Source organism: Panthera onca, chromosome E3 (assembly GCF_046562875.1).
Source record: "Panthera onca isolate mPanOnc1 chromosome E3, mPanOnc1 haplotype 2, whole genome shotgun sequence".
Lineage (NCBI taxonomy): Eukaryota > Metazoa > Chordata > Mammalia > Carnivora > Felidae > Panthera > Panthera onca.
In genome coordinates this window covers 38,586,157-38,874,514 of record NC_138354.1, presented here as the reverse complement: position 1 = coordinate 38,874,514, position 288,358 = coordinate 38,586,157, and the positions used below count along the sequence as shown (strand labels likewise).

General features: G+C 48.3%; 3 protein-coding genes, 1 long non-coding RNA gene and 1 pseudogene across 7 annotated transcripts; 3 read left to right on the top strand and 2 right to left on the bottom strand.

Moving 5' to 3' along the window:
• Window positions 1-30,721: 30,721 nt before the first annotated feature.
• Window positions 30,722-42,847, top strand: DNASE1 (deoxyribonuclease 1). Of its 3 annotated transcripts, XM_078440156.2 has the most exons (11): window positions 30,722-30,871; window positions 33,182-33,320; window positions 40,031-40,109; window positions 40,536-40,683; window positions 40,992-41,080; window positions 41,222-41,305; window positions 41,503-41,618; window positions 41,739-41,851; window positions 41,926-42,080; window positions 42,329-42,425; window positions 42,537-42,847. In XM_078440156.2, the coding sequence occupies exons 3-11, from the start codon at window positions 40,096-40,098 to the stop codon at window positions 42,588-42,590; spliced, it is 870 nt and encodes a 289-aa protein (XP_078296282.1). In that variant the 5' UTR covers window positions 30,722-30,871; window positions 33,182-33,320; window positions 40,031-40,095; the 3' UTR covers window positions 42,591-42,847. The 3 variants fall into 3 exon arrangements, with proteins under 3 accessions (XP_078296282.1, XP_078296281.1, XP_060504287.1); XM_078440155.2 differs by lacking the exon at window positions 33,182-33,320; XM_060648304.3 differs by lacking the exon at window positions 33,182-33,320 and having other exon boundaries at window positions 40,028-40,109.
• On the bottom strand, window positions 42,796-88,125 carry TRAP1 (TNF receptor associated protein 1). Its single transcript, XM_078440153.1, has 18 exons — window positions 87,991-88,125; window positions 68,282-68,446; window positions 67,352-67,434; window positions 66,233-66,373; window positions 63,313-63,384; window positions 61,485-61,645; window positions 60,123-60,232; window positions 59,503-59,576; window positions 58,601-58,756; window positions 57,262-57,382; window positions 55,585-55,654; window positions 53,010-53,157; window positions 49,475-49,660; window positions 48,966-49,104; window positions 48,002-48,087; window positions 45,934-46,079; window positions 43,188-43,260; window positions 42,796-43,054 (listed from the first exon to the last, which is right to left on the bottom strand). The coding sequence occupies exons 1-18, from the start codon at window positions 88,064-88,066 to the stop codon at window positions 42,953-42,955; spliced, it is 2,109 nt and encodes a 702-aa protein (XP_078296279.1). The 5' UTR covers window positions 88,067-88,125; the 3' UTR covers window positions 42,796-42,952.
• A 116-nt stretch (window positions 88,126-88,241) lies between these two features.
• On the top strand, window positions 88,242-92,008 carry LOC132674207 (uncharacterized). Its single transcript, XR_009608452.3, has 2 exons — window positions 88,242-88,937; window positions 89,202-92,008. It is a non-coding gene; the product is annotated as an uncharacterized LOC132674207 (long non-coding RNA).
• A 4,130-nt stretch (window positions 92,009-96,138) lies between these two features.
• Window positions 96,139-222,164, bottom strand: CREBBP (CREB binding lysine acetyltransferase). 2 transcript variants are annotated; one of them, XM_078440146.2, is made up of 31 exons: window positions 221,666-222,164; window positions 198,217-198,929; window positions 165,007-165,183; window positions 149,178-149,418; window positions 147,740-147,853; window positions 139,920-140,162; window positions 138,527-138,629; window positions 138,172-138,318; window positions 137,418-137,535; window positions 136,560-136,731; window positions 136,186-136,230; window positions 133,943-134,067; window positions 133,198-133,386; window positions 131,185-131,601; window positions 129,412-129,591; window positions 128,252-128,441; window positions 124,419-124,537; window positions 123,094-123,333; window positions 122,550-122,638; window positions 117,002-117,082; window positions 115,438-115,494; window positions 112,410-112,487; window positions 112,093-112,160; window positions 108,181-108,331; window positions 107,559-107,705; window positions 106,708-106,821; window positions 105,539-105,704; window positions 104,857-105,024; window positions 101,633-101,794; window positions 101,117-101,398; window positions 96,139-99,397 (listed from the first exon to the last, which is right to left on the bottom strand). In XM_078440146.2, the coding sequence occupies exons 1-31, from the start codon at window positions 221,748-221,750 to the stop codon at window positions 97,235-97,237; spliced, it is 7,344 nt and encodes a 2,447-aa protein (XP_078296272.2). In that variant the 5' UTR covers window positions 221,751-222,164; the 3' UTR covers window positions 96,139-97,234. The 2 variants fall into 2 exon arrangements, with proteins under 2 accessions (XP_078296272.2, XP_078296274.2); XM_078440148.2 differs by lacking the exon at window positions 165,007-165,183.
• Window positions 222,165-269,416: 47,252 nt separating this feature from the next.
• LOC132675892 (small nuclear ribonucleoprotein G pseudogene) lies at window positions 269,417-270,791 on the top strand (annotated as a pseudogene).
• Window positions 270,792-288,358: the final 17,567 nt, after the last annotated feature.

The following is a 288,358-nucleotide window of genomic DNA, read 5'->3' as shown; positions in this document are numbered from 1 at the left end:
TCTTAATCTACATGTTTCCCCTCTCAGTGCCTTTATTTTCCTTATAATATATTTGCTGAAGGACATCAGCAGGTTGATTTGTAGAGTTTTCCAGTTTTGATTGTGCTTATTTTTATATATATATTCGCAATGCAGTTCAACATGTTTCTCTGTCCTTTATACTTCCTGTAAACGTATAGCTGGATCCAGAGGCTTTTTTTTAAAGCCATTTAAAAAAATGTTTTTAATGCTTATTTATTTGTTTTGAGAGGGAGAGAGAATCCCAAGCAGGCTCCATGTTCTGTACAGAACCCAGTTCAGGGCTCCATCTCACAAACTGTGAGATCATAACCTTACCTGAAGTCAAGAGTCGGATGCTTAACCAAATGAGCCATCCAGGCACCCCTCGTTTTTGGCCTTTTTATTTTTTTATTTCTATTTATTGATTTTTTTTTAATGTTTATTTTTGAGAGAGAGACAGAGAGCGAGCAGGAGAGGAGCAGAAAGAGAGGGAGACATAGAATCCAAAGCAGGCTTCAGGCTCTGAGCTGTCAGCACAGAGCGTGATACGGGTCTCAGACTCATGAACTGTCATATCATGACCTCAGCCGAAGTCAGACACTTAATCAACTGAGCCACCTAGGCACCCCTGGCCTTTTTATTTTTTATTTTTATTTATTTTTATTTGTATTAAAAAAATTTTTTTTGACCTTTATTTACTTTTTTGAGAACAAGAGAGACAGAGCATGAACGGGGGGGGGGGGTCAGAGAGAAAGAGGGAGACACAGAATCCAAAACGGGCTCCAGGCTCTGAGCTGTCGGCACAGAGGCCGACGCGGGGCTCAAACTCACAGACTGTGAGATCACGACCTGAGCCGAAGTCCGACGCTCAACCGACTGAACCACCCAGGTGCCCCACCCCTGGGCTTTTTAAAAAGAACAGCCATCGGTGCTCAGTGGCTACATCTATCACTTCATTGGAGATTGCATGCTTAGTGATATTCTAATTACAATTTTGTTTTCATGTATTAGTTGGAATAATTTTATAAGGACAGACTTCCCCTTACCTACTGGTTGTTTTTTCCGAGGTGGAGTTCATATAGGAAGGGCTGAATAAACATTTGATTCCTTGCTTTATCTAGTTTTCAAAGTAATGAATTGGCTCTCTTTCACCATCAGAGGATGGCCATTTAGTTTTCTTCTAAAACATTATCGACTCCTGGATTTATGTTATTTGATTGTCTTCAATTCATTGAAATGACTGTTCTTTTTTTATGTATAAAAAACATTTACGTATAAATGTTCATTTTTGAGAGAGAGAGAGAGAGAGAGAGCGCGCATAGCGGAGGAGGGACAGTAGTTGGGGGGAGGACAGAAGATCCCAGGCAGGCTCTGTGCTGACAACAACAAGCCTGATGCAGGGCTCAGACTCACCGTGAGATCCTGACCTTAGCTGAAGTCTGATACTCAACCAACTGAGCCACCCAGGCGCCCCTGAAATTACTCTTCTAAATGAAGTGCAATTTATCGTATCTTTGGCCAGTGAGAGCCTCTAACTTAGCTCCTGAGCTCTTTGACACAATCCTGGTGGTCACTGAGAGCTTCCTTGATATCTGGTGTGGGAGAAGCAAAATTTTACCTCTACCCTGGGCTGGAGAACTAAATTAATGTAAGATCAGCAGGAGAAAATCGTACATGTTTTTATAAGTGTTACATGACACGAGAGCCTTCATCAGAAATGAAGACCTAAATAAATGATGAAACTTAACTTGCTTTTCTGTTAGGTTGAACAAAGAGGCTGTTATGAAAAAGTGACTGTGTGGTGAGGCTAAAGGGGGATGAGAATTGCTTTTAACAAAGGTCTGTTTATAGAATGCTTGATGATAAGAATGTTACTCTCCTGGTAATGGGAGGACATCTCTCATATGGGAATTTCATCTGCTTTTAAGAAAAGGAAGGTTGGAGTGTTTTTCTGTATTTGCCGTTTTCAGGTGACTTTAACTGAAAATAGTATGCCGAAGTGGCTTATTTTGGGGTGGCACGTTCTGAACTCCTCCACTGGTATGTCAAGATGTCTTGGGCTCATCTTCTACATTTCCTGCATCCGGACTTGGAATCAGCAATTTCTCCAGGAAACCTTAGTTTATTTTAGTGGAAAATGCTATTTCAGGATCACAATCTTGGTACTAAGGAATGCTTTTGGTACCAGGGTGGCCATTTTTTCTAGGCCTTTTCAGTGATCAGAGCTAGGAAGTATTTATGTTTCAGATAAAATATTGTGAGTTCATACTATTTCTATTTAAGTTCAGAACTGTGGGGTTTTTACTTAACAACTTCTATGTGGCATAGGCATCTCCTTTCTTCCATATTAAGATTCCTTTCTTCCCTATTAAGAATCGACTTCGAAGGATTTTTCCAGAATTACTTTTCTAGAAGTACTAATTTGTTTTATCCCATATTACACATACAGCAGTCACATATATATACATATATATGTGTATATGCATGTGTATATGTAAGTATGCTGCCACACCTGGTTATGATTATTGAAAACATTAAAATCTTTTGCACAAGCCATCTCCAGTCTCCTCTCACTTTTTTTTTTTTTTTTACAATGTACTATATCTACATCGTCAGATCATGCATGTAGCCATTTCATACTATCGTCTCTTCCTTTTAGTCTTCATTTAATCTTCTATGAGGAACTACATTTAATTACAGATTCCTTAGGTCGCTGTCTTCTAGTTCCTCTAGCTCATTCTTTTTTTTTTTTTATTCATTCTTTTTTTGCAAAAAGCTTTTTTTTTTTTTTTTTTTTTAGTTTATTTGTGGGGGAGAGGTGCAAAGAGGGAGAGAGAGAGATGTGGGGCTTGATCTCACGATCTATGAGATCATGACCTGAGCTGAAATCTGGGAAGCTAACTGACTAAGCCACTCAGGCACCCCACGAAAAGCTGTTTTTATTAAAGCACGGGGATGGGGCAGGGCCTGTGGGTGGAAACACCTACCCCTAGTACATCCTTTATTTAGGACTCCTGAGAACAGTATTCCCTGAGTTCTTGCATGTGAACAGCACTGTCAGACACTATGTATTTGAAGGTCAGATTAGCTGGGCAGGAAATCTTGAATCACTTTTTTCCCCCTGCAGTGCTTAGTGCCTCTGTTTTCTTCTGGCACAAAGTGTTGCTGTCAAAAAGTCTGATGAGGGGTGCCTGGGTGGCTCAGTCAGTTGAGCGTCCGACTTCAGCTCAAGTCATGATCTCACGATTGACGAGTTCGAGCCCTGCGTCTGGCTCTGTGCTGACAGCTCAGAGCCTGGAGTTTGCTTCGGTTTCTGTGTTTCCCTCTCTCTCTGCTCCTCCCCTGCTCATGCTCTGCTTCTCTCTGTCTCAAAAATAAATATTTCAAAAAATATTTTTAGAAATCTGATGAAAATTATTTAAAAAATACATGTATAGGTAATTTTGCTGTTAAATCACATGCTCAGTTTTAGTGTTTATTATTTATTCTAGTTTTAGCTTTGTTTTTCGTGTCCAGAAACAGTTACTGGTATGCTGTGTCTTCGCCTGTCTTCAACACCTGTCACTGTCTCTCCGATTGTTTTCCTCTTCCATTTTCCCTGTGTCAGTCTTGCTTTTTTTGCTTACTGTTCCTCTTAGAGTCGCTTTTATTGTGTTTACCCTTATATTCCTTCTACTTTAGTGTTTATTTCTGAAATGACTGCCTTTGATTTCTAATGCTTAAATTGTCTCCTCATTTCTGAATTTTTAAAGTTCTGAGTTGTGACGTCCTTTCATGTCTTGTATGATTTTAAACTTGTTTTGAAACAGTGCGTTACCACTTTGATCTGTTTTTTGAGCATTTCTTCCTGGAGGACTTTTATTATTTGTAGAGATATTTTCTTGTCTTCATTTTCTTTTTTCATATAGTAACATAGGGTATTTCACGTCGTGAGACTTGCTTATTTTTTGGTGAATTTCGTTTTCCTGAACTTGTAGAGGGAGGCTTGTTTCAGATTGCTCTTGCATCTTTTCGGAGCCCCTCTTCTGCTGTGTTTGTCCAGGTGTTAAATACAGTGACTTGCTTTCTGAGATTTCCTGGCTCTGTGTACTTGTCGCCTTTATCCTTCCCTTTCTTTTCTTCATTTTTGCAGTCTCTTTCCCGCACACGTTTACTCCCCCGTGAGCCGTCTCTTAGTGTGGGCCCTTCTTGGACAGAAGCCCTGGTCGGTCAGTTTTGAGGATTCAGAGGCTGGACCCCTTTAGGTCTTCCACTGGCCCCTTGCACTCCTTGTTATTGGAATAGGAAGAATCCTTCCCCCTTGTAGCACCATTCTCAAAAAATAGCTCACTGTGCTTTCAAATGGGTACCTGTTGTGTGGATTGTTCATTACTTCAGGTCTGTCTCCCCTGTTACTTCCCTCTACTTTCTCTCACGTAGGCACTATATACCTACCTGTACTGTACCTCCTGTGTTGTAGGTGTGCAAAATAAATTGCCTGCCTTTTAGGGCCTTGTGGATATTTTGTCACCTGGTTTTGCTGTAAATGTTATTTCAGGAGATGGGTCTTTGAGATCTGGTTGCTCTCTGTTACGTGGGGATTTGGGAAGATACAGAATTTATGCTGCCACCACCACGACAGCCATCTTCAGAGCACATGTATTGATCTTTTCATACATTCCTGGTTCAAGTTGCACATACAATTTTTGAAAGAATGTTTTGCGTCTGTGTTCACTTAGGTTGGCCTTTGGTTTTTATTTTGTGTTACCAGTAGTGTTTGTTTTGGGGTTATAATTACTTTGTAATGATTTGTATGGTTTTCTATTATTTCTACACTATGGGTCAGTTCATATAAAGTGAGAATAATCTGTTCCTTGGCACTTTGATAGAACTTTCTCATTAAAACCTTCTGTTTTAGGGTAGATCTTCAGTAACTTTTTTGCTTTTGCTATATAATAATTGTCTGATTAGCCTTTCTGAACCTCATTGAAACAACTAACATTCACCTCCACCAGCCAGTAATTGGATTTGCTGTCTACATTCAGATCCTCTAACACTGCTCCTTCATCCTCCAGAGTGAAATCTGATTCTCTTTACACAGTCTGCTCACAGGATTCTTGTAGAATTTTTTTTCAGTTTTTTATTTTTGAATGTTTACTTACTTTTGAGAGACACAGAGACAGAATGCGAGTGGGTTAGGGTCAGAGAGGGAGGGAGACACAGATCTGAATCAGGATCCAGGCTCTGAGCTGTCAGCACAGAGCCCGACGCGGGGCTTGAACTCACGAGCTGTGAGATCATGACCTGAGCTGAAGTCGGACGTTCAACTGACTGAGCCACCCAGGCGCCCCTAGAATTTTTTTTAATTTGGGTTTATTTATTTTGAGAGAGAGAGGGCAAGCAGTGGAGGGGCAGAGAGATTGAGAGAGAGAGAGAATCCCAACAAGGCTCTGTGCTGTCAGCACAGAGCCCTACGTGGTACGTGATCCCTTGAACCGTGGGTATCATGACCTGAGCCAAAATGAGTAGTCGGATGCTTAACCAACCAACTGAGCCACCCAGGCGCCCCTGCTCACAAGATTCTTATCGGTACTTGATGTTCACCTCTGTCAAACGCTGTTTTTGCCTTTTCCCCAAATACATTTAATTTTGATCTTACGTAACAGAAATGATTAATGGTTTTATTTTTCTAACTACATGTCTTAGGGGAGAGTAGAACTTTGTACAGAGCGTGGCATCTTCCACAGTTTATTGTTTCATAAATACTTGAGGTGGTGATATGAAGTGATGGGAGGGGGGGTGGCAGCAGGACAGGGAATTGGTTACCCAGTGACCTCCTGCTTGGCGGTCCTCAAGCGGAGCCTCCCGCTGCTGCCCCTTTGTGAGTGTGCTGAGTGGCTGTGTACCTGGGCTGGCTGGGAGCGGGCCCAAGGTAGTTCCAGGCCTAATTCTACCCTCAGTCTGTGTAGGTGGCTCTTAGGTGTGGGTGTGTTCCTTTTGTGCTGTTACAAATAACACTGCAGTGAACTTGGTCCTGTCTGCCTCCTTGTTCACATGGGCCAGTGGAATTGTCGCCTACTTGTGGTCTGTTGCCCACGTGCTCAGAGAGCAGAGCTGGAGGACCGGGAGGCTCTTCTGCTCCTAGCCTTGCTGCTTGAAAGGGACCTGGTGGGGAGTCATGATGGGGAGTGATGATACTCAAAAGTGGAAGGGTGTGAGCCTAGTCCTGCTGAGGATTTGGTATTTGTGACAAGCTTAACTCAACTAATTCAGGGCCTATTGATGCAGCTTGTTTGAATTTGGAGACACTTCAGTATTGTCAACTCCCCAGACGTTCTGATACCCAGAGGTAGAGATCAGGAATCTCCTCTGTAACTTCCCCACCCCAATACCCAGGGCAGTTGGACCCTCCTGAGAAGAAATGTCTCTGTATCCTGGTATCCTGAAGTACTGAAATGAATTTTCACCATTGATGTCTTTTGTAAGATTCTCCACTTGTGCCCCCTGAGATGCCTAGAACTGTGGTCAAAAACCAGTCATCTGCCATTGAGGAGTATGGCTAGGTGTCCCTTATAAGATTATACAGTAGGTGGTTGCAACTATTTTTGTGACACTTGTTGGCCTAAGCAAGGTCCCTATTCAGTGTAACATAGAGGGATGCCTGGGTTGCCCAGTCGGTTAGGCATCCGACTTCACCTCAGGTCATGATGTCATGGTTTGTGAGTTCATGCCCTGTATCAGGCTCTGCTGACAGCTCAGAGCCTGGAGCCTGTTTCGGATTCTGTGTCTCCCTCTCTTTCTCTTTGCCTCTCCCCTTCTCGTGCTTAGTCTCTCTCTGTCTCTCAAAAATAAACAAAAGTTAAAAAAAATTTTTTTAAGTGTAACAGAAAAGAAAAGGAAAGAATAGATGAGAAAGGAAACAAAGGAGCCCCCCAAAGAGGTGTGATTTGGGAGTAATCGAGTGCCATTGTCAGGGATGGCTTCGGCTGTTCCTCAGTGGTACCTGGGCCACAGGAAGCCATCCTGGATGTCGTACTCTTCACCTGAAAGTCCTGCTCTGAGCATTTGCTCCCTTAAATGACAACAAGGCTAAGCATGCCTGTTAATGGAATTTGCCAGGTGAGAAGTCATCAGGCTAATTACAGCGCCCTTTGATCAAAGAAGGCTCTTGTGCCAAAGCTGTTCCTTTGGTTTACCCACGTCTCCTGTTCGTGCTCAGAGAGTCTGTAGGTGTCCCTTAGGCACACAGAACAGGGTAGGGGGTAAATAGTCAAAATGCTTTCACTATTTGGATATTAAATTCTTGGATTGAGAATATTTTTGGCAACAAATGGTTTAAGGAAAGGAGTGTGTTTCTGTGTGTGTGTGTTCTGGCCAGCATGTATTCGTTGAACTCTTATATTTGTGAAAAGGTTGAGTGCTGTGGCTTATGGAACTAAAAACAAAGCAGGTTTTGTGTTGAATTTTTGCTGTTTTTACTTTATGATAAACTTGTGCAGAACTATTTAGCATAGAAATCAGCTGAAGGTCAGCTAGATCCAGGTCTTCCCCAGGCCAGCCATTTCCCACAGGTCCTAAGAAGGCTTTTAACTCGGTCTCCCAGTAAACGTGATCTTTAGTATCAGTACTACCATAGGCCTACTTACATGAGGTAGTTGAATATTCCCAGCACCACAAGTCTTACGCCATATTGTAGTGTGATCTTGGGTGCACTTCGGTTTCATTACAGAAAAAATCAGTACAAATTACAGAGGTGTTGGCTTTGTCGTCCCGACAGAATTGACCCTTGCCTGTATACCAGTTCGTGTTATGGGCAGGCCATTATAATTGACCCTGACTTGGTTATTTATTTATTTTTTTTTAACGTTTATTTCTGAGACAGAGAGAGACACAGCATGAACAGGGGAGGGGCAGAGAGAGAGGGAGACACAGAATCCGAAACAGGCTCCAGGCTCTGAGCTGTCAGCCCAGAGCCCGATGCGGGGCTCCAACTCACGGACCGTGAGATCATGACCTGAGCCGAAGTCGGACGCTCAACCGACCAAGCCACCCAGGCGCCCCGGTTATTCTCTCATCCAGGTTAATCGGGAACAAAACCAGCTACCCCATGTCAGCTGATAGGCTTGTAGTGAGACTGGTCGATACTGTGTGTTGTGTAACAGGGCTCACCTCCCTCTATAGGGAGCACACAAACGGTATGTACAATAGTTCTTGTACCTGCTAGCAGTGCTATGGGGTATGGCTTATTCTGACCCATTCTGGGATGAAGGTGGCACAGTGCGTTGATACAAATTACAGGTGCCCCTGGAGAACTTCCATGGGTTTGGAGGGTCACACAGTTCTCATAGGCGTGCCCCGGAGCCTCAGCAGCCAGGATGGAAAGCCATTGTTCTGTGGCCACTTAGCCTCCATCTGTATTAAGATAGTTGAGAGGCTCTGTTGGGTCAGAATGCCAGCCCTTTCCCAGTGCTGGTCCTTGCATTATTTTACATTATTTGCTGGGTTGGCCTGACCCATTTCAAATTTTTTTTTTTTTAACGTTTTTATTTTTTTTTATTTTTGAGACAGAGAGAGACAGAGCATGAACGGGGGAGGGGCAGAGAGAGAGGGAGACACAGAATCGGAAGCAGGCTCCAGGCTCTGAGCCATCAGCCCAGAGCCCGACGCGGGGCTCGAACTCACGGACCGCGAGATCGTGACCTGAGCTGAAGTCGGACGCTTAACCGACTGAGCCACCCAGGCGCCCCTGGCCTGACCCATTTCAATAAAACCTCCTCTTTCCAGGCTGACTCTCCTCCTTTACTTGCCTCCTGCAGAAAACTTTCTCTCATCTGCTTACTGTAGTTAATTGTTTTTCTCTCATTGCTGCTCCTCACTGAAAGTGAGTTCAGCTTGTCCCATGATGCCTGGATGGGCACCTATCTCCTGTCAGGCCCATTTCTGTCTTGTGGGCCATTGTTGTTTAGGTCACCAGGCATGTTGTTGCCACTGTGTACCAGTGACATGAACGCAGTTAGGATACATAAATTGTTCCATAAACTAATCCTATTAAATTCTGGCTCCATTGATGGGATAGTTTCTGAAGTCAGTGTTTCACATTTCTTCTGACCCCAGGACGGATCCTCCCCACTTGTGTTATTTCCTTGTTGTCTCTTATAAACTAGCTTGCCTGTGGTTTAGGCATTATCTTTTTTCTTTATATTTTTTTAAGTTTTATTTATTTTGAGTGTGTGTGAGAGAACACACGGGGGAAAGGCAGAGAGGGAGAGATGGAGAATCCCAAGCAGGCTCCACGCTGTCAGCACAGAGTCCAATGGGAGGCTCCATCTCACGAACCTCAAGATCACGACCTGAACTGAGATCAAGAGTCGGACGCTCAACTGACTGAGCCACCCAGGCGCCACCCCACCGGCTGCCTTTCATCACAACCTCCACTGTTCTTGAGAGCCCCTTTGGGCTTGAACTTCTTCACCCACTGATGCCGATGATGTCAATTCCTGAGAAGGAATTTAGGAGCTGATGCTTTTTGGCCTGTTTGTACCCTAGGTAAAAATCTCTAAGCCAGGACTGTGGAGCTGGGTAGGCCACTGGTAAGCTGTTCTTTAAGTGACATCCCCCATCTCAGTGTAGGGCAGTGGGGGCAGGGATGCAGCAGCCGGAGGTCCCATCAGGGTCTCGTGGCATGGATCTCCTATATCACAGGCCAAGATCAGGATGATCAGGGCCCCAGAACTCTTAAAACATCCTGCCCAAGATAGAGTCTCCCTTCCATGAGTTGGGGGCTTGGCAGAAGGGAGCCCCTCTCTTAACTGCATTCATCTGAGACTTAGCCTCAGGACCAGGCTGCTGGGGCCTGAATGAGAAACTCTGAGGTCTTGTTCTGGGGCAGAAAGCCCTCTGGCTTGGTGCTTGATGAGAGTGGTCTGGACAGGGAGCGAGGTCTCCACTTGCTGAGCTGGGTTGGGGGAGGAAGGGAGCAGTCTTGGTTCCAACACCACAAACTGGTGGTATTTGAAACAAATGGATGTTTCTTAGCTGCTGTTCGCCCTCAGGACCATTTCCAGACACCTTAGAGGGTTGCTTTTATGGTTTTCTTCAGTTTTACTGGGGAGCAGGTCAGCATAAGTCTTCATGTTGTCAGGCCAGAAGTCAATCTTGCCTACTTTTAGTTTTGAAAAATTAATAAGCTATATTTTTTAGAGCAGATTTAGGTTTATAGAGAAATTGACCTGAAAGAGTTTCCACATACCCGCTCATTCTCCCCTACCATGCTTTCCCCTAATTTTGACATCCCATGTTAGTGTCCTACTACTACGTTAGTTAGAGTGGATGAGCCGGTATTGGTGAATTGTTAATTAACTAAGTCCATGGTTTATGTTAGGGTTCACCCTGCTGTTACACATTCTCTGGGTTTTGACAAATATATAATGATAGGTGTCCATCATTACAGTATCCTCCAGAATACTTGACAATGCCCTAAAAAAACCCAGAGCCCTAAAAATCTCCTGTGCTCTACCTGTTCATCCTTCCCTCCTTCCTTGAGCCACTGGCAACCACCCATCTTTTTATTATTTCTGTAGAACCCAGATACATAGTTGGGATCGTGTAGTGTGTAGCCATTTCACATTATCTTCTTTCACTTCGTCATGCACGTTTAAGTTTCCTGAATTCATCTGTTTCTGTCTCCAACATTGCTGGCAGCACTTTGCCCTGTGTCCTCCCCTCTCTTAAGGTTCCAAAAAGAATTGATTTTAAGTCAGCTTTTTACTGCTTGGTGGGATGGGGTGGGAACTTCCAAGCTCCTTAAATGTGGAACTGGAAACCAGAGATCCCATTGCCTAGTATACATTGGATCCCTTTATCTGTGGGGGATACATTTCAAGACCCCCAGTGGGTGTCTGAAACCACACATAGTACCGAACCCCTACATATGCTATGTTTTTTCCTATAGAGACATACCTATGATAAAGTTTAATTTATAAATTAGACAAGTAAGAGAATAACAGCGACAATACAAGTATAATAGTATACTGTAATAAAAGTTACTTGAATGTGATCTCTCTCAAAATATCTTATTGTACTGTTACCCTTCCTGTGATAACGTGAGGTGATAAAATGCCTGTGAGGTGACATGAAGTGAGGTGAGTCACATAGGCAGTGTAGCGTAGTGTTAGACCTCTGACACATTGTCAGAAGGAAGATCGTCTACTTCCAGGTGACAAGTAACTGAAACCTCAGAAAACAAAACCATGCATAAGGGGACTCCCGTTATCAGAAAACAGTTGACATGTGTATAGTCACCTTGTATCCTCCAACCTTGCTATAGCCATTTGTTTATTCTAGGAGGGGTTTTTTGTTGTTGATTCTTTGGGAGTTTGTATATAGACAATTATGTAATATATATACAAAGACTGCTTTATTTCTTCCTTCTTAATCTGTATAACTTTTATCTCCTTTTTTTTTTTTTCCTTTTTTGGTCATGTTAGCTAGGACTTCAGTACATTGATGCATAGGAGTTGTGAGAGTAGACATCCTTGCCTTGTTCCTGATTTTAGTAGGAAAGCATCTAGTGTTGGTGTGCCTGGGTGGCTCAGTTGGTTGAACATTGGCTCTTGATTTCGGCTCAGGTCATGGTCTCACAGTTTGTGGGATCAAACCCCACTTCGGGCTCTTTGCTGGTGGCATGGAGCCTGCTTGGGATTCTCTCCCTGCCCCTCCCCTTCTCTTTCACGCATGCACATGCTCTTTCTCTTTCTCTCTCAGAGTGAATAAACATTAAAAGAAAAAGCATCCGGAGTCTTACCGTTAAGTATGCTGTTCACTGTATTTTTTATTGTGATAAAATATACATAATATAAAAATGACCATTGTAACCATTTTTAAGGTGTATAATTCAGTAGTATTAAATGCATTTATACTGTTGTGTAACCATCACCACTATCCACACACTGCCCGTCTCTAGAAGTTTTTCATCATTCGCAGCTGGAAAACCATACCCTTTAAACAAGAACTCCCCATTTTCCCCTCCCCAGTTCCTGGCAACCACCATTCTACTTGCCGTCTCTGAATTTGACTGTTCTAGGTACCCTCTATACGTAGAGTCATGCAAATAGTTGTCCTTTTGTGTCAGGTTTTTTCGCTTAGCATCATGTCTGCAAAGCTCATCCGTGTTGCAGTAGGTGTTAAAATTGCCTGCCCTTTTAAGGCAGAATAACACTCCGTTGTATGTATTTTGCGTACCCATGCGTCTGTCAGTGAAAGTTTGGGTTGCTTTCACATTTTGGCTCTTGGGAATAATGCTTCTGCGAACAGGGGTGTACAACCGTCTGAGTGCCTGCTTTCACTTCTTTTGAGTCCATACCTAGAAGTGCAGTGACTGGATCATATGCTAACTCTAGGTTTCATTTTGTGAGGAACCTCCATACTGTTTTCCACTTGTGGCTGCGCCATTTTGCATTCCTGTCAGCAGCGCACAGGGTTCCAGTTTCTCCACATACTCATAAACACTTACAGTTTTCTGGGTTTTTTTTTTAAATAATACTCAGATTCTAACAGGTGCATAGTGGTAGCTCATAGTTTCTTTTTCTTTTTTGATTATATTAGTATTTTATCGCCATTGTTCTCAGAGCACAGAACAGAATGGACAGCAAAGTGTAAGACCTGAAACAGGAGACCAGTCAGGAGCTGAACGTCATGTTCCCAAGTTTTGTGTGTTTGTTTTACATCCAAGTCAGTTAGCATATAGTGCAACAGTGATTTCAGATTCCTTAATGCCCTTTACCCATTTAGCCCATCCCCCCCTCACAACCCCTCCAGTAACCCTCTGTTCTCCATATTTAAGAGTCTCTTGTGTTTTGTCCCCGTCCCTGTTTTTATTTTATTTTTGCTTCCCTTCCCTTGTGTTCATCTGTTTTGTCTCTTAAAGTCCTCATAGGAGTGAAGTCATATGATATCTGTCTTTCTCTGACTAATTTCACTTAGCATAATACCCTCTAGTTCCATCCACGTCGTTGCAAATGGCAAGATTTCATTCTTTTAAAAAAAAATTTTTTTTACATTTATTCATTTTCGAAAGAGACAGAGCACAAGTGGGGGAGGGGCAGAGAGAGAGGGAGACAGAATCCGAGGCAGGCTCCAGGCTCTGAGCTGTCAGCACAGAGCCCGACACGGGGCCCGAATTCAAAAACTGCGAGATCATGACCTGAGCCAGAGTCGGACGTTTAACCGACTGAGCCATCCCGGCGCCCCGTGAGATTTCATTCTTTTGATTGCCGAGTAATGCTCCATTGTATATATATACCCCATCTTCTTTATCCATTCATCCATCGATGGACATTTGGGCTCTTTCCATAGTTTGGCTATTGTTGATAGTGCTGCTATAAATATTGGGGTGTATGTGCCCCTTCAAAACAGCACACCTGTATCCCTGAAGTGACTGTCATATAATGTCTTTTTTTTTTTTTAACGTTTACTTATTATTGAGAGACAGAGAGACACAGAGCATGAGCAGGGGAGAGGCCGAGAGATGGAGAGACACAGAATCTGAAGCAGGCTTCAGGCTCCGAGCTGTCAGCACAGAACCTGACGTGGGGCTCGAACTCACAAACTGCGAGATCATGACCTGAGCCAAAGTCGGATGCTTAACCCACTGAGCCACCCAGGCACCCCTTTGTTTCTTGTAATAGTTTTTTCTTGTAATAGTTTTTTTTTTTTTTTTTATGGAATTTATTGTCAAATTGGTTTCCATTAACACCCAGTGCTCATCCCAACAGGTGCCCTCCTCAGTGCCCATCACCCACTTTCCCCTCCCTCCCACCCCCCCCATCAGCCCTCAGTTTATTCTCAGTTTTTAAGAGTCTCTTATGATTTGGCTCCCTCCCTCTCTAACTTTTTTTTTTCCCCTTCCCCTCCCCCATGGTCTTCTGTTAAGTTTCTCAGGATCCACATAAGAGTGAAAACATATGGTATCTTTCTCTGTGTGACTTATTTCACTTAGCATAACACTCTCCAGTTCCATCCACATTGCTACAAAAGGCCATATTTCATTGTTTTTCATTACCAAGTAGTATTCCATTGTGTATATAAACCACAATTTCTTTATCCATTCATCACTTGATGGACATTTAGGCTCTTTCCATAATTTGGCTATTGTTGAAAGTGCTGCTATAAACACTGGGGTACAAGTGCCCCTATGCATCAGCACTCCTGTATCCCTTGGGTCAATTCCTAGCAGTGCTATCACTAGGTCATAGGGTAGATCTATTTTTAATTTTTTGAGGAACCTCCACCCTGTTTTCCAGAGCCGCTGCACCAGTTTGAATTCCCACCAACAGTGCAAGAGGGTTCCCGTTTCTCCACATCCTCTCCAGCATCTGTAGTCTCCCTGTTTGTTCCTTTTAGCCACTCTGACTGGTGTGAGGTGATATCTCAGTGTGGTTTTGATTTGTATTTCCCTGATGAGGAGTTACGTTGAGCATCTTTTCATGTGCCTGTTGGCCATCTGGATGTCTTCTTTAGGGAAGTAAGTGTCTATTCATATTTGCTGCCCGTTTCTTCACTGGATTATTTGTTTTTCGGGTGTGGAGTTTGGTGAGCTCTTTATAGATTTTGGATACTAGCCCTTTGTTTGATATGTCATTTGCAAATATCTTTTCCCATTCCGTCGGTTGCCTTTTAGTTTTGTTGATTGTTTCCTTTTGCAGTGCAGAAGCTTTTTATCTTGATGAGGTCCCAATAGTTCATTTTTGCTTTTAATTCCCTTGCCTTTGGAGATGTGTCAAGAAATTGCTGCGGCTGAGGTCAGAGAGGTTTTTTCCTGCTTTCTCCTCTAGGGTTTTGATAGTTTCCTGTCTCACATTCAGGTCCTTTATCCATTTTGAGTTTATTTTTGTGAGTGGTATAAGAAAGTGGTCTAGTTTCATCCTTCTGCATGTTGCTGTCCAGTTCTCCCAGCACCATTTGTTAAAGAGACTGTCTTTTTTCCATTGGATATTCTTTCCTGCTTTGTCAAAGATTAGTTGGCGATACTTTTGTGGGTCCAATTCTGGAGTCTCTATTCCATTGGTCTATGTGTCTGTTTTTGTGCCAATACCATGCTGTCTTGATGATTACAGCTTTGTAGTAGAGGCTAAAGTCTGGGATTGTGATGCCTCCTGCTTTGGTCTTCTTCAAAATTACTTTGGCTATTCAGGGTCTTTTGTGGTTCCATACAAATTTTAGGATTGCTTGTTCTAGCTTTGAGAAGAATGCTGGTGCAATTTTGATTGGGATTGCATTGAATGTGTAGATAGCTTTGGGTAGTATTGACATTTTAACAATATTTATTCTTCCAATCCATGAGCACAGAATGTTTTTCCATTTCTTTGTGTTCCTCAATTTCCTTCATAAGCTTTCTATAGTTTTCAGCATACAGATCTTTTGCATCTTTGGTTAGGTTTATTCCTAGGTATTTATTATTCTTGGTACAATTGTGAATGGGATCAGTTTCTTTATTTGTCTTTTGCTTCATTATTAGTGTATAAGAATGCAACTGATTACATTAATTTTGTATCCTGCGACTTTGCTGAATTCATGTGTCAGTTCTAGCAGACTTTTGGTGGAGTCTGTTGGGTTTTCCATGTATAATATCATGTCATCTGCAAGAAGTGAAAGCTTGACTTCATCTTTGCCAATTTTGATGCCTTTGATTTCCTTTTGTTGTCTGATTGCTGATGCTAGAACTTCCAACACTATGTTAAACAACAGCAGTGAGAGTGGGCATCCCTGTCGTGTTCCTGATCTCAGGGGGAAAGCTCTCAGTTTTTCCCCATTGAGGATGATATTAGCTGTGGGCTTTTCATAAATGGCTTTTATGAGTTTAAGTACGTTCCTTCTGTCCCGACTTTCTCGAGGGTTTTTATTAAGAAAGCGTGCTGGATTTTGTCAAAGGCCTTTTCTGCATCGATTGACAGGATCATATGGTTCTTCTCTTTTTTTTTTTTTGATTTTTTTTCTTTTCTTTTTTTTTTATTAATGTGATGTATCACGTTGATTGATTTGCGAATGTTGAACCAGCCCTGCATCCCAGGAATGAATCCCACTTGATCATGGTGAATAATTCTTTTTATATGTTGTTGAATTCGATTTGCTAGTATCTTATTGAGAATTTTTGCATCCATATTCATCAGGGATATTGGCCTGTAGTTCTCTTTTTTTACTGGGTCTCTGTCTGGTTTACGAATCAAAGTAATACTGGCTTCATAGAATGAGTCTGGAAGTTTTCCTTCCCTTTCTATTTCTTGGAATAGCTTGAGAAAGATAGGTATTATCCCTCCTTTAAACGTCTGGTAGAACTCCCCTGGGAAGCCATCTGGTCCTGGACTCTTATTTGTTGGGAGATTTTTGATAACCGATTCAATTTCTTCGCTGGTTATGGGTCTGTTCAAGCTTTCTCTTTTCTCCTGATTGAGTTTTGGAAGAGTGTGGGTGTTTAGGAATTTGTCCATTTCTTCCAGGTTGTCCAATTTGTTGGCATATAATTTTTCATAGTATTCCCTGATAATTGTTTGTATCTCTGAGGGATTGGTTGTAATAATTCCATTTTCATTCATGATTTTATCTATTTGGGTCATCTCCCTTTTCTTTTTGAGAAGCCTGGCTAGAGGTTTGTCAATTTTGTGTATTTTTTCAAAAAACCAACTCTTGGTTTCGTTGATCTGCTCTACCGTTTTTTTAGATTCTATATTGTTTATTTCTGCTCTGATCTTTACTATTTCTCTTCTTCTGCTGGGTTTAGGCTGCCTTTGCTGTTCTGCTTCTATTTCCTTTAGGTGTGCTGTTAGATTTTGTATTTGGGATTTTTCTTGTTTCTTGAGATAGGCCTGGATTGCGATGTATTTTCCTCTCAGGACTGCCTTCGCAGCATCCCAAAGCGTCTGCATTGTTGTATTTTCATTTTCGTTTGTTTCCATATATTTTTTAATTTCTTCTCTAATTGCCTGGTTGACCCACTCATTCTTTAGTAGGGTGTTCTTTAACCTCCATGCTTTTGGAGGTTTTCCAGACTTTTTCCTGTGGTTGATTTCAAGCTTCATAGCATTGTGGTCTGAAAGTATGCATGGTATCATTTCAATACTTGGATACTTACGAAGGGCTGTTTTGTGACGCAGTATATGATCTATCTTGGAGAATGTTCCATGTGCACTTGAGAAGAAGGTATATTCTGTTGCTTTGGGATGCAGAGTTCTAAATATATCTGTCAAGTCCATCTGATCCAGTGTATCATTCAGGGCCCTTGTTTCTTTATTGACCATGTGTCTAGATGATCTATCCATTTCTGTAAGTGGAGTTTTAAAGTCCCCTGCAATTACCACATTCTTATCAATAAGGTTGCTTATGTTTATGAGTAATTGTTTTATATATTTGGGGGCTCCGGTATTCGGCGCATAGACATTTATAATTGTTAGCTCTTCCTGATGTATAGACCCTGTAATTATATAATGCCCTTCTTCATCTCTTGTTACAGCCTTTAATTTAAAGTCTAGTTTGTCTGATATAAGTATGGCTACTCCGGCTTTCTTTTGACTTCCAGTAGCATGATAGATAGTTCTCCATCCCCTCACTTTCAATCTGAAGGTGTCCTCAGGTCTAAAATGAGTCCTTGTAGACAGCAAATAGATGGGTCTTGTTTTTTTATCCATTCTGATACCCTGCGTCTTTTGGTTGGAGCATTTAGTCCATTTACATTCGGTGTTATTGTGGAAAGATGTGGGTTTAGAGTCATTGTGGTGTCTGTAGGTTTCATGCTTGTAGTGATGTCTCTGGTACTTTGTGTTCCTTGAACATTTCACTCACAGAGTCGTCCCCCTTAGGATCTCTTGTAGGGCTGGTTTAGTGGTGATGAATTCCTTCAGTTTTTGTTTCTTTGGGAAAACCTTTATGTCTCCTTATATTTTGAATGACAGACTTGCTGGATAAAAGATTCTCGTCTTGTAATAGTTTTTTACTTGAAGTCTATCCTGTTTGGTGTTAGTATAGTCAACCCATCTCTTGTTCAGTTATTGCTTGTGGAAGATATCTTTTCCCATCATTTCATATTCAACCTGTTTGTGACTTTAGATCTCAAGTGCATTTCTTGTTGAAAGGATATACTTAGAACATTTTGTTTTGAAATCTTTATTTAGAGAGAGAGAGTGCAAATGAGGGAGGCCAGAGAAAGAAGGAGAGAAAGAATCCCAAGAAGGTTCCATGCTGCCAGCAAAGAGCCCGAACATGGGGCTCAATCTCCCAAACCGTGAGATCATGACCAGAGCCAGAATCAAGAGTCACAGGCTTAACCGACTGAGCCACCTACGTGCCCCTAGTTTTGTTTTTTTAAGCCATTCTGCCAATCTGTGCCTTGTGATTAGGGAGATTAATCTGTAATTGCTGATAAAGAAGGGCTTACTTTTTTTTTTTAATGTTTATTTTTGAGAGAGAGACAGAGCATGAGTGGGGGAGGGACAGAGAGAGAGGGAGACACAGAATCTGAGGCAGGCTCCAGGCTCTGAGCTGTCAGAACAGAGCCCGATGTGGGGCTTGAACTCACAAACGGTGAGATCATGACCTGAGCCCAAGTCAGATGCCTAACCAACTGAGCCAGTCAGGTGGGGCTTACTTACTGTATATCTTACAACTTTTTTGTCCCTTAATTCTCCTTATTCCTTAATTATGGCCTTCCTTTGTGTTGGGTTGATTTTTTTTGTGGTGACATGTTTTGATTCCTTTCTTACTTTCTTTTGTGTATAGTCTCTGTGTTTTCTTTGTAGTCACCATGGAGATTACAGGTAACATCCTAAAGTTTAATGATCTAATTGTATTGATATCAACTTCAATTGCATACAAAAATTGTACTTCTATATATCTGTCTCTCTCTTCATTTGTTACTGATGCCACAATTACACATGTACACACTAACACAGGTTTATAATTATTTTTATGTATGTCTTCTAAATCCTCTAGAATAGAAAAAGTGGGATTTTACAAACCAAACTTGGAATATTACTGATGTTTATATTTATGTATTTACCTTTACCTTCAGCTGTATCTTCATATAGCTGCAAGGTACTGTCTAGTGTACTTTGCTTTCAACTTGAAGGATTTCCTTTTGCATTTCTTTCAGGACAGATTTGGTGGTAACAGACTCCTTCAGCTTTTGTTTATTTGGGAATGTCTTAATTTCTCCCTTAGTTTTGAAGAACAATTTAGCCAGATATAGAATTCTTGGTTAATAGTTTTTTTTTTCTTTCAGCACTTTAAATATGTCATCACACTGCCTTCTGGCGCCAAGGTTTCTGTTGAGAAATTGACTGATAATCTTCTTGAGGATCTCTTGCACATGACAAGTCTCTTCTCTGTTATTGTTTCCAAGATTCTCTGTTTTTGTCTTTTGACAACTTATTTGATTATACTGTATCTTATTGTAGATCTCTTGAGTTTATCCCACTCTTAATTCATTGAACTTCTTGGATTTATTGAGTCATGCCTTTCTGCATATTTGGGAAGAGTTCAGCCATTATTTCTTTAATCTTTCTGTCCCTTTCTTTCTCTCTTCCTTTTTGGGACTTCTTTGGCTCTTTGAGCATGTTTAAGACAACTGTTTTAAAGTCTTTGTCTAGTAAGTCTTACATTTGTCAATCTTCCATAATGATTTTTGCCAATTTTATTTTTTAAAGTTTGAGAGAGATTGCTGGGGCGGGGAAGTGGTAGAGAAAGAGTGGGAGAGAATCCCAAGCAGGCTCCGTGCTGTCAACATGGAGCCCAGTGTGGCACTCTAACCCACCCACCATGAGATCATGATCCAAGCTGAAACCAAGAGTCAGATGCTTAACCGATGGAGCCACCCAGGTGCCCCTGTAATTGATTTTTTGAATAGACCATCTTCTCTTGTTTCTTTGTACACCTTTTGTTTTTGAAAATAAGGTATTTGAGACAACAGCCACCTTTCCCTGTCCTTGCAGACTGGCTCTGTGTCTGGGCAGTCCTTCACTGATTTTGGTGGACTTGATCTGAGCTTAGGGATCAGTCCAAGGTGAAAGTTTAAGGTCTTCTCTGAGGCTGGGTTTTGCCTGGGTCTCTGTGTGACTTTTTCAGTTTCTCCAGCTACACAGCTGTTTTTGAGTGTCTTATCTTCCTAAAGAGTCTTGTCTCCAGGTTCTCTTTTTGGCAGAGATTGTATATTACATGTCTCCACTTAGAAAAGTGAGTAATGTTGAAGAAGTTACTCACCGTTCCTAGTTTGCTGAGTATTTTTTAAATTGAGTGGGTGTTGAATTTTGTGAAATGCTTTCTTTTGCGCTATTAATATGATCAAATTTTTTCCTTGGGCCTGTTGATGTGATGATTTATCTTAATTGATTATGGAATGCTGAACAAGTCTTGTGATAACTGGAATAAATTCCACTGGGTCATGATGTATAATTCTTTTTAGACAGTGTTTGGATTTGAATTGTAGAGGATTTTTATATCTGTGGTTTTCCTTTCTTGTAAAGACTGTCTGGTTTTGGCATTAACGTAATACTGACCTCACAGAATTACTTAGGAAGTATTCCCTCTGCTCTTGTCGTCTGAAAGAGACTCTAGAGAACTGATATAATTTCTTCTTAAATGTCTGGTAGAATTCACCACTGACCCGAAATGGGCCTGATAACTTTGTTTTGGAAAGTTGTTGTTGATAGAATTTCTTTATTAGAGGCCTACTCAGGTTCTCTGTTTCTGCTTGTGTGTTTTAGCAGATTGTGCTTTCAAGAAATTGGTTAATTTCCTCTAAGTTACCAAATTTGTAGGCATAGAGTTATTTATAATATTTTTTATTATCTTTTTAAAATTTTTTTAATGTTTTTTTTTTTTTTTTTTTTTTTTTTTTTGAGAGAGAGAGAGCATGAGCAGGGGAGGGGCAGAGAGAGAGGGAGACAAAGAATCTGAAGCAGGCTCCAGGCTTTGAGCTGTCAGCACAGAGCCCGATGTGGGGCTTGAACTCACGAATGGTGAGATCATGACCTGAGCCAAAGTCGGATGCTTAGCTGACTGAGCCACCCAGGAGTCCCACTTTTTTTTATTATCTTTTTGATGTTCATGGTATCTGTAGCCATGTTTCCTCTTCCATTTTGCCTATTAGTAATATGCATCTTCTGGTTTCCTTACTTAGCCTGGCTTGAGGTTTATAATTCTTTTCATCTTTTCATAGAAGCAAGTTTTGGATTCTTGAATTTCTCTATTGATTTCTTATTTTCAGTTTCATTGATTTCTGCTCTAATTTTTATTATTTTTCTTCTGGATGCTTTGGAATTAATTTGCTCTTCTTTTCTTAAACTGGAAGCCTAGATTACTGATTGTAGACGTTTTTGAATACATGAAGTCGGTACAATAAGTTTCCCTCTAAGCACTGCTTTAACTGTATCTCACAAATTTTGATCAATTGTATTTTAATTTTCATTTAATTCAAAATATTTCTTTTTTTCCTTTTCCAAGGTATTTTATACTTACTGGCTTTCAAAATATTTCTTAATTTGTCTTGAAATTTCTTCTTTGTTCTATGTGTTATTTGGAAGTGTGTTGTTTAACATCCAAGTATTTGAGGATTTTCTAGCTATTTTTCTGTTACTGATTTCAAGTTGAACTCTCTTGTGAATTGAGAGCACACATTGCATGATTTTTATTCTTTTTTTCTTACACACACACACACACACATATATATATATTTTTTTTTTTTCAACGTTTTTTTTTTTTATTTATTTTTGGGACAGAGAGAGACAGAGCATGAACGGGGGAGGGGCAGAGAGAGGGAGACACAGAATCGGAAACAGGCTCCAGGCTCCGAGCCATCAGCCCAGAGCCCGACGCGGGGCTCGAACTCACGGACCGCGAGATCGTGACCTGGCCGAAGTCGGACGCTTAACCGACTGCGCCACCCAGGCGCCCCATATTTTTTTTTTTTTTTTTGAGAGAGAGAGAGAGAGAGAGAGAGAAAGGGAAGGGCAGAGAGAGAGGGAGAGAGAGGATCCCAAGTAGGGTCCAAACTGACCGCACAGAGCCCGACATGGGGCTTGAACTCATGAGCCGTGAGATCATGACCGGAGCCAAAAATCAAGAGTCAGACGCTTAACTGACTGAACCACCCAGGTGTGCCTTATCTGCCCCTCATTATTTTTATTCTTTTTTTTTTAATTTTATTTATTTGTTTATTTTGAGATAGAATGCAAGAGGGGCAGAGAGAGGGAGAGAGAGAGAATTCTAAGCAAGTGCCACACTCTTCGTGCAGAGCCTGATGCGGAGCTCGAACCCATGAACCATGAGATCATGACCTGACCTGAAATCAAGAATGGGGCTCTTTAACCTGCTGAGCCACCACGGCGCCCCCACGATTTTTATTCTTTTAAGTTTCTTAAGATGTGTTTTGTGGCCCAAATGTGGTCTGTGTTGGGGAATGTTCTGTGTAAGCTTGAGAAGAATGCACATTCATTTGTTTGATAAAGTAGTCTATACATGTCTGTTGTATCCGGTTGAGTGATGATGTTGTTGAGTTCAGCTTATGTTGTCACCGGTTTTCTGCCTGTTGGATCTATCCATTTCTGATAGGTGCTGAAGTCTGCTCTAGTGGATTCATCCGTTTCTTCTTGAAGTTCTGTCAGTTTTTCCCCTCATGTTTTGAAGCTCTGTTGTTAGATGCATACACATTAAGTATTATTATGTCTTCTTGAAGGATTGATCTCTTTATCATTATGTAATTCTCCTCTCTGTCTCTGATAATTTGTATTGCTCCGAAGTCTGTTCTGTCTGAAATTAATATAACTGCTCCAGCTTTATTTTGATTAGTGTTAACATGGTATGTATTTGTCATTTTACTTTTAGTCTACGTGTATCTCTATATTTAAAGTGGGTTTCTCGAAGACATCACATAGTTGGCTATTGTTTTTTGATTTGCTCTGACCCTTTTTGTCTTTTTTTTTTTAAAGTTATTTATTTATTTACTTATGTATGTATGTATGTACGTAAGTAAGTAAGTAATTTCTGCACCCAACGTGGGGTTCAAACTCATGACCCTGAGATGAAGAGGTACATGCTCTTCGAACTAAATCAGCCAGGTGCCCCTGACAATCTCTGCCTCTTAAGTACTAAGTTTAGACCGTTGACATTTAAAGTGATTATTGATACAGTTGGATTGGATTAATAACTGCTATAACTTTTATTGTTTTTTATTTGTGGCCTTTGGTTTCAGTTTTGTCTTCCACTCTTTTTCTGCTTTCTCTGGCTTTAATTGAACATCTTAAAGACTACATTTTCCCACTCTCTTAGCATATCATACTTAAAAAAAAACAAAAACAAAAACAGCCAAACCTCTTTTTAAGTGTTTGCCCTTGAATTCACAGTATGTATCTGCAGCCAGTCCAAGTTCACTTTCAAATCCACTTACAAATAGTGCTGTACCACTTTATGGGTAGTGCAGGTACCTTATAACAGAAGATTCCCAACTCCTTCCTCCTGCCCCCTATGACATTCTCATTCACTTGACTTGTGCAGAAGCTGAAATTACTGCATACATTGTTGATATTATTATTTTGAACAAACTGTTATGCATTAGGTCAGTTTAGAATAAGAAAAATAAAATATCTTACCACCATTTATTTCTTCTTTAACACTCTTCTTTGTGTAGATCTGTGTTTCTGACCTTTGTTTCCTTCTTTCTGAAGAATTTCTTTTAACATTTTTTGGTAGATATAAGTCTACCCTGTAACAAATACCCTTAATTTTTAAAAATTAAAAAAAAATTTTGTATATTCCCTTAATTTTTGTTTATCTGATAAAGTATTGAAGAATTTCTCTTTATATATATTTTTTTCTTTCAACACCGTAAGTATTTCCTCCATTCTTAAATGGTTTCTGATGAGAAAGGCCAATGTGCTTCTTATTCTTGCTTCTCTGTCAGTAAGGTTTCTCCACCACTGACTTCTTTTATGATTGTCTTTGATTTTCTGCAGTTTAAGTATGATATTCGTAGGTACAGGTTTTTTATATTTATAATTTTTAAATATATATTTGGTGTCGTAAAAACATTAAAAAAATTAAAAAAAATTTTTTTTAATGTTTTATTATTTATTTTTTGAGAGAGAGACTGAGCATGAGCAGGGGAGGGGCAGAGAGAGAGAGAGGGAGATACAGAATCCGAAGCAGGCTCCAGGCTCTGAGCTGTCAGCACAGAACCTGACACAGGGCTCAAATCCACAAACCACAAGATCATGACCTGGGCCGAAGTCGGACGCTTACCCGACTAAGCCACCCAGGTGCCCCTATATTTGATGTTCTGGGAGCTTCCTGGATCTACTATTAATTTTGGAAAAGTCTCAGTCATTGTTGGGTCACATATTTGTCTTGTGTCTTTCTCTCTTTCTTCTTTTTCCAATGCAGATAGATACACGTTCTGTAATTGTCCCATAGCTCTTAGGTTTTCTGTTCTGTCCTTTTCATTCTTTTTTTCTGTTGGCATTTCAGTCTTGAAAGTTGCACTGGCATTTCCTCAAGCTCATTGGTTCTTTTCTTGGCTGGGCCTAGTGTGTTGATGAGCCCATCAAAAGCGTTCTTTATGAAGATTTTTCTTGGTTGCTAGCGTTTCCTTTTGATTCTTCCTTAGAGTCTCTCTCGCTCTGCTTATTTTGCGTGGGGTCCACTTTCCCCATTAGAGCTCTAGCATCTTAATCAGAGTTGCTTTAAATTTCGTATCTGATAATTCCAACATTTCTGCCAGACCAGTCTGATTCTCTGCTTGCTCTGTCTCCTCAGAGTCTTGTGTTTTTTATGTTAATATGCTTTGGAATTTTTTGAAAGCCAGACATGCTGCATTGGGTAAAGGGACCGAGATGAGTATGCCTGAGTGTGAGTTTGTGTGTTTACCTGGCGGGGGGTTTGGTTGCGTTTACTGTTTGCTCCAGCACGTCAGAGCTAAAATTTCCTCTGATGTCCTTGGTTTTGTCCCCTCTGTTGTCTTTGAGTTTCCCTAGTGATTTCTGAAGTAAGGTCTGAGAAGTGCAGCTTTTCAGTTGTCTGCCCGTTACTGTATGCGAGCCCTGTGATGTTGGCAGAAGTGATCTCTAGTTCTGTGATTAGGTCTCAGTCTTTTCGTGAACCCGTGGCCTTCACAAGTGCTATCTGGTTTTGGGTTTTGCCCCCCTCTTAAGTGAAACAAGAAGGTGGCAGAGGTCTGGGGTTGGCCATCTTCCTTCCCCAAAGTCGGACAGGCTCTGGTGAAGTCTACGCTAGGCTCTGGTAAAACCATTTCCCTTGGGGACAGGCCTTGTTAAGAACAGGATGCTCTGGGCCTATCTCACAGTGGCTCCTTTACCCTCCCCGAGCATGAAGCCTGAGTTTTGTTCTCTGACCTTCATTGTGAGAACCTGGCAGGACTTCTGGAGGTAAAACTCACAGAAGTATGAGGGTCCCCCTAAGAATGGGCCCTTCCCTTCTTATTCTCAGTGCTTGGACAGTGTTGGATCCTGTGACTTCAGTTCTCTGATGGATCTAAAAAGAGTTATTTTTCAGTTTGTTTAGCTTTTTTCTTATCGTAGGGATGGTGGTGACAGCCCCCAAGCTCCTTACATGCCAGACTAGAAAGTGAAAGTTCCTTGCCTTCATTTTTAAAAGATATTTTTGATAAATAAAAAGAATTCCAGTTGACCTCTTTACCCCCTTTGAGTGTTTTAAAGATGTCATTCCATTATCCTCTGACTTACAGCAGAAGTTGCTTGTCATTCCTATCTTTATCTACACATAATGTGCTCTTTTTTTTTAATGTTTATGAGCAGTTTATTCAGTTCACTATAGCAGGCAAGTTCCCAGTAGAATGCACAGATACAAGCGAGGTGCCCTTGGGTTGATGCAGGAGCCAGGAGGTCACATGGGACTGGCTGGGCATCAGGCAAGGAGGGGGCACCAAGGTTTCAGAGTCAGACCCAGCCCTAGACCCTGAGCTGCAGGGTGGGCTAATGTCCTGAGGCTCACCTTGCTGCCTCACAGCCGCCCCGCCCCCCTTCCTTCTCACAGCGGGGTGCCATGCAGGGCGTGTCTTCAACACAATGTCGTTTCAGTGATGGCAGGGGAACAGATATTACAGAATATCTGGGTGGCTCAGTCAGTTGAGCATCCGACTCTTGAGCTCAGCTCAGGTCGTGATCTTGCATTTGGTGGGATTGAGCCCCACATCGGACTCCGTGCTGACAGTATGGAGCCTGCTTGGGATTCTCTGTCTCTCACCTGCTCACACACTTTCTCTCTCAAAATAAATAAATAAACATTTAAAAAATATATACAGCACAGGAATCAGTAGTACTTATAAATAGTAGAGAGTTCTCTTACTGGGAATCAGAAAAATAACAAAATAAGGCACAACCTATTATCGGTACAGATTTATGTAAGGCAGTAGTGTTCTTTCTGGAGGGCACAAATTGGAAATCTGATTACCTAGAGGTTTAAAAGGTGGTTCTGAAGATGTCATATGACAGGGAGAGAGCTAACTGGGAGCAGATTTCCTTAACTGGAATTAATGGCAGTTAATAGGACAACGTGATTTCTGGGTTATGACACTCCGGAACTTAAGAAGTCCCCTTCCTCAGCCACATGGCAGTCAGTGGAGGCGCGGGGCCGAGTGTGGGCCGGGTGACCGCACTTTAAGTTTGGAGTACTTATGACAACAAAGGCATGTTTCCTAGAAATGAAACTTTACAGTAACAAAATAATCACTTTAGATACAACAGTAAGTGCACTCGAGAGTGTAACAGGTTCTAAGACACTTTGAAAGGGTTCTGGAACAGCAGGCCGGAGTTTCACTGGTCCTTCTCAGGGAAACGTTCCACAAGACAATGGCGATGATGGTGGCGGCCACAAGGACGGTGTCTTTCGCCCGTGTCTTTTGATTCTTCCACCAATATTGTCTCTTCAGCTCGGCAGCATTTGTTTCAAATTGGGACGTTCCCGCCTGCAGTGCGTCTCCTCGATCCTCTGGTTCTGAGAGTTTCTGATCTCTTTCCAGCCCCTTATCCACATCGACTCTCATCTACCCGGCTGTGTGTCTGCCCAGGTCTCCGGTTACAGGTTACGGCTGGAGGCAGCAGTTGACCCTGCAACTGTAGACATTTGGTGGCGGCAGTGATGGTCTGCAACGCTGGCAGTGGGACCGAGGCCGGGTCCACACCTAATGTGCTTTTTTAAAAACCTGGCTTCTTTAAGCGTTTTTTTTTTTTTTCTTTAACACTGGTTTTCACCAGTTTGATTATGATGTCCCTTGGTGGTGGTCTCTTGAGATTTATTCCCCCGTGGGTTTTACCGAGCTTCTTGGATCTGTGAGTTTATAGTCTTGATCATATTTAGGAATTTTTGCTTTATCTCTTTAGCTATTGTTTCTCCTTTTGCTCTTTTTCTGAGTAGTGTCAGAGCTGCCCTTGGGCTGCAGTTAATTTAGCCCCCGTCAGGGGTGACACCCTTCGGAGGAGTCCCCCAGCACCCTGTGGATTAGGAGGCCTTTCTCCCATGGCTTGTGGAAACACCAAGTAGTCTCATCCCTGTGTGAGCCCTGGGGGTTGTTGCATCCACTCCTTTCCAGGGAGTCTTGCCGTGGCCTCTGGGCATAGTTTGTCTCCCACGGGTGCAGGTTTGTCCTCTGCCGAAGACTCAAGGGGACCCTCCTCATATCCTGGAGCACTGTCCTCCATGCAGCCTTCCTTCCCACCACTCGCCCCGCACAGTCTTGCTGCTTCCTTGACCTCTCAACTCTGTCTCTTCCACTGAGGGAGACGCCTGGCTGTGTCTCCGCTTCCCCTCCCTGCACCAGGGCCCGGAAACCACGATGGCTGTGGCTGGTGCGGTCGCAGGGCTCAGGCTGGTGGTTTCCCTTCTCGCTGGGATCACCGTTGTCTAGTGACTGGAAACCATCACATCGTCTCTTGTCCGGTTTTCCTGTTGTTCAAGGGTCCCTGTTACTCTGTGTTGAATGAGCTTATCACCAAACAAACGAAACAGCCTGTCAGGAGCTTTATGAGGTTCAGAACAGGTGGGGCTTTCCGGCTAAGCCGACTGTTGGTTAACACTCCCTTGTTTCCTCTGTTAACCAGCCACACTGCGAATGGGAACCGGGAAGATGGTGCAGATTGGAAGACAGCGAGGTGGCAGCCCGGGGTCGGCCCCACATCGAGCTCATGTTTACCGGCCTCTCTGCTTGTGTCCTTGCTGGGCTGACGCACCTGCGAGGATCAACGCCTCCTGACAGGAGCTTGAGCAAAGAAGGGAGCTGAACACCCGTGTACTCGCACCTGCAGGGTCCCCACCCTGCGTCTGTGGCCTACCATGACTCCAGCAGTGTGCGGGCGACGGGGAGCCGGACCGGACAGGCCACCTACCTCCGGGCACTCTCGCCTTGGCCTGGACTCCCCCCTGGTCTCTTGGGGCCACCTCTACTTCTGCCTGAGGTGCTGGCCACAGCTGCAGCTGGGTGGAGATGGCCGGCGGGGCTGTACTGCCCTGGTACACTTGCCCTGGGAGGCGGGGCACTGATCCTGACCACCAGCTGCGCTTCCTTGTGGGCAGCAAGAGGGGGAGTCTGGAAGGCCAGCCTTGCAAGGTGAGTGGACGTGTTTTCTGAACTGGTGTAGACGTGGGGTGAGAACCAGTGCTGCTCCCCAGAGCCTAGAGCCTGCACTTCCTGAGGAGGCAGAGGTCTCTGTTCTCCTCCTAGAGGCGCCTTCCTATTCCCACAGCCAGGACTCTCCTGGCCTCAGGCTCTGCTCTGGGGTGGTGCCGGGACCTCTGGGAAGAGTGGTGGCAGCACCCTGAGTCCTGTGGGGCCCCCACATTCGGGGTCCAGGACAGGCAGGTCCCCTGGGGAGCCCCATGCTCGTGGGGGTCTGGGGCGGGATGAGTGCATCATCCTTCACTCATGGCAGGTCTGAGGAGGCATCTGTCCTGGTGGCCAGTTAAGGGCGAGGGCTGAGGCGCTAAAGGGTGGGTGGTTTAATGGGAGCCTTTCTCACATGACTAAGCCCCATGGGCTCTCGCTGTATGCGTCCCTGCACCCAAGGGAAGGGTTCACATATGGGAACATTCCAGATCGAAGCTTCCTGGGGGATGGGAAACGCCAAGGGGAGCTCGGGGATGGTGGTCTCCTTCACACTGGCAGAGCCACATTGCCTGAATGTCCTACCGTCTAAGGTCCAGAGATGCTCAGAGAACGGAAGGTGGACAGAGGCTGGGGACTAGTGGGCACAGACAGAGGAAAGACATGGGGTCAGCCCTCTCAACTGGCCCATCCGGGAAGGATTGGGCAGAGTTAGAAAAGACACACTGTTACTTCGGACTCAGACCTGAGGGTCTGTGGTGAGCCCTGCGCCGTGTTGTGGGGCCCCCTGGTTCTTGTGAGGGTCCTGCTGGGCTCAGGCACGGGCAGCCCCCTCCTCTCCACGGAGACAGGCCCACACCAGCTACTCTCTGGTCTGCTGTCTGAGAGTCCTGAGCCTTTGCCTGGGGCTTCTGTGACAGGCTGGATTGGTTCTGGCCGTGCTTTACCCAAGTGTAATACTTGAGGTAATACTGATGGCTCCTGAGCCCACAGGAGCCTCTCTGCCCTCCCATTAGGAGCTGTAACTTTGGTGCCCCCTTAACGCCCATGATTTAATGTCTCCATCCCATAAGGGTTTGGGATGTGTAGGCCGAGGACCCCGGCCTAGTGGCAGAAGCCTGTCCCTTTACTCATGCGTCAGAGAGGACCAGGTCAGGCCCCTTTTGAGATGCTCACACTCGGCTGGGGACAGCCAGAGCAGCTGGAGAGGGTGGGAGCATCTAACACCATTGTTCTGTCACGCAGGCCCCTCTGACGTTCATCTTTTCATTTAGCAAGTAGTTGGTGAGAGAGAACCTGCCGCAGGTCAGGCCTTGTTTACCTGATGCTGCTACATAAGCCCCAGCTCTCGGGGGACCACATCTTGGGAGACGGACAGTACATTGGATGTGATGGGTGGTAAGACAAAAATAAGCAGCGTAGAGGGACAAAACATGTTGACTTAAATAGGGTACTAGGTAAGGTGATATCTGGGCAGAGGCTTGAATGAAGAGAGGGGTGAGCTCTTTGGCCATCTGGAGGCAGAATGCTCAGGTGGAGGAACTGTGCAAAGGCCCTGAGGCAGGAGCCCATTTGGGAAAGTTGAAACTGTCAACATGTGACAAACTATAATGTTAGTAGATAAGCCCCACGGCCAGCCCTAGGCAGGAGGCACAGCAGATAAGCTGTACGTCTTATCAGAAACCAGCACTGCCCATCCGGCCAAGAGGGCAGAGTCCCCAGGGAGGAGGCAGGCCTGGAGCTGGCAGTCGGCAGGCCTCATTGCTCCTTCTCTGAGTGAGGTGGTAGACCTTAGCTGAGGATACACACTCTTGTTCTCTGAGAAGCTACAGAATGAGCTTCTAGAATGTAGAATTGCCATGTCCTGCTGCCATCTTCATTGTAGGACTGGGCTGGTAAGGACAGATACCATAGGGTTCAGATAAGGATACAGAGGTTTCAGCCCCAGTGACTCTTGCTCGGGGAGAGGCGAATGGCCTGTGTTTGTCTCTCACTGGTTGGCATACCTCTGCACAGGGACACGTATGGCTCAGAGATGTCCATACTGCCTGTGCTGGCCAGACCAGCTTGCCTGGTTATCAACCCACATCCTGTCCTCACACTACTCTCCATTCCGATGACTCATTCTAGGTAGCGAAAATAGACTGCTTCTGGCCATCGAGTAGTTCACAGCTGACCAGTGCCTGCTAAGGACTCAGGAACCGGCTATAATTCTGAGAGGAGCTGCTTCAGGAGCTGAAGAGCTTCCTTGGCAGCCACGACTCAGAGGAGTTCGGGGAGGTGAGCCTACTTCTTGCACTGGACTTTCTCCTTGGGGCTGGGCAGGGGGAGCTGCTGGGAGAAGCCCCGAGAGCCCCGTATATTCTCATGTGGCTGGAGAGAGTGACCTGGGGCTCTGGGCCTGCTAAGGCAGCAGAGCCCCGAGAGGAAGGAGGCCAGAGACGCAAGGTTGATGCTCAGCAGTGGTTCCCTATTGAGGCATAACTCAAGCAAGGGAAGCAGAAAGTGGCTGGAAAGCAGAGCAGGATTCCTGGCAGTTTTGTAGTATTAGGGCAGAGTTCAGAGCCTCTCGAGGAGAAACGACATGAGAAACACCAGGCTCTTGGCTGGGACCCTTTTGGGGGGCACCCTGGGTGTGGGGAAATCCACAAGTCAGTGGGACTTTATAAGGACCGTGGATGAGCTAAGCCATCACTTGCTTGATTCCTTGACTGTCCTGGCTGACCCTCTTGTCGTTCTGTCATACACCGTGCCTGATGCCGAGGGAGTTTGAGTCTGGTTACCACGCACCAGAGTCTGTTACCAGGGAGTTCGAGTCTGGTTACCAGGACCAGTGGGCGGGGTGACAGACCCCCCAGAGATTAAGATACTGGAGTTATCAGACACAGACCTTAACTGATTAACATATTGAAGAAAATAGATAAGATGCAGAGTATCACAGAATGAGAATTCATAAAAAATTAAATAAAAAATCAAAAATGGGAAAGTATGATAATGAGAATTTAAAATTCAGTAAGCGGATTTAACGGCAGATTAGAGATGGCTGAAGAAACCAGCAGTGAGCTGGAAGATAGATCAGTAGAAAATACCCATGCAAACATCCCCGCGGCCAGCTCACATAGTCCGGTGAGCTGCTTTCCTGGTTCCTCAGCGCCCTGTTGGTCTCTTCTGTAGACCCCCAGCCTTGAGAGAGGTGTGGGGTCCTGCCGAAGAAGGTTCTTGGTGCTTGGAGAAATTGAGGGGTCTTTGGAATTTGGGGAACATACTTCCATGCAGCTGTGTTGGAAATACTGCTAGCATGTTGAGTCTAATCAGTAGAGCTGTGAGGCTAGTGAAATCTTTAGGGGCCTCAGATTCATCATCAAGAAGAGGAGCGTGTATTTATGGGCTTGGGCTAAAGGTATGCTAATGTCTCCGACATGCGCCTTAGAAACTGCCTTTTAGTCAAGTCATCTATTCGTTTGCTTCTCCTGAATGTGGCGTGCAGAAGATCATTGAGGACTGGGGGCACTGGGGAAACTGAGGCTTGTCTGATCTCCCAGCGGGGGCACGCGTACACTGTTAAGGCCTCACGTCATGGAACTTGGGTGCCGCCTGTTCTGGTCATGTGATGGGCATGTCGTGGGCACGGCCAGGGGTGAGGACGCAGGGACCGGGCCACAGCTGAGCGTAACTGATGCTGTTTTGAATTGTGGCAGTTTAGATGGATGTTGTTCTGAGTTTTCCACCCTGGGTTAATGGCTTCTTTGTAATGAACAGAAATAAATTCAGGAGGGATGGTGAGGTAAGACAGGATCATGGGCCAAGGCCAGTGTGCTGAGCTGAGACCTGCTGCTGACCTACACAGGTTGTTTGACATGGATTAAAGCAGTGTCATGGCAAAGACACCAGCCCTTTATCTGAAGGAAGGGGTGGAAGCCCCTTCTTTTTTTTTTTTTTTTTTTAAATTTTTTTTTTCAACGTTTTTTATTTATTTTTGGGACAGAGAGAGACAGAGCATGAACGGGGGAGGGGCAGAGAGAGAGGGAGACACAGAATCGGAAACAGGCTCCAGGCTCCGAGCCATCAGCCCAGAGCCTGACGCGGGGCTCGAACTCACAGACCGCGAGATCGTGACCTGGCTGAGGTCGGATGCTTAACCGACTGCGCCACCCAGGCGCCCCGGTGGAAGCCCCTTCTAAAACGCTCACTTTATGGGGCAGTGAGCAAGTGTTCCAAGGGGAGAAGAGTAGACGTTGAGTCTAGCTAAGGGGAGGTATGCCCTCATGCCCACGACAGCCATGGCCTCCAGAAGCTTCTGGTCAGCTCAGACCAAGTGCCCAGAGGCCACTTGGATGCCCCTCCATGTACCTTGTGCTTCAAGACAGGAGACCATGCTGGGTTCTTTGTGGAGGGTCCATGAGGGAGGGACATTGTCTTACTCAGCTGGGAGGGTGATGAGGGAGGTGGGGAGCTCCCAGCCCCACTGCGTGAAGCGTTTGTTAGTAGAGCCCCTTTTGTGTTCCAGGCGCTGGTTTAGGCACAGGGCAGATTGTGGGACGGGTTTGATGAGGCATCTACTCTCATTTGTGTCTGGGGTTTGTGTTCCAGACCAGAGGCTGGCCTTAAATGAGCATAAACAAGAGCAGACATGTTAGAAACAAAGAAAAAACAAGTGATAACAACAAGTCGTGAAAAACAGTCATGAAAAAGATGTCATGAAAGAGAAGATACTGGGACCGCATTGGTGGTAAGGATTTCTGGGGAGAGGATAGCCTCCCTCAAGAGGTGATGTTTGAGCTGAAGTCAGAACGACAAGGTGGCCCAGCTCTGCAGGCAGAGCAGAGGCCCTGGGCGAGAATCGTACGTCTTGGTAGGCATCAGGTTTCACCTTAAGGACAGTGAGAAACTGATGACAGATTTCAAGCGGAGGAATAACATGATCTGATTACACATTCACAAGATGTGCCGAGTGCTGTGCGGAGACGCGGGCACGGGGTGGATTTCGGGAATCAGGGATCCCACTGGCAGGCTTTGCACGTGCTCGGGGAGCCTGGAGTGGTGGCTGCAGAGCCAGAGGGGAGTGTGTCCTCCGACTGCTTTTGGGGAGGCTCTGAGGGAAAGCAGGGGCCCAGCATCTACATGGAGGCGCAGCCGGGGCTGGGGGGCATCCAGGGACACAGTCTGTGGTCTGCCTGTACCATAGCAAGTTTGCAGGGCCCACAGGGTGTCAGTGGACATGTCCCGGCCGCAGCCGGGATATGAGACAAAGCCCCATCTCAGAGGAGGGAGTCAGGCGTGTTTCTGAACAGGTGGAAAACCGCGTTCCTCTGAAGGCCTTGACAACTAACCATCGTCTGCCATCCCACGGTTTATGATAGTTTGAAATCCTTCTTCCTGGGGCACCTGGGTGGCTCGGTCGGTTAAGTGTCCACTCCTTGATTTCGGCTCAGGTCGTGGTCTCCTAGTTTGTGAGTTCAAGCCCCGTGTCGGGCTCTGTGCTGATGGTGTGGATCTGCTTGGGATTCTCTCTTTCTCTCTGCCCCTCCCCTACTTGCAATTTCTCTGTCTCTCTCTCAAAAATATTAAAAAAAAAATTATTGCTGGGGCACCTGGGTGGTTCAGTCAGCTAAGTGTTCTACTCATGATCTTGGCTCAGGTCTTGATCTCAGGGTTGTTGAGTTCAAGCCCGGTGTTGGGCTCCACACTGGGTGTGAAGCCTGCCTACCAAAATTATGTTACAGCTAAAAAATGGTAACTGTCACTGATCTCTCAGTCGGACATAATCTTTGTGTCGGTAGAGGGTCTTCCCTTGATGCTGGCAGCTGCTGACACATGAGGGTCTTGGCTGCCAAAGGGTGGGGTGACTGTGGCAATTCCTTAAAGTAAGAAAACAGTTGGGTTTGCTCCATTGATGGACTCTGCTTCATGAACGATTTCTCCGTAGTATGTGACGCTGTTTGATAGCATTGGTTCCATGGTAGAAATTCTTTCAAAATTGGGAGTCTCCTCAAACCCTGTTGTTCTGTCAGCTAAGTTTATGAAATACTCTTGTTGTCCTTCTGTCAGTCGTCAGATTTTCACCAGGAGTAGAGTTCCATCTCCATAAACCACGTTCTTTGCTCGTCATAAGAAGCAACTCCTTGGGGCGTCTGGTGGCTCAGTCAGTTACGTGTCCAAATTCGGCTCAGGCTATGATCTTACGGTTTGTGGGTTCAAGCCCCACATCAGGCTCTGTGCTGACAGCTCAGAGCCTGGAGTCTGCCTCGGATTCTGTGTCTCTGTCTCTCTCTGTTCCTCCCCTGCTTGCACTCTTTCTCTCAAAAATAAATAAACATTAAAAAAAAAAGCAACTCCTCATCTGTACAGTGGGTTTATCGGGACGTAACCCTTATTGTAAAGTGAGGAAGATCTGTACAGGTAAATCCGAAGACAAATATGTTTTCATTAAGTCACCGACATTTCTTATGAATGGAATGTGTGAGCCTGCTGGGTACTTTTTAAATTTTATTTATTTTTTTATTTATTTATTTTTTTTTTAATTTTTTTTTTTTTTTTTTTTTTTATTTTTGGGACAGAGAGAGACAGAGCATGAACGGGGGAGGGGCAGAGAGAGAGGGAGACACAGAATCGGAAACAGGCTCCAGGCTCCGAGCCATCAGCCCAGAGCCTGACGCGGGGCTCGAACCCACGGACCGCGAGATCGTGACCTGGCTGAAGTCGGACGCTTAACTGACTGCGCCACCCAGGCGCCCATATTTTTTTATTTTTTAATATGAAATTTATTGTCAAATTGGTCTCCATACAACACCCAGTGCTTATCCCAATAGGTGCCCTCCCCAACACCCATCACCACCCTCCCCTCCCTCCCACCCCCCATCTACCCTCAGTTTATTCTCAGTTTTTAAGAGTCCCTTATGCTTTGGCTCTCTCCCTCTCTAACCTCTGTTTTTTTTTCTTCCCCTCCCCCATGGACTTCTGTTAAGTTTCTCAGGATCCACATAAGAGTGAAAACATATGGTATCTGTCTTTCTCTGTATGACTTATTGCACTTAGCGTAACACTCTCCAGTTCCATCCACATTGTTACAAACGGCCAGATTTCATTCTTTCTCATTTTCACGTAGTACTCCATTGTGTATATAAACCACAATTTCTTTATCCATTCATCACTTGATGGACATTTAGGCTCTTTCCATAATTTGGCTATTGTTGAGAGTGCTGCTATAAACATGGGGTACAAGTGCCCCTATGCATCAGGGACTCCTGTATCCCTTGGGTAAATTCCTAACAGTGCTACTGCTGGGTCATAGGGTGGGTCTATTTTTAATTTTTTGAGGAACCTCCACCCTGTTTTCCAGAGGGGCTGCACCAGTTTGCATTCCCACCAACAGTGCAAGAGGGTTCCCGTTTCTCCACATCCTCTCCAGCATCTATAGTCTCCTGATTTGTTCATTTTGGCCACTCTGACTGGTGTGAGGTGGTATCTGAGTGTGGTTTTGATTGGTATTTCCCTGATGAGGAGTGACCTTGAGCATCTTCTCATGTGCCTGTTGGCCATCTTCTTTAGAGAAGTGTCTATTCATGTTTTCTGCCCATTTCTTCACTGGGTTATTTGTTTTTTGGGTGTGGAGTTTGGTGAGCTCGTTATAGATTTTGGATACTAGCCCTTTGTCCGATATGTCATTTGCAAAAGCTTTTCCCATTCTGTTGGTTGCCTTTTAGTTTTGGTGATTGTTTCCTTTGCTGTGCAGAAGCTTTTTATCTTGATGAGGTCCCAATAGTTCATTTTTGCTTTTAATTCCCTTGCCTTTGGGGATGTGTCAAGTAAGAAATTGCTGCGGCTGAGGTCAGAGAGGTTTTTTCCTGCTTTCTCCTCTAGGGTTTTGACGGTTTCCTGTCTCAAATTCAGGTCCTTTATCCATTTTGAGTTTGTTTTTGTGAATGGGGTAAGAAAGTGGTCTAGTTTCATCCTTCTGCACGTCGCTGTCCAGTTCTCCCAGCACCATTTGTTAAAGAGACTGCCTTTTTTCCATTGGATATTCTTTCCTGCTTTGTCAAAGACGAGTTACTTTTGTGGGTCTAGTTCCGGGGTTTCTTTTCAATTCCATTGGTCTCTGTGTCTGTTTTTGTCATGCTGGGCACTTTTTAAATCTTGGAATCAGATTGGATGCTGCCATCCTCAGTGCCTGTTCCACAGTGATTGTCACGCAGTAATTACATTTTCAGTAGCTGCCAGAAACCTAGCTTTGCAGATTCCTGAGGCCACAGAAAGGAACGTAGCAGGATAAAATGCCGAAACCATGAGCTACCTTAACCACTGTGTCTGACCATGTTGAGTATCACTGTTCAGAAGTTAAAAGTATCCTACGCTGCCCTGGAAGTTCACTGTGGGGCCGGAGGTACCTCACTGCACGGTTTGGGAACCGTCGCTGTGTGTCCTTTCCTCTTCCCTTTGGATCTGGGGACCTCCTCTTCCCCGGGCTACATGTTGGGGGCAGTCACCCCAGCCCCCACAGCTTGTAGGAATGGGTCACGGGGTCTTAGGGCATTTACCGTCACGTGAAGGCCACCAGCCTGCAGAGGTGTGTGTTCCCAGCCTTGTGTTTAGAGGCTTGGTGCTTTTTTCTTTATCCTTTGATTTCGCCCACAGCAGAGCTCAAGATCTGGCTTTGGTTTCAGTAAACCATTGTGATGTGCTATTTCCCCTTCTCGTATCTGGAGCAGTTTCATTTTAACCAAAGAGGGTAGTGTTTTTTCAGGGTTGATGGTGAGCAGCTGTCGGCACTCATTTCCCTGCTGACAAGACCAAAAAATGCCAGAATCACTGGGCCACCTGCCTTTCCCTGGCACCCGTTCTGTGTTTCCACTGTGGGCTGGCTGGGCATGGGAGGAGTGGACTCCCCACTATTAGTGTTGAGCTTGGCTATTGCTGAGGCCAAGAGGATACGGACAGAAGTGGCAACATGCAAATTCTGAACCTGGGCCTCTGGAGGCATTGTGTATTTGTTTGCTCCTCTGGAAGTTTCCACCTTCTCCCATGTTAGAAGGGCTTGCCTTGGGTAGCTGCGGGCCTATGAGCATGAGGGAAAAATGCTTACCTTGTACACTGAGTTTTGGGGTTGCTTGTTACACAACAAGAGCTGACTGATACAAACCGCAAAGTCCAGGAGTTAAAGGTGAAAAGAATGACAGCAGTAGAGCATTTGACAGGGTCACTGTTCTTCAGGAGAAGATGTATCTTTAAGGAGATGTGAATTTCTGTGGAATGTTATCCGTTGGTTCTTAAACCTAAGAGCAAGGCAGTGACAGTTTTATTCCTATTTTAGCGATGAAGACAGGCTCCAAATGGCTGCTGATGCAGTGGGAGAGCCTGGTGTGGGCCCCAGATGGCTGCCTCCTGGTCGCGGCTCCTACTCGGGCTGTGTTGCCTCTTCTGCAGGCCCAGCTCTGTGGGCGGCCGTGCACGCTGCTCTTTGTAGGAGCCACAGTCAGACTGGGGCGGGGGAGTGACCGCAGCTGGGAGCTCTGCGGGGCACAAGGGACAGCGTTTTCCCGGGAGGTAGGACAGGTGCCTGTGTCCCGCGTGCTGAGAGACGGAGAGAACAGGCTCCTGCAGTGTGAGCCACGCCTGTTGTGCCGCCTGTGGTCGGCGTCCCACGTTTGGGCAAAAGCGGGGCTGGTGGCCTCCCTCCGCCTTTGCTCCCAGGCTTCCCTCAAAAGGTCAGGCGGGGTGTGTCTAGGAAGGCTGAAGCGCATGGGCACAGGGGGCCGGCCACCTGCCCCGAATACACACGGTCTCCCCTGCTGCTTGCCGTCTGGATTTTGATGCTTAAAAACTCAGAGACTGAGAACAGAAGCAGCACTCAGACCTTTGCAAAGGCTGTGATGGGCCTCCTGGCCGCTTGAGGACCAGGCCACCTGATTTCCACCGCACGAGAGACGCACGGACTGACTGGCACGGTGCCGACAAGCACTGCCATCTGTCAGCATGTTTTCATTACTTCGGGCTCCTGGTCTTGTTGGTTTACCTTCTGACCGGTTTTTCGTCCCCTCTGAGACCTCCTGTTCTGTGACGAGCTGGTGCCGGATCTGCACTTCCCTGCCAGCTGCCCGGAGGCCGCCTCTGTTCCCTGCCCTCCAGCACCACCCCCCTCCCCCCCTCCGTCTTTACTGAGAGAACCTTCAGTCCCAGGAGGGGACCTGGCCCTCCCACTCCCAGGGCTGTCCTTGGAGACAACAGCCCACACCCCCCACAGTGGGTGGAGCCCCCGTAGATGGGGCAAACAATGGCTCTCAGAAGATCGCCATGTCCCAATCCCTGGGACCTGTGAATGTGAACTCCGGTGGCCAAAAATGACTCTGCAGCTGTGACCCAGTTAAGGCTGTTGAGATGGGGAGAAGATCCTGATTCCCCGGGAGGACCCTGAATTCCATCCCATCCTGAATGAGGGGCCGAGAAAATGGACTCAGGAGAGAGAACCGTGTGGGGCGGAGGCGGAGACTGGGTGATAAGGCCACACGGCCACCGGCCACCGGCCACCACCGCAGGCCTGGAGCCCTCAGGGCTGGGATGCAGGGGACTTTCCCCTCGCGTCCCCGGGGGAGCGCAGCCCCTGCCACATCTTGGGTTTCCATCTCTGGCCTCTACGACTATTAGAGAATAAACCTCTGTCAGTTTAAGCCACCAGCTTTTTGGTGACTTGTTTCAGGAGTCACAGAACATGAGTAAGTGGAGAGTTAAGGATTCCCAAAAAAGGACTGGAACGAGGCCTGGAGCCTCAGCTGCTTGACAGTGTCCTTGTCACCCAGGGTCACCTATCCCTGGAACACACACCTCTTCACCATAAGGGCCCTGTTGCCTTGCTGGCGACTGAGGTGGCCTTGTGTCATCACCCCTTCCTGGTGCCCATGGCCTTCTGGCCTCGCGTGCTCCTCGGAGAGCCCAACCTGTAGCCTGTCTGCCTGCAGCCGCGCCGCTGACCAATGAGGGGGCGGTGTTCGGGGTGCTGCGGGACTCGGGGCCACAGAGGGGATGGCTGGCTTTGACCTGTGGCTCCAAGGTCGTGTTCATGCTGGAACGCAGCTGGGCCGCCCTCCAGCGCACACCTGCTCCCTCCCCATACCTGGGAGAGCGGCATGTGTGAAGGACGAGGGCTCCTTTGGCCCTTTCATTAGACTTTTTAAGACCAAATGCAGATGTTATCAGGTGCTCCTGTTAGAGCAGCGAGAACCCGTGCCTGTTGAAGTAAACACATGGCAGCCATCCGTTACAGGCAGCACCATTGTTCTGTGTCCCCCAGGTGATGCCCTGGGAAAGGTCACGGCTGCCTAAACCTTTAAAACCCCCGGAGGGACACGTATTCCCTGTGTTGGGATTCAGAGCTACGACTCTGCATGGGCCTCTCAGCTGTTTTTGGATCCACTTCCCTTCGTAAATGATTTTTTTTTCCTAAAGCAGCAAAAGGACAAAGTTGATACTGACCAGAGGATCCCCGATTGTCAGGATTCCCATCGTCCTTATAGATGTTGACCTTCAGGTGAGTCCTGCCCCGAGGGCAGGGTGACTTGTGGCCCGTGGAAGGTGGGTGCCAGGCCCGGAGGTTGCCCTCAGGGTCCCTCTGGGTGACTGGCCAGTCCTGTCTAGGTGGGTGCCCTGAGCAGGGAGGGCAGTGAGCCAGCGTCCCACCAATAGAGGGCCAGGGGCCACCTCAGGCTGGCACCTCTTCTGACAAGACAGGCGCTTGTCTTCTGGCGGGTGGAGACCTCAGGCTCTGTCACTTAGGTGTCTTGCCTCTGGACACTGATGAGAAGGTTCTGAGACTCCTCCCAGCCTGCTCAGCACAGGCCACAAAGATGGGATTTACTCACCCTTGGGCCCCACGCAGCGAGATCCCGGGGGAGGACGGGCTACCGTCTGTCTCTGCTGTCCCCGGATTCTTGAGTAAACACGCGTCCTGCTCCAGGATGAGGGGTGCCAGGCTGATGGGGGCGCTGCTCGCCCTGGCTGGCCTACTGCATGTGGCCCTGTCCCTGAGAATAGCAGCCTTCAACATCCGCACTTTTGGGGAGACCAAGATGTCCAATGCCACTCTCTCCAACTACATTGTGAAGGTGGGTCCAGGCCGGCTTGTCTCTGAGGAGTCCTGGGGGTGGATGTGGGTTAACAGGCCCTGGGAACAGTGGGCCGGCAGGCAGTCTGGAGGGTGGCCACAGATGGGGAGTGTTGAGAGCCTCTGGTGACAGGAGGGCCCCCATCTGGCAGCAGAGTCACAGGCAAGAGTGTCAGACCAAACCATGCCACAAAAGTGCCCCAGGGAGTAGCGGCTGTGGCCCTACGGGGACCTGGAGGAAGCAGGGCCCAGCCACCCCCACATCTGCCCAGCCTGCCCTGCTGAGCACCATTGTGGTCCTGTCTGCAGATCCTGAGTCGCTACGATATTGCTGTCATCCAGGAGGTCAGAGACAGCCACCTGACAGCCGTGGGAAGGCTGCTGGACATACTCAATCAGTGGGTGATGGCGGTGGGGTCCTGGGGAGGCACAGGACGGTGACACCCCCCTCCAGGGCACGACACCGTTTCCCGTTGTGGACAGGAGCCCTGCTATGGGCGGCAGAAGGGCTCCCTGGGACATTTGTCTTCTCAATCCAGGGATGACCCAAACGCCTTCCATTACGTGGTCAGCGAGCCGCTGGGACGCAACAGCTACAAGGAACGCTACCTCTACGTGTTCAGGTAAAGCCCCGGTGCCGAGACGCGGGCCACCCCCAGAGGGTGCTAACGGAAGCCCGAGGGTGGTCTAGAGGTCCACGGGCCCCTCTGCTCCGGGCGTGGGCCGCACCCCTGGGGCTCCCCCAACGTGTGCAGAGGCAGGACGGTGCAGGCGTGTGGCGGCACCCCCGGTCTCGGGCTAATGCCCCGGCCTCCCCCAGACCCGACCAGGTGTCCGTGCTGGACAGCTACCAGTATGACGACGGCTGCGAGCCCTGCGGGAACGACACCTTCAGCCGCGAGCCCGCCATCGTCAGGTTCTTCTCCCCACTCACTGGTGCGTAGCTCTTCCCGGGGCCCCGGCAGGCTCGCATCACATGACCCCCCAGCACTTCGCTCTTAGTTACTTCCACCCCCTGGCGACGGCCCTGAGCTTAGCACCACGCCGTCTCCGCAGAGGTCAGAGAGTTTGCCATCGTTCCCCTGCACGCGGCCCCCCTGGACGCGGTGGCCGAGATGGACTCTCTCTACGACGTCTACCTGGACGTGCGGCGGAAGTGGGACCTGGAGGTGAGTCCGCAGCCCGGGCCCTGGAGGCACTGCTCGTGCACCCAGGTGTCTGACCAACCGGTGTCTCCATGTAGGACGTCATGCTCATGGGCGACTTCAACGCCGGCTGCAGCTACGTGGTCCCCTCCCAGTGGTCATCCATCCGCCTGCGCACGAGCCCTGCCTTCCAGTGGCTGATCCCGGACACCGCAGACACCACGGCCACCTCTACGCGCTGCGCTTATGACAGGTAGGCGAGGACGAGGCCGCCTTCGCCAGCCACCTGGACTGCTCGATCTAGGTTAGGCCCCGTCTGGGGCCCTAGTGCCAGGGGAGGTACTCCCGGTCCCTCGGCTCAGCTTGTGGAGCCAAGGCCGCCCGGGGGGCTGCCCGGCAGCACTGGGTCACGACCTTGACCAGACAGAGAGAGGCGCGAAGGGTGTGTGTGGGCAGCCAGCCTCGAGGCTGACGGGGAGCCTCTCGTGTGTGGTGCCGCAGGATCGTGGTGGCAGGCACCCTGCTCCAGCACGCCATCGTCCCGGACTCGGCCACCCCCTTTAACTTCCAAGCTGCATTTGGCCTGAGCAACCAGCTGGTACGTGTCTGCGGCTCTGATGGGGCTGGGACAGGGGTGTAGGTGACAGACACAGGGCAGGGGTCCGGTCAGGACGCAGCGTGCACAGAGTATGCCATTGTTTCCCCACAGGCCCAGGCCATCAGTGACCATTACCCAGTGGAGGTGACACTAAAGAGAGCCTGATGTGAGTGGGGCCCCAGCTTGTCTGTCGCTATGGTCAAGCGCTGGGCCTAAGGTTTCCCCTGAGCACCCTCTCCCCACGGCACCTGGAATCTGTGCAAGGACAGAAGTGGGCTTTTTGTCACTATTTCCAGTTCCACTGTGAGCAGGGGGTTGTGGAAACAGAGCCCCCTACCCACCTCCTCTGTCCGGACAAAAAACTTAATACTTAGATTAAGAAATACCTTTAATTTAAGTAAATAAAGCACAATCAAAGGGGATGTTCTCATTGGTGGCATCTAGTCCTTCGTCCCTGGCTGCTGCCTCCATCTGTCACCTCTGCTTGAGCCCTTTCACTGCAGGCAAGAGCGGGGCATCCCTGCCCCTCAGTGGCGTTCCAGGGCCTTGGCAAGTAAGTGGTTCAGGCGGCCCACCATGGATCGGGGGTCATCCACAAGGCCTGCAGCAATCATGGCGTTCTCGTAGATCTGAAAGGCAGGGGAACCGCATTAGTGAGATGGCAAGGCCCTGCAGACGAGGGAGGGAGAGCACTGTCGTCGTCCCGTCCCCCCCCCCCCCCCCCCCCCGGAGGCTCCAGAATTCTGGCTCCAGAAGACTCACCTGGTCAACCAGCAGCTGGGCCAGGTCAGGCTCACTCTCTCTCAGCTGACTCAGTTTCTTGATCAGTGTGTGTCTGCAGCACAGAAAACACCAGAAGTCAGGTCAGGGCTGGGTGCTGCACAACCAGCACAAGAGCCTCTATATTCTGAGGACTTTTCTGGGAGGTTGGGGTTACCGAAACAGTCAAAAAGACGCATGGTGGACGGTCCAGTCTAAGAAAAAAGGCACAAAATGACGGATTTCCGAGGACAGACACACTACCAACAGGAATTTAAAATATGAAAAAGATTTTATTAGTTTAGGTATGAAAGCAGTCTTAGAAGCTCATAAGCGTAGAAGAACAGCCAGGAGACATGGCCCAGATGTGAAAGCACATTGTAAGGCTCCAGGAACTGGACCACTGGCTCTAGAAAACGAAAGGGCAACCGTTCTACACAGCTTGATGCACACGTCGGGACGTGAGGGCAGCCAGTACTTGACAGAGACAGCGTTAAGAGGGCAATAGGTAGGGTCACTGGCCCGCCACCCGGAACACAACTGGATCTCTTACACCAATAAATACAAACACTGACAGGGAAAAGAGAAAGATTTCTGAAGCAAAATGTAAAACACACAAGTCAAAAAGAAAATGATCACTACAACTCCCTAGGAATTCTGTTGTTTTCTACATAGAAAAAAAATGCCATAAACTTACGCTATCTGATCTTTTTCCTAAGATACCGCCATCAAAATTGTAATTTTTCAAATGGCCAGAGTTGAGACCTTTGGTATGGGGCGCCTAAGCGACTGACTTCAACTCAGGTCATGATCTCACACAATGAGTTTGAGCTCTGTGTCAGGCTCTGTGTCTTGCCCTCTCAAATAAAACGTTCACATTTAAATTTTTTTTTTTTTTTACATTTTTTTATTTTTGAGAGACAGAGAAGTGGGGAGGGGCAGAGACAAAAGGAGACCGAATGCAAAGCAGGCTCCAGGCTCTGAGCTGTCGGCACAGAGCCTGATGCAGGGCTCGAACCCACAAACAGTGAGATCATGACCCGAGCCAAAGTTGACGTTTAACCGACTGAGCTCAAACTGAAGGCACTGGGGAAAGATGTGTAACTGCTACGGGGTACAGGGCAGTCACAATCTAAAATTCACCTGGACATCGCTCTGAGACTTAGCAATCCTTAGCAATCCCCCTGCTCACGGCACCGGGTACGGTAGGAAACCCTTGTAAGAAAGCCACCAGCCAATCTGCATGCACGACAGGTGCAGGCCAACTCTGGGAAAACACGACCTCAGGGGGGCCGTGCTGGGTACTAGGGAAATTTCACTATGGATTCCTTTGGTTCTTTAGAATTCTGAACCCGGTGCACAGATGAACAATTTTCAAAGCAACTAAAATTTAAAAATCGCCTGGCAATAAGAACGAGCCCTCCATACAGCTCTCCCACAGAACTACTTGTGTGCCAGCATTAGGTAGAGCCTGGGGTCAGCCTCTCCGCCAGGCGCCCACAGCTGAAGCCTTGTGTGCCCCCGGGACAGAGGCCACACGCACACACCGGTGCGGCTCCCGTTGCCGCCTGACCGGCCGCGAGCCGAGTCAGCGCGCTCACCCGATTCCAGGTGTAGTCACTTGGCTCAGAAAGTACAATAGGAACCTCTGCCCTCTCCCCAGCAGTCTAGACAAAACGTATGTTTATAAAACATACATACATACATATAAAACAAGCGTTAAAAAAGATACGATAAAGTGAGTCATAATGCAAAAAAGACAAAAGTACAAGGCCAGAGTCCAGAAGAAAATACGCCGAATGGGCTGTAGTAACTGTGGTTGGGGACAAGTCGAGGGATGCTTGCTTTTTGCTATTTTGTAACATATTTGGTAACCTGTTGATAGAATTTCATTTAAAAGTTATTACTGTAGGGGCGCCTGGGTGGCTCAGTTGAGCGTCCAACACTGGATTTTGGCTCAGGTCACCATCCCCAGGGTCATGGGATTGAGTCCTGCGTCGGGCTCCAGGGTCAGCACAGAGATGGTCTCTCTGCCCCTCTCCCCTGCTGACACTCTCTCAAGAGAAAACAAAAAAGGACAGTCTTAGAAGGCATGTCACGAGAAAGCCAAGCCAAAGGATGGTCAATGCAGGGCCCTGGGGGCTCCCGTGCTATGCAAGCAGCGCACACGTTCTCGTCCAGGTGAGGGTAGCCGGGCCGTGAGCCAGATGGGGACAAGGGGGACAAGAGTGTTCACAGCAACCTGTTGCCACCAGCCCCCGAACGGAAACTACCCCAAAACAGCCTAACGGTGCTAAGGCAGACTCCTATTTCTCAGCTACAAACGCAAACCCGAGCCACCCTCCACGCAGACTGTCTCGTGCCGAGTCGAGGAAGCACTTTAAAAACACACTCGAGGATTCCACACACGTCAAAGTTCCAAACTGACAACACAGAGCTTTTTCACGGATGCGTGAACAGACGGTAGAACCACGGCGAGGTGAGGAAATGACTACTCCTGCAGCGAGGGCTCTGGTGACCTCTGAGGACAGGGACAGACTCTAGTGGGAAACGGGGGCATCTGAATGAAGGCCAACAAGGTGGTTTTTTAGGACCTTGCGGGAGATAGTTTAATAGTCATCAAACCATGTAAGCCTTATGCCCTCCTGAGGTGCCGTAAACGAAGGCAGCACACAAACCCACTCACGCACACGGTGTGGCAGGTCGGAAACGCGTGCTCAGGGCCCGGGCCGGGAGCCAGCGGCCCTACCTGGGGTTGATCTCCAACGTGGGCTGCAGGACCTGAGCGCGCTCCTCCTGGGTCTTGGCCAGCTGCTGCATGCGCAGGAAGTGCCGGGCGGCCCCCATCTCCAGCACGGTGATCATGGCAGGGTGGGTGTCCAGTCGGAGAGTCACCTATGAGCCAGGCCAGGGACCAGAGGTGAGGGAGGAGCTGGAGGCGGGGGCCCCTGGGCTGCAGGGTCTGGGCCATTCATGAAGCTTCCCCGGGTGACACACACAATGCAGGTCTCCAGGGACACCCCTCCCTTGCAGTCACGAGAAGGGAGTCTGAGCTGCCACCACACGAAGTTCCTGGAACGCATCCCGATCGTGGGCTCCCTCCTCCTCTCTCCCCCACCCCCCAAAACTACTGGTCTCTAACGTGTCCATTGCTGTCCCAGGTCCATCTGGCCTGGGTTAACCAACCTCTGCTGCACGGGGGCCATGTCCGGGTCCCACAGCAGTCAAGGACCCCGCAACCCGGCTGCTCCCCTGCCCGAGGCCCCAGCCTCTCCCGTACGTCCTCCCTTAATCCTGCCCATCCTCCCTCTGTCCTGCCTGTCCCAACGGCCTGAGCCCCCTTCCCACGGCTCCCACGGGCCTGGATTTCATCCACTACACCTGCCACCGAACGTTCGAGATCCTGCTCCCTGTGGGCCTCTCCCTTGCCACCCAGAGGCTCTGGGCCTGCAGACTCAGGCCAGACTTCTGGGCCTGCTGGACCCATGGCACGGCAATGGAGAACCTGCGCCGGGATTCAAATCCAGCTCCCGGACTCCGAGCTGTGATGTGGGGAAGCGTTCCACCTCGTCTCCTTCGTGGGTCAAATGCACTCGTTCTACTTAGCTCGGAGGTCACCCTGTGACCTCGGAGGTCATGCTGTGCATGACACAGCACATGTCACAAAGAGAAATCCCGGCTGTGCGCCTTGGCTCTCAATGCCCACTGCCCGGAAGCCACACAGGTCCCCAGATGCCACCTCTTACGGAGGTGCCTCCTCTGCTCTTGGCTGTTCCCACCCTGCACACCTTTAGCGCCACGCCTGGAGGTGTCCCTGTGCCAGAGACTTCACGCTGAACACCTGTCCTCCGGCTACCATGGCCTTCTCTTGTAGGTCCGAGCGGGACTGCTCGGTTGCCAGCTGCTCTGGACAGAACTTATGTGACTTGTGCGTTTCTGCCCAGAGCGGCACATACACAGTCCCAGAGGCCTGAGTTGGCTTGTGCTCCGTATCTGGCCTCGGCATCAGAATTGGCCTTTCTGTTCCTGACGCCAAGAGGGACTAACTTGCCTCGCCCTCTCGAGCCAGACCAGGCTGGCCCCCTGGAATGGATCAGGCAGTGAAGAGAGATACGCAGATGCCGAGCTCCCAAGACCGTGAGACGGTAAGAGAAACAAAGACTACGCTTAGGTAGACTCCATGACGCACCGGGATCACACACGCGTAGGGCACACACCGCCTTGGCGGGAACAGCTGGAAGCCTCACCTGAGAAGGACGCTCGGCCCAGGACCCTCAGTCGGGACCCCGACCAGGCTGATCGCTGCGGGACTCCCCCAGCCACGAGGCTGGATGTCGTGAGCACCGATTTGACGTACGAACCCTTCTCTGTTCTTCTCTACACTCTCCCCCTCTTTATGTTACTCTAATGGTTTGATTCCGTATATTCCCTTTCCTTTATAATTAAAGCTCCTCCACGGAACGGAAGTACGGCTCCTGTGAATTACGATTCAGAACACCGGTTCGCTGAGACCCACCCAGACCCCTAAGAACCTGAGTTGGGTAGTCAGCTCCCCGTGTCCTCGGCCACCACAGCGCCTCGGGGACAGCCAGCTGGGGACCGACCCCCCCCCCCCCGGTTCTCTGCTTCCACCTGCTCTACAGAGTGGCACACATATGCCCCTGGGCACTGGCGCACGTGCACACACAGGCGTGGCAGCAACGCGCCGGTCTCCCCCTCAGATCACGGCCACGGGGAAGACACCCACAGGACCGGCAGCTGTGCGGTCCCGGAGGCCCATGGCGGCCAGGTGGCAGCCCGTCTCCGGAAGGCCTCACCTTCACATTGGTGACACGTGACCCCAGTGCATTTCTCATCCAGGCCATCAGGTCCTCCGTCTCCTTCTCGGACAGGCGGTCACTGGCTACAGGAGGGTAGATGGGAGCGGGCTCAGAGCCGCCCACCCCAGGGCATCCCAGGGGGCCTAAACTGCTGATGCTTCAATACCGGGTTTCAAGAAGGCTCCCTCCGCCCCTGTCGGCCACTGCCGCAGAGACAGAGGCTTCCCAAAAGGACCTTCATCTAAAAGTAAGCAGATTAAATTGGATCCCAAAAAGGACACTTTGGGGGCACCTGGCTGCCTGAGTCCGTGGAGCATTCAACTCTTAATCTCAGGATCATTCAACTCTTGATCTCAGGATCAGGAGTTCAAGCCCTATGCTGAGTGTGGAGCATAAATTAAATTAAATTAAATTAATTAAATTAATAAATAGACAGACATTTTTGGTTGCCTGAGGCCCATACAATTTTGTGAGAGTTTTAAAAAGAATCTCTAGGGGCGCCTGGGTGGCTCAGTCGGTTAAGGGTCTGGACTCTCAATTTTGGCTCAGATCATGATCCCGCAGTTTGTGGGATCAAGCCCCACATCGGGCTCTATGCTGACAGCACAGAGCCTGCTTGGGATTCTCTCTCTCTACCCCTCCCCTGCTCACTCTCTCAAAATAAATAAAATAAACATTAAAAAAAAAAAAAAAAAAAAAAAGACCACTTCTGATTCTGTCGGAAGCCAAGCTGGAGGGAGCACTCAGACCCCCAGGATCTAAACAGAAATGTTTCCCATTCATCATGAAGATGGTCCCCAACAGCTTCCTCTGTGCAGGCTGGGGACCCCAGATACACATGAGAAGAGAAAAAACTGCATATGAACCCAGCACTACAAGATGGAAGAGGCCGTCTTAGCCTCCTCTGCACCTCCAGGCCACCACCCACCCCTGGGCCCAGAGAGAAGGGGAGCGAGCCTACCCGGGGACCCGTCCTCCAACTTCTCCTCCTTATAGTGATCAACAACGATGTCCGTCTCCACAGAGATCAGCTTCTTCTTGTCAAACTCACGAAGGTGTAGCAAAGTTAGTTCATCGAACTGCTCGTAGCAGAAGAGAACCTGCGAGAGCCCAAGAGCATTGGCGTCGGGCCTGGAGAAGTCTGCCCGCAACAGGACAGAGCGGAGCGTGAGGCCAGGGCCGGGTCCTATGTGTGGAAAGGCCATACTGGGGTCCGGGGGCTTCCTCAGCCTCATGGATACAGTGGTTCACCAGATGGTCCCGAGGGGGCCCTAGCAGTAGGAGCAGTGACTACGGAGGAGCCCCGCGTCACCTCCCAGAGACACAGAGACTAACGGCAGCCTGGCTGGGCCTCAGGACCCCTGGACATCAGCTGCCTCATGCGGCTTGGCTCTCCCGAGCACGTTCGGCCACTGTCTGGGGCTCAGACCCTGTTTATCCCGTCTGGACCCCAAGCCGTGACCCACTCACCTCCATGTTTTTCTGCTTCATGGCCTCGTAGTAGGGCGAATGCTCGGCCAGGTGCCGGCTGGGGGCGCACAGGTAGTAGATGGTGCGGGTGCCAGCCCGCATGCGGCCGGCATAGTCCGGGAGACTGGTCAGCTGTCCAGCAGGCAGTGCCGAGGACTCGTACCGTAGCAGCTTTGCGATGTCCTCCTGCAGACAAAGGCCAGGTCACTCTCGTTCTAGGTCCTTGTTCTGAAAGCCTCCCAGCCGCCTTCCACAGGCTTTGGAAGCCTATGGCTACGGGGAGGAAGGGCTCTGGCCGGCCTCACCCCTGGCTGCCGGGCCCAAGGACGGCACTCGGCCCCTGGGGGGCTGAGGGGACTCCGATGGTATCCGTCGGGTCCCACATCAAATGTTCGGGGGACCCCGGAGAGAACCTTCACCCTAGCTGGTCCGGGGCCCCGTGGAGAAGGGCTTTCAGGTACACCTGACCTAGACCACTGGTATACTGCCACTGTCCGTGGCGGAGACCTTCCCAGACCCAGCATCCTCTGTCCATCCCCGCCTCCTGGGCACGTGGATGAGATGTGGAGGCTGCATTCCTAGCCTTCCTCACGGCAAGGACTAGCGCCGGCCCGTGGGGCACAAATGACAGTGAGCACGTATTTAAGGGGGAGCCAGTCCTCCTCCATCCGGGCAGCTGAAGGTCAGCGTGCCCGCTGGTGTCATATCCTTGATGTGGGAGCTGCCTGCCGATGGTGGAACAGCGGCCCCAAGCTGGGGCCTGGGTCCCCAATGCCACCAGCCAGCATGTGACTTGAGACCTCAACTCTGCCTCGTCTATACCAGTGACTTCTCCCTGATCATCCGGCACAGACACGTGGGGCGGGGGGCCGTGCAGAGGAACGCGGTGGAAGAGCAGACAGCCTGTGCCTAGAGCTGCTGGAGTCTGCCACCAGCAAGCCGAGAAGAGGCTGTGGCGGCCTCAGCACACCAGGGCCCTAGGTCCACCTCCCACGACCTGAAGAACCTCCTGGGGGACCCCAGATGCTCGGTCACCTCCTCCTTCCTCACTGCTAAAGATGAAATGTCGACCCTCGGAGTGACTGCTTAATGGGGCACACGTGTCTTTTTGGGGAGACGAGAATTTTCTGAAGCTAGATGGCTGTGGGTGCACAACTTGCGAATGTATGAAGGGCCACTGAATTGTTCACTTGGAAAGTGTGAATTTTACGGTATATGAATTATGTGGCAATTTAAAATTGGCCAAAAAATGTTTATGGAATGATTGTATTTTTTAGTATTTACTTATTTTTGGACGAAAGTCCCAAATGTAAGACAGTCAACCAACAAAATCCTAGAGGAGACAACAGGCAGCAACCTCTTTGCCCCCGGCCGCACCAAGTTCTTACTAGACCGGTCTCCGGAGGCAAGAGAAACAAAAGCAAAAATGAACTATTGGGACCTCATGAAGATAAAAATATTCCTAAAGCAAAAGAAACAATCAGCAAAACTAAAAGGCAACCTCCGTAACGGGAGAAGACATCTGCAAATGACATGCGGATAAAAAGCTATTATTCAAAATCTATAAAGAACTTACAAACTCAACCGCCCCAAAACAAATAATCCAGTGAAGAAATGGACAGAAGACATGAACAGTTTCTCCAAAGAAGACATCCGAGATGGCCACCCGACACATGAAAAAAATACTCAACGCCACCCATCATCAGGGAAATATGAATCAAAACCACAAGGAGATACCACCTCACACCTGTCAGAACGGCTAACATTAACAACTCAGGCAACAAAACATGTTGGCCAGGATGCGGAGAAAGAGGATCTCTTTTGCACTGCTGGTGGGAGTGCAAACTGGGGCAGCCACTCTGGAAAACAGTACGGAGTTCCTCAAAAACTTAACAACAGAACTACCCTATGACCCAGCAGTTGCACTACTAGGTATTTATCCAAAGGATATAAAAATGCCGGTTCAAAGGGGCACACGCACCCCAATGTTTGTAGCAGCACTATCAACAATAGCCCAAGTATGGAAAGAGCCCAGATGTCCATGGAATGGCAAATGGACATAGAAGATGTAGTATATATATATAATGGAATATCATTCAGCGATCAAAAAGAATGAAATATTTCCATTTGCAACAAACTGAATGGAACTAGAGAGTATTATGCTAAGTGAAATCAATCAGAGAAAGATAAAGATCATATGATTTCTCGGGGCGCCTGGATGGCTTGGTTGCTTGGGAGTCAGACTTTGGCTCAGGTCATGATCTCACGGTTCGTGGGTTCGAGCCCCACATCGGGCTCTGTGCTGACAGCTCAGAGCCTGGAGCCTGCTTTGGATTCTGTGTCTCCATCTCTCTCTGCCCCTCTCCCACTCATGCTCTGTCTCTGCCTCATAAAAAAAAAGATCATATGATTTCACTCATATGTGGAATTTAAGAAACAAAACAGATGAACATAGGAGAAAGCAAGGAAAAATAAGATAAAAACAGGGAGGCAAACCATAAAAGACTCTTATATACAGAAAACGAACTGGGGTTGCTGGAGGGAAGTGGGTGGGGGAGGGGCCAAATGGGTGATGGGCACTGAAGACGGCACTTGTTGGGATGGGCACTGGGTGTCGTTTGTAAGCGATGAATCAGTAAACTACTCCTGAACTCATTACTACACTATGTTAACAGACCTGGATTTAAATTTTAAAAATATGTATATTTACTCATTTCTGAGAGAAAAAGAGACCACACGTGCCTGCACGACCAGGGTGCAGTGCAGAGCCTAATGCAGGGCTCAAACTCACGAATGGTGAGATCATGACCTGAGCCGAAGTCGGACAGTTAACCAGTTGAGCCACCCAGGTGCCTGATGATCGTATCATTTTTAAGTATTTGAACTCTGGCCCCAGAGGCACCACATTGAAGGATTTCCGCCAGGGGCACATGGGTGGCTCAGTCTGTTAAGCGTCTAATCCTTGACTTCAGCTCGGGTCATGGTCTCAAAGTTCATGGGTGGGAGCCCCGGGTCGGGCTCTGCACTGACAGCAACAGCACGGAGCCTGCTTGGGATTCTGTCACACTCACTCACTCACACTCTCTCTCTCTCTCTCTGCCCCTCCCCTGCTTGCACATACACATGTGTGTGCTCTCTCTCAAAATAAACAAACATTAAAAAAAGAAAAGGATTTCCACTAGTCACCCAGAGAACATGCCTTTCCCACCCCAGGAACCGGGCACCTTGCCCCGTCCCCTGCCTTTAGTGATCTCCTGAGCACCCCGAATGCTGGTGGGAGGAGGCAGCGCACACCCACCTCCTTCCGGCATCAGGCGGGGAAGAGCTCGGTGACGTGGTAAGGAGGCTCCAGGATGTGGCGCCAGGCCTGCTGCGTCCAACAGAGGCCTGGAGGCCAAACGCTGCCTTTACTGACCCCCACAAAGCGCCCGGCTATGCCACGGTCACATCCCAGGAAGTTCGGATTTCTGGCCTCCACCAGATTCCTCCACAGCCCACGGCAGCCCAGAAAAAGGCCCAGAAACAAAGACCCTACCTTGACCTCTTGTTCAGCAGTGGTCACGATGCCCTCCCTCATGAATAAGCCATAATCTTCAAAAAACTTGGCATATTTTTCAGGGTCTTTTTTACTCTGGTCAACAAAGAATTTTATCAGCCTCTGCTGTAGAAGGTCCCGGAGTTTCCTACAGAACAGAAACGCGTCTACCATCAACAAACAACTTTCACGAAAGACGAAAGGCAGAAGCATATGAAAAACGTTCATCCCCACTAATGACCAAAGAAGCAGAAACAATACACTATTTTGGTGAAACTAAAAAATGTGAAGCAAAAAGAAAGGGGACCCCTGACAAAGCCCAGCTGGGGAGACACCCCTAGTAGCAGGAATGCGAACCGACCCCCCCCCCGCCCCCGCCACCCTTGTGGAGGACCACAGCCTGGGATCCAATCGCAGATTACACTTCAGGAAACCGGAGTCGGCAAGCTTTATGGACCAGGCATCACACCGTGGCGCACAGGACAGAAGGCAACTGTGAACAGCACCCGGGCTGAACGCTAAAGAACAGGCTGAACATAAAACGCAGGAGGGCCATTAAACGTCACCTCCTCTAATGGTCTGTCATGACACCAAAAAATGGTCCGCTGAAATGACGCTGAAATGGAAAGAAACACCAGAAAAATCCCAACGTGGATAAATCACAGCAAACAGTGTGTACGTGTGTGCAAAGACCTACCGTTAGCTTTCTGTGCACTGGAACTCTGCGCTTAGGAGCAACGCGGTATACACAGCACGTGCACTGCCAACGTGGGTTTATACAGACACGCTATGCGCACACGCACACACCAGTTTTATAAAACTTGGATTTCTTGGGGAACAGGGTGTTTACTGCGGCATTTCACAGTGGCGTGAAATTACGAGCAACTTCATGAGTGAAATTAAGGGTATTCTTATTTTTGGGCACCCAGGCTAAGTCATTAAGCATCTGGCTTCAGCTCAGGTCATGATCTCACGGGCTGTGAGGTGGGAGTCCCATATTGGGTGAGCCCGTACCCCCACTTAGGGTGAGTCCTGCTTCTCTCGCTCTCTGTCCCGCCTGGGACTGCGTCCTGTCCCAGCTTCTGTGGCTGCCCCAGCCCAGGTGCGGGTGCTGTCCCATCCTGCCCCGTGGTTGGAGGTCTGAGTTGTTCAGGATGGAGCAGAGAGGAAAGCTTAGATGAATAGGAAACTGTTGATCTCCCGCCCTGGATTATTACAGAAATACACCGTAATTTCGCTGGTTTTTAAAGAAAGGCAAAATAATGAAATAATTACGCTCTTCTGTTATTGAGTGAGAGCGCGTGCAAGTGAGCGAGGGACAGGACGCACCAACATGAGGGGGGGCAGTGGCCATGGCCGACCCGTTCTGTGGCGGGGTCGGGAGCAGACATGGGCAGGGACAAGACCAGGACGTCCCAGAGGTGCCAGGTGGTATTTGGGAGGCTCAGCAGACATACGAACACGTACTGATACAGAAGTACAGACGCCCATCAACACACGCAGACCTCACATGTTCCTCGGCTCTGACTGCTAAGAGGGCCTGGGAGGAGGGACACCCCAACAGCAGTGGCGTCCCCAGGGCCCAGACCCTGACTTCTCAGTACCATTCTCCGTTCACAGGAACCAGGGCTCCTCAAAGGAATAAGCAATTCCAGGGGGGTCGGGACAAGACGCAGGCAGAACACAAGGTGAGCCTGGACCATCCTGTGCCCAAAGCGAGGAGGCAGAAAGTAAGGTGGGGGCGGGTGACAGGCACAGGCGCGGGCTCCCTCCGCTGGCCCGACCCGGGACGGTCTTGGCATCAAGATCCATAATGAAAGTGACAGATCACAACCTGATGAGTAAAATGGGAAATCGGCTCCCGCACACGAACACACCCTACACTGAACACGCGGGCCGACGCCGCCCCCGCCAGTGACAAAGGGGGAAAGTGACTGCACACGGAGAGGCTGGCAGATGCCCCCTCAGCCGAGTGCTACGAGAACCTCGCCAGGAACGGACTAGTCACAAGTGAGGGCCCGCTTGCCAGGCTGCGGTCACTGCTCTTCCTGCACCCGATGCAGGTGTACCCGCTGGCCGGCATGACCTCTCTAACTCACGGTTTCTGCAACCGTGACCTGGGGCCCTAGTGGTGCCCCCGCAAAAGACTACACGGGCCACACAGGAAAGGCTCCGTACAGTCCCGGGGGAGAATCTGCTCTCGGGAACAGGAGCCGCTGCTACAATCGGGACGGGAGCAGAGAAACGGAGCCACCTCGGCGCAGAGGGATTCCACAGCGACCTCTCCACAAGAGGGTCACCTGCACACCAGCACGTCAGATCTCTCCTGGCTCTGGGGTTGTTCTCTGCCTCCTCTAGCTCAGATGCAGCGCGCTTGGGGTCTCCCCTGTCACGGCCACCAAGGGAGGGCACGTCTCCCCCCAACACATGGCCCCCCGGGCCCAGTCCCGCGGCAGGGCCGCTCTCTGCTCTCCGCCCCTTTGAAGTCGCCGGGGCCCCTCGGGGGTCAAGGTGAGCGCGCAGAGGGGGCTGCTCTCCCGCAGGCGCCCGCCCTGCCCCTTCCTCGGTGGCTTACCTGATGAGCGCGCTCTCTTGGAGGAGCTCCCGACTGAGGTTCAGGGGGACGTCCTCACTGTCCACCACGCCTGAGGGAGACACAGGCCCATCAGGACCGTCCCCAGGCCCGCGCTCCGCCCGGCCCTCACTGCACACTCCTCCGCCTCCCTGCCAGGCCTCCCCTTCCCCCTCCCAGCCTGACACCGAGTCCAACCAGGCTTGTGTGACAACGAACTGGCGAAGGACAGCGTGGGGAGACTCACTGGGGCACCAAATGCCGGCCCCTCCGAGTCCTGCTGATGCCCCAGAGCTCGTGCACACAGCGCAAGTCGTGGCAACGTGACCAGAAGAAAGCTGGTGAGGCCAGGGGGCCTCTGCTGGGGGAACAGTTGCTGAGATTTCAGGATCTGTTTGACACTCTAAAGACCACTTCTGGATTTTGTGTTCACAGCCCTAAGTATACTGTGGACATCCTGCACGTCGTGTGCTAAGGTGATACGAAGGTTTAGGTGCTGAATTCTTTTTAAAACTATAATCTCGCTCGGGGAGCCTGGGTGGCTCAGTGAGTTAAGCGTCTGACTTCAGCTCAGGTCTCGACCTCACAGTTCATGAGTTCGAGCCCCACATCGGGCTCTGTGCTGACAGCCCAGAGCCTGGAACCAGCTTCAGATTCTGTCTCCCTTTCTCTCTGCCCCTTGCCCATTCTCACTCCGTCTCTCTCTCTCTCTCTCTCTCTCTCAAAAATGAACATTAGGGGCGCCTGGGTGGCTCAGTCGGTTAAGCGTCCGACTTCAGCTCAGGTCATGATCTCGCGGTCCGTGAGTTCGAGCCCCACGTCGGGCTCTGGGCTGATGGCTCAGAGCCTGGAGCCTGCTTCCGATTCTGTGTCTCCCTCTCTCTCTGCCCCTCCCCTGTTCATGCTCTGTCTCTCTCTGTCTCAAAAATAAATAAACGTTAAAAAAAAAAAATTTAAAGAAAAAAACAAAAATGAACATTAAACCTGAAACTCATGGGGTGCCTGGATGGCTCAGTTAGTTAAGTGTTCGACTCGTTTTCAGCTCTAGTCATGATCTCAAAGTTGTGAGATCAAGCCTCACATCGGGGTACACTGGGCATGGAGCCTTCTCGGGATTCTCTTTCTCTCTGCCCCTCCCCTGCTCATGCTGTCTCTCAAAATAAACTTTAAAGAAAAAGGGGAGGGGGTGCCCGGGTGGCTCAGGTCACGATCTCACAGTCTGTGACTTTGAGCCCCAGATGACTCTGTGCTGACAGCTTGGAGCCTGGAGCCTGCTTTGGATTCTATGTCTGTCTCCCCCACCCCACCCCCCCCCACCCCCCCACCCCCCCGCACTCTCCAAAAACTAAACATTAAAAAACTAAACAAAGCACAATAAAAAACACCTGAAACAAGAATTCAAATTAAACGTGTTCTGTCACTCTGCCCCACCTCAACCACAACATGGTGGTTGCAGACGGGAAGAAGCTTCCTGGGTGGAGCTAAGCAGCTTCCCACGGCCGCCCTGGGTCTGCCCAGCTACCCCAGCCTGCCGTCGTGGCTGCCCCCCGCGACCCGGTGCTCAGGGCAGACGAGCGCTCTCTGCCGAGGTCGGCACCCCAGGCCACACGCGGGGAGCCGCTCGGTCCCGGGGCTGCGGGGCCTCGACTCACACGACGGACACGGGCATCAGCGCTGTACCTCGAACGAAGCGCAGCCACTTGGGCAGGATGTCGGTGGCCTTGGTCTGGATGAGGACCTTGCGGCTGTACAGCGCAATGCTGGAGCCCATCTCCCGGCTCACGTCAAACATGGATGGTTTCTGGGGACAAGGAAACAGCAGTGTTAGGGACCCACGAGGAGGCAGAACCTACGATGTCATGTGGGAGCACGAAGGACAACTCAGAGCCACCCCTTCTTAAGGAGGCCTGTGCCAGGAGCTGTGGCGGGACACGTGGTGACTCAGAGGAAGAGCCTAGGGAGGACCTCGACGGGCCCTCGGCAGGGGGAGCAGGGCACGGGACTTCCGTGGGCAGCCGCTGCCCCCCACCCGTTCCCCCTGAAGGACATAAAAAGCAACAACCAGCATGTCCCTGTGAACAGAGCCAACGTGCTAGGGGTCAGGGGCCAGCAAACAATAGCCACAGACCAAACCCAGCTCAACACCTGGTTTGTGCAGCCCCAGAGCAGCTTTTCCGTTTTTAAATGGTTGAGAATGAAAGCAGAACGAGACTATCTCATGATGTGTGAAAAATACACAAAATCCGAACTGTAGGGTCCTATCAAGTTTCCTGGAACACAGCCGGGCTCGCGAGCGGTTCCTGGGGGCAGCGCTCCAGGCCACGCGGGGCCTGTGAAGCCCAAACTAGTCACAACCATCTGCCGACCTCTGCTCTAAAGCAGCATTTTGGGACCTGCATCCCACACGCACACCATGCTGGGATCCTGCTAATATGGAGGCTCCATTCAGGAGGTGCTGGCGGGGCTGAGATCTACACTCCCCAAAACCCCAGGACATGCTGGGGCTGCTGGGGCTGCTGGTCTGCGGAACTCAGCACCGAGTCTCACAGTGCTTTCCCGAGTGGGTAGCCCTGGGACCTATGGGGGCTGCCATCAAAAACACCAGGAACTTCTTCCAACCCCCGAGCAGGTCTCCCTGTTTATAGGATTCATCAGAGCCTTCACCAGGCTACTGCGAGCCAGGGGGTTTAAGGGCCAAGCGCAAGCACAGAGTGCCCACCAAGTCATCAGAGCGCCATGGCGCCCCTGCCCTGCGGGCCTCCCCCGGGCCCCTCGCCCAACGGTTCTGTTCCACCAAGACAGCATGTGCAACACCCCTCTCCCGCGCTCATCCATCCGGAGGCGGGGGCTCTGCTTTTACTCTGATGCTGCCAAGTTAGTTTTTGTGATGCCTGTGATCTGTCCCCTTCAGGGAAAGTGCCAGCGCTGCTGAGAAATGCGGTCACCTTGGGCGGTGCCCCCCACCCCAGGGAGCAGCAGACAAGCACTCGCAGCGCTGCCCCGAACTCGCGGGCCTCACCATTTCCGGCACATAGAAGATGCTGCGGATGTTGAGAGGCGCGTCCGTCCTGTAGTGCAGGGTGTAGCGGGGCCTGTCGTGGGCCTGAGCGACATAGCGGTAGAACTCCTCGTGCTGCCACTCGCCCACGTCCTTGGGGTCCATCATCCAGACCGCCTGGAAGTGGACAGTCACAGGGATGCGGCGTCTAAGATACAGCCTCCCAACGACCACACAGAGCTGGGCCGCTGGAGCCTGTGGGCCCAGGACGAGCCAAGAACCAGCCCCGTGGGACAGACAGTGTGGGGAGGGGGGCTGTCCCACAAAGACACACAAAAGGTTCTAGAACGAGTGTCCCCTCCCCGCTACAGGGTGTCAGGAAGGGCCAGCCCGGAGGACGTGCACGGGCCTGCAGGACGTCACAAACAGATTGAGTAAATGGACAAAGAAATGTGGCCTGGTCGTGGAACCAGAACTTGGCCGTAAAAAGGAAGGGAGCACCAACACAGGCTCACACGGATGAACCTGGAACCATCGTGATGAGGAGCCAGACACATAAGGCCACAGTGTTTGATTCCACACTGACGTGAAGTTTCCAGAACAGGCACACGAGTGGTTGTTGGGGGCTATGGGAGGGGAGATAGGGAGTCACTGCTAATGCAGGCAGGCTCCTTTTTGGGGCGAGAATGTTCTAAAACGGGACTGCGGCGATGGTGAGCGCACCAAGGACCAATGAACTGCACAGTGTGAGCTATACCCAGGGCACGAGGACGGGGCACAGAAGGGTGGGGATCTCGCCTTCCGCAAGGGACCCCACTGCTGGGACAAGGCCACCCAGTCCCACCTCGGTCCCTCTGGACCTGAAATGTACCAACCTGTCCCCAGAGCCTCCCCTGAGCCCTTCATGCAGCCCAGGGTCTCACCTGCAAGGTATTAATGCGCCTGCCGTTCAGGTACAAGGGGAAGCTGACAAAGTTACTGTATTTTGTCACTACATCTGGAAGAGACAAACAGGTGAAACAACAATGAACATAGGGAGCTTCTGGACGCAAAAGCTGTGGAAGTGGATGCAGGGGTGACAGCACGCCGGAGGACTCAGTGTGGCCGTCTCACAGGTGGAAAGCCAGGTCACGGCAGGGACACTGTCCTGCCTGCGCAAAGTGAGCAGAACCGCAAGGAAGCAGATAGATGTCTTGAGGCCCAGGCCACTGTGAGACGCCCACACCTTCTTGGCGGCACGAACAGAGTTCACGGGAAGCGCTCGGCACCTCTGATGAGCTGTCGGTCACACACGACGACAAGACCACCGCACAGAAGCCCCCGCTCTGGGTTTCGGTGAGGGGTGAGGGACGCATCTTCCACACGGGCGGAGCACGACCACCGAGGGTGCAAGACGGAACAAAAGCTGACCGCGCCAGTGGGCCTGGCTTCTGGTCCCGCACGGAGCCACGGGGGCTCTGTCCCAGGCGGGCCCGGGCCGCCAATCCCGGAAGTGCCCTAAGCCCGCCGCGCACGCATCACGGTGGCCCAGACTCCCACTCACCTCGAACCCGGGCCTCGCTGGCGAACTCCGTGCTGTCTGACTTGAGGTGGATGATGATTTTGGTCCCAGTTCTCACTCCCGAGGCTTCAGCGATTTCAAACACCCCGGAGCTAAGACGTGGGAAAGGGAAAGCCAATCGCACAAAGCAAATTGTCCTCCACCTGGGACCGTCGTTGCCCAGAAAGACAAGCTTGGGTGCCACCGTTTCTGAGCCCATCGTGTCTCCTCCAGGGAGAGGGGCTGCCGGGGTGGGGTGTGGGATGTGGGGCTGGGGCGTGGGGCTCTCCCGATCACAGGCGCCCCCTCGTGGTGTTTAGGGTCACCCGAAGTGACCCCGCTGCTGCCATGCGACACTGGGTGGAAAGGGCGGATGCACGGAGACGCGTGTGAACTCCCGGTTTCTGAACCTCTGGCAGAGGCCAGGCGGAGAAACCGTTTTCCGAGTACAAAAGGAGGGGATGCGCCCCCAAAAGGTGCCCTGTCCCTATCCTGGCCCACTTCCTCTGAACATCGCCTTGGTGGGAGGCACACAGGAGCCTCAGCTGTGACTCAGGGGGATGGGCTGGGCTCCCATCGGGAGAGCAGGATCCGGAAACAAAGATCTGGGGCTACTGAAGTACACGTTTCCGGGGGCACCTGGGTGGCTCAGTCGGTTAAGCCTCCAACTCGGGCTCAGGTCACGATCTCACGGTTCGTGAGTTCGAGCCCCACGTCAGGCTCTGTGCTGACAGCTCAGAGCCTGAAGCCTGCTTCGGATTCTGTGTCTCCCTCTCTGCCCTTCCCTAGCTTGTATTCTCTCTCTGTGGCTCAAAAGTCAATAAACATTTAAAAAAAAAAATGAAGCACACGCTTCCGTTTGGCCAAGATGCCGTTCTCCTCCAACAGTCTCGAGGTTCTCCTGGACCACCTCCAGCTAACGGCCCCCGTGCGGGCCGGCGAACAAGCAAGCATCTAAGAGGCAGCTCCTGGGGCCTGAGCGGCACAGGAGGGGTGGGCAGGCCCGGGAGCCAAACCCGGGAGTCCGAGGTGAGAAGCACTCAGGAACGGGCTCCTGCAACGACCAAGTCCAGCAAGGCCGGCTGGTCCCGAGGCCAAGCTGGTGACAGGCCGCCCTCTGAAACCACACACCACAGGGGACACCCACATGCCACGGGCCATCTGCAAGGGAAGGAGGAACCAGCTCCCCAAAGCCTGAGGTTTGGGCTTCATAAAAAAGCCCACGAAGGCCCACTGGCATTTTGGTAAGAGACCCTAACTTCCCAAGTGAAGTGATAACACTTTAGCTGTGTGCCTAAGTGCACCTCAGTGCACGCGCCTGGGGCGGCCCCGTGTGTGACGTGAGGCCTGCTCTCCCTTACTCACCCATCTGAGAGCCACTGGTAACCAGGGCTGCCCGGGTCCGCGGAGCGGGAATACACCTCCACTCTGTCAGCCACCATGAAAGCCGAGTAGAAACCCACTCCAAACTGGCCGATGATCTTGCTGCTGGCCTCCGCCTGGTTCTGCAGCGCCTCCAGAAAGGCCTGTGGTGGCGAAGGCTGGTCAGAGGGAGGGTGCCCCCTCCCCAGAGAGAACAGACGTTTGCGACACCCTGTGTCCTTTCCGGACTGCAGGCAGAGGTCACACTTAATCCTCAACGCAATCACACCGAGTGGTTGTTCACCCCAGGTCACACACCGTGCGGGAGTGTGGGAAGTGACGGCTGAGGGACCCCAGATGGGCTGTGGGACGCTGAGTCCGTGTCTAACTCAGAACCACAGGCCTGCCTGTCGGCTGCGGGCCACACTCCTCGGGTGCAGGGGCGGCGGTGGTCTGAGCGAGTGGAGCACAGAGAGCAGTGGCCCCTGGAGTTCGGGACGTGGGGAGACGCCTAAACGCGCCTTCCGCGTGTCTCCCAGATTCTAAGCTTCACGCGGAAACAGTACACACCAAATACAGATTTTGATACAGTACCAGAAGGCACTAGATTTTTAGAGCTCATGTTATCACCGTTCCTAAGATTAAAAATAAAGTACAACCGGGGCGCCTAGGCGGCTCAGCCAGTTGAGCGTCTGCCTTCCACTTGGGTCATGATCTCACGGTCTGTGGGTTCGAGCCCCATGTCGGCCTCTGGGCTGACGGCTCAGAGCCTGGAGCCTGCTTCGGATTCTGTGTCTCCCTCTCTCTCTGCCCCGTCCCCGCTCACACTGTTTCTGTTTCTCTCTTTCAAAAATAAACACTGAAAGTAAAGTAAAACGCACACATTCATCACCAGAATCACGTCTGTGGAGGAAGTGTTCCACGATGGCTGCGGACCACATTTGGCTGTCGAACACTTGAAATGGAGCTACTGCACCCGAGGAGTGAAGTTTTACATCACGTTTAATTGAAATCCAAACAACCATGTGTAGCCAGTGGCTGCCGTATGTGAGGGCACAGACTTTCCTTGACAGGGACAGACGTAACCCAAGATGTAATGCGGACCGGGGCGGGGGGGGGGTGGTTGGCGAGTAACGGTTATGGTAACGTTTCTTAAAAGTAGAATTTCTGCAAATCACCTTGGACCAACAATTAAACTATTTCAAGCAGTTTCGTAAAGGACTATTTTAGGCACCACTTAGGCCCACAAGACACACAAAAAGCATTTAGTCGCCAAGGAGAAGTACACAGGCAGCTGACGGCCACCTCACCCTGGTCCCACGGGGCTGGCAGAGGCCCCGTGACCGCCCGCCCGCCTGTCCCCACAGAGGGGCCGTGAAGGGCCGCCTGCCCACAGACGGGACTACTGTGAACAGTGCTGACAGGCAGGAGAGGAAGGACGCCACCTCTGCCGGGCCTTCTGCCTCGAGCTGAGGGAGCTCAAGCAATCACTGAGCAAGAATTTGGAGAAAAGCAGGAGGCACAACGGTGCTTTCCAGACTCCGACAGACAGGCTTTGAGCCTGGGGTCAGCCGATTTCTAGCTACGGGCAAAGTACTTATTTTCCACCTCTTCATCTACAAAAAAGAGAAACCACCTCAAAGGTCCCCGTGATGGCAAGGAAATCACATCCTAGCGTTCCCACAGCGCCAGCACAGAGCTCACACCCGAGAACATTCCTGCTGAAGCTGGCGTCCTACCCTCTCTGGTCGGAGCTGCCTGGAGGAAAGACCCCGGAGCCCTGAGAGGGGCAGCGGCTGCAGCACCCAAGGATGGGGCCATGGGGGCTTACCTTTGACCCCGACCTGGCAATCGTTCCCAGGTTGGACACCAGCTCCTCCTGTGTCATCCCGATGCCAGTGTCCTGAGGAGAGAGGCACGCTAAGCTCCGGGCTACCAGCACGTGGGGAGCTGGGAAAGACACGGGCAGACAGCCCCAGGGGCAAGAAGCATCAATTATAGCTGCCAGTGAGGACCCAGAGAAGTCACACCCCACACGTCATCGGAGAGATTAAATCTAGTCACACGGGCCAGGCCACACTAGAACACTCCCCACTAGCAGACACACACAGACCAAAGAGACAGAGTCCAGAAACACAGCTGCACAGACTGTGGTACTTGATTTTTAACAAAGGTTCCAAGATAATTCGGTGGGGGAAAGGAAAGCAGACAGCGCTGAAACCAGGCAGCCACGTGCACTCGACCCTGGCCCTCCCCTTACACCACACCCCAAACAGACTGCAGACCCAGAGCAGGAGCGAAGACTGCAGAACTTCTAGAAAAAAACACAGGGGAAAATCTCTGACCGTGGAAGAGGCAGAGATTTCTGAGGTTACCGAAAGGACAAAACAGGGAACGAAAAGGTGATAAACTGGACTTCATTACAATTTGCTTTACAAAAGTCACCTGTAAGAAAACAAAAAGGCAAGCCACAGAATGGGAAAAGGGTGTCTGCAAAGCATGTATCTGATATGGAGCTTCTATCCAGAATATATGAAGAACTCTTACAACTCAACAGAAAAAAACAACTTGACTAAAATCGAACCAAAAATCTGGACACAGGAATATACAGAAATGGCAAAGAGACACGAGAAGATGCTCAGCATTAACCCTCAATCATCAGGGAAATGCAAATTAACCACAATGAGACTCACAGCTCATCCACTATGACGGCTAAAATTTAAAAGGCTGACAAGAGCAGGTGTCGGCAGGGATGTGTGGAAGCTAGACTTCCCCTGGACATACGCCCCTAATACAAATGCAAACCAGGAGACCACTTCGGGAAAGTCAAAGTTAAACACACACTCACCCAGCAGACCCACTCCGACACACTCACCCAAGAGACGTGAAAACATGTGTCCACAGCAGCTTTACCTCTAACACCCCCAAAATGGAAACGACCCAAGTGCCCATCGAGTGGTGAGGGGGGAATGAGCCGTGATACGGGCACGGAGCAGAATACTTCTCCGGGTAAAACCAAACAAGCTACTGCTACGTGCTGCACTATGGATGCGTCTCAAAGCATTACACTAAGTGAAAGAGGGGAGACTCAACCTCTGTTCATATGGAATTCTAGAAAACACAAAGCCACAGGGACAGAGAGCAGATCAGCGGTTGACAGGGACCACCGGGAAGGGAGAAGGAAATCTGGGGGGAGGAACTCATGATGGAACCGTGGTTCCATGAGTGTGTACACTTGAACCTGGTGAACTTTACCGTATGTGAGCCTTTCCTCGAGAAAGCTTCTTTAAACAACAGCAGCAAAGTAGGCGCACACACGTGGAACGGAGGCAGTGAGTGAGCAAGAAAGCCCAAGACGCGTGCTCCAGCACAGTCCTGAGCGGCCACACCAAGCTCACTGGGTGGAGGCAGGAAGTCCCCGTCGGACACGTCCGCTCGGACCCCACGGGAGCGCGTCCTTCGGCCTCGCAGACACACCTCCCGCACTTCCAGCCATCACCCCAGGACCCTGAAAGCAGCCGTCTCGGCAATATTACGTCCCTCACGCCCTCTGTCTGATAAGCCCCCCACTTTTGCTTTTCTTTCTGACCTGAACATATTCAAAAGGCCACAAGAACCAAAAGTATTACCTCATCTAAAGCAAGACTGTTAATCCAAATGGCAGGCTGCAATTAAAAATAGTACCACAGGGGGCGCCAGGGGGCTCACTCGGTTGGGCGTGGGGGCTTCTGATTTCAGCTCAGATCATGAGCTCAGGGTCGTCGTTGGGTTCTGAGCTGAGCATGGAGCCTGCCTGGGATTCTTTCTCTCCCTCTGCCCCTCTCTGTCTCACACACACGTTGTGTCTCTCTCTCTCTCTCTCTCTCTCTCAAAAGAAAAAATAGTACCACAGAATACATAACAACACAGGGGAACTTGCATTACAAGAGAAAAAGCACAGTTAAAAATGTAAAAAGTACACGGGGCGCCTGGGTGGCTCAGTCGGCTGAGTGGCCGACTTCGGCTCAGGTCATGATCTCGCGGTCCGGGAGTTCGAGCCCCGCGTCGGGCTCTGTGCTGACAGCTCAGAGCCTGGAGCCCGTTTCAGATTCTGTGTCTCCCTCTCTCTGACCCTCCCCCGTTCATGCTCTGTCTCTCTCTGTCTCAAAAATAAACGTTAAAAAAAAAAAAAAAAATTAAAAATGTAAAAAGTACATAGAAAATACATGTATGGTTTAAAAATGTTTTGGGGTGCCTGGGTGGCTTAGTCGGTTAAGTGGCTGACTTCAGCTCAGGTCATGATCTCGCGGTCCGTGAGTTCAAGCCCCGTGTCGGGCTCTGTGCTGACAGCTCAGAGCCTGGAGCCTGTTTCAGATTCTGTGTCTCCCTCTCTCTGACCCTCCCCCGTTCATGCTCTGTCTCTCTCTGTCTCAAAAATAAATAAACGTTAAAAAAAATTAAAAAAAAAAAAAATAATAAAAAAAAATAAAAATGTTTAGATATGTAAGTAAATGCAGACCCCAAAAACCTAAATTGATATACGCTAAAATGGTAACAGTGGTTAGCCTCGAATGATGGGGTGATTTGAAATTTGCTTCTGTTTGGCTTATCCGCGTCTCCCCCATTTTCTACACTGAATGAGCGTTATTTTTACACTACATGAAAATAAGAGTTAACGATGAAGACAGTCGGCGCATCACTTGGAGCCTAGGGGCGTGACAAAAAGGCAGGACCTGCGCGCACGACAAGCATCAGGACGCCTCGGAGGGTACCTGGATTGTGATGGTGCCTTTCTCAGCGTCCGTCTGTAAGTGAATCTCCATTTCTGGCAGCGTTTGGCCTTCAGACACCAGCTTGTGCCGCAGCTTTTCCAAGGCGTCACTCGCGTTGGAGATCAGCTCCCGTATAAACACCTGCGGACACGGAGGGACGATGCCAGCGCCGCAGAAGCGGTGCGGCGTGCGGACCCCCCAGTGTTCTCGGACACAACTCACTGTCCTCGGGGGCAGGTCACAAAATGATGTAAGGCCCTGACAGCCCTGAGGAGGAAACTCTGACCCTCAAAATCAAGCCCGAAGTCAAGCATCAATCTGTTTCGTCAGCTCAAATTTTAAGAGCCCCGGGTGAGCACTTCTTACTTGACTCCTGACCAGGGATGTCCAAATACCTATCCCCCACCCTGGGTTTCTTCTGACCCTTGAAGAAGGACCCATGGCTTTAAGGAGGGCCGAGCATGTGCGGGGAGGAAGGAGCCCCAGGGCCCAACCACCTGTGTCCAGAAAGCACCTTTACCTCAAACAGCACTTCCACCTACACAGACACACCTCTGGGTGCCACGGGGCTACCTGAATACGGTGCGTGACAGAACAAGGCTCGAAAGTATTCCCTAAAAAGTCCCTTTTAACTTTGGAGTATCGTGCTCAAAGTTCCCCTTTGCATTGCAGCAATAACGAGCCAGCAGTGGACCGTTTCTCCTCTCCCACACTGCCTGTCACCCCTCACTCCGCTTCATCTCCCTGCCCCCCTCGCCAAAGGGCTGGGGTCTCCCTCCCGCAGCCTCACGACACGACTCCACCACCGCAGAAACGAATCCCAGCAGGGCCCCCGTGCCAGTATCTGGAAGGGATTCTAAACTATCAGCAAGATTAATTAACCCCCAGAGTCAATCTAGCAGGAAGAATCATCTGGGCCTATCTGTCCGTGAAACCCGAACAGATTTTAGTTAAAATCCTCTTGCCGGTAGCTAAGATCCGGACCTGTCGAGATTTAATGTGTTCTCACAGCTAAGAGACTATCTAGCATTTCCCCAGAAGAGCACAAAAATCGTGTGTCCCCCCTACCCCCAAAAATAAAAACCCCGCTGTGCTGGCAGTGATTAGCAGGTGCCACACCTCTTTCTCGGAGTACAAGGAACGGGCGACAATGTCCAGAAGCTTCTTTGTCTCAGCCTGGAACTCATGTTTGGAAATGGAACCTAGTAATGAATCACAGAAACAACCAATAAAGTTTAATTTCTATTTTCGTGGAAGAATATGCTACATAACATCCAAACAACTGTTTCAGGTAATGAGCTTTAAACATTTTTCACAAGAGTAAACAAAAAGGGAGGAAACCAAGCCATCGGGGCTCTCAGGCAGGAGGCCTCAGCAAGGAACGAGCCAGTGGGTCCGCTCCGTCCACAGAAAGGGGCAAAGGGAGCCTCCCCCGCCTCCTGCCACTCACCTGTCGCGCGGGACGGCCACCTCAAGGGAACATCGAGGCCGGCACTTCCCGAGGTGCCTGGACGTGAGAATCGTACTGCCTCTAACAACCAGACCCCGCATTCTATTCTTCAGAACTGTGGCTTCCAAATTAATCATTCAGAAGACTAACAAAACCTCACTTCTTAACCCAAATATCACAGTCGGTGTTGTCATCTGAAAGCCAGAAATGGCCCCGCTCCACAGACTGCTCTCCTGGGCCCAGGAGCGGACAGGACGGCGTCGGAGGCTGTCCTGCGCCGGCAGGGCCAGTACCGAGTTTCCATCCCGCCTCCAAGATCGTGAGCAGACGTGCCCCAAATCCCCATCTGGGGAAGGACCCCACCGCGGACTCCCAGGCAACCACCCGAGGGGGGCAAGACGCCGGGACGGCGGTCAGGAGTCCCTGCGAAGACGGGAACAGACGATGCTTTGTTTTGGGGAACCCTCCCGCCCACGAAGACCTTCCATCCGAAGCAAGTGGGTGGCTTTACCAATCACTGCTTCTGCCTCAAAAACCTCCCCTCACAGGCCAGCCACGAGGCCACGGCTCCGCGGACCCCGGCCGGCTGAACACAGTACCCTGCACGGTCTCCGTGCTGCGGATGATGGAGTGCAGGGGCTCCTCCGTCCGGTCCTCAGCAGCCTGCGAGCTGAAGAGCCGTGCGGCGTGGAAGCTCGAAGCCAGGTTTCTCCCGGGGTTCCTGGACGGGGCTGGGGTCCGCCAAGGACACAGAGTGGCTTTTCCTGAAAAGACAAACACGCGGAAAGAACAAGCGTGAAAAAGACATCGGAAACACAACACCCTGACGTGTTTCCATCTGGCCGCTGCTGCAGGTGCCCACATGGAATTGTCCGAGGCAAGCCGCTGCCCAGAAGACCCAGTGGCACCAGGAGAAATCACTAGTGACTGAACGCTGAGCAGCGTGGGTGTTTCAGCGAAGTGTTGGGAACACAGCCTCACACATATCAAATACCAAGAAAGAGTCCCAACGCAGGGCAGAGGCGCGCGAGGCAGGCAGAGGCCTAACCAGGCACAAACCCACAGACTCAGACACGCCTCGCGCTCACGGCCCCTCTAGGAGCCCGAAGTAACACAGGCCAGCCTTCCTCACCCTGTGACACCCAGGAAAAGGGGGAGGAAAAAATATACACCTAAGAGGGATCCAAATTTTTACATTAATGGTCTGAAACAGTCTCACCATGTTCTAAAGACTACTTCTTGACTGCTTCCCTTCTTGTCCAAACTCTTTTAAAATTAGTACATTTGGGGGTGCCTAGGTGGTTCAGTTGGCTAAGCCTCCAACTTCAGCTCAGGTCATGATCTCATGGTTCCTGCGCTGGGCTCTGTGCTGACAGCTCAGAGCCTGGAGTTTGCTTCGGATTCTGTGTCTCCCTCTCTCTCTGCCCCTCCCCAGCTTGTGCTGTCTCTCTAAACGTAAATAATAAACACTAAAAAATATACATGTAAATAATTTTAAATTAGTACATTTAAAAACCGGAAACCAGCAGATGATCCCCCCCCCCCCCCACCTGGTAATCAGGAAGGGGACTCACACGGTCTCACATTAGTTTTCTGTAATTTCTCGCTCAGCATGGCCAACTGAGGGACCGCTGTGAGGAAAGAAGGCGACCCCCCTATCTGACACTGAGGTCTGCAGTCTGGCGTGGGCAGCGCCGTCTGCCCTTGGAGACCACAGAGACGCAGACACCTCCAGGCTCCTGGGCAGAAAACTCACCTTACTAGCAGCCCCTCAGGACAGCATCGCTCACCTGACTCCAGGCCACCAAGCCGGAGCCTGGGGTCAGTTAGGAGGTGCTTAATGCCCGATGCTTTCAAGGACACACGTCAGACAACGCAAGACACCCCGTGTCAAAGTCTAGACCTACATGAGATGCACCGGCCTGCTGGGTCCCACACACATCAGAAAGGAATGAATTCGAATGTCCACAAAGGACCTGGAGGGTTCGAAGCCCAACATATCAACATCCACGTTCCTACAAGGTATAAAAACTTGCCTTTTCTTTAAGTTTACTCCTAGATTTACAAATAACATGACCTTAGCCTTTATCTCTATGCAGAACACCTTAAAAACGCCTACTCTGATTCAGAAAATATTCAATATCCAAGAAGTCTGAATGTGTAATTCTCTGGAAAGAAAAGAAAGAACAGAAAGCTGGGGCACTCCTAGAATGAAATGCTACTCGGTTAGAGGGTTTGGTGAACAGTCTGCACCAAGCCAGGAGTGACAAAGCCCCCGTGACCCCAGGCGGCACCTCCCCACCCCATGACCCCAGTGAGTTGTCCTGCTGCCTCCTGCCAGGGACGGGTTCCCCACAAAAGCTGGGCCCCTGCTCCAAAGCAGGGCAGGACTTAGGGAGAAAATTGATGGGACTGGGATAAGGAGGAATGGGTGAGGGAGGAGACCCAGGGTCAGCCTCAGGAGGGGATGTGGGTTCAAGTTCCACAGGGGCCCTGCTGACTTATGAGCGTCTGGCCCCAAGGCGGGTCCCGCATCAGAGAGAGGAGCAGCCAGAGCCTCAGTGGAGCCAACAGCCCTTCAGAAGTCCTCCTCCCCTTCCTCCTCCTCCACCCTGGGCTGACTGGCACCCCATCCTACCGCCTAGCCACAGGAAGGGACAGAGGTGTGGTGTTCAGGAGTCTTCTGCCAGTGGGAAGGTGGGAGCGCAGCACTCATCAGGGCTCCCCCTCCCCCACCCCCCACCATCCCGCGAGGGCAACTCCCGCTCTCTCATCCAGCCCCTGGTGCCCGCATCTCGATGGGTTCAAAAGCCTTGGAGGGGGTCTCCCTGTCTGCAGTCCCATTTCTTCCAATCTGTCCCTTAAATTTCTATACGTTACTCTTCCAGCGACAATTCCAACGGTTATTTCCCCAATTCTGAAGACTCATTCCTGAACGCAACCCTGTCAACTCTAAATGCTTCCGGCTGGTATTCCCTGCCCTCCAGCAAGCAACATCCTCCGAATTTTCTGGAATCCTACCTCCTCCTGCCCCTCACACCCCCAACCTGCATGGTCACCAGCACTGGGGTACCTGTGCCCCTTTCCCCTACACCACCAAGCTCAGCACACAGAGATCATTTCCCACGTTCCAGTAGATGTACCCCTCAATCATCAGGTAACACAGACGGCCTCAAGAGAAGAAGCTGGTTTTCCACGGGTTAATTCTACTTGGAGTGAAGTACTCTTGACCAATGCATTTGCAAGAACCTACTGAACTGACCATTCACCCCCACTTTCTGTCCCACCTTGTTCTGCTAACAGAGCCTTCTTCCTGCCATCTGCCTTCTGGTCCTCTCAGAAAACAGATCGCATTCCCTCAATGTCTCCCCAAATAAAAGCCATCCTTACCCCAAAGGAAACCAGAAAGCCCATGAAATCAAAAAAACTCAGAGGCGATGGGCTGTCAGTATTTTGAGACTCCTACAGACGGCCTGTTCCAAACTCCAGAGGAGGGAGGGGAGGTGTCGGATGCTGGCAGGCCTTTCTACTTCCGGGTCATATTCTGTGTATTAAGTATTTTAATCTAGAACACCCCCCCCCCTGCCCTCAGGGCAGGGGGAAGGGTTGAACAGGTGATGAGCCCCGGGCAAAGTAGGAAGTGTTGAACCACTACATCAGAACGCCTGAAACTAATACAGCACCGTATTTTACGTTAACTGAAACTAAAACGAAAGCTGAACACATCTCACATACTCCATTTCGCCACCCAGAGCTCCTTATTCTTTTTAATGAACAAATAATACTCCACTGTAATGGGCAAGCAGTGCTCAGCCGATGGGTGTTTCAACTGTTCCTAGCCTCATGCTGTTAAAACCAATGCCCCGAAGTGCCACAGAACTGTGTGCTGTGTGTCACCTTTCACGGACGGAAGGAGAGGATACAGAAAGACTGAGCGTCTCCACTCCTCCGTGAGGAAGAAACACAGACAGGAGTAACCAGAAACTTGTGAGACTGTTTCACGGGGCTGCTGAACAGAGCACCACAGACAGAGCAGCTCAAACGACAGAAATCTCTCAGCTCACAGTTCAGGAGGCGCGAGGCCAAGAACAGAGCGCTGGCAGGGGTGGCTCCTTCTGAGGCTGCGCGAAGACTCTGTCCCAGGCCCCTCTCCTCGCTTCCGTAGCCTCAAGTGTCCCTTGGCTTGGACACCGTGTCTTCCCTCTCTGCACGTGTGACTCCATATGCAAATTCCACTGTTTATAAAGACACGGTCACAGTGGATGAGGGTCCACCCTAATGGCCTCATCTTAACTTGATCATCTGCGAGGACCCTGTTTCCAAAAAGGTCCCACTCATAGGTCACGGAGGTCAGGAATTCAGTATCTTTTAGGGAGGCAACAATTCAACCCATAATGGGCATGTGGGAACAAAACGGAAAGAGTGGAGGGCTGGGGACAGGGTAGCAGAGCTGAGGGGAATGTGACGTTTCTGAGCACACCCTTTCGTACCTGACTCTGAGAACCACAGGACCACAGAGTAAGTGAGAGCAACCCGGGCATGTGGGGAACATTCACCGAGAAAGAAACAGTAGCAAACGTGCGTAACTGTATCAGAAACAGCATAAGCATCCTAACCTAAGTCGCTTTGGAAAATGGTACTGGCACCGTCTCCTGAAGTCAGCCTCAAAAAGGCCTGCGTACAATCACCGTAGCAAACCACGAGCCATCCTCAAACTGCCGGATCTGCCAAGGGAGTCCCGGTGGACCTTGAGTTAGGAGCAAGGAGTTACCAACAGGGAAAGGGCCAGCCGCCGGCGCGGGTTGGCATCGGAGCAGAAGCATGACTGTCCCGCTATGGACAGACTGGGTGCAGAAACAAACACCGAGGTGCGTGTGGGGGTCCACGTACACATACTTCCTAGCCGTCGGCTGACAGGCCTGGAGGCGGGAGCTCCGGCAGCGACAGCGTCTGTCACCAGGTTGGGCGGCCGCCCCAGAACCGTTTCTCAGCCCACGCCTTGGTCAGGCCAGGGGTGGTGGCCGGCCGCCCTCCCCGGCACCAGACCTCGGTTCCCCAGGTCCCGCCAGGAAGGGATGAAGGGCTCACAAGGAGGGTGCTTCACAAGGGCACCGGCTCCACCTGGAAGGCACTCCCAGAGGCAAAGCCCGGGGCCATCTGAGCAACACAAGGAGGATGTAAGGCGACGAATAACAGAAACATCCACAAGTCCACAAATGACTTACAAATAAATGGGGGAGGAAACACCTCTTCCTCACAACTACAATTAATAAACGTGTAAGGAATGGTGGAAAGAGGCCACCTCCGTCGGGCAAGAGCGGCAGTCGACGCCGGTTACAGGGATAAACTGCTGTTTAAACGTCCTCAAGAAAGAGAACGTTTGCAAAATCTCCACGTGTCCACCACGAGACACCCACTGATTTCAAAGAAAAAGACCAGTGGTGGACCGTGAAGAAATGGCAGGTATCTCCAAATGAAGTCACCCGGCACGAGACGGGTCAACGCGTGCAGTGCCCAGGCCGGCGGGGTGAGAGGGCGTGGCCTCCCCTCCGGCGTGTTCCTACCAAACATGCATCTCAACCTAACCGTAAAATCATCAGACTAACCCACATCTAGGGACACCCTGCGAAGCCCCGGGCAGTACTCTTCCCAAGTGTCGCGATCCAGAAGGACAGACAGACTGGGATGCACTGAGGTGGCATGATGACCACGCGGCCCTGGACAGAAGAGGACATCAATGGTGAAACAGGATCAGCGCCAGCACGACTGGCACGCTACTCACTAGCACGGGGCACCGCGACTTTAGCGTTCAGTCACTGCCGCAGGCTACGGGAGGTGTTAACATTAGGGGAAACCAAGAGGAGGGGATCCCAGGTGGTATTTCCGTGAGAGCCCTGTAAAGCACAGAATATTCCGAAATATGAAACAACACCGTGAGGGACATCCTTGCACGTGTCACTTCATTTACAGCCCAGCCTGCATCTGGGCGCACATCTAGAAAGTCACCAGGTCCCAGGTTGGGTCCAGTTTAAACCGTGGTTGCTGCTGCCGGGTCACCCTCCAGAGACCATCGGTTCACACTCGGGCAGCACCACGGGAGTGTCACCTCACGTGGCTGCCAGGGTGGTGCTGGGAACGTTTGGATCTCTGCCCATCAGTCGGGTGAGACTTTTGCTGTAGCTGTCATTTTCATTCCCCTTACTAGGAGCGAGACAGACCTACCCTTATTTATAAATATTTACTTTTTGGGGGCGCCTGGGTGCCTCAGTCGGTTGAGCCTCTGACTTCGGCTCAGGTCATGATCTCACAGTCCGTGGGTTCGAGCCCCACGTCGGGCTCTGTGCTGACGGTTCGGAGCCTGGAGCCTGCTTTGGATTCTGAATCTCCCTTGCCTTCTGCCTCTCCCCCACTCACGCTCTCAAAAATAAAATACACATTAACATTTTTTCTTTTTTTAAAAATGTTTTAGGTGTATTTCAATTTTTTTTATTGAGAGAGAGAAAAGCCTAAGCAGGATCCTCACTGTCAGCACAGAGCCTGACTAGGGGCTTGAACTCTCGAACTGTGAGATCATGCCCTGAGCCAAAATCAAAAGTTGGATGCTTAACTGACTGAGCCACCCAGGTGCCCCTGTAAATATTTCCTATTTTCTTTTCTGATGACGGACTTTTGGTATCCTCTGACCATTCTTGCACTACAATCTTCTTCTTATTGACTTGTAAGAGCGCTTTATGTCTTAACGAAATTAGTCTTTCTTTCCCAGAACACTGTATCTAGTGTTCCAACAATCACGACCCCAGGGATCACAGACATCCCCTCCCCAACAGAGAAGCAGCTTGGCGGTGGGCTGGGCTGGCTGCCTCAGTCTCCCGGCCACGGGACCCCTCCCCCTCGTTGTCCTCCTTCCTGTTCTGGGACCTGGGCGCCACGCAGGTAAGGTCCGGGCTCCCTGTCGCCACATCCAGGAGCATCTGGTCCTTCTGGATGCCCTCCGTGAGCTCCCCCAGGGACGGCTCTCCGACCCCGTTGACCTCAATCTTGGAGAACACCCTATTGGTGACTCCACACTCACGGTCGAGTGGCCGCAGGGCTTAATGGCTCCGACGGCCTGGAGGACGCTGAGCAGCTCACTGCGCTAGATGCATCCAGTGGCACAGACGTCACGGAGCTCCAAGTACTGGCACACCCGCTGATCCACCTTCCTCCTGAGGCCCAGGCTGAGCGTAGCCACGGATCCCATGAGGTCGATGCAGCTGTCCTGGGCGACACACGGCAGCCTCCCCAAAACAGCCTCGTTTGGAAAGGCCTTCCTCACTAAGATTCATGCAATTTTCCCACGGCCTACTTTTCCTACTCCTGTTGGTTTTTTCTCCCACTTAATACAATATTTGTGAAATGATTTAATATGTTGTTCATGATGGAGTAACAGAAGTCCTCACTGTCAGGAAAAAGGAAGAAATAACCAATCCGTATTTCCAACCAGGACTTTAAAACTTTCCAGTATAATTCCGAGAGTACATCAATCAACAGCACTATTAAGAGCAAATCTGATTTGGGGTTAACTTTTCACAACGACTGTAAGAATAAACCAACAGAGCAGTAAATCTGCCCGAACCAGATACAGATATGTGACGTGCACATTGTCGGTCCTCACGCTTCCTCTATACCCTGAAGGAAAAACCACAAGCCTCAGGGCCAGGCTACAATGTCGGAGTATCCGGCTGTTTGGTGGTTTGGGGGCACACAAAATGGCAACGACAGTTTGAGTCTGACACCCCCCCCACACGGGCCAGTGCTCATGCTGTTTCCTCTGCCAGCGACCACATTCCTCTCCACCCGAAGTGTTTCAGGACCTGGTGTGAGGCTCTCCCGTCCCCAGCGGCTCAACCCCCTCTCTCGACGGAATTCAGAGTACTTATTTTCTATGCTACTCACTTGAAACTGCTGTTATAAACCAGCTTGTGGCACTCCTATGATTAACTGTTTGCTCATGGAAAACATTTCACCAAATTACAACATTTCTTAGTATCAAGCTCAACCAAGGCAAGAAGAGCCACGTTTCTCCGAACACCACAGCCCCTGGCACAGAAGCAGCTCGTTACAAACAGGCAACTTACCAGCACGCGCATCGCTAGGTGCAAGCACAAGGACATCCGGTCGGCCACAAGTCGCTCAGTGCTCCTGCAGGGCCATCGGTGACTGGGAAGAGGGATTAAAAGTACAACGGCCCACAGGGGCCGTCAAGGAAGGCAAATGAGTCAAAACACACTGGGTACTTTTTTTTATTTTTTATCACTCTTCTCTACATCAGCCACTGTGCTTGCTTACTATGGTTTTGCTTCAAAATGGCATGTTAAGTAAGTACTGCACTTTAGACGCAGGCATACTTAGTATTTTAAGCTGTGAGCAACAGGCAGACTGTTTTCCTGGAATTACTTATCTGAAATGCACAATCTCCCACTTACCACATGTGATATGGACAAGAACAATTTAACTTTTTGTCTTTACTGCAAAGAGCGCCACTTCCAGCAAGGCGGGGTCACAGCCTCCAGCCAAACTGCCTGGGGAGGACACCCATGAACTTAGGAACCACACAAAAGGGCTACCTAAAGGCTCTGGAGAAGTCAGCCAGAGCAGGCAGACCCTCGGGGACAGCTGACATGTGGAAGAAGAGAACAGCACGGGAGGAGGGCAGGTTCAACCCAGGGCGGCTGACACAGACACGGCCCCTGAGGAACCGGAGGTGGCACTAGGGGAACGGTAAAAGGTGAAGAGTGGGGAGTTGGAGAGGGTCCCAGAAATGAGAGTCAGAGAGACGGAGTCCCCAGTTCTGGGAATAAATTCTTCTAAATATCTGGCTGACCCCCTGAACTGTGTGTGGGGGACAAAGTGCAAATAGCCTGGTTAAGGCTAAAAGAATCCAAATGCTGTGTTTGCAGCTGGGGTCCAACCAGATTAATAATCCACTTTCAAACAGGAGCTGGGGCACCTGGGAGGCTCAGTCGATTAAGCATCCCACTCTTGATTTCAGCTCAGGTCATGATCCCAGGGTTGTGGGAGGTGAGCCCTGGGTCGGGCTCTGTGCTGTGTGGAGCCTGCTTAGGATTCTCTCTCCCTCTGCCCCTCTCTCCTGCTTGTGTGCGCTCTCTCTAAAAAAAAAAAATAATAATAATATTGGGGCGCCTGGGTGGCTCAGTCGGTTAAGCGTCCGACTTCGGCTCAGGTCACGATCTCGCGGTCCATGAGTTCGAGCCCCGCGTCGGGCTCTGTGTTGACAGCTCAGAGCCTGGAGCCTGTTTCCGATTCTGTGTCTCCCTCTCTCTCTGCCCCTCCCCCGTTCATGCTCTGTCTCTCCCTGTCTCAAAAATAAATAAAACGTTAAAAAAAAATTTTTTTTAATTAAAAAAAAAACAATAATAAAAAGAAGAAATACAAAAATACCTAAATCAACCAATCTGGAAGAAAAGATGGGGTGGGGGCACCTGGGTGGTATATCAATACAATGGGATTAGCAGCCAAAACCAATGAGCTACACCTTTAGCATAAATAAAGCTAAGAAAAAAAAAAGCTGACCCAAGAAAGTCCCATCAGAACACACAGTATGATTTAATAAACTGCATGTGCTTATACAAAATTAGATACATATATATCCATACAAAGCAAAAAGCAAAAGAGTAAAAACCACTCTCTCTCTCTCAAAAACAAACAAACATCAAAAAAGTGGGGGGTTGGGTGCCCTGGGTGGCTCAGTCAGTTAAGCCTCTGACTCTTAATTTCGGCTCTGGTCATGGTCTCGGGGTTGGAGCCCCGCACTGGGCTGACAGTGCGGAGACTGCTTGGGATTCTTTCTCTGCCCCTCCCCCACTTGTGCTTTTTCTCTCTCAAAAATAAACAAACATGAAAAAAACAAAACAAAACAGAAAATTCAGGTCAGCAGTTCCCTCTAGGAAAGAGAGAAGAGGGTGCAGCAGGAGCACACAGGCCTTCGAGGGACCTGTAATCTCCATTCCTTCAACTGGGTAATAAGTGTTCATTGATGCTTTTTTATAAAACTGCACACACATATTATACGCATTTCTTTTTATGGGATGTGTGAGGCGGGAAAGGGAGAGGATGAAAGGAAAGAAGCTTTAGCCTCTCGGGGTCAAGGAGCTTGCAGACGCAGAAATACGCACGGCCCCTCGGAGCCCAGCCTGACCCCCATAGCGTCACCCATGGGACACAGCATGGCCGGGACGCTGCACCTCTGTGAAGCCACCCGGAGCAGGGAGCCCTCGCTGGAGGCCACCTGCAGGTATGAATGGAAGGTAAGTGCAGGAAAGGAGGGAGTCAGGCAGGGTCTGGCAGGCCCCACAACTCCATCCGTGTTCCCTGACCCAAGGCTCCCCCCCCCCCGGCCCCGCTGGCGCTATGCTCTGCCTCCGACCAGCTCATTTTCACACGAAGGGGGAGATGCCAGCAGAGCCGCGCTCTGGGGCGACTTCCACGGTACTTCTGGCGACCCCGTGGGGGCACCGCTCCAGGCAGGAGCAATCGGCCTGACCCCGTGGAAGGAGATTTGGCCACGCTGGCCAGGACCACAAATACACACAGCCTCTCATCTGGCGATTTCGTCTGGGAACTTCCCTCTGTGGGTACACCTGAACTTGTATGTGACGACAGAGCTGAAAGGCCACGCACCGTAACACTGTACATAACAGCAAATGCCTGGAGACCACCTGAGTGCCCACGTGCCGAGGACCAGTAAATAAACCACGGCGCCTCTCAGCATGGAGGGTGGCTGCAAAGAGAGGAGGGAACAGCGCTGCTACGGGAAGTCTCCAACAGCTACTCAGCGACTAAAACTCAGATTACGTAGCGTCATAGAAGACACGTGTTTATCTGCACCTCCTGTATCGTACAGACCTTGGCTGACATGCAAGCAACTCCTAATGGAGACAACCTCGGAGGGAGAGGGGAAGTGGGTGGAGAAGGGGACCATGCCGAGAACAAGACTTCTCAATGCATACCTTCTGAATCAATCAAATACATATAATTCCTCAAAACAAACCCTTAAAGACATAAAGTGGCTGTCACAGAAGGGCCAGCCCCTTCCCACCGACTGTCAATGCTGGGGTCACGCAAAGGCCTGTACAGACACACCAGATGAGGATCCGGGGTAGAAATCCCCGCCCTCCCCCAGGGGTCAGGGGCCAATGACCAAGCTGAGGGTCAGCTGAAGATCAGTATACAAATATGTATATAATGGAATACTCTGAAGCAGAAAAATGAGGCAAGTCTCTGTAAAGTATCCTGATGTTCAATTATCTCTAAGACATATTAAGGAAATAACCTGGCCCAGAACAGTGGTTTGCATGCTCCCACGTGTTTAAAAACATACATGCGTGAACACGTACACAGAAAACTACTCCCATAAGCCAAGCATATCTTTGTAAGGACACTCAAAAAACTGGCTTAAGGGGGCTGCCACCAGGAGGGGAACTGGTGTCTGAGGGCAGCAGTGACAGAGGTGTGTTTTCCACTGCACACACCTTTGTGTGTTTGGAATTTTGTGCTATGTACATCAGTAATCGATGCACAAAATAACCTATTTATAAAAATTACCCAGTTACAAAACACACCAAAAAATTTACTAGGGACATAAAAATATTTGCAAAGGGATAGAAAAAGCTTAGGGAAATGTCCCTGAAGACGAAGAGTAAATATTTAAAGACATCAATTCTCTGGGTGCCTGGCTGGCTCAGGCAGAGGAGCATATGACTCTTGATCTCAGGGTCAGGAGTTCGAGCCTCATGTTGGGCGTAAAGTTTACTTAAAACTGTTTTTTAAACTATGCAACCGAATTCTTAAATTCATATGGAAAACTAGATGTGCACAAATAGCCAAGAATTTTGAAAACCATGAGGAAATATGATTAACTGTGTTAAAGCACGTTAATTTTTTTTTAACTTTTTAAAAAGTTTACTTATTTGTTTTGAGAGAGAGAGAGAGAGAGAGAGCAAATGGGGTAGGGGCAGAGAGCGGGGGGAGATGGAGATTCTCAAGCAGGCTCCACACTGCCAGCGCAGAGCCCAAAGCAGGGCTCGAACTCACGAAACGCAAACCATGACTTGAGCTGAGATCAAGAGTCAGATGCTTAACTGACTGAGCCGCCCAGGAGCCCCTAAAGCATATTAATTTAAAGCTACAGTATTAAAGTTAATTTCCTCTCTCACTTATTAAATAAAAAATTCCAGATGGACTATAAAAGTGCAAATAAAAGCTGAAAGTACTAGAAGAAAACAGAAGAGGTTTTAAGAACACCTTTACGGAGGGGCGTCTGGGTGGCTCAGTTGGTTGGGCGTCCGACTTCGGCTCAGGTCATGATCTTGTGGCTCGTGAGTTCGAGCCCCGTGTGGGGCTCTGAGCTGACAGCTGAGCCTGGAACCTGCTTCGGATTCTGTGTCTCCCTCTCTCTCTGTCCCTCCCCCCCCCCACACTCTGTTTCTCAAAAATAAATAATTAAAAAAAAAAAAAAAAACAAAAAAACAGCTTTATGGATATAACTGACCCAAAGTGTACAAGCCACTGGGCTTTAGCACATTCAGAGTTGTCTGTCCGTCACCATCATCTAGTTCCAGAACATGTTATCACCTCAGAAAGAAACCAAATACTCATCAGCAATGACTCCCCCATTCCCCCATCGCCCAGCTCTGGCAATCACGCTGTGGCCCTAGAGATGTGCCGGTTTAGGACATTTCGCATAAATGGAATCATACTACACGTGGTCTTCCGGGCCTGGCCTCTTCCACTTAACGTTAAGGTTTTCAAGGTTCGTCCACGTTACGAGGTATCACAGCTCACTCCTTTCTAAAGCGGACCAATATTCCGTCATATGGCCAGACCACACGTTTAGTCCAGGCAATGGACAACTGGGGTGTATCCACTTTTTGGCTGTGCTGTGAACACTGTTGTACGCGTTTCCGTGTGGATCCCTAGGAGTGGAACCGCTGGGTCGAATGCTAGCTGTTTAACCGTTTGAGGAGTGCAGAGGGCTTTCCCAAGTGCCATACCACCTTACGTTCCCGCCCGCAGGGAGAGCTCTGATTTCTCCACACCCTGGCGGATGCTACGGTTGTCACCCACGGTTTTGATTCTCGCCGCCTGAGTGGGGGTGAAGGGCCACCTCACTGTGGTCTCGATTTGCCTTTGCCCGCCCTACTGATAGTGATCTCGGCATCTTTTCCTCTAATGATTTAAGAGCGAGGAAACTCTTCCTAAACAAGACACATAACCTTCGAACCATGAATTTATGGAGCACGTAAAAATTAAAACAAATAGGATAAATCTTAAAAGTTCTCATCGCAAGACAAAAATTGTTTATGTCAGGTGATGCGTGTTCACTAGACTTACTGTGGTGATCATTTTGCGATTAATGAATATCAAATCACTATGTTGTATGCCTGAAACTAGTATGTCTGTTACATGTCGGTAAAAATAAAATTAGAAAAAATTACATATATGGGAGACACCTGGGTGGCTCTGTCAGTTAAGCATCCGATTCTCGATTTTGGCTCTGGTCAAGATCTCATGGTTCGTGAGTTCGAGCATCAGGCTCCACCCCACTCCCCCTCCACTTGTGTATGTGTGCGCGTGTGCTCTCTCTCTCTCTCTCTCAAAATAAATAAACTTAAAAATAAATACATACATACATACATGGGAGTGCCCGGCTGGCTCAGTCAGTAGAGCATGCAACTCTTGATCTCAGGGTGTGAGTTCGAGCCCCACATAGGGTATAAAGCTTACTTAAAAAAAAAATACACATATGAACAATTAAGAATAATCACACTACCAAAAAAAAAAAAAAATTAAAGCTGACAGGCAAACGCACTACGAAAAAAACAACGGAAAACGTGGCAGAGGGCCAGCTTCCTTACGAGAAGGTCACTGACGGATCTGCAATAAAAACTCCCAAGAGCGTAAGAGAAAAACGGCAATTCCCAAAAAAGAGAAACATCAATGGCCCTGAATCAAAGACAAAGAGGCTTTACCACCCTCAGGACTAAAGAGATGCGTTTTAAAACACGACAGCATTTTCACTGCCAGACTGACAAACTGTTAAAACACGCTAGGCTCGCGCTGGCGAAGGTGTGAGAAGCGGCAGGCGGTCACTCCCCAGGCCCGTGACGGAAAGCAAACATGGCAACGACACGGATGCCCGTCAGGAAAGGGCTGAGTGAGGGGGCCCCACACGGCGGGGGGGGGGGGGGTGACAGCAGAGCTCTCGGCAGCGGCAGCGACGGGAAATGGACCCCGAGACACATCACAGGACGGGTCGGGAGGCCCGGGGCGCTGTGCCCAGGGCGGGGGCTTTTTCGGGCACCGCCGCGCAGCACACTGAGGGCGGAAGAGACACACTTCTGACCTGATTGCTCTCCAGCGTGGCCGAGCACTGGCCCCGGCCTCCGTGCTGTCCCTGCAACGTGCCGGCCCCCTCCTGCCTCAGGACCCTGGCCCGGGCTGCTCCCGCGGCTCAAGCCACCCTTCCCAAGCCACCTTCACCTTCTTGCACGCTTTGTTTAGCAGGAGGCCTTCCCTGACCGCCCCGTTTCTGTCAGGCTCTCCTTCCCGCTTTGGTTTCTTCAGAGAGCTCAGCCCCTAACACCCACGCTGCATTTACTTGTCTCCACCCCAGCACCTTCCTGGGCCAGGATTCTTGTCTGTTTTGTCCCCTGGGAGGCACCAGAGCGGTACCGGGCGGACAGGAGGCAGCTGAGATGTGTGTTAAAGGAAGTGATATTGCCACACCACGTGGGAGATGTTCTGGCGGACTAAACCTGACCGTCTCACGTCTGTTTTCCCCATGATGATGCTAGAGTGCAAGCAGGCCCTCGAAAAACACATCGTTGTTTTCTCAGGAGGCGGAGCCACACAACCCAAAGAGCTTCACAAATCACAGGTCAAAACTGGTGATCCACCAAGTTTGGTGGCTGGTTCTGAAATCACTAAATGTGGGTTAAACCAGAAATTAAAAAGACACAAAACAAAGCAAAACGGAAAGCAAAAGAATATATCTCGTGATAAAGGTATTTACAAAAAACAAAACAAAAAAAGGCAAAGGCGTTGACAAACTCATCTAAGCAGGCACACATACTTGTATCACACACGTACCCTTGTGTAGATCACGTCATGATATGGACGCATTTCTTACAGGGAGCTTATGACAACAAAAGCCTCAAATTGACCCATCTCATTTCAGTCAACACATTTCTAAGTTTAAAGCTTTGGCTTCAGGGGTGCCTGGGTGGCTCAGTCGGTTTCTGCTCAAGTCACGATCTCACATTCGTTTGAGCCCCACGCTGGGCTCTGCAGTGACAGCAAGGAGCCTGCTTGGGACTCTCTCTGTCCTTCTCTCTGTCCCTCCCCTGCTCACGTGCAACGCTTTCTTAAATAAACTTAAAAAAAACAAATATTCTAGAGGGCTACGCTGAAACACCAAAAATGCAATTCAAGAACATCGTGCGGCTTTGAACCTAAAACATTTCACTCGAACATAAACCGGCGACACTTCATTGGTCCCAAGCCAGAATTTTGGTTTGAGACAGCAACCACCGCCCTGCCTCAGTGAGACTCTCCTTACAGAAATCGCCTTTCTTACCTGGTATCTGACTCTGGGGCAGAGGCGGGAAATGTCTGTTTTCTCACCAGCCTCACTGCATGTCCTCACCCCGCTTCCTTCAAGCAGCCATTTCCCTTACTGAGTCAAGGGGGGAGCAAAACGCTTGGGAGATTCCCCGCGCCCTTAATTCTGGCCACCTACTCGGCCAGCGACTAATACGTCCTTTGCTAACCTCTTACGTTTCGGTTGGTCTGATCTTCTGCAGATGCACTCAACCCCTCTGGTGGTCCTAACCCAGCGCCTCATGCCCAAGGCCCACCTGGTGCCTCTTGGGCAGGCGGTCACACACCCTTTGTGTATGTGCTTCGCCCGTGCTGGCCAAGGCCCCAGCACTGCGGTTTACAGAGGTGGCCCTGACATTCAGAGTCTAAAGGTTAAGGATCAAACCTATCCTTGTTATGTTATGGTGGCAGCACAAATAGCTGTTTCCCGGGAGGATGAAACCTGAGCCACAAGAGCTGTCCGCTCACCCTGAAAAGAGCCTGGGAACACCTGAAATCTGCCTACTAAATTCTTGAGCCGGCTGCAGCACAAGAGCACAAGAGGCGGGAGGTTATAAATTAGATAGCACGCCTCCCCCCCCCCCCCAAACAAAGTAAGGGCACAGGAAGGAAGCAGAATAACACAACAAAAGAACAAAAGCAAGAAATGTGAGGCTGTGGGATTCATTTTGGGAAATAAAACCAACCTGCGTGAGCAACTACAACGACAACGGGAACCCTACTCTTCTGACGTTTCTGGCACTTGGGCAGACTCCTTACCCCTTGGAAGTCTCGCCTCTAAGGCAGAAAATTCCAGGAGATGATCCCGCTTACAGAGATTGGAAAAGGCAGAAGACGGTAACTTGAGCACTACAGTGGCTGCCTCATGACGGGTCCTGGAAACGTCACGGGTGAGAACAAGAGCATCCTCGAGATTAGGACACAGGGCTGAGGGGCTGTGGTGTCACCAAAGTTACAAAGCCACGTGAAATGACCAACCCGCTACCCTCTCCACCACACAACACAATCATTTGCTTTTGGAGACCAAGTCTGTTTCTCGTTTTTTTTTAAAGTTTATTTATGGGGGGGGGGGGTGGCGAGTAGGGGAGGGGCATAGGAGGGAGAGAGACTCCCAAAGCAGGCTCTGCACTGTCAGCACAGAGCCCGACGCGAGGCTTGATTCCACCACCACGAGATCATGACCTGAGCTGCAATCAAGACTCAGATGCTCAACCGAATGAGCCACCCAGGTGCTCCCTGTTGCTGATTTTTCAGGCTCATCATCTCTTGTTTGGGAGGCGGCATTCTTGTTTGTCTACCAGCTACTTCTGTTACTTGTTGGAACTGGTGAAAAAGTCTGATGGCAGTTTAGGTTTTTTACTACTAACGTTACATTTTCATGAATGCCCAGGTTCTGATAGCCCTAACTCCCTATAATAATGACATTTTACCAGGCGAAGGAAGTGTTGGTTCCCAACTACCAATCAACAGAAGATTCACCAGGGACGTTATCTGTAACCAGCCACCTGGTCCTGAGGGCGTGCAGAAAATCAGGTGTGTGGACCTCACGGTGCCTGCAGCTGGGCGCTTCCAGCACTGGCCCAGGTCTGGCACTGTGACTACCCTGACCATTACGGAAAATGATCCACAAGTTGACATCTAACAGAACAGAAAGGACATAATTTTCAACCTTATTCACACTCACTCCCCTATACTATTTCTCGTCAAACCCAATCATTCAGAATGGGGCCTTACCTTGCATCTGTGCTCTCAAGACACCGCCCATGACCCTCTCTTCTAGGAGACCCACACAAGCAACCATCCACGTGTTTCTGCACTCCCTGTCTGGCCAGAGGCCTCCAATATGCCCCGAACACTCGGCAGCCACATGCTTCTACTTAACCTATGACCGCAACAGCACATCATCAGTCACATCACCTTTGAAGTCCCAGAGAGCATTCAAAATATTTTGAGGGGCGCCCGGGTAGCTCAACTGGTTAAGCGTCCTAACTCTTAACAGCAGCTCACGTCGTGATCTCGCGGTTCTTGAGTTTGAGCCCTGCAGTGGGCTATGCAAAACCTTTAAAAATTATTGCATAAAGGGGTGCCTGGGTGGCTCAGTTGGTTGAGCATCAGACTCTTGATGTCTGTCCAGGTCGTGACCTCGCATTCGTTAGATCAAGCCCCATGTCAAGGCTCCACACTCAGTGGAACCCACTGCTCTCCACTGAGTGTGGAGCCTGTTTGGGATTCTCTCCTTCTCTCTCTGCCCCTCCCCCACTTGTGCTCGCTTGCTCTCAAAATAAATGCATATTTAAGAAATATGTAAATTTTTAATTTAAATAAAAAATATTTAAAAACACAGACACCGACATTTAAAACTCAGGGAACAGAAAAAAAGTGTCAAAGATATGAAAAAGAAATTCATATGAGAGATACAAATGGCCATTAAGCAAATGAACACAGTCTAACTACTAAGAAGAAAACACCTTGATATAAGGAGTCTCATTACCTGCTGATGGGAATATAAATTGCTTAAGCTTTTTTGGACAGTAATTTGGCAACATCAGCTAACATTTCAAATATGCACAGACTCTGAACCATCAATTCCAAAACTCGAATTCTAAAATTCTAAAGAAATACCACACATGTGCACAAAGATTTAAACACTCGTCCATTCTACCTGAAATCATTATTGTATTATATGCTAACTGGGATGTAAATCTTTAAAAATTTAAAAAGATAAATCCCAGCTGGGGAAAAAAAAAAGTCACCCATTCTACACAGTACTGTAACAACAAATACAAAACCACAGAAACAATCTTGATTATGTCCATTGGGAGCGGGTCACAGATGGACACGAGGGAACAAGTAAGACGCCCAGAGAAGGCACGCTGTAGACACACCCATGCGTAGACCACACACATCCCATTACCAGTCAGCCTCGGATCCCACAGCCTTCCTGCCTGCCAGGGACACCACGTAGCAGCTGATGACACTGTGAGTCGCTCAGATTTTCTCTTCTGTAAGATGAGAATTTGAGAAGATCTGCTTTCTCTGACAGATTGATTTGCTGAGAGTTGACAGGTAAATCCTATCTGCTGACGTCCAAGAAACCGTTCAGGATCTGGCTACTTCTCCCACCTCCCCCATGAGCATCCTGGCGAAGCCACAATCCCGCAGGCCTCCTCCCTACCTCGACCCCCCACTGCAACCACTGCCCCCTCCTCCAAACCTGTTCCTACATTTATATCTCCTCCACAGTAGAGCAAAATCCTCACAATGGCCAGTGAGGGACTGCCCTCAGTCTCCTGTGGCTCACAGGACACTGCTAGTTAAATGCTAAGTCCATAACAAAGGATGCTATGCAGCCACTGGAAAGCCACAGACCGGGGGTATACTGAGCAAGATGTGGAAGCTTTGCAGGGAACGTTATAAACAACTCAGTAGCAGGGGTGCTGGCTTGGGCAGAAGAGCATGCGACTCTGAATCTTAGGGTTGGGGGTCTGAGCTGCACACTGGGTACACAGAGTACTTTAAATCTTAAAGTACAGTTCAGGGGCGCCTGGTGGCTCAGGTCCTGATGTCAAGGTTGGAGCCCCGCATAAAGGCTCTCCGTCAGTGCAGAGACCGTTTCGGATCCTCTGTCCCTCTCTTTCTCTCTGCCCCTCCCCTGCTCATGCTCTCTCAAAACTAAATAAACATTTTTGTAAAAATTCAGTAACAAACTGCAGATACAGTGTACGCCCTTTCAAATAAAAAGAGACACATCTTGGGGCCCTGGGTGGCTCAGTCGGTTAAGCGTCGGACTTCGGCTCAGGTGATGATCTCGCGGTTTGTGAGTTCGAGCCCCGCGCGGGCTCTGTGTTGACAGCTCGGAGCCTGGAGCCTGCTTCGGATTCTGTGTCTCCCTCTCTGCCCCACCCTGCTCCGCTTGTGCTCTGTCTCTCAAAAATGAATGTGAAAAAAAAAATTTTTTTTTAAAATAGACACAGCTGTTCACGTGTGTGTGAACACCGTGCAAAGAACCTGGAAGGAACTCTAAGTCGTTCACCAATGGTTTCTTACCAGTGGGGAAGGAGAAAGATTATCATTATTCTTCCCCGTCCCACCCCCCCCCCCCCCACCCCGCCAGTATTTCCTGGGAATACGGTGGTAAAGAACCATAGTCCGGGGGCTGCACCAGGGTAGAGCCTGTTCTGCACGGTTCGCAGCCCTGTACTTTCCCAGGCAGAGCGGACACTCAGGATTGAAAGAAGCACAGCCAGTGGTTTCTGCATCACGCCCGTATAAAACAACTTGGGGGCGGGGAGGCATGAAATCGCCACGAAGGAGCTTAAATGATCACCCAGGTGAAGTCCGTTTCTAACGCACACGAGCCCTCCCCTTCCACTCTCCGAAACTGCCCTCCGCTGCAGGAGCGAGGAGCGCCCGACCCCTCTGCTTGACCCGGGTCCGAGGGCTCGACGCGAAGAAGCACCTGCAGGAGTCCCGCGGGCCGGGGCGCATCCCCGCTATCTGAGGGCTGGGGACAAACACAGACGCACCGCGCGCTCTGCGTTCGCCGGGAGTGCGGCGCATAAATCTCACAGAACCTCCACGTGTCCCACGGAAGAGGAAGCCGGCTCGGGACCGAGGCGGGGCCCGCCTGCCACCCGGCCCCCCTCACCTCTCGGGACGGCCGCCAAAGCTGGCGCCCGCAGACTGCGCCCCCATAGCAGCAGCACTCTCAACTCGCGCGCCATGTCGGTCCTACCCAGCGCCTAGGACGCCACGCTCCGCGGGGGGCGGAACGGGGCGGGGCCTTCCTGGGGCGCGGCGCGGTGACGTCACGGAGAGCGCCGGGCTGCCCGGCCCGCTGCCTGCGCCGGCGGGTGGGCGGGGGCCTCCGTGGCGCGGGCGCCGGCTGCCCGCGCGGGGACAGTCGGGCCTGAGGGAGGGCCCTCCGTGACCTTGTGTCGCGTTGTCAAGGACGACGGGACCTGCGCGCGGGCCCTGGGCCCTGGCCCGCCAGCTGGGCCTCACTTCGTGCATCCCCTAAATGGGGCCGACGCCCGCACACACCCGGCTGTGAAAGGTGGCGCCGGGGCGGAAGCAGTGCACGTCCCCGGGGCTTGACGAGTTTGGGGCCGCCGGCTCTACCGAGGCGGGCGGAAGAGATGGGGTGGGTTTCACTCCAAAACGTGAACTCAGGGGCCGCCCCACCGGCAGGACTGGGCATATTCATTCTTTGCCTCCCGCCTTGCTGGAGGTGAGGCTGAAGTTGAGACCGCAACTCCTGTTATTTTAATTAAGAAAAAAAAAAAATCCTTTTTTTTTTAAATTGAAGTGTGGTTGACACGCAAAGTTCCAGGCATGGAACGTAGTGATTCAGCAGGGCCGCACCTCGTGCTGCGCTCACTCGCTGCGAGCTACCCTAGACACCCACGGCGCCACTCCTTCTCGGCCTGTGACTGTCGTCGCTGTGCCGTGCTTTTCCCGTCGCTGTGCGGTGCTTTTCCTGCCCATGTCAACGCCCCTTCTCGCAGAGTGCCATGGCTCAAAACGTGCCCGGGCGGCTCCCCAAGTGATTCGGAGGCTCACCGACACAATCCTGCGGAAACGGAGGTGCTCGAGGTTTGTCCGGCGCTGCAAAGTACGAGAGTCAGGAGAGCCTCACCCCACCACCCCCCCAGCGGGGACGTAGTTGGAGCGCCTCGGGGATTCTTCCAGGTGGAAGGTGTCAAGGTTGAGCTCCACGTGCCAGGCTTCAGCAACTCAGGGATGATGGGATTTTTTTTTAAAGTTTATTTATTTACTTTGAGGAAGAGGGGGAGAACGAGTAGGGGAGGGACAGAGAGGGAGAGAGAATCCCAAGCAGGTTCCACGCTGTCATTGCAGAGCCTGATGAGAGACTCAAACGCCTGAACCTTGAGATCATGACCTGAGCCGAAATCAAGAGTCATACGCTCAGCCGACTGAGCCACCCAGGTGCCCCGGGATGATGGGATTTTTTTTTTTTTTTAACCAATTTTATAAACCTTCTTACAAGGTACCTTAATTTTTGAAGCTCTAAAAATAGGAGTATTGAGGAGCCAGACAGTCCTGCAGATGCTGGGTGTTGTCTGAAAGCTATTACTGTTTGAGTGTTCAGGCCTCAGGAACAAGTATGCCCACCCCCAGCAGGCACAGACCTGTACAGACCCCGTTTGGAACAAGGGCAGCTGCAGTGTGGAGACTCTGGCTGCAGCTTCAGAGGCAGTAACTCTCCCTGGCTTTTGGAGGCATCAAAATGTTCAAATTCAGAGAAACAACTAATGGCCTGGTAGGACCTGATCAGGGTTTTGCGCGTCTCTCTCTCTTTTTTAATGTTTATTTTTGAGAGAGAGAGAGAGAGAGGTGCGGAGTGTAAGTGGGGGAGGAGAAGAGAGGGAGACACAGAATCCAAAGTGGGCTCCAGGCTCTGAGCTGTCAGCACAGAGCCAGAGGCGGGGCTTGAACTCACGAACCATGAGATCATGACCTGGGCCGAGGTCGAACACTTAACCAGCGGAGCCACCCAGGCACCCTGCGCGTCTCCTAAAGTCCTTTGTAGGACTTGACACCAACTCGGCATGGTTCAGAACTCAGAAACATAACCTTTTGCTGATTCACTCGACAGGCGTCTCGGTGTGTTTAATGAACGTCAACCCTCTGCTAACTCCAGGTACCTGCCCACCACAGTGCAAGATCTGGTGAGAACCCAGGCCCCGACGCCCACTTGTACACCCGCTGACTGTGGGATCTGGTCGGAAGCAAGACCTGTGGCCCTTTGTGGAGGCAGGTATAGCCACTTAGGACCTGGCCCGGAACTAACTAGAACATTTCTGATTTCATTGGGTGACTCTGAGGCTTTTTCTCCAAATCATTTCTTCTGTTTGTCAGTGTCCACTTTTAATTCCACCATCAAAGACATTGGAAATGTCACAAGTTGATTCCACAGATCCCCCAAACTTTCAGGAGTGACTGGACCGAAGGCCTTTGTCCCTTTTCATGCCTTACGGCAATGGCATTTGGTCCAGGCCCCTGCCCTTGGCAATCCCGTGAACATGGTCTGTGCCCCACCTAGTGGCTCCCAGCCTCCCTGTCCAGCATTAACAATGTAAGAAAGCTGAGTCCAAACAACCACAAAGTGTCACTGCTGGGGTCTTTTCTGAGCACGTCTGGCTCAGGGGAAGCCAGGGTGAAGGAGGCAGCCACCTCTCCTACTGCATGTATTCCTGGAAACTTCCACTGGGGGATACCACTTGGAGAACTAGCCTTGAGGGCATGTTTGGAAAGATGCCTTCTGTCCTGGCAAAGCACTCTGGTCACATTTTTCCCCCAGTTTGTAGATGAGGTCATTGTAGGCACTGGAATAAAAAATGTCCACCCAAACTCAATCCGTGGCGTCCATGGCTTGCAAGTTAAAAATTAGTTTGGCGCGAGAGACCCTCGAGCGTGGAGAAGCCACTTTGTTCTGTGCACGGTTGGGTGCCTGTGTGCATGCGGGCTCAGGTGATGGCCCCGTAGTTCCTCGAGCCACCATTATCACCTTGACCCGTGTAGCGAGCAGGAAGGCTGCCTGGGGAGGCCTTGCCTGCCTGCGGCCCCTTCCTCTGCTCAGCACGGCTTCCTGGTGGCTGCGGGGCCCCTCTCGATGTCTGCTCCATGCCAGTGAGGCCCTGCCCCCTTCAGGACCCTTGGCCTGGCTGGGTGCCAGGGAGCCCCACTCCAGCCAGAGGCCCAGGCCCGGTGGGATCCTGAGCAGCACCTGGCATCAGGCCTGCAGAGCGCCTCACCAAGACTGCATCTCTGCCAGGTATGAAGCGGGTCCCCGGGTCCGTCAGGATTCTCCGGTCAGTGGGGTATGGGAGGGCAGGGTGGAAACGCCGCCAGGCACAGGTCAGAGGGGGCCACGGTCTCGGCGTCAGCCGGGTGTCTCCGGAGTGTTGGGTGTTTGGGAAGCGGGAAGGATGGGACTGACCCCAGCACTTGCTCCACGTGGTGCACAAGCGTTTTCCCGTGGCCTGGAAGTCGCCGGGGGACCAGGGCACTCCTGCTTCTGGGGCAGAGCAAGAGGGATGGCGCCCCCTTAGGTGTCCTCGCAGTCTGCACTTTGTACGATGCGCCTCACGGTCAGGACGTCTTCCTGTGCCTCTTTGCCCTGGGCTCCGCCTTAACTCCTGTCCTGTCCGGGGGACCTTGGGCTGCCAGTGGTCCCACCAGGTACTTATTCAGGGGGTTGAGGACAAAGGGGACAGAAGATGCCAGCTGGGAACAAATGCTGTGAAGGAGGCCGAAGAACCATTTGACCAAACCCCCTTTCCCTACACCCATATTTATCATGAATATTGAAACTAAAGCAGTTGTGGGAGGCCTGGCTGGCTTGTCTGTAGACTATGCAGCTCTTGGGGCTGTGGGTTCGAGCCTCACATGGGGTGTAGAGATTACTTTAAAAAAATCTTTAAGAAGGGGCACCTGAGTGGCTCAGTCGGTTGGGTGGCCAACTTTGGCTCACATCATGATCTCACGGTCCGTCGGTTCGAGCCCCGCGTCGGGCTCTGTGCTGACAGCTCAGAGCCTGGAGCCTGCTTTAAATTGTGTCTCCTTCTCTCTCTGCCCCTCCCCCACTTGCACTCTCTCTCTCTCAAAAATAAACATTTTTTAAAAATCTTTAAGAAAAAAAAGACTAATGCAATTCCAAAGTCAAGGTGGTTGTTCTTGGATCCCCTTATGGCCTTGCTATTCAAAGTGAAGGCTTAGCGGGGCGCCTGAGTGGCTCAGTCGGCTGAGCATCCGACTTCGGCTCAGGTCACGATCTCGCAGTTCGTGGATTTGAGCCCCGCGTCGGGCTCTGGGCTGACAGCTCAGAGCCTGGAGCCCGCTTCAGATTCTGGGTCTCCCTCAGTCTGCCCCTCCGCTGCTTGCACTCTGTCTCTCTCATTGTCACAAAAATAAATAAACATTAAAAAAAAATTTAAATTCAAAGTGCCGACTGAGAGCCAGGACTCATCTGGGAGCTCATTAGAAACTCAGAAGCTGGGGTGCCTGAGCCCCGCCTCAGGCTCTATGCTGTCAGTGCAGAGCCTGCTTGGGATTCTCTCTCTCTCTGCCCCTCCCGTGTGTGATCTCTCTCAAAATAAAGAAACTAAAAAGAAAAAAAAAAAAAACACCCTTAAAAAAAAAAAAAAACACTCAGAAGCTCAGTTTGCCCACCCCCTGGGCCCAGACCTACCACGTCAGGAGGTCAGCGAGATCCCAGATGAGGCGTCTGTGTGTCAGAGCTGGAGAAGTGCTGTCCCAGAGCCCACGCCGCTTACTTCACGGACAACCAGAAGCCACAGGTGTGCATCCCTAAAAATTGCCTGTTCTGGAGGGAAAGGGGCCTCGGCTCGGGACCCAATCTCATCTTTCCCGCCCTCTCCCCGCGAGAACCCCCTTTTCTCACCCAGGAAGCCGGAGCCGCCCAGAACTCAAGTGTCGAGAGGGATGGGAACAGTGAGAACCGGCCTCCCCGGAAGGTCGGTGCGTCCCCTGTGCTTTCGCCTGTGGAGGTCCAGCCCTCAGCGGGGACACTGGTTCTGGCTGAACACCAGGTGACTCTGAACGCCTCTTGCTGCGGCTCCTGGCCTCCCTCAAGTCTGCTGCCCCTTTCTCTGCACCTCCCAGCCTCAGGAGCGCGGCTGCGACGTGAGTGTCTGGTCCCCAAGACTCTCCTTCCCTGGAGCTGGCTCCAGACACCTCCCTCGTGGCAGCACAAGAGACAACCCTCCCTCTTCTGAGGCCCCCAAACCTGTGCCACACATGAGGGGTCCTGGAGAGACACAGGGAGAGTCCTGGTGCAGGGAGCCATCCTCCTCTTGCCGTCCTTCCAAGGATGTCCTCTCTGGACATTTTCCTAAAAGACCTGCAGACACAGCGTCCCCACCCTTACTCGCGACAGTCTCTAAACCCCACTACTACCCTTAAGGATCTTTTCGTCTGAACTTTGTTGATAGGCTGGTATAGAATCACTTGAAACATCCTTTAGAAGAGGCTTCCTTGTGGCTGGCCCAGAGAGTAAGGCCCACTTCAGCGGCAGCCCTCTTCAGGCACCGGGTTAAGGTCACTGACACTGTGGACAGTAGGCTGACGCCCAGTGAACCGGTGGGCACCAGACACCCGGCACCGGGCAGGGCAAGTCCACTTGGTCCCGTGTCAGGACTTGGTTACCACCTACTGTCTGTGACGTTTGAGGGCTTACGAGCTATTGTAATGCCCCCGCTTGCCTGAGGGCTCCCCAAAGTGAGTTCTAGGTGAGCCTGCGAAACAAGGAGTGGAGAAAAGCTCCTTTCAGGCGTGACTCTGGCTGAGCGGCCCACACCTGCTCACTCGCAACCCGGGCCCCGGCTCCCGGCTGCCGCCACCCGGACGCGGCAGACCCGCACGTCCCGTGAGCTCGCTTCCCGCTCGCCTATGGCCCCTCAAACGTGCCTGAATCACCGCAAGCCAGGTGTTCGGTCAGCGCCCGCGGATGCTCCGCTGGGTGAAGGCATCTCACGCTGGAGCCACAGTCGACGCGGCCTGGTAAACTCTCTGTGGGAAGGCACCTAAAACACCACGCTGCCCTCTTGACTCACCGGAGTTCCCGTCCTCGTTTGTCCTCTAGCCTGGAGGCTACGTTCACTCAAATTTCCCGTTGCCTTACTCTTGACTTTACACGTCGAAATTACACGTGGGTAACCCGGTGGGACGAACAGGGCATCCGGGGAAGGTGTAGTGTGGCTTTCGGATCCCGGAGCCCAAGTGGATTTTGTCCCCATCCCCACGCCCGCTTCCCAGCACTATCCTCAGCACTATCCTCGGGCGAGGGAGGGGCTTCCCGAAGGTGCCCTGGTGACCAACCAGCACTCAGCTCCTTCATCAAAGAACTTTGCTTTGTCTGAGCAGCTTCCTCTCCCCCCCACCCCCCCCCCCCCCCCACCCCCGTGCTGTGCCCGGTGCACGTTCTGGCTTAAACAGAATCTTTGGTTCCATCTAGTAAAAGTCAAAAAAAATTAAAAATAAAGAAAAAGAAAAAAGAGGAAGTTACATCTACAGCCTGAGATCTTATAAGCAGAACACTCTCTGACTCGTCTTCCAGAAATTACACCCTATTTCTGTTTCCAACATGCTAAGTTCTTAGGAACGTGATCAAACACACGTACCGGACGCACTCAGCTGAGACCCTTGGACCTTACGAAGGCTAGCTCTAAGCCAATACTAAGGGTCAGAGCCAACTGGGACCATCGTTGAATCCAAGCAGTTTTACCAGCTTTTATTATAAACACCAGCACATTTCAAGTTTCCTCTTTTTGATCACAAATATAGGACTTTTTCTTCTCCTCTTTAGTATACAGCATGAGACACAGCGCCCGGGCCTGGCAGCTCTTACAGAAACCTCGTCACGCCCAGTGCAGGGTTAATCCGCAGACCGCACGCCCTCGGCCGCATCCTTTGGCGGGTCACACAGGACGTGGACTCCAAGAAGATGAGATGTGGCCACAAAGTTTTGGATTCTAGGAGGACCTGAAAAAGTTGCCCCCCCCACCCCCCCACCCCCTGACTGCACCGAATGGCCGTCCTGCTCCTCCAGGGCCCAGACAGGTCACCGCTTCTGCCCGAACACGGGCTCAGGGTTGGACCGTCCGCGCGGAGGGTGCTTTGGGAGACGGTCCCAGATTCGAGAAGCAAGCAGGCAGAGCAAGGATGGCCAGAGGGCCACTGGCGGGCCGTGGCCCTGCTTTCTCTTCGGGCACGTGGCGGAGGCGGGGGGTGGTTGGCAGTGCTGACGACGGTCTGTTGATCTGGCTTCACCTACGGGGAAGCTCTGTGCTAGGGCGGATATTTCAGAAAATTTCCTCAAATTTAGATTCCCAAATCAAGTATTTTGAAATTACCTCTGTGAATACAGGGCCAAAAGGGAAACTATTTGAGTCAAGAGCTCTGACTTGGCCGCCACGACCCCCTAATCGGGGAGCCGGGGATACAAGGGCTGGGACTCGACTCACTTGTGCTCGGGCGGGGGTGGGTGGGGTTCTGGAGAACACACGTGCATGCTCCCACAGAGACGTGATGTTTACGGCATCCAGGGTCTCAACTCTCACCTTCTTGTTAAGGGCATCTGACACGGGACCCGGGGGTGAGGTGGGGGATCGTGTGGCCAAGGTGCCCATCCCCTTTCACCACAGCGCTGCCTCCGTGGCCTCAGGGCGGGGGCACCTCCCTGTCTCTAGAGGGTGGAGGAGGAAGGCCACAGCTCTTCTCCGCCCAGCCCAGCCCGGGCCTGGCCGGGGCAGGACCCCCCCAGCGTGCGGCATCCTCCCTCTGCGGAGCACAGGATCTGGGGATCCCGGAGAGAAGCAGGTACCACCTCCAGTCCCCGGGGCACCTTTCGCGTCAACTCTGGGGTTTGCATACAGGAAGGGGAAGGGGGTACTGTTGCCAACAACAGGAACCGTCCCTGCTCTGGGTTTTCTCGAGTGTTCCGGGAAGAGGACAGGAGGCAAAGTGTTGTTCAGACCCATCTGCACCCCTAACCGTGGGTGACGTTCCCCGTGGGGCACTGAGTACATGAGGCCATCCCCGAGCTTTGCCTCCTCGGTCCCTGCAGAGAGAAGCCGCGGGCTCGGCTGGGCCTGGCTGCCACCCGCACGGCCCCCCGGGCCCGTGATCCCCACCTCTCCGCCATGAGCAATCCACCAGAATCGTGTCTTACAAAGAACAGACTCCAAAAATATATATAAATAAATAAAAACCTTAAACATTCTTACAGGGATCTTAAAGAACAGAATACATGTTAAAAACTTCAGTAATTTATATCAATTTTAAGCGGTACTTTATATACAATGGGGGGGAAAACACATGCATAGTCCAAATACAATGTTGAAAACAGCATTTTCATAACAAAACCCCGAACACTAAGTGTTAATACCATGTACATGAATTCAAGAAGGACCACCCTTTTTGTCTGTTGCACACAGTTTATTTAACAATATGATATAAGAAATGAGTTGGTACTTTACCATTCTATACAGTGATTGAATCTTCTTGAATTTTCTTATTTATAGTAATTATAGCGCTTGCATGATTTACACTAGAATTGCTTTTCCTCATTTCAAGTTTCACATAGAAGAAAGAAAAGAATGCTTCTTCTCTATTAACATTAGCATGGTCTAAGAGAGTGATCATCTCTATTTTTTGTCTAAAACCAGTTTTATCAGAGAAACAAAGCAACAATTTCTACATCTGCAAGACAAGAGTTTGGCGTAAGCCAGTATGTATAGATAGGTGTGTGTGGGTGTGTACGTGTGTGCGCGCAGGAGCCGACTCCTACCGTCCAGGGGTAATACTTGGAGAACGCCCACAGAGTTCACTATAGAAAAAATCTTCCCGCAACGTCAGAAAGTTATCGGGATACATTATAAGCTTGCATTATTTCAAGAATCAGTTTCTGAATATTATTTTTCTTCTCACTTTTAAACATAAATGTTTAAAGTCTTGAAAATACAAATAAAAAATATGAATATAATGAACTTGTTTTTCCCGTTAAAAAAAGGCATGAGTCACCAGCAATGACGACAAAAAGAATCCAAACAAAACCCCCCTCCCCCCAAAACAAAAAAACAAAAACAGAAAACAAAAAACAAAAAGAGAGAGAGAGAGAGAGAGAAAGAGAGAGAGAGAGAGAGAGAGAGAGACCAGATATTTAAATCAACTGGTTTTTAACAAAAAAATATATTCTTTGTATTGTTTCTTTAAACAGCAATCTACCCTTCCATGGCTCGGAAGTAGCAGTTCCACCTAGGGATAAAAAGAGCCCAGATGCCTGGATTTCAGTACAAAAGGTCCAAGAACATGAAAGGGGAAACAAAAAAAGCGATGCTCTCGCAATGCTACAAACCCTCCACAAACTTTTCTAGGGTGTCTCCTGTGGTGTCGCCGACCAGGGACAGCTCACTGGACAACGCACTCCTGTTGGGGGTGTTCAGCTGGGGGAGCATTGCACTCTGTTCGGGGTTCCCCAAGTGTCCCTGATCTATGGAGCTGGCCATGGTGACCGCGAGTCCTGGGTGGGGGGAACCGGTCTGGGGCGAGACGTGGTGCGGCGAAGGCTGGGGCTGGATCCGTGGCGACGGGCTGGAATGTGGAGGCTGGGACTGGGGCCGCGGAGACTGGACAGGGGCCGGGGACCGCACCTGGCTACTGAGGGACGTGGCCATCTGCTGGCCGGGGAGGTGCGAGGCCTGGGGCTGTCCTGAGAGCATGTGCTGCTGGGGGCTCATGGGGTTCGGCTGGCCCGGGGACCCGATCTGCTGCTTCATCTGCTGCTGCTGCAGAATCCGCTGCTGCAGGGCCTGCTGGATGTTGGGGGTGCCGTCCGCGCCCAGCCCGGGCTGCCCCATCTGGCCGAGCTGTCCCATCTGAGCCGCCATCTGGCCCATGGAGCTGCCCTGGATGGGGAGGTGCTGCTGCATCCGCTGCTGCTGCATGGCCGGCGGGTAGCCTCCGGGTCCCTGGGGCTGCTGGAACTGGCCGTGCCCGGCCATGCCCCCGGCCATGCCCGCGCCACCCTGTGGCGGCGGCGGCGGCGGCGGCGGCGGCGGCTGCTGCTGCTGCTGCTGCTGCTGCTGCTGCAGCAGCTGCCGGCGCAGCATCTCTCTGTACTGCGGGTTCATGCTCGCCATGCTGGGGTTGTGCCCCGGGTTCATGATGTTCAGGGCCTGGCCCTGGGGGTTCAGGCCTCCCATCGCCTGCTGCTGCGGGGGCACGCCGGGCCGGGGCCCGCCGGCTTGCATGGCGTTCAGGTTCTGCAGGCCGGGCTGCTGGTGCAGGCCGGGCTGGGCCTGGAGGCCGGGCTGGGGCTGGAGGCCGGGCTGGGGCTGCAGGCCGGGCTGACTGGCCACGTACTTGGCCGTGCGCTGCTTGATGAAGGCCGCCATCAGCTGAGGGTTTGACTTGAGGATGTTGAGCACCTGCTGCTGCTGCTGCGGGGAGCTGGGCGACTTCAGGGTCCGCAACAGGTCCTGCAGGGCGCCGGGCGAGATGCTCCGGGGCGGCTGCACGCTGGGCATCCGAGGCCCTGCCACGGCCGGCTGGGCCTGCATGGACATCACGGGCCTGGGCATGCCCGGCATCGGCTGCTGCTGGGGGAGAGGCGCCTGCTGCCACTGCCCGGGCGGCAGGTTGGGCACGACGGGCCCGCTGACCGGGCCGGGCCGGGGCACGTTCAGGCCCGCGGGGGCCATCTGGCCCACCGGGGTCACCATGCCCGTGCGCCCCGGGGGCACGCCGTTGTTGATGTTCACCCGGTACAGGTGCTGCTGCTGCTGCGCCTCGCGCTCGATCTGCCGGGCCGCTTCCACCGCGGCCGGCGGGGGCTGGGCGGGGGGCGGCGGGGCCGGCACCTGGTTGGCGGGCTTCCCGGCAGACACCGTGGTGGGGGGCTGAGTCCGGGCCACGCCGGGGAAGCCGGCCGGTGACATGCTCACGGGCGAGGGCTGGGGCTGGGCGGGTGGCTGCGGCGTCTGGGGCGTGCTGGGCTGCTGCGTGGGGGTCCCGGGCGGTGCTGAGGTAGGGGAAGGCAGACTCTGCTGAGGCACGTTGCGGGTGTTCATGGTGGCCATCCGCCGGCGCATGAGCTGAGCCTGCTGCAGGCGGTGCTGGATCTGCTGCTGGCGGAGCTTGTGTTTGATGTTGAGGCAGAAGGGCACCGGGCATTTGTTCTCCTGGCAGTGTTTGGCGTGGTAGCAGCAGAGGGCGATGAGCTGCTTGCACACCGGGCAGCCCCCGTTGGTCTTGCGCTTGCAGCCCTTGGTGTGCTGCACCACCCGCTTCATCTTCTGGCAGGACGGCAGCGAGCAGTTGGCGTTGCGGCACTGGCAGGCGTGCACCAGGGACTGGATGCAGCGCTGGATGCTCAGGCGCCGCGACTCCTGGGGGCTCTTGGACTGCGGCTCGCCCTGGCTGCTGCCCTCGTCGTCCAGGCCCAGCCCCCACTTCACCATCTTGTGGGCGTGGCTCTTCGTGTTGTAGCAGTTGATGCACAGGTCGTAGTCCTGCGGACAGGGAGGGGGCGCGGGCGGGGGTCAGCGCGAAGCCGGCACGGCCCGGCGGCCCCCCGACACGCCCAGCCCCGGCCCCCCACCCGGCCCCGCAGTCTCACCCCTGGCCCCTCTCTTGCCTCCCTCTGCCCCTGAGGAACGCTGCGCAGACCCGCCATGTCCTGCTCCCGTACCTGGCCGGGGAAGACTGACAGTTCCTCGCAAGCTCACTGAAGTGCCACCGATCTGGGTTTCTAGAGACCGGCCCTCACCCTCTGGGGTCGCTACTGGGCACCCCGGTGTGTCCCCAGAGCTCTGCAGGGCAGCCCAGAAGGGTCTGGGGGACAGAGAGGCCTTCGCCAGAAGACAGGCCCGGGGCTCAGACCACAGTGACAAAATGCGTACGCTCAGAGGTCTTATAAGTTGCACCTGGAGACGGGGGCAACCCAAAGCCAAGTCTAGAGAAGGAAGCCCTGTGACCAAAACCAATCCTTTGGTTTGTGTTTTCATATTTATTTACTTATTTATTTTGAGAGAGAGAGAGAGAGAGAGAGAGAGCGCGCGAGAGAGGAGAGAGAGCGCAAGAGCACAAAAGCATGCACTCACATGCCACAGAGACAGAGAGAGGAAAAGAGAGAGAATCCCAAGCAGGCTCCATGCTCAGCACAGAGCCCGATGTGGGGCTCGATCCCACAACCCTGGGATCGTGACCTGAACTGAAATCAAGAGTCGGATACTCAACCGACTGAGCCACCCAGGAGCCCCAGATCCGATCCTTTTTGAGAAAGGACACGAAGATCCCAACAGCGGGAAGTGACAAAGAACCAAAGAAAGCTAGACAAAGTGGGGAATGAAGACAAAGGCATTACAGAGGCCCCATGTGCCCCCTCAACCTGAGATCACAGAGCTGCTCCTATGGGCATGTGACTCTGGGGACCATCCTGAACAGTGACACTGGTGAGACAAGGAGTGGGTGGGGGGATGGAGTCTGTGACTATCTGTTGGGGGAGACAAAGGGCCCACGACAGCCCACACCCCTTCTCAGAGGGGAGCCAGTGTATGCAATCACGGGGTCCACCAGGACAAGGGAGGAGGGGTCCAGGACCCCTAACCAAAGGGGCCCAGCACGACACTAGGGCAGGGGAATCCCAGCCTCTCAGCAAGCCTAGAACTGGAGGCATGGAAAGGGGAAACCAGTCGGAATCCTGGCGGAAGGGAAGCACAGCCCGCCTCTCTCCTGCTCCTGCCCAGGCACGAGGTCCCTGCGTGTGCCGGACACACGGCCGGCATAAGCGAAAAACCAGGGGTAAGACGAAAGTGCTCCGTGATCATCTTGTCCCGAACAAGTCAGCACAAACACCACCTCCCCCGGGAAGCGTGCCGGCTCCTGCCGGGGGCCAACCATACCCCGGACACGCATCTGTGGCCTTGCGGTAATGCTCGGTTGGGCCGGGACCGTACCAGGCTCCGTGAAAGGAGATGGGCTTCTTCCTTCCTATCCTGGATGCCCGTTGTTGAGCCTGGAGCTGTGTACCACACACCCCTGACCCACACTGACCAGGACCCTGGTATTCGTGAGCTCAGAAACATCCACCTCGTGACCGACAGCACCCCAGAGGACCAGGAGGCAGATGAGCCTCTTTCGTTCGGTCACTCTGCTCCCCCAGGAAACGGCCACCATCTAGGAGCTCAGTGCAGGCTGCCGACGCGCAGAGGGCGGGGACGGGGGCCTACCTCGCACACGGTGCAGTGCCAGCGCGTCTCCACGTGGTGCTTGCACTCGTTGCAGGTGTAGACAAACCGGTCCTGGCCCTGTGTGTGCAGCTCCACCAGCATGCACAGCGTGGACCACTTGGACCGGCGCAGGGACGAGAACTCCCAGTGCTTGTCTCTGGCGAGGGTGAGGAAGGCGTCACGCCCGTCCATGAGGTCACAGCTGAGCAGGGGGTCGGGGTCGACGATGGGGGGCAGCGTGTTGATGACGGGCCCGGCGTGCAGGTGAATCACAAAGAAGACCTGTGGGCGAGAGCGGCGTGAGCCCCCCACGGAGGGCAGGCGTGCTGGCGCCCAGGACCACCCAGGCTCCCTGGGGCCGCCCGGAGCCGGCGGCGCGCCGTGTGGGTCACGCGACCGGCAGCTCTACCTTCTCCGGGCTGGCCCTGCCCGACAGCCCCGGGCCCCCTCCTCTATCCTGCAGCCCAGGAAGGGCGCCAACACGGGCCCCCCAAGAGCCCACCCGTGCGTCTCTACCTCTTTGTGCTTCTCCATGGTGGCGTAGAGCTTCTGGGACAAGTCGTTGGACACGTTGGGCATGCTGGGCTTCTTTTTGTTGGCTCGACTGATGCTGCTTTTATTCTTATTGGTTTTCTTGTTGTTCTTCTTCTTGGCATTCTTGCTGTCACCCTGGCTGCCCTAAAATGACAGGCAAAGCTGTCTGACAAGCCCAGCCTCCTCTTGCCCATGCCTGACCCTGCACCCGGGGCTGGGACACCCGGCTCGCAGGCCGTGGGGGCTTCCGGGAGGCCCAGCCGAGGGCAGGAGCCCGCACACGGCTGGAAACACACTGCTGCCTTCAGAGGGAGTCACGGAGGCAGAGTATGGGAGCCGGGCCTGGGGGGGGGGGGCGGGGGGGCAGGGGGGGAGAGGGGGGGGGGCAGCAGTGACACACAGACATAAAAGCCATGCCGTGCTGGCCACAGCAGGTCTTTTCTCGAGGGAAAACGTGCCCAGGACGCTGGTCCGGACCCTAACAACTGAGGGGGACCGTTATTTTTCACGGCTTCACACGATGCCACTGGACCCCACCACTCCACGCCACGTCCTGCACACTCTAGCAGATTCTCTGCCTTGCAAAAGGTCCCAAACATCCATAGTGCACGAGACAGGGGTGAGGTGCCAAGAGAAGCCACTGCATGGGTAGGAGCTGGGGCTCCAAAACAGCCCCTCCACTTCAACGTCCCTGGCAAGGCTGCCCGAGGTAGGACGTCTCCCTGGCCCCGAGAGGGCCTGAAACCCACCAGGAGCGCCCCGCCTGGCTGAAGTCCAAGGGGGTCCCGCTCGTCAGTTAAAGCGCCCCTACTCTGGAAAGGGCTCAGACACCAGGGTGGAGACGTTTGCCGGGTCTGGTCCAAAGAACTTCACTCTCAACAAGAGGGAGGAGAGGGAGAGAGACAGAGACGGAGCAGGAGACAGACACCCCGGGTGCCTGAGAGGGGGTCACTGAGGAAGCCCCCAGGCAAGTCTGAGAGTACCAAGCTGCCCTGGGAGTGCAGACCCCTCTTGGCATGTTGGCCGGGCCAGGGGAGGATGTTGGTGGAAAGTGAGAGCGCTGACTGAGCATGGACTGTGGTTAACAAAGTCGCATCAACGCTGGTTCAGCCACCATCACACATGTGGGATGGGAGTGCAAGATGGCAGGACAGACTGGTGGAGTGTGGGGGACCCCGGATACCTGCTCGAGTTTTCTGTAAGCCTTCAAACTGTTCTAAACATTAAGCTGACTTTTAGGGGCACCTGGGTGGCTCAGTCGGTTAAGTGTCCAGCTCTTGACTTCAGCTGAGGTCATGATCGCAAAGGATAGCATGGAGCCTGTTTGGGATTGTCTCTCTCCCTCTCTGCCCCTCCCCTACTCGCATGCATGTGCTCTCACACTCTCTCTCAAAATAAACTTAAACTTACTTTTAAGAACTTAAATAGATTCACCGCACAAAGTTCAGAAAATACGGCTAAATAATTTAAAAAATAAAAAGTTTTGTTTTGTTTTTTTTGCTACAGAGAGCAACAAGATTTTGGATTTTCTTCTTGGAGTTGTGCCTACGCACATATGCGGTGGGGGGGTCCCCACGTGTGACGCCGCACCGTCTCTTCCCCACTGCTGCAAGCATCTCCCCATTTGGCCCCAGAGCAGCCCCATGGCCGAGCGCCGTCCGGAACGGGAGCCAACGCCTACTGTGAGGGGGAGGTGTCCCCAGGGCAGGACCCGCCTGCCGCTTCCGAGAACTGGACGCAGAGAACACGGACTCTCTCCAGCACGGGCAAGTCCCTTGCTGGGAACCGCCACCAGGCCGGAGGCGGGCACGCTCTCCTCGGACAGGATACACAGCCGGGGCCTGTGTCCCCCTCAAGGAGCCCCTCTCTTCAGAAGCAGAAGCTGTGCTTGCGGCTGGTCCACCTTCCTCCCTGCTCCCCGAACCCTGGACTCGTGTTCTGACTCAGGCCACCTCCTCTCCGAGATGCAGGGCAGTGGCGGAGACAGAAGAGCCACCTCAGGCTCACAGCTCGGCTCTGCTCTCTGTCTTGCCGGAACTCCCAAGTTTCCACTAACATGTGGCACATCCTTCAAAGGTCTGCCCGCCAACAGGATCTCCTGCTATCCCCCCAGAGACCCTGGCGGGGCAGCGTGGTCATCAGAGGACAGATGACAGATCCCGCCTCCAGGGGGACCCCAACGAAAGGAAGTCGGGCCACCGTGCACCTGCGCCACAGACCCCAGCTGAGGGCACAGCCCCTAGCTCCTCGCGGGCGTTCACAGGCGTCTCAGTACACAGCCAATTCCTGACTTCTTCCCCCAACGTGCTCTCCCCCCTCGCCCCCTCCCTCGTGCAGAGGTGCTGACGCAGCGGCTCAGGCCCCGGACACAGCAGGGCCCAGAGCCGGGACGCTCCTCACGGGCCAGAGAGCCGCTGCTCCTCCCCAAACACCCCATTAGCTCCTCACTGCCTCTACAGTCACGAACCAAATCGGAACTCCGGCCTCTCCTCACGCATCCCGAACGCAACACCCCGAACGCAACACGCTTGCTTCCAACTCCAGCCCTCACACGCCTCCTCCTGTGGCCGGCAGCTCCTTACCTGGGGCCGCCTGGGCTTCTTCCCAGCAGCTCGGCCTCGGCCACCGCTCCAGACAGACCCCGCGGGAACACCTGCACCAGCCCGGTGGCGGCGCTCCCTTCCTTCCTGCTCCTGCTGCTGTCCCGGCGCACCCCTCCCTCACTTGTTCTTCCTACTAGGACACGCCCCCCGCCCCCCCCCCCCCCCCCCATCCGAGGGCAGGGATGGAGTCTTCTCAAGTCACCACCGCACTGCCAAGCACGGAGCCCGTGCACGAAGGCAGCGCCAAGGTGGAGGGCTGTCACGTAACAAAGCGGAAGAAAGAGGCCCGCCAACCGAGGGTCTCGTTCTCAGGGCAGGTCCATCCGCCCGGCTCTGTCCGCCCGCCCCACTCAGAGATGCCAGAGCAAGCATCTCCCGTGTGCCTTCTCCTATGTGATGCGTCCCCAGCACCCATGTCTCAGCTCACCCCGCACGTAGTGTGGGCTGTGCCCCCCGGGCTCCAGTCCTGACCTGCGGTGGCTGGTGAGAAGGGGAGGGGGCACACACGAAAACATCAGCACGAAGAAGGCCACGGCCCGTGGGCCCGACGGCACGAATCCACGCGGCCTTCAGCGTGCAGCTGGGCCCGCGGGGTCTCTTTACCTCCGTGGTCTCACTGGCTGCACTGCTCTCCTCCTTCTTCCTCTCTTCTTCTTCTTGCTCCAACTCCTTGATGCTCTCCTCCAGCACATTGGGCCAGAAGTCACCCTCAAAATAGGGCAGCTCCTTGGCACTGGTGAGCCTGTCTTCGGTCGCCTGTTTGAAAATGTCCTGGAAAGTGAAGGAAGCACGTCCGTGAGAAGAGGGAACTGACTGACGCTCCCGGGAGCAGGTGCAGGGGGCCACGCCACCGGGAGAGGACGGGGCTGTGTGTCGTGACACACGAACAGCTGAGATCAGATTTCAACAGGCACCGCGGCTTTCAGAACACCAGCTAAAGCTCCCGGTGGACTGCAAATAAAGGCTTCTATGTCTTTTGTCTACGCTCTTCTTTTTTTGAGAGAAAGAGAACACAAGCAGGGGGCAGGGACAGACGGACAGAGAGAATCCCAAGTAGGCTCCACGCTCAGCTTGGAGGCCAACAAAGGGCTTCATCTCGCGACCCTGCGACCATGACCTGACTGGAAATCAAGATTCGGACGCTCAGCTGACTGAGCCACCCAGGCGCCCCGATGCTCTTACTTTCTCCTTCCTACTCCTCGTAGGTGAACACAGTTCTAACGTGCGCGAGCGCCAGAGGAAGACACGCCATCCCACCGCCACGCCCTGTTTCAGCACCGGGTACCTTGTAGTCGTGAATGATCCGTTCTGCAAATGCCTTGTCCAGCATCTTCTTGTACCACTCCTGCAGGCGCTTTGGTTTGGGGATTTTCTGATCAGGGGGGTGGCAATGGAAGATATAGTCATCTCCTTCACTCGGGGGGCAGGCCCAGATGTGTCCTGTTACGTACCTACGGGACACACAGACACAATTCAGATCAAAGTGGTGACTGAAAGCCTCCCTGCCTCCAAGGAGTAACAGGTGAGAAGCAGGGACCAAAGCAAGGAGAGAAATAACTAGACAAAAAGAAAAAACAAAGAAATTACCACAACGCTTGTGGTAAAATGTAACAGGCTCAGAAAAGCTGCAGTGCAGGCCCAGTGCGCTGGGGGAGGAGTGTGCGGCCGGGCAAGGCTGATCTGCAGCACACGAGGGCACGCCTGGAAATCGGCTCTAAGATGTTCCCTCTCAGGTGTGCGTGGCGGGCGGGGGCCGAGGCTCCAAGGGCACACGGTCAGCACGGGACAGGGCCCCGGGAGACACGGCTCTCGGGTGTGTGGGAGGACTTACACCCAGGAACGCACTGCCTTTCCTAACCACTACTTCCTGTGCACCGGAGAGGCTGGGTGTTTCTCTCTCAGGGGCGAACGTCAGAATAAATTGGTCATTTGGTTAGGGACCTATCAATCAAATACCTCTAACTTTTTCAAATTTTGCAAAAGAAAGTGACAGGTCTAGAACAGAGAAACAGAGATGTCCAGAAAGGCAAACATAGAGAGACAGAAAGCAGACGAGGGGTCGCTGGGCGCAGGGGTGGAACAGGGTTAACAGTAAACGGGGGCAGGGATCCTACTGTGGGGAGGACAATGCTCAGAAACTGACTTATGGCCACAGCCACACCGCTCGGTGACATACCTAAAAATCGCGGAAGTGTACGCCTAAAATAGGCAGCCTTTGTGATACATAAAATATGCCTCAATAAAATTAAGAAAATTAGAAAAAAGAGCAGGGCACAGAAGGCAGATCTGCATGGCCCCAAGGGAAGGGGGCCTTGGGAGACCATTGATCTAAGGACGTTAAAAGAAAAATACGTATGACTTAGGAAAAAAAATACTCATGTTATTTCGTAAAATACACAGTAAAAATTAAAGCTGGATTTTTTATTAGTTCTGAATAAAGTGGAGTAAACTCACCCCAATTTCTTCACGTATTCTAAATATCCAATAAGGATCTCATGGTAAACAGCGGTCCGGAGGCACCGGGGCCGGAAGAAATGAATACTGTCCAGATAAGAAATGTATACACGCCTAGGGTGGGGAGGGCAAGCGGGAAGAAATTAATTCAGAGTTCAGGATACACCCCAAACTTGAAAGCAAACACCAACATCCAAAAAGCTCCAGAGACAAATTCTGTTTTGTAGCAGTTACACTGGCCACAGACAAGATGTAAGAAAACTCCCATCACCAACCGCCACTGCCAATGAATGATCTCACTCATCGCTGAGCCGAGAAGCAGCAGGTTGCCCACCAGGACCGCCAGGGAGAGGCCGGGGCAAACTAAGAAACGCCACCTCCAAGTCCCTGTCAACTGGACTCCTGACTGAGCGTGAAAGAACTCTGGATAGAGGTTACAAGGCGGGGACCCGTGGAGGAATCCCCACCCCTTCTCTGTGGGCTCACCTGCCCCAGGTAAGACAGGGACAATGGCAAGACCAGGACCGGAACTCGTGAGTACTCACAACATAGAACAGGCTCTCATCCGTCATCAAAACCCTTCACTTCTCATTGGCTTAGGGTTAAACTACACTAACCAGCTTGGTCAGTTAAGCGTGGCTTATTTGATTTAAAGCCAGTTCTGAAGCACATGGCTTCTCTACAATATTTGGGGGCCTGGTCTGCTGAGCCGCACGGGCCCATTAACGCGCACCCGAGAGGAGGAGGAGGAGGAGGAGGAGGAGGAGGAGGAGAAGGAGGAGGAGGAGGAGGAGGAGGAGGAGGAGGAGGAGGAGGAGGAGGACGACGACGACGACGACGACGATGACTACCTTGTGTTTGGAGGGGGGCAATCGGAGCCGTACTCTTGCACGTGCATCCCAAAGAAGCACACATCCACTCCGTCAATTTCCTCAAAAGCAAAGAGTGCTTTGGTTCGATACGGGAAAGATTCAGACATTTCCCCGGAATCCACAAACCTGGAATAAAAGAGCCTGAGATTTGCATGTGTCATCACTTCCCGGATGCTTTACAAACAAGACCCTCGGCCCTGAGTCCGCTCCATGCACAGGAGCAGGAGGCCTGGTCACCTCCTCTGACTGCTGGCCCCAGTGCTCAGCCCAGGCAGACGAGCTGTGACCCTATTCTCTGTGACAGTCTCAGTCAGAAATTTTACGTCCGCTAATGAATGCGGAATACAGAGAGAAGGGCTCACTGTACATTATATGCTGAAAAACCTTTAAATTCTACAAACTCCCAGTTTAATCTTTTAGTAATCTCTTCACCCAATGTGGGGCTCTAAATCACAAGCCCGAGATTAAGAACTGCGTGGTCTTCAGACTGAGCCAGCCAGGCTCAGTCTGAAACCTTGCCAGAAAGCAGGGCTTTTGTTAACCAGGTACGGTGACCCCTCAAACAACACTTCAGAAAACAGCACAACATGTGCACACAAACCGTGACTTCATCCCAGGCTTGACCTCCACAGTCTTGTCTGAGCTGGCCACCACCCGGACAAAGACCTCCCCGGCTTCGGGATGATTCTGTCGCCGCAAAAACTTGTTGACTCGGTCTTCCAAGTGGTTGCCCAATCGCGTGGTCTGTAGTCCTGCCAAGTCCAGAGCAAGCAGATGAGGGGGCTTCGCATGGGCCGTGGAGAAGGTGGCTGAAGCCAGAGAACCCACCTTTCTCTTTCAGTGCAGTCTGATACTCTATGGATTAACGTTTTCCAAATCCAGAAGGGAACTAGCTTGTCCTATGTGGTAAGCATTTCATAAGGGAAAGGTGGACTTGGGACCTCAGGCACTCCGCACACTGACAAGTGCTATCATTTAAATGCCCACATATTTCCATCTTTTTCTAGACACTAGGGCGGAAGAGCCACAAAGGCAGACTAAAGGCTGTGGGGCAAAGCAGAGGGAGCACACACAGGGGCCCCACTGAGCCCACCTCCGGCCTCCCGTGCCCAGGCCCTGGTGAGAGTGCCCCCACACGTCTGCCCATGGCCAGAATCCACACTCTGCACGAACTCTGCCTTCCCTGAAGGGCAGGGCATACCTCTCCCCTTCCTGCCCAGCTCGAGGGAGTCCCGCGTGCAGCCTCATACAGCCTTTGGAACGCGTACCAGATGGGAGCCCACAGAGCATCACTACCTACATCAGCCCTAGACCCCCTCCACACCCTCTCTCTCCCGGGGACGCCCCAGGCATGGCCACTGTGACAGGAACACTGGGCACAGCAGAAAAACTCTTTGCACAAGGGGAAAAGACTAGAAGAAAAAGCTACAGAAGGTTAATGCTGGTAATTTTCTTCTTTATATTCATTGATTTTTAAAATACTTACTACATAATAAGAAATATTTTTATTTTTTTTTTTTAATTTTTTTTTTTCAACGTTTTTTATTTATTTTTGGGACAGAGAGAGACAGAGCATGAACGGGGGAGGGGCAGAGAGAGAGGGAGACACAGAATCGGAAACAGGCTCCAGGCTCCGAGCCATCAGCCCAGAGCCTGACGCGGGGCTCGAACTCACGGACCGCGAGATCGTGACCTGGCTGAAGTCGGACGCTTAACCGACTGCGCCACCCAGGCGCCCCAAGAAATATTTTTAAAAAGCTATCTGGGATTTTATAAGATTCCTTACTAAGGGAGGTTAAGAAGTATCTGGAAAATTTAGATGGACTTTCTAAATTCCATTTTTGTGCAATAAACACAGCAATGGTGGAGTTTTTCTTGTATGTAAGTTGTACCTCCATAAAAGTGATTTAAAATGAAAAAACTACCATGACCAGAAAATAAAAACCCCACAGAAAACGAAGAACTTGACAAGTTCCACCAATGAGGGGAGAGCGGATTTATGATCTATCCCACACTCTGGCGAAGACACACGGCGTGCACAGCTGCCTCATTACTCTGTGAGTGGCGGGGGGGGGGGGGCGGGGGGGGGGGGACTCTCGTGTTTATGCCCCTGTGCTGCTGCTGAGCACGGCCCGTCCCCTTACAAGGTGCTTTCCAATCCTAAAAGGCAGGACACAGCTACGAAGGGCCACCTGCCACGGTCCAGCGTCTGCCCTTCCCTTGTGAAAACAGGACCTCACACTATGATTTTCAAATAGCAAACGGAAGAATAAACCTTCAAAGTTAGGTCTTTACTTTTTCCTTCAAATCACCTGAATGACCTGTACTAAAAAAAAAGTTTCAAATGAGACAACACAGGACCACCTTGTAATAAACGAGCGCCGGGAAGACGGAGAGGCGCCCTCCGAAGGGCCCCAGTGAACACAGGGGTCCCCTGGGCAGAAGAGGGGCTGCTCATGCAGAGGCGGTCCCCGCAGGAACGATTTCGGGGAGCGCCACGCCCTCCCTGTGTGTCATGCACAGTTCTGCCTCGTTCCGCTATGCTTCCCAGTTTCCCGCTCGTTTTCCCTTCCCGGGGGCCCGCCTTATGCTGCGGGGCCTGCCGCACACACGTCGTCACACATACGTGCAGACAACTTTGGGGGATACAGAGGTAACACTGTCAATGCAGAGTCTAGAAACCAACGTCCTGGATCGTAGTTTCCCTTTCCCCCAGGCTTTCAATGTGCATTTTCACCCAAACCACGTGACGGGGACTTTTCTGTCCCTTTACGGGCTCAAATCCTTTGGCGCCTGCTTTCTGACGTCAGGGTCGCCCCATCTCCAGGGAGGCCTCTCACAACCCAGCACAGGGGCTCTGGCTCGGGGGCGTCTCCAGTGGTCCTTTCTCCCTCTACCTGGCTGGGCTGTGTGCGCGGTCCCAGGCAGGGAGGGGCCCGAGGGATAGTCGCTGACTCGACGGCAGTACAGGGCTGGCACAACTGCACACGCAGCAGCCTGTCCTTTGCAGCCTACAGACCCTCGCAAAGGCTGTGCTCACACGTCTGCGCCAAGGGGTGTAGGGGTGGCCAGACTTCCGAGGTCCTCTTCTGTCAGTCAGTCAGTGTTATGTGTCTCTGACGCTAAGGCTCACCTCGTAGGCCTGCTCTTGGGCTTTTCTGTCCCCCTCCGCCACCAGCCGCAACTGCTCTCCTACCCAGGCCCAGCTCTCCTGGCAACTGTGCTTTGGTCATGAGGCTCTGGTCCAGCAAGGTGTTTCTAGGCTGCTGACTGCTTGAGCGATCTCACTCAGAACAGACCCTCTAAAGCAGGGGTTCTCACCTGAGGACAACTGTGCCCCCAGCCCCGGGGGAACATGTGGCATTTCTGAAGGCCATTTCTGATGGCCACCACTCAGGGGGGCGGGAGTAGTGTTACTGGCATTTAGTGGGTAGCAACCAGAGATGCTCCTAAATTCCTACAGAGCATAGGACAGCCCCCATAACAAAGAGTCATCGGGGCCCTGAATGTCAATGGTGGCTCAGCTGAGAAACCCTGAGCTAAAGAAAAGCATTACAACAGTTTGGGAGTTTATCGGCATTTCAATAGGTTTTACAAGAGCGAGGTTAAGTTATAGGATAATTGTGCATTTTGGTAACAACAGTCTTTACCTGCTATCACTGAGTTGGGAAGCCCCTGAAGTGGCTTCCTCCTGGCCTGCTTCCCCCCCACCCCCCGGCAAGGGATCCCTCTCTCCACCTCATCTCTCTCCTGCTCCCTGCCCCTCAGAGGCCCTGGCTCTCACTGGGGATGCCTCGAGCAGTGTGCTAGCCGCCTGCCCTGCTGGGGAGCACCGGGCAAGTGGGCTGTCAAGGCGCTGCTGCAGGTGGCTTTTTTACTCGGGGTTGCTGTGAACTCGGCAAAGGACAGTTCGGGAACGACACGCTGCGCAAGGGGCTCCCAGCCCTCGAGAACCGGGTTGACAAAGATCACGATGGAAAAGGAGGCTATCTCCAAAAGAGTCAAGACTACCCATGAAGACTTAAACTTCAAGTCGCAACGGGCTGCTCTCTACTGTGGAAGGACACCAGCTGCCCCCTAAACACAGCAGTGAAACGCATAACCAGTCCTCAGGCAGACCAGGCTCTGCCAGTCTCAGCAGAGAGGGCCATGCAACTGTCCTGTGCGGCCCAGGGCTGAGCGTGCTGGTCACAACAGGATGCCAGAGTGGGGTGTCTATGTGTGTGTTGGCGGGGGTCAGATTTCTGAGCTACCTGAAAAGGATCTGCTGACACATTTTCTCTCAGAGCTTTCTAAATTTTCACGTAGAGCACGAACGGACCGTAAATCTGGTTTTTGGGCGAAGATCAGGCCCAATGATTCCATTTAGCGGTGCTAGAAAGTGAACTTGGCACAGACCCCCGGACAAATGGACCCCACAGCCACGTACTGAGAGGGGCTGAAGGAAGACCAGGGAGCGGGAACAAGCACCTCACGCACAGATGGGGGAACAAAAAACCTTTCCACAACTTACTCTTCGCACTGAACTTGTTTTCTTTCCGAGTTCTGCCGGTTTTCTTCAGGCAGTTGTCGCACACGAAGCTGTAAAAGAACGGGTGTGATCAGATTGCATAAAATAGTCTCGCCACCAAGACATGCGACTTAAGTGCTTTGCTGGCAGCATCATTCACAAGTGAAGGGGCAGACTGCTTTGAGCCCACAGTCCCAGCAGGCAGACGCTGAGGACACAAACTGAATAGGAGCTGCTGTCGGCTTCACTGCAGGCCCCTCCCTCCACTCCGCGCAAAGGCTTTTCCCAAGATCACAGGAAATCACCAGGAAATTACTCACCCCGAAGGCCAAATGATGTCATAGTGCAGAACACAAATCTGATGCATCTTCCGGCCACACTCCTTGCAATCGACAAAACTGGAAGACAAAGAGAGTGTGCTGTAATGCACATGGAAACATACAAGGGAGCTGTCCAAGGGAGCCATCGGCAGAAGCTTGTGTACCGCGTTCACACCTTGTCCTCTGATCACTTCCAGTGTCTGTGGCACTCATGAATGCCTCTGCTGATTGCTTCAGCTGTATTTTACTTTATTCTTTCCCTACGCCCAACATGGGGCTTGAACGCACGACTCCAAGATCAAGAGTCACGCACTGCACCGAATGAGCCAGCCAGGCATCTCTGATTCAGCCGTATTTTAAAAATGCACAGGCACAATATTTTCTGTGAGAAAGCTGGGCTCCTCCACTTCCCCGTACAAATGCCTATGCCTCGCTTCTCCCAATCTCCTTTGCAATCAGAAATGAAACTTCACTTTCAAAAATTGCTATGAAAGAGGTGCATTTTACAGGCCAGTATTTCTGATATTACTACGCATTTCCAAGACCAGTGCCCGCACATGTGTAAACGGACTCAAATAACCGAGAACAACACTTGCACGTTAGAAACACTTGCTCTTAAGCCGAGGCACAGGAAGCATCTGCTCCGAGTCAATCACAAAGGTGGGAAGCGCTAAGCTGACCGGCAAGCAACGGCCTTTGTTCGAGTCAGCACTGGACAGCAGGGGTGAGGTGCTACTCACCCAGCCCCCACTGCGACTCACCTGGCTGTCACCTCAGCTGGGAATCTTAGTTGCCAACACGCGTGGATGCGCAAACCTGTTTCCTCAGCCACCTGCTTAACCACCACCACACCTTACGTCTGGAGGAATGCTGAGGACTAGAAGGCACCACACCTCCTCCAACTCTGCTAAGTTCCAGCTCTTCCTATCAGCCTTGGTGCTGAGCCTGGTAACCTGACGTACACTCTCGACACTGCCTTGAGTCCTGGGCCCCCATCTCTCCTCTGCCCCTGCTGAGCAAGCCTTCAGCCACGGATCCAGTCTAACTCTGCCTCTCTGTTCCTATTTGGTCGGGACGGGGAAATGACACACATGTGCAAAACTGTGTACAACAGCAGCACGAGTGCCTAGTTCATGGCCTGCCAGCACTCTGTAGCATCCTGTTCTGTCGCGACCGCCACCACCACCCCCCGCCTCCCATGGCTGCTCCGTCTGGACCTTGCTCTTTGCCTCTAGTGCTGCCTTGCCCCCAACCAGCTCCTTCTCTGAAACCTCAGCAGTGGGGCTCATACTGTGTTAGGAATTTAAAGGGTCACCAGGTAACAGTTCCCGGTTTCTGTGCCCCCTCCAAAGATACTCCACTCTCAATGTTTTCCTATGTGACAGAAGAGGACTATCAAAAAAAAAAAAAAAAGAAAGAAAAAAAGTATGTGCTAGGGGTGGCTGGGTGGCTCAGTCAGTTAAGTGTCCAGCTCTTCCGTTCGGCTCAGGCCATGATCTCACGGTTTGTGGGTTTGAGCCCCGTGTCGGGGTCACCGCTCTCAGAGCGGAGCCTGCTTGGGATCTTCTCTCTGCCCCTCTCCTACCTGTGCTCTTTCTCTCTCAAAATAAACAACAACAAAACTATGTTCTAGACCTTATTCTATCAATTTTCAATTTCACCCTCTCCCCACGAACCATTATTAACCACGTGGCTGGCTGCCGTTCCCATGTTTCCTGTTCATGCACAAGCATCTCAGCGGCCACCTAGATGGTCCCCTTCCTCACCTGCACAGGGTGGCTTCTCCTACCAAGAGGTGCTCCTTTATTTAGGTCAAGCTTCTACTTCCTGCCTGAGCTGTTGCTCTGAGTCTCTTAACTAGCTTCCTACTGGAAAGCAAAGTCATTTCCTGGCCTGGTGAATCCACCTCACAGATCCAGGATGATCTTTCCACAGCAGAAACCAGTGAAGTCCTTCAAAACCTCCAGGGCACACAGGGGAGATCCGTATGTCAAAGAACAGTGTAAGTGGCCCTTCACCCAGTGCAGGGGACGTTCACATAATGGGAACAACGGACACGGAACATCAGGACAGAAGATCCACTGGTGATGAAAAATACGGGGCACAGCCTCCTCACGCACCAGGCACTATGCTGAGGCTGGAGCTCGAGTAGCTGCCGTGCCCTCCCCTACTGCCTGGGCACTGCTGCTGGGAAAGCCCGGGTGAGCTCCCAACAGGAAAGCCCTTCAAAATGAGCCCCTGGTGCAAAGTCTGCATCTTCCACTGCAGCATTCGACGCCCCCCCCCCCCCCCCCCCGAGCTGGGGCGTTGGGACCAAGGGAAGGAGGACCTATCTCTCGGCTCCCAAACATCCCATGGTGTTGGAGCCTGTGCTCACTGAAGCAACAGAACACGATGGGCACCTCCACACGCTGGGGTGCTCTGAGCACTTGGCTTTAGGGACCTGGAGACAATGCCACATGGAAGGAACTCTGAAGCCTCTTTAGGGGTTATCGCAAAGCAAACTTTGCAAAAGAAGCATCCTCACTGACCAGTGGAGACAACAAGAGGATTTGACAATGGCCTTTGGAAATACACCCAAGTGGCAAGAACATACGCCAGGCCTCCTGTTACTCGTTTTTAAACAGTCGTTTCTAAAAAGTTTCCCTTCTGAAATTTCCCTTTAAAAGGTGTTAGCGCTACCCCAGCAAATATTCGTATCTTTAGTCTCTAAAGAGTCACACTGAACGGCCTCTCAATAACCATGAGGACGGAGTCAGCAGAAAGGTTCTGAGAGAACCAAAGCATCCATCTAAGGTCATTGCTGTTAAAATTCAGGAACTGGACAGGATGCTGCAGAGACATACGTATTTTGTTTGAGGTAAAAAGAATGCATGTCTGAAATAACTTCACACAGAGAATCCCACCCAGGGCAACCCACTCCCAACCTTCCAAAGGGGCCTTCTCCTGCAGGCCCGTCACAAGGAGGGATTTTCCCCATCTGAAGCTTAAAATCCGAAAGTCAGAAAGAGATCGCTTATCTACTCACGGTTCAGGATCTAAGGTATCATTTTTCTTCTTTTCAAACTGATCCTTTGAAATTGTCCTTGTTTAAAAAAAAAAAAAAAAAAAAGAAGAAAGAAAACTGTTAATTAACTAAATGTATTTCTTGAGCATGAACTACAGGGTCTGTGGGATATTATCTTATAACTACTTTTTCAAATAAAAAGTAAATAACGGTCAGCTGAAATCTCAAGTATAAAACTTATTTCCACAGAAAGTACTATCATATGTTTTTCTCTATCTGCCTTGGATATTTCCTCCCAACTATCACCAGGACTTACTATATGATTTAATTAAGACTAGTCAAAATATGATGCCAAAATCGTGTCGAGACCCAAAACTACAAACTGTCAATTCAATCTGTACGGTGAATGACTCCTGGATCTGACTGATAATTGGCACGATCAACTCTTGTGACGGTAACTGAATTAGATGACACAAGATCAGCATCTACTTGGGGATATTTGACTTATTTTTAAAGAACTGAGTATTTGGTTTCTATACGGTCGTTTTGTTATGATCAGTGTATATGCGAATTATTTCTGATTCACAGAGTTATATAAGCCAATTATTAATCACGAAATTGGACCAAAGAGTTAGAATTACAAGGGACGTAAAAAAAAACTGAATACAGAGAAGGTCTGTCCCGTCAGTTTGTACGTCTCACTAGTGGCCACGATTTGTTCTGTGTCTGGATAAAGTAAAGCTGACGTGCAGAGTCCGTGGCCACTGCTCGGGCGAGAAGCCTTCCCACCGGTGGGGGACAGTCACACTAGCAGGGCAGGAGTCATGACAGAGTCAGGAGAAAAGAGAGAACCACAAGATGCTGGCAGCCCTCGGCAGACCCGGTGGCCGGCAGGCTTTCGGTATCTCAAGCACGTGCACGAGTTGACCATCCAACTGGTGGGTTCGCCTCTTCTGGCCACGTTCTATGTGACCGCTCAGAGGTGAACTCCATCAGGGGATAAGCTTTGGGGAGGAAAAGGTGAACTCAGTGCAGGAATGAATGGACCAACTCAGGCCTGTGCACGCTGGAGCAAGTGCCACACCTCCAGCCGCAAGGAGGCAGTTTACCCTCCGGGGCCTCACCGCCTTCCGTCACAGGCTCTGCAGCTTAGAGGACAGAGAGTTCAGCAGAAGATCGAAAGAATGCTAAAGACGGGGTACGTACACAAGATTCGTTTTTCGTCACTGCCAGTTCTGTCAAAAGGGAACTTAGGTCTAAGTGAAAATTTACGATTTCCCCAAAGGGAGGAGGACCACCACCAGGAAAAAGCAGGAGTTTTAAAGGAAGAGACACCGGGAGGTCAACGGAGACCAGTCCGCTGCCGCGGAGGCTACGGGTGTCTCGTGAGGAGGGAAGAATGTGGAGGTGGCAGCCGTGTCTAGCTGAAGAGCTACATTCTGACGCAGGAACGTGGGCGTGGCGAATATGAAAAAACACACCACCCGGAAGTCAAAATGGCAGAGGCGCTTCCCTTTTAATCGCGGACAAGAGGGACAAAACAATTACGAGTCAACCCCGAGAAAAATGACAGCATAGTACTTACGTCTGGGGTTGTGAAGGGTCGTCACCCAGGGTAACATTCTCCCCCTGGATCTCTGTGAAACACTTCTCACAGAAATGATACCTGTCAGCAAGAAGGCCATACTTGGGTGAACTGGTCCATCATAACACACAGCCACCCAAGCAACGAAGCCACCAATCAGAGCAGGGCAGATCACCACGACGAAGGGGGGGCGTTGTTGGTTGATTGATGGGTCAGTGAGGACAATGGAAGGAACAGGGGCAGGTGGGGAAGGGCAGGATTAGAGAACAGGGGAGGGAACAAATAGCACAGACATGAAGGTAAGACGCAAACACCGAGACAACACAGAGCAGAAAGCCAAGGCAAAGCTTGATTAGCATTCGGTCTCACTGCACACATCACAGGCCATCATCACTAACAACGGCTGGGCTCGGGCCAGCTCCGAGACGCAAACGTTTTCAAGGAGTTGTTAATACTAGAATTGCAAGGAGCCTCAATTTAGGAGTTCGAATTTTGTTATTACTTCAGAGAAAATCAAATATGACTCCAGGGTTTGCGATGGAGAAGTTTTACTTCGAACAAAACAGTCTGACAAAGGCCTTAAAAAAGCAATTATTTTTCAAAACGGAAAATTTATGCTTGACAGCAATTCACAGATTTTATTTCCGGTATTAAGCCAGATCTTTTAAAGGTATGAAAATGTTGGGCACGCAGAACCGGTTTTAATTTTTTTCCTGTTATTTTTCTCAGGTTAATCACTTCATTAAATGAGTTACAATACGAATGAAACCAAATCCATATTCTGGACAAACATTTAACAGAAATGCAGTCGGGGTCAAAGACTTTCCAGCCATTTATCAGTACGAATGTACAGAGAAAAAAAACTGTGATATATTGTATAAACAATACAATATATGTAAATCCATGAACAATCAATCTCAAAGACTTTGAAAATTCAGTTCTGAAGCTTTGGTTTAAACTGTTTGGTACTGGGACCAATCATTCACCAATCTGAGATCCTCAGTGATTGACTGCTCTGACTTGGTGACAATCCAAGTTAAGCAAATTTGGAAAGTTGATCTTTATAGCACAATCTGCATTTGAGAAATTATCCATCACCCCAATGTCTTGTAAGATAATACAAGCCTGGGCTCAAGCTATCCAAGAAGAACAATTAAAATAAAAGCTCTTAAATGTTTGGAAAGGAGACGAATGAGAAATCAACAGAAGTGCAGGCTGACGCTGCATCAAACAAGATGAGCACACAAGAATACTGTAAAAATAAACAAGCCGAATGGAGGTGAATTCACAAGCGAAAAGGATGAGTAGAAGGTAGTGGCAGCAGCACAACAAAATGCGGTTTTAGTGCTCAAAACTACGTCTACAAGATGCCAAGAGGATTAGTGTTAAAGACACTGTGACGAGACTCGGAGCGCCACACCGCACGGACACGCGCAGGGGACGCGGCAGCTCGCAGGGTCACTCACGCACGCGCACGCGCACACACGCCTTCAAGGACGGAGGCGCAGGCCCCCACCCGGCCGTCTGTCTCCATTCCTGCTCACATCAGTCCCCAGCGAGTTCTAATTCTAGTCTTAATTACACACACTAAGCATTCTGTCTGCTGGACTTCACCGACTAAACACACAGAGTCAATTAAAAGCACAAAACTTCAGAGCGCAGCATCTCAAAATGGTCCGATCTTTCCGTCTGTCGATGAGGGCATGACAGACTCACTGTGGGGAGGAACTGGATTAATGAAAGTTTCTTCCCGGGACCAGTTTAGTTTACTTGTGATGATCCAATCAATGAATTCTGCCAAGAGTAAAAACTGACCAAGAACAAAAAGATAAATATTGCTGTTTAAAAATATCTACATCTATGTTTTTGTTTTGTTTTGTTTTCTGAATCAACTATAACAAGATGCTGGCTATTCACTATTTTGGAAATGTTCTCACAGAGCCTTAAATCATGTGGTAAACAGGATTTCCATGTGCAGGAGGGCGTGATCGTCACTGGCAATTAAAGTGCAGAAACCATAAACCAATTCAGGGGCAAACAGAACAATATGCAAAAAAGATATCCCCCTCAACACGAACTATTTCTCTTTTAAAAATAAAACTTGTAGGGGCGCCTGGGTGGCTCAGTCGGGTGAGCGTCTGACTTCAGCTCAGGTCATGATCTCACACTCCATGAGCTCGAGTCCCGTGTCAGGCTCTGTGCTGACAGCTCAGAGCCTGGAGGCTGCTTCAGATTCTGTGTCTCCCTCTCTCTCTGCCCCTCCCCTGCTCATGCTCTGTCTCTCTCTGTCTCAAAAATAAATAAAAACATTTAAAAAAATAAAAATAAATAAAAATAAAACTTGGAATTGAGTGTTCCAATTCATTTTATGATCAAGCATACAGCCACCGCCGGCTAGCGAAAAGGTGAACTCGTCTGGAAGTGAAATCGCCACAATAATTACACGTGAGGCAAAACGCCTTTGAGATCCTGGACAGACTCTTAGCCCTTATTCAAGCAGGACATCGAGCCCAGCGACATCCAGGAAACAAGAACCATCAGCCCATCACTCTCCGGCGGAGGAAACTAGCCCGGGGCAAAGCCCTGATGCCTTAATGGCAGACCTCAGTGACGCTGGAAGCCTACACCCTCCACGGGCAACTAACCCGGATCTCCAAAGCACCTCCGGGATGGAAACTGGGAGGCACAGAAACAGTGTGTGTCCCAAAGCAAGTGGAGACATTGGAGAATTGAACGTGCTGGGTTTGAGAAGGGTCCTGAGAGGCGGCAACAGTCTGGAGAAGGGGCACAGCCACCCACTGGTCAAGTCTGCTGAAACTGCCCTGGCAATCGCTGGGGGACACACTGGAATGCCAGACTGTCCCCCCTTTATTACCTAGTCCAAACTTTATTCCCCCTAAAAATACAGAATGGTTCAGAAAGTCACTTTTCAATCTTAAGAGCCTCGTTGACACTCTGCCTTGTGTGAAGAAAGCAACCAGATGAACATGCAACTGCAAAGGAGAAATACTTCACGTAATCCAACAACGATGTGCATGTGGGTTCCTAAAATTAGCACAATATGATTGCGTAGTTTATCTGTAAGGGTAATTTAATGTATGGAGTAAATTTTCAAATGCAGATTGTTTTAAGTACCTAATAGTATACAAAAATAACTGGGATATCTAAAGACAGTATCTGAAAAATTTATACACAAGTTTTCCCAACCTGAGTTTCAAATATTCAAAGCATGGAAACAAGTGAAGACGGGTTTACGTGCTAGTTTATATTAGTTTCACTTGTTCAAATGGTCTGTAGGACATCCTATTGCTCGAGGTGCCCAGTTTAGGACAAGGAGTGCCAAAACAATTATTTGTGAGAACACCACGGTGTTCACAAGTAGTCAGAGATGCAAATAAAAACTTAAGCAGTTAAGATGTTCATCGTGGAGTGAGGCCACTGCTTTCTTAGCATTACAGCACGTTAGTCTCTGCAAGCACAGTGTCCTAGGAAGCAGGCCTTGCGAGATTCAGTGAAGGAACGGGATGCCTACGCTTTAGGCCAGAACTTTATTTCTGTCTCTACTCGTAAGAAAAACACTTTTGTTCGGTAAAGATGAAATTCTACACAAAAATAAACCTGGACATTTCAGATCTTCCCAAACAACCCCATGGCTGTGCTCCCCGAGTAACCTCCTGCCAGAGAGAAGTGTGCCTTGATCCTATCAATTCTACTGAAATTAATTGCTCTCAAGTGAGCAAATCAGTAAAGGCAGGGTCCCGAAGGACACAGGAACAGCGAAACAACAATGAAAAGGCCCCCAAATTTTAGAAATGGAAGCAAGCAACCTGCTGTCTGTTCTTCCTTCCAGACCCAAACCACGTTGGGCACTCAGCAGCGGGGGCATTTTTCTGGAAACAGGTAACTGAAATCTGTTCTCTTAAAATTTCCCAACTTTATTTTGCTTGGCACATAAGTTTCCAAAGTGAATTCCTGTTCATTGTTTCACGGAGACTGACAACCGAGGTTGTTAGGGAAGGTGTTACTGTGCTCGTATTATGAACAAGAAGGTAAAACTTCATACGTTATGGGGCACGCTAAAGGTCAGGGGGCTAGAACTGTAGCTGAAAGGGCCAGAACTCCCACAAGAGCACTTGTCAGTACAGGAGAGATTCCATCAAGAAGGAACTATGGTATTATTTCAAACTGTCTCCCACTGATAGAAAGGGAAGCTAGGACAGAAACTAAATTCCTGATGTTAACGTATTTTTAACGTTAAGGATGGGGTACAGGCCACACTCCAGCACCTCACTCTAACTGAACGGTGCCCGAACAAGCAGGCTGGGCAAGGCTTAGCAATCTTTCTTTTGAGACATGTTTATGTCAATAGTTTTTGCTTTTGTTTTAAAGTAGAATTTTGAAGGGATTTACTAATTATAAATATGATTAGATATTTTTAAAAATTGGAAGTATTTTAAAATCATCAGAACACAGATAATTTCCAAACTAAATATTATTGAGGCCTGCGCGTGTACCTCTGAACAAACAACAAAAAGCCCTCTACTTCGAAATATAGGAACATATGCAATTACTAGAAGCAGACAAGATCAAATCATCAGAACATCACACCCTAATACTGACATTTAATACGTGAGCCTACAGACAAGGAACAGGCACAGAGCTGAACCTTGGCCACAGAAATTTGGTCGCCTATTCCTCAAATGGAGGCAAGGTAACTGAATGTGACCAAGATTTACAACCTGTGCCCCCAGGGAGGATGCCCTCGTGCTACGGCAACATGTGGCTGCCTGAAACAGGAGACACAGACAAGTTCAATTTTCAAAATGGCCCCAAAACTATGGAGGTTGTATTTGTGTGTGGCAAATTAACAACAAAAAAAATACCATTTTCATTCTCTTTTACGTAAGACAGAAAACCCATTTAGCCATCCCCACATTTTAAGAGAATGGCAAATATTTCTCCAGGATAACTACCACTCACAAAACCCTGAAATGGCCATCCTATGATGGGGAGAACTCAACAAGAATGCAAGATCTCATTCAGTGTTGTGTTATTAATTTAAAAAAAAGTTTAGGTCTAAAGCTTTTATTCATTTTTATTTACTTTTCCTTTTATTATTTTTTTAACGAAATATCATCAATGTAAGTCTTTCCATCAGACTGTCCGGCCCAAATTATGTAGGCAAATATTTACACGTGAAATAATAAAATACAACGTTTCCACTTAAGATCTTCAAAAAGGTATGTCAACCGGTATTAGAGTTACTCTGGACTCCAGACTCTTCGGTGGTTACAGTTTGGAAAGACCACAGCTTAAGAACTAACCTTCCTGACTCAAGTAGTGCAGCAAGCAGGAGCTTATTTGCTACCGTGGAAGAGCATGCTTTCAAATTAAGAGATCATGGGCCTGAGTGACTAAGCAGCATGGAGAGTGGCCCATTTCATTAGAACTCCAGAAAAGAAATAACCCAGGCTATACTCAGACGGACCTGCTCGCCCTGAGACCTTCGTCCTGTGCCTATAAGCCAGGACGCTGGCTCGGTGCTCACCTGTTCTGATAGCTGTAGTAGGCAGCGTCGCGAGGAATTGTACACAGCTGCTTCCCGTAGCAGCACAAAGTCTGTGGGGAAAACTCATACTGCAAAAACAAAGGAGAAAATACTAAAAACGTATCCCAGTGACTGTCCTACAATGCTCCAGTTCACTAAGAAGAGCTGTCAGATTCAGCTAGTAAGATATTCCTATTGGTACATGGTATAGTTTTCTAACAATTTGCAGAGCTGTTTAATAAAGACATTTTTGGATTCCATGTGACAGAATCAACGTCAAAAGACATTTGTTACACATTGATAAAGGTACAGAGGAGCAGCCAGAAAGGCATAACCCAAGGTCCTCCCCAATAAGCAACTCTAGCTTTGATCACCCATTACACGGCTTCAGGCAATCGATTGGTTTTACAAATGTCCAGACTCCATCCGGGTCCTTCCCAGAACACAGCTGGGATACAATGTGGAGTCTATCATGTTATCATAATACCTGCTCTGGCTAATTTAACCAGCAAAGTTCACTTTCCAAAAAAAGTCTAAACTGTACCTTGCGCCCACAACAATATCCAAGGGACTGCATGACGGGGTCAATTTCCTGCTCAAAGACCTCAGCAAGTTTGCTGCAGAACTTATAGACCCGGGACGTCTTCCGGTTATAGAGCCAGGCGTTGTTGAACATGAGCCAGACGTCATCCACATACTGCCAGGGTTCTTGGTACTGCCCCGTGTCCAGCTTCCGCTTGATGGTGGAAAGGTCCATAGGGTTCTTCACAATGTCAAAATAATCCTTAAAGACAAAAAAGTCTCAGTCTAGTGGATCCCCCCAATACTAAATGCCAGCCTTGCATAGCAGCTTTATCTTAAGCAAAACAGAAACAGGAAGTACCAGAACAACTTCCATTTCTAATAGCAACAAATGGGAAATGAGAAGAAAATAACCTCTGACCTTCCTCTGGTTGAATTATCTAAAACCGTAATTAGTTTTGTCAGGTGTGACCAAATTATTTCAAAGGCAAAGAGAAAAATAATATTAACAAATTATTTAATAAAAGAATGGGTAAAAGATGTGAATAGAAACCTCCTTGGTTTTTACAATTTATTTTTAAAAAAAGGTTTATTTATTTTTGAGACAGTATGGGCGGGGGAGGGGCAGAGAGAGAACAGGGCAGAGGATCCACAGCAGGAGCAGGCTCCACCACTGTCAGCAGAGAGCCGGATGCAGGGTTCGAACTCACAAACCGTGAGCTGGTGACTTGAGCTGAAGTGAGTTGCTCAACCGACTGAGCCACACCCTGATGCCCCGAAAAATTTTGAAGGATTTTAAACCACGGAATTAAAATGGTAAGCACATTTATCAGACAATATGTTTTTCTAGAGATTTACTCTTGGTCCTGGCAAGCAAGATGAAATTCCAAGACAAAAAACACAAAAACAGAAACAAAAATAGTAACACTGCTTAAAAGAAATCTGTTGGGTCACTATGGCCTTTGCGAGACGACCCAGAGATACCAAAATGAGAGGCCCAGGTGTTTTCCAACTGATGATGACCAGTTCTTTAAAACCAGCCTTTGAGACGAAGGCTCACACACAGCCCCAAATCTAAGTGAGGCTCCCGGGGCCGTGTGTTTGCAGGCAGTGTGCCCCGGCGCGCTCCCCTACCTCGGACCCTGGGGCAGACAGAATAGGCGGGGAAACACACACCCCACCCAGTGAGTTAAAGGTGTATAAGAAAGGTGTGCTACTGATTCGACAGAGAAGTTTTTTTATAGGCGAAAAGTCTTCCAAACAAGGGTGTGCCACCCAATTTTGAGGTGAAACATGGACACGCGGGAACTACGCTGGCACGGTTACACTGTCACTACGCGAACTTACCGGGATCCCTAGAAGCTGGGGGTCCACAGGCTGCCGGAAAGGCAAGGACTCCGGGTCCTGGCGGTACAGCGCTTCCAGGGTTGGCATCAGAGCCTGGCGTAACTCTTCCGGCTTAAAGACTGCGGGTAGAAAAACCAGGGGATGACACCATTCACGAGGCACGCAGACGCCTCACCCGCCACATTCCGAATCGAAGCCCGGTCTGCCTCTCTAAGGGTCCAGCCATCTCCATCCCCACGGCCACCCGTGCCACGAGGCCTGCAAGGGCCCCCGTTCCCAGCAGGGGCCGTGGACACTCTAAAGCTACGGTGTGGGGCTTCTGCAAATACAGTAACAGGGTTTTAAAAGTGCACCTACGTCATGAGACCAAATACCACGCTGACAAGTTCGCCTCTTCAGTAAAAGGGTTTCCAACATTAAAACTGTGTTGAACCGAAAATGAAGCTAACTCCCAAATCTGCTTGAGCCAACGGGTGGTAATAAAGCCATTTTATTGGAAGGGGCCTTTCTTCCTCTGGTGACACTCTTTCTGTCCTTGGCTGAGGTAATCTCAGGCACCTGAGAAAAACGGTTTTGTATTCCAACCTAACAAACGTACACACTAAGAGAGCTACCAAATCAGATATTTTCCCCCAAAGTTCTGTGCTGTTCTCTCCACCCCTCAGCCACTCCACTTCCTACTACGTTTTCCGCTGTCACCAATCAAGGATGAACACCAGCTGCCAAATACATTCAAGACGGTAGGTTCGCACAAAACCCAATGAGTATTCGTGGCCAGGAAAATGTGCGTGACAACCCACGAAGGCAAGAGGCGGCTCAGGTGGCAGTGCTCAGGTTGTGCCGCGCCCCGCCCCGCCCCGCAGTGGGGACCACTGCCGGCCCAGCGCCACTCCCCTCCACGCGCAGAGGCCGGGCCTGCGGAGCGGATGTGCCCGATGGGAGCCTCGAGAGAACACACATCCTGCCTTCGGCTAACCCCTTCTCTTCTGTTCTTTACAGAAATGGAGTAGCGTTTGGTTTTCTTTGAGTAATTCTTTATAAGAAAACAATTATTTAGTTAATCAACAGCTTTTGCATTCTTCTTAGGCCAGGGGTCAGCAAACTCTGACCCACCGGCCCACTCCAGCCAGCTGCCTGCCTGCGTACAGCTGGGGAGCTAAGATTGGTTTTTATTCTTTTTAATGGTTAGGAAAAAAAGAAAAGAGTAGTATTTCATGATACATGAAATCAAAGGTTAGTCTCCAGAAGTAAAGGTTTATTAGAATGCAGTTCTGCTCTGTCTGTGGCGGCTTTCAGGCCACGAAACAGAGTGGCCGCAACAGAGACCGAACGGACAGACGCAAAGCCCACAGGGACTATCTGGCTCTTCATGGGGAGCGCGCTGCCCCCTGCTGGAGGCTGCATCCCCTCCTGGTGGCAAGCTCACACGTGGGTCACTTGGGTCCATCGCTTATTTACTCGCTCACTACACATTTGTTTAAGACACCTATGCCGAGGGAAAAGCATTTTCAAACTCCTGTCTTCAGCCGCTAGCACTTCCTCAGTCACATTTCAAGTGCTCAGGAGCTACGTGTGGCTGGTGACAAGCACAAAGAGCACAGATAAGTAACGTTCCTGTCGTCACAGAAAGTTCTAGCACTGCTCTAGGCCCTTTCCAAGGGTCTCCGAAATCGTTTACTTCTGTAACATAAAATGATTTTCACAGTAACACTAGGCTGTCATCTTCCTGCCGCACCATGTGGACATTTGCACAAACAAGCAAAAGGAACCACGAGTAACATCACTCGTGCCGCAGCACCACGCAGGCAGCGGCACCAAACCCGACTCCGTCGTCACCGTGCTCTCTGCTGCTGTGCACACAGAGGAAAACGCGGCAGCCGCACTCAACATCATCCTCGGTCGAGGAGTAAACGTTATTACTGTCAAGGATCTCAACCCTTGGCTACACGTCTTGATCTCGCAGCACCGAACAGGAAGCGGGCGTCAAGCACTTCCCGGTGTGCGGCCAATGCCCCGGGAGGAGGCGCTCGTGCGTGCGAGGCCGACAGCGGAAGCGGCTGCTTTTCTCAGCTCCAAACAGTACGAGTGGGAAAAAGACTGCTAGACAAGCTCCGGGTATTCAGATCTGGGTATGTGGCAGATACTCTCCCAAAAAGGAACAAAACGGGCCAGTTACACCAAGGACAATACACAGTATTTGTTGCCAATGATAAAATTTGGACTTAGGTCCAAATCAGAATTTGGAGAAACTTCTACCTGCCACGTGAGCTTGATGTGACAGCCTCTCAAAATTCCCAAGACTTTTGAAGAGATTCATAGTGATGTTAATAAATGTGATTTTAAACAAATAGTGTACAGTGAAGGGGCGCCTGAGTGGCTCAGTCAATTAAGCGTCTGACTTCGGCTCAGGTCGTGATCGCACAGTTTGTGGGTTCGAGCCCCAGGGTGGGATCTGGGCTGAGAGCTCAGAACCTGAAGCCTGCTTCAGATTCTGTGTCTCCCTCTCTCTGCCCCTCCCCCGCTGGCGCTCTATTTCCCTCTCTCTCAAAAATAAAATAAACACAATATATCGTACAGTGAAGTATGCTGACATTTGGAAAATCGGCGTAACTCAGCAAGCCGAATTCCAAGATGACCAAAGGATAGTATTATTAAAAAATGAAACAACCCCACCCACCCCGCCACGGGTAAAGGATTCATTCACAGCACAAGGCAAACAGATGGACTGTAATGTCACCGGGCATGACACCTTCAGTGCTGCTGTGGACCCAGACTGCACACTGCACCTGAGCTCTGTGAAACTTCCCCTCACTGAGTTTTGGTGTAGTATCAAACAAGAATGCTCCCAATGAACTGAAACAAACGAGGCAGCACAAGAGAGCTGGTAGCAGCAGACAGGAGAGTCCAGCCGTGTCTGCCAGACTGAGTCACAATGTTGTAAAGAAAACGCTGTCACGACTCTAAGTATGTTTGCTCTGGGAAGCTTATTTTTCATAAAAATATGTTATTCATGGACACCATGGAACAGGTGTGTTAGAAAAATACGTATTTTTAAATTTCCGACAGAATAAACAGCGACATAATCCACACAAACAAAACCTCTGGGGTCCTCAATTTTTAGGAGTATAAACGGGCCTGAGACCTGAAAGCTTCTGGTAGCCCATTATCTCCAGGGTCCCTCTCACTGGCAAAATTATAGAATGTCAGCCTCCGATACATCTCTGTCGTCTTTCCCAAATGTGTCACATGCAGTCCTTATCTTTCTGAGAGACATCCCATCTCCAAGAGTCACCTAACAATGTTCCAACACCCCGTTAACCTCCTTACTCGGGACCTCCGATGGGCAGAGAGCATCCTCACTCACGCGCCCCTCCCGCTGCACCAGGCCACTGGGGCCCACTGCGCTGCACACTGACTCTTGGCACCCCGCTTCCCATCCATATCAGCACACACATGTGCTGCCTCGGTGAGAATTTCCCTGGCATGGCTTTCGGGCGTCCTCCTGCTCAAATCTACCAGTGGCTGTACACGTCTCGCCAGGCAAAAGCCCGAGCTCCTCGGCGGGTGCAAGGACTCGGACGCACCCACCCCTCTGGCCTGTCCCTCAGAGCCGTGGCCCGTTTCTCATTCCTCCCATAAACCCTGTGGGCCCTGAAGCCAGAGTCCAGCTCGCTGTCGTCATTTCTGAAGAGGTAAGACTGGGGGAAGGGCAGGTAGGTAAGATACAAGGGGAGGGGCGGTTACTTTTCTGCTTTAGCTTCTAGCCCACGAGTGTGGAATCACAACACGGTGGAAAAGCAGCACAGTTCAAAAGTTCAGGAAACACAACCTACTTTTTTTGCGTGGCTGTGAAGGAGATGTTGACTGAGAGGCGGCCCCATTAGCGCTGCTCTCTTCTTCCTCTTTAGTTTCTACTTTGACTTCCGGTTTCTTCTCGTCCACTTCCATCGGTTCTGATTTCTGTTCTGTTGTGTCTGTTTCTTCTTTAACTTGAGAAGATCCTTGCAGATCCTCCTCCATCATCTTAAAAGAAACAAAATTACAGATAATGATGTACGAATATCAAAAACCTTTATTCTAACTCCGCCTCATCGGAAAGCTCTTAACAGTCTATCCGGGCCTGTCAAAACCTTCCCCTGCTCAGCGCTGCATTTACCATGCGCTTCTCTCCTCAGGGAGGAGTGGAGCACCTGGGGCCGGGTGAGTTGCCTTCATACAGCACCACTGCAATTAGAGTGCTAATGTAACAATTTTACATGCCAGAGTGCGTAAAAGACGTGGCCCCCACGCACCCATGACCTGCTCAGTGCTTGTACAGAGAGGAACTCCTACTTTGGAACAAGACTCTCCTTGAAAACTGGGGCCAAGTTTCAAACGCCACATCGCTCTGAGGGCCAGGGCCAGGGAGGTGAGAGAGACGGTGCAGCGGGAGGCGTGCGAGCCGGCAGAGGAGCAGAGACTCTGGCAAACTGGGGCGCCCGATCCCCATCTAAAGGCTGCGGCCGGGGCTCCCACCCAGACTGCCGCCACGGGAGTGCGAGCACAGTGCTGGGGGAGCTTGTCGTTTTCAAAGAAAAGCCAGAAATCCAGTATTATTTGTAATTCCTTGTTCCTAAAAACATTGCGTGGGCCAAACAAAACCTGTCTGTGGGGCTGGATCTAGTTTTCAACTTTTGGCACAGGCGAATTCGTGCATGAGCACGCCCTTGTGCCTTCGGGACTCTGCAGAGCCGTGGTGACATGTCACTGGATGATCCCGTCATTTAAGATATAAACTGGAACTCTTCATTTCTGGCAAAATAAAATGAAGTCTATACCTAGTACCTAAAAATAACCAATCTGTTTTTAATCTGTACCTTCTCTGAACCCGTAATCAAGCAGGATATTAAAACAAAAAGCAGGGTTGTCCACGGAGGGCCTGTAGCATCTCCCCTTGGGACACTTTAGGGACACTTGTGCTGCACATTTGCTCACGCCCGGGAACGGCACCTACCGCAGACCCCGGCTCCCCCTTGGATTCACTGGCATCAGGCTCAGTGTCCTCAGTCTTGACCTCTGCTTTCATCTCCAGCATCGGTGCCTCGGGTCCTGGCTGCTGGGAGTTGGTTTCGGCGCTGGCCACCGAAGAAGGAGTGGGGACCCGGTTATCGATGCTGGCTGCTGCCTGGGAAAGCTGTGGAGAGACAAAGATCATCATCTTTGTTAACACCACAGCACAAACGACGTGAAACTCTGCGGCTGAACCAATACACGCTTTTATGTTACCATTTCTCAACACTAACCTAAGAGACACAAAGAACTAAAGGACAGAGAAGTTAAAATAGGAATCCCAGAGGAAGTCAGCATTGAGCAGAAACACAAAGAACTTCCCACCAAGAATGCAGAGATGGGACAGCAGAGCTTTCTACATTTTGATATAAAACTAGTTTCCGGGAGTTTTCTACCTAAGTCACAGAACCTCCCGTTTTAAAATTAACTGGGGCGCCTGGGTGGCTCAGTCAGTTGGGCGGCCGACTTCGGCTTAGGTCATGATCTCGCAGTCTGTGAGCTCGAGCCCCACGTCCGGCTCTGTGCTGACAGCTCGGAGCCCGGAGCCTGCTTCGGATTCTGTGTCTCCCTCTCTCTCTGCCCCTTCCCCATTCGCAATCTGTCTCTCTGTCTCTCAACAATGAATAAATATTAAGAAAAAAAAATTCTTTAAAGTGAACTCCTTCCAATAAAGCCACTGGCGTTTATCGTAAAAGGCTGGAACTCAGATAAACACGTATACGAGTAGGAGTGCATGCCCGTATGGAACAAGAACATATAATTATCCTGTTAATTGCAGGAACAGAGGTGGTGGAGGTAGTGGAGGAATAAGCAAACATTAAGGGAAGGAACCACCACCAGAATTCTCAATTTTCAAAGTCTCACCTAATGGAGTTTTAATTTAATTAAATAAAAGAGAACATAAAATAACACAGGGATCTCATTTACAGATAAGCAACATAAAATAAGGCTAAATAAAAAGCACATTCCCTATGGAGAAATACAAACAGTAATGTTATACGGGGGTTGTTGTTGAGATTTTGACAGGTTTATAAATAAAACATCCTTAGTCCCCAAGAATGAAGTTCACGTATTTCAGGGGGAAGGGTGGTTTCTAAGTTAGGCTGATAAGACGACAGACAGGAAGATGTCAGCGGTCACCAGGGCAGGGGTGCAGAGGGTGGTGAGTGGGCCGCACCGGCTGCTCGCTGCCAGCAGGTCCGCAGAGCACGGGGCAGACCTGAGCCACAGGAAGTGCTAACCTGAGTCTGCCATTTTGTCACGGAAAGAAAAGGCTCCTGGTCTGAAAACAAGGCTAACAGGTGAAGGCAAAGCACACACAATTAGGTACGTGTCTTGTTCACCAAACACAGGAGTTTAAGAGAAAAACTGCTAAAACTCAGAGGATGTCAACCTGGGATGGATAATGGGGAACACACGGCTTCTAAGTATAGACAGTTTAAAAAATCTACAGAGGACCCATGTGGGATTTCTTTATAAGTGCCCATTTCTGAAAACTCATTTAATTAGGGAAGATGATCTTAAATCACATCCAGCCAAACACAAACACGGCCTATGGAGCCAATGTCGGAAATCAAACACAGCTCGTTATGGTTGGATTAGGGCACAGATACTTTCTGGGGCTGCACCGAAACGCTGTAGCAACTTCACGACAGTGTTTTTTATGGAGAAGTTCTCCATTATGAGTCTCCACCCAAAGACAGACCGCAAGGCTCACCGGTGTGCCGGGAGGCTGGGCATGCACAGGCGTCGGCTGCTGTTGTGATGACTGAGGGGTGGCCACAGACGGGGGCTGGACTGGGGTCTGAGGCTGTGGGGTCACCTGGGCCTGGGCTGCTGCCTGGACCGTCGGGGTGCTCTGGGTCTGGCTGGCACTGGGCACCGAGCCGGGAGTCGGGGTAGGGGTCTGCCCGGAAGACGACACAGGAGTCGATGGCTGGGTGGGAGCTGCTGGCTGGGGAGGAGTCATCCCAGGTGCCGACGGGTGCTGGAGAGACGGCATGCCCGCGGCCGTGGAAGCAGGGGGTGGCGTCTGGTGCAACGGTGACTGTGTCACTGGTGGACAAGGCAGCTGGCTGGCCTGAGGCCCAAGCATGTTCAGAGGGTTAGGAAGAGCAGCACCAGGCACCTGTCCCTAACGGAGGGAACAGAGTATGTTAAAATAATTTTCCCCATGTCAGAATGTGGCAATAGACTTGAAGAATTAAATGCATGAAAATCTAACCACGGTCTCCTGGTGAGGTCTGCCTGGTGAGGTCTGCCGGTTTCAAGAGAATGTTCCATTTGTAACAATTCACCCAGCTGTACACTTACAACAACATGCACTTTCCAGCGAAGTTACTGCTACGAAATATCTCTCGTACCGTGACTTACAGACCCGCTGAAACGTCTGGCTCAAATGAGCACGTCCACTCAGCTTACTAGCATCATGCTCCAAAGCATCTACCCACAGCTCAGACCACTGGAAGAAGTATTTCTCTTTTGCAAAAAAGCTGAGTTACTGAAACAATGAAATGTTTCAGTACAGTGATTTGCAACTGGGGACACGCTTCACATAATTATTTGCGGACTTTTAAAAAACAGATTCCAAATCACTGCTCTCGGGCAGGGGTCTGCAAACCAGCGACCGTGGCCAAATCCAGCTAGCTGCCTGTTCCTCTAATAAAGTCTTATTGAAACACAGCCACACCCCCTCATTTCATTTATGTGTGAATGAATATGCCTATGGCTGCTTTTGCACTACAGTGGAGCTGAGTCGTTAAAACAAAGACCCTTATGGCCCACAGAGTGAAAACTATTTACAGGACAAGTTTGCTGTTCTAGAGCAAGGACGTACTACAGACAGTAAGAATTAATTAACAAACATTTAGTGAATAAATCTAGTGTAGCCAATGACCTCTTTTCAATATTACTTCATGCAAAAAATGAAAACATGAATATTATCTTCCGGGGGAAGATGTGGCCTGTTTTAAATACAGGTGTATCGGCACACGGCAGCAATCTGATGCCCAACAGTTAACAATGGTCACAAAGGGGAAAAAGTGAATAATGAATGGGAAATAGTTCTCTTCAGCCTTCAACAGAGTACTTACAAACACATTCAACAAGAAGGGCTCAATCAGTCTAGTTAGCCTGATTCACCTGGGATGGTCAGACAGACAGACAACAGGGTATTTCAACCCAATGGTCAGGAGTGGAGTCACAGGGCCTTTCCTCACCCTTTAACACTCAAGGTCTCTCAAGATCACATGTGAATTTAAAACACACCATTAAAGAGGTGCCTGGGTGGCTCAGTCAGTTAAGCATCCGACTTTGGCTCAGGTCACGATCTCACGGTCTGTGAATCTGAGCCCCACACTGGGCTCTCTGCCGACAGCTCAGAGCCTGGAGCCTGCTTCAGATCCTGTGTCTCCCTCTCTCTCTGCCAATCCCAGCCTGCACTCTCTCTCTCTCTCTCTCTCTCGCTCTCTCAAAAACGAATAAACGCTAAAAAAACAAAAACCCAACCCCAAACCAGAACACAAAGACCAGGAACCAAAAGACGACGACCCATTCCACTTTTGTGGGAAGCTCACCCAGAGATGGTAAGAGTAATTCTGAAGAGAGTAAAAATGACGCAACAAAACGGGAGGCGGGGGGAAACGAGAGATGTGAGTCACATGCAAGTGTGTACTGTGGAACTTTAGCTCAGGTCAGGAGGAGGCTGGGGCTCCATCACCAGGCACGGTACCTGCGGCACGCCCGTCTGGGCCGCCGGCTGGCCCAGGCCCACACTGCTCACGCTCATCGCCCCGCCGGAGGACTGGAACTGGTTCTGAGGCAGGAACTGGTTCTGCGAAGGCGCCTGGGCCATGATGTTGTTGCTGTGAGCGCCCATCATGTTCGGAGGCTGGGGCATTCGGGAAGGAGAAATGGCCATCTAAAAGACAAGCATCGTCGAGAGTTCAGAGGACGAGGGCCAGAGTCTTCAAGATAAACTAGAAGAGACAGAACTCTGCGAATCTCCCCTCCCCCTGCCTTCTCACGCAAGGTCTCTGAGGAGCCAGCTGCAAATTTATCTCTGAAGGGAAATCAATAGCATGCCATAATTTAAAGTTCAAAATATGCCTTTTACGACTTCTCTGAAGCATTAAGAAGGCAGCCTCAGGAGAGTAAGCTCTAGGAGACCACAGATGCTGTCAAGCACCTCTCTGCAACTGTGGGAGGCTGCGAGCTCCAATCTCAGACATGTCTTCTCGCAAAGTCTCAAGTCCCTATTAATTCATCATCCCAACAAAAATAAATAACGGTCAAATAATTCTCGCTGTAGTAATGAAGACCAAAAAGAGGCAGAGAGATGTGAAGTAAATAAACCACAGCCAAAACCAAAGGAGTAAGCACCAGGGGATTCTTGACCTACAACTTCACTGTGCAGAGAACTTTCCTTACCCGAGCAAGGCCTCCTCAGCACAGCTGAGGCCAACAGAAGCACTTACCCCTGGAACGGAGCCCATGCTGTTCATCGGGACGGAGTGGTTCATGGGGGACGCTGCACGCGGTCCCATGGGAGCCTGCGGCAACTGTACGTTCCCCAAGGACATTGGGGTAAATGAATTCATCCCTGTAAACGTACCCACAACGGTTCATTAGAAAAAGTACCCACAGGAAAATAAGAGCTACAAACCTGCCAAATGCTAAGAGAAACAGAGTGGAACATGTATGCAATACACACAACAGAAAGAAAAATCACGCAGCGAATCAGAAAAGATGGTGCTGTACCACTTTTCAAATCCGGAAAAACGGCACCAGTGCAGTGGTGGTGGTGGTGGTGGTGGTGGTGGTGGTGGTGGTGGTGGTGAGAGCGGTTTGGGGAGGGTGGGGAGGGTAGCACGAGGAGACAAAGGGAGAAAGTCAGGTAAAGCACCCGTGAACGAGGCGGTGCCAGGAAGGTACACCTACATCCATAGGGGACGTGTGAGCCAGGGTCCGGGCACCCATCGGAGCCAATCTCCCTAACACCTTCTGGAACAGTGGCCCCCGTCTCCTCTCCTGCAGGAAGGCCATCCTCATCATCCCAGGCCTCCTGGCTCTTCAGCTGGGTTTACCCTTACTGTTAGAATCTGGGAGAAGACTCGAAATATGGTTTTAATCCTGCAAGTGTGCTAAGTGTTTAGAAAGTGCCCAAGGGCCAGCAATTCTCATTCCCCGCCTCCTCTCTACAGACTGGGAAGCTCTCACTTCCGTGGCTACTTCACCTTCCCAGGGGTGTTCACAGCCACAGGAGTATCACACAATGAAAGACACCTCACTGGCCACTAAGCATCTCCGGGCCACAGAGTCTCATTCTTCCTTATTTCTCACAATACTCTGGCAACTCTGAGCTCTACATAAAGGCTGGTTCAAGCAAGTCTTAGGGCTGACACTGGGGCTCAAGCAGAATCCTTGAGATGCTGCCTTAATACTGGTGTGGCCAGGACAACGTCTCAGAGAACATGTGCCTCGCTCAGCATTACCTTCGAGGACACCTAGAAATGTCACCCTAAAAACCACGTGCCAGCACGGGGCCAGGGGGGCTTTCTAGGAAGGCTGTAAGCTTCCCTCTCTCCTTGAGGATTTTATGAAGTGAGTAAGAGAAAAAGGCAGTACTGAGAAACAGTACCATGAAGGGCTCCCTCTTCACACAGACACAGGTGCTGGTAAGGAAGGTGTGAGTGCTGTGCTGTAAAACTCCTCCTTCCATATCCTGCTCAAAAGCCCTCATCAGATCCCAAACCAGCCAAACCTTCCACGTCACGTCCGACGCAGCACTCGGCTACACTCCCTCGCTCCATTTCCCTGGCTTCCCGGTTTCCTTCACTCCTAACTGGTCCATCAAAACAAGTCCCTCAAGTTTCTCCGGATCATCAGTGTACCTCCTGGGTCTCTCCACTATGCACGAAGATGGCCACAACTTTTTCAAGTTTACGATCATTATTTTTTAGTCATCTCTACACCCAACGTGGGGCTCACACTCATGATCCCAAGATCTAGAGTCTCAAGTTCCTCCGACGGAGCTAGCCGGGCGCCCCGAGGTTGCCAACAGCTTTTACAATGACCTCTTCTCCTGTCTCAGACGACCCTGCACACAGCTGCAAGGCCTTGCTGTGGAATCCCCTGGAAGTCGCCACCTCTTCTCAAAACCTGGAAAAATATCCTACTGTTCCAGTCCCAACTGGACAAGAGCTGTAAAAGCTGTGAAATGCCCCTCTCCGTGAACTCCAAAGACCGCCTCCGCCACAAACACCACAGACCCTCAAGTCGAGTCCAGACTGGCTGCGGCGCCCCAGCCTCTCGAGGAGCACAGACACACGCTCTTCTGCCCACACCACCTTCCCGCTCCTGGCCGGCTCCATGCTCTCCTCTGCAACATTCACAAATGTTTCCTTCCCCCACCTGCAATGCTTCTTGAGGTGACTCTTCCTAAGAGAAATAGACCCTCCTGTCCATTTAAAAAAAAAAAAAAAAAAAAAAAGCCTAATCCCATTTCCTATCTCCCTGGAGAACTTTCCTATGGTCTTCTAGCTTCCAAACACCACAGATACTCATACTGCCTGTGGAACTGAATTCTGGTCATCAGCAAAAGGAACAGAGGGAATAACAAGGAGCTATAAAGAAACACAGAGGGGAAGAGGAGAAGCGAATGAACTCTGTGACTATTCAACGTTAAACCAAAATAGGATTCACAACAATAGTTCAATACCTTGAGAAACCTGCACGCGATTCACTGGCAGGGGCATGGGTCCATCTAGAATGGCAGAAAAAAATCAGTCATTTAAAATAATCCCTCATTTGGGAATAAAGAATTTTATCTTCAGAACTTCAAACTTAAAGGGAAAACCAATCAACGGGTCTAAAAGCACTGTGCATTCTGAGGCCAGCACACCCTTAAAAGGGTCCCTCCACGAGAGACTCAACGTCCAAACACAGGCTAAGGCGGAAGGCCACGGCCACTACCACTGTTTCCAAAGCACGGGCTCCCTGAGAACATAATTCTACATGCTAGGAACTACACCCCAAACACAAAGGGAAGAACAAGCCAGCAGACTAAGGGCTGGCAGAAAGAAAAGTCCTTACTCGGAGGCCTCACAGGTTGTGCCTGCGGAATCCCAGGGGGCTGTGCCCCGGGGGCTGGTAGGGCGGGCTGGTTACCCAGGATGCCTTGTTTGTGTAAACGTGACCTCCGCTTTTCTTCTAGTTCTTTTTGTATCTTGTAAATTTTTTCTGCCAGTAAGTGATAGTATTCATCCTGAAGAGCAATGATAACATTCAATGTTAGACAGTGAAAGCTGTAAAAACCCCAATGATCTGTGTTAGATGTTCTAACAAACTAATGAACTTTTACATTAGGGACACTGGCAAAGGTAAGCATTCTGCACTTCTGGTCCGTTTTGTAGTCCTGAGTAAGCTCTAGTCCTGACGGGGGCGGGGAGCTCCAACTCACGACCCCGAGATCAAGGGTCACGTGCCCTACCAGCTGAGCCAGCCAGGCGCCCCCAGTATCCGGCACTTCTAACCGATACACCTAAGGCCCAACTTCATGGCGAACACCTCGTGACATGACAGGACTTATCAGGCAGGGAGTCCTAACTGAACGCACGTCACATTTCATTCCACAGTCGAATCACTTCTTGGATATTCGACACCGGCAGTGACACAGTACGAGCGTTATAAAGAGTGCCCACTGTGGAGCACATCCAAGGATAAAACACAATTGTCCATGCCCCGGTCACCACTGTAGCGGTGACATCTGTAGTCAAACAAGAGAGCGGTACAGGGGTCTCAGGTCCTATCTGGGATGTCTCTCTGGTCAGCATCCCCGAGGTGATGAGTCGACCTGACTAGCAGATTCCCCTATTTCGAGACAATGAGCCGGACGGATGCAGTTCTATCTACTGCAGGTGCTGTGCAGCTAGAACACGTATGGCACCCTACCCTGCTGTTGGCGGACTCATACATGTCCCCCTCCACTTTCTTAGCATAGGCCACCAGGTTCTCCATGCGGCGATCCTTCAGGGCTGCCGGGTCAGGGGTTGGGAAGATGGCTTGGACCCTGGAAAGACAACACACTCCGTCAACAGACTTTCGGTATACCATCAGTACCTTGTTATTTTATACAACTGTTTCTCCAAACAATTTTCACTAAAAAGAGAAAGGCAAACAAAACCACTCCAAGGGAATCAGACTGACCCACTTCACCTCTGATTTAACTGAACTAGCCTGAGAAAGTGAACTGCTGACTTCCTCTCTGTTACCACACTGTATGGTGGCACTATCGTGTCCTCTGTATTCACCAGGCTCAAACTCCCCCGATTATCTGGGGCCTCCATGATTATAATCTTGAGCCCTAAAACAAGGCAAAGCTTCTGAACTAATCCCAGCTCCCCGTTGCATGCCAGAGCTCAGAGGACAGAAGGTCTGGCCACACTGGGAGTCCCGACCTCTGCGACATGGGTCACAGCACAGGCCCTGCTGCAGGGGCTGCGATTCCGTGGCCTGCCGGCAGTGGCTGTGGATCCCTAAATAAGCATGCGACCCTCTTCAGCTGCTAGGGCACTGTCTGTCACCTGGGGCCCAGGGGACCACTCAGGAATTAAATCGGACATCAGTGAAACTGCACAGCTGTCGCACTGCTGTCAGCCATGACATGTTCCCGTCATATGTGAACACGGGTGAGGCGGGCACATACAGTTTATGCACTAGGTGGCTCCGCAGGTCCTGAGTGACATGTTCGTGCCAGCTTTTCCGCACGCCGGTGCTGGAAGGAGGTGCCGCTGTGGGTATAGTGCTGAGGGTCCCGAGGTTTGCAGAGCCTGAGCCGTCGTTCATTAGTGGGCTGGGGAAAAACAAGACACTCAGTCCACCTACGCCTCATTTACGTGAGGCTTTTCAACCACATGTGACTTTTAGCAATCCCCTGCCCCCTGCCATTTAAGCTATCTTCACCGTCACCCATTTAGAAAGAACCCCAATTTTGTGATTCCCAACCCACTTGCGTGTGCGACCGTCGCTCAGAGAGGAGCCGACTGAAACGGGGGTCTTACTTTGTGGCCCCGAGGGAAGTTGGAAGAGCTGATTCTGAAATCAAGTTTGGCGGCTGCTGATCTGTTGTTATTCCTCCTGCTGGAATGTTCATTGGGTTATTTCCTTTAAAGACAGAAAGAAATCCACCAAGTCGTAAATTATAATCCACCCCTCACAGTTCCGGTAACAGACAAATCACCGTGTAAGTAAGTCATTCTCCTGAGTTATGACAATAACCACTACGGCAGGAACTCTGGAAGCTGTTTCTCCGGTAACAGCCATCAACTTGAACCAGTTCCGCGGCAGTCTCCTCCTCACTGCATTTTAAGTAACCCAGATGAGGCGTGCGTCGAGGCCGGCGGGCGCCCTAGGTGCGCTCTAGGGCTGTGACGCAAATTATAAGCGATCCCCTCCGAGCCTCAGACTTTTACGCCGGCTTCATTAACACCATGCCCCGAACAACTAAACTGACCTGTGTCACACAGATTTGGGTCAACTTTTCTTCTATCGGAAAATAAAATCAAAGAAGTAACGTGCACGTGAAAACACTTGTGTACAGGGTTCCCGTTAAAGTAAGAAAAAGTTGACAGAGAGAGAGGTTACAGGTCTTGTCCCACATTATATCCTCAAGTAGGAGTGGAGTCACTTTAGAACTCAGGTCTGAGGGCTCCAACCCAGTCTCCCGGCCGGGAGAAGTTAGTGTGCATTAGGGCAGTTGGGTTTTTTCCCCCCCTCCAAAAAGCAATAAATGAGTTGTTTTTAATCGTCATTCTTAAGGTTAAAAGACTTACTCTGTTAGGAAAACAATAAAACTAACACAACCATCTTGACCTGACGGACCTAACTGCTTGGCTTAAGCCTGACTTTAAGAGCAATGTGTCAATTTACAGAGAAATGCTAAGCAAACAGTATGCAAACATGGCAAAAACTGTGGGGATACCCCGGCCAATGAGCCGACATGACACCAGGAAACACCATTACGGGGAGAGAGGCCGGGACGGGAGGTGCTGGGGGACACTCCCGCCAACCTGCCCACATCTGGGCCGGTCACCTCGCGCTGTGGGTGGGGGGAGCCGGCAGACCGGCTACAGGCTCCCCCTCAGGAGGGCACTCTAACAGGTGGGACTCGGCACTGTGAGCCACTGAATGCCCTTCGTGAAAACCGTCCCGACAGGAGCGGCACGGCCATCAAATGTCGGCTCCTGTGCAAATGCTTTTCTTCTCACAAGCCTGTCACATCTTCCTAGCACTCATACTTCAGCCTTTCCCCAGAAGTTTTCTATTTCAAGGATTTAAAAGATATCATCATCATAATTTATATGTATATTAATTTGAATTTAAAGTAAAAACAGTAACTGAAAACAGCCGCGGGTTGTTCCGGACGAACGAGCTCTCGAGAGTCCCTTCACCTACCCAGGGGGTTGAGAGTCCTCATCTGCTGGTGACTTTGAGGCTGTGCTGGTTGCTGGCCGGGAACCTGAGGCTGCAGCTGCGTCTGGGGCTGGTTCAGGTAGGGGAGACCAAGGGCAGCATACGCGCGCTGCATGGAGCTGGGGTCTATGGGATTCGGGTTACTCAGCGAAGCGGCGTTCTGCTGGCCTGTGCCGACAGAACCGATCGTGTTCTGAATCCCACTAGCTGGAGACCCCAGGATGGCTAGAAGAACAAACAGACACACAAACAAGAAAGGTAAGTAAAAAGGAGAAGGCCACACGTGACTGAAAAACTACCGAGAAGCAAGTACAATTGTATCGAGAGACTATCCACCCGTGTCCCGAGGCAAGAGAACACGGCTACCGAGGAAGGAGCTGTGCAGACAAAGGGACCCTCATCTAGTCATGTATTCTGCACAGCAGCAGCTGGGAAGCAACGAGATCCAGAAAAGCCAAGCTTCTTTCTATGTCAGAAGGCAACAGCCCACAGAATCAGAGCTCACTTAAGGACAATCGCATATGAAATCTAGACGCTCAGAAGTCTGTGCCAGGGGGAGTAGCAAACGCGTTGTCGACAAGAGACAGTGTTCTGATTGGGGGCGGTGTGGGCAGCTCGTCTGCCACCACAGACATGACCTAAGGGGGGCCCCTGTGGCTGCCACTCTGCCTGGGGTCCTGCACTGCTCACCTGCACGGGTACAGAGGATGAAACAAGGAGCAGAGTGATACCCAGTTGGTCAGTTTTGTTAACTCATTTTAATAACTCTATGACAAAATCTATCTCATGACAAAATCGCAATTCCTCACAACCTATGTGCACAGTGGCATTAACCCACACGTCTTTCCTACGGCTTCCCACACAGGAAGGCCCCCTACTGAGCGGTCTGGCTATCTAAAGATGCTGAAGAAAAAACTGTATCGACTGACTGACGTAGCCAAAAAGAACGGGTGGAAGGAGGCTTGGTGGATTTGCATTTCCCCAGGTGTCACCTCAGCACCACTGAGGACAGCACAGACTCAGCTTCCACCACCTGGCCTAGTGACGGCAGGGCATCCCCTCTGGGTACTCCATGTACCGGGCCGATCCCAAAAGGCCGAAGAAAAATCTGTGGCAACACAGAGAACCCCATTCCCAAGGACTTCAGAGTTAACAGAGATGACCCCAAATTTGCATCTCCTTGGCCCCTTGGAGTTCAATTCATCCCTCTGTCCGTCCACCCCAATCTCCACATTTGGTGGGCACTTGCCATAAGGCAGAAGTTTTACGTGCTACTATCTATTCTTCTTCTTAAGATTTCCCTTCTTTCCAACTCCTCCCAACTTTGGTAACGTTATACACAGTAGCTTATAACTGATACTATAACATATGACCTTTGATACATTAAGCAATACCACAAAGGTCTCCTTTCATATTGAGACCATTACGTGTAACAATATTCTCACATTCAACCATCAGTGCAACCGATGTGTAACATAAGCACAGTGTAACATAACACTGTGTAACAGTGTAACACAGTGTAACATAAACAACTCACATTACTTATCGGAGTATTTTAATTAAACCTAAACGTGTAAGAAAAAAAGATCTTGGTAATTACATATTCCATACTATTAACTTTTCTAATAAAGACATTCAGATCTCAAACTCATTAACACTCATTAGACAAAATCACGCACACCAAGCACCTCATTATTGTAAGTGAAAAGTGATTCCCAAGGTACACTTTATGACAAGCGTGCAGCTCAAGTCATGTATGATTTCTCCAGAAGTATTTTCTCTAATAGTTAATACTCCCCCAAACGTTCAACACGTGCCCACCATATTCCTAAAACTGACCACGCCAAATCTAAGACCTCTGATGTTACAAGGAAAGTAATCCTGGGAGGATGATGAACTGATCTCACCCAGGGGTAAAGAACAGACCCAGACTGCATTTGCTGCACACAGGGATGAACTGCGGAGAGGAACTGAAAGAAAGACGCTATCCACGTGGCCTCCGTTTCAGGGTGAAAAACCAGCGACTTCTTCCTTCTCTTTTCCACTCTCATCCATCAGGCCCCAAATGCCATCCCTTCCCCCAAAATGCCTCCTCCCCCCAACCTTAGGGTGAATGCCACTCGTTAGGCAAAGGCCATTTATGGGGAAGCCAGAACCTCCCACGGAAGCTGCTGACATGGTCACTGTATTTTGTGTTTGTTAATAGCATTTATTTTCTACGTGTAAACACTATTGTATTTTCTTTTTTTTTTTTTTTTTTAAATTTTTTTTATTTATTTTTGGGACAGAGAGAGACAGAGCATGAACGGGGGAGGGACAGAGAAAGAGGGAGACACAGAATCGGAAACAGGCTCCAGGCTCTGAGCCATCAGCCCAGAGCCCGACGCGGGGCTCGAACTCACGGACCGTGAGATCGTGACCTGGCTGAAGTCGGACGCTCAACCGACTGCGCCACCCAGGCGCCCCTGTATTTTCTTATTAAACAAAAATACAGTATCTGTCAGAAGACAAGTAAGCATCTGGTAGCTGACAATCCTAACAATCCAGAGGCATGGAAAAGAAAGCATAAATAAGTAAAAAAAAAAAAAAAAAAAAAAAAAAAGGTCTCCGACCTGTAAGCATGGTCCAATTTGAGTCCAAATGCCGTTACGGTGGGACACAGATACCTCAGGGTAACGGAACGCACACATTTACTAGAGGAGTCGTGCCTGGCTGAAAGAGGTGTCACCAGGTAAAAGTGACCATAAACCCCATTCTGTGAGCTCAAGGCACTACCACCCCTGCCAGAAGTTCTCCTCATCTGTCGGGCGGCAGCAAGGCTTCCTGGAACTTGCACAACGCCTCCCGGGTCTCTGCTTCTTTGTGGGCACTCGCTCACCGCACAGAGGGTGCGTGTGGACTGTGTGGGGCGCCCTGCTAGGCTCCAGGACGCGAGCACCGAGTCTGCCCTCACACAGAGAGAACGGATTAACCTAATAATCCGCTAAGGAACGGGAAACGGCAGCTCTGGACCCTGGAGCGGAGAAACCACACGCGTCTTCCCCGAGCCCGTCCGCTCCCTGGAGGCAGTGTGCTCACAAAGCCCGGCACAAAGCCCCGGAAAGGCCCTAGCGGAGTCCGGAGTTGGGGGCACGGCGGCAGGGCGGCGGGGCGACGGCCGTCCGAGGGCCCTGCCAGTGCCGCGGGCCTTGGGACTGAGCCAAAGTCAGGAGCGCCAAAAGCAGCGACGCCTCGTTTATCGGCACGAGGGAGAACGAGGCCTTCCACGTTGAGCCCTGTCACACATTACTGACGGCTACCTCTTTAAAGGTCCAAACCTCGTGCTCTTTTCCCCATTTGTACATCTTCCTTCCTTCCTCGGAGCCCAAGGCTGTATTTCACGCGCGATCTGCCACTTCACACGGTGTCTCAGCACCTGAGTGTGGCGCTCCTGCCGGCAGCACGTCTTCAAAACCCTCCCTCACCTCCACTGCCCCAGCTAACCTGGGCGCCCACGACCTAGGAAATAAATGGCCACATTCTACAGTGGGCTCTTTTGAGGACCCACCTGCCACTTCTTAAGTAGGTCCAAGGCAGTCCTCCCCCAGAGGGAACAGAAGACTGTTCCGATGACCGGTCCCACAGAGGGCACACGGCGGACATTCAAGTCCCCGGTCATTCTCAGCAAAACTCAACTCAATCTGAAAATCCAGGGAAAACTGACACAAATCAAACTCCAAAGCTTTGTCGGCGTGGTGGGAAATACACCACAAAGCACGCAAAGCAGCGACTGCCTCGTCACTGCTGAGATTTCTACGGAAAACGTCGTGCTGGAATTTACTCAGACCTGCAGACGTCTCCGCAGAGCGGTTCCTAGGCCACGGTGCCTTCCAGGTGTCGTGTGCACCGGAACGGCCTTCCTCTCACGCTTTTTTTTTTTTTTTTTTTTTTTCAAGTAATCTCTACACCCAACGTGAGACTCGAACTCACAACCTCAAGAGTCACATGTTCTACAGACTGAGCCGGCCAGGCGCCCCTCCGGCATCCTCCCATGCGCGGTACAGGGCGGGACAACACAACACCAGAGCCCCAGGGCCAGACCTCTGGCACGGCCACCACCCGGCAACAACACAAAAGCCTCTGCAACACGTTTCCTTCGGAAGCCAAATGACTGAGAAGGGGCACACTGTGTTCAAAAGAGCAAGGAAAAAACTGCTCTGATGAAATACATCACCAGGCGGCTGGGTACTTCAATCAGGGGCGAGCAAGCCCACTGCTCTGCCCCTACAGCCACTCCGGTCCCACCGCCCCGCCTCTGTTCTCCAGCCCAACCGCCGTCTGTCAAAAGAGGTACCGGAGAATCTTGAAAGAGCTCTCAGGTGGAACAAGGGCCTGTTCAACCACCACTTACTGAGCACCGAGCAGGCTGCTCCATGAGGAAAAGTTTTAAAGAGGCACATCTGGACTCGATACCAGGAAGGAAGGCTTCTCATGATCAGAAGTGCTTCAAATGGGAACAAACAGCCAGACCAAGTAGTGAGTGTCAAGCCAGTGGAGGTATTCAAGGAACAGGCCAGAGGACTACGGACTCAGACACTCTCGGTCCTCACACTGCGGCTCGGCCCGCGTCTAAGGCAGCTGTGGGCGGTGAGCCAGTTTGGTTTGGCTCTGAGGCTGGTCCTGTCCCATCTCTTCTGACAGTCCCTGCGGGATTCTGAGTGGGGAACCCCATGATTTCCCCAGAGAAAGACTCGAAACTTCTCAACAGCTCCAGGACAGACAGACACCCAGCCCTTCAAGGCATGCAGGGCAGCACATCTCGGCTGTTAATGCAAATACTAATCATCTAGCAATTTGTTAAAATGCAGATTTTAATACGGGAGGTGTGGGATGGCCCGAGTTCCTGAAGTTCTAACCGGCCGGCCCGCAGTGCCTGTGCAGCCTGGTCGGAGGACTGTACTGCGTGGGGAGCAGGAACCGCAAGGATGAGGCGCCAGGAGTTTAAACAGGGAATTCGGTCGTGTGTCCACACAGCCCCAGTCCTCCGTGCAACCTGTGCACTGGAATTCACTGTAAGTCGGATGCCAGGACTGACATTAGATATACACCTGGAAAACTCCTAATTATTCCATAAAACCTGATTACCTCTATAAGGGAGGGATAACAGCTCAAGATCGGTGATGACACAACGTCTAGAAAACAACTCAAAGAAAAATCAAAACAAAATCTCGACAGAGGCCAAAAAGGCAACCGATGGTCCGGGACGGCTCCACAGAGGATGCCGGCAGATCCTGCCAACAGAGACGTCGATGGAAGAAGCGGGCAGCGGGCTGCGCGAGCGTCTGGGGGCAACCTGCCCGAAAGCGCGGCTGTGGCAGACGCGCCTGGGTCTCAGGCAGCGCCCGGGGGCCCTGACCTTTTGCCACAAACACCCCTCTCTCCCCGAATCACCTGGCCTGCGCAGGAAACTCGGGAGTCCACGCTGGTTGTGCTGATGCGACGTGTGCCGTCTAGAATGTCCTTCCACTGCTATTCTGCGGACACTGGGCTCCACGAAGCCCCGCCTTCCACACGCGCTGACCCTCCCCTCCAGGACTGCCGGTACCACCGACCCCGCCCGACCTCGCTCCTTCCGGGGTGCGACTGTCATGTCATTTTAGCGGATATATTCCACCCTGGACCCTGACTTTGAGCTGTCGGGAGGGCTGGATCCGCATTTCCTCTCTACTGCCCGACGCCGATGTTCACGCGCCACGAGCACAACTTGCTTTAGGAGAGGAGAAACAACAAACGTTTGTAGAAAACACACTGCTGACAATCTCTCACTCGCCACATCAACTCTTCCGCCCTCAGAAAACCACAGGGCTAGAGAGAGCCCAAAGAACACACTCAGGGCTGAAACCTGAAGTGAAGCACTTAAAACTTTCTTAAATGAGCGCTTTCGTTTCTTTTACAAAAAAAATCACCAGAACCTTGCATAAAGTTGATGTAAATACTCCCGGTGACTTTATGCTATAAAATCACCGAGGTGACACCTCACGTTATGACTGGTAGAAACGCTGTGGTTGACCACTTCAGAGCACGCGCTGAATCAATTGTCACAACATTCAGGCAGTTACAAGGATGTTGAAAAAAAAACCCACATACATTTCTTTAAAAAAAAAAAAAAAAACCACACAAGCGTTTCTTAAAAAGAGAAATCACAAAAGTTTAACATTGTCATGGCAACACATACTAAAGATAAAAGGTCCCAGAAAAGCCACACCCCCAAATCAGAAGTTCAGAATGAAGTCCTCACTTATTCGTGGAATAATTACCTCGGCACTTAAAAACCCTATTACTGAGACGTGTCCTAAAACACCAGAAAGTGTAACCACCACTATATACTAGTTAAAAAAAAACAGTTTTATGCCGACTTTGAGGAAAAAGCGGCCTATTCCAGTAGAACTCCTGTCCCAAGTACACACCTCTGAAAGCCCCAGATTGCGGGAACATGGCTTCACGTAGGAGAGATCCCTGAAAACTGGGTGTGAATTCCCACTGTGGTCAATCAAAGACAAATTTAACTGATTCAGAAAAGTGTCTTTTAAAGGGAACTAAGCACGAGTCCTTGCGCAGGGAGGGAAGAGGACGGGCCCACAGGCGAAGCCCGTCCCACGCTGGGGCCGCCCTCTGGGGTGGGTGGGAGGGGGACGCGGGGGCCTCCCCGTGTGGCACCCACAGCACCCTTAGGGACGAAGCGCTGGCCAGCGCGCCCTATGCCCCAAGGAAACGACCAGAGACGCGGCAGCACAGGCTGCCCAGGCAGCAGCGGGGCGTCGAGGAAGACGATCAAGAAGAACGAGAGCGACGAACACGCAAGCGCAAACAAGATGGCGCAGACGAGATGGAGGAAGATGTGCGAGACTGGGCGGCGCCGCGGGTCCCCGGAGCGGCGCCGGCCCGAGGGGCGACCCGACACTGGAGGGCACGTCCTAGCTGTCCAAACTGAGGGACACACCCAAAGGCCACAAGGTTACCTCTGAAATGACAGGGAAGGGCTTAAAGTGGAGAAGAGATGCTCATCCTCTCGCCGCTCTGGTGCCCACGGATGGCAGGGGCCCGGGGGCCACGCTCAGGCCTCCTGAGCAGGGACCGGCGCTAGGCCGACCGGCTAAGGGCTACACAGAAGGCTCGAGAGACGACAGAACGATGGGGATGGTCAGGATGCGGCCAGTCCTGGGGCAGAGACTCAATCGGTGTCGAATAAGCTGTTAGTTACACAAACAGGTCTGGGCACTGCCTCTGCGCGGAGGAGGGAAAACCTCGAGGGTGCCTCCCTGACCCTGCCTACCTGGCTCTTCTAGAACACAGCTCTCTCCAGACTCACTTCAGGACAAGGCGTTTCCAATTCCAAAGTAAGCGTCCCCTCTCTCTCCCCACCCCCTGAAGTCACTGCCACTACAGTGACGCGACCTTCAAACGCTCAGAAACTGAGTGTCTGTCAAGACAGGGGAAGGCTGGTCAGGTCCTCTCTGCGATCACAGCGCCCCTCCTCCTGGCACTGCTCCGCTGCTGCCGACTCTAGTGCGGTGCTAGTGCGCGTGTGCCGGGGGCCGGGACGGAACTCCAAAATGGCCGTGCGCACCGTGCACACCACGGGTCCGTCTCTCGCTAAGCTCAGCTTCCCCCTGGCGTCACTGTGCCGCTCCACGTCCATATCTCTGCTCGCCACTACCCTTGGCGCTAGTGATTTCTGCCCTGCTTCCTGCCTCCTCTCCCGCACTCTCTTTAGAAAGAGCTGTTCTCACCTCCGAGCTTCTCTATCCCCAATGCTCACTTACTTTGTTGGTTTCGCTTGTCACTGGCATTTTTCAAAGGGAGGCAAACAGGACAGTCATGTCGTGTGCAGTTCTTCCAATGAGAGATGATTTGTCGTGAAGATGCACAATGGGCAACTATGACCAGAAAAACAACGAGATGTTATTTTTCTATCCAGATCGTCACACTTTCAATTACACCTAAATTATAATGCCAGATTCCATAAGAAAATGGTAACATGTGTAACCATAACACAGTACAGGCAGTCCTCAACTTACAAACGGGATGTTTTCCAAAAGTTTGTAAGTCAACTGTTGAGAATTCTGAACAAAAGTTTCCCACAGAAGCAATGCCATGAATGATGGTGAGTAAGATTCAGCCCACAAAACAAAAACTATCCGACCTGAAATACCGAACGGTTGGAATGAAAGGTAGGACAAATAATAATTACGTCGTGTCACTATTGAAAATAAAATTTCTACGTTATGTTGAAGGATGAAACCATCTAAATAAATACTGCAGTTCAAGAAATACATACAGAGAAGCACATGAGAAGCCTGTGGAGAGTCTAAAGTGGACGCCGGTCACTTCTCTAAGTACTTGAGAGAGTGACGGAACCTAGTGGTTACTCTCAGTCTTGATTTTCACTCTGTACTAAGGCACTGTGATTTCTTTCTAAAGGCCCAGCATGGCCCGCCCCTACTTCTCCATCAGGATCAGGGTTATGCCGGGGGCTCACATATGTCACCAAGGGAGAGAGGGAGGTCAGGGAGAGATTCTCCCTAAGGTTTAGGAGCACAAGTAAGAAGACAGAGAGGAGGATAAAGACGAAAGAAAGCACAGTTGTTAGTAAGAAACACTTTCCTCTGCAGACTCAAGGCGTCCGCCACAGAAGAGGGGGAAGGGAGCACAGGACGCGCCTGAATCACCCCCTTCTCGAGGAGAAGGCAGGAGGGGGCAGGGATGATACGGTGCACACGGTTTCCCATGTCATGGATCGTCACCTAGGACGACTTTGCTGGTATCCTGATCGGCCTCAAGACGAAAGGGCAGAGGAGCGAGGCGGGGGCCCCACGGCCAGAACACACGAAACAGCTGCAAGACCGATGCTCGAGGTTCAGGGAAGGTGTGCGTGCGTGCCTGTGCCGCGCCGCCCGAAGAAAACTGGAGCTAGACACGTATGATGAAGACAGGGCTCAAGAAGTGACAAATGTCTTCCGTGACAGAGGAAGGAGAAAGAGAACAGAGGCAGGGCGCAGCCTGGCCCAGTAAAAGCGCACAGAATCTTAGGAAACCAAACCGCCGTCGTCCCAAGCAGGTAAGCGCCCCAGCGGCACGTGACGGGCTGGTGCGTGGGGACGTAGGTTCTAGGAACCTCATTCACGAGAGAGCTACTGAAGGACACTACAGACAAATTTCATCCTAAGCCATGCCGCCGGGATTTCAGAAAACAGCACTTACCTTGACAGGCTTTCCCAGCCTGACAGTGTGTCATGTGATTCAAAACATTCTTCATGGTTCGGCAATGCGGGAGAGAGCAGGCCCGAACTTCTCCGTTCGCTTGTTCTCGTCTCTGACACTTGTGAGCATGAAGCAGTAGAACCAGCTGCTGCTGTATCAGTTTGCGCTTTTCAGGATCTGCAGTGGGGCCTGCTGTGATCGCTTGTGTGGGTACAATTCCCACCGAAGTTTGCATCTGAGACTAAAATAAAACAAATTAATAAAGATACTTTAATAAGCTTCCAGAGGCCTAACTCATGTTCACTGTTTTTCAAACTCATGTTAAAGCTGACGGACCACACTGGCCACAGAGAGAAGGGGGCTGGCGTGGTTTTCTTCAACTCATCAGCAATTTTAAGGAAGGTCCAGGAGCACAGAAATAAACCAAACCAACTCAGAGGGCTGATTATAGTTCACTCGTGGGGCACCAGGGGGGCTCAGTCGGTTAAGCAGCTGACTCTTGATTTCAGCTCTGGTCACAATCTCATGATTCCGGGGAGAGAAAGCCCCTTATCTGGCTCTGTGCTGACAGCACGGAGCCTGCTTGGGATCCGTTCTCCCCCTTTTTCTCTGCTCCTCCCTGCTTGCACACGTGTGTTCTCTTTCTCTCTTAAAATAAGTAAATAACATTTGAAAAAATACAAATAAAACTAAAGTTCACTCATGTGCGAGCACCTCGGAGCAAGAAAACGACACCCGTTCTTTAACTGCAGTAACCAAAGCCCAGCTTATTCTACGACCTAGTCAAGTGCAGGAGAAGCTGTGGACTGGCTTAGCTCGAACCATAGGAAACTGCTGTTTTCATAGGCCCAGGGGCCCAAGGCTGGCAATTTCAAATGGTTCAACCTAATTAAGGGGACTGTCAAGGCCTGACCAATCACAGCCCAATGCAAATATCCAATACACCAGAAGCACCGGAGCCAGTGTGGATTTCATTATCTTGTGACCAGAAGGACACCCTCACTCGTTACCTCTCCTCAGAAATAACAGGACACTTAACACGACCCTCTGGTACAAGTGGTAATGCTCGTGAATTGCTTTGCCTTCTATTAAAATTTCAATGGACAATTTTTCTGACAATTGTTTCAAAAAGTGTCTGATGATCTGTTAATGTACAGAAACAGAATTTAATTGCTTTCATCCTTGCAAACTAACAAGCCAGGGCGACTACGCCTCTTGACTGCAAAGCAAAGGGAAAAGGGGGCCCAAGGAGCCTTCTTACTCTTTGCAGATGGCCGATGCCCTTCAGACAAACTCCATGACACTCAAGAAGCGAGAGGAATGGGACACTCCTAATATGCAACAACAGAGTCCACAGTACAGGGGCTGCTCACCTTCTCTTGTGCAGGGACCCGGAAGGGCTCCCAGCTCCGTTTCCCAACACCCCCTGCCTCCCCTAAACCACACCACCTCTCGCACTTTTCAAATTAAGAGTCAAAACTATCTATCTGTTGGGGCGACTGGGTGACTCAGTCAGTTAAGTGTCTGACTCTTGATTTCGGCTCAGGTCGGGATCTCACAGTTCGTGGGATCAGCCCCACGGCGGGCTCTGCACTGACAGCAGAGAGTCGGCTTGGGATTCTCTCTCTCCCTCTCTCTCTGCCCCTCGCCCACTTGCACTCTCTCTCTCTCTCAAAATAAATACATAAACATTAAAAAAAGCTACTTGCAATTAGGAGAAAAAAACTCTACAAATATTTTTTAATGAACCAAAGCTCATTTTTAAAAACTTACAGGGTTTTCTGTTTGGGTTTTATAAGAACTCAGAAAATAAGTACGTAGAAAAGCCTCAGAAGCACAACTCCTGGAAGCCTAACTATGGTCTAAAGAAAAAGCAAAGTCCCAACTGAGAAGTTGAGTATCCTGACTGGAGAAGCACTTAACTTGTAAGAGAAAAGAACTTCTCTTCCTTATGTTTATTTTTTGCTGGTTACAAAAGTATTATATACGTGCTGCAGAAAATGTGAACAGCAACAGAGTTATGAAGGAAATAATTAACACTTGAAATCCCAATACCCAGGAGTCCACTACTTAAGAGTTGATAGGTTTTTCTTCTTCCAGTCTTTTCATCCATGTACACGCATATGTACGAACCATAATCGATAGTCTTGTCCCCTCCCCCGCCACACACAAACACACACACGACTTGGTGTCTACTCCAGGCTCTGTCCCATATCGTTGTTTCATACGATATGACAGCATGATTTGTAATGAGCATACGGCTATACATTTATCCAATCTCCCACTGCTCAACATAAACCGTACCCTCACCCTTTTCTTGCAACTTAAATACAGCTTTGATAAATAGCCTCTGACTATGCCCCCAGCAACATTCAGTACCGATGTGAAAACTCTCCTCCTCGATCAGCTTACTCCCCCAGAGAGAAAGCCCAACCAGAAATCAACAGGAGTGGACAAATGCAAGAGGACCCTTGTTTAGGCCTCTCTCGTGCATTTATTACCAAAATTTCAAATATACAGTGAAGTAGACCAGTAAGGATACCATTATACACCTAACAAAAGGAACGATGCTTTAATACCCGTTAATACTTAGTCCATGTGCAAATTTCTCCAGTTGTCCCCAAAACACCTTTTAGAGTTGGTTTGCACAGATCAGGACCCGATTAAGGCCCATGCCCCATATTTGGTGGTGGTTGTTAAGGTTCTTCATCTACTGCCTCCCTCCCCCTTTTATTTTTTTCATGATGCTGACTTGTTTAAGAGACCACGTCAGTTGTCCTATTTCCTAACATGCGGAGCGCCTGTACGGCTCAGTAGGTGGAGAGCCTGACTCTTGACTTCAGCTCGGGTCATATCTCACGCTTTGTGAGAATGAGCCCTACATCGAGCTTTGCACTGATGGTGCAGAGCCTGCTTGGAATTTTCCCTCTCACTCTCTCTCCAAATAAATAAACCAACTTAAAAAAAAAAAAGAAAAAGAAAAAAGAACTGAGATGTAGTGACATGTGATGCTCAACATCTTTAAAAAAAAATAAAAATATAAAATACAGAAATGCTACATACAAAGATATAAATCGTATAAAAGTCAGGTAAAACTCCTAACCTTATAATTAAATTATAAACAGACTGCTTTTGGGGCACCTGGGGGGCTCAGTCAGTTAAGTATCCGACTTCGGCTCAGGTCATGATCTCGCGGTTTCTGAGTTCGAGCACCGCGTCGGGTTTTGCGCGGACAGCTTGGAGCCTGGAGCCTGCTTCGGATTCTGTGTCTCCCTCTCTCTCTCTGACCCTCCCGTTTGTGCTCTGTCTCTTTCTCTCAAAACTAAACACTACAAATAAATAAATAAATAAACAAACAAACAAACAAACAAATAAATATGCTGCTTTTAAAGTTACTAAAAATTAACGCACTGTGTCTCATGTGGGATGTTCTTCAGCAGGTTTTGAACTATACTGACCATACTTTGAAAGCCCACCACGTCGAAAGAGCATGGATGCAAAGTACAAGGCGCACGTGTGTCAGCAGATGCCTAATGAGCTCTACACATTGCAGACAGGTCCCGGACAAAATGGAACGGAAGACCCGTCTCGGGTGCCTGTGCTGGCCGTCCCGAGGACTTTGCACACCTGCGCAGGTCTAGTCCGGGGAGCGAGGCGCGTGCAAACGCAGGACACACTTCAGCACCTCCATTCACAGACCGATGTCTGAAGAGGACGAAGGAGCTACACAAACTGCAAGTTTCCCGAAATCTGTCAGAAACGCCCGTCAGGGGCTACCGACGACTTCTCTGCTCGGTGCTCCCCGCCCAGGCGGGCCGGGAAGTGAAGGAAAAGTGCTCAGGCGAGAACCTCCCTTTAAACAAAAAACGCTGCCATGTTGTAAGTTCGCTCAGAAGAAGCGAATACGTTTTATGTACTTTTGCTTCTGTAGCAGCCAAGAAAATTCTGAAAAACAGTAAAAATAAAGGGAGAACCTATCTTGCCAGACACCAGAGGTACAGAGCTACAAAAGACACGTGTACACATGAAATGAGCAGACAGATCATCAGGTGTTGTCTCAAACCGGACAGCGATGGCAGCAATCTGTGACCCCTGCACCAACCTACATATAAAAATCAGCTCCAGGTGGATTACAGTGAACACAGATTAAAGGTGATAAAAGTACTAGAAAAAAATAAAGAATATTTTTACAATGATGGGAAGAAAAAGTGAACACAAACAATAAAGTTTAAGTGAAAAAACTGAGGAGAAAAAAATAGTTTTTTTTAGAAGAAGAAATAGTCAAAAGACAGGACCACTGCCAAAACTGATGACATGGTGTCAAACTGTTGTCCAGAAAGGTTGTGGCATTTGTTATCCTAGAAAGAGCTCTGAGGAGGAAACAATTTAAAAATGTAACTATTCCGCTAAAAAATTTGGGGGAAAAATGTACCGGCACCTTAACCGAGGACACACGAGTAAACGGCAAACGTAAAACATGTCCTGTGCCTCAGTGCCAGGACCCCTGGACAGAGTCAAGAGTCTGCCCAACCACTAGTGTGAAGAGGGCAGGCCTGGACACTCACACGCAGAAGCGCCAAGGTGGGCCTTCCTCACGTCATACTCAAATATTAACTCGAAATGAACCGAAGTCCTACCAGTGAGCACTGAAACCACAAAACTCTTAGAGAAATTGTAAGAGATTTTCATGACCTTGGATTAGGCAGTGAGTTCTTAGATATGCCACCAAAAGCACAAACAATAGCCAACAACAAAGATAAACTGAATGTCATTAAAATTAAATACGGTTCTGCTTCAAAGGCCACCCATGAGAAAGTCAAAGGACAGCCCAAAGGATGGGAGAAAATCATAGATGTGATGGGGACTTGCATCTAAAACACACCAAGAACGTTCACAACTCCATGATAAAAAGACAAATAATCTAATTTAAAGATGGGCATAGGACCTGACTGCTTCTCCAAAGAAGATATACAGGGGCACCTGGGTGGCTCAGTCGGTTGAGCGTCCGACTTCGGCTCGGGTCATGATCTCACGGTATGTGAGTTCGAGCCCCGCATCGGGCTCTGTGCTGACTGCTCAGAGCCTGGAGCCTGTTTCAGATTCTGTGTCTCCCTCTCTCTCTGACCCTCCCCCGTTCATGCTCTGTCTCTCTCTGTCTCAAAAATAAATAAACGTTAAAAAAAAAAAAATTAAAAAAAAAAAAGAAGATATACAAATGATCAATAAACACATGAAGAGATGCTCAACATCATCAGTCATCAGCGCCATTAGCCACCAGGGAAACAGAAATCAGAACCACAATGAAATACAACTTCACAACCCCAGCAGGATGGCTACAATCAATGATGACAGACAGATAGACAGACAGAAGGAGACAGAACACGTGTCGGTGAGCCTGTGGAAAACTGCACCGTGGAGCCACTGTGGAGAACAGTCTGGCAGCTCGTCGTAAAGTTAACCTAGGGTCACCATGAGACTCAGCAATCCCCGCCCCCCCCACCAAGTATCTACTCAAGAGAACCGAGAAATACGACCACACAAAAATGTGCACACAAATGTGTGTAGCAGCTTTATTCCTAACAGCCAAAAAACCAGAAACAACTCAAATGCTCATTAACTGATGAATGAAAAAACAAAACGTGAAATATCCAAAATGGAGTATTATTCAGCCATGAAAAGGTACTGACACGTGCTACAGTATGAACTCTGAAAACATCATGCTCTGTGAAAACAGCCAGTCACAAAAGAGCACACACGGTATAATACCATTTCTTTGAAATATCTAGAATAGGTAACTCTACGGGGGCAGAAAATACATTACTGGTTGCTTCTGGCCGGGGGGGGGGGGGGGGTCACAGAAAATGAGGAGTGAGTGCAAATGGTACAGGGTTTCTCTTCAGGATGACAGAACTAAAATTAATTGTGGTGATGGTTACAGAATGCACTAAACACCACTGAATTACACACTTTCAAGGCAGGAACTGTATGGTGTGAGTTATATCTCAATAAAATGGTTTTTAGAAAAGCTCTCACCATCAAAAAAAATAATGAAATTAAGATAAAAAGGCATTTTTCACCTACCAATCTGACCAAAACAAAAATATAACTGGTATTGATTAAGGCATACAGGAAAAAAAAAAATCTCAGGTGCTGTGGTGATGATGCAACTGAGGGCAAACTCTGGAAAGCAACCAGCACCCAAAAGGAAAGTTGCACTGTTTTGAACCAGCAGTTTCACTTCTTGTAACTTACTATCAGGGAGGTAAGAAACTGGACTAGCACATGCACATGTCTGCGCAAAGACAGGCCTCGTATCTTGATTAAATTACTGAAAGTGGGAACACTTCTAAATCCTGTAGGTAGACTAGTTCAATTATGACTATAGACCTATTGAAATAATATGCAGCCATGAAAAATAAGGCAGACCTTAAGCGACCCCAGTCAAATCCATGGGAAGAAAGGCCCAGCCAAACTCCGTCCAAATCCTTGACCCCAACCCCCGCAAAGATTGTGAGACGTAGTGAAAGGATTGTTACATGAGGATAATAAAAATGGAGACCTTTATGTTCTCATGAAAAGCTGTCTATGTTAAACATATTAAACTAAAAAGAGGAAGTTCTAAAATAAAACCATAAAATCATTGTTTTTCCTTATTAACTTTTTATGTTTGTATCTGATCTTTAAAAAAAACCTTGTTACAGGGGCACCTGGGTGGCTCAAGTTGGTTAAGTGTCCAACTCTTGATTTCAGCTCAGGTCATGATCTCACGGATTGTGAGTTTGAGCTCCGTATCTCCTCTACCCCTGCAGAGCCGGCTTGGGATTCTCTCTCTCTCTCTGTCTCTCTCTCTCTCTCTCTCTCTGCCCCTCCCCCACTTGTGCTTTCTCTCATTCTCATTCTCTCTAAAAAGTAAGTAAATAAACAACAGCAACAAAAAATAACTTAAAAACTTTCTTATGATTATCTGGTGGTCATCCCTTCACAGGGGTGAGATCATGTTTATAATTATGTATGGTTTGAATGTTTTACAAGTGTCTACCTTTTTTTTTTTTTTTTTTTTTTTTTGGTTAAAGACAATCTCCCACTGGTTTTCTTGTTTTCTTTTTTTTTTTTTTTAGGTTTATTTATTTATTTTGAGAAAGAGAGAGGGAGAGGGAGAGGGAGAGGGAGAGGGAGAGGGAGAGGGAGAGGGAGAGGGAGAGACAGCATGTACATGCGCACAGGGCAAAGAGAGAGGGAGAGAGAGAATCCCATGCAGGCTCCAAGATGTCACGCAAAGCCCGATGCAGGGCTCGAACTCATGAAATGGGAGATGGTGTTCTAGGCCAAAACCAAGAGTTGGATGCTCAACTGACTGAGTCACTTATGCGCCCCGCGTCTACCATTTTTATAACCAGAAAACATTCTACATTGGAGAAAAAAGAAAGCAGAGGAATCAGTAGAAAACACTGAAGATTTTAATTTTAATATAAAATTTAAAACCTTCAAGGTCCCAGGTCCCAGAAGGTGATTAAGATGAGTATTTTGTAATGCAAAGGTGGTAAAGGCCTTTGTCAAAAGAAAATATAAAGCAGTGCTCCCTAACTAATCCCCAGTAAAACCTCTTGAAACACAAATTCCCCATTCCTCCCTCCCAAAGACTATGATTCACAAAGCTGATGTGGAGCCAGAAGCATTTCTATTTGTTAAAGTTCCACAGGGGAGTGCTTTATTGTTTTAAGCTTTATACTTTTCCAGATTTTCCAAAATGAACATGCATGTACTTTTACAGTGAGAAGAAAACAAAACATTTAAAAGAAAAAAAGCACACGGTGAGTCTGAAGCAGCGGCAGACGGTTCCATAAAGGCAAAGTGCCAGAGGCCAGACTACCAAAGAATTGACAATTTCTCCACGACCAAATCTGCTGGGAACAAATGCAAAGGCAATCAACAAACTAGGAAACAATAAGTGAAACACACAAGACAAAGCCAATGATCACCAGGTATTCTGTCTCTTCCTCTTGGCGGGTCTTTACTTCTCAAGTTCTCTGTGCCAGGCTCTGTGTTCAGCGCCCAACAAGCAGCAGCTCATTTAATACTCAATTGCCAAGGGAGGAACTAACTCGGGGCCAACCCCAAGTTACAGGAGAAGTAACTGGGGCCCAGAAGGGGGTACCACATCCAGGCGGCATGCCTGGCGGTAGGAGCACAGTGGGTGATGGAGCGATTGAGTCCCCCCAGCTCTTAACCTCTCTGGAGCTTACCCTGACAGAGGGCTAACCACCTTGCTTTTCTGTCAAGTGTTCTAAGAGAATCTAACAGAAAAACCGGAGAAAGACAGGAGCTAAGCCACTCAAGGAAGAAGTGCAAGTCTCTAAACCGAAGTACTTTAATTCTCACTAGTAATCAAAGAAATGCAAATCAAAGTAAGGAAATACCATTTTCTCCTATCAAAGGACAGAGTGACAACCCCAGCCTCAGGAGAACTGTTTCATACTGGAGCCGGGCACGCAGCTTTTGCTGCGAGGCAAAATAACAGTATCCAGCAAAAGCCTTAAAATACAAGCAGTACGCATTTCTGGAACTTGAACGAGTTCGCATGCAATTCCTCATCATGGAAGGAGGAGGTGAGTGTGCTGGAGAAGTCACAACGGTTCAATCACGATTCTACCCTGCACGTGAACACTGTAAGCCAGGAGTCACCGCAGGTCAACACAAAGCGCACTGGCCCACAGCTGCGGGGTGTAGAGCATGCTCGCCCCCTCCAGGTTGTGCTAGATCTGGCCACATGCTCTTTGCATGTCACCATAACTCAGTCACCGTTCACACCTCTGTCCATCAAACAAACTCGAAAAGCAAACCTTTTATATTTTGGTATTCCTTAATATTTCAAGGAATCTAACAAGTACTTTTATCAGGATTGTTATGGTTACATAGTTGAGGAAGCGGCACCAAACCCATTTTTCTATACGCCCTGTATCCTAGCCTAAGGATACAACCACAGATGTGCATAAGCAGTACATAGAATAAATTTTATCCTGGCGTTCTTCCTAGAAAAAAGTTCTTGTACATTACGTGTCCAAGAATAGGCTGTCACGTCTGCAAAGACTAATGCAAACAGTACACAGTAGGAACTGACCAAGACAGGACGGCGTGAAAGAGCGTCCTCTCTCGCGCCCATGTCCACGTGAGGCTGGGATTCCCGGAGATGGCCCAAATCTTCCACATCTCCACTGGGGTCCAGACCCACGCTCCTCTGACATCCTTCCTTTGGCCCATCTGGAAGCTTTACTTCTCCCCAACCTCCACTTAAAGTCAGAAAATGACACCAAAGCAAACACCAGGTGGGACACACAATTGCTCTGCAAGATTTGCCTGTTCTGATTCCCCCAGAAGGACCCTAGAACAGCTGGGTCCGCAAAGCTTTGGAGTCATAAAATAAAGAAAACGCTCATTAAATGCACACAGCTATCAAACTGGGGAGAGGTGATAATCACCTTTGAGATGGTAAAGATCAACTAGCAAGAAAAAGAACATAGCTGTTCAGATAGATAGACTTGTTCTCTTCGTTTGCTTAGTGCTTACAGATTTTAAAAAATAAGAATACTTTACAGTTTAAGATTTATTTGTATTTTTTTTAAAGATTTTATTTTTAAGCAATGTCTTCACTCAACGTGGAGCTCGAACTTACGACCCTGAGATCAAGAGTCACATGCTCTACCGACTGAGCCAGCCAAGCACCCCTACAGTATAAGATTTAAATCCCAAAGGACAATAACTTAAAACGAACAAGTTGGACAAGAATGATTTTTAAGTAATCTTCCAAATAAGAAATACTGTGATTTTAGAACCGAGAACAAATGGTTACAACAAGAAAGAAAACATGATGGATGAGCTGGGGACAGGGGAGGCCACAGGCAAGGGACTGACCACTGGCCACCCCCATGACTCCCTCCCCCAGCCTCAAGGTCACTCCTTCTGAACCGAAGTCAGTCTGCCCAGGAGGGACAAGGGGGGGCAGAAAGAGAGAGAAAGGGAGACACAGAATCTGAAGCCGGTTCCAAGCTCCAAGCTGTCAGCACAGAGCCCAATGCAGGGCTTGATCTCACAGTCTGCGAGATCATGACCTGAACCAAAGTCGGACGCTTAACCGAATGAGCCACCCAGGCGTCCCAGAAATATTCTTCTCGAAGACTTATTACAGTAAGTTTTTGATAATTTAGCAAATTCCTCATGTGACAAATCTGTGTCCCGCCAGAACGACATAGCTGGGATGGGGCCGTTAGCTGCTTGTGGGTGGCGAGCATTCTGCCGTGGCCATTGCGGGGCTGTCTGTGCGTCTCGGAGTTGTGTCTCTGTTTCTTAAGGTGTGTCCGTGGACCCGCTGCGACAGAGTGCCGGGCTTCCTGGTCAGAATCTTTTAGAGAAAGGGCGGGAAATCCCTGCTTTTGTGGTCGCTGTTCAGTTTCTCCTTTCTCGGTTTCCCAGTTCTCTGACCCTCCCCTGCGGGCACACGCCTCCACTGGCCACGTTTGCCTTCCATGGACAGATCTGGATCAGCAGCCACCTGGGGGCCTCGCCCAAAGCTTCCACTTCAAACTCCTGTGACACGTGAACAAAGTGCCTCCTAACACATTCTTGCGAGCAAATTTACAAGTTAGTAGCACTCCTGATTCCCTGCATTACAACTTTAAGAACGGGAAGGCTCCATAATGGAGTTCGGAGTTTTTGTCAAGAAGCAAAGAAAACAAACGAACAAACAAAACCCCCAGACCAAACAAGACCACCACCCTGCCCATGAACTTCCTATCAGTACCCTTGCAGAAGCCCGCATCCGGGAGCCCCAAAGGAAATCCTGCCGCAGAAGCTGGTGAGGAGGCCCTTCGGTCACTCAACTTTCTCAGATTAGACACACCCAAGATGTGCCCCACTTCTAAACAACACTCCATTAAAAACAACCCGGGACCTGTCCTGAAGGTCAGCCATGACCTAATTGACAAATCCAGTCCCAAATGAGGCCTGAGTTTCCCTCCTTCCTGCAAATGCTCCCTAGTTCTCTTGTGTTAGGACTTCTTCAGGTGAAAATGGCAGAAAGGACAACGTCACCAAGAACGAGGGGCCTCCCCTTCCAGAGCATTGCCCTGGAACTTCTCCCCCTCTGCCTCCTCACACATCATCGTGCACACTCCTCCTTCCAGATGACCCACAGGGACCTCAATCCCAGGCCACACAAAGACGACCTAACCTCTACCTGTAGCCAAATCTTCTCCTGTTCTTTTGTCAGTACAATTTAAATAATGAAAAAATCCTTAGAGCCATGAAAGCTCTCCTGGAAAACTATACACTGAATATGTATGTTAACAGTTATGTCACTCTTATTAATTTAGATGATGAACAAGTAAAATAACATACATAGTGTTTTTTATTAGATCTAAATCTTGATGCTTTCTAAAACACATCCTGATTTCAAAGACACTACAATCTGGAAAAAAAGTGCATCTCAGAATCATGAAATACAGTAACACTGTGATAAAATTTCTAACTAACTTAAATAATCTGTAAGAAGTTAAGAAATTACAAACACAATAGCCAAAGTTAGAACCGTGATGAGACACATGCCAATTTGCTTTTGAATATTATGCCGAGAATCTATACACCCTCAACCACGGCCCTCGCTGCACCAGGGACTCTAGGCCACAGCACATCCCAGCACACGTCCCGGAGGGTCAGAACAGCTGGGAACCCTGTGGGTGACAACAGAGCACCCAAGGGTTCCCATGACCGCTGACTTCAAAGAAAAAAGACCATCCCGTAAACTGACCCGCACATCCCGGGGACACTCTCCTGCCCTCATCTGACTCACCATCTCGGCAGCCACCGGTGCCTCCTGTTCAAGTGCTCTCCTCTCTCGGCTGCAGGGAGAGCAACCCGTTACCCTGCTTCTCCTCCACCGGTCTCGCTCCCAGGGATCTCCCGCTCCCTGTGGAGTGGGACCGCGGCTGCCCTACTTGGACGCTCACCCGTTTGCCTGGTGCCTCCGCCTGGACATCCCACAGGCATCTCAAGAGGAACACAGGTGAAGTACAGTTACAAACGCCCTCCCCTCCGTCACCTCCTCCTCACCCATCTCCAGTCTGTTTCTCTCCCAGCCCAGTAAATGGTCCCACCACCCACCAAGCCACCTTACGTGGTGGCCCCACACTTCCATTCCAATGGCAAACCGTGTGTGGTCTCCTGGACCCTCCCCTCTGTGATCAAGTGTGTCCTCTGGCGTAGACCACGCAGTGATCCCTGCCACCCAAGGCCCTCCCTGAGCTGGTCCCCGCTTGGCCCCCGACATACATGCACAGCGCTCTGCCCTCACTTGAGAGCTGCTGTGCCCGCTGGCTGCCTGCTGGCTCCTACACAGCCAGTGCTCTCCCAGTGCCCCGGGGTCTCTGTGGCTTCTGCCACAGGTCCTTCTGACCTCGCCCTTAAATGTCCCTGCTGGGTCTGGCCTTCTCTCCAATGGCTCATCTAAGGAGGTCCCCACATCAACCTCAACCACTGCCTGCTACTCAGAGCTGCTGGGGCAGTTTGTGTTTGTGATTATTTGTTTTCAATCACCTCACCACCTCCCAAGTTTCCTGAAAGAGGGGGTGAGCTCTACATCACCCACCCACACCTGCATCCTGGCGTGCGGGCCGAGAGGAGGTTTTCAACAAACGGGGTGAATTAAAGGGATGGCTACATCCTCAGCCTTTCTCAACAACTACCCAGGATGCTGGAATCCTCCAGAAACTAGGAGAGGAGAGAAGCCAGAGCCCCAAAGCCAACGACTAAGTGGCTTAAAATCACTCCATGAAGAGCTCCAACCGGGGCACCAGGGCTCTGATGGGACTTGTCTGCCGCACCAAATCTAGCTGCGCTTTAAAAGCCGATTCCCCAAAGCATGACAAAACACACAAATGAGATCAAAGCTTCCCATTCTTTTTCATTAAAGACACCCAGTTTTTGCTACCTTCTTTCCCTCACTGTGCAAAACAACAAATAAATTAAAAAAAAAAAAAAAAATCAATGGATTCCAAGGGGCAGATACAATTTGGAAAATCCAAGGAAGAGCACAAGACATGCTGAAGGAAGCAACGGAGACAGACTAGAGAGGGGTTCCCGGTGACTTGGGGCTACAAAAACCACACCAGGCATTATTCAAAAGAGCTTTGGGCTTTGCAGACAGGAGCTACGTAGCCTTGAACAAATCAAAGCTCCTCAGACCCTCAACTTCCCCATCTGTAAAATGGGACATGTCATAATGTCTTTTAAGAGGCTGGTGCAGAAATAAGGTCAAGCGCAGGGCATGAGGACGCTCAGAAAGATGGCAGGCCAACTACGCGCACTTGCTGTCTCACGTCTCTGCCAGTCCCCTCTGGTCCCCATCCCAACAGCACCGAGGCTGTGACTGGCTCACGCTCCTTCACAGACACACGCTGGTCAAGTACGCCCCGTGCCCTCCAGGTCAATGTCTGAGGACAGCATTCAAAGCCTGCCCTCCAAAGGCACCTGCTCACCTGCTGGAGATCTCCACGAAGTCCACACGTGCCCCTGTGGGAAAGTGGAGCTAGGCAAACAGTGCAGCTCCACAGACAATACTTCCTCAGTTTACCCTGACATTCTGATAAGGCTGAGGGGGTAGGGGTGAGAAAGAGTGTGTGGTCGCGACGGAGGGGGAGAGGGAGAGAAAAGGGCGGATGGGGAAAACTGGTTTTATGTGTCAGGTGTCACAGACACAGAGGAAAGCTGGAGCGCTATTGCTACGGGCCCCCGACCAAGTCCCGGAGCAGGCGCTCTCAACTGGGGCGATGGTGCGAGGGACAAAGGGCTGTGAGCAGACGCCGGGTGAGGGGCACAGTACACAGGATAGACCTCCCAACAGGGAAGGGTCCAGCCCCAAACGTCCCCGGGGCCAAGGGGGAGAGAAGCGCTGTCCCAGACCAAAGGGCTATCGCCATGAGCCCCGGCCCAGGTGAAGGGAACCAGAAGCCTCTTTACGCTCCAGAACGAACCTGCCCCTGAGGTGCACACCACAACCAGGAATTCGGTCACTGGAAGCAGGGGGCAGGCAGGCAGGCAGCACGAGGCAAGAGGACTCTGCCACCAAGCTGGAGGCGAAGGAGACGCTGGGGAAGGTTTGGAAAGAGAAGAAAGGACGTTAGCCGGGGTTTCCCAGACCACAAACGGGGAACGCCTGTACAAAAGCACACACTCTCACTCCACGGCCAGGCGTAGGCGACAGTCGCCAGCACCGGCGGCCACACAAGGAGTCTGGAAAAGGAAGACCAGGAAAGACCAGGGAGAGTGTGGGGGCCGGGTCCCGGCTCGCTGCCCCGGAGCTTGGAGGGGTCGACCCAGGGAGCAGCAGGGGTAGTTTCGGGTCCTGGATATGCACAGCTGAGAACAGCACGGTCCTGGCAACAAAATGTCACTGCAAGGAGAGCAGCAGATCCAGGGAGATTACAGGGAGATGATCAGAAGAAATAAAGTAGTATAAACTTTAAATAGTTTGAGAACAGATTTTATTACTTGTAGCCTCCTTTTCTTAAATTTTTTTTTTTAATGTTGTTTATTTTTGAGAGACCGAGTGTGAGTGGGGGTGGGGCAGAGAGAGAGGGAGACACAGAACCCAAAGCAGGCTCCAGGCTCTGTCAGCACAGAACCCATCGCGGGGCTCCAACTCACAGACTGCGAGATCATGATCTGAGCCGAAGTGGGACGCCCAACAGACTGAGCCACCCAGGCGCCCCCCGCCTTTTTTTTTTTTTTTTTTTTAAGAACAAAGAATGTAACAGAGGTAACACTTGATCAGGACACCTCGCTCTTACCACTCCGCCCCTGTTTCCGACAGCCTCACAACTTTCAGGACTCTAAGCAATGTCCACTTCTTAGTTTTGACAACTGCACCAAGGTTACAGAAGATGCTAACTAACATCAGGAGAAGCCAGGCAACAGATATACAGGGATTCTCTGTGGTATCTTCACGGCAGACATTTAAGTAAAAAGTTTTTAAAAATCGAAAGACAAACCAAACATTTTACTTTTCTGAATGTAATCTGCTGGCTCTCCTCTGAGCCTTTCTAAACCACCACGGCACAACTGCATGGAAGGCAAGCTGGGAAGGGCGGGTTCCCAGCAACAAGCCTGGGGAAGGAGACAGCGGGCTGTTCCCGGCCTTGACTGACCACCAGACGCACACCAGATTCTCAGCCAAGTGTGCACTGCACGGTGAAGTCTGACGAAAGAACACACTTCCCCCTTAGCGTTTGGAATTTTAAAGCATTCTATTTTGTGGTGCAAAAGGAGCTATTCTCCCATTTCTATCTTGGTGAGTCAGGCTGAGAGGCTCCAAGGCTAGTTCCCATCTCATAGGTGGGCAATGTCAAGAAGGAACACGTGTGAAACCACCTATCAAGTTGGACACGATACCCTTCTCGCACAAACACCACATAGTCCTCTGGACATAAATGCCCTTCGTCTGTAACACAAATCGATGGGCTTCTCTGACAGCCTCGACCACCAAGAGGAAGCGTGAGAAAATCCCAGCTCTCCTGCTCCACTACCTGTCATCCGCAGGTGCGAGCCTCCTCCTTGCACCCCGGGAGCCGAGGAGGACTGGCTAAACCATCTCTACCTAGCGTCTGCTCGCCAGCTCATCGAAGAAGACATAAGCTCACTGAGAGGGTGCTCCTCATGAGAACTACATTTTCCTATCACCCACGACACGTGTCCAGTTGCAGACCTTCACTGTCAGCATGACACACCCCACACACCAGAGCACCCACTGGAGACCACGGCCAGAGAGCCAAGGGCAACTTACCATGTTTGGCACGTTGGTGACGGAAGGATTCTTGATGTCTGTAGGGAAGGGAGGCAAACTATTGACCATGCTCTGTTTGCTGGATAACTGGGGGTTCACTCCAGGGGCTCCCATTTGCTGCCCTCCAGTTTGACTAAAGGGTTGTCCAAATGGACTTGTGTTACCAGCCATTCCCATCTGAAACAAAAAGAGGCAACATCAGCCGTCACGACACGGTCACGTACACAAGGAAGGGCCTCAGAAATGCTCCCTTTGACCCAAGAAAGCAAAAATCACTACTTCTCGTGAAACCCTCATTTCGATTATAAATTAAAGGCTCATTCTCAAGGTTCATTCTGCATGACGAACAGCGCGACTTGCTCAAGCGGCTGCACACTGAAGGCGGAAGACGCAGGAGCTGCCGGCAACAGCTCTCTGCCATCCTCTCCGGCATCAAAACGAGAACTGCTGTTTCCACCCTCCCCCACGCCCCGCACCCCGACAGGGGCAGCAACACAGTGAGAAAATCATCCGGAAGACAAAAGCTTCCGGAATCTCTGACAAAGGGGAGCTCCTTGTGTTTAATGCTAGCCCACTTCTTTCAGGTTTCCCCCATCAGTTTTAAACTCCATTTCCATTCATTCAAAACACACACGAGACACGCTGACAAAGGAACAATGTAATGTCTGGGATTCACTTTAGTACTCCCATGAGGCAAGGGGTAGAGGCAAGAAGGGGGCCTAGATGAGGAACGACTGGCCACATGTTGCTTCCTCCTAGCCAGGTGACACGCGTGTGTGTGTGGAGGGGTGGAGGTTGTCACATTACCTTCTCTAAGATCACACGTCCGAATGTTCCATAAAGAAATTCTTCTTTTAAATTAGTGAAACAAAGTAAAACATACAGTAGCTGAAGGCGAGAACAGGAAGGAAGAGCCCCCACCTACTCCCCCCTCCAGCTCCAGCCGATACAGGAGTGAGCTCGGGGACCCCACCTGCCCTCCGGAGGAACAGAGACTGGCTTTTCTCGCCTGCCTTGCTTTTCCGCAAAGTTCTAGCATTCTACCTATTGCCTAGTGCTCGCTCTACTTTTCTGGTATCTTGGTGCGTTTGATGTTTGGGAACTGGGAGGAAGGAGTCCCAAGGGAAGACCTCCTAGGGATCAATCAAGAAACTGAATCGGTTCTCCCCAGCAGCCCCACACCGGGATGGCTGCCTCTGTCGGGGTAACTTACACTCGTTCCTCCTACGGACCCCGATCTCACTCGTAAGGTGAGTGTCCTGAACAAGAAGAATTACATGAGATCTTTCAGCTCTAAGATTTTAGGTTGCAGACAAATCAATGCTTAACACAGCTGACCCTTTCAGCTGAAATGTCCACATAAAAACACAAATAAAGACAAACCAGCAGAACCAAGAAGATCTCGCTCCTGAGCACTTACTTTCAAGTGCCTTTTTCAAAGTGAACATATTCCAGTTGCCACTTTTGCACTATTTGCTTTCCTTGAATAAATGGAAACAAATTTAAACTCAACTGAACTTCAAATTTAACTTGAGTAACTGGAAAACAAATTCTTCACAAAGCCCAGTAACGAGGCTCAACATTGAGTTCAGAGGATTTAAGCAAAGAAAGCACATGGTAGCTCAGGAAACTTAATATGTTCTGAACCAGGTTCCTTCAGTTGTTATCTGAAACTCTGAAGAACTGAAACAAGAATTTGGATTTTCAGAAAGTTTTACACAAAATTAACTCATGTAGTAATTATTGCTTAGAATTTGTTTTACCGCATAAAAATCTACTGTGAACTCGTCCTCACGGTCAGCAGTACTTCCTGACCGCCTGCTGCGAGCCAGGCCCGGTTCAGAGTACACGCAGAGACACCATTTTCCCACCAGTTACGGAGTGCACTCCTTAAACCCACCAATGTGACAAACGAGAAAATCAATGCTGTCGTGGAAGCTTCTAGCATCAACAAACCGAAGTGGGCAGCAGTGAGAGGGTGGGAAGGAGAAGTAGCTGTCCTCCTACTCGCACCAACCGTCCAAGGTCAGAGCGAAGTAAACACCAAGAGGCCGTTGAGCTCCCAAAGGGCTTCTGTGAGTCTCAAAGTTCCCCCCACCTGGTTTGAAAAACCTATTTCTATGATCATCTTGCCAGGGCGAAAGGGCAGTGAGTAGGTGGTCTGCTTGTTTGGGTACTAGCTCTGGGCAGAGCACTTTCTAACTGGCTGAACCAAGAGTTGCAGAGTGTGTAACGCATTCTGACAGATTTTACCAGGGAATTCTTGTTAATTTTTCTTCTTAACCATCCAATAATGAAGGAAACTGTCTCAATGTGGTTTTGATCCTCACGGGGCAAGAAGCAAGGTAAAGTCAAAGTCAAAGATCACAGACAGCAGGTAAGGAATGTCCAGTTCACCGGGGACCATCCTTAGCCTGTGACAACAAACACAGCTCCAGAGATCAAGCACAGTGAGCCCAGGCTCTAAGGCAGAGCTCCACCCCCTCGGTCCAGAGCCAGCCCCGGGCTGACCCTCCCCAGTCAGAGCTAACAGGGGGACCAAAGGACAGTCTTACAAAGGGCCGCGCCTCCCATCTCCCCCGTCCTGGACCGTCTCAACATAACCTGGTAGAACTAACAGCTGCTCTCCAGTCCTAGCCTACAGCTTGGGGTCAAAACTATTTGCTTCTAGAGACTTGCAGATTTCTGAATTTCTGTTCCATACTTACTCTCCTTTGACCAGACTGAATATATGTGGTCCCGAATCTAGGTTTACACACATTTTTAGCATCGAGGCATAAAACAAAGTACTAAAATCAAAAGGTCTAATTCCAATTAATAAACATCTTCATGTTTGTTCTAATTTCCCAACAGTTTTTTGACAACAACTTAGTAAACCGGGCTCTATTTGCAACTGAAGTTTATCCAGATCTGGTTTAAGGCTGCTAGAGAACTAGCATGTAATCTTTTCAATAAAATTCAGAAGGCAGAACGGCAGCACTAGGAAACTGTTCAATTGATGGTGAACGAATGAATAAATTAAAGCCTGTGGAATTGATGTCTACGCTCTGCCTCAATCAGCAACAGCTCACACGTGGTGTTAACTCGACTCTTTTGGAGCACCTTAAGCACCGAGTTCAATCTCAGAAAACACAAAAAATTGACAAGGAAGTATGGGAAGCTCTCCCATAAAGAAATCTCAATTAAATAGTGAAGGTCTACCACGTCTTCCCGTGAAAAACCACTCTTGTGACCAGGAGTGTCACTCATGTGAAAACCTGCTCCCTCCGTTGTCTGAGGCTCTCACCTCACGAGAGAAGGGGACAGGAGAACGGCAGTCCCTGTACTCAGAAAAGCGCAAACAAGATTAGAAGGAGGAAAAGTCACTGGTGCCAGACCCTGAGGCTTACCCACACCCCACCGCACGGGGATGCGGATTATGTATTAGCTGAACCAGGGCTTTACAGCATGACATCCAAAGAGGAAATCTCTCTTCAGAGTTTAGCTCAAGGAACCTGAACAATACCTACACATGCCTTTACTACGGAAACAGTGTCTGAAGCAAACTGTGGTCACCCTGCCCGGCCCATCAATCAGAAACTGCTGAAGCCGTGAGCCGTCTGGCAAGCAGGTGAGTGACAGCCATCTACAGGAGACGGGCAGGTAGACGACGCTTCTCTTTGCACTCTGACAGCCGCGTACTATAGATACAGCGTGGAAAGTACAAAACGCTACGCGACTCTATGGCATTCTTTGCCAAAGATCTGTCTTTGGCACAAAACCAGGATAAAACTTGCCTTCCTGGAACACATCTCCTCTGTGTGCTTGGGCCCTGGCACATAGTGAGTGTTTAACCAGCACCTGGGGGAAGGAACCAAATAAACGAACACTCTAGGAGATCACTGCAACACATGGCTCAGAACGAAATCCCAACGTCAGCCCTGAGGGCAGATGCGATCACAGAACAGCGGACCAGCCACCGTAGCCAGGCCCAAATGATGTCACCACTGGCTGGAAGGGTACTTCCCTTCCAGAAGACAGCCCCTTCTATCTTCTAACACTCGTCATGAGGACCTGAGCTCCTGGCTGGAGCAGACAGGCAGCCTGCCGGCCATGCGAGGAGACTATGCCCCCATGAGCCGGTTTCACGGGAGGATGATATAGCTCTGTGTCGCAGCACAGCATCCACAGGAGCCAGGCCTGCTGTAAAACGGGTCCTCTACGCTACATCCACTGGGCCAGCAAACCCTTGGCTTTGGTCAGGGCTCCAGGCATGCGCCTCCCAAGGGCCTCCCAGTGATGCAAAGAAATACTGATCTATCAGCCTAAGAGGTCACCACTGGCTGCAAACAGCCTCCTCTGCTGACCTCTGCATGTGGGACAAATATTTTCACTTTCTACTTGTGTCGTAATATGAAAACTATCAACATATATTAATTAAAAAACAAGCTCTGGCGAGGCGGGGGGGGGGGGGCACGCCTCGGTGGCCCAGTCAGTTAAGTGTCTGACTCTTGATTTCGGCTCAGGTCATGATCTCACAGTTTGCAGGATGGAACCCTGTGACAACAGAGCCTGCTTTAGGTTCTCTCAGTTCCTCTCTCTCTCTGTCCCTCCCCCAGAGGTGCTCGCTCTCTCTCAAAATAAATAAACATTAAAAAAAAAAAAAAACAAAACAAGCTCTGGGCTCCCAAAAAAACAGCAAGACTCTCTCCACTCCACTAACCCTGGGAACATCTTTACTACTCATGCAACTCACCTAATCAAATAAGGCAGTACACTGAAAACCAAAGAACGAACTAGGCGAGTTTAAATAAAAAAAACTCCTAACTGTAGAAATTTCTTCCCCAAATAGGTTTCTACAATAGTAGTGACTTCTTGCTCCTTGATAGGAAAGAGGGACAGAGAAGCACTTTCCACTTAGGGCCCCCCCCCCCACCCCCAGGCTGCAGCTCCTCCCCCAACAGCAGCAGCCCAACCCCCAGGTAACAGGGCGGTGGGAACAGGGGCTAACCTCAGTAGTCCATGGCAAGGAGGGGGGCTGGGGCAGTCATGCCCTTAGAAATTTTGTGTGATATGCATTTTGGGGAGAAAAGGTCCATTATAAGATTCCCAAAGGAGGGGGGTGTCTTAAGATCCCCTATAGGTTAAGGATGCCTGCCCTAGGGAAGCCAACTCCCCACTGCCTGTCCCTCTCAAGTCTCAGGGGAGGGCAAGCTCTCCCCACATCTCACACACCCCTGCTATGTATGGGCCTTCTCCAGCAGACAGTCTCTGGTCCAAAGACATCAACCACTCAAGTAAACCACCACCCTCACAAATGAACTCTCCCCAGTTTTCACCTCCAAGCATGCTCTTTTAACACACACTCATGGGAAGGATCAGATCATACCCATTTAGGAGCTAAAAGCCTGATGGGGACAACACTGTGTGACCAGCTAAGAATATGTGGAAGAGGACAGAGGCAGAGGAGGAACAGCACCGGAGGGAAGATGCTTCCACCGCACGATCTTACTTCGCGTCAGCCAGGCCTTTAGAAATGCATTAAGTGGCGACAGACGCTACGTTTGATGTGGTTTCAATGAGACCACTGAACACGTTCTTTTTTCAAAAGCTGAACTCTGTATCCTCGTACCTTGATATACACTTAAAACCACACTACACGGCAGAGCTGGCAGAGGAATTCCTGCTCTGGGGGGCGCTACTGATGCCAGCCAGGAGACAGGAAACAGAACGTGACCGTCAGCAATAAGCTTCGTAGGGACAGCTGGACAGGTTATCGTTTTCAGGCCGAAGGGCCTCAGAGAATATCTGGTTAAAACTTATCCCTGTGTGGATGAGGCCAGGGTGGTCCAGAAAGGACACAGCGATCAGCTGGAGAACTGACCAGGACGCTCTCCCCTCCTTGCTGAGCACAACCCGTCTCCTCCGGGTACATCCGGATTGCACACGCATGGCACTGGACACTGCTCGACAAGGAGGCTCAGTCCACAAAGACCAGGCGTCATGGGCCAAAGCCGGCCCAATGCCTGTTTTTGAAAAAACAAAACAAACTAAAGTTTTATTGAAACACAGCCACAAGTTAAGATTTCATTCCGTTAGGCAGCGAGCTGTAGTTAAGTGTATGGACTCTAGGGACAGTTACCCGGTCTCAGGGTGGCTCTGCTAAGTGACAGCTGTGTGGTCCTGATCATCCTACTTAAACGTCTCTGTGCCCTGGTTCTGTCACCTCTAAAATAGAGAAAATAGCACCTCCTCTTAGACTGAGTGAAGGTAAAACAAACCCACAAACGTTAAGACCTTAGGACGAGTAACTGACATATAGTAAGCGCTACAGGTGTTGGCTAGGACTCTGCTAACACTGTTTGGGGAGAAATCGTTTTATGTTACATACGATTTCTTTCAAAAGTATGCTTAGGGTCATAACAAAATAAATGAATCTTTTTCAGAGAACATATGATGGTGGGAAGTTACTCGAACAGGTAGGTTCAGAGGCAGAGGCCAGCCGGAGTTACTGGCAATGGATTATGAGACACTTTCAGAGAAACATGAGATGAACCTGTGCCAAGCCCCATCCTGTGCACTTAGTAGTCGTAGCAATACTTGTGATGGGAAACTGTGTTCAAGCTGCACTTCCAGTTCTCACTTTAGACTGTTTTCTCGCCTTAAAACCACCACTCGGAAAGTTCACTTCAGTCTTAGGACGTATCAGAGGTAATAACAATACAACGCCAGCATACCCTAGGCCTAACCTTCCTGGGTTGGAATTTAAACCAAAACACGGAAGAAGTGGACAAGAAAGAATACGTCCACCAAGAAGAGAGAACGATGGAGCTCCCGCTTGTAAGCCGGCTGGGACACAGCAACAAGGGCTCCATCCTGAGGTGGCTTCGACCCAGTCCAGGAGGGTCACTAGCCTCTTCCTTCACAGGCTGGCATACACGTGAAGCCACAGACTCAGAGAGGGTGGGCAAAGACAATACAATCTCAAACACTGTGAGCAAACATTTGCCAAATAATTTAAGAGCCAGAAGTATTCATTCTTTTCGAAAATGAACCAGAACTAACCCAGAGTACGGCCATATCATTTGTAAAGCCAAAAGCATTTTCTCTTGGCAACCTACCATTGTTGGGACAAAGCCAAGAAAAGCAGTTTTCATGGAAAGACATGGCTGCATTCAGTTGTCTGCTATCACCCGCTTGCTCTTGGAATCCTTCCAGTACCTCAACTTGCCAAGTCAAGAGTAAGGAGAAATACGCAAGAGACTGCAATGCCAAGGCCGTCGCCTGGCTTGTGCAGCGTCGCCTGGAGCAAGAGAACTGGGCTGGGGGCCTCGGGCACGTGAGCGGCTTGGCCCACCTCACTGGACTCGTCTCTTACAATGCTGCCAACCTGGAAATTATTCAGGGAGATACACAGCCCCCGAGTCTGGACACTTCCCTTAGACCAATAAATCACAACTGCGAGATCGGTGAGAGTATTTAGCGACTCTCATGGTATTTCACTCGGGTGATATATGACCAGAACGTGACTTAGAAACAATGGAAACTGCTAAAAGGAAGGTGACGGGGCAGCAAATCACTGCCAAGGCCCCAGGCCTAGGGTTCCATCTGTATTCACCCAACTACTCTAAAGCTGCTAGCAACAAAACCAAGGGCCTTAACACAGTCGGCCTACCTGGGCATGGCCCAACATTCAGACACACAGCTCCCGACAGCTCGCTGGCAAAAGCCCCGGGCCAAGGGCAGTGGGAGACTGTAATCCCGGTGTTGTGCTCATCAGCCTCAAGGCTAGGACAAACCTCTCGGCTCTCTAAGTCTCAGTTCTCCTCGGCTATAAAACATGAAACATTCAGGTGACCATTAGGTGACCTTTGAAGTTCCTTCAGAGCCTAAATCCGAGGACTGCTTTGGTTTTAAACAACCAGTTCTTGATTCACATAAGGTCCACACTCCTGGAAGGCCCAGTTACTCGCAGTGGATGACAACTGGGGACTTGGGAGTTGGCAGAGCCCAGGGCTGGGCCCTGGGGCAGGAGGACCTCCCAGGACAGTGCCCCCATGAGGACCCTGTGGGGTGGCCAGCAGCCTGTCCGGAACACTGGGGGTCTCCCTGCCACCCACACTGCTCAGGGCCCACAGCCTTTCTGCACCCTCCATACCATCTCAGAGTGTGTCACACACAAAGTAACCCCAGGTAAGGGCAACAGAACGGCAAGCAATTCCTTCCCCCAATGCTTCCAGGTCCAAATACCTTCTTGGGGAGAAAAGCAGCCTCTGTAGGATGGAGTATTCCTTGAGAGCAAAGGCCCGGCCCAGCGCACCCCACAGCGGCCATGGAGAAAGGAGGGGGGAAGAGGTGATAAAAGAAAGGAAAGAAAAGGCAAAAAGAGAAAAGCACTTTATTTTACAAAGAGCAAATCTTTTTTTTTTTTTTTTTTAATGTTTATGTATTTGTTTTGTGAGAGAGAGCATACGTGCGCAAGAAGGGCAGAGAGGAAAAGAGAATCCCAAGCAGGCTCCGCACTGTCGGCACAGAGCCCAAGGTAGGGCTCGAGCTCACAGACCTGAGCCGAAATCCAGAGTCAGACACTTAACCAACTGAGCCACCCAGGCACCCTACAAAGAGCCAATCTTGATGATGAATTTTAATTTACCCTGCAGCAAACAGAATAGAGGTCTGGGCTTCCAGTAATCCACTCGGTGACCCGAGCCTTTCCCCCAAGCCCTCTGCGGAGCCCTCCAGTGAGGCCGAGGAGGACTCTCCTGCAGGTGTTCACAATCCCCTGGAAAAGTAAGGCACCAGAGCACAGAGGGAGCAGCAGGGAAGGCAGGGATGCAGGGAGGAGAGGTAAGACGGGACTGAGCACACAAAGAAGGCTTCCGGGAGGCCGGCCCAGGATCATTTCTGGTCAAATTCAAAGCAGAAAGAAAGATAAGAAGGAAAGCTGACTTTTCAGAAGATCATGTTCCTCTTCTACCGTCGGGCAGGAAAACGGAACTAGCTCTTGAAACAGCCAGGGTGGAGGACCAGCCCCACGAGGCAGTGAGGACACAAACCCGAGGCTTCCTGTGGCTGCCCGCCGTCCAGCGCCACGGGCCTCGGCTGCAGGAAGACATGGGGGGATAAAGTCCTGCCCAGCTTATGGAAACGCCATAAATCTCAAACCATGAAACACACTCGAAGACACAGCACTGCTTCACACACACGTGGCTCTACTTCTAACCAAACACTGAGCTGTGAAAAGTCCTAATGAAATACACTCTGTAGAGTAAAATGTTTCCAGTCATCCTGCGTACTGGAGAGGAGGTGGAGCAAGGAGGACCTGTGAGGACGCCCAGTTAACCCCATGCTCTACACACTCTGCACCATGTTCATAAAGGAGGTATGTGAAAGCACTTGGAAAAGTGTGAAGTCGACCTAAGGCAGTGCTAACATTAAAAGTCAAACTCTTATTATAAAAACTCACTCATTACAGACAAGAGGAAAATCTTGTACATTAATTTTTAACAAAAGGATACAAAACATAGAATCCCTATAATTAACAGGTGTGTATGTATGTGTGTGCATGCATACACATACACACACAGCTAGGAGAACATGAAAAAAAATTTTTTAAGTAATCTTTACACCCAATGTGGGTCTCAAACTCACGACCCCGAGATCAAGAGGTGCATGCTCTTCTGACTGAGCCAGCCCTGAACACCAAACTATCTAACAGTGATAACTCTAGAGGGTCTTTGGGTGATTTAAAAAATTTTTTAAACTATTTTCTGTATTATTCAAATTCTCTACACAAAGCATTATTTTATCTTAAGGGGAAAAGTTGTTTTTTAAGGCTATTCTGGACTTAAACATTCTAACTACCCATAATGATAAGATGACCCACCGTTTGGCCATACACCTGGACCTAAAATATTAACGTAAGCTGTCATCAGTCACGGAATACAACTAGGTAGATCAAACGGATTATGACTGCCAGAGATTACTCCTGGGCGGTAATGTAATCAAATCCAGCCTGGTTGTAACATGGTTCTAGGTTGTCACCCTTTGCTCTAATGGATTATACACGTGGCCAGAAAAAACCTGAACAAGGGTTAGCCACTCAGACATGTACCAACACTATCTGCAAAGAAGGCTGGAAGAAGGGAAAAGAGAAGCAAATACACAACAGCCAATTAGGATATAAAAAGCTGCACACTGCTCGAATGGCTTATGTTTATCAACTTGGAAACCGCAGAGTTGACTCCTGGTACAACAAAGGCACAATTATCCTGTCGTCTGCACTCTGGTTCATAATTCCGGCAGTCAGGGACACCGTTCCATTCGAGCTTTGGAGAGCAACAGTCAGGAGACTGGATGGTGAGGGATTTACCAAAATGTGTATGGCTCCCAGGTTTAGATAGCAAGACGCATGTGTAAGGAGAAAGTACCTGTTTGAGGAGGAGACCATCAAGTCTGCCCACCTCTCACTAAATCCCACCTGCCTCCTAGCTCTGAGCTCTTAGCAGTGACACTCTGATCTTTGGGGACAGTGGAAGCTGAAAAGGCCACAGCAATACACAGAGTTATCAGCACTGAGGGGGATGTTTATCAAGCACCCTCCAGTAGGGAGACACCGTGGGGCAGTCGAGGTGCACAGCAGCGGAGCCATGTCTTCCCGAGCCCAAGGAGAAACACAGCTACAAGGACACCAGACGTGGGCGGGAAGCAGCGGGCACGGACAAGGAGTGCCAAACGCAATCAGAAGAGGGAAAAGGGGTCCTGGCCCGGGGGGGACGGATGAATGGCTCGAGAGGTCAGAGCTGAGTCTTGAGAGGCGGGCTAAATAGTAACAGTAATATTCAACTGTGGCAGAGACTGTTCTCGATGATCACCATCAGAGAACACAGACCTGCCGGGAAGAAGTCTGAGTATCCACCAGGCCTAGAGAAGTTGTTGGTGCAGTTTCAAAGTCTGTCTCTACTCGAATATCCACAACAATAGGACTAGGTGACCAGCCATCTGGCAGGGAGTTAACTGACAGATCTAAGGTATTAATTAAAACGAGCACGGAGACTGGGAAAAGCAAGAGTAAGCTGGTTATTAATCGTGATGATTACTCATCAAAGGTAAGCACTGTCTCAGAAGAACATCATTCGCAAAATCGACACACGGCGAAGAAAGCTGCTGTGATCTCTCCAATCAGATCCTGACAGACTCACCGGAGAGTCACAGCTCCCCTCTTCAGGACGCTCCCACCTGCACACACCGTTCCTTCAACCCACACGGAGCAGCACACCTGGGTGTAGCCACACCCTGACAACCTTTGGCACAAATGCCAAGCAGGCCAGCACCTCCCATTCCACAGTCAATCTCCAAACAGAACGTGCCAGATTTTCAGGGGAGAGAGCATGCCCCGTAACCTCCCTCGTCTGTCCCTTATCCCTACACCCCATCAGTCGGCTGCTCCCCGCTGAGACCACACACCCTTGCGAGCCAAGCACACGCCAATGCTCGGACTTCCTGTTGCCGACTTACATGGGATAGCACACAGGAGGATGATGTGGAAACCGCAGAGCACGGTGCCATCTGGAGGTGGCTTTAAGATCTCTTTCCAAACTAGAGCACAGAAAATCTCTAACATCAGAAAGGCTTCTCTGCAGTGAATACATTTTCTACCATACTGAAAACAGACAGGCACGTACCCTAACCGTAACAATTTACAAAGTCAATAATTCTGAGACCATGTTTGAAATTGGCATTTCCTGGTATTATCTATCTCTTGTCTTGTTCTAGGATTTAAGATGGCTGGTTTTCCAGTTCATTCATCATATACTTGGCAGAAAGACATGAAATGAATAATATGGCTCATTACTGAGGGCACGAAGTTTCCACTTAGTAGATAACAAAGCAACCGGTGCTATGAGGTTACATCAGAGTATGTGCCACTTTTCAAAAGCCACAAGCCAAAGTGACACAGTGTTATTCTAAAATATACAATAATACGCACAGATATGTATATACAGAGCTATGGCCTTCGAATTACAATCCATTGATAATTATTTGCATCTCCTGAATAGAAAATGTCATCAACATTAAATTCAGAGCTCTGGAGGTGCTGTTTAGAGTACTCTGGACACTCAATTCATTAGAACATTCAGGAAAGGTGCTCACTCCTCAGCAGATACCCACCCCCACAAAAGGGAATTTTTGAACACAGAGAATGCATTTTATTAAGCAAATCAAAGACAATCAAAAATGCCTGGGGGAAAACTCCATTAATAATTGAGTACATCCTTTCCCCTCCCTTGCACACCAATTTTGTAATCTGCCTTTAGTTATTTTTTATTATTGGAAGTACAATTAACATATGTTACATTAGTTTCAAGTGTACAACATATTGATTCAACAATTCTGTATGACTCTGTGCTCACTGTGGTTAAGTGCAGTCAACACCATCTGTGTCTACACAACGTTATCACAGGATTATCGACCATATTCCCTGTGCTGCACTTTTCATCTCTGTGATTTATTCATCTTGTATTTGGAACTCTGTACCTCTTAATCCCCTTTCTCTATCTCATCCACTCCCCTACTAACCTTCCCTCTGGCAACCACCAGTTTATCCTTTGTATTTAAAAGTCTGTTTTTGTTAATTTGTTTTTCAGGTTCTACAAATAAGTGAAATCATATGGTATTTGTCTTACTCTTAGTATCACTAAGTATCACTTAGCAGTAACACTCTATAGGTCCATCCATGTTGTTGCAAATGGCAAGATCTCATTCTTTTTTACGGCTGAGTAATACTCCCGTGGGTGTACATCATATTTTTTTACCCATTCATCTAATGATGTACACTTGGGTTACTTCTGAGTGTATCTTTATTTTAAAAACGACTAAAACAAAACCTCTGGTTTCTTAGATCCAGCCACACCCACTATTTGAACCTCTCATAAGGAGTTTTCTGATTGCATGTACCTTCAGAAGTGTGCATAAACAATAATAGAAAAATTGCAATAGAAAAAATACAAGGTGGAATTTAAAGTCATATGAATAGAAGTTTGTAATAAATGAATCAAATATGTATGGTTTTTGTTTTTTTTTTGAGGGGGGAGGAGTGGGGAGAGAGAGAGGGAGAGAGATAAAGAGAGAAAACACAAGTGGGGGAGGGGGAAAGGGAGGGGGAGAGAGAAAATCTTAAGCAGGCTCCCCACTCAGCATGGAGCCTGACTGAAGGCTTGACCCCATGACTGTGAGATCATGATCTAAGCTGAAATCAAGAGTCAGACACTCAACCACCTGAGCCACCCAGATGCCCCTATGTGTATTCATTTAAAAAAAAATTTTTTTTTTTTTTTTTACATTTATTTATTTTTGAGAGACAGAGTGAGACAGGGCACAAGCAGGGGAGGGGCAGAAAGAGAAGGAGACACAGAATCTGAAGCAGCCTCCAGGCTCTGAGCAAGCAGTCAGCACAGAGCCTGGTGCAGGGCTCAAACTCACGAACCGTGAGACCATGACCTGAGCCAAAGTTGGACGCTCAACCAACTGAGCCACCCAGGCGCCCCTGTCTATTCTTTTTTAATAATACCAAGTTTTTTTTTTTAATTTTCTTTTTAATTTTCAAAATGTTTATTTATCTTTAAGAGAGAGAGAGAGAGAGAGAGAGAGAGAGAGAGGGAGGGAGGGAGGGAGGGAGGGAGGGAGGGAGAGTGGGAACGCAAGTGGGAGAGGGGCAGAGTGGGAGACACAGAATCCGAAGCAGGTCTGGGCTCTGAGCTGTCAATACAGCTCAAGTCACAAACTGTGAGATCAAGACCTGAGCCAAAGTCAGACACTTAACCAAATGAACCACCCAGGCACCCCTAAAATTTTATTTTTAAGTAATCTCTACACGCAACTGGGGGCTTGAACCCACAACCCCAAGATCAAGAGTTGCCAGATCCACCGACTGAGCCAGCCAGGTGCCTCTAGACATGTAGACTGCTTGCTAATCAAGCAATTTGATTTCATTTATTTCAAAAACTATGAAGAAGAGACAAACCTTCCATTCAGAAGCATTCCAAAAACATTACATAGACACTCCAGCACAAGGCAGGTAGAGCACAACCCCCAACCCTTAGCGACTTCCCTCAAAAGAGGGCAGGATGGACGAGGGAAGAAAGAAGAACGCTACAGCAGAGACACCGGACAGGACCTCAGCCAGGTGACCAAGGGCAACATCAGCCATAATGGTAACCCATGCTGACAGTATGAACTCTTGATGAGAGGTGATAAAAATGGCACTCTATCTCTGTACCGCTCTGATCTTCCTTCCATAACCCCATCAGCCTGTAACCTCAGTCTTATGGGAAAACATCAGAAAAATCCCAGCAAAGGGGCACCCTAAGTATACTCGACCGGTCCTCCTCGAAACCGTCAAGGTCACTAAAAACAAGGAAAGTTGGAGAAAATGTCACAGGCAAGAGGGGCAAGCCTAAGACATGACAAGTGTAATGTGGTATCCTGGATGGGATCCTACAACAGAAGGGGAAAATTGAGGAAACCGGGGTAGATTTCAGTTAATAATAAATAATCCTGTGTCGATACCGGTTCACTAATTGTGACAAACACCATACTCACAGAGATGTCAGTACTGGGGAAACTATGCAACTGGTAGGCAAGGAAGAAGATGCAAGGTCTTCTGTCCTACCTTCTAAGTTTTCTGTAGATATAAAACTGCTTTAAAAATGAAAGGATACTTTAAAAATGGGGGAAAAAACCTATGGAGATTATCTGATAAACACCAACAAGTGTTAATTCTGACAAACGGAAAAATAGGTATTGATTGTAATATTCTTTGTTCTTTGGTGTGTTTTGAAAATTAAAAAAAAAAACCTTGAAAGTCACAATTCAAACCTTTGCTACAGTAGTATTTTAACAACAACAACAAAATGTAAGAGGCAAATCACTTTTAAAAATCACATTTAGGGACGCCTAGTGGCTCAGTCAGTTAAGTGTCCTACTCTTGACTTCGGCTCAGGTCACGAGCTCACGGTTCCTGGCTTCGAGTTGCATGTGGGGCTCTACATTGAGAATCCTTTTGGGATTCTCTCTCTCTCTCTCTCTACCCCCTCCCCCATCTCTCAAAAAAAAAAAAAAAAAAAAACTTAAAAATAAAAATAAAAATCATGTTTAAAGACATTATAATTGTGTTGGCCTCTTGCTCATGAGGTAAACACACATTTGCACCAGCCAGAAAAGTTGACTTCTTCATGGGTCTTGCAAAACCTGCTTGGCTGAGTTAATATTTCAGACTGAGATCTACAGCCCAATCAGAACACAGGCAAGACTCAATACATATGGGTGCGCTTTCTAGAAAGGTATAAGCAGAACACCCTTTCATAGGATGAAAAATGCTTCTGGGAAATTAAGACGTGCTCTTTGAGTTACCTGTTCTATAAATTTTACAGATGCAGGTAACCTGATCCATACACAGAAAATTAGGTATTACGCACTTCCCCGCTGTATTTTGAATCCTGCCACCTCACATACAAAATGGTGTGATATAACCAATACAAACTTCAGAGTCAGTCACGGACAGGTTGTGAATCAAAGTCAGCTACTTTCCAACACGTGTCCTTTTTTGTTTTTGTCTTTTATTTGGGAGAGTGAGCACGCACACACGCAAGTCGGGTAGGGACAGAGAGAGAGGGAAGAGAGAATCTCAAGCAGGCTCCACACTCAGTAGGGAGCCCAATGTGGGGCTCGATCCCTGGGATCATGACCTGAGCTGAAATCAAGAGTTGGAAGTTGTCTGAGCCACCCGGACACCCCTAACACATATCATCTTGGAAAATCTCCTAGGAGGCAAGAAGAGTGGCCCAGGATATCTTATTCCTTGTGGAAAACAGATATGGCACCCGCCTCACAGGATTATTAAACATGAGATGAAGTGAGATGCTGCTGCAAACTACCCAGCACGGTACCCAGGACACTGGCCACCCAGGAAAGGTCACCCCTCACCTGTTCTCTTACCGTAACTCAGGAAGAGTAAGTACAATTAATTGTTATCCTTGTTCATAATAGGATTCTACTGAAATGTTATGTTATAGCCACTATATAATTCTGAAAAATGCCAGAAGTATTACACAGTAATCAACATAAAAACCCTAAATGTTTTAACTTGGTGACAGATGGACAGCAAATTACTGTCTACAGTAGACGTGCTTCTTTCCAAAATACTGCAGAAACATTTTGGAGAAGTGGATCCTTGAAGTCATGCTGTGGACCCATTTACATAAAGAATGTTAGGTTTAGCACATCCCAACTTTCTACACCAAACAAGGAAGGAAATGAGAGATACCTTTTGAAGTGGCAATGTGTCCTGTAACCAATGATGGGCAAACATTCCATATTCCAATGTATGTTCACATCATCAAGGTGGAGAGGTGTCCCGATGCCACAGCTGGTGACGGAAGCAGACTCATGGTGCTCCACCCCCTGGACCTCCAAATTAGAACCTGCATCTTAACAAGTTCATCCCTAAGTCCTTAAAAGTTTAGGAAGAACTGCCCATATCTATGCTCAAGTCTGACAGGTGCACGGCCAGTTCTGAGAACGGCTCCTAAAATGTTTGTACTGATGGAAACACACCTGAGAGGAATACAAAGAAGAGAGGCGACACACAGACCCCAGGTTTGAATACTGCACCCCCACCTCCCAACCAGGACCCTAAGGAAAACATCTGATTTTGAGTTCCAAATCTTTCATCTACTGAGTAGTTACAAGGTGACATTAAAGCTCAGGTACAATCATGTTTCCGAACTTCCCGGTAACCCGCTGCTGTCTCCTGCCGCGCCAGGGAAAGCCTGTCCCCACCAGAGGCTGTCGCGCTTGCCCCAGCAGGGGCTGGTCTGAGGGTCAGCCTCACCGCTTCAGGCCCTCCGGCTCCTGGAGTTCCACATGTTCATTCACCTCAGGCAAGTTTCCCAACCAAGAAACCCCAGGCAGCCAACAACAAAATGCAGAGCTCCACGGGCAACAGAGAGAGAGCAGGCCCAGGGAAGAGCTCGAGCACAGGCTTGCAAGAACCCGCGGTCAGTACAGGAGCTCGGCAGAGCTGAACATGAGGACCGCGCAAGGGCGCTGGACGCCTCAGTGAGTGAGTGTGGGTTTTGAAGGCGAATGCCCAAGTGTGCGGGACCACTCGGAAACTGTGCCCCGAACAGATACCAGGGGCAGCACAGTGCTGGAGACATGGACACTCTGACTGGCCAGAAGTTCAACACTTCACACAACATCCCAGATGTTGAGCTGAGATCACCCCAAAAAGGCCATGCCTAAGGAGCAGGGCTCCTCAAGACCTGCCTTAAAAAAGCTTAAAAACAAATCCCGAAAGGATCAAACTCATCTGTGAGTCAAACGCTTTCTAGAACAAACCCAACCCTCTCCAAAGGAAGACAACAAAACTCATATCCGACAACAGTCACAATGTCTACTACATAGTCAAAAATTACTGAACATACAAAGAGGTAGGAAAACATGACCCATAATCAGAAATTATATTTATATAGGGGCACCTGGGTGGCTCCGTCGGTTAAGCACCCGACTGCAGCTCAGATCATGATCTCAACGGTTGGTGAGTTTGAGTCCCACGCCGGGCTCTCTGCTGTCAACACAGAGCCTGCTCCAAATCCTCTGCCTCCCACCCCCTGCCCTCCTTTCACGTGCATGCTCTCGCTCTCCAAAATAAACATCAAAAACAAAGAAAAAAAGAAATTATACATATAAAGAAACCAAAGACCACAAATGAAAACTCGGCCTTCAAAAGAAGAGTAGGAAAGGAACAAAGAGAAAAAAGGAACAAAATACAGAGGGCAAATAGTAAACAAATAGCAAGATGGGGCCCTAAATCCAACCATATCAATATTCAATGTAAATAAGGTAAACACTCCAAGACTAAGATCATCAGAATAAATTGAAAATAGGTCCCAACCATATGCTCTTTACAAGAGATGGATTTATTAGTATGTCTTTTTATTTTAAAGATTTTATCTTTAAGTAATCTGTACACCCAACATGGGGCCCTAAGTCACAATCCCGAGATCAAGAGGCCCATGCTTGCTCCACCTACCCAGCCAGCCTGGTGCCCCATGGACTGTAGATATGAAGACACAAGAGGGTTAAAAAAAGACATACTTTGCAAGTATTAATCATAAAAAAGTAGGAATGGCTACGGTAATGAGACAAGTAGATTTCAAGACAAAGAATATTAACAGAGATCAAGAGGAACGTTTACAATGATAAAAGGCTCAATTCATCAGCCAAAAAGAATAATCCAAAATGTGTATTTGTCTAATGAAAGGGCCTCAAAACACAGGAAATAAGCAGTCAGATTTCATACTGACTAAAGAACAAAAAAGCTACAATTTCAGTTGGGTATTTTAATACTCTCTCAGTAACTGACAGAAAAGACCAAAAAAGGTCAGTTAGAGCACAGCTGATTTGAGCGCAAGCCACCAACTTGCTCTGACATTTACAAGACACCTCACCCTCCAGCGGCAGGATGCTCATTCCTTCAGAGCACATGTAGAACATTCACCAAGAAAAACGATATCCTCAACCATCACACGGGTCTCAGGAAACTTCAAAGGACAAAAATCATAGAGTATATTTTCTGGCCACAAAGGAATTAGAAATCAGTAACAAAATAATATCTGCAAAATTCCCACATATTTGAAAATTAAGCAACATACGTCTACATAAAAGCACAAATTAAATCACAGGTAAAATATAAAAATTCCTTGAACTAAATGATAATAAAAACAAAATATCACAATTTATGGGATGCAGTACAGAGCAATATTTTGGATGAAATTTACTGCTCAAATGTTAATATTGGAAAAGTCTAAAATCAGTGATCTAAGTACCTATCCCAGAAAGCTAGAAAGAGCAAAATAAACCCAAATTAAGTGGAAAGAAAGTAACAAAAACAGAATTAATAAGAAACGAAAAAGGTAAAACAAAACCTGTTTGAAAAAATAAAATTGACAAATCCCTTCCCAGCCCGATGAGGGAAAAACAAGAGGGAGAAACAAAAATTATAAATATCAATGTGTGTGGGGGGGGGGGGGGGAGGGGGTGTGAATGAGCATTATCACAGATTCTACAAGCATTAGAAGGAAATTAGGGAATATTATTAGCAGATTTATGCCAAAAAATTTAAGAACTTAGATTAAATGGATAAACCCCTTGAAAAACAAATTATCAATACAAAAGGCAGGAAGAAGTGAAAAATTTGCATAGCCTGTACCTATGAAATTAATTCAATAATAATTAAAAACCTTTCATCAGAAAAACTCCAGACCCAGATGGTTTCACTGGTGAATTTTATCAAACATTTAAGGAGTAAACAATACTAATCTTAGACAAACTCTTTCAGAAAATAAGGGAAGAGGTAACAATTCCAAAGTAATTTCATGAAGCCAGTAGAGTCTTGACAGCAAAAACAAGGACATGGCAAGAATATCCCTCACGAATACAGATGCATAAATCCTGGACAATGTTTTAATAAATCAGATCCAGTAATATAAAGAGAGAATAATACATCATGATCAAGGGAAATTAGCCCAGGAATATAAGGTTGGTTCAACACTCAAAAAGATGTACTTGCTCACATTAATAGAATAAAGAACATTTTTATGGTCATCTCAACAGATGCAGGAAAAGTATCTGATGAAATTCAGCCATCAGCAAAGTAGGAACAGTGGGGGCTTTTCTCAATCAAGGAGCCTACAACTAATACCACACTTAAAGACAGCAATGGAACGCTTGCTTTCCTCCATGGTCAAGAACACCAGAAGGGGTGTGTATGCTCTGACCGCTTTCATGAAATACTGTACTGGAGATCTCAGAACAGTAAAGTCAGAAAAATAAAGTCGAAGAAGTAGACTGCGTTTATTTAAAGACAACATGACTCAAAATGTTAAGGCATGTATCAAATAAAGAACAGAACCAATAATGGAGTTTAGCAACGTTACAGGATATAATGTTAATCCAGACAAGTCAAGTTGTACTTCTCCATATTAGCAACAAACAAGTCAAACTGATAAAAAACCTAGAAATTAAACAGAAACGAAAATAAGAAACTAAACAACCTGATTTTAACACTTATAATAAAGCTAAAGAAATGGACAGACAGCTCAATGGAACAGACCAGAACAAGGGTGGCAGACTTCTTCGGAAAAGCAGCAGTTACTAAAGATTTGTCTTAGCAGGCAACCTATGGTTTCCATGCCTCATTCTTTTATTTGTTTTTTAGTTTATTTTGTAACCAACCCTTTAAAAATATAAAAGCCATTCTTAGGTTGTGGGCCATATAAAAACAGTCCACAGGCCAAATCTGGCCCATGGGTTATAGCTTGCTGACTCCTGAATTAGTCTAGAAAACAGACCCCTCCTTAATCCAGCCAATTCCATTCCTACTTATTTATCCAAGAGAAATGAAAATTTCTATGTCCACACAAAGACTTACACAAAAATATTCACACAAGCTTTACTCTTAACTATTCCGAACAGGAAAGCACCACGACCTCCGTGGAGAGGAGACCAGATAGCAAGTCACGGTGTGTTCATACAATGGAGTGCTATTTGGCAATAAAAAGAGCAACTAAACTTGGGCAACAGTATGGATGAATCTCACTCCACAAGCAAAGGAAGCCTTGCAAAAAAAGTCCACGTCCGTACGATTCTGTTCACACGGAGTTTACCTGAGAACAGGTAAAACTCATCCATGGTGAAAGAAATCAGTAGTGATCGTAGGGTTGGAACGGGAGAACAGGAAAAGGGAGGAATACAAAGGAACTTTCTGGGGTAATGAAAATGCCCTAGACCTTGAAAGGGGTGTGGCCTATCCTCCATGAGTTTTGACAAATGCATCAAATGAACACTTGTGCATTACACACCATGCAAAGATCTGTGCATTACACACCATGCAAATTATATTTCCAAAAATAATAAAACAATAAGATATTTAAAAAGTTAAATACATGCAAAAAATAATTCGTTAACTCTAGATCCTAATAGTTGACCTTTAGTTGAAAAGTAACAAGGTTGACTGGGTTTCCTTACAAGTATTACCCTTCAAAATAGTCACTTGGGAGACTTATCTAATGAAAGGATTCAATGTTGCTGTTTGCAGAACATTCATTCACTTTGTTTTACAGAAAATAATGTTACAAAGTTAACTGTAAAAAAGAAATAGGACTCTAACTCTGACTTTAAAAAAGAGGTATGTGGGAAGCCTGGGTGGCTCCATGGGTTAAGCGTCAGACTTCGGCTCAGGTCATGATCTCACGGTGCGTAAGTTCGAGCCCCGCATCAGGCTCTGTGCTGACAGCTCGGCGCCTGGAGCCAGCTTCGGATTCTATGTCTCCCTCTCTCTCTGCCCCTCTGCTGTTCATGCTCTATCTCCGTCTCTCTTTCTCTCTCAAAAATAAACATTAAAAAAAAAATTTTAATCAAAAAAAGAGATACATAATTATAGATAAAAGACTGGTAAGAAAGACATCAAAAAGTTAACACTAATTATGAAGTAGGTGATAGCATTATGGACAATGTTTTCTCCTCTAGACTTTCAAAATTTTGTACAATAAACACTATATTTACTGGAAAATATTATCTGAAAACATTAAAAAGGCAGTCTGATTATCATTTCGAATGTTCTGTGGTTATCTCAAAGCCTTTCTGTAAGACAGCGTGAGCCACGAGTCAATCTCTGAAAGTGTTTCAGCATCCAGGCACTGTGCTAAGAACTATACATACACCGCATTATTCCATTAGTACAATTCTCCGAGACAGATACTATCATCACCCCCTATTTCATCTACACACTTCTCAAAGGCAGGTGCTATCATTATCCTCATTTAAAACACAAAAAAACTAAGACCCAGAGTCATTACATAATTTTCCCACAGCTGACAATTACTGGAGCCAGGATTTGAACTGAGACAACTTTCTCCAGAGCCCGGGCTCTGCTCTTAAGCACACAGCCAGACCGTATTTGGGGGATGGCAGCTGCTACCACTACAATGACTACTGCTCCAATTACTGCTACTACTACCAGAAAGAGGAAGATAAAGGAAAGGAGGAGAAAGAAGAAAAACAGGAAGAAGAAAGAGGAAGCAGATCAAGTACTATCTGCGGTCAAGCCATTTAATGTACATACACAATCTGTTAATTCAAAAGCTTTTAATGTTTATTTTGAGACAGAGAGAGTGTGCGCACATGCCTGAGCACCAAGTGGCAGAGAGAGAGAGAGAGAGAGAGAGAGAGAGAGAGAGAGAGAGAGAGAGAGAGAGAGAAAATATGAATGAATCCTGAGCAGGTGTGCACAGGGCTCAATCTCACAAACCATGAAATCACGACCTGAGCCGAAATCAAGAATTGGATGCTCAACCGAGCCACCCAGGTGCCCCTAAAAAGTTTTAAAAAGAAATAAATTCATGGGTAATTATCACAGGAAGTTAGGCACAGTTATGATCACCTTCCATTAAGATCATGGATAGGATTACTGAGCTGGCTTTGTATTCCCCCCCCCCCCAAAACTTCTGCCTACAGGAGCAGTGTGCACCCCATGGCACAATGCATCCAATCAAAGCTTCCAGTCTCCTCAACCCATACAGTGACCACTGATTTCCATGGCAGTCTTTTAAAAAAAGGATTTACGGGGCGCCTGGGTGGCTCAGTCGGTTAAGCGTCTGACTTCGGCTCAGGTCATGATCTCGCGGTCCGTGAGTTCGAGCCCCACGTAGGGCTCTGTGCTGACCGCTCAGAGCCTGGAGCCTGTTCCGGATTCTGTGTCTCCCTCTCTCTCTGCCCCTCCCCTGTTCATGCTCTGTCTCTCTCTGTCTCAAAAATAAATAAACGTGGAAAAAAAAAAAAAAAAGGATTTACTTAAAATCCCCTTGTTTGCATTATTTCAAGGATCAGATGACAGTACATGAAAATAAGAAAAGCATCAGACAAATGTGCAGTATTATTTCTCCCGGTATTAAAGGTAAGAAATGTCCTATTATCATTAAAAAATAGAGAAGGTGGGTGAGTCATTCATTCCTATAATAGCCAGGTTGGCTGTATTAATTCCTTACTCACCATAATCTGCTAATTTATTCCTTCAGCACACAGGTGCTCCGAGTGTGGTCCCCGACCAGCACAACCAGGGTTACATGGGACCCGGCAAAAAATGCAAATTCTTAGGCCCCACCCCAAACCCACTGAATCAGGAACTCAGGGGAGGGGCCTAAGATTCTGGGTTAATGAGCCTCCACTGATTCTTCTGGAGGCTCAAGCCTGAGAATCACTGCTTCATCCCATTTGACCAAAATGCTGGCTGCCTGGGTCCGTGGGGGTCTTCATACACTCAAAGCCTTTACCCCTTCGGGAGAGCTTCAGGCAAGAGCGAGTTCTATGTTTTCTGACCACTTTCCAAAAGAGAATTATACTCCAAAAATCTTATTTAAAATTAAGCCCTTGGGGCACCTGGGTGGCTCAATCGGTTGCGAGCCAGACTTCGGCTCAGGTCATGGTCTCGTAGTTCATGAGTTTGAGCCCCATATCAGGCTCTATGCTGACAGCTCAGAGCCTGGAGCCTACTTCAGATTCTTTGTCTCACTCTCTCTGCCTCTGCCCTGCTCCTGCTCTGTCTCTCCCTCTTTCTCTCAAAATAAACATTAAATTTAAAAAATTAAGGGGAAAAAAAAGCCCTCACCTAACCCCTTGTAAACATGGTTTACCATGTAAACTATTTTGGGCCCTTTCAGATCTGTTACTTCCAAGAAAGGACTAATAGGATTTCTAGGGTCACCAAAGCACATTTTTATCAACCTTAGAATTAGATTCTGGACTCTTGGCCAGACACATCATGACACCATCCTCTATCAGCTTCTGGCTTCCCTCTGCCACCTCTGTGCCGAGCAACAACTCTTGGTACCTGTAGCCGGGAGAATAATTTCAATGCACAGCTTCCAATTTCCACTTGTGTTTATCTTTTTGGCTTTCCTTCTAAAAGACAAGCATTTGGGTTATTTTCAGTGGAAAACTACAACATGCTACCAAAAAGATAACATATCAGGTTTTGCCACTGTTGAAGTTGAGAAACTGTTTCATTTTTTTAAAGTCCTATCATGTTAACATTATTGCCATGTTGTTGAAATAGCTGTTTACCATTAAAAAAAAATTTTTTTTATGTTTACTTATTTTTTGAGAGAGAGACAAAGACAAAGCATGACCACAGGAGGGGCAGAAAGAGAGGGAGACACAGAATCCGAAGGAGGCTTCAGGCTCTGAGCATGACCTGAGCCGAAGTCAGATGCTTGACCGACTGAGGCACCCAGGTGCCCCAAGGTACCCCTAATTTTAGAACAGAAAACAAATGGTTACATCAAGAAAGAAAACATGATGGACGAGCTGGGGGCAGGGGAGGACACAGGCAAGGGACTGACCACTGGCCACTCGCACGACTCCCTCCCCCAGCCTCAAGGTCACTCCTTCCGAAATGAAGTCAGTCTGCCCAGGAGGGACGAGGGGTTACCTGCTACTGCACAAAGACACCCTAAAAGGTAGAAAGTGCTGGATCTATTCTGATGGCCAAGTTGACAGGCTGACCACACAGAGGGTCTCAACGGCATCAGGCCATTCACCAAATGACCAGTTCACGAGAAATTACCAATTTACCAAAACCTTTTAAGAAATATTCTTCTTCTTTTTTAATGTTTATTCTTGAGGAAGAGAGAGAGAGAGAGAGAGAGAGAGAGAACAAACACGTGAGAGCAGAAGGGCAGAGAGAGAGGGGAGACACAGAATCTGAGGCAGGTTCCAAGCTCCAAGGTGTCAGCACAGAGCCTGAAGTGGGGCTCGAACTCAGAGACTGCCAGATCACGACCTGAGCTGAAGTCAGACACTTAACCTACTGAGCCACCCAGGCGCCCCTATATTTTCTATTTTGAATATTTTCTTGAAGAGTCACAAAATTGGGAATAAGAAAGTGGGAATAATCACAAACATCAAGAAAGTCTAAAATTATTAAAGCCTGAAATGGAAAGAATTTCTATTAAGATACAAATTGTACAACTGACCCAGGAACAGAGGCACAGGTTAGTGACACAGAGACCTTTAGCCAAACTGTGGGACCTAGTTCTGGCTATGCCACTCACTGACTATACGACTTGTGCTAAACTATTCAACTTTCCTTCCTTCTCTCCACTCCGTGCTCCTCCACTTTGTAAAAAAATTTTATTATTACTTTTATTTTAGAGAGAGTAAGTGTGGGGGAGGAGCAGAGGAAGAGAGATAAAGAGAACCCCAAGCAGGCTCCACACTCAGCATGGAGCCTGATGCAGGACACGACCCCATGACCCCAGGATCATGACCTGAGCTGAAATCAATAGTCAGATGCTCAACTGACTTAGCCACCCAGGCACCCCAAAGATTTTTTTTTTTTTTTTTTTTTTTTTTTTTAAATAGGCTCCATGCCCAGCGCAGAGCCCAGTTCAGGGCTTGAACTCGCAACCCTGAGATCAAGACCTAAGGTGATATGAAGAGTTGGACACTTAGCCAACTGAGCCACCCAGGCACTCGTGTGTTCCTCTATTTCTAAATGTGTGACATGGAAATACTACATACTACCCATTTTATATATTTTTATGAGAATAAAAGTAAATATTTTGAGTTCTTCTCAAAATTGAGTAAATTTAGACCTTTCTTAAAGAAAAATATATTGATCAAAGAGACCAACAGTCTAAAAAGTCCAGATCTATAGAAGATAGCAAGAGTGTTGTCAAAGATCTTCGGTCAGCCCCCAGGAAAAAAAGTTTTAGACCTATAGAGCTGTACAGGTGAAGTCTCTCAAATCCTCAAGAAATAGATTATTCAAATGCCAAACCATTTAGAGAAGACATGTGAAAGGCTTCCAAATTCACTTTGACCAAGTGAACAGGACATGGGTATCAAAACCTGACAAAACACAAAAAAGAACGTGGATCAATGTCACTAGTGATTAATGAGAAGTAAAAATTCTAAATGAAAGACTAGCAAATAAAATTTAGCAATATATCAGCTTTTAATTTCACAATTACAAAGATGGCTCAATTTGATGTTAGGAAACCTACTGAGATCATCTGTCACATACATAAAACAGAAGAGAAAAAAATCACAGGATAATCATCACAGATGTTAAAAAGGAATTTGATAAAATCCAAAAACTAATAAATGAAGATTCAGTTATACTTCAATTTAAAATGACTCCAAACCAAAACTCACATTATACTTAATAATAAAATACTAGACACACCTCTAATCAGATCCAAGACAGAGAGGTCTAAGGACATAAACACTGGTAGAAATACTGGCAAGATGATGAAAGTATCAACAATGCAAAAGATGACTGTCCACTGGGAAAACCCACGAGAAACATCTGAAAAAGCATTAGAATAAATAAGAGAATTCCACAAAGTGGCCAGATTACCAAAGCGACACGTGTCTATCAATATCTCTCCTGTACTAAAACAGTAGTCGGTTAGGTAATGAAAGAGAATAACTCATCGAAAGCAACAGTAAACCCATCAATCCGTGCAGAAATAAACTTAATAAAAAAGGCATATTACCTATATAAAGAAAACCATACAATGCTTCTGAGCAACGGAAGACTGCATGAGACGCAGCCTGTTATCCATACAAGTTATAGTATGGATAGGGTAAGAGGACTCAGGAAGCCACAAAACTTAAAACTTAACATGTCAGATTCCTTCTTAAATGATTCACAAAGTTCAATACAATCCCCATCAAATTCCACAGTTTTTGCTTGTTTGTTTTTAGGAATTTGAAAAACAGCGTTGATCTGAAGCAGCACTTCTCAACCCTGACTGCTCTCTGAAGAACCGGAAACCGAATCAACGCTCATGCCTCACCCCAGAGAATCTAACTTAACTGGTCTGCAGCGGGGTTCAGACATCATATTTTTACAAATCTCCCCATGTAATTCTGACGTGCACACAGGGCTGAGAATGACACATCTAGAAGAGTGTAAGAATGGCAAAGCCAATTTCGGATGCTTAAAAAAGAAGGAAGAGCAACCACCTCCGTCATGGATTAAAGTTCATTATACAGGTAGGATGCTATGCTTCCGGCACAGGAGAGGCAAAGATCAATGAAACAAGCAAACAAAAGTCCAGAATGGGACCCAAGCCCTGTATACTTGAAAATGAGTAAAAAGTAATAAAAATGGTATATCACATCACTGGGGAGAAAGCTGGACCAGCGATATCTAAGTAAATGGCACTGGGATGACAACTGTAATTTGGGAAAAAACATACAGCTAGATCTCTACATCTCACTCAAGCCAAAAGCAATTCTGAGTTAAAGATCCAAGATTTAAGGGAAAAGAATACAGGAGAATATTTCATAATTTTGTAACAGGGAAAGCATTCCTAAATGTGATATAAAACCCAAAAGCCACAGAGGAAAAAAATGGATAAATCTGTTTCCATAAAAACTGGTAACATCCATTTATTTGGTGAAAAACATAGAACTATCAAACTGTAAAACCTAAGTACCCATACGTCTGGTAAAACAGACTTCAGCAAACAGAAAAGAGGAAAAAACTTACATTTATTAAAAGGTTTTAATTTTTAATATACAAAGAATATTAAGAATATAAACCAACAAGAAAAAAAGGAAACACAACAGAAAAACTAACAGAGAATATGGGCACAATATCAATGCCCAGGAACTCAGGAAAAGACATTTCTGCCTAAGAGAAGGGCAAATCAGTAAAAGGATGTTTACTGTCAGTTTTGGAGAGGATACGGGGGACAGACTCATCTGCTTTTAGTGAGGGCATAATGTGTACAATGTTTATGGAGCGTATCTGATAATATGCTTATTAAAAATGTATCCTGGGGCGCCTAGGTGGCTCAGTCAGTTAAGCATCCAACTCTTGATTTCTGCTCAGTTCATGATCTCGCGGTTCATGAGAACAAGCCCTGTGTTGAGCTCAATGCTGGTGGCATGGAGCCTGCTCGGAATTCTCTCTCCCTCTCTCTCTGCCCCTCCCCCTCTCTCACTCTCTCAAAATAAATAAAGCTAAAAAACAAAGTAAGTATCCTTTAATCAAGAAGTTTCACTACTAAGGATTTATCTGGCAGATACCCTCAGCTGTACAAAGATGTATGTATAAATCAAAATTGTTATTATCAGCAAAACACTGTAAACAACCTAAACGCACAGCCATTAGGGCATTAGTCAAATAAATTAAGATATACCTGAATCAGGGACTTTTTAAAATTTTTATTATTATTTTTAATGTTTATTTACTTGAGAGAGAGAGAGAGAGAGAGGAGGAGGAGGAGGAGGAGGAGGAGGAGGAGAAAAAGAGGAGGAAGAAGAGGAAGAAGAGGAAGAGGAGGGGGCGGGGCAGAGAGCAAGAGGGAAACAGAATCTGAAGCAAGCTCCGGCTGAGTGTCAGTGCAGAGCCCAACGTGGGACTTGAACCCACAAACTGCAAGATCATGACCTGAGCCAAAGTGAGACACTTAACCAACTGAGCCATTCAGGCATCCCTCCAAATCAGGGTTAATACCGTACCCAGTGAGCTCGATCCAACATGGAACTTACAACTTCCATTATTAAGTGGCAGGAAATAGGTACATGTATTCATACACACACACATACATACATACATACATACATACATACATACATACATACATATAGGGAGGGAGAGAGAGATGTTATACTATACTACTCTTTTTTTTTTTTTTAATGTTATTTATTTGAGGCAGGGGGCAGGAGAGCTTGAGCAGGGGAGGGGCAGAGAGAGTAGACAGAGAATCCCAAGCAGGCTCTGTGCTATGATGCAGGGGCTCGATCCCACGACCCGGGAGATCATGACCTGAGCCAAAGTCAAGAGTCAGATGCTCAACCAACTGAGCCACTCAGGCACTGCTGCACTATACTAGTCTTTATGTTTAGGGGAGATATCTACACACACACACACACACACACACACACACACACACGCCTCTCTCTGCACAAATCATACCCAACAGGATAGTTAAGAAATAGTTGTCTTTGGTGAGAAACTTTGGGAGAACCAAAGGTCAAAATTTAAGGGAGATCAACTTTTCAGTTCTTACTCTAGCACTAGCCTTTTTTTTTTTCTTTTTTGGTGGTTTGTTGTTAAACCACATACCTGATTACTTTCTAGAAATGAAATTTTTAATACAGCCTTTGACCCAGTAACCTCACTTTTCGAATCTATCCCACAATGTATGCAGATATACCTACACAAAGATACGTTCATTGCAGCTGTGTTTATACTAATGAAAAACCACAATCCAAATGTTCACCATGAGAGGAGTAGATCAATAAATTACGGTGCATCAAATAATGGAATACTTTGCTATCAGTAGGAAAACGAAAAATCTGTGCGCGCTGACAAGGAAAGGTAAGCAGGGTATATACTGTTACGTAAAACAGCAAATTGCTTATGTAGCTTGGTTCCATTTCTAATGAACAAACAGTATGTGCTAAACATAACTGTATAGAAGTGACTGTAAGAAACGAGGCTGACCTCTTCTATTATTTGAATTATTTTATAGGAAAAAAAATTTTAAGTGTTTATTTTTGAGAGAGAGAATGGGGGAGGGGCAGAGAGGGAGACAGAGGATCCCAAGTGGGCTCCATGCTGACAGCGCAGAGCCCAATGTGGGCTTGAACTCATGAACTCTGAGATCATGACCTGAGCCCAAGTCAGATGCTTAACCAAATGAGCCATGTAGGAAATTTGTGTTTCCTTTGTAATGATCATTTTTATTTTTTAATTTTTATTATTTTTTTAATGTTTATTTATTTTTGACAGAGAGAGACAGACCATGAGTGGGGGAGGGGCAGGGAGACAGGGAGACACAGAATCTGAAGCAGGCTCCAGGCTCTGAGCTGTCAGCACAGGGCCCGACACGGGACTTGAACTCAAGAACCACGAGATCATGACCCGAGCCGAAGTCGGATGCTCAACCAACTGAGCCACCCAGGTGCCCCTGTAATGATCATTTTTAAAACAACACTATTTTTTAAAAAATTTCTTTTTCCCCGTGTGCATTTTAAAATCTTATTTGGGGGGGGGGGGGGCGCCTGGGTGGCTCAGTTGGTTAAGCATCCCAACTTCGGCTCAGGTCATGATCTTGTGGTTCATGGGTTCCAGTCCCACCGGCCTGGAGCCTGTGTCTCCCTCTCTCTCTGTCCCTCCTTCCACCACGCACTTGGTCTCTCTCTCTCAAAAATAATAAAAACATGTAAAAATTTTTTGTTAAGTCCTATTTGGCTTAAAACGCGCTCGTCTCTTGCTCTTCCTATTTGTCCATCACTGTTCTTTTGTTTCCACCCAAAGGCCATGACAACCTTCCAAAAAACACCAGTCCCAGTCCTTCCTTTGCTGTCAGCCTCTTTGGGAGGCTGTTCCTGCAGGGCACAGAGGGGGCAGTCTCCACAACACCAATGCGGCTTCCTCTCCACACAGTGAACACTCGAGAAGGGCTGTCTGAAAGATCACTCTGCACAAAGGAATGAAAACTCGGGGCAGCCAGAGGAGCATGGGATGACAGAGATGGACCGACCAAGCCCAGACTACAGGAAACCTACCAGAACGAATAAACGAAACCACCGGATCCTTCAACAAATGAACTGTAAGGATCCCAGAGATAACAGATTCTTAAGAGCCGTATCAACTGAATGTTAAGTTGTCCAGATTTTACGAGAAAAAAAAACCCTATAAAAACAAATTATGACACACGAGACCACTGGAAGTCTGACTTATCCAGGAGACCTCGAAGACGTGAAGAAATCATCCATGTATTTACACATGAGAACGGCGCGTGTTGGTGTATCAAGCCCAACTTTTAGGAATAAGCATGATCGGCGGCTCGCCGAGTATGATCAAAGAGCCCAGAGGCCTTCTGTGGGGGAGGGGGTCTTGACGTCAAAACTACTTCATAAAGTACGAAGACATTATTGCCTTTTTTTATCTCATTCTCTCACAGAAACATAGAGGCATTTTCCAGAAGCTCTGGGATACCATGTGATACCACTGTGCTTAATGGCTAATGGAACGTGTGGTTGGTATTCAAAATTCTGTTCCAGTATTTAATGTGGCGAATATTGACAGATATAGTGCACATTTGAAAGAAATCTCTCAACAGTGGTTAAGATTATCCAGGACTTCTACGACCAAAAAGTTTGAGAACCCATGCATTAAACCCTCTGCATTCTCCAAAAAAAAAAAAAAAAAAAAAAAGTAACTGTCTTCTAAGTCCATGGTGCAGCATGGAGTGATGAGTGAACTGGGACAGAGCAAACATCAAGCGGACCATGAGCCCTAACCCACAGAAATCTCTTCTCAACCGACCTCTAGAATGCAGGTGTCCTCTGCAAATGCCAGGGACAAGTAAAAGTGAACTTCACATTCCCCTTTAACAACATTCCAAGAGAGAGAAATGCAATTTTAATGTCTGGAATTATAGGTGACTGCTGAACAATGCAGGGGTCTGAGGCTCTGACCCCCACCCAGTTGAAAATTGGCATAGAACTTTGGATTTCCTGAAAACTTAACCACTAATAGCCTACTACTGATCGGAAGCCTTGCCAATAACATAAACAGTAGTTTAACACTTATTTTGTATGTTACATATACGTATTATATACTGTTTTCTTACAATAAAGCCAGCTAGAGAAAAGAAAATGTTATAACAAAATCATAAGGAAAATGCATTTACAGTACCGTGTTTATGGAAAAAAAAACCACCCACATATAAACAGACTCACATAGTTCAAACTTGTGTTGTTCAATGGTCAACTCTATCTCATTTTTATTTCCCAAGTTAAAAAAAAAAATGGTCTCCTTACCTAAGACAGTCCTCGGGTTTCCCGTGCCTCTCCCAATGCCCCCATGAGCCTTGTGGGGAGACTGCGTGCTACTCTTACTTCTCCTTTTCCTTTATTTGGACGGCTCAAATCCAAGCAACAGCCAAACGATTCTACTGTTCTAGAACTTGCTGTTCCAAATGCTGCCTGAAACAGGTGCTCCAGTGGCCGCCGCTGAGTAGCCTTCGTCTGGGAGCCTCTGCGGGGCCTGCTCCCTCACTGAGAATCAGCCTGCCCCCTTCCTGTCCCGTCTCCCATCTCCCCAGCTTCTCCCCTCCCTGCTCTCCGAGTTCAGCCGCCACTCTGCATGCCCGCTGCCCACTGCAGGCCGGTGGCTACAAGCCAGAGCCCAGCCTACATAGGCCCCCCGGAGAGCGCAGGGCGCCGGGCCCCACCCTACGTTCCGAGTCGGGAGCTCTGCGCTTCTAACAAGCTCCTTGCAGACGCTGCCCCTGCCGGCCCAAGGACCCCACTCTGGGGACCACAGCTCCCAAGTCTCTCCTGTGACCCGAAGGCCCAAGCTGCCCAGGCTCCGCCGCCTCCTCAGGGCAGGCAGCTGAGCAGCCCGGAATGCAGCTTCTTTGCTGGTAAAATGGGGACTGGGACAAGAGACACTTGGCCGGCCGGGCGAATGTCAAAAGGAAAGGGTCTACCGGGCGACAACTCCGTCAGCTGGGTAAAAGCGGGATAGAGCAGCCTCCACGAGAGTCAGGGATGCGACACAAAGCTGATTCCCAGCAGAAGGTGCCTCTTTCAACCATGCGGTCCTATGTGCACACATCTTCCTCAGGGGCTGAAAACTGGCAATTAGTCCAGATACCTTCCCAACGTTCTCAACTGCCTCGCGTGCAGGTTACTCTACTGCGGGCTTCTTTAACAATTCCCACCTTACTGTACTGCATTTTAGAGAGAGAGCGTGCACGAGTGGGGGAGGGGGAAGAGGTAAAGACAGAATCACAAGCAGGCCCCACACTAAATGCAGAGCCCGACACAGGGCTCGATCCCACGACCCTGGGACCACGACCTGAGCCGAAATCAAGAGTCGGACGTTCAACCGACTGAGCCACCCAGGCGCCCCAAGAATTCCCACTTTAAGGACAGGGGCAGAGATCTTTCTCTCTGGGTTCCAGGTACCAACTCTCCCTCCTCCAAATCTGAGGTGCAGAGGGAAAGACTGAAGGAGGCAGGAACATGCCGCATTCCACCAGCCCCCACCCCCGTTACCGCGTTACCTGCTAGGAAGGAGAAGCTCCCCGCCCCCAGGAGTAGGAAGCATTCAGAGCACTTCAGCTCACTTACCTTGGTCATGCCTCCTGCCTGCGCCGTGTTCAGTCCCGCGTGACTGGCCATTTGCGGCGAGACCTGCGTTAACGTCTCGGCCAACACGCTGCTCGAGGCCCCCTGCATGGCGGGCGCGGGGTACGGCATCCCAGCTCCCCTTCCTCTGCCGGCCGCCCCAAGAGAGCCATTCATGACTTGCGCCTGTCCTTGCTGGGCCTGGTTCATTAAACTATGGCCAGAGTTACTATTGAGGAGGGCAGGGTGGGTCTGGTTAAAGTTAGCATTCATGCAGATCCCAGGTCCCGTCTGCGACGTGGCAGGGCTGCTGGTCACCAGCCCCACTTGCTTTTGTGCTTGCGGATTCAGTGCTTGGGAAGCAGGGGGAGTGGGCCCAGAGGTGCTGGCTGCCTGTTTGGGCAGGCTGGGGGCTGAAGAATCTCCCTGGTTCAGAGGGCTCTTGCCCATGGCACCCAGGCTGGCCATGTTTGCACTGTTCGGCTGCCCTTGAGCCTGCCCACCGAGGCCTTGCTGCACGGGGCTGCTGGCGCTAACATTTCCTATTCCTGGGTTGATACTAGAGCCGCTGCCTCCGCGCAGAAGCTCCGACAGTTGTTTATGTTTGGAAGCAGCATCTGGAACAAGGTTCCCACTGTTTATAAGGCCTAATTCTCCTCCATTGGGGATCAGCTCATCAGGAAGATCATTTTCCAAGTCAAACAATGATCCAAAATCTAGAAATTAAACAGAAATGGAAATGAGAAACTAAGCAACCGTAAGAGCTTTCCAAATGTCATTATGTCACTATGACCTTAACCCAAAGGAGCACCGCCCGAGAACACTGGCACGTCTTAAGAGTAACGTTAAAATGACTGGAAACTTCACTTGGGAAAATAAAACAGGGAAGGCTAATCTTCAAACGCCAAAGGAGGAGAAGTTAAACAGAGATGAGAGGAGGGTCGGCCCTACTAGATTTTATCATATATTCTAAAACAATAATCAAATCATGTGGTGTGAGGAGAAACGTAGATATACAAATTAAAGGAAATTAATGGAATTAGAGGAAATTAATCAATTAAACCTTCACCAAATTATGTTAAAATGCTCTGGAGAATGTATGTGTGCCCTGATAAATGGGCATCAGGTGAGATGAAAAGCAATTTGGGGAAATTAAACTCTAACCTTAAGTGATCACAGAGTTAAACGGTAAATTATTAAAGAAAAACAAAAACAAAACAAAACCCGAGCCTAAACAGAATATGAGAGTTCTCACAGTGTTGAAGCTGCAGAAATTAAAGACATGTAAAGGAACTAAGAACAGTTAAAAGGAAAAGAAAACAACCTGACAACTACTTGTCTGACGTGAGAGGGGTTACGGGCAGCACGGGGACCTCCAAGCATGAGCACACAGGATTTCCCAGTCCCTCTCAAAGTACCATTTCTCTCTCGTGTGGCCTCTGTGTCATCTCCGTCCCTCAGTCCCTCACCGACCACGCCTCCTTCACCCCGAAGCCACCTGGCCACGTGCACAAAGGACAAGATGTGTAGGAAACAACACGAGTGGCCGTGTGTGTGGCATCGACATGGCACAGACAAGGTGCGGAGGCGGCCCAGCCCAATGGGTAGACCGAGGACCCGACTGCCTGTGAGCCCAGCTCTGCTTCTAGTCCCTCACGTACTAGCTCTGAGCTCCCTCGACTTTCTACACCTTGGTTTCCTCTGTCTGGAAATGGGGCGGGGGGGGGGGGGGGGGTGCGGTGATAATGGCCACCAGACCTCACAGGTTTCGTGGGGACTACGTGAATTAATAAACGTAAATCATTCCAACCAACAGTGCCTGTGGGGCTAAGTGTTCCATCGTATTAGCCGTTATTACCGTTCCACAATAACAGAAGGTTTAATAAATTACTGTAGGATATTACAAAACGTTATTTATCTCTTAAAATAACGTCGAAGACTAAAAAGGTAGGAAAATATGCATGTTATGCAAAAACATGCAAATGACATCGTATGTAAAATGGCACGTCAAGTAAGATTAGAACTGAAGTACGTGCACGTGGGCAGTAGCTGGACAGCAACGGGCCAAAAATAAATAGTGGTACTGGTCAAAGTGGTGGGGTGATGAGTGCATGCGTCTGTTTCCGTTGTTTAAATACAGCCACTCCCGCTCCCACTCCCCACTCTGAAAAACTGAAGGGTCTTCTCCACGGCGGCAGGACCGATAGACTGCTGACCCAGCAAGCCCCTCGCGTGACCGCTCCAAGGTTCCTCTAAGGAAGGGCAACACCGTCCCAGCTGCAGGAGCAAGAGTGACTCAAGAGCCACCCACCACAAGTACCTTCTTGCAGGGATGCAATCCCAGCAAAGAGAATTGAAGGCAAGTTGGCCAAGACTGTTCTGGACAAGGTTCTCCTTCCTTACAGTAAGGCATGCTCAGGAAGAAATCTCCCTTTCCCTCCCCAGACAGGAGAGGAGACACCACTCACACACTAAGTAAGGACGGGCTACAGCAAAACTAGACACTGGGTTCATGAAGCCATCTCTAAGCTGAATTATCCAACTCTGGACCCTCCCTGCCTTCAGATTTCCTGTGATGTGAGAAAATACACTTCCTATCATTTAAGCCATTCTAGCTGAAGTTTAATGAAACGTGTAGCCGAAGGCATCTTGGTATCGCCATCATGTCTATGGATGAAGTTCACACTCCTTCATAAGGCATACCAGGCCATCAGGAGTGGCCCCTGAGCAACCCCTGGCACCTTCTGATGTGCCCTACCTTCCAGCCACAACACGGTGGGCTGTCATACGCAGAAATCCTTCTTCTGGATGCTCTCTCTCTTGGTCACAACACCCCTCCCTCTCACTCAGGTTCAACACAGTGACTCTGAAGACTTCCTTCAGGCTGCCCCTGCAGAGCGGACCCGTCCCTCTTTTCGGCTTCCAAAGTTCTCTGTACATACGTGTTATGTACAGACCACCTCTAATACATATCAAACTCATCCTACCCGACTAGAAGGAATTGGAAATTACTTGCAACTGTACACACACACACACACACACACACAGAGTTTTTGTAGAACCTGTGAGAGCAAGTTGCAGACAGTATGAGCCCTTCTTCCCAAGTGTTTGACCACGCATCTCCTAAGAACACCATTTTACAAAAACACAGCACATTTATGAAATTTAGTAAATTTAACTCTGACCCAATACTTAATGTACTGACTGCCCTTACTCAAATGTGACCAGTTGTCTCATGAACACCCTTCATCACATTCCCTCTCCTGGTCTAAAGCCCAATTCCGGGCCCCAGTGCACCTCGCTGTCATGTCTTTGTCTTTTCGTCTGGGAAGGTCCCTTAGGCTTGTTCTTTCATAACTCTGACATTTTTGAAGAGGACAGGCCAGTTGGTTTTGTAGAACGTCCCTCAATTTGGGGTTGCTTCCTCCAGATTACAGGACATGTAATTAGGAAGAGACACAGGAGCTGACTCCTGGATACAACAGACAGCTGAGACACAACCAGTGATCAGGGCTTTTTGCATCTCGATGTGGTTTGGTGGGTTCCATTCCATAGCTCTTATGGCATTATGTTGTCCTGAATTTGGAGATTCACTAAGGTCTCCAGATACAAAGAACACATCAAATAAAATTTTTTTAAAAAAACACATGAAATCAAGGAAAAAGAAAACAACTCTCCAAGGTAACTCAAGTTTTGTTGCCTTCCAGACTCTAGCCACACGCACACGTTTTTATTCCGTATTCTTTTAAGATTTTATTTTTAAGTAATCTCTATGTAGACCCAACGTGGGGCTCCAAGTCACAACCCCAAGATCAAGAGTCACAGTCGCTACCAACTGAGCAAGGAAGGCGCCCGTACTCCACATTCTTAAAAAACAAATAAAAAAACCCAAGAAACCAACAAACCAGTGTGTGTGTGTGTGTGTGTGTGTGTGTGTGTGTGTGTGTGTTTTAATGCAATGCTTCTCAACGTATGAACATGAAAATGAAACTACATCTAAACCAGCAAGTAGGAACCATGATGACAGAGATCGAGTTTCCTTTCTATTTCCCAGGGAGGGGATTAAGAGACGGTGTCAAACACTGTAAATCCTTAGAAGGAAATGAACTCCAAATATTTAATATCTAAAGTTTCGAACAACCTGCAGAAGTTCCCTGACTGGCTCTTCCAAGCGTCTGGAAGCACTTTTCCTAGGAGAGGGCAGCGAGGCCAGGACCAGAGCAGACAAACCTGAACGCATAAACACGGCAGTGTCAGAGCGAGGGTCCCCACTCCGGTGTGAGAATGGGCAACGAGGAAGGAAAAGGAACACCCGTGTCCAAATCCTGGCTGAATCGACCAGCCCCATGTCCCTGAGCAAGCTGCTCCACGTGTGCATCTCACTTCCCTCGAGTGTGAAACAGGGCCGACATCCCAGGGTTATACGAAGAAAGCTGGAACAGGGCACATGCTGGTTTTCTTATTCCATATCGCACAAAAACTTTTAAATATCTTACCTTTAAGGAATCACCCACCATCCTGTCACTCTCAAATTTACCAGTTTGGGGTTGTTGTTTTTTTTAATGGTTTACCATACCTCTACTCCAAATGCACACGCAACTTTGACAAGTGTCACAAGGCAGCATGTCTTGGGCTCACTTTTGGTTTGTACTGGTTTGACACATTTTGTCCACCTTGACCACTTTTCTCATCTTATTTCAGCCCAAACGCATCTCCCAGCCATTCAGCTGTACAAAGAATTGACTAATTCTACTCACGTCCTCACCTACCAGTCCCAACACTTATGAACGTGTATACACCCAAATAGACAACAGTCTATAAAATAAAGACGGCTTGCGGAGGGCCATCCGTACTCACAATACCACCCTTCTCACCATTACTGTCACCGTGTTCCCTATTCTCCAGTTCAAAAAATTGACAACGGAGAGTGAAGAAGGAGAGCCAGGATATTGCAACATACACAGTTATGCTTTCTACACACCACAGTGTCCCAACACAATGGTTGGGCAATACCAATCTGAATCACCGGAAGTTCCTAAAATTCAAGATTGAGTGTTATAACTTCCAGTCCCAGGTAAGTTCCCTTCTCTCTACCAAGTTACCGGGGGACCCAGGAGAGAACAGAGCTGAGGCTGAATGAGACTTATGGGAACATGCTTTCTAGGGGCTCACCTCTCGCAGGAGACTTCTCTGTCACACGGCAAACCCCGCCTGTCATGCCTCTATAGCCAACCGGAATTTTCTCTCTTGGGGCTCTTCAGATGCCACCCTAGAGTCCGTCCCTTTCATTAAGCTGATGTGAGAAAAAGGTAGCTATAGGCTTCCCGGTCTCTGTCACACTCCTACAAAGTTAGGACATCCACAGCATGGAAGGTCTTCATCCAGCATGGTCGCAAGGGATGTTTCACTTCTAGACTGCTCAGAGAAACCCTGCTCCAGGAAACAAGCCCCTCTCAACACTGAAAGACAAGGCATCCTACACATGTTCTAAGATCCATTCTTATCCACCATTATCAGAAGTCAGTATTTCATCTTAAACAAGTAAAGAACTACTATCAGGTACCGTGAAAAAAAGCTCTTCATTTTACAAATCAAATACCAGGTAAGTAGCTGAATCCATCCATCCAGCCTGTAACATCTGAAAACAGTTTTGTTTGAAGAGTCTGATGCAGCTGAGCCAATCATCCACAAAACACATCCTTCCTCAGGTTTTCGAACTCTCCTCTTTCTGTCGGAACACCTTATTTTTTTCCTTTCAATGGCAATCGGGGCCCCAAATTCTCCGACTGGCAGAACTGATTTTTCTTTCGAATGTACACAATCGAGTTGATCAAATCTTGTACTGGCCAGAGGTAGTAACTCTTCTATAGTCGGCAGACATGACTGAGTCTTAAAAGCATACTATCAACTCCCAGTTAAAATTCACAAGGCTTTAAGGACCATGACCGAGGGATAGTGTCTACTCAGTGCCTTGCATAAAATGCTTCTGTGAATCGGCCTCTCTACAAACCCCTTCACGCTGAGGGAATGAGTGAATTACACAGAAGAGTGCCCAAGTTACAGGATACACAGTATCAATTTTAACACTTGCCTTGTGTAGCCAAAGATATAAAATAGTCATCTTAACATTTATGACTACTTTCATAAAAGAGAAACAAAGAGAACAAAATTCAATAATGAATTCTCCCCCGCCCTGCTTCCCCTTCCCGCAGCCTCATCCTGCAGGGGACCAATCAGGTTACTTCTCCCTCCAGCTCCCCCTCGGCATCCATGGCCCTCCATCCCATGGCTGATGTAAAGATTAAACGGCATTAACACAGAATAAGAGATGTTAGCTTGAGGAAAAACCTAAGAGTGAGAGTTTAGACGCTGTTTCATGTTCATGTTTCTCTACTCTCAAGCATGAAACTCCCCTCCCACAGATACCCTGCCTTCCCCACCCACGCCCACGGCTCTCTGCAGCCCTTACTCTCAGTGAAAAAGGTCTGCTTTTGTTTTTCTTTCCGTAATTTCTTTACGTCTCTTTCGGCATTACTCGTACTAGAACTATTCAAATGTTTCTCTTAAATCTTAAGAACGCTCAGCACTTTTATACATCAGCCCTGGAAACTTTTACAAAAAGAATTTTTAATTCCCGAGACAAAACTGGATACAAAAATTAATCCAAACGGGCAAGGCATTCTGAAAAGGCTCATATCTAAAGAGGAGGCAATGACAGAAGGGTAAACACTTTCACAGGGTTCTAATTCTTAGATGATCTGGAGACCATTCGAGACCCCCGTGGCACAGTCATTAATACATTAGTCAGACACTCGCGACGCAGGAGCCACAGCCCGGTGTGGTGAGAAAAGTACCTCGAGGTCTTGATTCAGGCCCATATCTGTCACTTCCTCCTCCTACACCTCCTTACTATTTCCTTAGCTCTAAAATGGAAAAGAAAACGGCACTTCCCTCTAGGATCATTGATGAAAGGATTAAATCGTACAACGTGGATACAGCCCTTAGCCTGACAGGCAATAAGGGTCCCATCAATATTAGTCACTGTCTGTCAGGGCACCATCTTCTGAGGTCGCTGTGAGGACTAAAAGACACATGCACATCAAGGACCTGACACCCCATGTCCGGCACAGGGTTCATGCTCAACAACAGTCCCCTCTCTATGGTAAAGCCCTAACAATGTGTGACAATTCTAGGAGAATTAAAGCTTACTCTGCTTTGAAAATTCATGGGATTGCGTGGATAATGGGACAACTCTTCAACGACGCAGAATTAAAACATTTTTAAAGGAAAAAGAAAGAACACCGTTTTATTAGCATTTAGACCATTACAAATAATTTTTATCTAGGCATTTAAAGACATTCCCGAAAGACTTTTTTTTTTTTTTTTTTTTTTTTTGGTACAATGACTATTAGGAAATAATTAAAGTAAATTCCTTCTAAAATCTTCAGTGATTCAAGCTTTTCATGCAGATACACCACCCACTAATTAGCACAGAATAATGAGGTTTTTACTTCATTCTCAACAGTGATCTTGTATTGAACAAAAAAGTGCTTCCCCTCCTCGGAATCACTATCTGCTCATGAGCCAGAGCAGACTTGGCTGGGGAATCTGCCTCCTCCCGGCCTCCCTATGGTGCGGCTGTGTCCTCGCTCTCGACACTTCGTTCCATTCAGGGCTAACGGGGCTTATTTGAGACTCGAATAAAAGTCAGCCCCCCCAAGGATTATAATGTAACTGAGGGAGACAGGCCATGGACACCAAGTTACAAAGGCAAACTGTTAACACACAAATATCGGATATTACAAGCAAGTGGAGTAAGGGAATGAACGGAAGCAAGAAAGTCTTCAAATGAGAGGCCAACTCTGAGCAGATCTTTAGAAGGAGAAGACGTTGAGACAGGGACACTGGAAATGGGGAGGGGTGGAAGCAGGGAGCTGAGCAGACAGAACAAGCTAGCCACTCTGCTTGCGGTGAGTTTCAACTCCAGCATGGCAGGAGTCCCTCTGCAGGTGTGTGCAGTGATGCAGGAGGGAGGGACCCACTAGAAGGCTCTAATGAAGAATGTCTTTCTGGGGACGATCCACCAGTAATGTGCATTTAAATAATTGCTCATCAGGGACACCTGGGTAGCTCAGTCGGTTTAGCAACTGACTTTGGCTCAGGTCACGATCTCACAGTTTGTGAGTTGAAGCCTGGCATTGAGCTCTGTGCTGACGGCTCAGAGCCTGGAGCCTGCTTGGGATTGTGTGTCTCCCTTTCTCTCTGCCCCTCTCTTGCTCATACTCTGTGTCTCTCAAAAATAAATAAACGTTAAAAAAATAATAATCGCTCATCAGACAGAGCAGAGCATAGGACAAAAAATAAAACCCAAATTCTATTCTCTAGTATAAGTAAGTCTCATGTTAGGAGTTACAATACAATTTAATTTATTAAACCCAAATTTATAGCTAATTTATGGGACAAATATTCATGTTACCGAAGGATCCGCCCAGGGAGACTCTTTTACATGGAAACTTACCCAGGAAGTACTTTTAAATATTTAAATACCATGAACTATACCATCTGAAGCAAGGGGAGGGAAACCAGGGTACCGTAGTAGATAAAACTAACGGAAATAAAACTACAGCACCTTACAAACTACGGTGTAAATCAGAGGGGACATACCTGCTTTATTCATATACTTTTTCAAGAGTAAGTCTACCCAAGAAAGGTAGAGTCTGATGTACATAATTTACTATTAATATCTGAGCATTTTCTTTTTTCATTCACAAATGCATTTCATGGTTACTTTGCTTCAAGTACCAAGAAATCTTGTTTCAGGGCGCCTGGGTGGCTCAGTAGGTTGAGCATCCAACTTCGGCTCAGGTCTTGACCTCACGGTTCTTGAGTTCGGCCCCGCGTTGGGCTCTGTGCTGACAGCTCGGAGCCTGGAGCCTGCTTCCCATTCTGTGTCTCCCTCTCTCTCTGCTCCTCCCCCGCTCACGCTCTCTTTCAAAAATAAACATTAAAAAAAAAAATCTTGTTTCACCAAATGTTTGCTGTTTACCTTCCCCTTAAAGAACCCAAGACAGTCCTGACTGAAAGTCCTGTCACGCTGGACCTCAATCACCAGAGTCCTGGAATGGCAGCCGGCCTCCTGGCCTCGCTCGATGAGCTTTACAAGCTTACAAGCTCCAAGTGCTGTGCCCAGAGGGCTAGGACAATTTAAGTTTCCTAAACGTGGTTTACGTGCTGACCCCCTGAAGGGAAGAGATTTTAAGCCTTCCTAAGACAAAGGCGGGACAGAAGATGCTGTCACAGCAGCGAACCACCACTGGACCAACCGTAATTCACTCAGCAGATTCTCAACTGTAACCAGATGGTCTGGAGCAGAGGGAGCAGAAAGAGGTTCACTGTTCTCCACCACCACGGCTGAGGAGCACCCAGAGCCAGGGGGGCAGGGGGGCTTAGCCAGCTGCCTATCCGCTCTGCAACTCAATTAATAATCTGGGGGAGGGGGGGAGCCACCTGGGTGGCTCGTGTGAATGTCTGACTCAATTTCAGCTCAGGTCATGATCACAGGGTCATGGGATCGAGTCCCGCGTCAGGCTCCGTGCTGAGCATGGAGCCTGCTTAAGACATTCTCCCTCTCTCCCTCTCTCTCTCCCTCCCTCCCTCCCCCCCCCCTTTCTACCCCCACCCCCCGCCCCTCTCCCCAACTCACGCTGTTTCTAAAAAAGAGAAAAAAAGAAAAGTCCTGGAAGAGGAGGAATATAGGGTGCTGTGCTAGCATCCAACGTCTGCAGAAGCAAGCCTAGACTGCAGGTGCCAAGCTGCCTCAGACTATCTGGCTACAGCATGAGTAACAAGCAAGGGACATCGGAGACCAGTCCTCTGGCCCAAATGCTGGGAGATATAGCAGGCAGGCAGCAACACCAAGACAGGAGAAAGGGGGAAAGACCGCTGTCTGGACTTGGGAGGTGTCAGCGTACAGGATATAAAAGTGTGTGGGCCTAGGAGAGCCCGTAACAGGAAATGAATACACGAAGTCCAAAAAGTACACCAACATCCAGACAAATGAATATCATTCAGCACCACAAGACAAGACACAGAGGAACCTTAAATGTGTATTACTAAGTAGAAGGAGCCAATCTGAAAAGGCAACATACTACATGGTTCCAACTGTAGGTCATTCTGGAAAAGGCAAAACTATGGAGACAATAAAAAGGTCAGTAGTTGGGGGGGGGGGGTGGTGAACAAGTGGAGCCGGCAGGGGATGGGGGCGGTTTAGGGCAGTGAAAATACTCTGTATGATATTATAATGATGGAAACATGTCAATTAAGCATCCAACTTTGGCTCAGGTCATGATCTCCCGATTCACAGGTTCAAGCCCAGCGTGGGCTGTGCTGACAGCTCAGATTCCATGTCTCCTTCTCTCTCTGCCCTTCCCCTAGTCACACTCTCAAAAATAAATAAACATTAAAAAAATTTAATACAAGTTAAAAAAAATAAAAAATAATAAAAAAAAGAATGCACAACACCAAGAGTGAACCCTTGAGTAAAGTGAGTATGAGCGTCCGAGTAGGTTTATCGACTGTAACAAACACGCGCTAAGGGGGGTGCCGTGCGTGTGGGGGCAGGGCGTATATGGGAAATCTTTGTACCCTCTCCTCAATGTTGCTGTGAACCTGAAACTGCTCTAAAAAAAAGTCTTAAAGGGAAAAACACACACACATGATAAAATTATAGCTAAATCCCAAGCGACTGAGAAATACAGAATCATGGAGAATCACAAGCTAAAGAATTACCTGAGTGTCCATCAACTAGACAAAATTAATAAGTAACAGAGACAAAATATCCAGTGATGTCTACGATGGATCTGAGTGTGCTGCTTTTCAAGCTTTAAGAATCCACCAACATACAAGCCCTTGAAGGACAATTTGATGATACGATCAAAATTACAATGCATATTCCTTTTAACCATTAATTCCTTTTTAGGAATCTGTTCCATAGACATACACATAATCGCAGGGCTGTTCATTAAAGCACTGTTTGAGAGGAAACAAGACTGGAAATAACCTAAGTGTCCACCTGGGGGGAGCAGATGAAATCAGTTATGGCCCATCTCATATAATGGATACTATGGAAAGGGATAAGGAAGCTCTTCAGGGGCTGCTATCTGCAGGTCTGCAACAATGTGAACAGTTTGTTTCCTTACTGTAAGGTAAGGTAAGAAGGAAAGGCAGAAAGGGGGCAAAGGAACTAAGAACAGCGTCTGCCTGAAGAGAGAAACCGTGGAGGAGAGCACAAGCTACTCGCAGCCGTTACCTGCGGCACTAGGTAGAGGGAGGGAGGCTTTCACTCTACAGCTGCGTGTCCTCTCATTTTTGAACCATGCGAAGGAACTATTCGTTTAAGTAATTAAAGAAATTGATTTTTTTTTGTCGGGCAGCCCCTGGGGTGTCCAGGCCCCGGTGATTAGCTCGAGCCCAGATGATAACACCTGGAACACTTCCAGTTGGAGCGTCTGCAGTTTGAAGATCAAACCTGAAATGGGTTCAATATTAGTGTAAAATAGTTTTAGTGTTCACATGAGCTTAAAAGACAAAAGAAAAAGCACTTTAAAGAGGGACTTTCCAAAAACTACTATTTTTTTTCCTAAAGGAACGTGACGATCTACATATAACATTTTGTAGCCAACGTAATGGTAAGATAGATGTTGCTCACGCTGGGAAAGCTGACATTATTTTAAAATAGTCAAAGAAACATCAGGTGGCTGTCAGGTCCTGCAGCTTCTAGCACATCTGTGAAGAAACCTCTACTTGAAAGATTCTCTTAAAATCAGAGCTTGTGACAAAGCAAGTGATGACTGGACATCACTCTAAACACAATCACATTTTCCTGTCTCTGGATGGCGCCTCTAAGTTAGTCTGCACTTGCTCAAGTCATTTGTGCTACAGGTCCAGAGATCTGTAACAGAATTAGACAAATCTCCACTTCTCACCATTTGATAGATTCTCCTAACCACAAATACTAAAGATGTTTTGCTTTGGATGTGATTTACTCTTTCACTAGTTTTGTGATGCAGGTATTATATTTCTGGATTTTTTTTTTTTCAGCATCAAGAAGACTATGAAGTGCAAAGCAGAGACCCCCCCCCCACCCCCACCCCGAACTATCTTCAGTCCCCCATTCCCAAGAAAAACAATTTCTAGAGATTCCTTCTGGAAGTTTAAGTACACACACTTTTTACTCCTAAAAAGGATCTAATTATTATGTATGTTTTCCATCCTTTCTTATTTAATAACTCTCAGACTTCTCTTCCTTTTGAAGGGAAGATCACTTTCCCTTCCCCAAACCAGCAACAGCAGGCAACTCAGCCGCTCTCCTCCTGAAGTACCTTTCGGCCACCGTAGTGTTTTGCGATCTCTAGGTTGATTAACTAAAGTAATGAAGAGACCTGGAGTGAACGTGAATATTCTTAGAAGTCCTACCAAACAAGAGACTGATTTTTTACTGTATCCTCTTGTGTACAAACAGGTTGTTAAGCTAGAGACACATGTATATCATCAACTAATAAGGCAGGTAATCAAAACCACAGGTTTTAGGAATCCTTTCCAGAAACTGGGTAACTATAAACCAGGTGTGAACTGGCTGCATGACGGGATGTGCAACATGACAACAGTAACAGAATCTCCGACAGTCTTCAGGTGACATGAAATTCATTTTTACTAACGTTTTTACTAAACCTTAGTTAAACTAAAGTTTTTACTTTAACTGAAGTTTAAACTTCAATTCTCAGTTATGGTATATAAACTCTAAAATCGTTTTATGTTAAGTACAGCACCAAAATATTTTACCATAAAAAAAAAAAAAAAAAAAGGATTTTTAGAATGAAGCCTGCTCTTCAAATATCAGTATTGCCAAGAGCTCTGAGACATTGATCAGTCTGGGGCCACCTACCGTGGAGCAACACGTGAGCTGTGCCACATACAGGAACAAGCAAGAGAGAGCACGGGCTCCCACCTGTACAGTATGCTCTAGAATGGCCCAGAAGGTTGGGGATTCCGAAGGCAGGAGAGGGAGGCCTTCCCCAAACCTTCTTCTGTGCCATTTCCAAGTTTGGGCTCTATGAATATGTTACCCACACTCTCAAAAACAGTTTTTTAAAAAACTTTTTCAAGAAAATTATGTTTGTGCAAAAATCTCCTAACAAATTAAGTACACGAATTGTGATTCGTGGGGCTTCTCCTCTCACAAACCCGGCTTGTGGGGAGGGAAGGCAGCTGTCAGCTCTCCTGCAGACAGGAACCTGGATGAAAAAATACACCCTGGGAAAAGCTGATCTAGATTTCTGAGAACCAATCACAGTAGCTTCCTCCAACTACCCTGGATGCAACGGGTTTCTAAAAGTTTGTATTGTTTTCAAACCCTAAAAGGATGATCTGGACTCCCTGGTCTGGCACCAGGAGCTGTCTACACCCTTACCTTGCCTTCAGGTGCCCAGACCGACGCCCCCACCCCCAAGGTGGTCCTTCCTCTGAGCAGTTTCCCTGACCGCCCGTCCCCGGGGCCCCGCATCCTCCCAGCACTGATCAGACTGTGTGATCAGACAGGCACCCATGGGCCGCTGGACCACCGTTCTGCGGGAGCACCACAGACGAGCGGTATCCCACACATATTAAGCACGTATCTCTGATCCGAATTACCTAAGCATTTAAATCTCTGAGTAAAAGGATGAGGTGGGACAGCAGAGCCTGGCCCAGGCCCACCCAACACCCGGCGCAGGGCCACCCTAGCAGTCTCCGCCTCTCAGAAGCAAGACCGCGTGGCCTCTACACGGTAGCCCAGTGAGTATACACTAAAGATAAAACCGGCTTTTGCAAAACTGTTGTTACACACTCAGGGGTTTGGAACATGCTTCCAGACCTTCACAATGGCTACTTATGCTGTTCCCTACACCCGGAACGGTACTCCCCACTCCCATCTCCTACTCATCTTCAGGTCTCCATGCTAACGTCACTTCCCCCAGAAGGCCTTCCAAGACCTTTCGGAAGAGACCGTCCTGTGCCTGCATCGTGCAAGGGACCATCACCTCCCCTCCTAGGTACTCAGTCACACCTGACCACAGTGGCCTCCCACGAAGGCAGACACTGGACTTGGACTCGTGTCACAGTGTCTCCAGGACCAACGCCACAGTGCAATAAGTATTTTCTAAAGGAGAAAAAAATCCTAAATCTAAAACAACAAATATTTTTCCAAGCGTCTTTAAAAACTGGTCCCTTTGAAGGGCGGTCATAAATACCTTCAAGAAAACCATGAACAAACGAGAGAAGTACGTGTCCTCAGGGCTGTGCTGTACAACACAGCAGCCAGGAGCCACAGGCGGCTGTGTACATTTACATTAATTAAAATTAAATTTGAAATTTAGCTCCTGAATCACATTAGTAACAATTTACTCAACAGCCACAAGCTGCCAGGGACTCCGGCACTGGGCCGTGTGGCTACAGAACGTGTGTGTCATCATCACAGATAAAGTTCTACTGGACGGTGCGTAGAGGCTATCATGAGAACACTGGCATTTCAAACAGAGGGAATGGCCAAATCTACTCTCTTACTGTTGGGAAGAGATCAGTTTTTCCTTACACTTTCAAAGACTGAGAAAGTCACCAGTGCAAGCGGAAATAGCCAACTATCTCCCAATAATTCAAATGACTCTCTCACAGACTTTTAAAGAGAAGTTCAACCCTGGGCAGACTGTGCTCTTCAAAAAAACCCAATCCCACTATGAGTAAGAGGCATAACGACAACAGCACAGAAAATCTATCAGTACTTCATTACTTTGTGTCATTTTCAATGAAAGTTATTTACTAAATAAAAGGTAAGTAAGATTTAACGTAAAGGCACAAATTCAGAGGAAAAGCTCTTTGTCCACCATGGGGCAATTTTTAGTGGCCAAACCCACAAATCACCACACCCAAAATACCTAGGAGAATGGCAAACAGTACACTCCACTGAAACAATTTCCTATGATAGAATCTGTAGAAGAGAAAATCCCCACAATTCAGCAAAAAGCTGAATCTGTTCCTTTCCAGACCAGAGGGAGCCGACCCAGTGGGGAGATTAAACTTCACCGACATCCTTCCCACCAATCAACCTGACTAAACTGCATAGTGATCCCAAGGCCATTTTCTCCCCTAACTCTGTTTTCTGAAAAAGAAAGATTGTTTTTACGATTCCTCCATACTTGCTTTTCCTTTTTCACTAAGTCCTAACCTAAATCAAGTCCTTGTTCTGAAACAATACTAGAAAAACAATTCCGTTTCCACTTCAATTTTCCAATACAGAATAGTTTTTAACTTCAAACACAGACTGAGCAAAGTGTGTCAAACTATCACCTCGTCTGTAGGATTCCCAAACCCCAGCCTCTAATTCATTCTTTTGCAAGACTGCCAGACCCCACTCACACCAGCCCTGGTGGGAGAGAGAAATGGGGGGGAGGGCGGCACTTTCCCATTTATTCGGCAAGAAATTTCATGGATCCAGTTCTGGGTCAGGCTGCTCACCTGTATCATCCCAATGCCCACCGGCTCAAGGAGAAGGGTATGTCTAATGGTTTCCCACACAGTTAAACACCAGTAACAGCTGCGGCAACCTGCTAGACACCAGGAACCATAGTCGCCCAGTATGCAAAACCGATCAAAGTGAAAAAGGAAAACTCTAGGGGGGAAAAAAGTCCCTCTTACAGGCGAGACCCCCAACCCACCCCCCCACCCCCCTCCGAGCTCAAATGTAAAGTCACAAGCCCAAGTTGCAGAGCTGATAAGCCGGGAGCTGAGACTCTGTCCACACTGAGCGAGGCCCGGGTGCCTTCCTTACTACCATGCTGCCCGCCTCCCAGTATAAAAAGCTCTGACATTTCCTTCAACTCTGAGTCATGGTTAGAAGGTTCTACTTTTAATCAGGTGACAAATACTCAAAATATTTTAATCCAAAGGAACTGGGTCAAGCTTTTATAGCCCATAATTGTCAAAGCAAACCCTAATTATTTAACAGATTTCTATAGTTCCGAATGTCATCATTCAGTTTGTAATCAAATATCAGATACTCCTTTATTGAAATATTGCACAAGTCTCTCATAACATATAGTTTTTTTTCTGGTTATTTCATCGGTTATTCGAACCACAAAGTGAAAATATGTCTAAGTGGTACCGCTTTGATTTTAAAAAATCCAAAATATTTGGGGGGTAGTGCAGAGGGAAGCCTTTGAATTATAAAAAGAATCTGCTTTACAAGAGAATCGTGCAATGCCACTGAACAGCTTACAACTATTAAGGACCTACTACTGTACCCAATGTGGCACAGGTGTATCAGAAAGACTGGCAAGTTAAGAGATTTTCAAACAGCAGCAGATGGGACACCTAAGAACAGGAAAGTCAGATAAAATCAGGTGAAATTTTTTCACCATTAGATTTTACTACTGTTAGCGACGGTTCCAGTAAACATTCCTGTGATTGATTAATGGAAACGAAACACGGGGGAAACTGTCACACGGGATGAAATTCCTGTCTGTCCAATGGGAAGGTTTAAAAAGAAAGGAATCCAACTTTTAGACACAGAGCTCAGAGACAGCCCTGCTTCCCCAATTTAGAACCGGACACACCCTGAAGGCAGTTCTTCAGAGGCAGCAACAGTCACCCCTTATACTGTCTAAAATCCTGGGGGAAAAGGAGCCGCCTCCGCTTCAGTGCGTGCCTTCTGTGCGCCCGCTCCCGTGTCTGAAGAGACTCGTGGCTGGTCAAGTCCAAGCCGAGCTGGGCAACCTCTGCTCCGCTCCCACGGGCCCGCACGCCGGCACGGTCAGGCGCTCCCGACAGCGGACCCCAGCCCCCGCGGCAAGTCGACGGCAAAAGCCCCTCAAAGGGCACTGACCGCCCCAAGGGCTTAGATTTCCCTGTCAGTGATGTACTGCGATATGACAATATTCCCAAAAGCCAAGTTTAAGACTGAGCTGGGCAAGTGTGGCGTCCCTTCCCCAGTCAAGGCAGGCCGCAGATGACCACGCCAACCCTGAGGAGCCCGCCCAGCAAGCGTGGGATGGCATTTCTAAGGCGGGATGCGCCCCCAGGCAAAGGCCTGAGTGTGGGCTGGGGAACAGCAGGCACACAGGCTGAAAACCAGAGCGCGTGGCCCAGAGTTTGAGAGCTTACAAGAGACCGTCTGGGACAACCAGAGGACTTCAGTAAGCGCCACGGGCCGCGGATCATACCCAGAGGCCATGCACGATGACACTCACGGAGACAAAACTGCTCCGAGTGGCCAAAGAGCTTTTCCCAACATGACGGAAGGCAAGGACACCGGCGGGCTTCCCCAGCGGCCCGGTTCTCCGCTCTGGCTCCGTAGGGGAGGCCCGGGAGGCACCAGACTATGCGAGCGGAGGGCCCACCAGGCTACTCCTGGTGTGTGCTTCCCTTGGCCAAGCTCCTTACCGGTCCCCAGGATGTGGCTCAGGTGCCCCCCCATCTAGACATCCAGCCGTGGGCTTCTGCACACAGTGGCGTTCAGCGAAGAACAGATGAACACATAAAGCCCTCTTCAGATTGCCCGGACTCATGTATTTTGGCAGTTGATAGCATTTTGTATTCTTTTCTCGAGTTTTGCCTCCAAGTCTTATTTTGCTGACAGTTCTAAGCTACTCAGAGCCATCGATCAGAATCCTCTGTATACTGCTACTACCTAGTGGTACTGCCAACTCAACTGTTGTTACATACACAGTAAAGAAACACAATCACATATTCATTTGCTGCTCAAAAGCGTCCACAAAATAGGCTTCAAACGAGTTAAGAATTTTCAAAACACATCACACCGCCTAAGTTTTTGCAATTTTAAACTTTCATGGTCCTCCTGTTTCTATTAAAAAAATATATATAATTGGGGGCTCCTGGGTGGCTCAGTGGGTTGAGCATCCAACTTTGGCTCAGGTCATGATCTCACGGTTCATGAGTTTAAGCCCCACGTCGGGTTTGCTGTCAGCCTTCAGCACAGAGCCTGCTTTGCATCCTCTGTCCCCCCCACCCCCCACCTCTCCCCGACCTCATGCTCTCTCAAAAACTAAAAAAACATTTTAAAAAATTATATATATATATATATATATACACACATATATATGTACATATATACACATACACATGCGCACACGCACACACACACAAACAGGCGCCTGGGTGGCTCAGTTGGTCAAGTGTCCGACTTCAGCTGAGGTCATGATCAAGTGGTCCATGGGTTCAAGCCCCTGCATCAGGCTCTGTGCTGACAGCTAAGAGACTGGAGTCTGCTTCAGATTCTGTACCTCCCTCTCTCTCTCTGCCCCTCCCCTGCTTGCACTCTCTCTGAAAAATAAATGTTAAAAAACTAAAAAATATATATACACACATATATATGTATATATCATATACATGTATATATATGTATATACATATCACGTACATCGTATACATGTGTATATATGTATATATATGTATATATGTGTGTGTGTGTGTGTATATATAAATAAAGATGGAAACAAAAAACAACAGTCTTGACTACAGAATTCTCTCCTATATCCTGAGCGTGTTACACAACAGATCTGCCTGCTCGTGAGCCTGCAAGGATGCATGCATGTGGCTACTGTGACTTCCAGGTCCGTCGACAAACAGGCTGCTGGTCCAATGACAGGAGCACTTTCAGTTAGCCAGGACTACGGGGCACACCCACTTTTCAGAAGAGAAAATCGAGGATCTTCAGAGCATTAATCCCGCATTCCATCAGTGTCCCACACTGTGACCCCAAGAGCCAAATCCCTGGCACTAACAAAAGTTACTAGTTTTACTGGCACAAAGCCACACCCACACGTGTACGTACTGTCCGGGGCGGTTTTCATGCTGAAATGGCAGTGTTGAGTAGTTATCACAGAGACCATATGTCATGCAAAGCCAAAAATATGACCTGTGGCCCTTTACAGAGTGTCTGTCGATCCCTGTATTCCATAAGAACGGCTTCGGAACCGTGCAAACTACAGACCCGCTCTCCAAGACTCAGAGCCCGGCAGCAGCTAAGGCTCTGGAAAGGTCTGCAGTAAAGCTCCTCAGCTATTCCGGGTCTCTTATGAGCACAAAACCTTTTTAGAGAAACACTTCTCTGCATGCCTTCTAGTTTCTTGGAATACACTCGAAACGCTGGCTTCGACGGAAGATCGAAGAGGTGGTGTCCCCACTGTCATCCAAGAACCAAAGTGGCTTAAAGCAAGTTCTGCTAATCTTGAACAGCTCACAATAAGGTACATTTCATCCTAACCAGGAAAGGCATACTTTGGCAAAATCGTTTTTAACTCTTTAGTTCTCAAACACACAAAGTAAAAATACAAAGTCAGCACTTACACAGCCCCCAGTGATCACATACTGTCACACGGCCACAGTGGCTACAAGTTAGAAGTCGTAAAAATAGCCTCCAACGGAGCCTCCGTCCCTGTACAAGTCTCTGTCCCTTGTTTCCATGAGGTTTAAGAGGTGGAGGCTCACGCTCAAGTGTCAAGCAGGAGTGATTCTCCGCTGTCCCAGTGGGCTGTACTGGGAGGCACCCCTGTCATCGTGCTTATGATGTACTTACCCATCATCATCCCTGAGCAACTCCGACGGTGCACCGTTCTGGCCCCTCGGCTATCCAAAAGCCCCTACTTTTCTAACATGTGTACAAGTAAGCAAAGTCGAAGCCTCCACAAAAGCTTACGCTTCCTATTTAGCCAGAACTCAACCAGAGGGGAGAGGGAGCACCTGCCCTGCTACCCTGGTGGGAAGAACACACCCTGCGCCACCTCCTCCTCCAAGAGCTGGTGACGGCCTTCCCCCAAAGATTCACCGCATCTGCTGGAGTTGCAGTACTCAATCCTGCCACGTACCGCAAACTCCTGAATCCACGATCGAGCGAATGTCATGTTTATGGATGCAGACGTACAAAATGAATGGACACAACTGTGCACTTGAATCAGCCAGGTTTGGTCCTGGTTTCGCCCTTTGTGCTGTTGCTTGGGCAGATCACCTCGCTCAGGTCTGGTTCCTTACCCAGAAGCGGCAGGAAGAGCATCTTCCCGTCCTGCCTCACGGGATGCGGCGAGGACCATGGTGAGGTGGGGGAAGAAGGACACTGGAAGCAAAGCACTACACATACATGAAAGACCATCATTTTGTTGTACAAGGTACTTTGGTTGGTGACTGTATTTACCCCAAACTTTTTTTTAATACGATTTCCTGTTGCATTTAAAGGGATTCACATCATAAAGTGTAATACAACTCCTTAGGAACACTTCAACAGCACAGGATGAAACAGATCTGTGTTCAATTTTCCGAAGACAGACTTAAAAAACTTTCAACCTACTAGTCTATTTGTCGTGTGTAAATCTGGCTTCAATAAAGCTGACCAAAAAAAAAAAAAAAAAAAAAAAGTCTACTGCTTGCTTGGATATCTATTTCCCCTTCACTGTTAAATCACGAATCCCTGCTGTTGAAACACACTAATATGCTGTTCTAATCAGGACGTATTAAATAAAGACGTTTCCAAAACACCCAGCTAACTACACACTGGAAACACACAGACCTACCTCTTAACGATGGGCACCAAGTAAAGGAAGACTACATTTGTGCGAAAGCGTTGAAGGCATCAGCGTAAAACAGGAAAATGCTACATCTCGTAACATTAAACCCAGTGCTGCTCCAGCGCTGAGGTTTGGGGGAGACCAGCAGCACTATTTTTCCTTCTTCCACTTGCTACCTTCCTTTGGGGCACCGTCTCCAGTCCCATATCACCTCGGCATACCCTCCGCAGGAGCCTTCCCTGACCTCCTCAGCCTTCAGAGACCCCTCCTACCTGTCATCAGAGGCAACGACATTGAACAGAGATGTCACCTTACCTCACTGGCATGTTTTACGCACCCCCACGTCCTCCCCGCTAGACTGCAAGCACCCTGCAGGGAGCACCTGGCTGGTAAGCTCCCCAGGCCGGACCCCACAGACACATACCGCATCGTGGCAGTCCAAATCACTCTCATGCCACCGAGGCCTCCTCCTGCTGCTGCTCCTAACCCCTCAGTGCCCCCCAAGCACAGAGCTCCCCTCACTCACATTTTATGCAGACACAGGAAACACACCTTGCTGCGCCTGGCCCAACTTTCTCCTGGGAACCTCAAAAACACATCCCATCACTAAGACGAGGCTGAGTCTCTTCCTACTGTCCCATCTAACCCAATGCCTTTACTCCTTTGATGGTACATAATGAAATTCCTTTGGTCCTTTATTTGCTTAATATATATCCTTAAGATGTCTGTCTCAGACTAGTAGTTATGGGAGACATGGCTGTACCTCGTTTAATGTACTCGGTGATGATCCCTTCCTTGGCCCCACGCTAACAGACTCTTGCACGATAACGTGACGTGATGAATGTATAACCAAGGGGACTCGACATCAAGTATGATCATGAACTTTATCCTTAAATGATTTACATTAGAGCTATCAAAAACTTTTTTTGTTCCACATTTGGAAAACAGCAAGCCCTCATGCCTTAGGAGGATCAAAACTGGAAAGGAAGGGGGGGCGGGGAAGCGGCCTAGAGGGAAAAATCCTTCCCGATAAACTTTGTGATTAGCAACACATCAAGCAAGTAGGTGACCATCCAAGAGCAGAACTAGCCAAAAAGGCCATTCTTTGGGTTCCATCTTGGAAACCGCTAAATGCATACAGTTGGACAAGCCTTTCTGTGAGTCTTGTTAGTAATTTATCCCTCCATAAAAAACAAAATCTGCAATAACCTCATTCAACAATAGGAAAACTGCAAAGCCATTCAAAAAGTTACCTCTCTCAGAAGGCAAGCTTCAAAGCTGAACTTGCCTGGCATAATCTATCTTTCATACAGTTAAAGACTTTTCACTAAAACATAGCAAGATTAAAAAAGCAAAATCTGTTCTGCAGTAAAAGGCTGTTTCCACATTTCTTACTTCAGAGAAGTTGATGTGACAAAGTAACTCTTTGTCAACTCTTTACCAATTAATAAAGTATTATTAGTGACTTTCCGGTCCCAAGAAACTTATCTACTCCCCCTGCCAGCTCCATCATTTAAGAAATTTCATTTAAACTAGGCAAGAATCTCCTTACGGCAGATTTTTTTTTTTTTATCATTTCTCTCACTCCTACAGTAATATTCTAGGAACTGTACTAAAACTGAAGCCACAAAATTCAAGTTTTGTTTCAACAGAAGAGACTTTTTAGACCATTACTAGAAATATGCCGGTGGCCACAGAAATGTTTGCACAAGTGGAGCAGCTGTGTCTACGGCAAAACCGAAGGCATTGCTGCAGCAATATAATTCAATTTGGATCCATTCATTATAAACTGATTTTCAGATGCTGCTACTGCGAGACCCTACTGGAGAAATGCAGGCTGCGCTGGAGACAGAACTGTTCGCAGCAGCGCACAAGTTTTTACTGCAAAGGAGAGGCTCTGAAAGAGGAAATCCAACTCGATCATAACGCTCCCGTGAACCATCCCAGAAGAGCCCAGAATTGTTAAATGAAGAGAAATTAAAATACTTCTCTTGGGCAACGGATGGGATTACCTCAGAAAGTTTTCAGGGATGCTGTTGCAAGGAATGTTTTATTGAACCTCCTGCCAAAAAAATTTTTTTCTGGAAAAACTGCAATTCCGACATTCCTTAACAGAATTTTTTATACATCTACACTGTAAAAGCCACAAGGGCTCAAGTGGAGATTGCAGCCCAAGACGATCTGCTATTTAACTTTCTTTTCAGGTTATACCTCTGAAATTAAACACACCCCAGCAACTTTGAGGACGTCCCGCTACCGATGTTCGGGGTGGGGAAAACGTTACGACTTACACGATCAAACAACGAGAGTTTTCAAGGTAACTGCTAAACAATGTCTTCCCAAGGAGCACATTCCAAGAAACTTCTAAGTCGTAACTCCCGGGCTGGCTGCTGCTACGACAGCGCTGCGCACTGTGCTACTAGCTCAGAAAACACTTTGGGTGCCCCCCCCCCCCTGCTTTGCACTTTTTCCTTCCCTAACCAAGAAACGTACCCTCTTGCTGTCATCCCTCCAGGCAGCCCCGCGGGAGCCGACGCACGGAGGCACGGGGAAGCGCGTGGAATCCCCGCGAAGACCACCAGCACGCTCCACTTTACTTTTCCTCCGCCCAAGTACCGCTCGCTTTCGGCGCGCGGGGGGCCTCCCCAACTCCGGGCCGGCCGGGAGCGCCGGGACAGGGCCGGCCCGCTCGGGCCCCGGCGCAGTCCGGCGACAAACTTCCCCCTCGGCCGGCCCGCCGGGGTCCCGGGAGGCGGCCGCGCCGGCCTGCGCCTCCGGGAGGGTCTCCCGGCCGCTCACCTGCGGGTGGGGTCCCCGCCCCCCGTCCGCCCCCCCCCCCCCCTCACCTGTGCTGTCATTCGCCGAGAAGCCGGGCGAGCTGAGTTTGGCTCGTTTGGGGTTGGGCGGTCCGTCCAGCAAGTTCTCGGCCATTTTCACCTGCTCGCGGAAACAGCCCCGAGCGCGAGCGGCCGGGCCGGCAAGGGCTCCCGGGCAGGGGGGTGGGCGCCGGCCCCGGCCGGCTGCGAGGGGAGAGGAGCGAGCGCGAGCCGCGAGCCGCGAGCGAGCGCCGAGGGAGAGGGAGGGCGCAGGCCGGGTGGGGGAGGCGGCGGCCAAATCTCAGCCACAGCAACAGCGCCCCGCAGCGCTCACCGCCCGCCCCCGGCCGCCGCCGCCGCCGCCGCCGCCGCCGGCCGCGGCCCCCTCATCCCCTGCCCGCCTCCCGAGCGCGACACTCCGCGGCGGGGGCGCCCCGGCGGCCCGGCCGCCCCCCCGGGCCCGGCTGGCAGCGACGGCGCCCGGCCGGGCGGCTCAGGCAGTCCCCGGGAACATGGTGCCGCCGCCGCCGCCGCCGCGCCGCCGCCTCGCTCCCCCCCCCCCCGCGCCCCACTTAATTAATTCGCTCGCGGCCCGACGACCGGGGGGCTCCGGGCTCCGCTCCCCGCCCGCGGCCCGCCGCCGCCGCCGCCGCCGTGAGGAAAAACAATGCGCGAAGCGGGGCCGCCGCCGCCGCCGCCGCCGCGGCCCCCCCACCCCCCGTTCCGCCGCCGCCGCCGCCGCCGCCGCTGCCGCCGCCGCCGCCGCCGCCGCGGCTCCGGGAGGCCGAGCCGAGAGGCGAGCGGGGCCGCCGGAGCGGGCGCCGAGGGCCGGGCGGAGCGGGCCGGCCGGGCGGAGCGGGGTGTGCGGGCGGTTGTGGGGCCCGGGACCGGCGGGGCCGAGTAGATCGCGCTCGAAGCCCCGGTCGGGTCCGCGACAAGATGGCGGCTGTTGATTCCTCAATTAAAAAAAAAAGAAAGTTTTTTTTCTTCTCTTTCCAGAGCCTGAACGGGGAGGGGGAGGGGGCGGGGCACGCCGGTGCGTCACCCCCCCGCGGCGTCACCACGCACGGCCCCCGCCCCGCCCCCTCCACCTGCGCCGTCCGCGGCGGAAAGAGCCGAGCGCGCTCGGGCGGAAGGGGCCGAAGGCGCGGCCGGCGTGCGTGGGGCTGCGAGGCTGCCCGGGCGGCGGAGCTGCAGCGCCTGTGGGACTCCCCGCTCCCGGCGCGGCCGCCACTTTTGTTCTCTTTGCCACTGGGCGGCGAGGGCCCGGGCTGCGGCCTGGCCGCGAGCCGGGATCCCGGGTGTGGAGTCGGCGCCGGGCCGGGCCCGCCCGTCCCGCCGGTCGACTCTGCCCGGTCCCGGCTCCTGCCCGCGACTCTCCCCCGGTGACCAGGCCTGAATACTTCCCCTCGCCGGATGCCAGCGATGCGTCGGAGTCCCTGCAGGTTACAGACCGCCCGCGAGTGTGTGCAGATGGGGAAACTGAGGCAGGAAGTGGCAGGGTCGGGACTCGAACCCTCTCCCGCCAAGTGAAGTGAGGGGGACGCGAGACTCCCTGATGCGACGGGGCTCCCAGGTGCGACACCCTCATCTGCCCCGGAGGCAGTGAGCGCTGCCTCCCGGGCTGGGGCGCGCTCCGCCTGCTCTCAGGCCTGGAAGGCCTCTTGCATCAGGGCTTGGGGCCTCGGCGTCTGGGGAGCGCCCCCGCCCCGCCCACCACCTGGCACCCCGCAGGGGCTCGGGAAAGGTGTGCGGTCCCGGGGACACCGGGCCGGGGGGCCACTCCCTGCCGGACGGTTCCACAGAACGCTGAGGTGATCACATCGGAGCCTTATCTGCTCCTCAAAACTTGCCCGAGCTTTATCCCCAAGTCCTTATCTGAAAGGGATCACCAGCAGCCCGGGTTCCTAACCAGGAAACCTGTGAGTCAGCGCAGACTCCTCCCTCCCTCTCCACGCAGCCGTCCTTTACCTGCTCCTCCCCATCCCGCTGCCCCAGAATCGTCCTGCATCGCACCTAAGTGTCCCTTGCGCTCCACATTTCAACCCACGCAGCACCAGAGCTAACTTCGGGGAAAAGGGGGGAAAGAACTCTGTTTAAAGCAAATAGCTCCTACACACACAGAGCCGAAAAGAAAGACTGTACCTATGTGGTCTGTAAAGCAGACCAAAGCATGCATAGTTGTTTGGAATACGGTATATATACATGTGTGTATACCAAAAGGATTGTTCTCGAGTGTCAAGACTGAGTGATCTTTCTTCTTTTCTTTGCTTGTATTGTTCAAAATTTTGAGCTACCCTCACCTCTCCCCCGCACATCTGTCCGTTCCACTTTCCATCCCTTGCCCCCATCACCCACTCCCTGGTACCCACTCGTCCACTAGGAAGTTCCCATAACTCAGGCCTTTTCATACTCTTGCAAACGCCGTTCCCTGTGCTGAGAATATGTATGCTGGCAAACTCCAACTCATCCTCCAGGACCCTCTTCAAATGTCACCTCCCTTAGGAAGCCCTCCTAGCCCACTTGAGGGCTCCCATGGCATTTCTGGGCATACTTTTTTTTTTTCATCCATTCATGTTTTTATTTCCATCAAATATCCCTTGGGAGTCTCCTCAGGGCATTGCCACTGTGCTAATCTCTTGGGTAAAGAATAAAGAAGTTCCTATATATTCAAGGAGACCAAATAGCAAGCCCTGAAAATCATAAGCAAGTATTCAAGAAGTCAGTTTGCACAGTAAGGCAGGAAATGTATCAAGTAAGAAGGTAACACAGGGCTGCAGCATCCTTTATCTGAATGTGCCATGAGCGTCCCTCTTCCCACAAGTCTGTGGGTCCCCTGAGGGCAAGGGCCATGTGTTAGTCATAGTACAGTGCCCTGCAAGAAGGAGGTTTGTAAAATTGGATGAACGAATGAACAAATGAATGAATGAGTGCTGTCAGGTTCCTCTGAGTCCTAGAGGCCTCCAGGCCACTAAAAAGGATGGGCTCGACCTGAGGCAGTCCGGGCCACTCCATGGAGGGCATAATGTGTCAGGTCACCACGAGGCTTCAGCCAGGGCCTGCCTTGGGTCAGTCGGGACACCACCCAGCCCTCTGAATCCCTCGGTAAATGGTTTACATGATAGTGGGCACGTGAGCTTGTGCGGTCGCCCCACCAGTGGGCAGCCATGGCATGGGTCATGCCCTATTTTACAGAGTGGGAAATTGAGGGCACCCAGTCCTGACGACCCAGGGGTAAGTGACCACGACATGTCAGGGCCAGGCCTGAAACATAAGTCTTCAAACTGCACACCCTCCTCTCTTTTTGCCTCACCCTGCTCAACCCTAAAACGTACCTGTTCTGCTGCCCATTTTTCTAGTTCACTTGTATAATTTTGATCAGTTCCTCTGGTATTTCCTGATACCTGTTTTTTTCTTTCCTTTCTATTTCTTCTCCCCTTGGTCTGACTCTGGTCCAAGAACACTGTGCTCAGACATCGATGGGGGAATAGCAAGGAAGGAAGTATGGTTCCTGCCTGCACGCTCTTAGCTGGGATCAAGGTCAATGCAGATGAAAGGGACACAACGCTGTTAAGTGCCTTCTGTATGCCAGCCACTCGGCCCCACACTGCACTCAGGTCGGCACTTCCCACAATCCTGGAAGGGTCTATACCATGTCCTCGTTTTAGAGGCGAAGAAATAAGGCCCAGCGGAGGGCCGGTCACCCAGCCACAAAGGGGCTCAACTGGTTTGCAAACCGAAAGCTGCCTGCTCTTTCCACCAAACTCACCCTCTCCGGTTTGAGGCCAAACGACCATGGAATCCCTGTTTCCAGAGTGCTTAAGGGCTGAAAGAACAAGGTGGGGAGGGGCCAAAACTAGAACGAGGGAAGATTTCTGGAGAAGAGTTCCTTTGAATCCATCAACTGATGAGTGGGTCAACATAACGTGTTAGTCCACACAGTGGCATATTATTCAGTCATGAAAGGAATGAGGCACAGATACATACCACGGCACGGATGTCCCTGGAAAATATTACGCTCGGTGAAAGAAGACAGTCATCAAAGACCACGTATTGTCTGATTCCGTTTGTATAAAACGTCCAGAACAAGGCAAATGCAGAGACGGAAAGTGCATCGGCGGCTGCTGGGAAGAGGAGGAGGTGGTGAATGGCAGCCAGAGGTCATGGGGTTTCTGTTTGGTGTGATGAAAATGTTTTAAACTTGATGGTGATGATGGTCGCCCCACTCTGAACATAACTAAGAACCATGGAAACCTGCGCTCAGAATGGGCGAACTGTATGGCCTGGGAATTGTATGTCAGTCCGGCTGGATTTTAACATGTTGATTTGGAAGGAAGGAAGACGGACCAGGAACGATGGAGGGAGGGAGGCACCCCCAGCAGAAGGAAAGAAGGCAGGGGTCCAGTTGGGAGAACACAAAGGGATCTGCTTTGTGGTGCCAAGAGGAAGGGTCAGGGATGGGGGGCGGGGAGGGCAGTGATGTGACTGGGATTTCCTACCTGGGGGCTGAGGGCTGAACCGGCAGGCAGAAAACAGGGACCAACATCCACAGATGGAACGGAAAAGAGGAAATTGAGGAGGGAGAGACCTCCCCACTGGCTCAAGCTGCCTCCTTCCTCAGACCCTGGTGGACACCTCACATTCGGTGGGCACAACCTTCTCCCCACACCAGCTGGTCCTCACGGGCTCCCAATCCTGGGAACAGCCCTGCCTGTTTTCTGTGGGATTTCACACAGCTTCCTGGCTCTCCTGTTCTGAACCTTTGATCTCCGCTCCCCTGTCCCCCTCCCCGCTACAGGGACTCCCTATCTCTTCCATTCCCAGCCAAGCTGCTTGACCCAGTTGTCTACACTGACCTGACTTGCTGCTGCTTCCATTCACTGCTTTTATTTTTACTCATAAAAAAATTTCAAACAAGTTATAGAAAATAATAAATAAATGCTTATATCTACATGATTGAGGTCGGCAATGCTAACATTTTGCCACGTTGGCTTCAGATCTTTATTTATTCATTTTAAAAATAACATGTGAGGGGCGCCTGGGTGGCTCAGTCAGTTAAGCGTCCGACTTCAGCTCAGGTCACGATCTTGCGGTCCATGAGTTCGAGCCCCGCGTCGGGCTCTGGGCTGATGGCTCAGAGCCTGGAGCCTGCTTCCGATTCTGTGTCTCCCTCTCTCTCTGCCCCTCCCCGTTCATGCTCTGTCTCTCTCTGTCCCCAAAATAAAAATAAACGTTAAAAAAATTTTTTTAAATAAAAAAAAATAAAAATAACATGTCAGACAGAGAGCTAAAGCCACCCTCCCCTGGCCCTCTCCCAAAGCTACCCCTCTCCTGGGGTTACCATGCAAGATGTGTATTTTTATTAGGTGTGAACTATCTGAAATTGCCATACTTGACCGTTTTCACTCCTCCCGTGACAAATTTGTATGGTTCATTTAATAGGACCTGTGCACACAACCATCAGTAAAATTTGTTTTGAATATTGAGATATTTTACATAAATGGCATATTGTAGGGAAATCTCATTTGGATTTTTGGAAATCTCATCTTTGCACTCAACATTTGGTTTTTTAACAATTGTGGTAAAATATATATAACATAAAATTGACCATTTTTTAAATTCATTTATTTTGAGAGACTGGGGGAGGGGCAGAGAGAGGGGGAAATAGAGGATCCAAAGCGGGCTCTGTGCTGACAGCAGAGAGCCTGATGCGGGGCTCGAACTCATGAACTGTGAGATCCTGACCTGAGCTGAAATTGGACACTCAACCTACTGAGCCACCCAGGCTCCCCTAAGATTGTCCATCTTAACCATTTTTAAGCATACAGTTAGTTCTTAGGCATCAGGAACATTCATGTGGTACAACCATCATCACCATCTAGCTCCAGAACTTTCTCATCCCCCCCCCCCCCCCCCGCCAAACTGAAACTACTCATTACACAGTCACTCCCCATTCCCTGGATGGAGAGAGGAAGAGAGAGATTCCCAAGCAGGCTCCGATGTGGGGCTCGATCCCACGACCATGGGATCGCAACCTGAGCCAAAATTAAGAGTCGGATGCCGACTGAGCCACCCAGGCGCCCCCAGAGTTTCCTTCCCTTTTAAGGCTGAATAATATTCCATTGTACGCCCACACCACCGTTCGCCCATCGGTGGACACTGGGGTTGCTTCACCTTTTGCCTGTTGTGAATCATGCCGCTGTGAGTGTGGGTGTGCAAATATGTCGTAGAGGCCCTGCTCTATCTCAGTCCGTTCGGGCTGGTCTAACAAAATACCACAGACTAGGTGACTTATGAGCAACAGAAACTTATTTCTCACAGTTCTGGAGGCTGAAGTCCAAGAGCGAGGTGCCAGCAAACTTAATGTCTTGTGAGGACGCCCTCCTTGGCTCCTGGATGATGTCTTCTCAGCGTGCACCTGGTGGAAGGGGTCAGGGAGCTCTCTGGGTCTTTTTTTTTTTTAGTATTTTTTAAAAGTGTATTTATTTATTTTGAGAGAGAGAGTGCAGGCAGGGAAGGGGCAGAGAGAGAGGGAGAGAGAATCCCAAGCAGGCTCCACGCTGTCAGCACAGAGCCCGACATTGGGCTCAGTCTCCCAGACCGTGAGATCGCGACCTGAGCCAAAATCGAGAGTCTGATGCTTAAGCGACTGAGCCAACCAGGCGCCCCAACTCTCTGGGTCTTTCGTGAGGGCACTGATCCCACTCATGAGGGCTCCACCCTCGCTGTCTAATCACTTCTTACGCCCCCACCTCCTAATACCATCACCCTGGGGATCGGGTTTCCCTGATAGGAAATTCCCCGTAGGAATTTTGAGGGGACCCAAACATTCACTCCATAGCAACGGGTGTACAAATATCTCCCTGAGATTCTGCTGTCAACTCTTTTGCATATACACCCAGAGGTGGAATTGCTGGACCATATGATAATTCTGTTTTTAATTTTTTAAAGAACCGTTAGACTGTTTTTTCCATAGTGGCTGCACCATTTTACATTCCCAGCAACAGCGCACAGGGGTTCCAGTTTTCTCACAGCCTTGTCAACACCTGCCATTTTCTGTTGGTTTTTATTTTTGTTTTGTCGATAGTAGCCATCCTAATGGACGTGAGGTGGGACCTTCTGGTTCATTCCTTTTAACTTCTACATTGCGTTCTATTCCAGGAAGAAACCACGTCATGTTTATCTGTTCTCCTCCTAAAGGACAGTTAGATCGCTTCTGCTCTTTCCTATCACAGACAGGGCTGCAATTCATATTCTTGTACATCATCCCAACCTGAAACCGCACCTAAGAGTGTCTCCAGGGAGAACACCAAGAAGCAGATTTCCTGGGTTTAAGGGTTGTTTCAGGCAGAACTCTGGTAGAAGTAGATGGCACCTGTAGAAGAGACTATCTCGGGGAGGGTTTCATAGAGGAAAGACAGGTCACAAGGAAATCATAAGGGACGGGGCAGCAACTCGGGGGCTGACAGCAGATCGGCTGTTACCACCCTGAGGACAAAGGAATGTGGAAAGGAAGGCTTGCTAGAATCAGGAAAGAAAGAAATTGCGTGGAGATGGCCATCTTCAGAGGATGCGGTGGGCTGGAGCTGTCCCTGACCACTCTCTCCTTCTTTCTCTCTCTCTCTCTCTTTTTGAAGATTTTATTTTTAAATGATCTCTATACCCACCGTGGGGCTCGAACTCACAACCCCAAGATCAAGAGGTGCACGCTCCTCTGACTGATCCAGCCGGCCGCCCCTCTCTCCTTCTTTCTGACCTCCTGCCAGGCTGCCCGCTGGCGAACCCAAGCCCAAGGGCATCGCAGCCTGTTAAGCTCAGCCCCCGGGAGGCATAGGGCTGGGTAGAGAATGCTGAAGCGTGGCAGCTGGAGGGGCATGTGACAGGTGTATGGCGCATAAGGAATACCTGTCTTCAACTCTAGTGGGAATTTGCAATTTGCTTTCCAAAAATGATTTCATCAATTTACAAGCCCTGTGCGTGGTGCTGTGATCTGTACCCCCATAGCTTTGTCCACGTTGACTATTTACCAGGCTTAACCATTTCCCCCCTGGTCTTCAGGGATGAAATAGGGTCTCATTATAATTTTCATATGCAGTTCCTTAATTACCGATGAGGGTGAGCATTTTTATACACTTATTAGTTGTCTGGAGTTTAATATGCTGTGAACTGCCTTATATGTGCTTTGCTTGTTTACTATTTGGTTGCTCATCTTTCCCTTATTCGTTAATAGGAGTTTCTTTGTTTTTAAATTTTGAATGCTAATCCTCCAAAAAAACAAAGTAAATTGAAGATGTTTTCTCTTGTCTGTGGCTTATCTTTGCACGTTTAGTGTCTTTTACAGTCCCCTATGTTTTTCTCCTAATAGTTTTATAGCTTTGCCTTTTCACATCTAGGTTTGTATATGGTTTGAGGTAAGGATCAACTTCTTTTTCCTTGCACAACAACAGTTTTATTTATTGAACTCTCCACCCTTTCTCTTTGATTTGTAATGTCAACTCTTGTCTTATTCGAACTCCCTCTTTATTCTATTCAGTTGCTCTAGCTGGATTCCCCTGAACCACTATGACAATGTTTCAAATGTTTCAAATTTAGACTAACTACTGATATCTGTTAAGGAGAGTGTCCCTATCCCTTCTACCTTTTCAAAGTTGTCTTGACTCTTTCTGGCCAATTATTCTTCACTATAAATTTTAGGGTCAGTTTTTCCACAACCGGAAAGAAAGAAAGAAAGAAAGAAAGAAAGAAAGAAAGAAAGAAAGAAAGAAATCAGAATTTTTATTGGAATGTCATCTAATACGTACATTAATTTGAACAGAATCACCATTTTAAAAATAGTAGTGAGTCTTGGGGGTGCCTGGGTGGCTTAGTCAGTTGAGTGTCCAACTCTTGATTTTGGCTCGGGTCATGATTCCAGGATCACGGTATCGGGCCCATGTTGCGCTCCACGCTGAGCATGGAGACTGCTTAAGATTCTCTCTCTCTCCTTCTGCCCTTTCTGTGTTAGAGCACATGCACGTTCTCTCTCTCAAATAAGTTAAAAAAAAAAAAAAGTGAGCAAGCAAAATGAAGGACAGAGGAACATGTCACACAACACTATGGGATGTAATTTGCAAAATCCAAATTCTGGTAAGATTTGTAGGGAACACAACTTGGTTTTCCTTAACAAATAAATTTCGAAGAGAAAAAGGATAAAGTAGATGAAAAGAGATCCTACAGATTAAGAAACTTACGCAGTATAACAAGCAATTGCATGTTGTATGGGCCCTGATTCCAACAAATCAAAATGATGAAACAACTGGAAATTAAAATACTGACTGGTATGGAATGATATTAAGAAATTGATGCTGGGGCACCTGGCTTGCTTAGTCAGAGAAGCATGTGACTCTTGCTCTTGAGGGGTCATGAGTTTGAGCCCCATGTTGGGTGTAGAGATTACTTACTGGTAAATAAATAAATTTTATTTTATTTTTAAATTTTATTTACTTATTTTGAGAGAGAGAGGGAGAGACAGAATCTCAAGCAGACTCTGTCCTGTCAGCATAGAGCCCAGCGTGAGGCTTGAGCTCACAAAACATGAGATGATGATCTGAGCTGAAACCAAGAGTTGATGCTTAATAGACTGACCCACTCAGGTGTCCCCAAATAAGCAAATTAAAAAAAAAAAAGAAGTTAATGGTAATTGTTAATGTGTGGCAATGATATTGTGATTATATATTTTCAAAACAGTCCTTATATTTACAGGCATAGGCTGAAAAGTTTGTAGATGGGATAATATATCTGGGAGGATATTGACAGTTACAGATGCTGAGTGATGGGCACAAAAAGATTCATCATACGATTCTGTATATTTTTGTGTATTCTGAAATTTCCATAATAAAAAGTTTCTAAAATTTTTTTAAGGTTTATTCATTTTTGAGAGGCATAGAGAGAGAAAGCACTCAAGCAGGAAAGGAGCAGAGAGAGGGGCAGACACAGAATCTGAAGCAGGCTCCAGGCTCAGAGCTGTCAGCGCAGGGCCCTATGTGGGGCTTGAACTCACGGACCTTGTGATCATGACCTGAGCTAAAGATGGAAACTTAACCGACTGAGCCACCCAGGCACCCTGCACCGCCCCCCCCCCACCGCCCAAAGTTTCTAAAATATTGAAATATCGAATCTTTCCATCCGCAAACATGATATAGCAGTTCATCTATTTAAATTTTGTTCTGTCTTGGATCAGAGTTTTATAATTTTTTCTATAAGGTCCTGCAAATCCTTGGCTGATACAACAAAATTGGCAAACTCTCTCATTTGTTCTAACAGTGCTGATAATTTTTCTCTAGAATCTCTTGGATTTTCTATGTAAGTCATTAGCTGACAGATTAAAAAAGAAAAGAAAACAATGGGATTTTGTTTCTTTTATCCAGTACTCTTAACTTCCATTTCTTTGTCTTGTTATATACATGGCTGGCTAGAACCTCCAGAATAATGCTGAATACAAATGATAGATACATGTATGTCTTGTCAGTGACTTGAGTAAGAATCATGTTTTCAGGGGGCACCCAGGTCCCCAGAACGGTGTTTTCTGTAGACATGTTCATTGCATAAATATTTGGTGAGCCAGGCAGATTGTGTTTGGGATGCAAAAGCAAAGAAAACAAAGGTCCCTGCCCTCACAGACCTCACATTCCAGTAGGCAGAGAGAAGACGAACGTTATTAATGAGTACATTCTACAAGGCATGTGAGAAGGTGCCCAGTACTATGCAGAATAGAAGTGGAGTATGTTAAAGAATATCCGTGGGTTGCCTGGGTGGCTCAGTGGATCGAGCGACCGACTTCAGCTCAGGTGGTGATCTCATGGTTTGTCGGTTCGAGCCTCACTTCGGGTTCTGTGCGGAGCCCGGGAGCCTGGAGCCTGCTTTGGATTCTGTGTCTCCTCCACTCTCTGACCCTCCCTTGCTCGTGCGCTCTCTCTCTCTCTCTCTCTCAATAATAAATAAACGTTAAAATTTTTTCAATAAACAAACAAACAAACAAACGTTAAAAAAATAAAAAATAAATAAAAAGAATATCCAGAGTGTCAATATGGGTGGTGTGGGCAGGGCTTGGGGGGTGGGGGAGAGGAGAGGGTACTTTTTTTTTTTTTGGAAACAAAAATACTCTTTTTTATTAACCCTTCTAAGTTATTAGGATACATGTGGAAAGATGTTACGCTCTTTCATAAAATTCCCATTATTTCTCTTGCACTGGAAGTGTCTGCCCCACCACTGTCTGTGAATTTCCATAGTCCTTTCTGTATTCTCTCTCTCTCTCTCTCTCTCTTTAAATTTAAATCCAAGTTAGTTAACATATAGTGTAATAATAGTTTCAGGAATAGAATTTAGTGATTCATCACTTGCATACGACACCCAGTGCTCATCCCAACAAGTGTCCTCCTTAATGCCCATCACCCATCTAGCCCATCACCCACCCAACACCCCGCCAGCAACCCTCAGTTTGCTCTCTGTATTTAAGAGTCTCTCATGGTTTGTCTTCCTCTCTGTTTTTATATCACTGCACTACTAGGTGTCCAAAGGATGCAGGAGTGCTGATTCGAAGGGGCACGTGCACCCTAATGTTTATAGCAGCACTATCAACAATAGCCAAAATGTGGAAAGAGCCCAAACGTCCATCGATGGATGAATGGATAAAGAAGATGTGGTATTTATATGCACATATATACACAATGGAATACTACACAGCAATCAAAAAGAATGACATATTGCCATTTGCAACATGTATTATATATTATATGATATTATTATATACAGTATATTATGCTAAGTGAAATAAGTCAGTCAGAGAAACAAATATCACATGATTTCACTCATACGTGGAATTTAAGATATAAAACAGATGAACATAAGGGAAGGGAAGGAGAAATAATAAAAAAAAAAAAAAAGAGAGGGAGACAAACCATAAGAGACTTTTAAATACAGAGAGCAATTTTAAATAAGATGATGAAGTCTGGCCTTGCTGAGAAAACGATACTGGAGCAGAGACCTGCAGAAGGAAAAGAAGTGAGTCTGAGAACTTGCAGGGCTTGGGACACCGTCCGCTTGCAGCCCGGTGGCATGGATGCCCTCGGCCCTTCGCAGAGGAGAAAGGGGGAGGTGAGGCCGGAGTGGCTGGGACAGGCTGAGGTGGAAGGAAGTGAGATGACGGAGGAAACGGACAGGTGGGAGCCCACCGTGGAGGTGCTGACTGCGTTCCGGGACCCCCTCCTTTTTGTTTAAGCTCATCCTCTCTGCATAGCTTCCTGACGTCAACAACTTAGGTCCTCTGGGGACCTTCAGCCGTGAATACTGTCTGTCCTCATTGCCCCTCACCCCTGCAGGCTCTTCCTTCCCCCTCTTACCCACCTTAAGTTACGTGGTCACTGCGTGGACACCACGCTGCACACAGGCTCCCTTTTTCTCATTGGCAGTGTTGTCACCCTTGCTGGGCAAGGCCACCACGGGGTTCACTCAACCCCCTGCCAGCTCTTCTTCCGCACACGGGAATTGCAGAGGCTGGGAAGAAAGCAGGTGACCACACGGACTGCTGTCCGCTTGGTGACCACAGACCTCGAATGGGTGCTCACTGCTGCTGGGCAATCATGCAGTTCCACAGTGGCTGTCACGGTCCCCAAGACCCCGGTACAGCCTAGCCCGGTCCCCACCCTCCCTCCCAGCTGAAGGCATCGTCCTGCTCTGCTGTGCAATCGAACCCACCAAACCCACCATAAGAGAACCTCCACATGTCCTAGTCCCCAAAGCACACCCTCCCAAGGATTTGCCTTCCTGCTGGGACAGCCCCCCCACCCCCAGCAGACCCCAAGCACTCACCTCCCAGAAATCTCTCCAGGCGATCACCTTCCCCCTCTCCGGTGAATCATTCCCTTCAGCACACAAATGTGTTCTTACTTCTCCCCTCTTAAAAGAAAAAAAAAAGGCGCCTCATGGCTCGGTCAGTCAAGCCTCCAGCCGACTCTCGATTTTGGCTCAGGTCATGATCTCACAGTTCATGAGACCAAGAACCACGTCAGGCTCTGCGCTGACAGCACAGAGCCTGCTTGGGATTCTCTCTCCCTTTCTCTCCGTCCCTCCCCTGCTTGTATTCTCCCCCTCATTAAATAAATAAATAAATAAATAAATAAATAAATAAAAAGAAGCAACAACAAAAACCCCACCTTTCTCTTCATCCCAAATCCTGTCTGTTACCTCCTCCCGTCCCAGCTCCATTTCGCGGCAAAACACCTTTTAAGAGTTGTCTGTACATGTGGTCTCCTATTTCTTTCCTCCAACTTAAAAAGAATTCCATTTACCCATCGCCCTTCCCATTTGATTGTCATATTTTTACTTCAACATGCATTAATAGTCCTTCTCTAACATTGTTATTATTACCTTAAATAGTCAATACTGTTTAAGTAAGTTCTAAGAAGAAAACAAAATCTTATTTGCTGTTTCCAGTGCTCTTTATTTCTTCCTGTGGACCCAAGTTCCCATCAAGGATCATTTTTCTCCAGCCCAAAGGATGTCCTTGAGCATCTCAGCATGGCAGGATGGCTGGCAACAAATTCTCCCGGCTTTTGTTTGCCTGAAAATGAAATATATTCCACCCTGATTTTGAAGGATATTTTTATGGATATAAAATCGGGGCTGATGGGTTTTTTTCTTTCAACACCTTAAAGATGTCTTCGCACAGCCTTGCATAGCACGCTGGCCGTCATTATTGCTAATAAACCATTCGGCCTGCATTTGGGGTGCTGTTTCCAAATACGTTACGTGTCTTTGTGCTCTGGACACTTTCAAGATGTTTTTTTTCTTGATCTCTGGTGTTCACAGCACGACCGTGATGAGCTAGATGGGTTTTTTCTTCCGCTTACGCCTGCTTGGGGTAAATGTAAGTTTATCCCTGTAAGTTGGTGTTTTTCATCAAACCTGGGAAATTTTCAGCAGTAATTTTCTTAAATTTTTTCTGCCTCAATATGACCTTCTTCTCTTTCCAGGATTCCAATTATAGGGATGTCCAATTGCCTGATATTGTCCCTGAAGCTTTGTTCATTTTTCTTTCATACTTTTCTCTCTTCTTCGCAGTGAATAATTTCTATTGACGTGTCTTCACGTTTACGGACTCTCCTGCCATCTCCAACCTGTTGTTAAGGCCATCCGGTGATTTCTTTTTTCTTTCTTCTCTTTTTTATTTGGCCTCGGTTCCTAGACTTCCATTTAGTTTCCTTTCACATTTTTTAATATCTCTGCTGAAATTTTCTATTTCGTTTTCTTTATTGAGCATATTTCCCTTTAAAATATATTTGTAATAGCCGCTTTAAAATATTTATCTGCTAAGCCCAACATTTGGGCCATCTTTTGTTCAGTTTTTATTGACTGTTTTCTTTCTTTCTTTCCTCTTTTTCTTTCTTTCTTTCTTTTTCTTTTTTTTTTCTTCACTCTGGATCATGGTTTCCTGTTTGTTTGTTTGTTTGTTTACTGACTTTTTAAAATTTTTTACATGTTTATTCATTTTTTAAATTCATTTTGAATTCATTCATTTTTTGAGAGAGAGACAGAGACAGAGCACAAGCAGGGAAAGGGCAGAGAGACAGCAGGACACAGAATCTGAAGCAGGGTCCAGGCTCTGAGCTGTCAGCACAGAGCCCAATGCGTGGCTTGAATCTCACATCGATGATATGACCTGCTGAAGTCAGACGCCCAACTGACTGAGCCACTCAGGTGCCCCATTGTTTGTTTAGTGATTAAAAAAAATTTTTTTTTAATGTTCACTCATTTTTGAGAGACAGAGTGTGAGCAGAGGTGGGCCAGAGAGAGAGGGAGACACAGAATCCAAAGCAGGCTCCAGGCTTTGAGCTGTCAGCACAGAGCCCGACGTGGGGCTTGAACTCATGAGCCACATGTGAGTTCTGACCTGAGCCAAAGTCGGACGCTTAATCAACTGAGCCACCCAGGCGCCTCTGTTTAGTGATTTTTTGACCGAATGACAGATATCGTGGTCAACACAATAGAGAGGTAGATTCTGTTATCTTCCCCTGAAAAGTATTGATTTTTATTCTAGCAAACAGTTCTAGCCCTGACTGATGAGCTTGAACTTCTATAGGCTTGTTTTCTTACTTGTTAGTGTAGACCTGTAGGAACCCAGGGTTTTCTCCAGCCCCTCTGACGTGACAGGATTCAACCTTTAAACCCTGCTCCAGGTATGGATCTTTTCATGGTTTAGCGTTAGACCTCGTTAGAATGAATCTAGAACACACCTTATTCTGGAGCAGGGTTTGGAACACTGCAATCCCTGGGCCACACCATCCCATCACGTGTTCTGTTTTATTAGAACACAACCCCATCTGTTCACTGTGTATGTCTGTGGCTGCTCTCACACTGTAACAGCAGAGTTGAAGAGTTGCAGCAGAGATCAGAGAGACCACAAAACTTAAAATGTGTGATACCCGACCGACCTTTTTCAGAAAAAGTGTGCTGGCCCCTGCTCCAGCGCATGGTCCTTACTCCTAAGGCCGGGGTCCCAGCTAGCCACCAGGAGTCCTCAAGAGATGTCACTGCCGTCTCTGTACTCCAGCAGGGCCAGGACTCCGATACAGCTCACGCTCCTCTTCCTTCGGCTCCACTTGGCCCTCATGTTTAGAGCAGCTGCCCTCTGGTAAGCCTGGGCACCCTGCACATGTACAGCCTGACTCCCATGGGCTGACTCACGGGGGGCCTTCCCCCAAACACTTACAGGCCCCCCTCTCTTCGGAGCTTCCTCCTCTCCAATGCCTCACCCCAGGGATCTCCGCTACTTTAGGTGTGCTGAACCCAAATTTCTGCCTCCTTGTCTTAGTCCGGCCGCTCTGCCCTTTCAGCGTCCAACTCTGTGACTGGCTGGCTCGAGACACGGTCCTGAGGCAGAGAGCTGGGCAGCTGGGCAGCAGCAGGGCTCGTTCATGGATTCCCCTTCGCTTGGGCATCACAGCCTTGCTGCATCCGATGCCCAATGCCTGACAACAGTTGCCTCGTATATTTCTCTAGTTTTATCATCAGTTATGTTTGCAGGGCTGGTCCGGCAAACACTGCTTTCTTCATGGTGGGAAGCGGAAGCTCTCCATGTGTTCTTAAACACCATTCCACTGGAAACTACACTTGTCCAGGACATCAGTGACGTCAAAGTGGCTGAATGCAAGCAGTCCTCAGCTCTCACCTTTCTTGACCTATCAGTAGCATCAGACACAGCCAATGACTCCCTCTTTTGTTATCAACTTTCTTTACTTAGCCCCCAGGACAATGCATCGTCCCAGTTTTCTGCCCAGCTCTCCTCGCTCTCCCTTGTTGGTTCCTCCTCTTCTGAGTTCTTGATGCTGGAATCACACAGAGCTCAGCACTTTTCCTTTGCCTCCTCTGTCTTCACTCATTCTGTTGGTGGTTTTATTTTGTCTCATGGCCTTCAATACCACCCAGTTGCCCATGACTTCCCAACTGACACCTCTATCCCAGACCTCTCTCCTGAGCTCCAGATGCAGGTCCAACATGTATCTCAAAATGAACGTATTTTCAAAATTCCAAAACTGACCTCCTGATACTCCTTCCATAATACCTGTTCCACCAGTGACTTCTCCTTGGTTGACCGCAACTCGGTTTTTCCAGTCACATCAAAAAACTCGTAGTCATTCCTGATTCTTCTATTTCTCTTGCCCCACACCCAACTCATTAAAAACCAAAAACCAAAACCAATCAACCAACAAAAACCCTCTAAGCTCTACCTCAGAAATATATCAAGAATCCAACCCCTTTCGTCACTTCACTGCTACCTCACCACCATCTCTCCACCTCACCCCACTACAGACTATAATCAACTCAATATTCACAACGATATTTTGAAAATCTAAATCAAACCATGATGGGGCACCTGGGGGCTCAGTAGGATAAGAGTCCAACTTTGGCTCAGGTCATGATCTCACGGTTCACGACTTCAAGCCCCGTGTTGGGCTCTGTGCTGACAGCTCAGAGCCTGAAGCCTGCTTCGGATTCTGTGTCTTCCTCTCTCTCTGCCCCTCCCCCATTCACTCTCTCTCTCTCTCTCTCTCTCTCTCTCGCTGTCTGTCTCTCTCTCAAAAATAAACATAAAAACATTAAATCAAACCATGACACTCCACTGCTAAAAACTGTCCATGGCCTACCCCCTCCCACTTTCATTCATTCACTCATTCATTTAAATCATTCATTCACATATTTAAATAATATTTATTGTGGGGGTGCCTGGGTGTCTCAATCAGTTAAGTGTCTGACTCTTTTTAAAACATTTTTTTGAGTTTATTTATTTTGAGAGAGACAGAGACAGCATGAGTGGGAGAGGGGCAGAGAGAGAGGGAGACAGAGAATCCCAAGCAGACTCTGCACTACCAGCATGGAGGCCAGTGTGGGGCTCGAACCCATAAAACCATGAGATCATGACTGAGCTGAAACCAAGAGTCGGACACTTAACCAACTGAGCCACCAACTGTCCAACTCTTGATCTCAGGTCTCAGCCATGTTAGGCTCCATGTTGGGTGTGAAGTCTACTTAAAACACACACACACAGTGAGCTTTGTATGGGCCAAGCACTGTTCTAGGAACTTGTAATACATCAGTGAACAAATCAGTAAAAAGTCTCTACTCTTATAGGGAGAGTCTAGCATTGGGAGACTGATAAATAATGAACATAACAAATAAATTCTACAGTGAATTAGAAGAGGATGAAAATAGCCACTGAGGAAAGAAATAGATCAGCGTAAAACAAGATTGGGAATGTGGAGGCCGGGGTAAAAGAAATTTTCAATATTCATTTATTTTATTCAAGCATTTATTATTAATTAAAATTATTAATTTTATTCAATTAAAATTAAATTAAAATTAAAATGATTAATATTATTCCATTATTTATTTATTTATTTATTTTAAAATAGGGTCTGGGCCCAATATGGGGCTTGAACTCACAACCCCAAGATCAAGAATCTCACGCTCCATGACTGAGCCAGCCAGGTGTCCCAGACAGGGTAAATTTTAAATGAGATTGTCAAGGTAGACTTGACGGAGAAAGTGATATTTGAGGAGAGCTGAAGAAGAGGTCAGCTGTCAGGGGTCCTGGAGGGATGGACCCCCAGACAGTGGGAATACACAGAACAAAGGTCAAAGGCAGCAGCAGGTAAGACGCGTTCTAGAAAGAGCAAGTGTCTGGGAAGGAGCGAGAGGATGATGGAGAGGAGGTAGCGGACATAATGGTGGACTCGAAAGGCTGTGCAGGGTAGTCTAAGGACTCTGGCTTTTACTCTGAGTGAGATGGGAACCACCAGAAGATTCCAAAGCAAGGAATGAGGTGATTGGAATTGTTTCAAAAGGATCTTTTAGGTGCAAACTGTATATCAGGTAAGTGACTTGTAACTGGAGTATATGACAATTATGACAGATCCATATTTTTAAAAATTTTTTTTACATTTATTTTTTTTTTTTTTGAGAGACAGAGCACAAGCGGGGGATGGGCAGAGAGAGAAGGAGACACAGAATCCGAAGCAGGCTCCAGGCTCCAAGCTGTCAGCACACAGCCTGATGCGGGGCTCGAACCCATGAACCGCGAGATCATGACCTGAGCTGAAGTCGGACGCTCAACCGACTGAGCCACCCAGCCGCCCCCGGACAGCTCCATATTAAAGGATAAATATGGGCAAAGGGTCTGAACAGTGCTTCACAGAGCACATGCAAATGGCCAATCAACACGTGAAAAGTGCTCAGCATCACTAGTCATCAGGGACATACAAATCCAACCGCGATGAGATACCCCTCCGTACCCACCAGAACAGCTATGATCAAAAAGACAGAAGAACCAAGTGCTGGTAAGGGTGTGGGGAAACTTGAACGCCCAGACACTGCTGGTGGAGATGCGAAATCATGCAACCACCTTAGAGCAGCTTGGCAGTTTGTGAAAATGTTAAACGTACGGTTACCATTTGAGCCCCCAATGTCACTCCTAGATATGTCCCCAAGAGAAACGAAAACGTAGGTCTACACAAACACTTGGACATGAATGCTCACAGAAACATTATTCATAATAGCCCCTAAGTGGAAACAACCCAAATCTCCACCAACTGATGCACGTATAAATAAAACATGGTGTATTCGTACCCAGTAATATGATTCAGCAGCAAAAGGAATGAAGCACTGATATGGGCTACAACGTGGAAACGACGTGCTAAGTGAAAGAAGCCAGTCACACGGGACCACATATTCCATGATTCTATTTACACGAAATGTCCAGGCAGATCTATAGAGACAGAAAGTAGCTTAGCTCCTAGGGTTGTGGGGGATGGGGGAATTGGTGGTCACTGAGCGCAGGTATCTTTTTGAGTAATTAAAATGTTCTAAAATTGATTGTGGCAGGGGCGCCTGGGTGGCTCAGTCATTTGAGCGTCTGACTCTTGGTTTCGGCTCAGGTCATGATCTCACGGTTCGTGGGTTTGAGCTCTGCATCGAGCTCTGTGCTGGCAGCGCAGAGCCTGCTTGGGATTCTCTCTCTCCCTCTCTCGCTGCCCCTCCATCCCTCCCTTCCTCTCTCTCTCTCTAAGTGAAAAAATCAACTTTTAAAAAAAGTTTAAAATTGATTATGGCAACAGAAGCCCAGTTCTGTGAATACCCTAGAGGCCACTGAATTGTATACTTTAAATGTTGCAACTTGTATTGTAAGTGAGTTATATCTCAACAAAGCTGTTTTTTATTTTTCAAAAATTTTTAATGTTTATTTATTTTTGAGAGAGAGGGAGAGCTCAGAGTGAGTATGCATGAGTAGGGGAGGGTCAGAGAGAGAGAATCTTAAGCAGGTTCCATGGATATGTGGAGCCCAATGTGGGGGCTCAATCTCATGACGATGAGATCATGACCTGAGCCCATATCAAGAGTCAGGTGCTTAACTGACTGAGCCACCCAGGCACCCCAACAAAGCTGTTTTTTTAAAAAGGATGTCTTTGATAAAAGAAAAAAAAAACAAAGGAAAGAAGAGAGAGAAAGACAAACCAAGAAACAGACTGAACCATAGAGAAGAAACTGATGGTTACCAGAGGGGACATGAGTGAGATAGGTGATGGGGATTAAGAGTACACTCATCATGGGGCTCCTGACTGGCTCAGTCGGAAGAGCGTGTGACTCTTGATCTTGGGGTTGTGAGTTCGAGCCCCACGTTGGGTGTAGAGATTACTTTAAAAAAATCTTAAAAAAAAAAGAGTACACTTATGTTGAACACAGAACAATGTATAGAACTGCTCAATCACTATAGTGTACCCCTGAAACTAACATAACACCGTATGTCAACTCTCCTAGAATTAAAATTAAAAACTTAATACAAGAATAAAAATAAAAATAAAACAGGATGTCTTTGCTGCAGTGAGAATAGATATGGGGTGGGGTCCAAAGTTGGAGACAAGAATTCCAGGACTAACATGTTGGGTTAGGTGGTAGAGACTTGGACTAGTCCTGACGGCAAAAAGTGATCAGATTCCAGATGTATTTAGAAGGTGGGACCGACCAGATTTCCTGACGAAGTGGAGACGGAGCAAGGGGAAAAGAGGGGCGTCAGGCGTGACTCCAAGTTTCGGTCTGAGCGTCTGGACGACCTGTTGCTCTGACCAGGCTCTGGTGGATACATGTCTTCGGGTTAAGGAGGCCACCTGTGTCACCTTTGTGTACCGAGTTATCAAAAAGAATGTTGAATTTCATCAGTTTTTCTGAATTTGAGGTGAACCTATATACGTTTTCCTTTAATCTGTGAATGCTGTGAAATACACTAGTGGATTTTCTCATGTTAAACCTTCATTCTGCTCTGGAGACAAACCTTACACGATCATAATGTGATTTAATTTATTTGTTTTCCCAACTGTTACCATTTTTAATACATTGCTAGACTTCATCTGCTAGCATTTATCTAGGACTTTTGCATTGAGTTTTAAAAATCAGATTGGCTTGTCATTTTCTCTATTCAAGTTGTCCTTGTCTCACAGAATTAGGTGAGTTGCTTTCCTTCTTTCTTCTTTTGTTTTCTTTTCTGGAATAATCTGTATGAGATACAATATAATCATTCCTTGAATGGTCAGTAAAACTCACCTGTAAGACAAAGTGTGTGTGTGTGTGTGTGTGTGTGTGTGTGTGTGTGTGTGTTGTTGTTGTTGCTGTTGTTGTATTTGTTGTGTTTCTCTTATGAATAGAATATTAACTATTGAAGCCATAATCTTTACGGGTAGGGGCGCCTGGGTGGCTCAGTGAGTTGAGCGTCTGACTCCTGATTTGGAATCAGTTCATGACCTTGCCGTTTGTGAGATCAAGCCCCAGGACAGGCTCTGTGCTGTCAGCATGGAGCCTGCTCAGGATTCTCTCTCTTCCTCTCTCTCTGCCCCTCCCCCACTCACATAAGCATGCACATACACTCTCTCTCCCTCCCTCTCAAAAAAAAAATCACTAAACTTTAAAAAAAGAATTTTTATGGTTATAAGTTAATGCATGTATTAAGAAGTCATTTTTCAAAACTGTCCATTTTATCTCTTTTTAAAAGTATGGGTATAAAGTTGTCCACAAAACTCTGATTTTTTTTTTAAATTTTGTTCTTAACGTTTATTTATTTTTGAGACAGAGAGAGACAGAGCATGAATGGGGGAGGGGCAGAGAGAGATGGAGGCACAGAATCAGAAGCAGGCTCCCAGGCTCTGAGCCGTCAGCCCAGAGCCCGACACGGGGCTCGAACTTGCGGACCGTGAGATCATGACCTGAGCTGAAGTCGGACGCTTCACCGACTGAGCCACCCAGGCGCCCCCACAAAACTCTGATTTTTAAAGAAACTGCTGAGCCTGTAGTGATGCTGTTTATATGCATTTCTCTATTTTTTTCAGTGTCCATCAGTCTCATTAGAGTTTTCTCTATTTTATTTTTCTTTTTTTAAACTTTATTTATTTATTTATTTAGAGAGTGGAGGAGGGGCAGAGAGGGAAGAGAGAGAATTCCAAGCAGGCTTTGTGTTGTCAGTGTAGAGCCCAATGCTGGGCTTGAACTCACGAACCGTGAGATCATGACCTGAAACCAAGAGTCAGATGCTTAACTGATGGAGCCTCCCAGGCACCCCTTTATTTTTCTTTTTATAAAACCAATTTTTGCTTTTCTTGATCCACTTTATTGGTTTTTTGTTTTCTATTTCATTAATCTCTGCTGCATATTAATATCAACGTAAATGGCCTGAATGCCCCAATAAAGGAGGAAATTGTCAAAGTGGGTGAAAAAGCAAAATACAACTTTAACTATCTATAAGAAAATTTAAATTGCTAATTTCTAATTACACTTAAGTTATGAAAACAAAGATAACTACAAACTAAAGGATGGGAAAAGATCAGGAAACACTAATGAAAAGGAGGCCGACGTGGCTATCTCCATTTCAGACAAAGGAAGTCTCAGCACCAGGATTATTACCAGGAAAAAAGAGGAACCTTTTATACTGATGAAGACACTGATTAACTCAAAGTACATAATAAAACCAAAAGTATATGCGCCTGATAGCATAGCTTCAAAACAAATGAAGCAAAAAACAGAACTGCAAGAATAAATAGAAAAATGGGGGTTCCTGGGTGGCTTAGTCGGTTAAACTTCCGACTCTTGATTTCGGCTCCGGTCATGATCTCATGGTTCAGAAGATCGAACCCCACGCCCAGCTCTGTGCTGGGATTCTCTCTCTCCCTGTCTCTGCCCCTCCCCTGCTCATACTCTCTCCCTCTCAAAATAAATAAATATTTAAAAAGAAAAGATTCCTATGAACAACTTTCTGCCAAAAATTCCAAAACCTAGGATGAAATGGACAAGTTCCCTGACACAGTCTACCAAAGCTCACTCCAAAGGAGATAGATTTCATGTCTATGTCTGTTGAAGACATTATGTTTGCTGTTAACCTTCCAACAAAGACTAGTCCAGGCTCAGGTGGCCTTATTCATGAATTTGAGCAAGCATTTAATGGAAAAAATAAAACTACTTCCACACAAGGTTTTCCAGAAAACACAAGAGGATGGGCCACTTATTATTTCATTTCATGAGGCCTGTATTCCTCTCCACCAATATCAGACAAAGATTACCCCAAAACCCTGCAGAGTCATATTCCTAGTGAACGTGGACACAGAAGGCAAATTTAATACATCACGACCAAGTGGGGTTGATTCCAGGAATGTCAGGCTTGTTTAGCATCGGAAAACCAATGGTTACAATGAACCATAGGAGCTGAGGGTGGTAAGCCTCCAAATGGCTCCCCAAAGGATACCCATGTCAAATCCCTGGGAGCTGTAAAGGTGACCTGATTTGGAAAGAGTCTTTGAAGATATAATTAAATGAAGATATAATTAAAAGATATAATTAAACTTGAGGTGAGGAGATGGTCCTGGGTCACCCTACATCCAATGATGATGGTGTCCCTCTACAAGGCACAGGGATATTTGAGACAGAGACACAAGGGAAGGCAACGTAAAGACTGTGAAGACAGAAGCAGAGATTTGATTGATGTGGCTACAAGCCAAGGGACACCTGGGGTCACTAGGAGCTGGAAGAAGCAAGGAATGGATCCTCACCGAGAGCCTTGAGGGGGAGAATAGTCCCACTGAAACCTTGATTTCAGATTCTGGCCTCCAGAACTATAGAGGAGGTTAACTTTCTGTTCTTTGAAAATGACCAATTTTGTGGGCATTTGTTATGGCAGCCTCAGGAAACTAATAAACTGACTCGAAAAGAAAAATCTTATGATCATCTCTTTTGATTAGAAAACATTGACCAAATCCAACAAAAATTCATGAAAAAAAAAAAGAGAGAGAAAACAGGGTATGTATGACCAAGTTCTGCAGGAAAACTCTGGTGGCTACCGGTCAAACCTCACTTAGGTAAAGAAGGAACACAAAACAACTACTATAGGAATAAAAGCTGTGCATTTATGGCAGTTGTAGAACAGGGGGTTTGTCTAGCATACCCAGTATGATTGGTGAATGGGAAATAGCATTGATCCTGACCACTCTCGGTCAGTTTCTTTCTTTTCTTTTCTTTTTTCTTTCCTTTTCTTTTCCTTTTCTTTCTTCCCTTTCCTTTCTTTCTTTCCTTATTTCTTTTCTTTCTTTCTTTCTTTTGTTCTGTCCTTCCTTCTCCCCTACTTCCCTCTTTCCTTTTCTTTTCTTCCTTTCTTATCTTTTTCTTTCCTTTCCTTTCTTTCCTTATTTCTTCTTTCTTTCTTTCTTTCTTTCTTTCTTTCTTTCTTTCTACCCTTCCTTCCTTCTCCCCTCCTTCCCTCCTTCCTTTCCTTTCTTCCTTTCTTATCTTTCTTTCTTTCTTTCCTTTCTTCCCTTATTTCCCTTTCTTTTCTTTCTTTCTTTCCTTCTGTCCTTCCTTCCTTCCCCCTCCTTCCCTCCTTTCTTTCTTTCCTTTTCTCTTTCTTTCTTTCTTTCTTTCTTTCCACAAAAATTAGGGGCACTTTGGGACACCTGGGTACCTCAGTCAGTTAAGCATCCAACTTAAGCTCAGGTCATGATCTTGTGGTTCGAGGGTTTGAGCGTTGCATCGGGCTCTGTGCTGACGGCTGGGAGCCTGGAGCCTCCTTCCGATTCTGTGTCTCCCTCTCTCTCCGCTCATCCCCCACTCACATTCTCTCTCTCTCTCTCTCTCTCTCTCTCTCTCAAATGAATAAACATTAAAAACAAACTCTTTTTTTTTTTTTAAATTAGGGGCACCTGGGTAGCTCAGTCGGTTTAGTCTCTGACTCTTGATCTCAGGGTTGTAAGTTCAGATCGTGCACTGAGCTCCATCCACACTGGGTGCGAAGCCTACTTAAAAAAAACTAAATTTAACAGTTTTGCATCACAAGCTTGTGATTCATGCTTACTGTAAAGTGGAGGTTAAGGTTGTTTTAGAACTTCAAGCTCAGTAATTTTGAACACTGAAACATTCATCTGGGATGTACTAGCAACATTCAGTATTGACCATCACTGTTAACACAATTTTTAGTTTTCCTCGTTAGTTTATGTTGCAGGAGTGTGCCTAAGCAGCAAGCAAGCAGCAAGCGGAGGTTAAAACAGTTGCACTTATGTTAAATGTTGCTTTATAGCACAATACCCTAAAAGCTTTGGATACGTGTTGAAAAGTATGCTTTTCTGTAAAACTCAAATGTCGGAGCTAGGTCTATGGTTAAGACAGAAAATACTCGGCCCGTTTGTTCATTCTAGCTGTTTGGTTTAATATCCTATAAGGCAGGTAAGTGTATACCTGACTTTTTTTTTTTCAAGATTTGGGACAAGTTTGAGATGTAATACCAATACTTTAGGAGTTTGGTCCTGTTGTTTGTATGAGATTCTGAGGCTCTGATTTAAATATTTCCTTGTATTGTGATTTCCATTAGATATATTGTACCAAGCAAAATTTATTAAATAAATCTTCCTTTGAAAAACTGAAAAAAAAAAAAAAAACACAAACAGGAAAGAAGAACTCTCGGCAAACTAGAACAGAGGTAGAGGAACTACTTCAACAGAGGTATGTACAGAAAACCTACAGCTAACATCCCATTTAGTAGCGAAAGATTGGATTCCTTCCCCCTGAGATGAGAAACAGGCATCTTACTTAATATCATAAAGGCTGTCCTATCTAGTACAGCAAAGCACAGACAGGAAATAAAAGCCATATAGAAATAGAAAAGGAAGAAGTAAAACTCTTTTCACAGATGACATAATTGCCTTGGTATAAAATCTAAGAAATTCAGAAAAAAGTAGAACTGATATATATGTAAGTTTATCAAGGTTACAGGATAGAAGGTCAGTGTATAAAAGTGTATCAAAGCCAGTGGCATTTCAGGGCACCTGGGTGGCTCAGTCAGTCAAGCATCAGACTTGATTTCAGCTCAGGTCACGTGGTTCGTGGCCTCGAGCCCCACGTCAGGCTCCCCTGACAGCACAGAGCCTCCTTGAGATTCTCTCTCCCTCTCTCTGCCCCTCCCCTGATTGCATGTGCATGCGTGCACACTCTATCTCAAAATACAGAAAGAAAGAAAGAAAGAAAGAAAGAAAGAAAGAAAGAAAGAATAAACAAACAAACTTTAAAAAGTTTTTTAAAAAGTAGCATTTCTATAACTACAGTAGCATTTCTACTGTAACAAAATGCTACAGTAGCATTTCTAATAAGAGAATATTGAAAATAGATACTAATTAACAATAACGTTTAAAACAGGATAAAAATGTGAAATAATCAGGTATAAATTTAGCAAAAGGTGTGCAAGACCTATACCCTATAAGCCACAAAACATTTCTGAAAAATTAAAGACCCAAATATGGTCTGAATGCCCCCTTCCCAAATCTGTATGTTGAAAGCCTAATGCTCAGTGTGATGATGTTGGAGGCGGGGCCTTTGGGAGTGATTAGGTCGTGAAGGTGTAGTCCTCATTAATGGGATCAGTGCCCTTATAAAAGAGACCCCCACAGAGCTCCTTAGCCCCTTCTTTTGAGAACACAATGAGAAGTCCATGATTGGAAGAAGGCCTTGTTCGACCTTGTTGGCATCCTGATCTCAGACATCCCGCCTCCAGAGCTGTGAGAAACAAACTTCTGCTGCTGATAAGCCACCCAGTCTGTGGTATTCTGTGATAGCAGCCCAGGTGGACTGAGGCAGATATTATGTTCAAGAACTAGAAGACTTGGGGTGCCTGGGTGGCTCAGTCGGTTAAGCGTCTGACTTTGGCTCAGGTTCATGATCTCACGGTTGGTGATTTTGAGCCCAGCGTTGGGCTCTGTGCTGACAGCTCGAAGCCTGTTGCCTGCTTGGGATTCTGTGTCTCCCTCTCTCTCTGCCCCTTCCCACGTCAGGCTCTCTCTCTCTCTCTCTCTCTCTCTCTCTCACTCCCTTTCTCTCTCTCAAAAAATAAACATTAAAAATTTAGAAAAAAAGAGCCAGAAGACTCAATCTTGCTAGCATGTTAATTTTTCTCCAAATTAATTTATGGATTTCATGCTACCCCATTCAAAATCCCAGAAGGACTTTTTTTTTTAAGTTTTAAAAAACATTTTTATTTATTTTGAGAGAGAGAGAGAGAGGATGAATCCCAACCAGGCTCCGCATTGTCAGCACAAAGCCTAACATGGGGCTCGAACTCACAAACTGTGAGATCATGACCTGAGCTGAAGTCAGATGCTTAACCAATGGAGCCACCCAGGTGACCCCCCAAGTAGAACTTTTTAAAAAAAACCCACAAGCTGCATGGAGAATGTATATGATGAGTAAGGGACCTGGAAGTGCCAGGAGGTCATTCTGGCTACTGTCCATAGAAAGGATTGGAGGAACAAATCCAGAAGTGGGAAGGCCAATTAGGAGAGCAGGGCTTGATAATCCAGGCTAGACATGGGGGTAACAGTGGCAGTGAGGATGGAAAAAAAAAAAAAAACAGGTAGTTTGAGATTAAGTAGATAAGGATGGAGAAGTTTTGTAATTTAAGCACTGAGGTCTGGGTGAGGGGGGATCAGGAATGGATCCCAAATGGCTTCTGCTTTGAGAAACTGGGTGGGTGGTGGGGGTATTCGTTATGATAGGGGACACAAAACTAGTTTGGAGAGGAGAAAAGACGGCATCAGTTTAGGAAGTGATAACTAAAAGGATCCTTTAACGTAAAACGACACGTCCAGCAGGCAGCTGCACATATAGGAGGTACCTGGAGGTGCACATTCAGGAGCTGTCAGCAAAGACATGGCAGCTAAACACAGAAGTGGGCGAAATATCCCGGGCGGCGTGTAGAGTAAGAACAGGGGTCCACGGCCGACCCAGTGAAGTGCTGTAAGCATGTGGAAGGAGAACGAGTTGGATGGGGTAAGAGTATTAGGAGAAACTGGTCTGGAAGTTCCTGCTGCAGTCTTGTTGCTGCTGTGGTGGTTGAGACTGAGGCAGAGGAAGTGGAGGTAGAAACATTCAGGATGATCCCCACGATATGTAGGACTTCTGCTCAGGAATTGGCCAGAAGCTCCAAGGAGGTCAACACTCCTGCAGATTGCAGCTACACAATCTGGAAGAAATGAAGAAAAAGAAGAAAAACAACGCTAAAGACCCAAGAGAGAAACCAAAAGGAATTCTGGAGGGGGGTCAACACATGAAGAATGGAATTGCATTAGATATTTTGCATTTTCAATGGCCTCTAGCCTGAGAGAAGGCTTTGGTAACTGCCACTCCAGATGGCTGAAACTCCAAAGGAGAACTCATAGCTTTATTGGTTTGAAGAACCAGAGGGCAATCTGTGACAAGCAGAGCTGCTGGGAGGCAAGGAGGGAAAACCTAGAAAGAACAGAAACAGAAATGGAATAATCCAGATTCTGTGCATAAACTGTCCAGATCTCTGGCTGACTCATGAACACTGTATGCATATGGTGCCAAGCTAAGGCTAAAAGAACTGACCTGAGGTTTCAGCTGCTGCCCTCTATGGAGAAGACAGTCCAGCCCAGTTGAACGCCTGCTAAAAAAATAACCAACGCTCTTTGGAGGAAGATAACAGAATTCAGAGTCTCTGCAATATATCATTCACCACTCAACTTACCAGATGTACAAAGACACAGGGAAATGTGACCCGCTCTCAAGTGAAGAGACAATCAGCGGAGACTGACCTCAAGATAAACAAGACACTGGAATTAGCAAACAGGGATGTTATAGCAATGATTATAACTTGTATTTGTCTCTTTTAGGGCTACCTATACTAGATGGCTTCAACCACTGAAATATTTCACACAATTCTGGAGGATGGAAGTCCAAGATCAAGGGGACAGCAGCCTTGGGTTCTCCTGAAGTCTGTCTTTGATTTTCAGGTGGCCATATTCTTATTGTATCCTCATATGGCCTTCCCTCTGTGCACATACACCCCTGGCATCTCTCTTTTTGTAAGGACACCCGTCACATGGGATTAAGGCTCTAGCCTTAGGAGCCTTAGAGCCTAAGGCTCTAGCCTCATTTAACTTTAGTTACCTTTTTTTTTTTTTAATTTTTTTAACGTTTATTTATTTTTTTGAGACAGAGAGACACAGAGCATGAACAGGGGAGGAGCAGAGAGAGAGGGAGACACAGAATCCGAAACAGGCTCCAGGCTCTGAGCTGTCAGCACAGAGCCCGACGCGGGGCTCAAACTCACGGACCGTGAGATCATGACCTGAGCCAAAGTCAGACGCTTAACCGACCAAGCCACCCAGGCACCCCTTAGTTACCTTTTTAAAGACGTCATCTCTAAACACAGTCACATGGGAGTTAGGGCTTTAACATATGAATGGGGACATAGTTGAGTCCATAACATAATCATTCTCAAGGACATTACATACATAAAGATATAGACATCGATATCAATATTGATATAGATAGGTAGGTCAATATCTATAGATAGAAATATGATATAGCTCTAGATAGAGATATATGATACACAGATATAGAAAGATATAGATATAGATAGATACACAAAAACACATGTGCACACACATATGTATTTAGGATACAGGATGTCTCAGAACAGAGGACAGAAACAAAAACCAATTAAAAGAACTTACAGAAATTAAAAGAAATTCTAGAAAAATACCTTTAATAAAAAATTTATTGAAGGGGCTTAATAGTAGATTGGACACTGCAGAAGAAAAGATCGGTTAGCTAGAAGAAAAGACAATAAAACTACCCAAACTTAAGCCTGGAGAGAAGAAAAGCATGAAAGAGAGAGATAAAAAAATGAACCAACTCCGCGGATTGTCTCTTCACTTGCGAGTGGGTCACATTTCCCTGTGTCCTTGTACATCCGGTAAGATTGAGTGGTGAATGATATATTGCAGAGACTCTGAATTCTGTTATCTTCCTCCAAAGAGCGTTGGTTATTTTTTTAGCAGGCGTTCAACTGGGCTGGACTGTCTTCTCCATAGTGGGCAGCAGCTGAAACCTCAGGTCAGTTCGTTTAGCCTTAGCTTGGCACCATATGCATACAGTGTTCATGAGTCAGCCAGAGATCTGGACAGTTTATGCACAGAATCTGGATTACTCCATTTCTGTTTCTGTTCTTTCTAGGTTTTCCCTCAGTGACATGTGGGACAATATTAAGTGGTCTAGGATATAAGGAATTAGAGTCCTAGAAGGAGAGGAGAAAGAGAATGGACAGAAAAAATATATTTGAAGAAATAATGGGTAGAATCCCCCAAATTTGGTGACATTGACTTAACAGATTCAAGAAACTTAGAAAAGCCCAAGCCAGATGAACACAAAGAAAACTAGGCACTTCATGGTCAAACTGCTGAAAACCGAAGATAAAGAGATAATCTTGAAAGCAAAGGAAAGTTACATGATAGATACAGACAACAAGGGCCTGGATGATATAAATTTACCTGAAACAGTGGTGGCTGGAGAACAATGGAAAAACATCTCCAAAGTTCTGATAGGAAAAAACACAATTTGCCAACCCCAGACTTTGTACCCAGTGAAAATCTTCAATATTTAAGGTAAAATAGACATGTTCAAATAAAAATAGGAGTATCTATTGCCAGTAAACCTTTGCCATAGAAAAGCTAAATGAAGTCCTGTAGATTGAAGAGAAATTATACCACTGGAAAATTGAATTTTTAGGAAGAAATTAACAGTATTACAAACAGTAAATATAAAGAATATTTTTCCTGTTAATTGTGTTGAAATCCATATGTTTAAAGCAGAAGTCAAAGGATTGGATGGTAAGGCTTACCATGGACATGGTTATAATATATATGACACCTACAGAATAAAGGATGGCGGGCAGGGGGTACATGGACCTATACAAGGTTTCCACATTTCAAGCACAGTAGTGTAACATTATCTCTAAGTAGACTGGGAAAAAATTAAGGATGTACGTTGCTATCCTTAGAGCAATTACTAAAGAAATGTTACATAGAGATATTGCTAAAAATATTCAATTAATGTGAAAGGAGTCCGGAAAGAGGAAACACTGGGACTAAAGTAGACAAACAAATCAAATGGTAAAATGATAAATCTAAATCCAACCATGGAAATAATTACATTAAATGTGAACTAAACACTCCAATTAAAAGGCAAAATGGTCAACATGGATTTTTTTTTCAAAAAAGCAAAATCCAATGACATGCTGTTTATGAAAGATTGACTTTATATAAAAAGATGTAGGTTATAAATGGATGGAAAGATACATCATACAAGCAGTAGACATACGGCTGCAGTGGTTATATTAATGCAGATAAAATTAATTTCAAGACACAAACTATAACCAGAAAAAAAAAAGGAGGGACACTTCATGATTAAAGAGTCAACTCATCAGGAAGACATACAATCATAAATGTGTGTATATTCATTCAAGACTTCCATATGAAGATGCATTTAGCTCCATTTCCTCAAAACGCACTGCTAAAACGATAGTAAAAACATATACTTATTGGGGCACCTGCGTGGCTCAGTTAAGCATCTGACTCTTGATTTTGGATCAGTCATGATCTCAGGGTCATGAGTTCAAGCCCTGCGTCAGGCTCTGCACTGGGCATGAAGCCTACTTCAAAACAAACAAATAAACAAATAAACACTTTAAAAATTTTTTAAAAAGGGGGGCTTGGGTGGCTCAGTTGGTTAGGCATCCGACTTGGGCTCGGGTCCAACTTCATGATCTCATGGTTCTTGGGTTTGAGCCTCGCATCAGGTTCTGCACTGACAGCTCAGAGCCTAGAGCCTACTTTGGATTCTGTGTCTCCTTCTCTCTCTGCCCCTCCCCCACTCACTCACTCTCTGTCTCTCTGTCTCTCTCTCTCTCAAAAATAAACATTAAAAAAATTAAAGGGGTGGCTCAGTCGGTTAAGCATCCGGCTTCAGCTCAGGTCATGATCTTGAGGTTCGTGGATTTGAGCCCCGTGTCGGGCTCTGGGCAGAGAAACTCAGAGACCGGAGCCTGGTTCGAATTCTGTGTCTCCCTATCTCTCTGCCCTCCCCTGCTTGTGCTCTGTCTCTCTTGCTCTTAAAAATAAAATTAAAGTTAAAAAAATTAAAAACAAATTAAAAATAAAAAAATAAACAAAAACAACAACTAGGAATAAAAAATAAAAAGAAAGAAAATAGAAAGGCAAGTCCACACTGGAAGAAAATATTTCCAGAATACATATCTGTTAAAGGACTTGTATCCACAATACACCAAGAATTTTTACAACTAAATAGGGAGAGAAACAATCTAATTAAAAAAATGGGAAAAAGATTTAATTAGACATCTCACTAAACAAAATATGCGAGTAGCAAATGAGCACATGAAAAGATACTCAAAATCGTTAATCATGGAAATGCAAATTAAAGGCACAAAAAGATAATAATTCATACACACTAGAATGGCTACAGTAAAAAACAAAGAACAACAACAAAAGACAGAAAATAACAATTGTTGGCAAGAAATGTGGAGAAACAGGATGCATGCTTTGCTGGTGGGAATGTACAATGAGGGAGCCACTTTGGAAAAACAGTTTGGCCATTTCATAAAAAGTTAAACATACTCTTAGGTATGACATCAGAAGTACAACAACAAGGGGCACTTGGCTGGCTCAGTCAGGAGAGCATGGGACTCTTGATCTCAGGGTCATGAGTTCAAGCCCCACATTGAGCATGGAGCCTACTTAAAATAAATAAATACTTCATTAATTAAAAAAGAAAGAAGCACAATCAACAAAAAGAAAAAAATAGATAAACTGGAGGTCATCAAAACTGAAAACTGTAATGCATATTATCAATATGAAAGGCAGGTGTACGTAGGTGAAAGGCAACCTACAGATTGGGAGAAAATATTTGAAAATCATTTATCTAATAAGTGATTAACATCCAGAATATAGAAAGAAATCCCAAAACTCAACAACAAGAAAAGAAACAACCCAGTTAAGAAATGGGCAAAGGGCCTGAATAGACATTTCTCCAAAGGAGATGCATAAAGAAACAATAAACACATGAAAATATGGTCAGTGTCACTAGGAATTAACAAATGCAAATCAAAACCACAATGAGATACCATTTCACACACCTTAGGATGGCGCGCACGCACACACACACACACACACACACTCAGAATAATAAATGTTGGTTGAGAATGTGGAGAAATTGGAAATTTTGTTCAATCTTGCTGGCAAGAATGTAAAATTGAGCAGCCACTGTGAAAAACAGTATGATGTTTCTTCCAAAAATTCAACATAGAACTACCATAGGATCAAACATTCCACTTCTGTGTATATACACAAAAAGAAGCCAAAGCAAGACTCAAACAGATATTTGTACACCCATGTTCATGGCAGCATTATTTACAATCGCTAAAATGTGGAAGCAACCTAAGAGTCCATCGACAGATGAATGGACAAGCAAAAAATGGCATATACATACAATGGGATATTATTAATTCTTTAAAAGGAAGTAAATTCTGATGACTGCTACAACACAGGTGGACCCTGAACATTACGCTAAGTAAGATAAGCCAGACACAACAGGACAGATGTGATATTCTACTTATATGAGGTACCTAGAAGATCAAATTCATAGATATAGAAAGTAGAATAGTGGTCACCAGGCTGTGGGGAGGAGGATGGGGATTATTGTTTAATCGGTACAGAATTGCAGATTGGGATGATGAAAAAGTTCTAGAGATGAATAGTTGTGAAACGAAAACATGTATCTACACATAGACTTGCATGCAATCAGTGAGCAACATTATTCATAAGAATCCCCAACTGAAAACTACTTAAAGATCCATCAGCTGGACAAAATGGGTTGTATCCATACAATGGAATACTATTCGGCAATACAATAAAACAGAATGAACCTATTGATATGTGCCATGACATGAATAAAACTCAAAAATATCATCATAGGTTAAAGAAACCAGATGCTGGATAGGGTCAAATAGAGGGTCTCTGGATGAGAGAACACCAAACACAGGAAGGGCAAAGCTCTGATATTGAAAACAGAGAGACTGAGTGAAAGGTCACAAATTAATGAGGAGACACCCAGCCTTCTCCCCCAACTCAAATACCATGACGGTGGCAGTTGGGCTTAGACCCTCCAGGCAGAAGATGGGAAAGTGTTCTCTGGGGAATCTGACTAGCCCAAGATAACAGACATAAAGATGTTCACAGCTGGGTTCTGCTTGCAATAGTTCCAGCCAGTTCAGTAACAACGAATGTGACAAAGCCCTCCCACATGCACAGAACTTCCAGTCTGCCTTTTTTGCAGCTCACTCCCAAACCACAGTGGGTGATTAAGGATAATCAGACATTTGAGAAAACCACCTTTTAATCGCACCACTGCCACAAGAAAACAAAGCAAGCAAAGCAAACAAAGAGAATAACTTGGAGAGAATATGGAGGACCATACAGAGAGAAGGAAAAATAGCATGCTAACTGAAAAGAAGAGGTTTCATTTTAAAAAGGAACATTCAAAGAACACAAATGAATAATTTTGAATGGAAAAGTTGAAGAAGGAAAAAACAGAAGGAAGGAAGGGAGGGAGGAAGACAGAGAGAAGGAGAAAGAAAGGAAGAGAGGGGGAGGAAGGAAGGAAGGAAGAAAGAAAGAAAGAAAGAAAGAAAGAAAGAAAGAAAGAAAGAAAGGAAAGAAAAGGAAGGAAGGAAGGAAGGAAGGAAGGAAGGAAGGAAGGAAGGAAAGAAGGAAGGCAAGAAAGAAGGAAGGAAAGAAGGATGGAAGAAAAGATGGAAAGCAAGAAAAGAAGAGAGAAAAATCTAAGAAAATTAGAGAACTTGCAGAGGAGGTCCAACATACATCTAATCAGAGCTTCAGAAGGAAAGAACGCAGAAAGTGGCAGAGAGAAAATCATCCAAGAAATAACTCAAGAAAATTTCCCAGAATGCATAGACATGAATTATCAGATGGGAGGACACCCACCACTGCCTAGTGCCAAGAGTGTTCCTAACACTTGCAGGGTCTGGGGCAGGAGTATATATGGAGGCCAATATGCCATATGTCTAAATTTTTAAAGTTGTAAACAAAGTTAACAAACCAATAAATAAAATATGCTCTATCCTCCTACCTTGACAAATATACCTGCAGAACTACCTGGAAGTTCAGGTTCTGATACAGAATACTCAGGTTTTTGTAGTTCTGCTCCAGAAGATGGAGGTGTGGAGAGAGCTGGTCCCTGCTGACATCCCTCACCCACTTCCTTTCTCTTCTAACTCCTGGGTCTGTCCCACACCATGAGAAGCCTCAAGTGCATGCACATGGACATTCCAAGTTCCATCCCTGTCTCCCACTAAGAGCTGTCCCCTGGCCACTCCATAAGAGTAGGGATGCAAACAACAGTGGTCTATCCTCAGGGCCAATGTAGGAAAGATGCCTGCATGGGTCCTGGAAGTGGGCTTTAGGCTATTTGGGCAAGGAATCCCAGATATGTACCTCGGTCATTGTCAGGGCATGGGTACTTAGTTGCCTGGTGGGTGAAAAGATACCCACATCGAGGCACATCATTGTGAAACTTCAGAACACTGGGAGAAAGAGAAGATTCTAAAAACTTGGAGAGAGAGAAGGAATAGGTTTCATACAAAGAGCCACCATTATAAGAATAACAACAGACTTCTCAACAGTAATACTAGAAACTAGAAGACAAGAAAATGATACTTTCAAAATTCTGGGGGAAGTGGCTTCTCACCTAGAAGTCTATAGTCAGCCAAGTTTTCAATTAAGTGTGAGTACTGAATAAAGGTAATTCCAGGCACATAAAATTTGCTCCCCATGCACCTCTCTTTGGAAGCTATGGGTGGACGTGCCACACTTAAACCAGAGAGTAAACCAGGAGGGAGACAGAGGATCCAGTAAAATGAGAGGCCCACTTCAGAGAGAAGTGAAGAGCACCCAGACTGGGTGTCCTCATTTTCTGTTGCTGCATAACAGTTATCACAAACTGAAACAATGCCCACCGGTCAGAAGCTGGTGGGGGGCTTGGCTGGGTTCTCTGCCTGGGGTCTTTCAAGGTTGAAATCAAGGTGTTGACTGAGGCGCAGCCTCACCTTGAGGGTCTGGGGAAGGATGCACTTCCAAGATCACTCAGATCATCTGTGGAATCAGATTCCTTGTGGTCGTAGGACTGACGTCCTCACTACCTTTCTGGCTGTTGTCAGCTCCTAGAGATCACTTTTAGGTCCTTGCCCTGTGACCCCCTCCATCTCAGCAACAGATAACACCCCTAAAGGGAGACTCTCTACTCGCGATACTTCTGACACCAAGTGTGTTTTCCAAACCAAGCAATTCTCCAATTCTCTGTGGACACCAACTAGGTGTCCTCCAATTTAACTCAAGTCTGACACTACCCACAGGGCAACGGCTCAGTCCTACAAGGCTGCCCCCTCTCTGATGCCAATCACAGATACCAGGTCCCCAGGTTACACACACTTCCGTTCGACTAGGCTACAAATTGGGGTTCCCACAACTCCCCTCCCTGGATGAGATAATTTGCCATAATGGCTCACTGAACTCAGGGAAACACTGCTTACTATTACCAGATTATCATAAAGGATACAAATGGACAGCCAGATGAGTGAGGTCTGGAAGGGCCCTGAGCACAGGAGCTTCTGTCCCCGTGGAGTTTGGGGTGCACCACCCTCCCAGCTCATGGATGCATTCACTAGCTTGGAAGCTCTCAGAATCCCATTGTTGAAGTTCTCACGGAGGCCACTGAGGATTAACTCCATCCCCAGCCCCAAGCCCCACCTGGCTCCCTGGAGGTCATGGGATGGGAGCCTGAGGCTCCAACCCTCAAAACACATGGTTGATTACCCAGGTGACCAACCCCGCCCTGAAACTACCTTGGGGCCCACCTAGAGTCAGTGCATTAGCATAAACTCAGATGTGGTTGAAAGGACCTTGTGAAGAGTAACAACAGATGCGCCCATCACCTGTCGCCCAGGAAATGACAAGGATTTTAGGAGCTCTGGGCCAGGACCTGGGGAGGAAGACCAAATACATATTTCTTAGTATATTACAATCTCACAGTCCAGCACACCGAGGCATTTCGCTCAGAGTCCATCCAATTTCCTCTCTACTACCAGCCAAAGAAAAACGCTCTGCATGAACGAGGTCAGCGTGATTAGATGAGGCCTGCCTGCAAAATCTCCCTATTTTAGTCAACTGATTAGAAGCCTTATTCACATCTGCCAACATCCCTTTGATGTGTGACATAACATAGTCACGGGAATGATATCTCATCATGGCCATGGCTTTTACCACTCGGGAAGGAGGTACACAAGGGCCAGGCTCTCTGTGGTCACTCTCAGCATCCTGTGGACACAAGGAGAGTGGCAGCAGATCCCTCAGGGGGTGGCCCAGCCGTCCAGAGTGGACGGAGGGCAGGGAGATGGCTTCAGGACAGAACTGACTTCAAAAATGTGTTTGGGGGCACCTGGGTGGCTCTGTCGGTGAGGCATTTGACTCTTGGTTTCAGTTCATGATCTCACAGTTTGTGGGATCAAGACCCATGTTGTGCTCTGTGCTGGTGGCACGGAGCCTGCTTGGGATTCTCTCTCTTCCTCTCTCTCTGCCCCTCCCCCACTAGTGCTCTTTCTCAAAATAAATAAACTCATTAAAAAAAAGTGTCTGAACATATTGAGAGATGTCTTTCCTACCTGGGAGAGGGTTTGCATTGTATTCTGGATACCATTAAAGAAACGTGAGCCAAAACACTGGACAATTAACATCTTCCCAGAAGACAAAATGTCGCTCAGGAAAGAAAAGGGAACTGAGGTGTCTGTGTGGCTCAGAGGTCGGAATAGTGTGACATAGTCATAATAATGTGAAACCAGAGCATCGATCTGACCAAAACCCATCTATTTTTGGAGGTTAAGGACAGAGCAAGTGTGCTGGAGGGAGAGCGGGACGCTCATACTCTCTAAAAGCTAAGAATGAGAGGGGCACTTGGGTGGCTCAGTCGGTTAAGTGTCCGACTTCGGCTCAGGTCATGATCTCATGGTTCGTGGGTTCAAGCCCTACATCAGGTTCTGTGCTGACAGCTCGGAGCCTGGAGCCTGCTTCAGACTCTGTGTCTCCCTCTCTCTCTGCCCCTCCCCGACTCACACTCTGTCTGTCTGTCTCTTTCTCTCAAAAATAAATAAACATTAGAAAAAATTCAAAGACGTTATTAATAATGGTAAGACAGTGAAAGCAGGCCATTACCGCATGCCCGGGGCCCTTCTGAGAGCAGGTCACAGGCCTCGGAAGCCAGATTTTCTAGCCCATAGGAGCCCACAACTTCCCTCTGGTTAAGACAGCTTGGATGAGCTTGCTTTTGTTTGCAACTAAAAGAATCCTAATGGAAAAGGTTTTCCCAAACCCAACATCTCCTTAATTTATGTTTCCAGAAAGCATTTTCTGCCAGGTTCTACAATGAGGCACTTTCTCTAATGCTGAGACAGGAGAGCAGGAGTGAGGGGGCTGAGAGCACCAGAGGGGCTGTGGCTTGGAGGCAGGGCATGGGGGCCCCCTGGCTCTCCCCATGGGGTTTGCCTCACAGAGGTGCGGATGTCACCCTAAACCTTCAAGGAAGAGCAAGAATTTGTTGGGCACGTGGGGAGGAGGGAGGGCATTGCAGTAGAGGAGGGAATGCACGGTTTGGGGGAGACGGCAGATGGGGGGCTGCAGGCAGTTGGGTCAGGACTGACGCCGAGCTTACACCCAGGGGATGATGCTCGAGAATGCCGGGAGACAGGTGGACAGGGCCTGTGTTCTGTGCTTTAGGTTTTAGATCTTGTCCTGGAGACAATTAGAAGAGCCAGAAGGATTTTTTTTTTTTTTGTAAACCCCAATTTCTATTTAGTTATTTTTAGTTTGAAGGATCTTTCTGGAAGTGGTGCATGGGGCGGGCTGGAGTGGATGAGATGAGGCAGCAGATAAGTGCAGAGACCATAGTGAGTGTGTGCATTGGGGCTGAGGGCTCCATCGCAAGGGCTGGGGGTGAACCTGGTTCAGTGTGGGGTGCTCACAGCCCCCTCACTCCTGCTCTCCTGTCTCAGCCTCATTGTGACGCCTGACAGAAAATGCTTTCTGGAAACATGAATTAAGGAGATGTTGGGTTTGGGAAAACCTTTTCCATTAGGATTCTTTTAGTTGCAAACAAAAGCAAGCTCATCCAAGCTGTCTTAACCAGAGGGAAGTTGTGGGCTCCTATGGGCTAGAAAATCTGGCTTCCGAGGCCTGTGACCTGCTCTCAGAAGGGCCCCGGGCATGCGGTAATGGCCTGCTTTCACTGTCTTGCCATTTTTAATAACATCTTTGAATTGTTTTTAATGTTTACTTGTTTTTGAGAGATAGAGAGAGAGAGTGAGAGAGAGACAGAGAAAGAGGGAGGCACGGAATCTGAAGCAGGCTCCAGGCTCTGAGCTGTCAGCGCAGAGCCTGATGCGGGGCTCGAACTTATGACCTCGAGATCATGACCTGAGCCGAAGGCGGATGCTTAACTGACTGAGCCACCCAGGCACCCCAGCAATGTCTTTGAACTTGTGTTTTATAAGTGAAGGCTGGCGGGGCAACAAGGCATGCATGAGGGTAGAGGAGGCATGTGTAAATGCACCTGCCGTTCCTCGACATTCGTGCAGGTAAAGAGTGGAGACCTCCCCATGAGCACAGAATTCTGGGGACCCACAATGTCGAGGAGTTCAGCAAGACTCAAAGTCAGCAGAAGGTACGCCTTTTACGTGTATGACTGACTAACTGTGGGTCTAACACCCCAAGAGAACCAGAACTTGCTTCAAACGCAGAGGAAGGCAATGGTGCTCTAAGAAACAGAACAACCAAGGAACCGCGGCCCTACCTTTCTCACTGCGTGGTAAATCCCCGCGTCTGTCCCAACAACACTGACAAAACCCACGTGGAAGGAAACAGTGCCTCGAGGTGCCCTTGCTTCTGGTCCTACCTCACACAGCACTAAGCTGAAGGTGGAGGGTCGGTAGAGTGTGCTCCTAGCAAGAAGTGAAATAGAGACGGTGGAATTAACTTTGTGCACCTTTCTGCTGTTCTGGGAAGAATGAAACATACACGCACGTGCCGTGCCGCATAATGCCGCGCAATGCAAATTGTGGAACTCGATAATTCCACACATGTAAGTTAAATGCCCGCATATTTGAATTGAAAACTGTCACTGCACGTGTAAAGGTAGGCGGCGAAATTCAGACAAGTAATTTACAATTTTAATTTCTCTTGACTTGGAATGTCATTAAATAGCAAATTAAAAAATGCCACGAGAAGTGGACGGAGGCCAGAGAAGACAGAAAAAAAGCTTTCTATTTTAGCACCTTTAACAGCACTCTGCTCCTGCATATGGAACTAGGGGCCCCACAAGTGATGTAGCCAGGCCTGAGTCCATGAGTAGATCCGGCTTCAGACACCACCTGAGGCTTCAAGATTTCAAATCACACAATCGAAACTTGGCTTCTCTCTGCCTCTCAGCCTGGCCCTCCTGCGCCCCCTGTGGTCTCAGGTTTCATGCGGTGGCAGGACAGTGGCGGCGGCTCCAACACTAGGATCTGGAGGCTCCTTCCCAGAAGCCCCAGCAAAAGGGCTTCCTGTCCTTCCTGAACCCGACACTCCTGTCGGGAGACGTGGTGCCCAGATGGGCTTCATCCAGGTCTGTTTACTCAGCCCCACCTGCACTGAGAGTAGGGGAGGGGAAATCAGGCCACAGTGATCAGAAGAGCAAGAGGCTTAAGTTGGTAACACGGTTCTCACGTACCCCTTCCTGGATGCCCGATGGCCACACCCGCCCTCTCTTCTTACGCTAGCTCTTTCCTGAAAAGAAGCATCTGCCTATACACAGAAAATGTGTTTACCATCTCCCCCAGGGGAGACAACTCAAAGTTGTACCAGGGAAAAGGCTGTAATCTCTAGGGGATGTGCTGTCCTTTCTGTGAGATGTGGGGTGCAGGTCCTCACGGTCTGACTTCAGATGGCTGAATGATGAATTTGACCAGCTCCAGCACACGAAGGAACAGGGCATTTCAGCAAGAGATCTGTAAATAACCCCACATAACTCTCACCTGGAGAGGGGAGAATGGGAAAGAGTGGTCGCCGGTCCAGGGCACGTACGTTCTCACATCCAGAATAGCAAGAAGCCCTTGCCCTGACAGTAGTCCAAGCCCCTGGCCAGTCGGTCGGGCCCCAGCCCCCCCATTCTGCTCTGTGAGAGGATCAGCCACAGCCTTTGTTCTTCTCTCAGACCCCTGGTTGGGAGGTCTGTCGTGGAAACATCTGAGCTGGGTACTGGGGAGATTATCCCTTCTGGAGGCTGCATGACTTCAACAGCCCACCGCTTATTGGCATGAGAGAGAGGACACAGTATGAGTAATCACCCACTTTCCTTTGCCAGATTTGGGGTTTTTCTGGCGACAGAGACCCTGAAGGCGGGGGGTCAGCATTCTATCTCCTTGCTTCTGCCTTTTCCACAGGCTAGATCCACAGAAGCCAGAGATTCGATCAAGTCAGAGTCTCTGGATAGAAAAGGTGGCCTGGGAATTTCTGATTCCCAGCACAGGCCCAGGTTTGGCCTCCACCCCAGGAGCTCAGTGTCATGGCGGCACGCCGGGCCAGTGTTGCCATCTTGGCTGCCGCCCACACGTGGGTTTCTGCTGTGGGGAGAGTGGAAACCATATCTTCCGAGGTGGGCAGCACTGCTCTCTGCCCACAGGCTGTGTGCCAGCTACGTCTTTACACACTCAAAGAGGGACCTTGCACAGACCAATGCTGAGAAGGGACCATGAGCCAAGGAGCATGAGTCACCTAATCTTCTGCGCCTGGGTCAAAAAATAGAGGGGGGGAAAGACTAGCGACAAATATATTCATGTTGCATAATTTTAGAAAAGGAAGGTTTTTCAAAATCGTGAGAAAAACTCAACGACCAACGAAACCATCGTCCGTTGAGGATTAAAACGTATCAAAGAACATCAGCAGCATTAAGGAGGGGCCGCAGGAGTCTCCAGACACCTCCTGAGACTCACGCGTCGGGGAGGCCTGAGTGGGTTGATTAAAGAGGCCATGACGGGGCTGAGCTCTGTTCAACCACCACTGGGACTCCAGAGGGTCCGTGGAGCCAGCGGCAGAAGCCCAGAGGACAGTGCTTTTCCTCAGCTGACGTTGAGAGCAGATGACCACACTGCACACGACAGAGACCCAGCAGTAGGGCAGTAGAGCTGTGAGCAGACACATCTGCAACAAGATTCTCCGGATGCAACCTTCGGGCCATGCATGATCCTTGCTGTGATACACGCTGTGTGTCGGGCATCCGTGGCAAACACGTGCAGTCGGCGATATCGTTGCCATGTCGACCAAGCATTTCCATGGTCAGCGGTGGGGAGGGATCGGCTGTAGAGACCAGCGATTTGGGCGGAGGGCCCTCGTAAGTCCCTGTGACTATAAGCCAGGGAGACCCATGCAGGTGACCCCCTGAGCCCCATGCTGACTGTCAGGCCTGTCCTCACACAGTGAGGCAGGCTCAAGGAGAATGCTTGGGTCTAGGTCACACTTGGATCGGGGCGGGGCAACCCTCTTCCCCTGAAGTGGGGAAATCGCCCGCCCGTCGTTGGCCTAAAGGCGATCGGGATTGCAGAAATGCTTCAATGACTCTTTCCACGCTCATGCCCTTCAGGACCGAAGAACGTGGTCCCCCGGATGCTGAGGATGCTCTGGGGATTGCCCCTCACTGAGAAGGCTAGCCTCACCCAAGGTCATGGCCTCTTCCTGGAGGCCTGACTCCAAGATGGTAGCTTCGGGGGTAGAAGGCTGAGCCACCCACCCAACCCCACTCTCAGAGGCCACCTTGACGTTGCAGCCCGACTCCTCCCCGTGCTGCCTTCTTACCGTCCGCACAAGGCCCCCAACCAGCCTCCCACGTGCTCACCTCCATCTCAGAGGCTGCTTCCCGGCAGCCCAGACTTCCACATAGCACTTGAGTGAGTTTCCTGGAGCTGCCCTGCCAAGTGACCACAAACCAGGCAGCTTAAAACAACAAATTTACTCTCAGTCTGGAGGCCAGAGCCTGAAATCGGGGAAGTGGGGCCCTGCAGCCTCCGGAGGCTCGAGGGGAGGATCCTTCCTCACCTTGTCCAGCTCCTGGTGGATCCAGATGTTCCTCAGTCCGCATCCAGGTCACCCTAATCCTGGCCTCAGCCACGTCTTCACCTGGGCTCCCCCTGTGTGTCTCAAACTGTCCCTCTCCTCTCTTATAAGGACACTCATCCTCGGATTTAGGACCCACTCAGATAATGCAGGAGGACCTCATCTTGCGATCCTTATTGTAATGACGTCTGCAGAGAAGCTCACTGGCGATACGGTCATATTCTTAGATTCCGAGCGGACGCATACTTTGGGGGCCACGTTGGCATGTACTGCATCAGTGCAGGCTTCCACTTCTATGGCAACAGTAAGGGCAACGCGTGAGCTCCCGGGAGGGCAGGGTCTCTGTCGCATTTGTTGCGGCCTCCAGAGTCCCCTCAGAAGGGGAGATGGCGTGAACACGGCATCAGGCCCTGCCCCATAGAGCAACACAGAGCGTGGGGAGAGGCGGCCCATCCCCCGCCGGCACCCCCAGAGCTGCAGCTCCTGATCTGTCAGACCACTCCAGGACAGGTGAGCCGGGGGATGTCACCAGTAGTCAGAGGAGAGGGAGCAGATGTGACACACCTTGAACATCTTCTGAAACTTCCACTGAGAATAAGGGAAGAATACCCATTTTTCCAGGGGAGGTGTCAGGATCAAAGCTGAAGAGGCTTTGGTGGGGTCTAGGCCGGCCACAGGGACCCTTTCCGGTAACATGGCCCTGAGAGTTCCAGCTGGGAGACCAGGCTCTACTTTCCATAGAGTGGGGAATGTGCTACTTCAACTGTCAAGCACATCCAGGGACGTGCTTTTTTTTGTCCACCTGTACCTTGACTTCCCAACTGGGACCTACTTTGGGCAAGTCCTGGTTTGGATTCTGGCCCTTCTGCTCCGGTCCAGGGAGCCTGGGATGCTCAGAAGGCAACATGGAGCTGAGATGGGAGATGATACCAGAGACCTCTGGACCCCGTTCCTTCCGGGAAGCCAAAGGATGTGGCCTGGGGTCAACAGCCACAGGAGGGGAGATATGGGATCTCAAGAGGCAGCACCTGAGGGGGACAAGCCCCTTCAGAGAGAACAAAAGACATCGCAGAGAGTGAGGTGTGCTCACAGGTTTCAGGGGCCTGGAGGGACCGTGTGGGGAGTCTGAGTTCAGCCTGGGACTTGCAGCTCCTGGCCTGTTGGGTGAAGCCATGCCTCCCATCCCTCCTCGGGTTGTCTTAGGGCTCAGCCGAGGGGACGGAGTCAGGGTTGGAGGCGCAGCAGCAAGAAGCTGAGCTCTGGGCTCAGGCAGGGCTGGGCTGGGTGAAGCTGGGTGATGTTGGGCATGGGGAGCATCAGAGGAGCATCACCGAGTGGGAGTCTGGGCAAGAATTAGCTTGGTGCCCGGCCCGCAGTGATGGCTCCACCTGAGAACTCTTTCCCTCCCTGGGGGACGCTGGCCACTCAGTGGTCCAGGAGGACTCCATGAGTCTTCATGTCATGGGATGGTGGCCCTAGGATACAGGGTGCCCAGGGGGGTCGAGGAACCCACGAGGGATGCCTTGATCATCACCTCACTGTGTGTTTATGGTTTAACTCACTCTGAGGCACACGGAAGTGTAATGACTCGCCTTGGGCTCGCCCCAGCTCAAGCTGCCGAGTCCTATCTACCGCGGGGTTCTAAATTAGGGTGCAGCACGCTTGGTGCACATGACTCAGGACACAGAGAAGCCCTTAAAACGCCGCACACGTGGTTTTGAGCGTTCACACATTCATGCATGGAGGCACGGCCCACCTGACGGTTCCATATTTGAGTACATAGGAAACACTTAGCAGCACAAAGCAAAGGAGCAGGTGGGTGTGAGGTTGGTTGCAGGGATCCAGGAGCAGGACTGAGCCCCTCCTTCTCGCTCAGGGAATCAGAGGTTCTGGGGGGTTGATTCTCTGTAGGAGGTGGGGCCAGGGCAAGGATCCAGGAGCTCTGAGCCCTCAGGCGCGCTCTTCTGCTACCTGGTGGCCTCTTCTTCCCCTTACGTCCTTCTGTTCCTCCTGCCACTTCTCTTTACCCCCTCCACGTGTTCCAACACATGCGTGGCCACCACCCTAGGGTGGGTTTGTCCTGCCGCTACTACTCTTAACACTTGAAACTAGCCCACAGGCGAACCATGACCTACACAAACTTCCACGGGCAACAGTAGACCTCACCTGCTTAGACGGTGAGATGCTCTGTGGCGCGCGTGGGCCGGTCCAGGGCAAACACAAGCGGCCAGCCATCGAGACGTAGGTGGACCAGGCCTCATCCGCTCTCTCTGGGCATGGGTGGGCCCCACTGTCTCGTGACCCATGGAGGCCCCTGTCCTGCCCCCAGCAAGGGCCCTGCCCCACCGCCCCCTCTGTACACCTGCTCAGGAGTCTGACTCGCAGTGTGCAAACTAGAAGTCAGTACTGATGACGTCACAGCATCCCTTGATTGGCCACAGCACAGATGGAGAGAAGATCAGCCTGTAAAAACGTTCCTATGGCCAACATGGTGACACCAAGTGTACGAAATGGGGCCACCCTCTGAATGGTCACAATGAATACAGCCGAGGCCCACAGAGCACTTACCACATGCCAAGCACTTACTAGGAGGCAGGCACCTTCCACACACTCTCTTGTCCAATCCTCTCAACAGTTGTGGGACGTGAACACTATTATTATTATTATCTCCATTTTATAAACAGATTGCCCAAAGTTCAGAAGCTTATTTAAGGATAGGCCCGGCTGACCTGGAAGTCGGAGCGTTTGGTCCCCTTCTGCAGAGCGAGCGTGAATCTGCCATTAATTGCCTAGTTGGGAGTGATCAAACAAGTTCTATCACATGCCATCACCGCGGTCCCCTCCAGCTCTTGGAAGACTCCCAAATACCTCCTGGTGATGGATGGAGGTCAGGCAGAGGAGGAGCGAGGAGGCCAGGAGGCACTGGTCCCAGATTCTGGGACCAAGATTCTGCTGAGTGCTCTGAGACCCACCCAGTAGGTTGACCTCTCCAGCTTTGCCCCAGGCCTGAGCCAGCAGCGCACCATCAGGAAGCATCTGCCCTGCACAGCCCTGGCACACAGTCCCCCCGGCCCCTGCTGTACTATCTCCGTTCCCCAGCAGGGCTTAGGCTGGGCCCATGGCTGGACTCACACATTTCTGGAAACCTAAGTTTAAGCTGAGGGGTCCAGACACACCAGAAGCTAGCTGTAGAGGCCAAGGAAGTTCTGGAAGATAACTCACCTGAGGAAGGGAGGAGCCAGGCCCAGCAGTGGACCCTGTGACAGGCAGCTGCGTGGACAGCCTGGCAGCCAGGAGAATCACGTGTGGTTCACAGAGAGCTGGGGGAGACAGAGGGATATGTGTGCTGTAAATACAAACAAATGGAGCCGGTCGACCCTATAAAACAGGACACAGGCACGGCCCTGACGGTTAGAGCAGCCGCCATGCCCAGAGAGAGCAGACGAGGCCTGGAGAAGCCACTGCGGCCCAACTATCAGAGCATCCTCACTGACATGGATGTCTTCTCGGGGACCATGATGAGGCCTGTGGTCTCCACTAGTGTGGCAGCTGGCTGGGCTTTGAGCACCTCCCTCAGCGGCCTGGCACCAAAGGAAGGACTCAGGCTCTGGAGACCCGGGGTTCTAGTCTCACTTCTGCCACTTCCTTGTAGTATGCCTCGGGGAGATTAATTAAAGACTCTCAACCTGGGATGGGTGATTCCAAAAAAAGAATCCACAAATTCTAATACCCCTCCCTTCAGGAGGTGGGGCCCAGTACCCGCCCCCCCCTTCTTGAGCATGGGCCAGACTTAGTGACTTGCTTGCAACTAACAGAATAAACAGAAGTGACAGTGTGCGACCTCAGAGACTTGGTCGTAAGGGGCATTGTGGTTTCCTGCCTGTCCCTTCTCTTGTCCTTGGACCACCTGCTCTGAAGAAGCCAGCTGCCACATCATGAAGAGAGGCCCGCCTGTGAAGAACCGAGGCCTCCAGCCAACAGCTGTGTGAGGGCGCCATCTTGGAATGGATCCTCCAGCCCCACACAACCCCAACCTCATGAGAAACCTTTAAGGATAATCTCCTGGTTATGCTGCTCCTGAATTCCTGACCCATGGAAACCGGGACAATAAGAAACGCTTGCTGTTTTAAGCCAGTATATTTGGGGGGATCATGTGTTATATGGCACTAAATAACAGATACATAAGCCCATCTCGAGGTACTTGTCAGGATTTGCTGAGATGACACACTGGAAGGGTTGGATACCCCACACACTCAGTCTGATGGCTCCTTCCCTCTCTGGGGTTTCCGTGCTCCCATCCCAGGGGCTGAGGCTTGGAATGTGGGTTCTGCTCACTCAGGAGCCAGGCCTCCAGCCAGGTTCCTGGCTTCCTTCCCATTTCCCCCAGCATGCCTCCTGGCCTTGTCCAGAGACAGTGTCACACGGGGATGGGGGGGTGTAGTGGACCACTCTCTTCTTTTATACAAAGGGTCAAAGAAATCCATTGGCAACCAGTTTAATCCAAATCCTGTGGTAACCTTCTGTATCAAGCTCTCTTCCCAGGCTCACCTTCTACATAGCACAGTCGGAATGTCCAAACTGTAAATCAGTTCACACCATTTCTTGCTTAAAAACCTCCAGGGGGCATCTTTAAGTTCGCTGAATAGACACCATGAGCAAAGCCCATCCTCCAGAATTGAAAAAAATTATGGACAAGAAATTATCAGTGAACTTAAATGGTGAAGACATGTCCAAGGGGGCTCAATCCCTTCACGAATCTTGTGATAGACGGATATGTGGAGATGGCAACTAGTGGGCAACAGAACAATACTGGAATGGTGATAATTTGAGAAAACAGTATCATCATGTTAGAAGCCTTGGAACAAGTATCAACAATGGGTGTGTTCACTGGAAGAAACCAACTGCTTCCATATGTCCCCTCTCCATAGCACCTGTTTTACTACAATATAAAAATCAGGTTATGTATTTTCATACTGAACTTTTTTTTTTAAATAAACTTTTGTAATAGTAAAACACACACACACACACACACACACAATCCCAACTCATACTGTGGCCATAAGACTCATGACATGCCCTACCCCTACTCTATGCTCTTATTACAGTCTAAGCTCCTCTTCCTTATGGCCCTTAACTATGTGAAGCCTCCACACTTTGTCTCTTCCACGTGAAGCATTCTCCCCCCAGACCTTCCCAAGGCTGCCTCCTTCCTGTCTGTGTCACTTCTTTGGACCCCCAGCCCTACACAGGTCCTCACCACCACATTGTCCTATTTTTTTCCTTTTTATCACCAGCTAAAATGACCCATTGGCTTGTTATTTGCCTGAAGGTCACTCTGGAGTGCAGAGCTTTGCTGTGTTCTCTCCAGGGCTAGAATGGTACCCACATCCAAGAGACACTTGAATGTCTGTGGGTCAAGCGGCTTTTTGAACATCAATCAAATTCCCTTTTGAAAGCTTTGGAAGCAACTTTTTTCATAGAGAACACTCTGGAAAATCCTTCCATAAAAAGAACAAAGTACCTTCAGACTTTCTAACAGCAGGTCATACCTGTGTCATGATCATTTTAACCCAGGAAGGGTCTTATTGGGGATTTTGAAACAAACTGGTGTTCTGAGGGTAGACAAATCATGGGGTCTCTCTGGGCAGCTGTCCCTCTGTGGAGAGCAGACTTCTGAGGTCCACATGGCCCTACCGTGTAAACGTCTTCCCACCCACCAGGAGGGCTGGGATGAGCAAGGGGAACATGAAGAAGCCAGAATGTTCTGAGGTCCTGGAGGTTAGAAGAGGGAAGAGAGAAAGGAGGAAGCAGGATATGGCAGGGGGCTCTCAGAACGAATGACTCCTCAGCTATTGTCCAGCACTCAGGGCTGTGGCTTCCAGGGCCAACCACCTAGGACTCTGCTTTGCTTGTTCCTTCTTGCAGGACCTGGGGAGCTATGCAGGCTCCTGGAGAACCTCAATGCCAACTGGCCTCCTTGCTTCTCTTGGCACTTGAACACCAACGGAGTCGTCTTCTACAGATAAGGTAGCATCAGTGTTCTGCTTGAGGTACTTCTCCTATTCTCAAGACAGACCCATCTCTACACGGAATCTCCACTCAGATCTGCCCACTCACCTCCTCCAAAACCCCCGTTCACCACACACACTCTGTTCCCAACCTTGGCCTTCTGTGTTCCCTGACCTGCAAGACTGTTCCACCATGCCATCTCCTGAGAGAGACCACCCAGACCAGTCTGGTCCCATCCCCTTCACTGTCCCCTGGGGGCACAGCTCTGATGAGCGTCCTTGGTTACTGCCCATCTCCCTCGTTGCAACAGTCCCATGAAAGCAGGGACTTGCCTGTCCTACCCGCCACTGTGCCCCAAGGGGGACAGTGTGGGGATTTCCTGGCACTCAGCAGATGTTCAGAACATACCTACTGAGTAAAAGAAAGACTAGGAAGCTCTGCAGTCAAGGAGGCATTGCTGGAAATGCAATGAAAATGACGGTTGGGTCTGGAGAGCTGGGTGACAACACAGCTACAGCCTGGCTGTGTCTCCTGGTGGGCAGATGTGTGCAGAGATGCTGACGGGGCAGGTTGTGTCCAGCGTGTCCCTTCTGGAAGGGATGGGCCATCTGGGGAAGCCCAAGACATGGTGCCAGGCTGAGACCTGGCCCTGCCTCCTGTCCTTTGCCCAGAGAGTGTGAGGTCTGGGAAGGATGTGATAGATGGGGAAGGAGATCTTAGCCCAGGAGAAGTAGAGGAGCTGGGAATACCCAACAATGGAGAGACTGAAGGTCAGGAGAAAGTGCTGCGACCCAACAGGTGCCCAGGGAAAGTGACCAAGGGAAGCTGCTTGGATCTGTGCAGCTGAGCACAGAGCATCCTGCGTATCCCCCTTCTGCGTGAGGAGCCTGGGTGAGAACAGCAGCTTCCGCTAAGAGGCATGAGGTCACTGACCCTGGAGAGATTTGGGGCCAGTCCAAGGAGTGCAGGACACTTGGGATCAGCCACACTTGTACCCAAGAGAGCAGGAGGGACCAGAGCAGGTAAGATGTGGGCAGGACCAGCCAGAAGGGACCTCACTGTTCCGGAGGCTCCCCCTTGGCCACACACCCCCTTACTTTTTGGATTCAAGGAGGCCCAGGGGTCCCTGGGGAGAGGGCCAGAATTGGGTGGCAGGGAGGCCATAGAAATATTCAGATCTTAATGCCTGGGGCAGCTGTGCCGGTAAGTGCCAGCTGAAGTCAGACTCAGCAGGTCTGGCCTTGTCTCCTGACTGGCCACATGCCTTTTCCATGTCAAGCCACCCAAATTTCCACCAACCCCTGGAGACACTGTGTTCCCTGGAGCTTTGGTGTCTGGTCTTTGCTCTCGCTAGAATTTTCATGACCCCCCAATCCCCACCTCATCCTTCCAAGTTCAGCTCAGCTGTCCTATCCTCATGGAGGTTTTCCTGAGCCCAAGGCTGGTCTAGGTCCCATGGTCCCCACCAAACACTCAGCCTTCCCAGAGCCTGACTGCTGGCATGTGTTTCAGGCCGTGATTCCAAAGAGATGAGAGTTTCCCGCTAAACTCAGCCCAGAGGCTCAGGGTAGAACAGATGTCTATCGACATTTCATTAAATATTTGCTGAATGGATGAGCAATTGAACGAATGGGTTGAAATTGCTCACCCTCTTGCAGATCCCGTCACCCCTTCCCTGGCTATGTCTGCAGGTAGGGGCTACCATTGCTGTGGACAGGAAAATGTGGGTTCTATAAGTATGCTGGGACTGTTGTAGCAAAGAGAGCCCATATGGGCTGGCTGCAAGTGACGCTAGATCCCCCCAGAGACTATGAGGGCAAAGTTGCAACTCCCAGGGACCAGACCTTTGAAGTCTGAACCGAGTGCAGTGGAAGGTTACCCAGGATGCACACTGCCATGCTGATGGGACCTTGTCAGCACAGGCATGTCCTCTCTTGGCACCCATCTCAAACACGTAGATGAGATCCATGTGTTTCAAACATCGTTGGCATTGCCGTGGACCAAACAAACAACCCGCTACTTGACTGCTGTCTCCATTCTGTGTGACTATTCTGACGGGATTTTTTTCCCCACCTCTCGAAATACGTAATCTTTCTTGACTGGCTGGAAAGGTGGTAAAACAAACAAAAAGTGGCAAAAAGGAGTTTAATTAAAGGGCACGGGCTAAATAAAAAGGCCATCTCAGGGGCGCCTGGGTGGCTCAGTCGGTTGAGCGTCCGACTTCGGCTCAGGTCATGATCTCGCGGTCCGTGAGTTCAAGCCCCACGTCGGGCTCTGTGCTGACAGCCCAGAGCCTGGAGCCTGTTTCAGATTCTGTGTCTCCCTCTCTCTGACCCTCCCCCATTCATGCTCTGTCTCTCTCTGTCTCAAAAATAAAATAAATGTTAAAAAAAAAAAATTAAAAAAAAAAAAAAAAGGCCGTCTCAGTGGGTTGCGCATCTGATTCCTGATATGGGCTCAGGTCGTGATCTCGTGGTTTGTGAGTCGGAGCTCTGCATCAGGGGCTCTGCGCTGACAGCACGGAGCCTGGTTGGGATTCTCTCTCCCTGTTTCTCTCTCAAAAAAAGAAGCTGTCATATTTCATACTTTCCTTGGCACTATACTAAGGGTAATGGGTGAGCAAGAGGTGGGAGGCTGGTCTTCTGCCATACGATTCTTCTTTGGTTGTCTGAACTGGGAAGGGTTCTGCCGGATGTTTCCCAGGGCGCCGGAGCCGAGTGCAATTTTGTGCACTCCCCCGAACAGACAGTAGTGGGGGTGATCCTCACCTGCTCGTGTTGGGTGGAGGTCGGGAGTCCCCTGGCCGCACAGCCCTAGGCAGAGCCACTGAGTCCACAAGCTACCGATCAGCTCATGGGAAGTCCTCTTGCTGGCCAGACCCCCTGCATTCATGCCCGGGAAGCAGCTCCAGAGCCTGGGACTGGCTGGAAGAGGGCTGGGAGGAAGTGTTGCAGAACTGGAAAAACCTGTTCTGGTGTGGGGAGGGCTGTGTGGCAGGAAGCCACGCTCTGAGCTGAATGGGGAGACGTCAGTGCAGGTCCTCCATGGTCTCTGCCAAGTTTGAATGGTCCCGTATCTCTCTGGCAGGAAGATTTTTTAAACTGCATATAGATTGGGTAAGATACACTTGTTTAATGGGGACAGAAAGAGGAGACCAGATGAGGGACTCTAAGTGTTAAAGGACAACCTGAAAAACCTGCCAAGGAGGGAAAATTCTAACAAAGATGGAATTAGGCATTTGCCCGTCTGTTCGCCTCCATCTGGGTGGATCCAGGTGCTGTAGGGAAGTTCACAGAAACAGAGGGAAAACCAAAGACAATACCGCTCTTCCGGGCGGGTCAAGACTGATGGCGAGTGACTGAAGTGCAAATCACAGCTGCAGTGAGAGACCACTTCATACCCGAGGGGATGGGGGACGGCTCTAGTCAAACTTGTTGGGAACAGCAGGTGTTGACAAGGATGTGGAGACGTTGGCGCCCTCACTGCTGGTGGGAATATAAAATGGTGCAGCCACTTTGGAAAACAGTCTGGCAGCTCCTCAGAGGGTGAAACGTAGAGTCACCCTCTGACCCAGCAATTCCACCCCTAGGTATCTACCCGAGAGAAATGAAAACTTTGCACACATGCAAAATCTTGTACACAAATGGAGACACACTATTCATGATAGCCCAAAGTGGAAAAAACGTCCATAGGCTGCTGGGAGGAGAAACACAATGTGATCCATCCATGAAGGGAACGTTATTCAGCCTTAAAACAAGAAGGAAGCACCGACACCCACTACAACGTGGATGAACCTTGAAGACCTGATACTCACTGAGAGAAGCCAGACACAAAGGACCACATATTGTGTGATTCCATTTCTACAAAATGTCCAGAAGAGGCAGATCAATGAAGACAGGAAGCAGATGAGTGCTTGTTGGAGGCTAGGGGTGGGCAGTGTGAGGGTTAGGGAGATGATGACGAAGGGGTGAGGGATTTCCTTTTGAGATAGTGTCCTAACATGGATGATGGTGATAATCACAACTCTGTAAATACAAGAAAAGCCACTGAACTGTACACTATAAATGTGGGTGAACTATATGGTATGACTGATAACTCAGTAAAGCCATTTAAGGGAAAAGGATCCTGATGGGCCAAGGAGTCTCTTCTCAGGCTGTCAGGGGAATGTCCCATAATCCCTCAAGCCACCACTGGGTTTGTGAAATGACGGACCAGAGTCAGGCAGGGCCAGCAATAAAGAATGCTCTTATTATAATAAACGCGTAAGATAGGGGGTACAGATTCCAGCCCAAGGCAACCATAGAATGTGAGGATTTGAAAAGAAAATGACACCAGGAAGATGAAGAACTAACACGGACCAACACATAACCGCAGCAATCTTTAGTAAGAGAGCAGGGGCTTGTTTTGCAAGGCTCTGCCAAGTGCGCTGTGTGCTGGAGGAGCCCTTCTAGGCTCCTGTGTTCCCCAAGTGCTCATCACAGCATCGCCACACATCCCAGTCTCTGGCTTGTGGATAAACTCAATACAAGGTATCTTCCCTTGGAGGTTCTAAGCTCCTTTAGGACAGAAATCTCTTGTTTATTTTTCTTTGAACACTTGATGTCTCTAAAATACTAACTTGTACACCGTAGGCACACAATAAATATTTGCTTTAAAAAAATGCATGGCGTGTACCTCTACTTGCGATAATGGTAGTCTAGGTAACTGGTCCAACCTGCCCAATGGCAACAACTAAAAAGGCTGGGAAAATATAGAAAACAGTGAAGAGTGAGCATGATCACGAGAATCTCTAGGCCAACATCCAGGTGGGGCAGAGATCTCAAGAGGTGAGCCTGGCATCAGGGCTGCTCTCATCCAGGGGCTACTTACAGATCTGAAGGGACAGCTGAGAAGCTAAGCTGCATGTGTTACAACTTTGTGGGGCTATGGGGAAAAATTACTATTGGTAGAGGCTCTGGGAACCACCCCCTGGTTGAGTTTCTGATTTCAAAAAGTAGTACATTAGAAGAAAGGGTGACCCAGGAGTAATGCAGCTGCTGTATGACCATAGTCCAGCTGCATAGCACCAGGAACACCAGACAATACCCAGCCCTGAAATAGGATTACAGACCTGGCAAAAGAAAAATAAATCATTACTGGAGCAAGATACCATTATCCCAGGTCTCAGATTATCTTACAAGTATAAATCCAGCACAGAGATAATCAGGCTCATGGGGCAGCTTGATAGTAAATAATAGGAACCACAGAAATAGCTCCATGGGGGCTCCCAGATACTATGATAAAACATCGAGTATAAAATAATTCTGCTTGCTATATTCAAGAAGATAAAAACCAAGCTTGAAAATTTCGGCAGAGAAGTGAAAATTGCATTTTGAAGAGCTGTGAAAGTTTTGAAAAAGAATCCAATACGTGTTTTAGAACTAAAATAATATATGATGATCCGAATTAAAAACTCAGTGGAAGGATATAACAGAAAATTAGACACAGCTAAAGAGAGAATTAATAAAATGAAAGTTCTGAGTGCTGTATATGATTAGTACAAGAATTTTGTAAAGGTTGTTTCATTTTCCTGCAAAAGTGAACTTCTTTTGGGGGGCCTGGGTGGCTCGGTCAACTGAGCATCCAATCCTTGATTTCAGCTCAGGTCATGATCTCACTGTTCGTGGGATTGAGTCCCACATCAGACTCCATGCTGGGTGTGGAGCCTGCTTAAAATTCTCTCTCCCTCTCCCTCTGCCCCTTCCCTACTTGTGTACACGTTCTCTCTCTCTCTCAAAAATAAACAAACATTAAAAAATAAAAACATTGTTAATATTTATTTTTGAGAGAGAGAGAGACAGAGTGTGAGCAGGGGAAGGGCAGAGAGAGAGGGAGACACAGAATCCAAAGTAGATTCCAGGCTCCGAGCTGTCAGCACAGAGCCTGACATGGGGTTTCAACTTATGAACCATGAGATCATGACCTGAGCCAAAGTTGGACCTTAACTGATTGAGCTACCCAGGCACCACCTCCTGAAAAATAAAATTTAAAAAATTTTAAACAGTGAACTTTTGCTGGTGTTTTCATCCATCACTTTGTAAAGGTAAATACCTTGTTCTTTAAAAAAAAAATGCCATAAATATGTCTATGTGAAACTTGTTTTGAAGATGGTGCTCTTTTTAATAAAGGAAAATATGTCTATACATGAAAAAAATTAATGTGAAAAAGCAGTTTGCATTTGAAAGAAAGCCTCAAGAGGCAACAACAACAAAAAAAAACCCAAAAATAAAACAACAAACCTACACTAATACTCCTGGTTAATATAACCTCTAACCTCCTAATAGAAATTTTAGCATAAAATCGTGGCCCACTCTAATACCACTGGGCACTAAGCGGCAACCTCCCTGCACCTCTCTGGAGAACTCTGAACTGGGTTGTTTTGCAGGTCACAGAACACAGACCAAGAGAGAAGAGACTCAAACTTATGGTTTGAAGAAAGAAATATTACTAGCAGAGGTCATGTATGCCCCATTTGAGAGTCAGCAGTGACTGAAGGAGAAGGACTGAACAATGCCAATAAGGTCACGTGTGCCTGCCTATTACCTTGTCTGCCTCCCACTGACTTGCTCCTGCTTGGGTGAAGGGTGTGTGTGTGTGTGTGTGTGTGTGTGTGTGTGTGTCTGTCTGTCTGTCTGTCTGTAATCAGTAGCTTCTCTCTGTACATACTAAATTTATGTTTTTATGCCTAATCCTGAGTTAACACTCGAAAGAAAACAATCTAGAGTGGATTATGAAGAGACAAAAGAACAGAAAATATAGTAAAATAAGATATAAATTATATGGAAGGAATATCTAATGTTTAATTGGAGCTTTAGGAAGGAAGGAGAAAAAGAATGAGGAAGAAGCAATATTTGAATGAATAAGCTGAGAATTTTCCATAATTGGTGAAACATAGCAATCTACAAATTCAAGGAGCTAAATAAATCTCAAGCAGGATAAATAAAGGGAAATCCATACCTAGTACAGAAACTCCAAAAACAAAGAATTTTAAAAGTAGCCAAAGAAAAACATGACTTTCAAAAGTGGAAGCTTTGCTAACTTTTCAGCAGCAAAACTAGAAGCCAGAGTAGTAGAATTATAACTTCAATATGTTGGAAGGAAAACCAAACCAAACAAAACTAGCCAACCTAGACTTCTACCCAGTAAAAAAAGAAAAAAAAAATCCTTCACCAAAGGGAATTCTAGGCTGTACTTCAAACAGGAAAAAAAAGAAATTGTCCCAGAGGGGAGTTGGGGATAGACGTAAAAAAAGAAATGCCAAATGGGAGGGTAAATCCAATGAACACTGACTTTATAATGTCTTATTGGGTTTATGATATAGAGAGAATGAAAGTTCAAAACAATAAAAGCATCTAATGTGAGAGAAATGTAAATGTTCTAAATTCCTTGATTTTACTAGGAGAGGTTCCTATTTGATGATAAGTCAAGGTTGCATACTGTAATTTCTAGAACATCAGTAAAAACAATGGTAAAAGCCTGAATAACTACAAAACTAACAGAGGAACAAAAGGGGATATGAAAAACTCAACCAAACGAAACCAAGATAAAGGAACAAAGAGCACGTGAGATGAACAGAAAGTCTATCTGAAGTGAGATGATGATTGGAAGGTCGATAATTACATTAATGGTAAGAGGGTCAACCACTCCAGCTAGAAGATGATCACAGTAGATAGAAACAAAATCCTGTACAAGCCAAGTACAAGAGACACACCTAAAACATCAGGAAAAAGAAAAACTGAAAGGAAACAGATGAAAAGTTACATACCATTGAAATACTGGTAGACAGTTGGTGTAGAGAGTTTAATACCAAACAAACATACTTTAAGGTAAAAAGCATAATTAGAATTAAGGGTTACTCTATAATAATAAAAGATCATTCTAAATTTGTATGAACTTAATAACATGATATATAGAACGTGCACAGAATTATATGGAGAGTTAGACAAGTCCACATTCACAGTGGGATATTATGATGTACTTTTTCCATTAGTTAATGGAACAAGCAGAAAAGAAATAACTGTGGAAGATCTGAAACAATGTAATGAATAAACTTGACTTCATAGACACATATAGAACAGTACACCCGACAAAGGCAGAATACATTATTTTCAAGAAGATATAATTCATTAAAAATTTTGACTCTGTGCTGGGCCAAAATGCAAGTTCTAACAAATTTCAAAGAATGGATACAAAACAAATAACTTCCTCTAACCACACTGTAAATAGGTTAAGAATCAATAACAAGAATATAATTGGGAAAAACTCTGTATCATTGAAAACTACACTTTTGAATAATATGTCCCAAAGTACCCTTCGAAACAAAGAAATTAAAATGGAAATTAGAAATTATTTTGAACCAAATTACATATAATGGGAAAAAAATGACACAACAAAATTTGTAGAATAAAGCTAATGCAGTGCTTGGAGGGAAATTCACAGCCTTGACTGCATATTTTAGGGAAGAAAGAGTCTGAAATATGAGCTGAGTATCTTGAATATTTCAAGAGGTTAGAAAAAGAACAGAAAATAAACCCAACAAAAGTAGATGGAAGGAAATCATTTAAAAGTCTAAACAAATGTAAAAGAAAACACAACAGAGAGAATGAGCAAAGCCAAAATTGAAAAGACTAACGAAACTGATAAACCCCTGGTGAGAATGATCAATCAGAAGAGAGAAGGTACAAATAGCAAGTGTAAGAAATGAAAAAGAGACTTCACCACACAAATAAGAGGATATTATGATCAACTTTGTGCCGATAAATAAGGAAACTTAGATGAGATGGACAAATTCACATAAAAATGCAATCTGACACACACAAAATCGAAAACCTTAGTCCTATATAACTATCAAATAAATTAAATCTATAATATAAAAGTATATCTGATGATGAAATTTCAAGACCCAAATGGCTTCATTGGGGAATCCTACTGAACATTGCAGAAAGAAGAAATGTTTACTCATCTACCTCTGTTGGAAAGTAGAAAAAGATTCACCAACTAATTTAGGGAGGCTAGTAACTTTCTACTAACACTCAGCAAGAACAGTCCTAGAGAGACGGCACAGGCCAATTACATTCATGAATACAGGTGAAAAAATAGTAAAGCAGGATCAGGGATTATATAAAAGGATAATACATCATGATCAAATTGGACTTACCCTAGATTTAACATCAATTTAAGGCTGGGAAATCAATTAATGGAATTTACCACACTCATAGATTAAAAGGGAACATTCATGGTCATCTCACGTCTTGCAGGAGAAACGTTTGCTAAAACTTGGAATCCATATACAATAAAAACTCATGGGAAAGAGTGAAACTTCCTGCCTCTGATAAAGGACATCAATAAAAAACCGACAGCAAACATCATGCTTGGTAAAAAGTTGAACCTTTTCTGTTTGAGGTAAGAAAGCTCACTACCATCATTTCTATTCAGCATTGTACTAGAGGCTTTAGCCAGTGGAGTAAGGAAAAAAAATAAAAGTTTTAAAGTCCAGGAAGGGAAAAAATCCAAGACAGCCATTATTCTCTGATAAACATTCTAGGTAAAGCAAATGCAAAAGACTCTAATGATACATATTAGAAATAATAAAGGATTTTAACACAGTTACTGGGTATAGAGTCAATATAGAAAAATCAAGAGTGTTCCAGCAGTCAACAGAAAAATAAATTTAAAAGGTAGTATCTACCATGACTTAAAACAACAACAACAACAACCAATGCCTAAAGAAAAAAAAAAGAAACAAAAAAACTAGAGAAAGATATGCAAAGATTTCTGAATGGAAAACTACTTAGAACACTAAAAAAAAAACCCAAAATTACTGCCAGAAACTTAAAAAGACCTCCTCAATAAATGGAGAGACATAATACATTCACGGATAACAAGATGCAATAATGTAAGTATGTCAGTTTTCAAACTGATCTGAAGGTCGATCCTACTCAAAATCTCAAAGGTTTTTAAAAAATAAAACTTTTCAAACTGATTCCAAAAAATGAGACAATTCTGAAGTCTACCAAAGTCTACCAACAGTAGAAAGGATAAATAAATTGTGGTATATTCACAGGATGGAACGACAATGAATTAACAATGTACAATAACATGCGTGACTGTCAAGAAGAAGCCACACACACACACACACACACACACACACACACACACACACACAGCCATAGGATTTAGGAATGCATGTTTTGATGGGAACTTAGAGATAAGCACAAGGAAGTGATTAAATAAAAACGAGAAAGCAAGTAGAGAAGATTTGTGACAGGAAAGGGCGTATAGTGGGTTCTGAGGTGCGGGCAGTGTTTGGGTTTTGACTTGGGTAGTGGTTGTACAAGTATTTGCTTTATGCTTAACCACCGGGTAGCCCATTTTTTTGTTTCGTTTAGTGCACTTTTCTGTATGGGTGCCTATTTCACGATGCCGTTTGAAAGCTGTAGGGTATTTTTTCCCGCACTTCAGAATCAGGGCATCTTGAGTCTCCATCAGGGAGACAAAATGAAAGCACATGTAAAACACAGCTGGTGACTGGACGAAAACATGGCAAAGGCCACAAGAGAAGACTGGCCACAAGAGTGGCCTGGACTGAGTCTCGGGGGAAAAACACTGTCTAAGGCGAAGCATTTGCTGGTTTTTATTCTGTACCAACAACAGGAGATGGACACGCTGACTGGCACCAGGTCACCGGCCAGGGACAAGGATGACTCTGTGTCATCCCACCTCAGCCCAGGCAGAATAAACACCAGGGCCCGGCCTCCTGTGCTCTGTGTGCTAAGAAGCCTCCACTTGGCTGATTTGTTTTCTTCTGTATCTAGAGACCAAAACAGGGAGAGCGTTCCTTGAATAAAAGGTATGAATTTTCAGATTTCAGGAAAGGTCTACTTTGATTATTAGTTAATAAAATGACATTCCAGGGGCGCCTGGGTGGCTCAGTCGGTTAAGTATCCGACTTTGGCTTGGGTCATGATCTCACAGTCCGTGGGTTCGAGCCCTGCATCGGGCTCGGTGCTGACAGCTCGGAGCCTGGAGTCTGTTTCAGATCCTGTGTCTCCCTCTCTCTGATCCTCCCCCCTTCAGGCTCTTTCTCTGTCTCAAAAATAAATAAACATTAAAAGAAATAATAAAAATAAATAAATAAAATGACATTCTGAACCAACTGTTTCACCTCTATGGGTTCCTATAGTATGATGCAGTTACCTAGGAAATTGTCACTCTTGGGTAATCTGATAACATTGACTTCTTGAACCTGGATATTGGATGCTCAGTCCTTGGTCCCAGCTTTTCCTATCAAATGTACATTCTAAGAGACCCAGGAGGAACTCTAGGTCTGCTTAATTCATCTCATCTCATCCACACCGGCTGGTTATTACTCAGGGCATACCTGGGAACAGGGTCCTACCTGGGGAGAATCTTGGGCTTGGAAATAATCTCTATGGGGAAGACTTCCCCAGCCCTCACATTTTATTTAAGGAGGAAGTAAGCTCTGTAATAAAGACATTATATACATGTGTATATATATGTGTGAGATATATATATATATACATATACATATATATATATATATATATATATATATATATATATGTATAATGGACCAATATACCTTGTGAACACAGGCATAAAATTCCTCAACAGAATGATAGCAAATAAAATCCAGCAATATACTTAAAGGATCATGACCTTGTAGGGTTTATCTCAAGAATATAAAGTTAGTTTAACATTTGAAAATCAACCAAGGCAATCCCCTACAATAGAATAAATGGGAAAATCACACAATCATCTCAATAAGTGCAGAAAAAAGCACTTGACAAAATTCATCAGGCATTCTTGAGAAAAACTCTCTACAAACTAAGAATAGAAGAGCACTTTTTCAAAATGATAAAGGGCATCTATAAAAACCTACAATGGACATCAAACTTAGTGGTGAGAACACTGAATCTTTTCCTCCTAAAGTTGGCAACAGGACAAGGATGTTCACTTTCACCATGTCTAGTCAACACTGTACTGAGGGTCCTAGGCACCCTAACAAGGCACAAAAAAGAAACAGAATGAATTCAGACTAGACAGGAAGAAAATCGCAAAGCTAATGACAGGTTCCATATGTCCTTTCAGCTTCCCCCAATGGTGGCATCTTCTATAACATCAAAACCAATGAGGCTTCTGGGTGGCTCAGTCGGTTAAGTGTTAAGTGTTTGACTCTTGCTTTTGGCTCAGATCATGATCTCATGACTCGTGAGATCGAGCCCCACGTCAGTCTCCATGCTGACAGCATGGAGCCTGCTTGGGATTCTCTCTCACCCTCTCTCTCTGCCCCTCCCCTCTCTCTCTCCAAATAAATAAATAAACCTAAAAAAAAAGTTAATTCAAAATGGATCATAGTCCTAAACATAACAGCTAAGCTATAAAACTGCCAGGAGAAAAATCTTGGTGCTAATAAAAATTTCTTAGGACATAAAGACTTCTTAGAAGTCACTGTAAAAGAGAGGAAAAAATAAAATGGACTTAATCAAAAATTTCATCTTCTGCTCTTCAAAGATACCATTAAGAAAATGAAAATGGGGGCGCCTGGGTGGCGCAGTCGGTTAAGCGTCCGACTTCAGCCAGGTCACGATCTCGCGGCCCGTGAGTTCGAGCCCCGCGTCAGGCTCTGGGCTGATGGCTCGGAGCCTGGAGCCTGTTTCCGATTCTGTGTCTCCCTCTCTCTCTGCCCCTCCCCGGTTCATGCTCTGTCTCTCTCTGTCCCAAAAATAAATAAAAAAAAAAAGTTGAAAAAAAAAATTTTTTTTAAAAAAAAAGAAAATGAAAATGATCGGGGCACCTGGGTGGCTCAGTCGGTTAAGCGTCTGACTTTGCCTCAGGTCATGATCTTGTGTTTCGGGAGTTCAAGCTCTGCATCGGACTTTGTGCTGGCAGCTCGGAGCCTGAAGACTGCTTCGAATTCTGTGTCTCCCTGTCTCTGCCCCTCCCCTGCTCACACGTTCTTATGCTCTCTCTCTCTCTCTCAAAAATAAATAAACATTAAAGAAATTTTTAAAAAACAGGTACAGGGTTTCTTTTTGGAGTGACAGAAATGTTTTGGAATTAGTGGGAATGGTTGTACAACACAGCGAACACAGTAAAAGCCACTGAAGGGCACCCTTTAAAATGGTGAGTTTTGTTGTGTGAAGTGTATCTCAGCTCTCAAAATGGGCAAAAGACTTGAACAGACCCCTCAGAACAAAAGATCTGTGAATAGACAGTATGAATTTCATATTTCATCTTTTTATAAGATGCTTCAGAGCACTAATCATTAATGCTGGGGACATGCCAATGCAAACCACAATGAGTACCTTGCCACACCCACTGGAATGACTCAAATGGTTTTTTAAATTCCAACACCAAGTGTTGAGGAAGCTGTGGGGTCCCTGGAACCTTCCAACACCACCAGTAAGAGTGTGAAGCGGTGCAAGCACTTTGGAAAAGGCCGGACTGTTTCTCATAATATTAAACATTCACTTGTCTGTGACCAGCAAGTCCGCTGCTAGGTATTTACACAAACGATATGAAAACATATTCCACGAAAAGATTTGTATGCAAATGTTCACAGCAGCATTCTTCATAATTGCTAAAAAGTAGAAACAGCCCCAATGTTCGTCTACTGAGGAATACATACACATACTGTGATATATCTGCTCAATAGAATTCTACGCAGCGATAAAGAGGAAAGGACAGGTGATAGGAGAGACAAGAAACAGGGTTGGATCTCAGACATTAGGTTGATCAAAAGAAAACAGTACACCTGGCATGGTTGTAGTTACACAGGGTTCTGGAATAAGCAACAGAAATCAGATCAGTAATTGCCTGAAGCGGGGGTTGGGGTTGGGGAATTAGCTCTAAAGAAGAATAAGGGGGGGCGCCTGGGTGGCGCAGTCGGTTAAGCGTCCGACTTCAGCCAGGTCACGATCTCGCGGTCCGTGAGTTCGAGCCCCGCGTCAGGCTCTGGGCTGACGGCTCGGAGCCTGGAGCCTGTTTCCGATTCTGTGTCTCCCTCTCTCTCTGCCCCTCCCCCGTTCATGCTCTGTCTCTCTCTGTCCCAAAAATAAATAAAAAACATTGAAAAAAAAAAATTAAAAAAAAAAAAAAAGAAGAAGAAGGGAACTTTCTGGAAGGAAAATGGATATTTCAATTGTGAGGGTAGATGTATACATCTGTCAAAATTCAAAATTTATCAGAATGTAGACTTAAAACCTATGCATTTTAATTATAGTTTTATTATATATATTAGTAATTACAATATATTTATATATTATAAATTATATATTATGACTATATATATTACACCTCAGTAAGTTTGACTAAATAAATTAAAAACAGCATGGGGGTATGCCTGGGTGGCTCCGTTGGTTAAGCATCTGACTCCCATGCAGCTCAGGTCATGATCTCACAGTTCGTGAGTTCGAGCCCTGAGTTGGGCTCTGTGCCGAATATGCAGAGCCTGCTTGGGATTCTCTCTTTCCTCTCTTTCTGGCCCTCCCCTCGCTTGTGCTCCCTCTCTTTCTCTCAAAATAACTAAATAAACTTAAACAAATTAAATTTTAAAAAAAAGAGAGAGAGAGGGTATGGGATCCAGAAACAAACTACCTGGATTTGACTGTTGTGTCCCAGCTCCTGAGTTTAAAAGCCGTGACCCTGGAAAAGTTGCACATCCTTTCTCAGACTCAGCTTCCTCATCTGGAGAATGGGCATGCCATCCCGATGCGGGCAGAGGAACACTTCTGGCGGTGGCCAGGTGTTATGTGTGTATTAAGCACGGCCCTGTGCTTACCATGCACCAGGCGCTCTGCAGAGCAGTCTGCACAGAAGCGCAACCGAGTGGATGGGAAGCAAAGTGCATGCTGGGTCCTGGCTCCTTTTCACCTGTCAACTCTCAACTCGGTCGGGGTGGGCTGGGGCGGGGGAGGTATTAGTTGGCTAGGGCTGCCTTGACAAATTACCACAGATTGGGTTCCTTAAACCACAGAAATTTATTTCTCACAGTTCGGGAAGCTGGAAGTCCAAGGTCACGGTGCTGGTAGGTTTGATTTCTCCCGGGGCCTCTCCGCTTGGCTTCAGAGGCACCTTCTCACTGTTTCCTCACATCCTCTTTCCTCATTGCATGTGTATCCCTGTGTCTCTTGCTCTTCTTATCTCTTAAGGACCCCAGTCAAATTGCATTAGGACCCACCTAATGGCTTCATTTTGAATTAATGTCTCTTTCATTCTTTTTTTTTTTTTTAAGTAGGCTCCATGCCCAACATGGGGATTGAACTCACTACTCTGAGATCAAGAGTCACGTGCTGTATGACTGAGCCAGCCAGGTGCCCCTGAATTAACGTGTAAGATCCTCTGTCTACATGCAGTCACACTGTGAGGTATTGAGAGTTAGGACTTCAGCTTACGAATGGGGAGTCGGGGAGAACACAGTTCAGCCCATAACAGGGGATGAATCCACATTTGACCCACCTTGGACAGGAACGTCTAAGAACAGAGCCTTTATCCTTGACTAGTTGAGAGGCAGCTCAGAACGATCAACCAGAAAGATCAGTTATTTTGCCATCTTCTAGCTGCATAACTGATGCACTTACAAGTCCCTGAACTTGGCAGCCTTACCCCTACGTCTGAAAGGGGAGACCATCTTATTTCATAGGGCTGTTGGGAGCAGAAGGGACGGGCACCATTAACATGGGATGAACTAGATCAGGCCGTGTCTGGGCCATGGACCAACACACAGCTGTTAAAATGATAGGGTAATTATCTCAAAATAGAAAGTTAAAAAGGAATGACAGAGAAGACACGCAGATATCTGCGTCTGTCTGCACGTAAAGAAGAAGCTCCGTGATATACAATGGAACGACTGAAGCAAATCCCGATGCCGCATCGGTGGGCCTCATCTCTCCTGCATCAGAATCGCTGTGGACTCTCCCTGAACTGTTCTGGAGTGAGACCCAGGCACTGGTATTTGAAAAGAAATTAACTAAAAGCAAACAAAGGTTTTTCTCATACGCAGCCCAGGGCTGAGAGCCACTGATAACAATAAGAACTATTATTTTGTCCAGACTCTGTTGCAGACAATACTTGAAGCACTTTGAGTATATGAACTCACTGAATCGGCACAGCTGCCCCATTTTACAGATGAGAAAAGTGAACTCTGTTCCTGATCACGCAGCTGGTGGATGGTGGAACCCAAGCAGAGTGGTTCCAAAGATGAAACAGAATTCCGTGAGGCGAGGGGAGGCAGGAGAACAGAATCTAGGAATTTTCAGTTTGAGTCTGTAGGGAAAGAGGCCCAAGAATATCATTATCAGCCAGGTTTGGAAACCCAGAGCAATGGTTCCCACCTCCCTGATAAAAACTTCCCTGAAGGAACTCTTTAGATGTAGAGATTCCTGGGGCCTCTGGGTGGCTCAGTTGGTTAAGCAGCCACTCAGGTCATGATCTCACAGTTCGTGGGTCCGAGCCCCACGTCGGGCTCTGTGCTGACAGCTCAGACCCTGGAGCCTGCTTCGGATTCTGTGTCTCCTTCTCTCTCAGCCCGTTCCCCACTTGCATTGTCTGTCTGTCCCTCTCTCTCTCTCTCAAAAATAAATAAACATTAAAAAAAATTAAATATAGAGGTTCCTGAATGCCTTTCCTGGAGGTTCTGATTCCCCAGGTCTGGAGCAGGACCAGGAATCCACATGTTTACCCGGGGTCTCAGGCAGGACCGGCTTTAGGGGCCTGTGGTCTGTGCTGGTGCACAGGGCTGTGTGCTCAAGAAAGCCCACGTTTGGTTCAAAGCTCTGCTGCCGACAGCTTCAAGTTCCTCATAATTTTATCTGTGACCTCAGGTTATGCAGGCAAGAGCACACTACCTCGGGTCCTGGGGGCTCAGAGCCTCTGCTTCTTGGTCATTTCACCTCCCACCACTGCTCTGCCTCCCTGGGATGGGTCCTCTGCCGCCAGAGCCCCCATGCCCTGGTGTCCCCAGCTCAGCCTGGTTCCCCCTCCCTGCTCCTGCCTGGTGACCGGGCATTTTACTTTCTGGGAGAGAGAGAGAGAGAGAGAGAGAGAGGGAGAGAGAGAGAGAGACACCACCGTCTTGTCTGCCCTTCACCCTCTAGTCCTGATTCTGCCCTGGTTTGGGCTGCACAAAGGCAGGTTACTGCTTCTCTGCCCTCACTCCTGCCACACCAGCGTCCAGGGGGACAGGAGAGCACAGGAGGGGACACCAGCATTGTTACATGCCAGCGTATGTCATCCAGGGGGAGTGAACTCAAAGAGGTGATATTTGGGCAAAAAGCAGTAAATGAGGGTGGGCTCCAGAAGCGAAGGGGAGGGGGATGCAAGCTGGCTCACTCCAGGTGTGAGGCTGTGTTCTCAACCCTTAGTCTTAGAACCGTCCAGCAAAAGTGGAAAACACTGACATCCAGACCCCTCCTCCCTAGTTCAATTGGTCTGGGGTGGGGTCCACATACTTGTCCTTTAAGACGGTCTCCTGTGATTCCAGTGACCCAGGAAGGGTCAGGGCCCGCAGGAGCGTCCGTTGGTT

Excerpts from the sequence above, each read along its gene's own strand:
- TRAP1 (XM_078440153.1), bottom strand. The coding sequence starts at position 88,066 with ATGGCGCGCGAGTTGAGAGTGCTGCTGCTATGGGGGCGCAGTCTGCGG. Across the intron at positions 46,080-48,001 it reads CACGTGTCACCAATGTGAAG|GTGACTCTCCGACTGGACAC; the intron begins GTGAGGCCTTCC and ends CCTGGCTCATAG. Across the intron at positions 43,261-45,933 it reads ACGTTGGAGATCAACCCCAG|ACACACACTGATCAAGAAAC; the intron begins GTAGGGCCGCTG and ends TCTGTGCTGCAG.
- DNASE1 (XM_078440155.2), top strand. Across the intron at positions 41,081-41,221 it reads CTGCTGGACATACTCAATCA|GGATGACCCAAACGCCTTCC; the intron begins GTGGGTGATGGC and ends TTCTCAATCCAG. Across the intron at positions 41,852-41,925 it reads GGCGGAAGTGGGACCTGGAG|GACGTCATGCTCATGGGCGA; the intron begins GTGAGTCCGCAG and ends GTCTCCATGTAG.
- CREBBP (XM_078440146.2), bottom strand. The coding sequence starts at position 221,750 with ATGGCCGAGAACTTGCTGGACGGACCGCCCAACCCCAAACGAGCCAAA. Across the intron at positions 138,630-139,919 it reads GAGGACTCTCAACCCCCTGG|GAAATAACCCAATGAACATT; the intron begins GTAGGTGAAGGG and ends CTGTCTTTAAAG. Across the intron at positions 122,639-123,093 it reads GATATTGTTGTGGGCGCAAG|TATGAGTTTTCCCCACAGAC; the intron begins GTACAGTTTAGA and ends TTGTTTTTGCAG.